Source organism: Rhinolophus ferrumequinum, chromosome 22 (genome assembly GCF_004115265.2).
Source record: "Rhinolophus ferrumequinum isolate MPI-CBG mRhiFer1 chromosome 22, mRhiFer1_v1.p, whole genome shotgun sequence".
NCBI lineage: Eukaryota > Metazoa > Chordata > Mammalia > Chiroptera > Rhinolophidae > Rhinolophus > Rhinolophus ferrumequinum.
The window spans coordinates 1,182,398-1,455,235 of NC_046305.1; the positions used below are offsets into that span (position 1 = coordinate 1,182,398).

At 54.8% G+C, this 272,838-nt stretch overlaps 9 protein-coding genes and 1 long non-coding RNA gene across 42 annotated transcripts; 3 read left to right on the forward strand and 7 right to left on the reverse strand.

Annotated features, from left to right (window-relative positions):
* Positions 1-263: 263 nt before the first annotated feature.
* On the reverse strand, positions 264-16,971 carry INSRR (insulin receptor related receptor). The gene is made up of 24 exons (XM_033091994.1): positions 16,870-16,971; positions 15,261-15,403; positions 11,730-12,281; positions 9,957-10,260; positions 9,737-9,879; positions 9,382-9,526; positions 8,696-8,910; positions 8,342-8,468; positions 6,732-6,970; positions 6,248-6,415; positions 5,959-6,154; positions 5,758-5,799; positions 5,467-5,687; positions 4,536-4,672; positions 4,290-4,452; positions 4,032-4,137; positions 3,309-3,361; positions 2,918-3,147; positions 2,378-2,488; positions 2,079-2,238; positions 1,720-1,849; positions 1,482-1,637; positions 834-1,242; positions 264-791 (listed from the first exon to the last, which is right to left on the reverse strand). Exons 2-23 carry the CDS (start codon positions 15,343-15,345, stop codon positions 999-1,001), a joined length of 3,927 nt encoding a protein of 1,308 aa, XP_032947885.1. The 5' UTR covers positions 15,346-15,403; positions 16,870-16,971; the 3' UTR covers positions 264-791; positions 834-998.
* A 529-nt stretch (positions 16,972-17,500) lies between these two features.
* On the forward strand, positions 17,501-34,213 carry NTRK1 (neurotrophic receptor tyrosine kinase 1). Its single transcript, XM_033091995.1, has 17 exons — positions 17,501-17,768; positions 20,415-20,489; positions 20,726-20,797; positions 22,268-22,336; positions 22,906-23,051; positions 23,287-23,429; positions 25,658-25,790; positions 27,127-27,453; positions 27,880-27,897; positions 28,066-28,121; positions 28,382-28,484; positions 28,968-29,114; positions 29,488-29,618; positions 29,745-29,917; positions 31,905-32,145; positions 32,453-32,611; positions 33,866-34,213. The coding sequence occupies exons 1-17, from the start codon at positions 17,557-17,559 to the stop codon at positions 34,049-34,051; spliced, it is 2,391 nt and encodes a 796-aa protein (XP_032947886.1). The 5' UTR covers positions 17,501-17,556; the 3' UTR covers positions 34,052-34,213.
* Positions 34,214-44,232: 10,019 nt separating this feature from the next.
* Positions 44,233-63,222, forward strand: PEAR1 (platelet endothelial aggregation receptor 1). Of its 6 annotated transcripts, none has more exons than XM_033094053.1 (24): positions 44,239-44,364; positions 49,258-49,534; positions 52,870-52,979; positions 53,617-53,721; positions 53,837-53,937; positions 54,647-54,739; positions 54,982-55,225; positions 55,927-56,047; positions 56,250-56,386; positions 56,472-56,684; positions 56,965-57,139; positions 57,222-57,342; positions 58,040-58,203; positions 58,296-58,398; positions 58,527-58,673; positions 58,903-59,028; positions 59,911-60,039; positions 60,158-60,286; positions 60,459-60,671; positions 60,879-60,967; positions 61,075-61,210; positions 61,365-61,439; positions 61,518-61,751; positions 62,045-63,222. In XM_033094053.1, the coding sequence occupies exons 3-24, from the start codon at positions 52,879-52,881 to the stop codon at positions 62,194-62,196; spliced, it is 3,108 nt and encodes a 1,035-aa protein (XP_032949944.1). In that variant the 5' UTR covers positions 44,239-44,364; positions 49,258-49,534; positions 52,870-52,878; the 3' UTR covers positions 62,197-63,222. The 6 variants fall into 6 exon arrangements, with proteins under 6 accessions (XP_032949948.1, XP_032949944.1, XP_032949950.1 ...); XM_033094055.1 differs by having other exon boundaries at positions 44,240-44,364; positions 49,441-49,534; XM_033094054.1 differs by lacking the exon at positions 44,239-44,364 and adding an exon at positions 46,020-46,720.
* An 893-nt stretch (positions 63,223-64,115) lies between these two features.
* Positions 64,116-73,106, forward strand: LRRC71 (leucine rich repeat containing 71). 15 transcript variants are annotated; one of them, XR_004421519.1, is made up of 15 exons: positions 64,116-64,422; positions 66,817-66,966; positions 67,234-67,359; positions 67,486-67,561; positions 67,747-67,827; positions 69,025-69,093; positions 69,296-69,455; positions 69,546-69,629; positions 69,707-69,796; positions 70,274-70,420; positions 70,642-70,735; positions 70,950-71,038; positions 71,845-71,934; positions 72,285-72,406; positions 72,555-72,690. XR_004421519.1 is itself a non-coding variant. In XM_033092284.1 (15 exons), exons 1-15 carry the CDS (start codon positions 64,263-64,265, stop codon positions 72,672-72,674), a joined length of 1,683 nt encoding a protein of 560 aa, XP_032948175.1. In that variant the 5' UTR covers positions 64,116-64,262; the 3' UTR covers positions 72,675-73,089. The 15 variants fall into 15 exon arrangements, 12 of the variants coding, with proteins under 12 accessions (XP_032948175.1, XP_032948176.1, XP_032948178.1 ...); XR_004421520.1 differs by having other exon boundaries at positions 71,848-71,934; XM_033092284.1 differs by having other exon boundaries at positions 71,845-71,959; positions 72,555-73,089.
* A 97-nt stretch (positions 73,107-73,203) lies between these two features.
* ARHGEF11 (Rho guanine nucleotide exchange factor 11) lies at positions 73,204-147,787 on the reverse strand. Of its 14 annotated transcripts, none has more exons than XM_033092265.1 (43): positions 146,531-147,786; positions 115,343-115,375; positions 114,222-114,236; positions 113,828-113,916; positions 112,902-113,000; positions 110,048-110,097; positions 109,251-109,308; positions 108,324-108,499; positions 107,599-107,670; positions 103,234-103,353; positions 101,698-101,743; positions 101,114-101,190; positions 99,919-100,056; positions 96,339-96,413; positions 96,034-96,135; positions 94,888-94,986; positions 93,989-94,031; positions 92,879-92,975; positions 92,636-92,758; positions 90,522-90,545; positions 89,462-89,606; positions 89,093-89,189; positions 88,440-88,469; positions 85,518-85,644; positions 83,083-83,262; positions 82,959-83,006; positions 82,582-82,769; positions 82,235-82,381; positions 82,003-82,082; positions 81,779-81,904; positions 81,298-81,415; positions 80,498-80,676; positions 79,939-80,014; positions 79,552-79,719; positions 78,764-78,854; positions 78,044-78,169; positions 77,621-77,682; positions 77,094-77,312; positions 76,551-76,913; positions 75,585-75,680; positions 74,610-74,836; positions 74,330-74,519; positions 73,204-74,128 (listed from the first exon to the last, which is right to left on the reverse strand). In XM_033092265.1, the coding sequence occupies exons 1-43, from the start codon at positions 146,560-146,562 to the stop codon at positions 74,070-74,072; spliced, it is 4,710 nt and encodes a 1,569-aa protein (XP_032948156.1). In that variant the 5' UTR covers positions 146,563-147,786; the 3' UTR covers positions 73,204-74,069. The 14 variants fall into 14 exon arrangements, with proteins under 14 accessions (XP_032948156.1, XP_032948154.1, XP_032948155.1 ...); XM_033092263.1 differs by having other exon boundaries at positions 77,094-77,315; XM_033092264.1 differs by having other exon boundaries at positions 89,093-89,192.
* A 19,831-nt stretch (positions 147,788-167,618) lies between these two features.
* LOC117014907 (ETS translocation variant 3-like protein) lies at positions 167,619-175,039 on the reverse strand. The gene is made up of 6 exons (XM_033093200.1): positions 174,901-175,039; positions 173,913-174,023; positions 173,602-173,839; positions 173,224-173,413; positions 172,769-172,874; positions 167,619-169,690 (listed from the first exon to the last, which is right to left on the reverse strand). Exons 1-6 carry the CDS (start codon positions 174,938-174,940, stop codon positions 169,383-169,385), a joined length of 993 nt encoding a protein of 330 aa, XP_032949091.1. The 5' UTR covers positions 174,941-175,039; the 3' UTR covers positions 167,619-169,382.
* A 13,118-nt stretch (positions 175,040-188,157) lies between these two features.
* LOC117014735 (ETS translocation variant 3-like) lies at positions 188,158-203,364 on the reverse strand. The gene is given in 8 exon segments (XM_033092894.1): positions 188,158-189,939; positions 189,942-190,930; positions 195,781-195,896; positions 197,118-197,355; positions 197,921-197,979; positions 200,549-202,137; positions 202,272-202,363; positions 202,528-203,364. Coding segments are annotated over 6 exon segments (1,590 nt in total). The 5' UTR covers positions 200,584-202,137; positions 202,272-202,363; positions 202,528-203,364; the 3' UTR covers positions 188,158-189,786.
* A 2,522-nt stretch (positions 203,365-205,886) lies between these two features.
* LOC117014342 (uncharacterized) lies at positions 205,887-229,831 on the reverse strand. The gene is made up of 4 exons (XR_004421489.1): positions 229,513-229,831; positions 226,002-226,195; positions 208,798-208,993; positions 205,887-208,503 (listed from the first exon to the last, which is right to left on the reverse strand). It is a non-coding gene; the product is annotated as an uncharacterized LOC117014342 (long non-coding RNA).
* A 1,661-nt stretch (positions 229,832-231,492) lies between these two features.
* Positions 231,493-243,272, reverse strand: LOC117015236 (SLAM family member 9). Its single transcript, XM_033093749.1, has 5 exons — positions 242,881-243,272; positions 237,008-237,307; positions 235,313-235,426; positions 234,615-234,760; positions 231,493-232,635 (listed from the first exon to the last, which is right to left on the reverse strand). The coding sequence occupies exons 1-5, from the start codon at positions 242,963-242,965 to the stop codon at positions 232,438-232,440; spliced, it is 843 nt and encodes a 280-aa protein (XP_032949640.1). The 5' UTR covers positions 242,966-243,272; the 3' UTR covers positions 231,493-232,437.
* A 10,575-nt stretch (positions 243,273-253,847) lies between these two features.
* Positions 253,848-260,503, reverse strand: LOC117014536 (uncharacterized). The gene is made up of 4 exons (XM_033092568.1): positions 259,866-260,503; positions 258,438-258,572; positions 258,170-258,261; positions 253,848-257,909 (listed from the first exon to the last, which is right to left on the reverse strand). Exons 1-4 carry the CDS (start codon positions 260,320-260,322, stop codon positions 257,817-257,819), a joined length of 777 nt encoding a protein of 258 aa, XP_032948459.1. The 5' UTR covers positions 260,323-260,503; the 3' UTR covers positions 253,848-257,816.
* Between the last annotated feature and the right edge of the window lie 12,335 nt (positions 260,504-272,838).

The window sequence follows — 272,838 nt, forward strand, 5'->3', positions numbered from 1 at the left end:
TTGAGTGCAGGTAACAGCAGGGCTGTCCTGCCTCACTACCATGGAGACCCTGGCTGCTCTGGTCCTGAGGAGGTGGCGCTGGACAGCAGCAGGTTGTCCTGTGTCATCACCTCAGGGTCACCTCATCAAGTCCAGCCAGTGTTGACCTCACAGAGATGGAGACATAATGGGCTACCAGGCCAGGGTACAAACACACTTGGGCATTTATTGTGGTTTCCCCTGAGAGGTAGGGCGGGGACCCGTGTGAGGGCAGGAGGAAGCAAGCCTCTTAAAGCCTGGAAAACCCAGGGCGATGGGGAGACCGAGGGGCCCAGACGGGGAGCAGGGGCGACTCACTCCAAGGGATGGGGGAGGAGAGGTGGGAGGAGGAAGGATGAGCACCGAGCGTGGAGGTGCCTGGGATGGCAAGAGAGGAGGCAGTGAGGGCGCCTGCATGGCCAGGCTGGGAAGCTGCTCACACGGCCCTGGGCTCCACTCCGCTGGGTCTGAGGCAGAGGGGGGGAGGAGAAACGCAGTGCCAAGGAGGGCAGCCATGTGGACCCCCATTCTCAGCAGCCCAGACATGGACAGAGACGGTTCCAGGCTGATTCTGCCTCTGCATCTGGCTTCAGGGGTGCTGTGCTGATGGTCCCAGACGTCCACAGGAGACCTGCAGGCTGAGGGTGGGGCTCCCTGGACCCTGCCTCTGGGCACACAGGCTGACAGGGTCTCCCACTCTGAGGGCCAGGAAGTCCTGGCCTTGTCCCCACCCCCTGCTGGGGCCTCACTGACTTCCTGAGGGAGAACTTGACCTTTCTAAGGGAGAACCTGACCTTCCTGAGGGAGAACTTGACCTTCCTGAGGTGAGTCGGCTCAGACCAGCCCCGCTTCCCCGGCCCCTGCTCTCTACCCCAGCCTCGGCCACCCCTGGCCTGTCTGAGCACATGTCACAGCTGCAAAGGTCAGGTCCCTTCCTCTCTGCCCGTGGGAGGCCAATCAGCCAGGGAGTGGGGTGTCCCTCAGTGCCCTGCAGCCCCATTTGGGGGGCTGAGGTCTGAGGAAGCCCCTTCTGGGGTTGGCAGGGAGTCGGGCTCTGCGTCAGGGGGTGGCAGAGAGGCCCGGGTCCCCTGGCACTCAGGGCTGTAGTAGAAGGAGCGGTGACGGAAGGAGGCTGGCAGCCCCTCCCGTATGCTGTCCAGGATGTGGGTGAAGGCTGGCCTCAGGCGTGGGTTCTGCTGCCAGCAGCGGCTCATCAGCTCCTGCCTGTGGGGGGAGGGGTGGGGTCAGCTCCTGCCCACAGCCCTGCCTCCTGCACCAGAGGAGGGTTTGTCAGTGTGCGTGGGGCCCAGGGAGTAAATGGGCCAGCGTGTGGTGGGGACTTAGCATTGGGCTGGGACTGGGGGTCAGTGGATGTAGAAGCTTTGAGGAGCTGGGCCAGACCCTGGCGCCACGGCAGGTGTGGGCAGAGCAGGGGTGAGAAACGGGGAGGTGGGGTGACTCACAGCTGAAGGGGACAGCTCTCGAGCTCCTCCAGGACCCCGCCATCCATGACAAACTTGAGCACCTGCTCATTGGAGAGACCCTGGTAGGGCTGTTCAGCCAGGGTCACGATCTCCCAGAGCACCACGCCGAAGGACCTGGAGGACATGCAGGCGGGCCTGAGCCCAGTGCCCTTCATGAGGGAGTGCGCCAGGCCTGTCCCGAGACCCTGCCCCCGCCGCTGCTCCAGCCAGGCCCCACCAGACATCCGAGTGGGTGGTAAAGATCCCATCTTTGAGGGACTCGGGGGCCATCCAGCGTACAGGCAGCAGCCCTTTCCCGCCCTTGCGGTAGTAGTCCGTCTCATACACGTCTCGAGTCATCCCGAAGTCTGGAAAGTGAGGGGGACAGGCTGAGGGGCCGCAGAGCCCCACAGCAGCTCCTGCCTCAGGAGTACCTCTTCAACGTTCTCCACCTCCAGAGTCTCCAAGAGCCCCATTCCAGCCCCTCTGCACTTGGACGGGGACATGTGCATCCAGGGTGGGGGCTAGCAGGTGCCTAGCTTAGGGGGAGTCGCTCGACTCCTCAGGCTGCCCCCACCCGTCTGGCACCCTGTGTACCCCCGATCTTGACGGTGAGGTCCTGGGACACCATGCAGTTTCGGGCCGCCAGGTCTCGGTGCACAAACTTGTTGGCAGCAAGGTAGGCCATGCCATCTGCAATCTCACCGGCCATCTGGATCATGTCGCCCAGGGCTGGCCGTGGGAGCCCAGGGTTGTTCTAGAGCCAGGAGAGGGGGCTGGCGAAGAAGGAACCTACAGGCAGGACTCCTGCCCTAGGATCACTCCCCACAACCATGCCGCGTCTTCTCTAACTCCCCAGCCCGTGGCCCAGAAGGCTTCCCCGTCCTCGTCCTCACCTCTGCTTCAGGCCGCAAAGATCGAAGATGGCTCTTGAGGTCCCCACGAGTCATTAACTCCATGATGACCAGAGTTGGCTGGCCCTGAGACACCACACCCAGGAGACGTACCTGGACGGACAAAGAGCCTGGTTGCAGGTCCACCCAGCTACCCTTGACTTCCCTGGCCAAAACCTTGACCTGCGGTGACCACAACCTGACCCAATACCAACCGTGAGAGTAACTCTAATCCTGACCTAACAATGACCCTAATCCATGACCTTGATCATTTCTGACTGTCATCCCAATCATTAGGATTGGCCCAGTCATGATCCGAATAGGGATTTGGACCCCCAGCCGTGACTGACCTTAGCCCTCACCCCGAGTCTACCATGACCCGACTGTGACCCTGGTTTGACTAGCCCCAACCATGGTCTTTGCCGCGGTTAGGATCCTACCCACAGTCCCAGCCCTGACCTTGATGGCGCCCTTCTCTCATCCCTCTTACCACATGCCCTTCACCCTCCTGTGACCCTGACGATGCCACTGACCCTCTCTTACCACATGGTGACACTTGAACGCCTTCATGACAGAGGCTTCCTTGAGGAACTCAATGCGTTCTCGCGGGCTGGCCAGCTCGTTCACTGTCTTCAGGGCCACGGGCGTGGACTCCTCTCCAGCCTCCAGTCCTTGTGCCAGCCCCTCGTATACCATCCCGAAAGAGCCCTGGCCCAGTTCCCGGATTATGGAGATCTGCTCCCGAGGCACCTCCCACTCGTCAGGGACGTACACTGAGAGGAGGTGGGGTCACCAGGTAAGGGTACCCCCGACTTCTCCTCTGAAGGGCTTGGGTCCCAGCGAAGGCCCACTCCCAAAGGCCTCCTGGGAGTGTGCCTCTCCTCCCTCCTGTCTCCCTTTTCCTCACCACCGGTCCCCCCACCTCCAGACCTACTGTCAGAGGCGCTGAAGTACTCTGGATTCACAGAAGCATACAGGGTGCTGTTCCTGCAATGGGGGGGAGGGGTCAGGCTGGAAGGGTCCTCAAGGAGGAAGAAGCAAGGTCGGCAAACAAGGACGAGGGTATTGCAAGAAGGAGGGGAGAACTGCCCACACGCGCTGCCCTGATCAGGGGGACCCCTGGGAACACTAAGCACTCCCCAAGCTGGTCTTGGTCTTAGTCCTGGGACTTGGGGTCTGACAGGCTGGGAATTGGAAGCACAGGAGTAGAGGGGCTTCTGCCTCCTCAGCTAGTCCTTAGAACCCAGCTAATCCGAGTGCTCCCCATTTCCCTCTTGTCTTCAGCCCCAGCGGGGTCCTGGCACCAAGCACCCCAGGACACATCCTGAGGTCTCCTGCGTCCCCCCTGCTATGGGAGAGTCAGCTGCATTAGCCCTCAGGCTGAGTGTGGTGACGCTGGGCCCAGTGTGCCCAGGCCGAGGGCGTTCCCATGATGTGGGCCTTTCACTGCTTAAATCAGGGAAGTCCCAGGCAAACTGTGACAAGTTGGTCACCCTAACAAGAAGGTACGCTTCCCGTATACTCCCACCCAGGGCTGAGTCACTGCTTCTAAGGAAATCCTTTCTGCCATCTCATCTACCACCTGCTGACTGCACTGACCTCATGCCAAGGGCGCAGGGGGAGAAGGGGGCTGGGAACCAGTGGGACATGTCCTCACCTCTTCTTGCTATAGAAGAAACCGAGGGCAGCAAGGATGATGAGCAACATGAGCCCCACGGGGGTGACAGTGAGAAGGACGTGCAGTCCCCCGGAGTCTTCCTCCTCTGGTGGTCAGAGGACAAGGGCAGCAGGGGGGGAGCAAAGATGGAGAAGTCAGAGGGCAGAGGACTCTTCTCTTTCCACAGTGGGAGATGTGGCTGCAGACCTGGGTGGGGCTGTTTGGGAGGACAGGTCCTGGGACAGAGGCTGTGAGTACCTGGCCCAGGGATGTAGAAAGCGACACTCTCCGTCCAGGAGCCGTTGCCAGCCAGCGAGGTGGCTCGCACTCTGGCAGAGTAGTTTCCAGGGGGCAGCAGGGCCAGGTGAACACCCCCAAACTTGGCATATCGAAGGCGGGACACACACAGCACTGTGGCCTCCTGAGGGCAACACAGAACAGCTGGCTGGGAAGAGGACAGGGGCACAGATTGGGGCTGGGTCAGGGCATTTCTGGGGTGCCTACCTCTCCCAGGCGGCGGTACTTGATTTCGTACTTGAGGATGAGTCCATTAGGGTCCGATGGCTCAAGCCAGCGCAGAAGGACACTGCTCTTGCTGGCCGCCTCCCAGGCCACCTTCCCTGGGATACCATCAGCCTCTCCTGTGGAAGAGGGCATAAGGCAGCCGCCACAAGTACAATCATGTGCCACACGTGGCGTTTCTGTCAGTCATGGACCGCATGTACAACGGTGCTCCCATAAGACTGTACTGAGCTGGAAACTTCCTGTCGCCCAGTGACCACATACCCATCCTGACACGGGCCTGGTGACGCTGTGCAGACAGACTTACGCACTGCCCATTGTATAAAGTACAGCACACACAGTCATGTACAGCACGTAATACTTGGTAATGAACAAGTGTTACTGGTTTATGTGTTTACTACACTGTACTTTTTAATCATTATTTCTACTTATAAAATATGTTTACTGTAAACTGTGCTGTGTTACAGCAGCAGCTCATGCATCTCCTATATACCTGTTTTGATTTCATCATTTTCTCTTGCGCTTGGTTTAATCTCATGTTGTTTTGGATAGTGACCTGCTGTACAGGCTTGTAGCCCAAGAGCAATAGGCCACACCGCACGCGTGGCCTGGTGTGGAGTAGGTCACACCACCTGGGTGTGTGTGAGGGCCTCTGCGATGGTCACATGATGACAAAAATCGCCTCATCACGCATTTGTCTCAGAACGGATCCCTTTCATATTTCTTCTCACCTCACGTTCACACCCAAGAAAGCTAAACTGGAGGTCTGAAGAAACTCTGAGACTATGGGGCCTGGGAGGGGCGAGCAAAGCGAGGCCCTGGGTTAGCAGGAGGTCCGACTTGCTAGTTGGAGAACTGATTGGGCAGCGTCTTGGGGTCGGTGGCGGTGGTAGAAGGAGCGCGGCTCGCTTACTGTGGGGCATGGTGCGCGCGAAGACAAACGTGGCGGCGCTGCAGCCCACGGTGTGTGCCGCGTGGTTGCAGGCATGGATGTCAATCCGGTATTCCGTGAAGTGGCGCAGGCCGCTTAACACCGCTCGCTCTCGGGGCACTTTGTCCTCCTGAATCTCGAAGTCTGAGCTGTTCTCCCCAAGTCGGAGGGCCCCTGCAGCGCGGCGGTGCCTCCCAGAGTCCCTGGAGAGGGCGCGAGTCAGAGCCAAGCCCCCCCAGCCACACCCCTCCACCTTGGCCCCGCCCCGCTCACCTTTGAGGGCTCTTATTGATGGACGTCACCTTCCAAGGGGATCTGGGGAGACCAGGGAGGGCCGGGTCACTCCTGACCGGACAAGACCCCCACAGCAGCGCTCCACTTCCAAACCCACCCACAACCAGGCCCCGCCCACAAACCCCACCCTCGCAGCAAAACATGCCCAGCCGGCCCGCCCCGGCGCAGGCCGAGCCGCACTTGGGGATCGTGATGGCGTTGTGCAGAAAGTTTTCGAACTTCTTCTGGAACGAGGCCTCTTGCGCCTCCAGCGGTGGCAGGACCTGCCCCGGAGGTGGGTGCTGGCAAGGGCAGCAGCCGGGCTCCATCTCCGCCTCGAGTTCCCCGTCTTCGCGGTCGAAGCGGGGGTCGTTGTTGCTGGTGGGCAGCCGCAGGCCTGGCGCGGCGGCGGGGAGGGAAGTGGTTAGCCTGGCAGCGCCCGCGGCCTGGCGCCCTAACCCCCCGACCCGCGCCTCGTCCCTGCGCGCACCGCGGTGGCAATAGTCATTGAGGTAAAGGTCGCCGTCCTCCGCCAGACGCTGCCACAGCACCAGGTAGTAGGTGAGGTTCCCGTTGCGCTGGGTCGGTGGCTTCCAGCGCACCAGCAAGTGAGAGGAGGAGTTCGACGTGGAGATCACGTCCTGGGGCACCGTGGGCGCTGGGGGTGTGAGTGGAGTGCAACTGAGGGGCCGCCCATCCCCCTCTCTCTGGGCACTAGGAATAGGCGACTGTGAACCTCACCTTCCTCGAACTCAGCATTTTGTGCTTCCCGTGTCCCCCAAATGTCCCCGAATTGGCTGTTATTCCCCCTGCACTCTCCCACCACAGCCTCCCCAGGGCCCAGGCGAATGCCCCCTGTTCTTTCGAGGACTCAGGTGTCTGGCCTCCCAGCCTCTAGGGGCCAGGTGTTCAGTGACCCAGCTTCTTTATTCCTGGTGCCTGGTTCCCCCATTCGCTCTAGGACGCAGGCCTACCTGCAGGCAGGGTTCTGAGGTAGATGATGGGACTCTGGGCTCCTTGGTGGGGGCTGTCCTCAGCAGTGGTCAGCGTGATGGCCCGCACAAACACTGCGTACTGTGTCCAGGGTTTGAGGGGCGCTAGGATCACTCCTGGCTCCTGGTTGCGGCTTAGGGGCAGCTCCACGTCCAGCAGGTTCCAGCTCTGGGTCCCGCAGGCATCTGGACCAACGTGCTCCGTGGTGTTCTGGAATGGGCTGGAGACCCCAGCACTGGGACTGAGGACAGGCTCAGTCCCACCCGCACTGTCTAGCAGCCCCCCTCTGAGTCACCCCAAGACTGTCCAGTATGCACGAAGGTGTCCAGGAGCAGGCGTGGCTCAGCCCTTTGGGGCACGTGCCGTGTGGCATGTGACGCTCACGCTCACTGAGTGGGTCTGCTCAGAGCTGGGATGGAGGCAGGACCCACAGTGTGTGCCTGGGGGGGGGCACAGTCACGGGCACACTACAAGGCGGTGACGGTAGGGAGCTTCCTGAAGCACCTCTACATTCTCTGCCCTTTGAGCCCAGAGGCAGCGGGGTACAGGTGTGCAGGAGGTCAACTGCACAAGGTGGGAGGGGCATTTGCATCGCAATTCATGTTAGCGCTCCTCCAAGTGTGGTCCAGGGACCAGGAGTTCAGCATTACCTGGGGAGCTCGTTAGAAAAGCAGATTCACATGCCCTACCCAGGCCTGACTCAGAACCTGTGGGGGTGAGGCCCAGGAATCCCACTTAACAAACCCCCCAGCTCCCCATGCTAGAGACCTTCACCCACCACTGACCTAGGAGAGCCCTGGCATCTGAGCGGGCCTCCCACCGCTGGCCTCCCTCTCTTCCTCCCAGGCCAGGCCCTGTGCTGGTGAGCAAACAACTGAGACCTCTCAAGTTCATGGGAAACGCTTCCAAGCCAGGTGGCTCCCATCTTCTACCTACTGGAGAGGATGAGTACTGCTCACCCTGCCCTCCCAAATCCATCTCTCTCCTCCAAGGATTTCTATTTTTGATTCCCAGCCAGTCCTTCCTGGGGTCTCAGCACTGTCCTTCCTACTTTGATCAGTACACTCTCCAAAGAAGAGGGCAGCCTGTCCTTGGCTGTCCCCTGCTCTCTCCCTTCCTCAGGCGCTAATGAAATGCTGGCCAAGCAGCACATAAAACTGGCCAAATTAGCGGGCACTCCCCAGACCGCCGCTGGGGCAGGAGCGTGTGGTCAGCACAGTGAATCGAAGCTTAATTATCCAAGCCTTCCCAGCGGGGCGCCTCCCCGGCTCTCAGAAGTCCTGGCTGCCCTCTCCATCTCACTGGGTGAGGTGAAAATGAGGCACGGAGGGATGAGAAAGGTGAGGGGAGAGAGCCACACGTGGGCCCTACACGGGAGTGTCACTTGGCGATCCTGGCTTCCTGGCTGTCCACAGCCCCGCGGGCCTGCGTTCGCCCTCACCTGCCGGCGGTCGGGATGACCCCGCCCCGTTCTGGCCCCGCCCCGTTCTGGCCCCGCCCCGTTCTGGCCCCGCCCCGTTCTGGCCCCGCCCCGTTCTGGCCCCGCCCCGTTCTGGCCCCGCCCCGTTCTGGCCCCGCCCCGGGTACTCACGACTCCTTGTAGTACACGATGAAACTGAGTAGGTCGCGAGCCTCCAGTGGCTCGTAGCGCTCCCAGCGCAACAAGATGCGGTCTGCCTCGGTCACGTTGGACACGAAGCGCAGGGTGCGAGTCTGGCCTGGGCGGGGCGAGGGGCGAACACCTGCTCTCCACCGCGTTGGTCACTCGCTCAAGCAGCCTGCTTTCAAGACCCCACCCTGACCCGGCGGCATCCCACCCCCAACGCGGCTCCCGAAGAGAACTTATCACACTGTCCCTTCCACGCGCCCCCTCCCACCCGGGTGCGTGTCTGGGTATTTCTTGGGGTCGTGTGCTCGCCCCTCGGGGTTGGGGTCTGGGCCTCACAGGCGGCGCGATCTCCGTTGGTGCGGGGGTTGATCTCCGCCTTGTTTTGTCGCCCCCGCGTGCCGGTCACCTCCTCCAAGCGGTAAATGTGCTCCAAGCAGAGGCGTGGGTTGAAGGCGAAGTAGATCTTGCCCACGGGAATGGTGAGCCCGGGGGCCACCCAGGACCCCAGCTGCTGAAGGTTCTGGTTGTCTAACACGTACACAGTGTAGTTCCTGGGGGCAGAGAGGATCTGCTTCACAGAGGAGGTGGGGGCGGGGGTGGCGATTTAAAACATTCTCTTTATTTTGAGACATCCTGGCCGCATTAAGGGTAGGCCTCGACTGGTAGGTGGTAGGAACGGGTTTCAAACCCAGGCAGTCTTGCTCTGCAGCCGAGATGATAGCAGTTATGGCCAAGCTACTGAGAGTTACACGTGAGTGTAGTTTATATGGCGTGCACTGCATTCCAGCCCCCGCCTTAAGTAACAACTTAAGTGATATTCACAAATCCTCAGAAATAGTAATGTTACCTTCACCCCATTTTTCAGAGGAGAAAAGTGAGAACCAGAGAAGTTAAGTAGCCTACCCAGAGTCATACAGCTAGTGAGTAGCAGAGCTGGTTCCAGAGCCTATGCTCTTCACCACTATTTTGGGGAGAAGATGTGAGAGAGGGAACTGGTCAGAGACCCGTTTCTGACCCCTTACCCATCCACCATGGCGTCTCCCCGGATTAGTTTGAGGTTCTTGAAAAAGCCCAGGGACACGAGGGCAAAGGAGTGCTTGATTTTGAGGAAGCCAGTGATGGTCTCTACCAGCCCCAGGCTGTGCTGCAGCTCCTGCTCCAGGTTGTCTGGGGATGGGGAAGACAGGGCTGGAGCAGGGGCAGGAAACGTGGTGGGTCCAGAGGGTGCGGGGCTGAAAGGGATCCAGGGAAGGGGGTCCTCAGGCTGGAACCTCATGGAATGCAAAGTGCTGCTTTAGCTGGGCCATTGTAAGGGGCGTAGCCGGGAGGGAGGGCGTGGCCCCAGGAGGAGAGGTGTGGCCCCAGGAGGGTACTCACAACCCTGGCGAAGATTGAGGATGAGGCTCCCCTCCACGTGGGTGCAGCCCACCAGATCTTGTGCCACCTGGACGGAGTCGATGGTTTTGGTGCCCACTTTACACTCTTTGGGGCACAGCCCCTCACACTTGTGGCAGAAGATGCTGGTAGGGGCAATCAGAGGGTGTGGCATGAGCGCTGGACTACTCCAGGGGTGACCCCCCACCCGCCCGACACTCACCTGCTGCCATTGCGGGTGAAGCCTGGCGGGCACTGGGCAAGGCAACTGCCCTGGTGGATGCCAAAGGTGGAGGCGCGGCCAGGCACAGAGTGCAGGCTGGCGCAGCGCTCCGCCGTGACGCAGCGCCAGGACTCGTGCTGGTAGGTGCCCACGGGGCAGGCCTGGTGGCAGGCGCCCTGGAAGTAGAAGTGGCGGCAGGCGACGCAGGCGCGGGGGTCCTCCGGCAGGCTGCAGCCCCCCAGGCATTCCGCGTGGCAGCACTCGCCCCCCGCTGTGCAGGCCAGCCCGCGTGGACAGGGGCACACTGTGGGTGGGGCTGTGTGAGGCTATATCCGCGCCTCCTCGGTCCTGGCCCCACCCCTTCCTCCTGGGGTGAGGCTTGGTCCAAACCCATCCCTCCGATTCAGATGACACTGGTGTCCCACTCTTCCTCAGACAGGGGCTCCTGAGCCCCTCTGTGGCTCCCCACCCCGCACAGTGCCCAGTCAGGGGTGTCAGAATTCAGGACAGAACAGTGACCTTGTCCATCAGGGCCGCTGCTCCCTGGCCTGCTGTCCTGTCTAGGCCTGCTGCCCAGGCCATCCCTGGGCACGGTGCCAGCCAGTATCCCCTGACAGCTAGTCCCAGGGCAAGGTGGGTCTGCGAGTGCGTGGAAGGAGGGGCTACCACTGGTCACTTCACCCCGCCCTCACCCCCCACACCTCCTTCCTGTGCAGGGGGCAGCCCCAAGCAGCAGTGGGTGGGTTTGGGCCCGGGGCCCAGTGGCCTGGGCACTCTGCACAGTGGCAGCTGAATGTCTGTGGGAGCCTGCCTGTGGTGGGGTCAGCCAGGGCGTGTTGACACTGTACACAGAGAGGCCGTGTGGCAGCTGTGTTTACAGCAAACGGCAGTCATGGGGAGGCCGGCCCGCAGGATACAGCAGGGATCTGGTTACTCTCCTGCCCTGACACTGAGCCGGGGTGAGGGGAGCTGGTCTCCAGGAGCTGTGCGGAAAGAGCCCCGGGTTGGGGACCCCAGATCTGCTCCAGGCCACAGAAAGCTCTTCCTTCCCACCCCCAGAGCTTTCTCTTCCCCTCCTCCCACCACACCCTCCTTATTCCATTCCCCCTTTCTGCTTTCCCTTCCTTCTGTTTCTTCTTCATGCACCTAACTTCCTAAAGAAGATCCCACCTCTTGTATTTGTCCTCACCTGTCCTTCATCTGTCACCTCCTCCTTTCTTCTCTTCAGCTCCCAACCTCCCATGACAATGCTGCTGCCAGCCTACCCTGGGTCACCTGTCCCGTGGCTACTTTTACTGGGAACAGAACGGCCACCACGGCCAGGCACTGCTCTAATGCTTTACAGACTAGCTCATTCCCCCTGAGCATTTCACAGATGAGGAAACTGAGGCACAGATAGGCCAAAAGGACGTAGCCAGCAAGGAGTAGGGCTGAGGTTCGAACCCGGGCCATATACTTAAGCTCCAGCCCATCCTGCTTCTTGTGCTGCTGCCTGTATCCCCGCCATGGCCACCTGGTACCTGTGCTTTCCTCTCTCCGTGACTCCCTGACGCCATCTTGTGCCTACGTCTGGACAGTCTCATGCTACATCAGTTGTTTACCTTTTCTGAGCCTGTTTCCTCATCTGCAGAACAAGGGTACCTGCCTCATACGAGGAGTGAGGATTAAAATAAACAGTGGCAGCCAAGTAGCGATCCACAGCCTCCCGTGGGCACCCAGCGTGGCCTGGCCCTGCCCCTTATCCCCCCAACTGTGTGCTGTGCCAGGGCCCACCTCTCTGGCAGTGGCTGGAGGTCCAGCACCTGTAGTCTGTGTGCCCGCCGAAGGTGGTCCTGGCACAGGGCTCGCCAGTGGCGCCCAGCACGCCAGGGCACACGTCAGCACACTCTTCACCCAGCTTGTTGCCCACGATGTGGTTGGCACCCGGTGACGGCTGCAGCAGGCCCCAGTCAATGGTGGAGAGGTGGCAGAGCTCCTGGTTCTTCTCCACGCGCACAGCCCCACGCAGCACGGCCCCCAGTGCCGGCAGCCCCACGTCCCGCAGGTGTGGCATCTCAAAGATGACCAGCGAGTAGCCCAGGAAGAGGCGGGCGCCACGGATGACTGCCAGGTTGGGGAAGAGGTCCCGCAGGCTCTCCAGGCCATAGACACGGAAGAGCAGCAGGTACTCAGTGACTTGAGTGAGGCGTGGGAAGCTGAGGCCGCGGAAGTCCTCACCTGTGGCCGTGAACATGAGCAGGATCTGCAGGTGACCCTCCACCACGCTGCAGTTCTCCAGCCCCCGCAGCTCGGCCACATCTGAGCGGATGTCCAGGCTGGGACACACTGTGGGCACAGGGGCAGGCAGCGGTCAGTGCAGCTGGGGCCAAGCACGCCCTCCGCCCTGGCGGCTTTGGAGGGAGCCCGGCTCTGCTGAGGGCTTGGGCTGCCCCTCTCCGGGAGCTTGAGGGGGCTCTCCCAGATGAGCCTCCCAAAGCCCTCCCCCCCCATACTTTATTCCTGCAGTCCACCCTAGGTCTAAAGCCATCCTGACACCCTGGGGGCTATGTCACCCCCTCCACGGTGGTTGTCACCATCCTCTCTTGGACCTACAGTAGCCTCCCAAATGGTCTCTCCTCTTCCAGCCTGTGCCCCCCTTTGGTCTGTTCTCCACTCTACAGCCAGAGTGAGCTTCTCCAAGCACAAGCTGGATCATGTGCCCCCCACTGCCCAAAACGCCTCCTTGGCCCCCATGTCACTAATTAAAAGCCACGGTCCTTACCACAGTCTAGCAGGCCTTGGCGTCTCTCTCTCTCTCTCTCTCTCTCTCTCTGTCTCTTTCTCTCTCTTCTTCAGCCACACTGACTGATGTACTGGTACTCAAACAAGCCAGCCACTTCTGCTCTGGGGTCTGCACTTTCTGTTCCCTCAGGCTAGAACACTCTCCCCTCTAAATGGCTCTCTCACCCCCTTATGTCTTTGCTCCAGTGTTACCTTCCCAAAGGAGGCCTTCTCTGACCATCCAATTTCAAATTGTGACACTCCCTATCCCCTTCCTGCTTAATTTTTCTCCATAATTCTTAAAACTGGCTAATATGTCATTTATTTAGTTTGTTTAGTGTAAGCTCCAGAGGGCAGGGGTCTGTGTATCCTTGGTACCTAGTATCGTGCCCGGCACAAACTTGGCACTCAATAAATATTGAATGAATGAATGAATGATTGAATGAATGAGAGAATTCTGTGACTGGGGAGCAGTAGTCTGAGTTTCATATACCCCATTTCTCTCCCAGACCTAAGGGAACTCGATGCCTGGTCCCTGCACTTGTTTACTCAAAGGGACATTCCATGGCTCCCGACTGCCAAAAGTTCAAGTTTAAATCCCCAAGCCTGAGATTTGGGGTGTTGTTAAACTGGTCCCCAGTAATATCTCCAGCCTTGGGAGAGTTCCTCACCCTGCTAACACCCTCAGCTCTTGTCCTGCAGGCTTCGGGTCAAGCCCCCCCTTCCCTGACTCTGTGACCCCTTCAGGCTGGGCACCCACCCCAGGACACCTGGGCACTGCCGGTGTATTGCTGTCTGTATCCCAGTCACCTCCTCCAAGGAGGGCATCGCCTGAGGGCAGGGTCCTAGTTAGTCAGCTCTGCATCCCCAACTGCCTGTTCAGTGCTGGGAGCCCCGGGCACTCAGGGACCCTGAGATAAATTGATGGACATCTAGGTTCCAAGTCCACTCCTTTTGGGGGACCCGGGTATGTCTGGCTTCTTCAGACCCAGGGCCCCAGCCCTACTTCCCTTTCTCTCCCAGGCACCTAGGACCCTAAGAGGGGTGATATCTGCTCCCTCTGCTCGCTTGCTCCCAGGATACCTACCATGGCTCCCCACTAGGGAAGACGCCCACAATTCACGTCCGTCTGGCTGACCTCTCCCACCTCTCCCCCCTCCCTCCCTCCCTTGCTCTCAGCAGCATCATCGTGTCCCACAGACGCTGGCCCATCCCCTGAGGGTTAAGAAGTGGGTGGGCAGGCCCTGCCTGCTCTCTGGGACTCACTTCACACCTCCCTGCTGTCACTCCCTGCCCCTGAGCTTGGCTCTGCCCTGTGAGTGTGTGTGTCTGAGCACAGGCAGACACAGACGCCACACACAAGAGGGAGAGAGAAGGAGAAAACACTTGTACCCCTCCAGGCGAGGGCCAATCAGGCTCTGCGAGGCAGATGGGGGGTTCTCAGGCGCTCACGTGCCACTTCCCATCATGCCCCCTGCCTCTCTAGGGCTCCCCTGATGAGACTCATTTGGAAAAACAAGTCTTCGACCTTCTCAGATTAACCCCTGTCTGTCTCGCCTAGGACATGGCCCTGGGCAGAGCCGCACTGGGAATGGGACATCTGTGTCCCCTGACCAAACACCAACCCGAGGGACGTGCTCCTGTCCCTGACAACCGGGCTGCTGGCTGGCATCTTGTGTCAGGCCCTGCACAGCAGTGGAGGAGCAGAGCCCTGCGGGGGAGGGTCTATGCCTTGAAGGCAGTGCCTCTGTGACTAGCACTCTTGGGGGACCCCTACCCCAATACATTTGCATCATCCCTATCTCGGTAGGAAGAGGAGACTGGAGGCCCCCAGTCTGAGGACATCAGGGGAACTTCTCAGGCAGGCACACAGCACTGGGTGCCTGAGCCCCCATCAGTCCAGAAGGGAAGGGTAGGATCGGGGAAGGGGACATTTCTTAATCCTTTTTTGAATCTTCCACCCTCAGCTTTTTCCCCTCTCCCAGCCAAGCCCCCCAGCACCCTCGTGAGGGCCACTTAATCCACATGGTTCCCCCCCTCCGCCCTCAGCCCTACACATGGGAATTGTCTAGCCTGGGGCATGAGAGAAAAGCAGCCCCCACGCCACTGAATGGGCCCTGGAGGCAGGAGCTCAGGACCTCAGTCCAGCTTTACCTCTCAATTTTCTGAGCCTCAGTCTCCTGTCTGCACAATGGGTTCAGTTACTTAAAGCGCCCAGTTTTCAGCTACCCACCCCATCCCATCGCTGCCCCCTCCCACTCAGGGGCCCTGGAAATGACTTCTCAGACTCTCTCCCCTCATCTTGGTTCGCGTCCCAGTTTCACCAGCGGGGTTGGGAATGGAGGGTATCTATTTGTCCCTCTGTTTCAAGGTCCTTCTCACCTCCCAGGGAACTGAGAGGAAAACACCCTCATGTGGGGAGCTAACTGCTCTTTCTGGGGAAGTCCTTCACACCGCAATAGTTGTGTCCTGGCTGGAAGCTCAGTTTGGCTTCCCAGCTGGCAGGGAGGGAGACGCGGCTCCAGGAGAGTGCCGGGGACTCACCCTCCAGTGTGTCCAGGCCAAGTCCCAGGGACAGGAGGACCACAAGCAGGCATGCCACCCACGGCCACAGACTGGGCACTGCCATTGCCTCAGTGCTGGCTCTCCTCCAGATGGCTCCGGGGAGCGGAACGGTCTGACTGGCCCTAAGAGATACAGAGACACAGGCTTCAGAGGAGAGGGGGAGGGTAGGGACCGAGCTACAAGGAATCCCACACATAGGTGGCAGGAGACAGGAAAAAGGAGTGACAGCCACAGAGACAGACAGTGACAAGCAGCTGGAGACAGAAAGATGAGGACAGAGATGCAGAGAACAACAGGGAAAGACTAGAGAGGACCCCCGGGGGAGAAAGTCACACCGGGTGCAGAGCAAAAGGCGATCCAAAAGGCCGGCCAGCCCAAGGGCAGAGAGAAGCCCAGGGAGCTTGCCGTGCCAAGGAGAGTAGCGGGGGTCCTGGGGCGCGCTGGAGAGTCTCCCCGGATCCCTGGGGGCACGCTCGGCTCCCAAGCCCGCTGGCCGCGCAGGCTGCGAGTCCTCGGGCGCGTGCAGGGGCCTCGCCCTGCTCCCGCCCTCCCCGCCCCCAGCCCAAACGGATTGGTTTGCTGGGACCTCTCGGCTCTCTCCGCCCCTCCCGCTAAACCAAAATATTTAGCCTGACAACTGAGGGGGGAACAGGTCTGTTGGGGAAATAAGGCCAAAATGCAGGGGGGTGCTAGACCAAGATCTGAGCTCCCCCGCCCCCGCCCTGCAGACTTCTCCCAGGCAGGGCTGCACGGCCAGAAGCGCGGCGGGCTGTCGGGTCCCCTGGGGAGGGGTGGTTCTAGGTTCTGCCACTGGTACCTTGACACCTGCGGGGTAACTTCTGGCAGCCTTGACCGGCAGAGCGAGCTTGTTGAAACCTGGCGGGAACGTGACTTGTGTCTGCTGAATATTCAAGCCCGTGGCTTCTGGGAGCCCAGGAGGCCACCACTCCCGTCCCAGCCAAGTCCCTTGGTTCCGACCAATATCCCTTCGGAGAGGGCCATCACCCTGTGGGGACCCACCTCTGTCCGGCCACCTTCCTGAATTCAGGCTTCTGGGTTGGCTTGGTCTGTCTGTCCGTCCCTGCCTCAGGGAACTGGAGCACATCTGTGCTGGGCCTGGCGGAGAGGCGAGCAGCACGCGGCTCTCTCCGTGGGGCCCTTGTTTGCCCCCCTTTCCTGAGTCCTTCCTTCAGGGCCCCTTTTTCTCCCCATCTCCCCGGCTTGACACAGTCGGGCCGCTGTAGCCACAAAGGGGCTGTCAGGGGCTGGGACTTATCCTGTGGCTCCCTGGGTTCTGGGAATCCCGGGGCTTTCCGGGTGCGCGGCCCCCTAGAACCGACCGGTCCCAGCTCCACCCGCCGGCCGCTCCCGCATCCAAGGAGCTAAGAGAAGACCTATTAATTTCTCCGCGCAGAAATCGATGCTCTTGTCAGGGCGGCGATCGATGCCCGCGCGGCCCGGCTTGGCCCTACCCGGCCAGGGGGCCAGTGCTGGCCGGCCGGGTTCGGGGGCTGATGATGGGTGGCGAGGCGCGCAGTGGGCGCTGCAGGCCGCGCCCCCACCCACCCGACCCCGGCCGAGCTCGCACCTTTGCTCGCGGGCTTCTGGCGCCACCCTGTGGCCTCTCCAGGAAGTCGGCGTGTCGGCTCCCCGGTCGCCCCTCTCCAGCTCTGGGAGACACTTTCCTTCTCTGCCTCTTCTGAGTTTTCCTTCCCCAGGTCCTGCGTTTGGTTTTCTTTGGGTCCCTTCCCTTTTCTTTGTAGGGTTTTGAGAGTGTTACACCTAATTTATCCAAGTGACACTGCACAGTCGCTCCGGCACGCGCGCCCTGAGGAGGGAGATCGGAAGCCGGGGGCTGGCTGGGGTGACCAGGACCGCAACCTTTCCCGGCTCCATCACCTCCCCTCCCCCCTAAATGCAGCTGCTTTAGGCTGGGAAAAATAGCGTATCAACTTCCCCTCTCCTCCACCCAGCAGACACCTCTGAGGCGTTCCGCGGCCGCGCCCCCGCGTCTCCCGGAGCTGGGGGGCATCTTGGGGGAGAAGGCTGGCGCGGGGGCCCCCGAAAGGGGTGGGGGCCGAGTCGGGGGCTTAGGAGCGGTGGGGGAGACGTGGGAACCAGAGGGGGCGGGGCGGGGCGGGGCGGGGCCGATGGCTCCGCCCTTTCCTGGCGACTGGGTCATTAACACCGCCCCGCGCACGTGTCGGGGGAGGCCCGGCGCCCGCTGCTGGAGCGCACAGACGGCGGCCCGCGGGGCGAGGCGAGCGTCGCAGCGATGCTGCGAGGCGGTGGGCGCCGGCAGCTTGGCCGGCACGGCCGGCCTACGGGCCCGGGCAGCCTGCTGGCCTGGCTGATGCTGGCATCTGCGGGCGCCGCACCCTGCTCTGATGTCTGCTGCCCCCACGGCCCTTCGGGGCTGCGCTGCACCCGGACTGGGGCCCTGGATAGCCTCCGCCACCTGCCGGGCACCGAGAACCTTACGGAACTGTGAGTGTCCGCGAGCGGGGGATCGCGGGGACCGGCGCGCATAGCCGTGCCCCGAGGGCGCGGACTCGCCCGTGGTCAGGAAGGGCGGGCGCTGCGGTTGGCTGTGCTCCCGCAGTTCCTGCTGGACGTGGGTTAGAGCTCAGTGTGGCTGGGGCACAGGCTTCGGGGAGAGTAAGGGGCGCTCTCCGTGGCCAGTTCTGGGAAAGCCCAGCGATGTGGAAGCCGCCTCCTGGAGCCAGGCAGAGCTGGGAGGGACGTGGTTAGCTGCTGGGAGGGACGTGGACCCTTCAGTTTGGTCCTTCCGGCCTTATCCCCTTTCCATGGGGAAACCAGTCCCCACCCCCTCTTCCTTGTCATGACCAGGCAACCCCAACTGTTCCCCCTGCAATTGGGAATTGAACTGGAAAAGTGGGAGGAGGTGAAAAGTCATAGCTTGGAGGCTGAGCTCTCTTCTCCCCATAGCCACTACCTCCTGTCTCCTCGACCCCTTGCTTCGGATGTATGAAATGGGACTCCCCCCTTGTCTCTCCTCACCCCCCTCTCCCTTTCCACCCTGTCTCCCTACTTGGGGCAGGGTGTCAGGCCTCAGACTGGGAGGAATCTCCAGCATTCTGCAGTAATCGGTCACAAAATACTCAAGTACTTTTTAGCAGCTGGTGAAACCTATGGGAGTATTCTGTAATAATTGGCCTAGAGGTACTCAAGCATCACATGCTGATGGCTGAAAAATACTTGAGTATTCTGTTTGGCTAATGGGGCCAGCAGGACTTCTAGAAGAGAGGAGGACATGCTAGAATATCTTCCTCTGGCCTGGGGCTTACAGGGTGGACGAGGAACCCTGGCCTTAGGCGGTGATGGACGGGCTGGAAGGTGTGCAAGGTAGTGCCGTCACTGTCTGGAAGTTACTTGAGAAGCATTCCATAATTGGCACCGAGTTACTCGGGTATCTCGTGGTAATTAACGGGAAGGTACTCCATCTCTCTAACGGCCCTAGGGAGACCAGGAGGAGAAGAGAGGGCCTTGTCTTGGTCGGGGCCTAGGTCCCTGCATAACGGCAGGGAGCATGAGATCCAGGCTGCCCCGGTCCGGTCCACTCATCATCCCCCTGGGCCTTCACACCACGGCCCAGGCTTCTGAATGGTCCCACCAGCGCTCTCATCTCCCAGTTCCCTTCCAAGCCCCAAGTGGGTCCAGCGTGGGGTGGGGGGCGCGTGGACGGGCTGGGGCTGGGACTAGGACTCACGCAGGGTGGTGAGGAGGGGTCCCTCTGGGTGGGGCGGCAGCCTGACCTGTGCCTCAGCCTGCACACGCTGGGCCCCCTCCTCCTCCCGCACTCGCAGAGCTAACGAGGAGATAATGGACTCGAATAGACAGATTGATTACGAATCCAAACGAATGGGGCAGCTTTGAGCACGCTGCCTGACAGCTTTCTCACCCCTCCCTGGGTCCCTATAGCTCTGGACAGAGACTTACTCTCCCTCCCAGTCACTGGAGGTTATTCCCAGGGGACTGCGGGCCTGGTACCCAGCTGTCCACTGGGGCCACGGCTGTGAAGGGGGGAGGAGGAAAGGGTCACTCAGGCTGGGCCTGGTTCCCACAAGTTAGGGAAAGTAGGAGTGGGGGAGAGTGCTGAGACAGGCAGTGAGTCAGGGGCCTGGCACTGGGCGCCTGTGTGTGGGGCAAGTACTCTGCAAGAAGCTGAGTTCTCAGGAACTCCCTGGCGTGCGGGATCCAGGACCCAGGGCGCCAGCAGCCCCCCACCCAGCCGGGCCTCTCTTCCTTCTTCGTTCTCATCTCCCTATCTTGGCTCTCTGGCTCTGTCCTTATCTCTCTGTCTCTCTGTCTCCCTTTCCTTATCTGTTTTGCTCCTTGCCTGTCTCTCTCTCCCTGCCAGTCTCTTCCTGTCAGTATCTCTTTCTCAGTGCCTGCCTCACTGTCTGTTGTGCTGCCACCCCGCCCTGTTGAGTCTTCCCATTGCTCTCTCACTGTGTAAGCCAGCCAGTCCGTGCCCCTTTACTGCCCCTCTCCTCCTTCCTGGGTCCCTCCTGGGCAGGGAGGGGGTCAAAGCATCCCTGACTGACAGCCTCTATGCCTCTGCTTGCTCTGCTGAGAGGTGGGGGTGGGGGGGACTATGGATTGCTGCTTGAGGGTGGGCACGGGGAGAGGGTGGGATGTGTGTGTGTGTGTGTGTGTGTGTGTGTGTGTGTAGCAACACAGGTGAGACCAGGTAGTGGCCCCGAGCGGGCGTGTTTGGGCACACAGGTTTGCATGACCGTGGGTGTCCCGTGTGCTGGGCGGGGCTGTGGCAGCAATGTTTCAGCGTGACCCCCTTGAGCATGTGCGGGAGAGGCCTTGTGTGAAAGTAGAACGCCAGGCCATGTGTTTGTGAATGTGAGCGTGCGCATTTGTCACATGTGTGTGTACATGAAATGCATACGTGTGCCCGTGTGAGGGTGTGGGCATGCAGGTGTGTGTACACCTGTGTAGGAGGTGTGTCTCTGTGTCTGTGTGTGTGCATGCCCGTGCTTGTGTCTGCGTGTAAACAGGTCTGTGCATGAGTGTGCATACATGTGACTGTGAGGGGCAGGTGGGGGGGTACTTAGGGGGGGGGTGGCCTCCGCTGACTCCCGTCCCCTGTCCCCACAGCTACATCGAGAACGAGACGCAGCTCCGGCATCTGAACCTCACTCACCTGAGGGGCCTGGGGGAGCTGAGAAACCTGTGAGCGGCGGGGCTCTGTGGAGTGGGGCGTAGTGCGGAGCCTGGAGGGCAGAGGGTCAGGCTGGGCTCAGCGACCCAGGGGCCTGGGAGGGCCCAGGGGCTGGCGGAGGTCACGGCCAGTGCAGCCGGGGAAGCTGTGAGGGCTGGGAAGGGTCCAGGGCTCCGCACGGGGGCTGGGGGCCGGCGTGGGCAGTGGCCAGGGCCCCGGTAGCTGACCCTGCTGCTCCCGTCCCCAGCTCCATCGTGAAGAGTGGCCTCCATTTCGTGGCGCCAGATGCATTCCATTTCACCCCTCAGCTCAGTCGTCTGTGAGTGGCCAGGGCTGGGCAGAAGGGGTGGGAGGCCACCCAGACTTGGGCGGCTAATGGGCTGGGCCTCCCCGGGGACCTGTTCTGAGAAAGGCTCCAGCCTGGGGCTTCTTCTCATCCCCTCTGGGGATGGCACTTCTCTCAGCTCCCACTCCTGCCAGCTTGGTCCTTCTTGCTGTCTCATGTCCATGCTTCGTGCTGCAGGAAGACTTTCTAGGTGCCTGCCCTATTTTGCTTCCCAGGGTTCAGATACACATGGACTGGGGCACGGGGGGAGGGGGCGGCCAGGACCCTGGGGTGTGGCTGGGACTCCATCTCCCACCCCCTCCCAGCCCCTGGGATAGCCTGGGAGCTGGACTGTCAGACCTGCCACTCACCACCTTCCCCATTTTGGGGAGTCACAGCTCAGGACAGGGAGGGGACAGATGGCCAGGAGAGACTTGTGAAGGGAGACCCTGGGAGTCAGTCCCTGGTGGCCCCTCTCCTGCACAGGGTGGGCGGTGGGTGGAGAGATGGGGAGGGTGGTGGGGCCGGCCATTCCTGTGGTTGTGCTGGGAACTCTAAACTGTCGTGACCAATGATTTAGCAAAGACAACAGCAAAAACTAAGGTGACGTCACATCCTGACTGCATCCTGGGGGCTTCAGTTAAAACTGTGTACCTCACGCTACTTAATGACCTGGTAAGAGAGAGTGTCACCCCGTGTTATAGATGAGGAGGCTGGGACTCAGAGAGGCAGCTCTGGCCTGTGGTCACACAGCCGTAAGTGGCAGGACAGAAGCACACTGAGCTCTGTCTGGTGCTAACGTGGTCGGCATTTCTGACTGGGGTGTGGAGGCGCCTTTCCCACCCAGCCCCCACACACTGCAGGGCAACTAGGCAAGGAGAGGGGTCAGGGTAGGCCCGTCAGAGGCAGAAGGGCCCAGGAGTGGCAGGCTGGTGCAAGGTACCAGCTTCCTGTGTGGGGAGCAGCCCACCCCCAGCTCACTTCTCCATCTCTACAACTGGGGGCTTGGGCCGGGCCCCTTCCAGCCCATTTGTCTTAGTGGCTGAGGAGGGGAAGGAAGGAGGAGTGGGGAGGAGACCTAAGGACGTGCTCTGAAACCCTTGTCAACCGCTAGGGGGCAAGGGGTGTGGGAGACATGGCCTGCCCCTCCTCTGGCCCCGTCAGGGCTCTGTGGGGATGGGAGCGCAGATGGAGCCGGTCCCCCAGCTGGGGCCTCAGCACTTTGCCAGCTGGGGCCAAGGGTGGGGGGGCAGCAGCTGTTCCCTGAGACCCCCTCCCTGGGGTCTGGGGAGGGGTTAAGTGGGGTGAACCCTTGTTGTCCCAGGAAGAAGCCTAACCTGTCCCCACCCCCGGCGCCTCCCGCTGGTTCTGGTTGTCAGCTTCCTCCTGGCTCCTCCCCTCCCTCATGCTGGCCCAGAGCGAGGTCTGGGGCTCAGGTCTGTCTCCCTGTCTCAACTCCCCCAGGAATCTGTCCTCCAATGCTCTGAAGTCCCTCTCCTGGAAAACCGTCCAGGGCTTGTCCTTACAGGAACTGTGAGTGCGGGGGCTTCCAGGGGCAGGCGTACCCGTGTGTTTGTGTGTGTGTCTGTATGTGTGCGCGCGCGTGTCCATGTGAACCGCGCGGGGGTGGGGGCGGTGGCCTGGGGCCTCCCTGTCCGCCTCTGAGCTCCCATCAAAGCAGGGGCTGCAGGCCACCTTGAGGGGGTTTCTGCTCTGGGAGCAGTGCCCTGGACCACTGATTCTGCGTGAGCTCAGGAGGCTGGGGGCTGCCCACTGCCTGTGCACATGGGATGGGGGTCAGCCATGGGCCATGCGCTTGGGGAGCACCCAAGGCCTCTGGGTCCCTCGGGGAGGCAGTGTCCTTCCTCCTTGTCACCTGGACTGTCCCTGGGGAGCCCGGGGTAAGAGAATGCCACATGGCCCACAGCCAGCTGACTTGCTGCATTCTCTCTTTTCATAAGGACTTGTTAGGGGTTTGGTGGGAGGACCACTCCTCCATCCCCATTCCTTCCCTCTGTCCAACGGCACCCCTCTTGCTGGGGCGCCTCAGGCCCACACCTGCCCCTTCCCTGACTCCCTGGGTGTCTCCCCCCCTCCCCCAGAGATCTATCGGACAATCCTCTGAACTGTTCCTGTGCCTTGCACTGGCTGCGGCGCTGGGAGGAGGAGGTCCTGGGCGGCATCCGTGAACAGGGGCTGCGGTGTTTCATGCCGGGGTCCTTGCACCCCCTGTCCAACACCAGCTGCGGTAGGTGCTGGAGGTGGCATAAGGGGCTGTGTGCTTGGGGACAGGGCACAGAGCAGGGCTGGGGCCCGCATGGAAGGGGGCCTGGACACTGGGCACTGGACTGGCAAGAGCTGGGGAAACTGAAGGTTGGGGGCATTGGGGTCACTGAGGAAATGGGGGGCGGCAGCACTGCCCTGGGGTGGGGTTCTGAAGCCACTCCCTGCTCTAACCCACCTGGGGCATGCTGGGCCACCAGTCGTGCCCATGCTGAAGATCTGGATGCCCAACGCCACTGTGGACGTGGGGGACGACATGCTGCTGCAGTGCCAGGTGGAGGGACGGGACCTGGAGGGGGCTGGCTGGATCTTCACGGAGCTGGAGGAGTCGGCCAGAGAGACGGTGAGAAGCCCTGCACGGCGCTGCCCCTTCCCCGCTCCCAGGAGACTCCTGCGCAGGGCACAGGGGACAAAGAGGGAAAGAGACCACGGATAAAGGAGCACACAGAGGGCGAGGGATGGACAGAGCCCGTTTAGACCCTCAGGGCTCAGGCTCAGCTGTGGGGCTGCCCCAGGCACTGGCCTCCGGAGGGCACTGGGGCAGCCTGGGGGCCATCTCTGAACTCGGTGCTGGCTGCAAGGCAGATGCTCACAGAGCCCTCCCCTGTGGGGCGGAGGGGACCCCACAGACCCTCCCTCCCACCCGTCCCCTTTCTAGGTAAGGAAGCTGAAAGGCCGTGGGGAGGGCACTGTCCGTGGTCCTGCACCCAGGCACGTCCTTGGGGCCTTCCGGCTTTTTCTGCAGGTTCTGGAAGCAGCACCTTCTTGGGTGTGTGATGAGCAGGTGTGTGATGAGCGTGTTAGCCAGGGAGGCACAGGTCTGCTTCCAGCGGCTGACTAATCAATTCTTAGAGTGACTTTTGGAAAAACCCTGGAATCCACCTGTACTTTGGTTTTCTTATCTGTGATCTGAGGTGGATGTGACGGGCTTGCTGTCCTGACTGCCCCTGGCCACTCGGCCTCTGTCCCTGTCATTCACTTGTGTCATTGGGCACCTTTCCAGGCTTGCCTGTGTCCTCAGGCGGGCAGTGGGCCGTGACCACAGGCTCAGGAAGCCAGGCTGACAAGGTCAGAAAGGGCCAACAGTAGGCTCTGCCCGCCCAAATGGCTGTCCCCATATGGACAGACACACGCCGTGCAGCCCCTGGGAGGAGCCCGGCCAGTGGGACCCAGGGGGTGGGGTTCAGTTGGGAGGCCCTCACTCCAGAATTGCTGGAGGCCCCTGGGACAATATCGCGGGAAGAACCACTGGAGCCCTGAGCAGGGGGGTCCAGACATGGTGAAGGCCACTTAGCCACTGAGTAGTTCCTCCTTCCCAAGATCAAAACCACCGAGAGTGGCCAGTGGGAAGGGGGCAAGGCCGAGGCCGGAGGTCAGTGGGCCTGACCGTCAGTGGGAAGACCTTTGGCCAGCTATCTCTTTCGGAAAATTACAGGATTTTGCTTTCCTCTTGGGAGAACTACGTGTTTGCTACCACCTGTGTTTCCTAGAAACTTCCTATAGAAAAGTCACACCCTCCTGGAACTAAATATAAAATAATATCGATTGTCAACTATAATGGAAGAAAGAAAGTCACATTCTAACTGGGTTAAATCGAGGGGAGGGGACGCTGGTTACGCTCAGGAGAGTGAAGGGTAGCAGAGCAGCTGGAGGGAAGAGGGCATACCGCCCGCCCCCCGCGGGAGCTGGAGGACATGGGGCAGCCAAGGGAAGCTTAGGGCAGGGCTTCTCCTCCCGGGGCCGCAACCCAGAGCTTACAGGAGAGGCTGGACAGCGCTTCTAGCAGCTTTGAACTCACATTCCAGTGGAGGCCCAGAGAAACCTCTCCTCCTCGGGCTTTAGTCACGGGATTCCACACTTACGAAATTTCCAGATAAGTGGCATTTGTCCACTACTTCATTTATTTTCATCATTTTATGAAAAGTGCTTTCTAAAATGTCCAAAGAGTTTTTGTCTACCTCTTCTGCTTACAAAACAAGGAAACCACCATTCAGCAAGATTAAGGTTTGTCTTCAGGCCATATAACTTCCACACGTCATGGTTTCTTAGGAAGAGAATGTGAAACGGATTTGATCTTTCCACGATGATTCAGAATGCTGTCACTTTGCCTCTCTCACTTCACTGTCTGTCGTGGTGGCCAGAGGCCCTGTTGCTACTGTATGTTCTTGTGTCGGACGGACCTGCCCTGGCCTGACACTAAGTGTGTCAGCAGTGTGTGGAGACCAGGAGTGGGGAGTTGGGGAGGTCCCTGCTGTCCCCCAAGTGAGTGGGATCTGCGAGATCTACTTTGCTGCTCAGATGGGTGGCTTCGATTTGGGGTCCCTTGTGCCTTCTTGAGGTTACTGGTTGTTCTCCATGTTTCAGATCACTAAATAAATGTTCCAGGAGAGAGTCTATGAACAGGCTGTAAAGGAGGGGAGCCACTGTCCCCCACCCCGCTCTCCTTCCCCGCCCCACGAACCCTCCTCTCTTTTCCATCTGGAGCCAGAGGGGCGCCCAACGACATCAGCTAGCCCCCAGCCAGAAGCCAGCTGATGCCCTCCCTGGTTTGCCCCTCTCCCCCTGGTGCAGCGATCTGAGGATCTGTCATCTGTGACGCTGACCCTGGCCAATGTCACCAGTGACTTCAATAGAAAGAACGTGACCTGCTGGGCGGAGAACAACGTAGGCCGGGCTGAAGTCTCTGTCCAGGTCAACGTCTCCTGTGAGTCCCCGTGACTGCCCTCCTCCCACCCCCACCGGCTCCCGCTCTTCCCTGAAAAGAGGATGTGCGGCTGGGGCCTGGGGGAAAGGGGGGGCTGCGTGGCTCCACAGCTGTTCTCTGCCAGCTGTTTCCAGATTCCCATGAAAACCTGATCCTTTGGGGGAAATCCTGGGGGCTTGTCAAGGCCAGTGGGATGGAGAAGGATTTCTTTTTGGCCCCTTGCCCAAGTCTTGCTACCTGAGGCTGTCAGCGCCAGCGGCCGGGCTGCTCCCCTGTCCTTCATGGGGGTCCCTTGTAAAACCTTCTGTAAGACCTTAACCCTCAGACTCCGTTTCGAAAAAGCCATCCCCCTCCCCACTTCCTCTCTAGGCACGCAGCCTAATTCCTCCATGTCTGCCAGCAAACTATGTTAAATCTTCCACGTTATGTAATTTTTCTTCCTTTAATATGGACAATAACGTATGGAGTGACGTGCACAAAACATACACACTTTAAACCATTCTGCTCCCCGCCCATGCCCTTCCTCTCCCCCTTCAGAGCCCCGCCTTTCTCCAGCCCATCCTGACTTTTGTGACTCTTGTTTCCTCGCTTTCAAAAATAACTTCATGCCCCTGGGCTCCCCTATCCACCTGGCATGCTTTCGCTGGTTTTGCGTGCTACAGGTGGACTCACACACCTCGTGTGTTATTATTCTGTGTCTAAGTTTCTTTCACTCATATTTTATTTGTAAGATTCGCCCATGTTAAAAGGAGTCGTTTTACTTCATTCAGTTCACTGCTGAATAATATTCCTGCGCATGAGCTGGCGGGATTCCAGAATAACTGTACACACGTGTGTGTCTATGTATATTCTTTTTCTGAAAGGGGCTTTGCCTCTTTCAGGTTGGGTCTATTGCAAAACCATGTCTTCTTTCAAAAAGCTTTTAAACTCTCTTTTTTTTCTTTTTTCTTTTTGCTTGTTTGATGTTTAGGCCCTCTCTCATCTTCTTAAGCTTGATAACACTTAATTTTTCCAGATCTCTTTTCCAAAAGACTCCATGTTTCGTTTCCAGAAGCTGGCGTTTCCACTTGTCCAGGGCTGTTACTCACCTCAGGCCCACCGCTTTTCTTTGAGCCTCTGAATGTTATACACCTGCTGCCCAATTTAGTTAAGATTTACTGCCAACTTTCTTTAAAAACCTCTCTGCTCGTGACTTTCTTAGGGCCTGCTGACCTTGTTCTCTTAGCCCTCCCCCAGATTTCTGTCCCTGACCCTCCACCCCTGCAGCCCCTGGACATGTCAGGTCTGGCAGTCTGGTCCGTCTCTGCACTCTCAGCTCCCTCTCTCTGGCCCACAGTCCCCGCCACAGTGCGGCTACACAACCCGGTGGAGATGCACCACTGGTGTATCCCCTTCTCGGTGGATGGCCAGCCGGCGCCCTCTCTGCGCTGGCTCTTCAACGGTTCCGTGCTCAACGAGACCAGCTTCATCTTCACCGAGTTCCTGGAGCCTGCAGCCAATGAGACCATGCGTCACGGGTGCCTGCGCCTCAACCAACCCACCCACGTCAACAATGGCAACTACACGCTGCTGGCCGCCAACCCCTTGGGCCAGGCCGCCGCCTCGGTCATGGCCGCCTTCATGGACAACCCATTCGAGTTCAACCCCGAGGATCCCATCCCTGGTGCGAGGGCCGCGCTGAACCTTGCCCCACTCCCTGGGCTCCACCTGGGTACACATCCTGGTCTCCAGGAAGGCCTGGCCCCCTTCCTGCGGTAATCCTGACCCCAGAAGTGGGCGTGCCTAGTCCCACACAGAAAGGAGCCTGGAGTCGGGGTGCAGCCCTGCACTGGCCTCCTGGCCCCGCCTCCCCCACACCCCAGGAGTCCTGAACCCCATCTGTCCCATTCACTTGGCTGGCTGCAGACAGCCTCATTCCAGGGCACCCACAGCCCAGCTGGAAAATGACCACATGCATCCTCTTGCTGGAGGTCCAGCACCCAAGCCCCTTCCCACCCCCAGTCCATGGAGGGATGAGTCCTGAGGGGGGCAGGGGACTCACTGCTCTCCTCCCCCACCTGACTGCTTTCTCTCCTCCCTCCTGCTGCAGTCTCCTTTTCACCAGTGGGTGAGTAGCCCGGGCTGGAGGCACGTTCTGTCTGGTCACTGGAGCCACGGCTGGGGCAGGGGGTACCGCTGACCTGAGTTCCGAGGGGTCAGCTGGGGCCAGGGTGGGGAGCTGCTGAGGAGACATGGCATATGCCAAGGCCCACCTCCTGCCCGGTGTACCCAACAGATACTAACAGCACGTCTGGAGACCCGGTGGAGAAGAAGGATGAGACACCTTTTGGGGTGAGCACGGGAAGTGAAGGCTTGCCCAGGACTTGGCAACAGGTGGCCGGGCTGGAGGCTCTTCTGCATGTCACTTCTGGTCAGAGCATGGGGACCACAATGGTCCGGCCTGAGCTGGGCCAGCCACCCGCATGCTCAGCCACAGCGCGGGGCCCAGGGGAGGAGGAGGCCTGGCGCTGGGCTCCTGTGCAGGATGGACAGACAGTCTGCTGTGGGAGCTCGGGGAGGCGGGCGCCGAGACTAACCGCCCCCGCCCGCAGGTCTCAGTGGCCGTGGGCCTGGCTGTCTTTGCCTGCCTCTTCCTTTCTACACTATTTCTCGTGCTCAGCAAATGCGGACGGAGGAACAAGTTTGGGATAAACCGTGAGTGGAGGGGCTTCAGGGGGCTGCCTGCCAGGCTGTCACTGGCTTGGTTTCCCACCGGCTCTTCCTGACTCTGCTTTGGGTGGGGGGGCTGTGCACACACGGAATTTAGCGAGTGTGTTTGGGGTGTACCAGGGCCTGGCAGGGGCTGCCCTGTGAGTGTGTCGGGCTGGTGCTGGGGTAGTTTCAGCGGCAGCACATGCTAATTGGTGGCTGGACTGCAGTCAAACACTAAGTGGGTCTGAGCTCTGGGGGGGCAGTGGGGGAGTTCTTTGGTGGCCCACGGGGCCTGGGCTTGGACAGGAGCCAGGCAGAGAGGCTGGAGCGCCTCCCCTTCCCCCTGCTGGCTGTCTTGCTCCCTGGCTCCTCTGTTCCTTCCCCTACAAATTACAAGGTGGGGTCCCCTGGCATCCTGCAACCTGGCAGGGGCCAGGGTGTGTGCCTGTGCTGTGACCCCGCCGTGTGGCTGTGTCTCGCCCCTAGGCCCCGCCGTGCTGGCTCCAGAGGATGGACTGGCCATGTCCCTGCATTTCATGACACTGGGTGGCAGCTCCTTGTCACCCATCGAGGGCAAAGGCTCCGGGCTGCAAGGCCACATTATTGAGAACCCACAATATTTCAGTGATGCCTGTGAGGGGTTATGCTGGGTCTAGGGTGGGGGCAAGACTACGCATGCATGCACGTGTGTGTGTGAGCACGTGTCTGTGTCTGTGTGTGTGCACGTCTGTGCGTGCGCATGTGCGTGTGTGTGTAGAAGCCTGTGCCATCGCCTTTGCCCACCCCAGGCCTGAACACGCCTCACCTCGCCCGCCCCACTCCCACCCCACCCCTACCCCTGTGCACACCTCGCGTGGGGCTTGGTGAAGAAGTGAAGGCTCGGTTTCAGCCCCCATCCGGCCCCTTGCATGGGGCCCTCGTGCAGCGCACAGCCCTGTCCCGGCCCTTCACCATCCTTCGGGAGCCTGGGGCCCCTGCCTGCCCCTGACCCTGAGAGGCCCCCCAGGTGTTCGCCACATCAAGCGCCGGGACATCGTGCTCAAGTGGGAGCTGGGCGAGGGCGCCTTCGGGAAGGTCTTCCTTGCCGAGTGCCACCACCTGCTGCCTGAGCAGGACAAGATGCTGGTGGCTGTCAAGGTAAGACCTTGGCCGTTGTCCCAGGACAGCTGCTCAGGCTGGGGATGGGCTCAGGACCAGGGCCTGCCCCCCACCCGGCGCGGAAGGAGGCGTCTGAGGGCTCAGTCCCGCCTCCGACCCCCTCAGGCGCTAAAGGAGGCCTCGGAGAGCGCGCGGCAGGACTTCCAGCGCGAGGCAGAGCTGCTCACCCTGCTTCAGCACCAGCACGTCGTGCGCTTCTTCGGCGTCTGCACCGAGGGCCGCCCGCTGCTCATGGTGTTCGAGTACATGCGGCACGGGGACCTCAACCGCTTCCTCCGGTAAGAGCGGCTCTGAGCCCTGCAGTCACGTCCCTGCAGGTCTGCTAAACCGAGGGGGGTGCCCCAGGAAGGAGCAGGGAGGCACGTGTTCTCAAGGAGGCAGGCGTGGGAACGTGGGGACAGCCGTGCAAAGGCCAGGGTGGTGGAAGTCAGGAGCTAAGACCTCAGGATGGGTGGGCTTGGCAGAGAGGGCGTGCCTGTGCGTGGGCACAGCGGCCCCGCCTGCAGGACAAGCGCTTATCTGGCACTTTCTGTTAACTTTGCAGCCACCCTCATGGCTGTCTGTGCTGGCATGCACATGTCTGTGCAATTACATAAATATGCATGTGTGTGTTAGTCTCCAGGCATACATGGCAATTTATACTTGAAGAAAGTTACCAAAAATTCATTTCTTTGGCTCTGACACGTTTACTAATTTGTGCAGACCCTTTTAATAACTTCAAGAAATGTGCCCCTTTCACAATGAGGCTTAGAGAGGTTAAGTGACGTGCCCAAGCACATAGGTAGGAATGGCCCCGGGGGACAGGACCCCAGGCGGAACCCTGCTTTCATCCCCTGAACGTGATGAGATGGTCCCCTGTGAGGATGGGGCAGCAGGCCCCAGAGAGAGGCCAGGGTTTGCAAGCAGCTGTGGCTTCTTAGCTGAGCCTTCTTTGCCAGGCAGCTTTCCTCTTTGGCCTCAGTTTCCCTACCCAGAGAGCTGTGGTTCTAGACGAGAAGGCACAGTGTGATTGTCACATTGTGGATGTCACACAGTGGATGGTCGTCCTTTGGTCCCCAAACACTCCGTGGGAGTGATGGGTCATTCATGCAGTCAGGCTGCAGAAGGCAGCTGGGAGAGAGCTGGAGTCCCAGCTTCTCTGAGGTGGGAGGGGCCCCTGGAAGGTGTGGGGAGGAGGCGAGCATGGAGGTGGGTTAGCTCAGGGGAACCAGTCAGGAGGAGCCAGAGGAACCCTGCTCACCAGGCACTGGGTGGCCTCAGTGCTGGGTTCCAGGGATGCAGGCCACCATCGGGGGCCCAGACAGTGGGAGAAGCTGCTCGAAAAGCTGGATAGAGCACAGGGGGAACCAAAGGAGGGCATCATGAAAGCTCCTAGACAAGTCTGGAAGACTTCCCCTAGGAGGGCCATTTGTTCCTTCTTGCCTCTGGTCCCTTGTACTTATCGTTCCCTCTGCCTGGCACACTGGGCCTCCCTCCCAGCCACTTCATCCACTCCTGTCCCTGACCCCTTCCCACCGCTATTCCTCAGGGCTGGAGTCTAGGTGTAGATGGCTCTTCCTCCAGGAAGCCTCCCCTGACTTCTTCCATCCCTACCCTGAGTGCAGGTCAGGTGTTCTCCTCACACTGCGTCCTACTCTCCACTGTACTCTGGTGCTTGGCACACTGGAGATGTTTAACAAATGCCTGGCATGAATGAAGAAGTAAATGAATGAGGAGAAAGCTAGCCAGTTGGAAAGGGCAGCAGGGCAAAGCCAGCTGCACAGGCAAACGTTCAGAAGAAGGAATACTGGGCAATGGGATTAGTGATTAGGGACTGCTCTGGAGTGGTGGTTGTTGGGGGAGGGCACCCTGGAACCTTTTCGAAGGAAGGACGACCCCACAGCAAAGGTGAGAGAGACAGGAATCCAGGAGGGCTCCCAGGTTTCAGGCTCAGAGCTGGGTGGGGGAGGTCCCCTTCCCTGAGGCAGGGGCAGGCTGGGGGTGGGAGGTGTGCATGGGCAAGAGATGTGGGGTCAGTGGGCAGCTGGATGCTGGGGGTGGAGTTCATGAGAGGAAGGCATGAATGTGGGAGGTGTGCGCCCTGGGGGGAGCGTTGGAGCTGGGCACCGCTGCCAGCTGGCTGGCTACCCCTTCAGACAGCAGCCTCTCTTGTGCCTTCCTTCCTCCACTTCCGGACCCTTGAGTCCCCTCCCCCGTTCCACCCCAGCCCCCAGGCTCCTGGGGACTGTCACCCCCCGGCCCACCCCTTCTCCCTCTCTTTCGCAGGTCCCACGGGCCGGATGCCAAGCTCCTGGCCGGCGGGGAGGACGTGGCTCCAGGCCCCCTGGGTCTGGGGCAGCTGCTGGCCGTGGCTAGCCAGGTCGCTACGGGGATGGTGTACCTGGCGGGACTGCACTTCGTGCATCGGGACCTGGCCACGCGCAACTGTCTGGTGGGGCAGGGCCTGGTGGTTAAGATCGGCGATTTCGGCATGAGCAGAGATATCTACAGCACCGACTACTACCGCGTAAGGGTCTTGGGTCCCAGCCCCGGCCCGCCCCACCCGGAGGCCGAGTCCCCGCCCAGAGCCCGCGCTTGCCAGGCATGCCCGCTTATTCCTCCGGCGCCGTGGGCCCGAGACCCTCCGGCTAAACCTGGCCCCTGGCTCCTGGGCCCCCAGTGGAGGAGAGGCTGGCTCCGCCACCCGGACGACCTGGCACCGCCAGTTTTCCCTCTCAGCCCGTGTTCTTACTGACGGCGCTGGGGGCGGGTCTGTGCCGGAGCGCCTGCGCAGGGGCGCCCCGGGAGGTGACGCGCCCGCCCGCCCGCCGCAGGTGGGAGGCCGCACCATGCTGCCCATCCGCTGGATGCCACCCGAGAGCATCCTCTACCGCAAGTTCACGACCGAGAGCGACGTGTGGAGCTTCGGCGTGCTGCTCTGGGAGATCTTCACCTACGGCAAGCAGCCCTGGTACCAGCTCTCCAACACCGAGGTCAGCCCGCCCGTGGTCTCCCCGGCCGCCTCCCTTCCTGCCCCTTGGGGGCTCTTCTAGGAGCACTCCATCCCCTTCTGCCTCTCATCCCCCTGCCCGCGGGCACCATCCTGCAGACACTGTTCGTTCTTGCATTCTTCGCTCTGCTGTTCTTGCCTCCATTTACCCCTGGATCACCAGGCTCACCTGGATCCTGGAGGAACCTCAAAGCCCTTTATCAATGGAGCCCAGACCCCGTCCCTGGCTGCATTTTGTAGACCTAACAGGATTATCGGGGTGGAAGGGAGAGGCACGGGAAGAGGAGCACAGCAGGAGGGCCTGGCGCTGCAGCGGGAAGGCTGGACGTTAGACTGTAGGAAGGACCGGCTTGCCCCCTCTCCCAGCTGGACATAGCCAGAGCAGGCCCCAGGTGTTCTGTCTTCCAGAGCAGTTCCTCCCGCCCCCTCCTTGGCTCGCAGCTGTCAGTTTCCATTTCTTCTCCTAATGCAGTCTGCTCCCTGGAGGCTGGTAGGGTGGGGGAGAGGGTTATAGATTTTAATTTTCTCAAGCACTGAGAGAAGGAATGGAATCACTGCTGTCTATAACCCGAGTCCTCTAATGCGGAGGGAGGGAAGAAGGGGGAAGAGCTCCAGGCCCCTGCCTCCAGCTCCCTCCCACCATCTCTCCTTCTTTAGATCCCTTAGCAGCTCTAGCGGTCCTTCCTGCAGTCTCACTCTGATCTTTCCTGCTGCCGTTTCTTTTTGGAGGAGCTAGGTCGCCACAGAGCGGTGCCTACAAGAGAGAAAAGGAAGTGGGGTTGCCTTCCACCTTCAAATGCAAGGCAGCCATTTTCGAGGCCCTGAGCTGCAGTCTTGCTCATTTTGCCTTCTGGGGCTGAGGTGGAGGACCCTCCCTTTCCTCCATTCAGCCCTTGACAGGAGGCTGATGGATTTGGCAAAGGCCTTGGCCCCTCCCTTCGTCAGCCCACCTGGCAGGTCTTCTGAGAGTCTGATTCTAGTCCTTCGGGAAGCCGTCCTACCCCCAGCCCCACCTTCCCGGGTCTGTTTAGCCTTCATCCGTTCCACTGCTCAGTATCAGAGCGGAAAGGAATCTTGGGGTTCACTGCATCCTTTTAGATTCTTAGTGCCAGGAGGCCCAGGCTTATTCTGGCACCTGCCTTGGGAGCCTCAGTGAGGCAGGGGCAGTACTGGGGCTGGCTTCCTCTCCTGCACCCAGCCCAGTGTGTCCTCTTCTCTCTCCTTCCGGTGGCCCCAGGCAATTGAGTGCATCACACAGGGACGGGAGCTGGAGCGGCCGCGTGCCTGCCCACCGGAGGTCTATGCCATCATGCGGGGCTGCTGGCAGCGGGAGCCCCAGCAGCGCCACAGCATCAAGGATGTGCATGCCCGGCTGCAGGCCCTGGCCCGGGCGCCCCCCGTCTACCTGGACGTCCTGGGCTAGGCGCTGGCCCAGCGCTGGGGGCGGCTCCCAGCAGCCCCAGCCTGACCTCAGAGCCTCTAAATCCCCCTCAGCATGCGGGAGGGGCCAGGTGAGGTCTGGGAGGGAGGGTGCCCTCTTCTCTAGGCTGGGCTCCGTCACAGCAATTATATTTATTATCCCTTGGCTGTGTCTCTTGCCAATTCTTGGGATGACATTGTTCCGGGAGGGGGGTATTGGGACTCCCGGAGGGGACAACTCTGGGATCCAGCCCTGCTGGTTCCCCTCGGCGCCTACCCTTACTCCATGCAGCTGTCACCTCCACCTGTAGCTGTGGCCGGCCTCCCAGTCCTGAGGTCACCTTGCTGACCTGGTGGTGGTGAGGCAGCTTCAGGTCAAGCTTCCCAGGCCTCCGGACTCTAATTGCCCGTCTCAGTACTTTACATTCAAGAGGCTGGTGCTGCAGTGGGAGGGATGGGAGTCAGATGTCTGGTGGACAGGGTGGGGGTGGCGGTGTGAGAGCAAGCACACAGTGGGAGAAAGGGGCGAGGGAGAGGAAGAGAGACACAGAGAGAGGAAGAGAGTGCTTGTATGTATGTCCGCGTGTGTGAGGGAGTGTGTGCACACGGTGTGCGCACGTGTATACACGTGTGGGTGCACATGTATGTGTACGTGCATGTACGTGTGTGCGCACATGTGGCAGGGGCAGGAAGGAACGGGGTAAAGGGACAGTGAGGGCGGCGGGACCCCGTTCCCCCTCTGCCCCGCACCCTTCTTGGCTCTCCGTGCCTTGAGGTCAGCCCCCAGAGGCAGGGGTGGACAAAGCCATCTCCCGGCCCCATTCCACCCCCACTGGCCTCCCTGAGTGGCCCCCCCCAGCCCATCACTTCCAATCACCTGCCCGGCTCCTGCAATAACCCATGCTCCCCACAGCTCCTCGGGGCTAATGGCATGGCTGCCTTTTGTCCCTGGGTGCCCAGCTCCCCCCACACGGTGATTCAATCTGGGTCTTATCACCCCTAGGCCTAGCCCGATGGTGTCTGCCTCTTGTCCAGGCTGCTTAATGCTAATGGAGGTCTGACCAGGGCTGCAGGCTGATTGATGGGGGGTCTGGTTGCTGAGGGCAAGTTCGCAGGCCCCCCTGTCCTGCCCTGGGGTGGGCTGGGAGGGTCGGCACCACCCTGTGAGGGCTTAAGCAGGTGGGGTCTTTCGGGAGAGAGGGGGTGGGGACCTGGTGGGAGAGACACGGTGGGGGTCAGGTCTGACAGGTGAGCCTGGGGACAGTACAGAGAGTGCAGACAGACAGACAGGACCTGCAGACGTGGAGACTCACAGAGACTGCAGAAGGAGATGGCAGAAGGGAGACACAGACAGACGGACAGAGGGGGACAGACGAGTGGGACAGGCAGCAGAATCCGACAGTGTCCTGGAGAACAGCGTGGACTCGGGGCATTTGTCTCACCCACTCTCCCTACTTCCCACCTTCTCTGCCTGATTGATCCCTTGAGCCTCTCTCCAGGGATGGGGGCTGAGGGGACCCTCCCAGCCTGGGAGACTCTGTGGGTAGAGGCACAGGGCTTTGAGGTCCAGCCCACACTGAGCAGGACTGAGGCCATCACTGAGGTAGAGGGGATGGAGGGCCGGGAGCAGAAGGGACCTGCCAGGGACCGTGGAGCATTTCCAAGGTCCAGAACACCAGGGCATCCGCCCTTAAAGCCACATCTGGAGGTCTTGCTGGAAAAGCTGGGCAGGTGAGGTGAGGGATTCTGGGAACAAGGTTAGGACAGAGAAGGGAAAATTCCAGGAGGGCATGGAGAGGGAACTGGATAGCTTTCATTGACCTGGGTCCAGAGGGGAAGCCAGTCACTCGGCCCCCTTCAGGGGATCTGGGCTGGGCCTTGTCCTGGGTGGGGACGAGGGGGCTCGCCGCCCCACACCACCAGCCCCCCTGATGGCAGCACAGCACACCCACAGGCACACTCACAGCCTCTATCACTCATAGCTGGTGGATTTCATTGTCATTCATGGCGCCCCCTCCCTGTTAATTACCTCCTGGCCCTGCCAAGTCCATTAGCTGCACCCCACATACACCAGGAGCGGAGATGGATGCCTGTAGGGGACCCTGAGGACCCCACGGGGAGCTGGGATGGGGACAGCAACCTGAGGCTGTGGGGATCAGACATTTGGGACCCCAGACCTGGCATGGGCCCCTCCCTCTCGGAAATGGCTGTTGGGCTGGAAGATAGAGGCTCAGAAAGGTAGTGCCTGAGCACCCAGCAAGGACGAACCCACAGGTCCCTGTCTGAGGAAGCTCTGCCAGCTCCTCCATACCCACTGGAGAGGGATCAGTGGGGCAGAAGCCAGTGGGGCTTCCCAGGCCCCCCCCACCTGGGGGCGGGCTCTCTGGAGAATCCTGGGTCCAGGCCATCCTGACCCCCTCAGCCTTCCTAAGCAGCCTCAGCTTCCTCCCTGTCCTGCCCCCTCAGGGGCTAGATTCCCGCAAGGAGAGCAGTGTGTTCTGGTTTCCAGGAACAGTGCAGGCAGTGCCCTGGGCTGTCTGGGAGAGAAAGTCCTGTGCCCCCTGGAACCCCCAAGACGAAGAGGGATCCTAGAGAGAACTCCAGACTCCAGGGGCCCTGGGCTCTCTAACTACCAGCCGGACTGAGCCTGTCTTGCCAAATTCCTAAAGTGGCCTTGGACAGGCTGCCCAGTGGGGGAGGGGTGACGGCTCCGAAGAGCCAGGAGCCAGGAAGCCGGACTTCCAGCTCCTGCCAGGCTGAATCAGCCCAGCCCCCCAGGAGGGAGCTGGGTCCACTGCTCCTCTCATCAGCCCCTCCCGGATGGGCTCTCTCTGTCCCCGCCCCCTCCAGCTCTGACTGTCTTCTCCCCCCAACCCCAAGATGGAAAATTTGAGCCGCTTGGGCTCTGGGGTGCTGGAGAGGACAGCTCTGGAGCCTGGAGGGACAGACAAGGCAGGGCCAGAGCTGCAGGGACCGTTCTCAGAGGGCAAGGAGGGGCACGGAGACAGAGGGCCCAGGGTAGTGCAGGGGGACAGGCTGTGTATGCAGGGGGCATAGAGAAAAGGGAGAGCACACACACTGGGGGTGCAGAGCCCGGGCTGTGCGTTTGACTGACAGACCTGCGTCCAGTCAGAGGCTCCGCCTCCCGCTAACCTGGGTCCTTGCTCTTCCAGAGCTGGGTTCCCTGGAGCTGAAGCTTCTAGACTCTGGAGCAGAGTGCCTGGCCCCGCACTTGCCTGCTGTGTGATGTGAGCAAGTTACTCAACCTTTCTGTGCCTTAGTGTCCTCTACGAAACAGGGATAAAATAATGCTGACCTCAGAGGGCTGCTGGGAGGTTCAAACACGGCTCAGCTCGTGTGTACAGCTTTTCCAAGAGCCTGGCCTGTTGTAGGTGCTCTGGGTGTCATCGGTTTGTCACTCTCCTTCCCACGCCTCCATCTTCCTCCTCCTCTTCCTCTCGGTTCTACCACAGGCTTTGAGTGCCCCCAGTCCAGGCCCTGGTCTTTGGGGGTGGGGCAGGACGGGCTGGCAGGGATATGTTTTGGGGTGATAGGGCTCACAGAAGAGAAGCTCGTGTCCCCTGGTCCCCAGCACCCCTCCAGCTGCACTGCTCCAGAGGACCTGCCTGTTGTGGGGTGTGTGAGGTGAGGGGCTCCTTCCTCCTTCTGAAGGGCTGTGGCCTGTACGACTCTGGGCCACTCCAACAGGAAAAGCCCCGTAGGGGAGGGGGGCAGGACCCGAGCGCCCCCTCCGACTGCCTGGCCTGCTGTTGTCAGCTCCAGTTGCCTGAGCCCTGATTTTGCCCAGCGGGAACTTCCTCCCAGCTCACCTCCTCTGGGCAGCCCTCAGGATTAGACCCAGACCTTGGCACCCCCATAGGGTGCTTCCCAGGTCACATGTCCTCACAGACTGAGGCAGGCCTCCAATGTATCCATAGAGGGTGCTTCCGAGGCTTTGTCTCTCATCCCTCGGCCTGTCATTCCTGAGTGTCCGGAAGCCCTTCCTGCGTCCGTCCGTTCCCTGCCTCCAGCTTCCCACCTGGACCTGAAGGGGTTAGTCCGCTGCAGGCCCGCCCATGGCACGTCCCAGCTGCCTGGGCCTGTGGTCAGAGCTAATGTAGGCAAGAGGTGGGGACAAGAGGGGAGAGAGTTATTAGCGTCCTCATCTTTGAGGAGTATTGATTGTGGGGTCTCCAGGCTCACTTGGTCTTCTAACGGGGCTCCTGGGGGTGACGGGAGGGGCTCAGGAACCTCATGGAGCCTCCAGCCTATAGGGGGTGGGAGGGGGCTGCCTGGGTCTTTTCAAAGGAAGACAGGGAGACAGAATTGGGGAGGCAGAGGGGTTGAGAGCGGAGTTAGGCTGTGGTGTCCTGGGCAAGGAGCAGACTCAGGGGTGGATGTGGGCTTAGCTTCGTTTCTCTACACTTTGCTTTAACGTGCGTGCATGTGTGCATACGTGTGCATGAGACAGAGAGAGAGGGAGAGACAGAGGGAGGGAGATAGACAGGGAGGGAGAGATTCAAGATGGCAGCACGAGGGGGAGAAGGCAGAGATCACTGTCCTGAGGTTCACATACAAGCAGCTGCCCCCCGAGCCCCGTCATGGAGGCGGAGCGTGCCCCACTGACAGCTGGTGCGTTGACACCTTCCCTGCCGGTCTCCAAGCAGCTGTCCCTGCCTGTGCTGATGGGTGGTACCTCACAGTGGAGCTGCCTGCTTCTCACCCCCAGGGCGACTTTGGGTGCAGAGTGTGTGCTTTTGTGTTTGCATGTGACAGGCCCTGTGTGAAGGTTTGTGGAAACTTGGCTCTCTGCACACGTCTGAGCAAATCCCCCGTCCCATGTAGGCAGGGCCGGGGTCCGGGGTCTGGCTGTCCTCTCCAGGGTGGCCCCTCACCCAGGCACAGGTTCTTCAGCTCTTGGCTGACCACCTCCAGGGGTGGGGACGGCACTTAGACTGAAGAAAAACTTCAAGGGGTGAGCACTGCAGACAGAGAGATGTGGGGGTGCTGGGGACAGGGGGCCACGCTCTCCCCTCCCTGCTTCCTTCCTTCTTTCCTCTGATTACTTTCTTCCTCTCATCTCTTTTTCTTCGGAAGTGGGGAGGAGGGGGCAGGAGTGGCTTCTTGGGCTGGGGTCAGACCTGGTTCCTTTGGCCCCAGAGGAACTGGCTTCCCCTGTGCTGGGCTGGAGAGGAGGTAATTAATGACGGTGAGGCCAGGAGGGGAGCGTGTTCAGGGCTAATGTTGGTATTAATCAGAATCTGGTCCCCAGCGAGGGACGGGATTCAGCTGGGGCGCTGCGTGTGTGCGTGTGTGTGTGTGAGTGTGTGTGTGTGCATGTGTGTGTGTGCATGTGTGTGTATGTGTGAGTGTGTGTGCGTGTGTGAGTATTTGTGTGTGCGTGTGTGTATGCGTGTGTGTGTGTGCATGTGTGTGCGTGTGTGTGCGTGTGAGTGTGTATTTGTGTGTGTGTGTGCGTGTGAGTGTGTGTGTGCATGTGTGTATGTGTGAGTGTGTGCGCGTGTGTATTTGTGTGTGTGCGTGTGTGTATGCGTGTGTGAGTGTGTGTATGTGTGTGCGTGTGTGTGTGAGTATTTGTGTGTGTGTGTGTGTGTGCGTGTGAGTGTGTGAGTATTTGTGTGTGTGAGTGTGTGTATTTGTGTGTGAGTGTGTATTTGTGTGTGTGTGTGTGCATGTGTGTATTTGTGTGTGTGTGAGTATGTGTGTGTGAGTGTGAGTGTGCGTGTGTGTATTTGTGTGTGTGAGTGTGTATGTGTGTGTGTGAGTGTGTGTGTATTTGTGTGTGTGTGCGTGTGTGTTGGCCAGTGGGGGGCTATGGGGCACCAGGAGCTCCTGACTCCTCCTGTCAGCCTCTGTCCACCCCCACCCCCGCCTTGTTTTTCTGGAAGTCCCTGCTGCTGTCTGCCCTCTGCCCTCCTGCTGAGGGAGGGCCAGGATCCCTCCCCAAGTCCACCCTGGATTTGGGGGTGGGGCAGCCCCCCCAAGGTTCCACTGGCCCTCATTGCGGCAGGCGGCACGCATTAGGTGATTCCCTAGGCTGTCAGCCCTGCTAATTGCCTCTCAACCTTCCCTTCATCACCAGGGCGGCCCCCCACGAGCTCCATTAGCCCCCCCTCCCCTGATAGCCCCTAAATCAGCCCCAGTTATTCACAGGAGGGGGGTCTGGGCTGAGCTGTGATTACAGCTAGAGTGGAGGGGGAAGCTTGAGTGCCAGGCCGACTGGCCAGCAGACCATAGGCAGGGCCAGGAGACGGAGTGGGGGGAGCGGGGGGCCTGTGGGCAGATCCAGGCCAGGGACCACCCAGGGGCAGGGAGGGGAAGCCAGGCTGGAAGGTGGGCACCTGGGGGTCATAGCTTATCTTTCAGCACCCCCAACACACACTAACGAGCAGGAGGGTGAGAGAGGGGGTCAGCTGGGCACGTCCTGCAAGAGTGGGTCATCCTGACCATCGTCATCATTGCCAAGCACGTACCCCCAGCCTGGCTGGAGAGGCAGGGACAGGCGTGCTCCGTCCTTCCGGGCTTTTCTGAGAGGCCCTGGCTGCTCCTTGCAGCTCCTGCCCGGGGCAGCCACCCTCGCTCTGTCCGGTTTCTGGTGAGCGCTTAGTGGGACTGGGTGAGACACGGCGTGGCAGGTGGGGTGCTGCCCCCTGGCCTGCTGAGGGGAGCTGTGTGTCCGAGAGAGACCAGCCTCGTGCTCAAGTTTCAGGGTGCTGTCCCCAGCTGCCGTTAGGCCTCGTCAGCACCCCTTCCCATTCTGGAGGGAAGGGCACCCACACGCTGCCCCCGAGTGCCCCTCTGTCAATGCTCTACTGTGTTCTGAGCCCACGCCCTCTGTGGCACCGCCCCTGGTCCCAGCCTCCAGCTCTGCTCACCTGGAGCGTCCCCCTGCTGCCACCAGGCCCCCTACAGCCCGTTCTCAACACAACAGCAATTCCCGTAGTCTGACTTGGACCCTGTCGGTCTGTTCAGAATCCTCTAGGGGCTCGCCATCGCAGGCGGGACAGACTCAGCCTCACCACACCCCCAAGGCCCTGCGGGATTGGCCCCATCACAGCCCCGGCCCCAATGTCTCCACCACGCAATGCTCCTGTCACTGACTGGGCTCCCGTCTCCCATCTAGTCTTTGAGCGTGGCACATGCTCTAGCCTCAGGGCCTTTGTACTCACTCTTCCCCTGCCTGGAATGCTTTTCCCCCCAGAAATCTGCATGGCTCCCTTCTTCATCTCCTTTAGGTCTTCTCCAGTGAGGCTTTCCATGAGCACCCTTCCAAAACGGCACCCCCAACGCTCCTTACCCCCCTGCCCCATTTTGTTTCTCTTTATTTTTTAGGATAGCACTTACCATCATCTAATGTGTCATGATCTTACTGATTTCAGTTACACATCTCTCCAGCAGCACCACTACTAGAATGTAAGCTTCATATTTTTTTACTTTCCCCATTTGGGCAGAGATTTTTGTCTCTTTTGTTCATAGCTATAGCCCCAATGTCTGCACATAGTAGGTGCTCAACAAATCTTTATTCAATGACTGAATGAATATTTGAGTCTTTCCCCAACTAGCATGTCAGCTCGTAGAGGACAGGAAACCTTTATTTCTCCCCGTAATAAGTCATAAGTTATTAAATATAAAGGTCTTAAAAGAGTGCTTGGCACTCAGTAGGGTTTGTTCAGAAAAACTCAGCAGTTGCTGTCAACACCATCATGTCATTTCCTCTGTATCCTGGGCACCAAGGAAACCCAAAACGAGTGCATGTTGAACAAAAGGATGAATGCGGACCTTGGGCCCCGCCCCCTTGTACCTCCATGGGAGGCAACAGGGGACTTCCTGTCCTTCCAGCTGTAGGGCTGTGTGCAGGAGCTTGTTGGGGTACCCATTGCTGGAGGAACATTGACGGGGTGACAGCCATTCACGCTCACGTTCATGGAGCATTCCCTTTGTGCCAGGCCCTGGGATCACAAACAACTTTGATCTGGCCTCAGTCTCAGTCTAGGGACAGAGGCAAGTTAAACTTTCATATGCAGAAGGAGTGTGGTGGGGAAGGAGGGGCAGAGGCTGGAAAGACTCCCAGATAAAGGGCGGTTGAGCTGAATGTGCAAGGAGGAGAACAAGTGAGCCAGGCGAAGGCAGGCAGGAGCTCCTATTCCTCTTCTCTCGTCCTCAGTCTCCCCCTTGGCCACTTGAAGGGATTGCATAAGGTCTCTCTGGCCTCTGACATGCTGCAACTCGATGGTCTTTGGCCTCCAGACCCTGGAGCTGTGCTCTGGTTTCTGCTGCCCCCTGCTGGAGACTTTTGGTGGCACTTAAGTCAGGAAAAGCACCGTCCCACCTTGCCTCCTTTCCTTCCTTCCCCAAAGTGGACAACATGATCCAATCCGCATCTCCCCAGCACCTTCCACCTCTCCAGCACCAAACTAAACAACGCATGCTTGTCTCTCAGATAGAAAAATATTGTCAATGCATATGATTGACAACGGACTTGAAACCAGAATACACAAAGAATTCATAACCCAGCAACCCCACTCCCAGGTAGCTACCAAGATAAATGAACACGTATGTCCACACAAGACTTTACACAAACATTCACAGTAGTTTTATTCATAGTAGCCAAACTGGAAACACCCAGTGGCATCAACTGGTGTAAAGACAAATGTGGGTACACCATACAATGGACACTAGTCAGCTACAGAAGCGATGAGCTATGGAAAAGCCTCATGGCTGAGACAAAGAAGGCAGACAAATGAATGTATATTGTATGAGTCACATATGAAATTCTGGGACAAACCTACAGTAACGGAGAGCAGATCAGTGACTTCATAGGGGTTGGTTTTGGGGGAGGATGGAGTTGGGGGTGCCGCGTTATCTGCAGACGGGCACAGGGAAATACGGGGGGAAAGGGAAATGTTTTGCTTTTTGTTTTTGTTTTTTATTTTTTTGATTGGGCTGGTGGTTACACAAAAGAACACATTTGCTGAAACTCATCCAGCTAAGCCATCGAACAAAGTGAAATGAGCCAGACAGAAAAGGACACAACACTGTATGATTCCACATATGTGAGGTGCCCAGAGTGGGCAAATTCAGAGGGAAAGTAGCATAGCCGTCACCAGGGGCTGGGGGTGGGGGGAGAATGGGGAGTTAGTGTTTAATGGGGACAGAGTTCCAGTTTGGGATGATGAAAAAGTTCTGGACATGGATAGAGGTGAGTGATGGTTGCACAATATTATTTGTGTTATGGATATTTTACCACAATAAACAAAATCTAAACAACCGTCATGGAACTGTACACTTTTAAGTGGGTATATACATATATTTTTTTTACTGGATGTCTATTCTACCTCAATAAAGCTGATTTTTAAAAGCCTCCACGGCGGACTGCCCCTGTGTTGGTCTTCCGGCAGCTTTTTCTGTCGCAGGCGGTGGTTTGCAGAGGGACCACAGGCCTGGGTTCAAATTCCCCTTCTGTCACTTACTAGTGTCTTAAGACGCGGGACAGCCGTCTCACCGTGTAAAGGGAACGAATCTGGGGTTAAGGGTTAGGGGAAGCAATACACCTAAAGGGCTGGTAGTGATGACGGCAAATGTTGTAAAATTGTCTGTCCCCTCCGATCAGACAGACTGATACGGGTGCCCTAAGAAGGGTGGGGGCCGGGTTGACGACTTCGGGAGCGAGCACCTGCGCCCAGGTTGGCGGCGCGAGCTGTGCGAGGTGGACGCTGGCCGCCAGGTGGCGCCCGGCGGAGGCGGCTGCCCTTGACCACAGCAGCCCTGGGTGCTTAGGAACCCGGAGCGGCACCAGGCGGTGCCCCCGACGCCTCTCCCAGCCCGGGTGCGGCCGGTCGGCCCCCGGCTTGTCTGGAATGGGGTCACGGTCGTTGGCCGCCCTGGCAAGGTGCCATCTCGGGGACCCGCTCCGCAAGCCCACTTTGCAGTCACGAGCGGGCCGTGGCCCAGCTGGCGGACGGCTGCTCCTCGCGGGTCTCGTCCCGCTGGGCTCCGGTCCCGGCGGCCGAGGGCCGGCGCCGCTCGGCCTCTGCGGTCCCACCCCTGCGCCGGTCCCCGCCCGGGTCCTCTGCATCTCTCCGCCCCCGGCTCCCGGTTTCCTTGTCAAAACTTCCTGCCGCGGCGCGGCCCGAGTCCCACCTCCTTCCTGCCCCCGCCCCTCCGCGCCTCCCCGCCCGCCAGCCACAGCCTCAGGCTCCCGCCGCTCCGCAGTCGGGCCGGGGACCCCCGCCCTGTCCTCCGGGCCGCCCTGGCGGTCCCCACCCCAGGCCCACGAAGAGATAGGACCCCAAGCAGGTGAGTGACTGCGCGCCCCCGCCCCGGCCGCAGGGCGTGCGGACTCCGAGGTCCCCTCCGGACTGGAGTCCGAGCCTCCTGGGCGAGGAGTGGGGACAGAGACGCGAAGGGGTGGCACAGTGGAGAGGGGCCAGGGGAGCGGGATTGCCATCCCCAATGAAGCAACAGGTCCACGACGTACAGATGCCCTGCGGTGACTGCGGGAGCCCCGGGCAGCCTCCCCTGCCGCCCGTCCCAGGCTGGAGGGATAAGGGGTACCAGGTCCCCTGCTTGGCTGAAGGGAGCATGAAGAGCACCCACGTGGGAGTCAAGGCTGGCGAGTTGGAATCTGGACTTGCTCCTTATTAGCTGTAGGAACTTGGTCAGGAGACTTAAGCTCCGTGCCTGGGTGTCTCACTTCTAGAAGGGAAACAGTAATACACACTGCCTGCGCCATGGGGTGTTGTAGGCTTAGACCAGCAAAACCCTGTCTGCTGCTGCCGACAGTGCCTGGTCAGCGTTCAGCGTCAGTGTGGCCCCTCTCCCTGCCAGGACCCATGTTGGAGGAGGGTGTAGGGAAGGGACCCCCGTTTGCAGGTCCCTGGCGCTCAGAGTTCTGCCAGTTTTGAGGACTAGGAAGTTGTCTAAAGGCCTCAGGTACCTGCGTCCTCAGCCCCGTGGGCTGGGGGGGGTCACCCGAGGTAGTGTTGGCATCAAGGCTGGTGTGTGTGTGTGGGGTGGGTGTGAGGTGGGGGGCAGGTCCAGCTTCAGGAGCCCAGGCCCACAGCCACCCCCCACCCCCCATCTCTAGCTTCCTGGCCTTTTATGAGTGACCTCTCCCGGGGCTGGGCTGTGACCCCAATCCCCGGGGATGGGAACAGCTTGTGCTGGCCCGAGGTTCCCAGGCTCGGCCAGACCTCGGCTCCAGCCCTCTCTCTGCTCCTGGCAAGACTGGGCAAGAGGTCAGCTCTGAACCCAGGCCTAAGCTGGGCCTGGGGTTGGGGAGCTGTTCACTGAACCCCACCCCACCCCAGTCCATGATATAGGACCTGTATGTGAGCCAGTGTGTGGGGGCAGCTCTCCTGTCTTCTGTCCCCTGCTACTGCCTCTCCCATAGTCTACCTGCCATACTTGCCGCAGCAGTTGGGGCTATCTTCACTGCTGCCTAGGAGATGGCCGGGTGGCCAGGCTCACCTCTCTGCCTTCCCGTCTTCACTGGGAGGTGAAGCCCAAGTTGGCATCTGTTTCCCCACTGTCCCCCATTCCCTATCAGACTTTCCCAGAAGAGGAAGCTGGCTCTCCAGGCAGCCCCATCCACCAATCGGAAACCTGGACAGCGATAGAGGTCACTGGGCTGCTGTCTGTCCCCCCCAGCCTCCCCCCAGTCCCCCACACACACAGTGGGTGGGGAGTGGCTGAGGCCAGGCCTCCAGCCAGCTGCCCCCCGCCTCCTCTTCCAGTGGCCTTGGGAAAGTGGGTTCCTGGGGTGCCTCAGGGCCCTGGGGCCCATCTTGACTTGAGGAGGGTGTTGGCTGCACTCCTGGCAGATGGTCTTTGGGGAGAAGCCAGCAGGAGGAGGAAGAGAAGGCAGGGGACGAGAGACAGACAGAAGAGATACAGAGAGACAGAGACCTAGAAACTCCTGGAAAACAACAAGGCCTGGAGGGAAAAAAGGCCGACTTAGAAAAACAGAGCAGAGACCCAGAGGAAGAACAGGAAGGAGGGGGACACAGAAGGAAGGACGGACAGTCAGAAGACCGAAAGGAAGCACCAGGACAGGAGGACCTACAAGGGAGCACAGGCTTTGGCGCTCCACAGACCTGGTCCAGAGCCCACCCTGAGGCTGGCTGGCTGTGTGACCTTGGGGCACATGCCTTAACCTCCCTGGGGAATTTCTTCATCTATAAAATAGGAGGCATAATAGCGGCGACTTTCTAGGATTGCTGAGAGAATGAAAAGAAAGGATCTACCTACAGTGTACGCTGAACAAGGGGTGGTGACTGGTATTCCAACGCCCACCTGTGACAGGATGGAGGTCTCCAGAGAGAAACAGCATGGGGTTGGGGGGGCGGCTCTGGGCCTCCTGGGGCCTCTCCTGCCTCACCTCCCACTGCACCCCCAAAATGGTGTCTGGAGCCCATCCCTGTGTTTAGGAGGAGGTGTGGTGGACAGTGAGATGCACAGCTCTGCAGATGACAGTGTCTTCGTCCCCTAGGAACTGGAGGACAGCCCTGAGTAATTCCCGCCAGGGTCAGAGGCTAGGTCTGCAGCTGCCTTTGCTCTGTAACCACGGAAGTTCTTTCTGAACCCCACATTCCATCCTCTCGCCAACGTTGTGTTGTGGGGGCCCTGGAAGGAAGGCCAGTTCTGCTGTGGGGTGAGCGGGGGGGAACCACAGCCCCCTGACATTTCTCTCTCTTTCCCGTTCCCCACAAAGTGAGGGCCAGGCCTGCTGGGGTAAGGTGGGATCTCAGGGTCTGTCATGCGACTGCTCCGTGTGCCTGTACTGCTGGGGTGCTGGGGACAGTGGGGGAGGAGGGAGGCAGAGAAGTGCCGTGACCCCACAGTTCCATTCCAGTGGGGAAACTGGACCTTAACAAAAACATAATGGCCACGGATGGGAGAGGACATGGGGGGGGGAGGCTCGGAGAGGAGTAAGAATGGGGGGTCCTAGCCCAGTTGGGTACCACACTCACAAACCAGCAATCACAGGTGGGCTGCCATCACCGATCAGTCCGTCAGACTTGAGGTGATCCAGGGGCTGTGAGTTTCTGGGTTAGTCCCACCTGCCCCCAGAGGAGGAGCCTGGCACCAAGCCTTCGGCTGGGGTCTCCGGAAGTGTGGGTCCATGTCCAGTTTGGAGCTGGCCTCAGCACACGCAGAACTGCAGGAGGAGAACAGCCCTGGTCTCCTTTGGGCGGGGGCCTGAGGGTCCGTGGTGGAGGGCAGGGAGGAGTGGGTGAGGCCTGGCGTCACTGACGGAGCTTTCTGGAAGAGGCTGCTGGCCGGGAAGCATGAGTAGGACCTGGGCATCCCAGGGGCGGCCCAGGCAGGGTGGCTGTGTGGTGAGAGGCCTGGGGGGCAGCGGCTGTCCGGTGTGATGGGAGCGCAGCAACAGAGGCCATGAGGCTGGACACTGGTGGGGCTGGCCCCTGGGCACCCTCTCCTGTGGTGTGGGGAGCACAGGGGCCTTAGGGAGGGGTGGTGACCAGGGCAGGGCTGGGCTTTCTGGGGGCATCGGGGGACAGTGATGACACCCATCGGTGGTGGGCACAGGGGTGCTTTACCCTGGGAAGAGCTGCTCCCTGCCTGTGTCACCCCTGGGGTCACCCTCCACCCACTGCTTTGTTTTCTGAAGCAGATTTTGGTCCTGCCGTTGCCTCTGACAACCAGTCAACCCTTGGGCAAGTCATTTTACCTGAGGCCTGTGGTGTCCCTGTGAAGCGACAGCCACTGGCACCTGTGGGCAGCGGCCAGGGCGGGTGGCACTGGCACTGCGGTGGGGCAGGTGTTCAGTGAATCAGAGTCCTGCAGTTCCCGTTTCCTGAGCAGTAAACAGGTCGCAGGGACAGACGACCCTCTTGCTTCTGTTTCCTGAGCCGTGGAGAACACAGGCCGGCCCCTGCCCCTGCCCCCTTCCCGCCGGCCTCTGGCACGAAAGCACGCAGGCTTCCTGTCCCTCCATCCGGTGTAGGAGGGGCTGTGCACTCACGTGTGCGCGCCTGTACACACGTGCACGCGCCTGTACACACATGTGCACGCCTGTACACACGTGCCCTGAGTAACCTGTGGAGCAGACCTGGGTCAGAGCGCGTCCCCTGGCACTGGGTCGCGGACACAGGGTGACTTCGGACTGGGGCCTCACTGCTGAGTGGGGAGGACTAAGTGATCCTGTGTCCATGGCAAAGACAAGTTAGGAAAGGGCGCAGAGCAACAGAGACAGGGAGAGAGACTGACACACAGGAGCGGTACCAGGCACGGCCACCCTGGCACCAAGCGGGCACAGGGCTGAGTGAGTGGACGTGGCTGCAGTCCCGCGTCCACTCATTTGAAGGCGGCCCCTAGTGCGCTGAGTGTGGCAGCTTTGACAGAGGAAAGGAAGGGGACAGGCAGGCAGACAGAGACCGAGAAACTGGTGCAGGGAAACGAGGGCAGAAAGCAGAGCGTTGCTGAAGAACAAGATAGAAGGCGGAAAGCAAGAGGCTGAGAGCCTGGAACTTGGGGCGTCTGTTTGTGCGGCAGCGCGCGTGCACTGAGCAGCCTCTGGCCTGAGGCTCTGTCCAGGCGGGTCACTGAGCCCTGGGAGATGTGGGGGTCACGCTCCCATTTTAGAGATGATGAAATGCAGGCTCCCAGGGCTCAACTGCTGTGCCTGGGGTCACACAGCTTGTGACAGCTTGTAAGTACTGGAAACCATGGACTCCTAGATGGGAAGGGGGAGACAGAGAGAGACTGGGGGGATAAAGAGGGAGGGAGGGAGGGAGGGAGAGAGGGGCCAGCGGAACCGAACAGGCAGAACCCACAGAATCCGGGCGCCCTGCCCGTCAACAGCCTTTGGCTTGAAGAAGTACCTGGCGGGCAGCCCACCCTTCTGGGGGATCAGGTTCTTGGGGAGCCTGGCCCCTCCCACCCCCACTTCCTTTCTCTGTCAGCATCTAAGGCCCCATTCCTACTCCTGGACTGCCCCAGGGGTTCTTCAGAAAAAATAAGAAACAGCTTTTCCGGGAATCAATACCCGAAGGGTCTGACAGTGCCAAGGGTGTGGGGATGGGTGCTGGAGGGGGCTGGGGCAGCTTCCCCCCCCATCAAGTGAGCGCGTCCCCTGGGCTCTAAGTGCTTTATCTGCACTGGCTCAGTGATTGTTGGCAGGACAACCCTACGAAGGGAAGTCCTCTTATCCTCCCCATTTTATAGATGAGGAGACCGAGAGCTGGCGTTCACATCCAGGCTTGAGCGGGCTGCAAGGGGGCGCAGGCTCGGACGGAGGACGCTTGGCTGCACCACCTGCCAGAGAAGAGAAGCTGGGAGGGCCGGTGGGGAAGTCCCTCCTGCTGTCTCACTTCCATCAGTCCCACTCTTGCTGTCTGCCTTCTGTAGAAGTGGATCATGTCCGTCCACTAGGAGCTATACCCCTCCCAGGGACCCCAGACTCACTCCTCTCGTCCTCCTGAGGAGCTGCAGCCCACTGAAGGTAGGGTGCTCCCCACGAGAGAGGAGCAGGGGAGGGTGAGCTGGGTTGGGCTCAGTGTAGGCGTGGAGGCGGAGAGGGCAGGGAGGCTGGGGGCTGGGGGCTGGCCTGGAGCCCAGCTGCTTTGCATCTCGAGGTGGAGGAGAAAGAAGTGTCAGCTCATTCTTGACTGTAAACACATCCCAGTTCCCACGCCTCTGATTGCTTCTTGCAGCAGCCCCCACCCCTACCCCCTTCTCCTGACCGGCCCCCTGCCAGGCTCCCCCTCCCCATAACAGGCTCTTAAAAAGAGATGCAAAGCCCCTGGGATTCCCATCTGGGCTCCAAAAAGACTGAGAGACTTCTGCCAGCAGTATGGGTCCCAGCTCCATACTACTAGTTGCGTGGCTTATGGCAAGTGACTTGCCCTCTCTGTGCCCATTTCCTTGTCTGTAAAAGGAATACCAATAGCTACCACATGGGACTGCTGTGAGATTTAAATGAGATGCTCAATGTAAATCGCTCGGCACCCCGCCTTACTCAACACAGCAGTGGACATGCTGGGGTGGGGGAGGCATCTGGGTCCCCCAACCCTGAGATACTGGAGGCAGGGGCCTGAGGGCGTGGGCATCGTGTGGGAAGAAGGAGCCTGCAGTGAAGACTGGCATGCGTCTCAGTGAGCGAACTGAGGGCCCTGGGCCGGATGGGGAGCTAGCAGTTGTCTGATTTAACCCCCTTGAGGGGCACAAGTAATGCATGGGCCCAGTGCTGCGGGGCTGGAGGGGGCTGGGAGAGAAGGGACCAGGCCCAGGGCCCCAGGGAGCCCCTCGGGAACACAGGCTCCATGGGGACAAGCCGGGGAGGCCAGGCTGGCGCTCCGGGCTGTGTGTGTGTGTGGGGTGGGGGGGGCTGTGCTCTCTCCTCAGGGGCTGAAGCCACTCAGGCCAAGCCCTTCCCTCCCTGCCCAGCTCCCCACCCACCGCCCCTCCCTGCTGACCACCCACTGGTCTCCCACCCTGACCAGCTGCCTCTTCCTCTTCACTGCAGCCCTCCCTAGGGCCCTTTGGGAAAGCGTCCCGCCCCCCAGGCAGCTGCCCTCTGGCTGCTGGAGTCACCCCTGCCCACCTCCATCCCATCCTCTCAAAGCCCCACAAGTGGGTTGGGAGGCGGTGATGGGGGCTGATGTGAACGGAGGAAGGACTAACTGTGGGCCCCCCCCCCCCCGCCGTGCCTCAATGTACCTGCGGCAGCTTTTGTCCCCTTACTGTGGCCTCGAGCTCTGGGGACAGATCCAGGCCAGGGGACGCCTGGGGTCCTGGTGTGTCTGGAGATGACCCTGGATCCAGACAGACTGAACTCCATTCCTAGGACAAGGGCCACAGCCCGCCGCCCGCTGGGGACTGAGGGCTCAGGGTCCTGGGCGTGGCCTGAGGGGAAAGTCAGCTGGGGGCACACAGGAGGTGGGCGATGGGCCTGGCAAGGTGGCCAGAGCCGGGCAGGAGCAGAGGGGGTCATTTGGGGACGTTGGGAGAAGGAGCCAGCTGTTTGGGGGGCTGGGGGCATGTGCGGGGGAGGCAGTGGGGTGTGCCCTGGGACGGTGGGTGGGATCTGGACACTCACCTGTGGCCTGGTCCCTGAGGACGGGCTGCGTCCGCCCGCCCTCCCCCACTCAGAGGGAGCCACAGGAAGGAGGCTTCTGGCCCCGACCCCTCACATCCCACCTTCGGAGGTGAGGGCAGTGGGAGGGCAGAGCCATCCACTCCCTGCCCCCACACACACATTCCAGCCAGTCTCCATTTCCTGAGCGCCCCACACTCTCTGCCCCCAGGCCCTGGGCCCTGGCTCACCGACTTTCTCAGGCCTGCTGAGTTACTTGCAGTGAGTTAGGAGGGGCTGAGGTGGCAATCCTCCCCCAGGGACCTGTGATGGGGGCAAGTGGCTCGAGGGGGACCCTGCTGCTCTGTGTGCCTGGAGGACACTGGGCAGAGATCGTGGTGGGGGGGACACCTGGGAGGAGAGGTGGGAGGACTGCACACAGCACACACCACACACCTGAGTGGCACGGGCTGCAGGGTGATTGTGACTGGGGGAGTCAGAGATCAGGGCTCTGCTCTGGCTCTGCAACCCGGAGGGAAGGGGCCTGACTGGAGCTGAGAATTTGGCCAGCGGCTGTGGGGACCCTGGGAGCGTGTGGGCGGGGGCGTGGGGTGGGGCCAGGCATCAGGCATTCCAGAGATACTCAGGGGTAAGAGGCCTGCGCCCCGACCTTTCTGCTGGGGAAAATCATAAGCAGATGTGGGTGCCTGGGGAGGCGGAGAGTGAGTTTTAGGAACACTGAGCGAAATCTGAAACCGGCAGCGGGGGTGGCCGCTCAGGAGCTGGGCCTCCCTGACCTGCAGGGGAAGATGCATCTGAGGTCTTGACCCTCTTCCCACCCAGTGGGCGAGGCCAGGGGTGGGGGAGGTGGCCAGGAGCCCATCTGCAGATGGTTGATGGGTGGCCAGAGGGAGGAGGGTGCTTCTTTCGTCTGAGGCCAGGCTGGCACCTCCTGGGAGACAGCACCTGGGGTCAGGTGCAGTGATGTGCTGGCAAATATTTAACAGCTAACTCTGGTGTGGTGGTGGTGGGGGAGAGCTGGCCCATTTCCATGGTGTAAATAACCTCATGCCTGATTTACAGCTACCGAGTGACATCCCTGGACCGGGAGCTGGGAAGGGACAGCACCAGTGGTTCTCGGGGGGGTCCACCTCAGCGCCCTCTCACCAGTAGTTGGGAGGGGTCTCCTTCAAGGTCACCTGGGCCCAGCCCTACCTACTCCCATCCCGCGTGGCAGGAAGCCCACAACCACATCTGCCTGCATACGTTCTGTGACGGGGAGCTTACCACCTGCTTTGACTGTTGGAAAGTTCTTCCTCCAGCTGAGCCCCAGTCAGGCCTGCCACAAAACTGCCCCTTGGGCTCCAGTTTCACACCTTGGTGTAAAAATAAAAGTGCCAGGGGTTGCAGCTGGACTGGGGGCTGGGGGTTCAGAAATAAAAGGCACTGGTCCCTGCCTCTGGAGGTCATGGTTAGGGAACAGGGCTAGGACAGCCGTGGGGGGATGCGGGGGGGGGGGGGCGGCGGTCTGCTAGTGGGGGCTGGGGAGCAGAGAAGGACACAGGTGGTACTCAGGCAGCCCTTGAAAGGCAAGTGTTCAAGGTGACGGGTGGAAGGGGAGGCCGGCCCAGGGAGGAAGCAGCGTGAGGAAGGCCCAAAGCTGTGCGCTCACCTGGTCAGGTGTGAGACGGGGCAGGCAGGATGCAGGCAGCTTGGCCCCGACCACAAGCAGCAGTTGCAGCTCCTTTCCTGCCCCTGCTCAGGTCTCTGCAATGTCGTCACCGCTGCCCTCCCTCCTCCTCCTGGCCCTGAACCTGCGGCTGGCAGGAGCCCTCGACGCCAATGACCCCAACACCTGCAGCTTCTGGGAAAGGTGAGGGGCCCCTGCTGTGGGGTGAGGGCTCCCCATTGTCTCACTGGGGCTCCTCTTCCCAGGTCCTTCCGTTGCCGCCCTCCAGCTCTCCAGCCCTCACCTCCCTTCTGTTTCTGCTCCGTGGGCTGCCTGACTCCCTCCCCGCTCTGACCTGCTTTCTGTCTCCACCCCACCTCGGAGCCTATCTATCCTTCCTTTATCCCCGTCGTCCCTTGGTCCCTGTGGGAGGCTGGCTGCAGGACAGAGTGCAGGGTGGGAGCCATTTTCTGTGGGGTGAGCCTAGGGGCCGGCCTAGTGGGAGCAAAGAACAGGGTAGGGGGATAAGGCCAGCGTGGGATTTGAGCAGAAATGCTTCAGCCCAGCCCCACCCACTGGGCCCAGAGTCGTGGAGGACGAGGGGAAAGTGATAGCTCTGGTCCTGTAGGGTGAGAAGGGGGTGTCCCGGGAATACCCCAGTGCTGGGAGGACCCCTTCAGCTAGGGACAGGATTGGGTCCACCCTAGGCTTGGGGGAGCAAGGCCACATGTTGAGGTGGGGATTGCCCCTGTGGCCAAGCCTCACAGCCCTGCTCCCCGGCACCTGTGCCAGCTGGGGCTTCTCCCTGCGAGCCGGCCCCTCACCAGTCCCCATCTCGCAGCTACACCACCACCACCAAGGAGTCCCACTCCCGCCCCTTCAGCCTGCTCCCCTCGGAGCCCTGCGACCGGCCCTGGGAGAGCCCCCACATCTGCCCGCAGCCCACGTGAGTGCCTGACCCCTCCGTGGGCGGATGGGTAGCCGCTGGCCCTCCACGCCCGCATTTTCTTTGGGCGGTGCCGCCAGTGTCAGCGACTGAGGGCCCTTCCGGGTCTCCCCAGGGTTGTCTACAGGACTGTGTACCGCCAGGTGGTGAAGACGGACCACCGGAGGCGCCTGCAGTGCTGCCAGGGCTTCTACGAGAGCGGCGGGGCCTGCGTCCGTGAGTCCTGGGTGGGCGGGGGAAAGGGCGGGGCCTAGCGCATCCTCTTAGCCCCGCGCCTGCCCTTCCCTTCCTTAGGGACACAGCTGCCAATCCCTCCGTCTGTCTGGCTGACCCCGTGTTTGTCCCCTCCCCTCTCTCCATGTCCCTCAGCGGTCCCTGTCTCTCCAGAGCTCTCCCTCTGTCTCTGGGCTGCCTGTGTCTCTGTCACTGTGTGTCTGGGGGCTCCGTGTCTGCGTCCATCTCTGGTGCTTCCTGTCCCTGTCTGTTGCTATCTGTCTCTGACTTGTGGCTGTCCAGTGCCTTCTGCCCCTCGCCCCCAGCACTCTAAAACCCCCAGACTGCCCCTGTCCCCTTCCCTCAGCCCTGGCCTGTCACCAGCCCCTGCAGAGACCCCTGCCCAGCCCAACCTGCCCTGGACCCCTTCCCTCTCTCTGGACACAGCCACGCCTGGTCTCTATCTGAGGAACCCGCTCCCCATTTTCCCGAAGTGCTTTGAGAACATCACAGAAAGGGGCTGGGGAGCCGGCCCTGGGGTCTGGTCCAGCTCTGGCCTGAGTCGCTGCTCTCAGTCTTTCTGCACGTTAGTGGCAGCGTTGCTGGTGGAGAACGCCAGGTTCCTGGTGTGGGAGGGAGGAAGATGGGCTCAGAGGATGAAGGTGGGTCTGGGTGGAGGTGCAGGCGTCTTCTCACCCCCTCTCCACCCCAGCACTTTGCGCCCAGGACTGTGTCCATGGCCGCTGCGTGGCGCCCGGTCAGTGCCAGTGTGTGCAAGCCTGGCGAGGCGACGACTGCTCCAGTGGTGAGTGGCTGGTGAAGGTGGCAGTGCCCTCGGCACACCCTCCTACCGGGGAACAGGTGCTTTGGGCCCCAGGGCATCACCCACCATTGCCGCCAGCTGTCTTTCCCTGGATGTGGTGTGTGTGGGCTTTGGGCCAAAGCGGGCACAGGCCTCTGTGTGGGGCTGGGAGCCAGAGAGGAATTACCTGGAGGCTGGGGAGGGGTGAGGCCCCTGGTGACCCCTCCAACCTCCTCCCTTTACAGCGTGCACCCCAGGAGTGTGGGGGCCACAGTGTGACAAGCCCTGCAGCTGTGGCAACAACAGCTCCTGTGACCCCAAGAGTGGGGCATGTTCCTGCCCGTCTGGCCTGAAGCCCCCACACTGCCTTCAGCCCTGCTCCCCTGGCCGCTATGGCCCTGCCTGCCAGTTCAGCTGCCACTGCCATGGGGCACCCTGTGACCCCCAGACTGGAGCCTGCTTCTGCCCCCCAGACAGAACTGGGCCCAGGTACGTAATGGGGGACAAGCACACGCATGGGTCACAGACAGCACCACACAGGCATACACGGGCATGTGAGGGGACTCAGATGAGACCCCAAACATGGGGATGGGTTTGAGAGGCCACTGTCCTAGTCTCGGCTCTGCCACTGGCTGGCTGGCTGACCCTGAGCAAATCAGTGACCCTGGGAGCTTGTTTCCTGTGTGTGCACTGGGGACAGTGTTGCCCACCTGGGAGGGTGGCTGTGTAGACAACACGAGAGAGCATGTGTGTGAAAGCACGTTGTGAAGTGGGGCAGAGACAGGGACCCAGAGAACCCTGTACTTGTCTCCAGACAAGGCAGGGAACAGGGAGAGCTGGCGAGTCACAGCAGGGAGGAAGTGCTCCTTGGTGGGGACCAAAGATGCAGCTGCATGAGGAGCTTTCGTGATTGGGACCCCCTGCAGGCAGAGGTGTCCCCCGGAAGTATCGGCATGAGCAAAGGTGGAGGGGCACACGGGGCTGTCCACCCCACTCGACCTGGTGGAGCTATGTGTCCCTGCCATTTCCGGTCCTGGAAACCTTTGCCTTCTTGACGCCTGCAGTCCCCAACAGGGAGGGGTGGGGTGGACTCAAAGTGCCCTGAGGCCAGGCCTTCCCCCTGGGAGGGCCTGTGTGTGGTAGGCAGAAAGGGCTTATTCACACATTGACCTCACCTGCTCTGCGGGCAGCTGTGAGGTGTCCTGTCTCCAGGACACTGCTGGCACCTTCTGCCCCAGCACTTCTCCTTGCCACAATGGAGGTGTCTTCCAGGCCTACCAGGGATCCTGCAGCTGCCCACCTGGCTGGATGGTATGAAGGGTGGGGCCTGTGGGGATGGGGTGAGAGTCTGGGGACAATTCTGTGGGTGGTTCTCAACAGGGCTCCCAGAGGGGGTGGGCTCTCTGGGCCCTGGAGAGGTTTGAGGGCGGTGGGTCTGGGCGAACCAAAAGGGTCCTGTGGCCTCCGGGAGGGGGCCAGGCACCTGGGGCTCTGTCGCCCTCTCACCCCACAGGGCACCATCTGCTCCCTGCCCTGTCTGGAGGGCTTCCATGGACCCAACTGCTCCCAGGAGTGTCACTGTCACAACGGTGGCCTCTGCGACCGATTCACTGGGCAGTGTCGCTGTGCTCCAGGCTACACCGGGGATCGGTGAGTGGCACTGGCAAGGGTGGGAGCCGCGGGGTGCGGGCCAGGAGGGGTGGGCGTGGCCAGGCTCACTCAGCTAGGCGCCCAGGTGCCGCGAGGAGTGCCCCGTGGGCCACTTCGGGCAGGATTGTGCTGAGACGTGCGACTGCACCCCCGGCGCCCGCTGCTTCCCAGCCAACGGAGCGTGTCTGTGCGAACACGGCTTCACCGGGGACCGCTGCTCCGAGCGCCTCTGCCCCGACGGCCTCTATGGCCTCAGCTGCCAGATGCCGTGCACCTGCGACCCGGAGCACAGCCTCAGGTGGGCTGTGGGACACTGGTCAAGGGCTCGGGAGGCCGTGGGAGACGCGTTCTGTGCTGGAGCCACCCGGAGTCACGAAAAGCGCCAGGGGCATATCCATGGGCAGGACAGATGTCACTGAAGGGAAAAGGGAGGGGCCTCGGGGATGGGGAAGGGGGCGTTCTCGGAACAGCACCGAGACTCCTTTTTGGCCCCCCACTCAGCAACGGGCTGTCCCCTGCAGAGGGGTGTGGAGGTCGGCCCACGGCCCCAGCTCAAAGTAGCCCGCCTCCTTCCACAGCTGCCACCCGATGAATGGGGAGTGCTCGTGCCAGCCGGGCTGGGCCGGCCTCCACTGCAACGAGAGCTGCCCGCACGACACGCACGGGCCCGGCTGCCAGGAGCACTGCCTCTGCCTGCACGGCGGCCTCTGCCAGCCCGACAGCGGCCTCTGCCGGTGCGCGCCGGGCTACACGGTGAGGCGCGCCGGGCGACCAGGACCCGGGTGGGGGTAGGCGGAAGAGGCAGCCCCCTCACTAGTCTGCCCACCGCCTTCAGGGCCCTCACTGCGCTAGCCTCTGCCCGCCTGACACTTACGGAGTCAACTGCTCCGCACACTGCTCCTGCGAGAATGCCATCGCCTGCTCGCCCATCGACGGCTCTTGCGTGTGCAAGGAAGGTAATGGGGCGGGTCCCAGGGAGGAGCGACTTGGGGGCGGGGCCTCGGAAGGAGCGTGGAGCCAAGGGCAGGGGGCAGGCTGCAGGGTAGGGGCGGAGCCACGGAGCAGCAGCTGGTCGGTGGGAAAGTAGCCAGGATACTTCCTTCCTGGAATCTCCACTTGGCTTTTTCTTCAACTGCAAAATTCCCACTCGTCCTTAAAGGCCCAGGCCAGAAGGCCTCTCCTGGGAGAACACTACTCACCCTCGGTCATAGAGATCCAGGCAACGGCAGCGCCAGGCAGGGCAGGGCCTCCGGGTCTACCAGGGCTGGTGCCATGGCGATCTTTGGGCTAGACTCTGACACAGATGTATTTCGTTTGGTCAGCTGTGTTATGTTGAACAAACCCAGTCTCCAGTCCCCACTGTTTCCTATTGTCTTACATAGGATCCGATAACTCATTTAGTTACTTGTGGGGTTTGCTGCCAGCCCCCTTCATTTGCAGAAGAGCCGAGCAAGACCCAGAAGGGGGTGGTGCCTGGCTGGCAGCCACGGGGCCTTCTGCTCCAGTGTATATGCCTGTCTCTTGTATGGGGACAGGAGCACCCCCACTCCGCCCCAGCTCATAGCACACAGCCTGGCACAGCCAGTGCCCAGTGTGTGCTTGCTCGGGAGGGGAGCTGGGTCCCCATGCCTACCTGCAAGGCCCCTCTTCCAGGTTGGCAGCGTGGTAACTGCTCTGTGCCCTGCCCGCCTGGAACCTGGGGCTTCGGTTGCAATGCCAGCTGCCAGTGTGCCCACGGGGCAGCCTGCAGCCCCCAAACTGGAGCCTGTACCTGCACGCCTGGGTGGCATGGGGCCCGCTGCCAGCTCCCCTGCCTGGTAAGTGTCCAACAGCCTGCTGCCTGGGGGAAGGGAGGCATAGTGCCTCCCCCTACCCCCCCGACTGCCCTGCCCTCCACCCTCTCTCCAAGAAGGGACAGTTTGGAGAAGGCTGTGCCAGTCGCTGTGAATGTGAGCACTCTGATGGCTGTGACCCTGTTCACGGACTCTGCCAGTGCCAGGCCGGCTGGATGGGTGAGCACACGGGGCATCCAGGCCCCAAGCCCCCTCTGGAGTTGGGGGTGCATCTCACAAGAAATGGGTCCAGAAGAACCCCTATGGAGGGGGGCTGGGCCAGGTCATCCTACTCCTCTCTCCCACAGGTACCCGCTGCCACCTGCCCTGCCCTGAGGGCTTCTGGGGAGCGAACTGTAGCAACACCTGCACCTGCAAGAATGGGGGCACCTGCATCCCTGAGACTGGCAACTGTGTGTGTGCACCGGGATTCCGAGGCCCTTCCTGCCAGAGACGTGAGGCCCGTCCCCTCCCGCCCTCCAGAGACGTGAGGCCTCTCCGCCTGCCAGCCTTGCTGGCAGTGCATTGTCAGATGCCAGAATCCCCACTCTACCCAGCTTGGTCTCTTCCACTGATTCTAATGTGCCCCCAGTTACCGCAGTGGGAAGGAGGGAGGACCATCGTGGGATCAAGGGCTGGTGGAGGGTTGGCCCCGCCCCCAGTCACCAGAAGCCTCTCCTCCAGCCTGTCAGCCTGGCCGCTATGGCAAACGCTGTGTGCCCTGCAAGTGTGCGAACCACTCCTCCTGCCACCCCTCGGACGGGACCTGCTACTGCCTGGCTGGCTGGACTGGCCGCGACTGTTCCCAGCGTACGTGCGTGGTTGCCTAGCGGTAGCTCGTGTGTCAGCGCGTGTGCACGCCCAGAGTCGGGGGCTGAGGATGGAGACCTCTGTTCCCCTGCCCTGGGTGTAAAGCCTCTGGACCTGCCTTCACTCAGTCAGTCATATAAGCAATGTAAACAAATACTTACTGGGTGTCCCTTGCAGGCTGACTGCTGAGAAAGCAGCATGAACAGGCCAGGAAAACCAACCCGGCCTTCGCCTGCAGGAGGCCTGGGGGCGGGGCCACGAGCTCAGTTTTGAAAGTGTTCTTTTTTTCCTTTTGCACTTTTCAATTTATTTACTTATACATGGTTTCTTTCCCACATAAATACATGAAGGACATCATAGAAAAGAGTAGTCAAAGAACACCAAATGAAATACATTTTGAAAAGGAGTGGTGCGAAGCTCTTCCTGTGAAAAAGCCTGCATGTAAGCTCACGGCAGGCAGGGGACAGGAATGGCATCTCGGTGAAGAGTTTTTCCATAGAATTCAGGAGCAACTACTGTTAGGTTATTTGCTAATGTCAGATATGCAAAATTATGCCTTAAATAGTGTGGACCTTACTTCTGTCGTGTTTAAAGAAAGCAGCCCAGATGTACGCAGTGTGGGGCCGTCTGGGAAACTCCTGTGTTGTTCTGAATGGCTATTAGCCAGTCAAGTGCAGACCCTGAGGGGGCAGCTGGGCGTGCGGGTGTGCAGGTCAGCATTTGTGAGCGTCCAGTGTAGATACTGTTCAAGGCTTTCGTGTCCCTGGGGAGACCAAGGCTCCAAAGCTGAGGGGAAGATTTCAGTGACGCTGGGGGCTGAGAATGCGGGGGTGGGGGGAATGGCTGGGCTGGACTGCCAGACAGGTACCTTTTCTCCTGCAGCGTGCCCTCCTGGACACTGGGGAGCCAACTGCGCCCAGCCCTGCCAGTGTCACCATGGTGGGACCTGCCACCCCCAGGATGGAAGCTGTTTTTGCCCCCCAGGCTGGACCGGACACCTCTGCTTGGAAGGTACCAACAGAAGGAAGAAGAGCTCCATGCCCATCCCCAAATCAGCCCTCACCCAAGGAGGAGACTGCAATGTCCTGCCAACCTCTGACGCTCGCCTGCCTCCCTGGCTCTCTCCCAGGCTGCTCTCCAGGGATGTTCGGTGCCAACTGCTCCCAACTGTGCCAGTGTGGTTTCGGAGAGAAGTGCCACCCAGAAACTGGGGCCTGCGTGTGTCCCCCAGGGCACAGTGGTGCGCCCTGCAGGATTGGTGAGTTTTCTAGGCCCCCACAGTCCCGAGGGAACCAGGACACCACGAGCACCTACCTGCCTGGGTCTCTGCCAGGATCTGGACCCCTACTCTAGGGGTCTCATGCATGCATGACCCCCATGGTCACCATCAGAGCCAAGACGCTGTCCTGAGTGACCGCCCCACCCACTAGGAAGCCAGGAACCCTTCACCATGATGCCCACCCCTCCAGTAGCCTATAATTCGCTGGGAGCCGTCATCAGCATCGCTGTGCTGGGGTCCCTGCTGGTGGCCCTGGTGGCACTGGTCATTGGCTACCGCCACTGGCAAAAGGGCAAGGAGCGCCAGCACCTGGCAGTGGCCTACAGCAGCGGGCGATTGGACAGCTCTGAGTACGTCATGCCAGGTGAGCTGGCCTGGGGGCGGGGGACACATAGGAGTGGTGGGGGACCCAGAGCAGAGCTCCTACATCGCTCCCTGGACCCAGGAGAGGGGAAGTGGGGAGCTGGAGGGAGAAGGGGGCTCAGAGGGCCGACCCCCGATCTCCGAGGACAGAATGCCCAGGCCTGGCTCTGCCCAGGCAGCCCCCCCATGCCTGAGTTTGTCTTTGCAGATGTCCCCGCCAGCTACAGTCACTACTACTCCAACCCCAGCTACCACACCCTGTCCCAGTGCTCACCAAGCCCGCCGCCTCCTAACAAGGTCAGTGCTGGGGGACGCGTGCGCTGCGGACGGACGGGTGCCCACCTGCTTCTCTCGAGAGCCCCTCCTTGCGTGTTTCTCTCCCTGTCCTTCCTGTCCCCCCTCAGGTTCCAAGCGGTCAGCTGTTTGCCAGCCTCCAGGCCCCTGAGAGGTCAGGGGGCGCCCATGGGCATGATAACCACGCCACCCTGCCTGCCGACTGGAAGCACCGCCGGGAGCCGCCTCCAGGGCCTCGGGACAGGGGTAGGAGCCTGAAGACCAAGGTCTCGTGGCCGCCCAGCACCCCGCCCCGTCTGAGTGTGTGTCTGTGGACCGTGTTCTGGGCCTCAGTGCTGGGGGAGGCTGGAGCCTGGGGAGGGGCCAGGGGTCTGATGCTGCGTGGTGTCCTGCTCCTCAGGTGGCAGCCGCCTGGACCGAAGCTACAGCTGTAGCTATAGCAACAGCAGTGGCCCAGGCCCCTTCTGTAGTAAAGGTGTGTGCAGGGGAGGGGGGCTGCCTGGGGCAAATGGGCCAGGGCTGGCCTGAGCCTGACTGCTCTCCCTCTCCTCAGGGCCCATCTCTGAAGAGGGGCTAGGGGCCAGTGTGGCTTCCCTGAGCAGTGAGAACCCCTACGCCACCATCCGGGACCTGCCCAGCCTGCTGGGGGGCCCCCGGGAGAGCAGCTACATGGAGATGAAAGGCCCTCCGTCAGGGTCTGCCCCCCGGCAACCCCCTCAGCTCAGGGACAGCCACAGGCTGCAGCGGGACAGTGGCACCTATGAGCAGCCCAGCCCTCTGACCCATGGTGAGCCCTCCACTGGGGCAGGGAGGGAGGAAGGGGAAAGGACAGGGAGAGCATTGGAGGCAGCATGATGTGGCAGCAAGAACTTTCTGGTACTCAGAAAAGTGGGGAACAAGGCGGGTAACAAAGCGTCCTCCTGTTCTGCGAGGAGGGCAGGTCCGGGTGGCCTTGTCCACGGGCAGTTGGGATGCGGCACAAACTGGCCTACAGCCAGGCACCAGTCCTCTGTCTGGGGGCAGAAGAACCGGGGAGGCGAGGAGCCACCTGCCCCTGTCCTGTCCCCTTTCTGTCTCCAGACCGAGACTCCGTGGGCTCCCTGCCGCCCCTGCCTCTGGGGCTGCCACCCGGCCACTACGACTCCCCCAAGAACAGCCACATCCCCGGACACTACGACCTGCCCCCCGTGCGGCATCCCACGTTACCCCCACTTCGGCGCCAGGACCGTTGAGGGGCCAGATGGTGTGCAGAGGCCAGCCCACCTGTTCTTGCTGCCCAAGGCTGGGGATAGCGCCGGCTGTGCCCTGCCAGGAGAGGGAGAGGACCGGCAGGCCGAGAACATGGACACGTCTAACAGACGAAGAGAATGGAGAGGTGGGAGCCAGGCTCCCGGTTCCACATTGGGACACTGGCTGCCAGGAGGCCTGCGTTCCCTTTCCTCAACCCATCGTGCCCCAAGGCCCCCAGGGCCTGTGTACATAACCTGGTGGGTGGGGTGTTGACGGATGAGTCCGATTTCATACTGATGTCTAAAGTGTATATTGGGTACCTTTCCTATGCACTCCCAGGCTGGGCTCTGTGTGCGTGTGTGTGTGTGCGCGCGTGAGCATGTGTGGTTTCCGTGGGGTCCAGGCACAGGCCCTGCCCTACGGCCCTCACCGGTTAGTAGAGAGGCAGCCTAAACTCCGTTAACTAGTCCTAGTCTCCTAACTGGCCCCCTGCGTTCACTTGGTACCCCCTCCAGCCCAGCTGGCTAATGTCGTCCCTGCCTGAAAGCCTGCATGGGGGCCCCACTGCTCCTGGGCCAGACTCAGAGCTGTCCAAGTTCCTAGGAAAGCCTCTGCGGGTCTGGCTGGCTCAGCCTCACTGGGACTGCTTGCTGTCCCTCTGCCCCAGTCACACTGGCCTCTCAGCTGTCCTAGCAGAGCCGCCTTCCTGCCACTGGGACTCTGCACAGCTGGAATCCTCTTCCTCCTCCTCCCTGGCTAACTCCCGCTGGGGCCTCACATCCTGTCCTCTGGGAGGTGCGTCTCTCTCCTGGCACTGATCACAGCTGCCTTCATTCTTCATTCCACAGACACCTGCAGACCTGCAGGGTGCCAGATACCCTGTAATGTGTCGTTTCTTTATGTGCTTCTTTGGTTAATCTCCGCTTCCCCCACCGGACTGTAAGTTCCCTGGAGGCAGGGGTCCTCTGTTCATGCTCGACATTGGTTCCCTTTGGCACAGAGTCGACACTCAATAAATGTCCCCAAAAGGCTGAGTGGCTGAGTAAATTAAAAGTAGCAGTGACACTGGTAACATGGGCACATGGCATGCTCCAAGCGTTAACCGACTGCATAGGTGGGCACCTTCCCCAAGCTGGCACTGCTAGGGGGAAGCAGCAAGGCTGAAGGGCGGCACGGGCTGGGAGTGACAGTGGGGCAGTGGTAGCGAGTGGGCTGTGGGGGCGGGAGGCAGGAAGATAGACAGGAGAGGGTGGACTAAATGAGGGCCCAGCAGGGGGAGCCTGCGGGGCTAGACTACCTGAGGACCTTAACACCGAGATTTCTGGAAGCATTACCTGCCTTATTAATTCATTAGCAGATCAAGTAAGGCCCCAGAGCACCAGGAGGCTAAATAGATGCGGTTAGAATGGAAACCCAGCGTCACGCCAACTCACTGTGGGTCTCTCTGGACGTTTTCCACCAGAAGCCCTCTCCTTACAGGCCTAGGAGGGCGGGCCCAGGGACACGATCTGCCCCCACCTGGACTCTCCCGTTCTAGATTCCTCAGACTGTCACCATCCCTGATAGACCGGGCCAGCTCCCGCTTTCCTGGGCTCAGTTTCCTGGGGGACTTTGGATGACTGGGCGCCCACCCTAGCCCCGGACCCGTCCTGGTCTCTGTCCCTCGGCCCCGGTCCTGGGCCGCCCTTGGCCGTCTTCCCTCGCTCGCGGTCCGCGGGGCCGGGCCCCCCAGGGCTCTCCGGTCCCCTGGACCCCAGGCCGCCCGCCTCCGGCCGCTCCGCTCTGGCCCCGCCCCGCTCCTGCCTCGCCCGCGGCCCCGCCCCCCACCCCGATCTAAGACCGCGGCGCGGGGTCCGCACGCGTGCGCTCAGCGGTTGCTCCCATCCGCGGGCCCGCCCAGCTCGCGCGGTTGTCGTGGAGAGGGACGCGGAGGCGACGCCACTGCGGATCGCCGGGTCGGTGGACGCGGAATAGAGTCCCCTGATTCAGCCACTACCTGAAGAATCACCACCCGTACTGCCTCTTCGTCCCCGTGAGGGTTCCCAGAGTCGCTGCGGACCGCACCCACATGTCGGGAGAAGGGAGCGCACCGGGGACGTCGCCCAGGGCCCCGCGTCCCGCGACCCAGAAGACGTCTAGCACAGTGAGCAAGAAGGGGGATCGCGGAGCCAAGGAGAAGCCGGCGATCGTCCTGCCGCAGGTGGGCGAGGAGGAGCCCAAAAACCCTGGTACGCAGGGGGCGGGGCGGGGCGAATCAGGCTCGCGGGCTGGCCAGGTGGGATGGGGCGGCGTCCGTGCGCCAGGCCCGGGACTGGACGTGCAGAAGGACGCTCTGGTGGGCGAGACGGCCCACCAGGAAGTAATAATAGAATTTCTGGTGCCACGTTCGGTATGAGCGTAGCTAGCTCCTGGCACCTGGAAGGAGTGTTACAAATGGTAACATCATCAGGTGTGTGGCCCCGGGCGCGTTTCTCCTCTGTGGAAGAGGAGTGTGGAAACTATTTTCCACCATTTCCTAGTGTGGAAATGGGGGTCCTGCCCGCCTGCTGCGGTGAGGCGTTGCAATGGAGCTGATGGTGAGAAAGCGTTTTGTAAACTGCGACTTCATTTGTTCATGCAACAAGCATGCACTGTGCCCCCGCTGTGTGCGGAGCTCCCTGTTCCATCTTGAAATACGATCCCAGTTTGACTCCCATCAACTTCCTGAATCTCAGATTGGCAGATGTTTGAACTGAACTGATCTTAAAGAACCCACACTCTGGTTGGGGGCTGACAAAGGCAGTAAGCTGTGATGATAGGCGTTGGGAGGACGGAGAGAGGTCCCGCTTTTCGGTCCAATGCAGACAGTCCTGCACGCGTGGGATTTACATGCTCTGAGAAAACAGAGCCAGGAGGAGAGTGTACGTACGTCGGAGTGTGAAAGTGCTAGAACCCCCACGGAAACGCATTATCCGCAGAGGGGCATTGATTGAAGGCTTCTTGATTCATAACCACCAGCTTTGCCACCAGACGCGGACAAGAACTTTCCGGCCCTGGGGCGGCGGTTAGCTCAGCTTGTCAGAGCGCGGTGCTCTTAACAACAAAGTTGCCTGTTCCATCCCCACATGGGCCACTGTGAGCTGCGCCCTCCACAACTAGATTACTTGACTTGGAGCTGATGGGTCCTGGACAAACACACTTAAGTAAATAAAAGTTAAAAAAAAAACACCAAAACTTACCGGTCCTGCACTCAGGGTAAAACAACGTGGGAAAAGGCCTTGGTCAAACTTTGGTCAGGTGCCATCTCTTGGTCAGTGCCGGTGGCAAAGCTGCTGGTCCTAGGAAATCTCCTTGAGAAGAGAAGCGCTGCTCTAGAAAGCGCTACCCAACAGAACTTAATGTGACCTCCGAAATGTCCTCTGCCTGCGCTTTCGCTAGCAGTGACCCAGCGGACGGTGCCGCGCTAAAACGCGCTTGCTCCGGCCCTCCTCATCCCAGCATCCGCGAGCTTGTTCGAAACGCAAATATGGACTCCACCTGGGCTCAGGGATCGGAGTCTGCGCAGACCGGCCCAGGCGACTATTGTAATAGGCTTTCCGGTGTTCTTACAGTTCAAGAATCTCTTGTAGAGAAAGGTGGTGGGAGTGAAGCGAGGAAGGGCTGAGGGTTCTCCCAGCAGAGGGAACAGCCCAGGAAAGCAGGGGTGTGCAGGAGTCAGCTGGACGAGGCGGGTCTGGGGTACCTCTTGTCCATCAGCTCACGTTTCTTGTGTTTGCGTCCCCCTGGGCGCATGAGGAGCGTGTGTCTCACCCCTTTTCTGCAGGAACCTTCAAAGCTCTCTGCATCATGCCCCCCCCCACACACACAGTCCCTCCACACCCTCGGGCAGGCTCCTGCTGTTAGCCGAAGTTCCCCCGCCCTGGGTGGTGGTGCTGCCGGGGCTCTAGGCCTCTGGGCAGGTGGGAGAGCCAGCGGGTACCAAGCCAGCCCTCTGCCTCCAGATTCTGCCATTCGCCAGGGACACCCTTCCCACTTCTTCCCAGATGCCCACGGGGGAGCAGGAAAGAGCGGGGTCTCAGGGACTCAGGGTGGGGTGTGGTGGGCATCTGTCTGAATTCATCAGTGCTTCACTGATTAGTATTTCTAAGGCGTTTAAAACAGTGGAGCGGGACAGGAGAAAGTGCTGTATAAATGTTCGCTAAACAAACTAAAGCCCGGCGCTCTGCTGGACCTGGGGTATATGGGGTGGGGATGGGAGTGGAGAGGGTTCCTTTTGCTCACATCAGGCCTGGGGCTTCTTTCTCCGTGTGACCCTGGGTTGGAGACACCGTGTGGGAGGCGGAGGCCCCCCAGCGAGCGGAGAGCCCAGTGGAAGCAGCGGGCTTCACCCATGGGGTGGGTGGAGGAGCCGGCACGCCCCGCGGCCCCTGGCCCCCTTCCTTCCAGGTCTTGATTTCCCACTGTTTCCAGCGTTGGTCTTTACAACGCAACTCACATTTTAAAATGGTTGTAAGGCTGTCCGCCTCGCAGGGGGGGCCCATCCTGAGGTCCGAAGCCCCGCGTGGTCGAGCGTGAGAACGCATGCGGGCGCGGCCTGGGGTTCCGACCACAGGCCCGCGCTCCCTGCGCCCCCTCGCCCGCAGAGGAGTACCAGTGCACCGGCTCCCTGGAGACCGACTTCGCTGAGCTCTGCAAGCTCTCGGGGTACACGGACTTCCCCAAAGTTGTCACCCGGCCCCGCCCGCACCCTAACTTCGTCCTGTCCACGTCTCTGTCGGAAAAGCCCACGGTAGGTGAGTGACAGTGGAGCCCCGGGTGTCCTTCAGGGCCACCTCGTCCATCCCCAGCCTCCCGTCGCACGGGGGCCGAATGGCGGGGCGCATGGCAGGGTGGGTGTAAGGGGTGGCTTCAGGGGGCGGCTGGGGAGGTGGGGATGCCCCGTCTTCCCCTCCAAACTGGCAGACCCCAGCCTGGCCCCAGCTGCAGCCCCCGCCAGCGCTCCGCCCCCTTGGGCCGGCCTCTCCCGCCTCACCTGGTCCCCTCGCACCCCTTCCCGCTAGACGACCAGCGGCTGTCGGGGTCCTGCAGCCTCAACAGCGTGGAGAGCAAATACGTGTACTTCCGTCCCACAGTCCAGGTGGAGCTGGATTCAGAGGACAAGTCGGTGAAGGAAATCTACATCCGCGGTGGGCCCCGTCGGTCCTCGCCCCGCCCCTCCGCGTCCTCGCCCCGCCCCTCCTCATACCCCCCTTCCCCCCGGCTCCCCCTTTCCCCCCGAGGCCTGAGGCGCCTTCCTCCTTCCGCTTCTTCAGGCTGGAAGGTTGAGGAGCGGATCCTGGGCATCTTCTCTAAATGTCTGCCCCCGCTCAGCCAGCTGCAGGCCATCAAGTGAGGGGATGTGGCGGAGGGGGCGGGGGACGGGACCGGAGACCAATGTGGGGGATGGCTCGCCAGAAAGAACTGAGGGGGCAGGGAAGACCCTGGGGACCTGGAGAAGTGGGAGAAGGGTGCGGCTGCGAGGACCGCGCGGGAAGGTGATACACCAGCTGTGTTCCTGTCCCTTCCACCACCAGCAGCTTGTGGAAGGTGGGGCTGACTGAGAAGACCCTGGACACCTTCATCGCCCTTCTACCTCTCTGCTCACCCACGCTCAGGTCAGCAGAGGGGAGCAGGCAAGCGGGGAGGCCCCCAGTGCCGGAAGCGGGCTGAGTGGGCGGCCCGAGGGCGCAGTCTGGGGAGGGGAGGGGCCCTCCCAGCTCCTGCAGCCTGGGCCTTACATCCCTGTGGAGACAGGGTGCAGCCGGTGTCTGGCTGGTTGTGAAGCTCCCATGTGCCAAGACTCGGGCTGCCCTCTTCTGCCTACACCAGTGCCGGAAGAGCCTGACCTTTGGGGCCTCATCGCCCTCCTCCCACCACCGTCCAATCTCTCCCTGCAGGTTTTCACGTTCCTCGCTGCCTGGGGCCTGACACTGTACTAGGGGCAGGTCCTTATCCTCCAGGACCTGGCAGTCCAGGGAGGGAGGGAGGGACAGGATTTAGGAACAGATACCACAGGGCAGTGTGGGCACTGTGGTGGTGGAAGACTGTTTCAGTGGAGGCGGCACCACCCCCCCCATGGGTGTGGGGCAGGGTGACGTGGGAGACAGCCTGGAGGAGGTGGTGTGGAGCTGAGCCTTGAAGGATGAAAGATGAGCCAGCTTGAAAGGTTGAGCAATGATCACATCACGGGAGAGATTTTTCAAATAGAGAAGCTTTGTGGAGGGACCATGTATTGTTACATTGATTATGTCAGTTTCTGTGAGATAAATCCATGTAGGTAGCTGGGTGCCTCTGGCTCAGGGTCCTGCAGAGGCTGCGGTCATCTCAGCTGGGCGGGAGCATGTGCTTCCCAGCTCACTCAGGTGGTCGCAGTGTCCCGTGAGCTCCCTCACATGCATGAGTGCCCTGCCCACATGGCTGCCGGTGACCCAGAGCCAGAGAGCACCCAGATGGAAGCCAGGCTTTTTGGAAGCTAAGCTTAGAAGTGGCCTCCCTTCGCTTTGGGCATATTCCGTTCATCAGTGTGAGTCACTAGCTCCTGCCACACTCGAGGGGAGGGGATTACACGAGAGCATAGGAACCAAGAAGTGGGGATCATGGGTCATCCCAGAGGCCACCTCACCAGAGGGCTAACTGGATGAAATGACCCCTTCATGCGCCACTCTTCTGGACCGTTAGTCTGGAGAACTGTCTCATCATTTCCTCTGTTGGGGGCCGTCCTTTGACTGTTTCCGAGCTGCTCTCGAGTCCCACGCGTCCTCACCTGGCCTCGGTGGTGGCTTCCTGGTTCTCAGACCCCCTCCTCCCCTCAGGAAGGTCTCTCTGGAGGGGAACCCACTGCCGGAGCAGCCGTATCACAAGCTAATGACACTGGACAGCCCGTGAGACGCCTTTACCCCCCCCTTTCTCGGCCTGCCCCCATTCCAGGCCACTCCTAGTCCCCACCCTTGCTTCCCCTCGAGCACCTCCCCAGGGAACGTCAATTCCTGTCCCTCCACCTTCAGACCCGATGGACCTCCTCATGCCCCCAAGGTTCCCCGAGCTTCCGGGTTCCTGGGACCCTTTTTCCCTCCCGTTGCCCAGGGTCGTGCACTTGTCTCTGCGGAACAACAACATCGATGACCGCGGGGCGCAGCTTCTGGGCCGGGCTCTGTCGACGCTGCACAGCTGCAACCGGACCCTGGTCTCGCTCAATCTGAGCTTTAACCACATCGGGGACGAGGGCGCGGGCTACATCGCCAATGTGCGTGAGCGGCGGGAGGGCCCCAGGCCCCCGGCGCCGGGAGGGACCCCGGGCCTCACGCACACCCGCTCTGCCCCGTCCCGCCCCCAGGGCCTCCGGCTGAACCGCTCCCTGCTCTGGCTGTCCCTGGCCCACAACCGCATCCAGGACAAGGGCGCCCTGAAGCTGGCCGAGGTGGGTGTGCCGGCGGGCAGCCGGTGGAGAGCTCGGCTCTGCTCCGGCGTCTGACCCGCCGCGCGCCGCCCCGCCAGGTCCTGCGGCCCTTCGAGCTGGATCATCGCGAGGTGGTGGAGCGCCGGCGCCTCCTGCTGGCGAAGGGGGTGCAGGAGCGCTCGCGCTCGGTGAGCAGCCGCCCGCGGCGCGGGCCTGTCCCTCTGTGTGCCTGGCCGCTCTCCGCCTGGCCCGCCTGCACGGGTGTGGCGAACGCCAGCCCCTTGCGGGCAGCAGCGTGCCCCGTCTAAGAGGAAGCCCTCGAGTTAGCCCGCCGGCCACTCGGCGGCTTGGGACCTCGGCATGTTAGCCTCTGGCCCTGCTTCCTCGCCTGTACCTACTTCTCGGCATTGTTGAGAGGATTGACCGAGTGGATGCGGGGAGCGCACGGGAACGGAGGAGTCAGAGCCCCCAGCCCGCCCCCGGGCTCCCTGCCGTTTCTTCCTCACAGCACCTCCCAAACAAACACCTTTAGCCTTTAGCCGGGAGATGGGGGTGGGGTGCTGCTAGGGGGTCTACCACTCAGGCGGGAGGCTCCCCCGCCCTCACTGAAGGGCACCGGCCTCTCCCCCGCCCCCCCCTCCCCCGCCTCCCGTCTGTGAGCACAGCCCTCCCGCTCTCGGCATGGGGACTCCAAAACGGACCGTGAGAAGAACCAGCTGCCGGCGCTCAGTTCTGTCACCCTGGATAAGACAGAGAAGATGCAGGCAGCGAAGGCCGCTAAGGGCCTGGGCAAGAAGAAGGAGAAGCCAGGGGTAGGTGTGCGCTGGGCACGAGAGCCTCGGCCTCGGCCTGGAGGAGCTGTGGGGCTTGGAGGTGAACAGGTGGGGGAGTGAAGGTCCCACCCGCTTCCTGCCCAGGATCCTAACGCTGGCCCTGCCCCGCCTGTGTCCCGGCCCCACCCTGGCTCCTTCCCCACCTGCGTCTCGGCCCCCAGAGAGGAAGGACTTTCACCTGTCTCTAACGTCCTCCACAGGAAGTGGTGAAGAAGGAGGAGAAGTTGGGGTCTGGGCCGTCACCCATACAAGGAACCCCGAAGAAGGAAGACCCCGCAAAGGCAGGCAAGGGGAGTAAGTGCTAGCGGCGCTGGGGGCCGGGCCGGGAGGCAGGAGTCAGGAGCTGGTCTTCTGGCCTGTCCCACCGTGCTCCACACTGGTTTCCCGAGGCTGCCCCCCAGCCCCCAGCGGGGCCCCCTCCAGCTCTGTTTCTGCTGCACCCAAACCCAGCCCTTCTCTGGGGCCCGGGGTGGTGTCAGGCCTGCACTCTGGCTCCTCTTCCATCCAGAGGTAACCATCCCTGAGCAGAAAGTGACCAAGGGGAAAGGGTCCAAGACGGGGAGCAAGGAGAAACGCAACACCCTCCTGGACTCAGAGGTAGGCTGCCGCGCGCCCGTCCCACTCCGCCGTCTCCAGCCACTTGTGCTCACATTTGGTCCTCCACTCCTGCCCCAACCACTGACCCGCAGCCCGAGCTGGGCTTGCTGGGGTTACCGGTTGCCCCCCTCCCCTTCAGGCTCCAGGACACCTGGGTCTTTCCATGCCTGTTAGGAGTCCCCACTTTGGTCCTGTCTGGCCTTCGGCTCACCAGCACCTCCTCCACCTGCTCGCACAGCTGCTCTGGGAACAGTTCCCCTCCTTTGCCCCAGCCGCCCTTTCCCTGTCCTCCGGGACCAGTCTGTTCCTTGCTCCCTGACTGCCCATTGCACAGCTCCCACCCCTGCCAGCCCTCCAGCTGTGGGTGGAGCCAGCTGCCCCGGGAGACTCCGACCCCAGGCCAAATGGCCTCGCTTCCCACAGCCCTCTGGCCACCTAGGCAGGTCTTACGAAGGTCAGGTGGACCCTGTGCTGCTGTTTTGCGCAGGACTGTGGCACTGCCTCCCCATCCCCCGCCATCCAGTCCTCTGGCGCCCCTTCTCTTTGCCTGGAGCCACCCCTCGTCTGTCTGGGAACTGCCCCTGTGCTCCCACAGTACTGAACTGGCCTCTGCCACTTGTCGCACACATCACTTTCTGGTCTCCCTACAGTTGTTTCTTGAGGGTATGTGTGTATTTATTTTTGTGTCCCCAGCACCTAGGACAGAGCCTGGACTATGGCCGGCCCTGCAAACGTGTGTTGAATGAATGAATGACTGGCCTGGTGACCAGCTCCCTGTCCCCTACTGCAGTTATGTCCTCCTTTAGCAGCTGGCTGCTGAAGCTACTGAGATGCTCAGCCCTCTGCTGGAGCCCGTGGAGCACCGCCATGGCAAAGTTTTCATGGCTGGGAACAAGGTCCTCTTGTACCTCAACCTCGTCCGTATGTGCTAAGCCCTCTGCTGCTTGCTGCCTGGGTCCCCTCCCATCCCCACCCCGACCCGCCTGTCCCATGGTTGGGCATCATGGTGCTGGAGGCTCTTCTGCTGGGGCTTTGGGGGAGGGGAAGTCAGGCCAGGGCCGGACAATGCGGGTAAAGTGGGAGCTGAGAGGTGGGTGGGATGTAAAGAGGCCAGGGAAACCGCCAGAGGAGTGGTCGCAGGGCAGCAGCAGCTCCTGGGTTGGCAAGCTGGGAGCTGGCTGTGGAGCCACAGGCGGTGGCAGGCGTGTGTCTGGCCGGGAGGAAGCTTGCCTGCTCCTTCCGCCAGGAAACCGCATCACAGAGGTGGGGCTGGAGGGCTTCCTCAGCACGGTGCAGTGCCAGGCCCACTTGCTGAAGTCCAAGAGTGCGTCCAAGGGCCCCGTGGGGCTGCTCCGGCTGTGCCTCGCGGTGAGTCCTCGTCGGCCCTGGCGGGGCTCTGCCGCCCACTTCTCTCCATCACCCCACCACCTCAGCAGTCATTCTGCCTTCTGTCCGTCCCGGGACACCCCCATTGCCGGCCCCGGGGTCAGCTGTCAGCTTGCCGTTCCCTCCTCAGAAAAACCTCTTCTCGCTGCCATGTCCTGCATACACCACGATCCAGGAGCTGATGCTGCCAAGGGACCCCATAAGCAAGGCCAAGGCCAGGGAGGAGGAGGCCCTGGCGCCCCCCATCTAGCCCGTCCCTCCTGCGGCCCCCGGAGGCCCTGCGGCTGAGCTCCCGGGCGCAGCTCGCATCTTGAACAAAGGCTTTGTACTTCTTCCTGCGAGGTTGTCTCTAAACTTTGTTTCGGAAATACTGGTACTTGGAACATTTGGAGTCACTCTTACCTGTGCTCCCTAGAGGACACAGGCCTGCAGATGTCCTCGATCTGAAACCAGGGCCAGCCGACGATGTGGGGGGATGTCAGGGCTGCCTCCCGAGAGGACCCACACACAGAGGACCCGGGGCCGTGAGCTGTAAAACCTGGAAGCTCCCTGGGGGCAGTGGCCTCGTGACTCTGGGCCCAGAACTCCTGGGGGGGGGCGGGGCAGGGAGCGCGTGTTGTCTTGTGCTGGCCATGCCCAGGCTGGTCCAGTGGGCACATACCTGGGGTCTGGCTGCCAGGGGGGAGGGCTCCATCCCCAGAGCCAACTGGAGCCAGTCGTGGGACAACCACTGCACCTTTGTCACAGTGTTTCCAAGAATCACACACACACCGCCACAGTGAAGAATATTTAACTTTTCTTAAAAAAAAAAAAATCTTAACCATGAAAGGAAGAAAATAAAAGCGTATACATCATTTTAACAACAAAACAGTCATTTCCATATCTATATTTTATATATTATATATATATTTATATATATGTATATATACACCTAGCACAGTGTGTATATTCTATTAGTCAGTGGGGACTGCAGTGGACGTGGTAACAGGCCAGGGCTGCGGTGGGCCCTGGGGATGCTCCAGCACTCACCCCGCCTCCAGCTCCTGGGGCCGTTTGCTCCGTACCTGATACCAGGTTTTCTGTAGTGAGGGTGTGGGGAAGGTGGACACAGGTGGGGTAGGAACACCCCTGCAGAGGAGATGACCCCGGGGAGGGAGTTGCTGGCCGGCCCCGTGCCAGCTGGGCCCATGGGCCTGGGACCTGGTCCCGGTGTTGGGCGGTGACTAGGAGATACAAGGGAGCCTCCTCTTCCCTTACAGTCGCTTCTGTAGCTGCCCCGGCACCCAGGACAGGTATTTACAACAGCAAAGACGCACATACATACATACATATTTACAGGAAACCATGTGACCGAGAGGTGGAGGCGCCCCCCAGCCCTGGGCCCTGTGGAGACGGGGAGGGGAACAAAGTGCACTGACATAGAAGCCTCCCTCCCCTCGCACGTCTGAGGGCGCCCACGCACAGCCGTCCACAGGCATAGGCACAGGCAACATGGGCCAGGGGACCAGGGACACGGGGCCTGGGGGTGGGGGAGGGGACAAAGGGCAGGAGAAGACACGGGGCTGGACTCCCAGGAGACATGCAGGCGTCGCACCCTGCCCTGCCTCGCGCCAGGCCCTAGGGCACGGTCTGGAGGTTTGGACAGTCACAGTCTCGGGGACGTGGCTGCGTGTGCCGAGCTGTCTTCCAGGGGGGACCTGGGGCCTGTGGAGGACAAGGTGATGACAGTGAGCAGCTGGCCCCTAGGTGACCCTCCCTCTTAGGGTTCGCCTGGAAAGTCCTCAAGCTCGTGAGGGCCAGGGACTTAATGCATCTGGGGACCCGTCAGAACCACGCTGTGTCCTCGCTCTGCGTGGTGTCACGGCCCCTCACCAGCTGGATGTCCAGTGTCCAAGCTTCACTCACCGTCCTCAGGGCAGGGCCCCAGCTCGCAGCTGTCCCTGCAGTCAGACGACGGCGGCTCCTTCGCTGGAGGTGACAGGGAGCTGTCTGCCCACCGGGCCGCCTCCGTGTGGGAGCTGCCCACAGGTGTGGTGCCGCCCGAGGACTCGCCCCCGAGGGACAGCAGCAGTTCTCTGTGGGCCAGCTCCATGTCCTGCAGAGGACGGGGAGGTCTGTTGTCGGGCGCTGCTCCTGCCAGAGGGGGGCTCCCGGGACACACGTGGCCCACACCCCGAGGCCTCACCTTGAGTCTGTGCAGCTTGAGGGTGAGCTCCTGAATGGTGTGGAAGATGACGCCCACGTCCCTGAGGGCCAGGCTGGGGGCTGAGTGGCTGGGGCGCCTCCGGTCCCCACTCCCCCTGCGCAGCTGGGGCCCGGGCCCTGGGAGCCAGGCAGGGGGGCTGTCAGGCTGGGAAGGGTCGCTGCTTGAGTCCAGGGGTCCTGTTGGCATGCTGATGTAAAAACAGTTCCCTGTCCCGTGGCAAGAGCGAGAGATTAGGAGGCCAAGCAGAGCGCGTGTGAGCCACCCTCCGCTCGCTCGGGTCCCCATGCCGCTGGCGAGCGCACGGACTCTGGCCTCATACTGCCTACCAGCTCCTAAAGCCCTCCGCCTCCAGGCAGCCTTCCAGACGGCAGCCTCGCGTTAGCGTGGCCCAGACCAGGAAAGATGCTTAGAGGCGGGATGAAGGGACAAGTGGCAGGCTGTTGTGTGTCATGTGGGAGACGGGAGGGAGTCCCATCCCTTGGAGGGAAAAGAGATGGTGGCCACTTTCAGGCACGTTTGAAAAGCAGGGGCACTGGCCGCTTTCAGTCGGCCCACCTCAAGCTCTGCTGATGAACTCAGCACCACCCGTCCCAACTGCCACCTCCGTCACGGTCCTGGAGACACCCCGGCTCACGGGCGTCAGACAGGACCATGAGCACAGGCAGACACCGGGAACGCGGGGGCCACATGAGCATATGTGCACAGTGACACAGGACTTGTGGTTGGTGTGGGGATGCAGTGGTTCCAAATGTCAGGGAGAGGACATTGGGGGGGCCCTGTCCCCGGACTGAGCACAGGCTGCTCACGCTCCTGCTCTGAAGGGGCCTGTGTGAGGTTGGCACAGGGTCTGCCAGCTTCTGGTCCACATACTGCGTCACCTAGACCCGCCAGCCGAGGGAGTGTGTCCGGGGGTGTGTCCGTGGGACCACACGACGCCCGGGAGGGGTTCGTTACCCGCAGCCTTTGCTCCGCCTTCCACGTCACGGGGCTCAGGCTCTGACGGGCGGCTCTCTGGCGGGGCAGGGACAGGCTTGCCACCTGCGCCCTCAGCTGCACCAACACCACCACCACCAGGGAGAGCAGAGAACGAAAGAGAAGGGAGGGGGAGAGCGGGAAGGACAGCAGTGGGTGGAGAAAAAGAAAAAGGGAAAAGCAGAGTGAGCGAAGGTCACATGTGACCACAGCCGCAGACAGCTCTCCCACCAGTGCACCGAAGGAGAGAGAAGGAAGGGCAGCTCCCAGAAACCCAGGACAGGGCGTGCCTCCGGCAGGCGGGCGGGCGAGAAAGGCTCCCAGGATGGGAGGCAGAGCCGAGCGCTGGGGACGGCGGGGCACCCCTTCCCACCCCCGGCACCCACTCCTGCTGCAGCTGCTTCCACAGACCAGTGGACGCTCCCTCCTCAACGGACCCTCCCATACTGGCCAGTCTGGGCCTTTTTGTCCACAGGTGGGGTGGCCCCTGCACTTGGTCCCGTGCTACTCCCCTTCCTGTCCTCGGCCTCTCAGCCGGGCCCACGGCCCCTCCGAGCTTGTCAGGTCCGCCTGCCCCAACCCCACGACCTGCCATCTGCAGGGACTGGCTGCACGCACCGTCCTTGTCTGAGGGATGTGACACCGTGCGGGGTGAGCAGGGACCTGTACTGATGGCTGATGTGCACCAGGCAGGGGTGATGCCCTCACCACAGAACGAGGCTCAGAGATGACTCAGAGTCGGCTCCACAGTCACCCAGGTATGAAGTGACGGAGTGGGGCCGTGCAGCCCCAAAGCCGTGGCCTGCTATCACCACGTGTGCCGCCCAGGATGCAGGGACAGCCCACGCATGGCTTCCGGCACGTGGTGGGGAAGGAAGCAGGTGTTGGGGGGACTGGCCTCTGCCCTAGCCACAGTGCCTATTCCTCCAGCGGGCGCGTTTACTTTACCTCTTCGCACGACTTGGTAGCTTCCTGTGGCCTCTGTGCTCGAAGTCTCTTCCCCGGGATTCTCGTCAAGCTCGGGAGACTCCCAGATCCCAGAATTCCTAGTCCTGGCGGGCAGGTGCCCCAGAGAACAGGGAGCCACATCCTCCTGCTCTGGCTGGGCCCCCTCTGGCCCTGGGAGCTGGGTGCCGTCCCCTCCACCCCCACTGGGAGCTCGCTCGGGGGAGCCTGGGTCCCAGGGGTGAGAGGTGGTGCTGACGATGGAAGGTGTGGGTGTCAGATCATCCTCAGGCTCCCCGGCAGCCTGTGGTCCCAGGGGGTGACCCGGCAGCAGGCCACACAGGATTAGCTGACGCAGGTTCTCCACTGCAGGGAGACAGGTGCCAGATGCCAGGGTGGTGAAAGGGTCACCACACCGCCCCACCCCCGTCGCAGGGCTCAGGCACGGAAGTGACAGCTGTGCCCCTGCAACGTGTCTCCTTGAGCAGTACCAGGGAGACTCTCGGGTAGGTGGAGGGTGGGCACGGGGGCCCACGGGGGGCTCACCATCTTCCAGGGCAGCATCGGCGAGTCCATCCATGAGCAGAGGGCCTGGGAGGGGCAGGACGATGGGGTCCCTGGTCCTGCCGCCCCTGCTTGCTGCGTGCAGGGGTGCGGAGGGGGGAGGCCCGGCACCTGGCTCCTCGTCCTCGGTGCTGCCCCCAGGCTCGGGGGCCTCTGGCAGCGCCGGGTGCTCCCCTTGGGCCCTCTGCTGGGGCCCAGGGCCTGCTGTACACGGAGGACAGTGTGAGGCAGGGAAGAGGGAGGGCGTGTGGCTGCTCCCACGCCAGCTTGGGTGTCAGGGGCTGGGGAGCCTGGCCCGTTCGGTCCAGAGCGTACTGAGCACCTACTACAGCCAGGCCCTGGCCCGGGCTCTTGGCAGACCTCACTGAGTAAGGCAAAGACCCTGGCCGAGGAGCTTCGATTCAGTGCGAGGGCCAGTGAAAGAGTAAAATGAGCACACAGCCTAGTAAGTCAGGAAGTGGGGAGTGCTGTGGGAGGAGAAGCCGATCAGGCGGGGACCAGACACTCACCTCCAGGCAGCCCCTCAGGCTCCGGTTCACTGTGGAACACTTCTGAGTCATCCAGTCCTGCCCTGGGGGTGACAAGCGGCGGCAGGTCACCTGCTGAGAACGCTGGCTCTCTGCCAGTCAGGAGGCGGAGAGGTTGTGGAATCCCACCCTCCGGACAGAATGGGCAATGAAGGTGTAGGGCCCAAGAAGGAAGGGCCAGGTTTCAGCACCTGCTGGCAGCCTGGACAGAGGTGGGTGCTGACCAAGCCTCTCCCATCCCGATTCTGCCCCACCCCACGTTCCCTGTGGTCGCCATTACAGCAGGTGAGGGCTCTTGGGGACAGCACACAGGGAGGGAGGTGGAGGTGTGCCCAGAAATGAGGGCAGAGGGCAGCGGCAAGCGGGTGGTGTGGAGGGGACGGCAGGGGCCTGGAGGACAAGCACCTGTGCGGCCTGGGGCTCTGGTGGGACGGCCCCTGGGGGCCTTGGGGTGGGGGGTGGGAGGGCATCGGCGCAGCCCCAGGTCGCCTGGTGGCGTTCTGCACGGCGTCTTCCAGCAGCTCCATCCACCTGCAGCTCGGCAGACAGGGGGCTGTAAGGACAAGAGCTGGCGCACACACGGCGCCCCGGCCACCCTCGCGGGCCCGGCGCCCTTCTCGGCTGCCCCAGCGGCCCTCAGGCAGCTCCCACCTCCCCTCAGAGCTTCCGTATCTGCTCCCTTTCACGATAACTCATCACCCACACCCCACAGATGGACACCCTGAGGGTCAGAAACTGCCTGTCTCGCCTGTCCTCCCTGCGCCATGCCAGCTCGGCGGGCACCATCAGGGGGCATGGTGGGTAGAGAACCGGGGGTGAGGGTCCTGGAGGTGGACAGCTGAGAAGAAGGCATGAACTTACAGCACCCACTGGGGACAAGGACGGAAGTGGGGCCAGTGAAAGGGAAGACAGCACAGGGCTGGCAACAGCCTCCCTGCCACAGGTTTGCTTGCGGGACGGACGGCGACCACACAAGCTTCTCCGAGTCCGTTGGACCTCGCACTTCCCTGCCCAACGCCCGTCCTCTGACGGCTCTGGGGCCCATCCCTGCCTTTCTGCCCTCATACACACCACCCTGGTCCCAAGGGGGCAGCAGTTACGTAGGACCCTTGACTCAATTCTCACGTGTTCTTGTCTGAAGACGTCAATGCCACCAGCTCATAGATCTGGGGTGGGCCCAGCTCGGAGGTGCAGATGATGAAGAAGGCCCGTTTATCTGTGAGGAAAGGAAGGTACAAGGGTCTGCACTGGGCACGGCAGGGGTGGCCGGGGCATGGCTCCCGGCGGCCAGGTGACAGTGCAGGCCCGGAGCCCAGGCCCCTCGACACGGATGAGGAACGCAGCATGACACACCTGGGTCATCAGAGCCATCAGGACCCCCTTACAACAGGTACAGAGGGAATTCTGGAACCCTGCTGGCATCTTTCAGGGCCCCCGTCACCCTCCTGCAGCCCTCAGAGCAAAGGCCAACAAGCATGGTGCTCGGGTTTGTAATACTTTTCATTCCCACCATCCCTCCTGAGCTCCCAAGAGCAGGGTGGGTGCCCCAGACGGCACAGCTGAGGACAGCGAGCCCAGGGCTGTGGTGGCCGGGCTCTGGCCCCAGAGCGCTCCCTGTGCCCTGCCTCCCCCAGAAACGCCTGTGCACATGGGGCCGGGCTCTGTGAGCTCCAGTCCCCTGCCCGTCACTTGTCATGGGAAGCTGTCCCGCTGCCCATCCCCCCATCCCGACCCTGGCCCACCTGGGCGGGCGCTGCCGTGGCGTCCTGCCTGCCCCAGACTGTCTGTTGTCATCTGGGCCCCCCCAGCCTTCCCCTCCCCACCATGCTTGGATGGGGCAGGGCGGTGGAGGAACACAGAGGGAGGGGGATGCCCAAGGCTGCACCGCCCAGGCTCGCGGGCCGCGTGCACACCTGTGGCCACCGAGCGGACAAGCACGGCATTGAGCTTGAGCACGGGGCTGAAGGTCTGCTTGCTGTCCGCCGAGCCCACGGCCGTCTTGCTATGACACTTGAGCAGCAGCTTCTCGTCCTGCTTCTGCAGCAGCACCAGGAGGTCCTCCAGCAGCAGCACGTGTAGGTCTGGGGGGTGGAGGGGCGCTGGCGAGGCGTGCACTGTCCCCACGACCCCGGCAGTGCCGGCACCAGTGGCTCTGGGCCTGGCTGTTGGTGCGCAGAGCCCACGCCTCACCCAGCGTGCTCCATGCTGCCCCACGGCCCCTCCCTGCCCTCAGGCCGGGGTCCAGGTGCCCAGGGATGCAGTCCAGCCACCAGACGTCCCCGTGACCGCCCGGCACATACCCAAGGTCTTATCCTTGCTGATCCTCCAGGTCAGGGGCCCCTCGTGGATCATCTTTCTGGTTGTAAGATCCAGGCTCTGTTAGGGAGAAGCCATTCACTTGTCTGTCTGTCCGTCTGTTTGTTCGTTCATTCACTCATTCATTCAGCAAGTATTCAAGAACCCGCTACGCGCCTGGCACCAGGCTAAGCTGCTGGGGACCAGGGTGACAGGCGTCCCTTGCCCATACCCTCTTGTGAGCGACACACACAGGCAGAAAAGGCCCTGCGAAGCCCTGTGCTGGGGGACATGCCAACGGGCCCCACACCTTCCTTGGAGCTCGGCTCCCCCGCTTGTCCCTTCAGCTCAGTCCCTCCTAATGGAGAGTCCTCTCAGTCTGAAGTGCCACCCCCGCTCTCACGCGTGTCTTCCCTGGCGGGCTGCCGGCTGCATCGCCCTGGGAACCCCCCCGGGGCGTGTATGTGCTCAGTTCTGCAACGCTGTCCTCACAGACGGCCCCCATCCCCTGCCCCGCTTCGGGCCCTGACCAGCGCTGTTCCCGGGGGCGCCCCTGGCTCCTACCTTGAACTCTGCGGCCAGTGGGTTGCTGGCTCTGTCCAGGGAGGTGGTGTCCAGCCGCTTCTGGTAGCCCTCCACGCGGTGCCGGTTCTCCGCGTGCCTCACTGCTTCGTTCACGAACTTGAGAATTTCCCGGCACTGGTCCCGGGCCCGGCACAGCTTCTCGTGCTCAGAGGTGCCACCTGCCAACAGAGGCAGTGGTGGGGACCTGCACGAGAAGTCAGTCCGAGTCCCACGTCCCCATGTCTCACAGCCCTGGCGACCACCGTGGACCAGAAGGCATGCTACACACACGCCGCTCCTGTGGGCCTGCAGGCCGCGCACTTAAGGCCCCTATGTACGGACCGTCCTCGGGCCTCAGACTACCGCTCTGAAGACACTGACGGCTCCTAGGCATTCGTGCTACACCTCCGCCAGCTCTACAGGTGTGTGGGGACAGTGACAGGGCTGAGGGTGACTGCGGGCAGGCAGCGTGCCTCTAGGAACACCGACATAGCACTTGTGGGACGACTCGTGCCCCAAACTCGAGGGTGGTGAGGATCCCAGGACAGTGAGAACTGGGGGCCAGGCCTGCATTCAGCAGTCGCTACTCCTCTAGGCGCCATATACGGTGTGTCCTGTGCACAGAGGGGGACTAAAAGCCAGTCACGGCCCCTGCTGTGGGACCACGGCCATCGGAGGCGCCCACCGTGTCCGCTCAGAGGCTGCCCTGAGCCACGCCGCATCCTGCCAGCGCTGAGCGCCCAACTGCCCCAGCGCTCACAACCACTGCCGTCCCTGCGCGCCCAGACCCGCCGGCCTACCCGCCGTGTGCCTGGTGATGCTCTCCAGCAGCAGCGGGTACTTGGTCAGGCGCTGCATCTCGGACACGATGAGGTCGCGCAGCTGCAGCCGGCGGCACTGGGGGTTGCTCTCGGCCTCCTGGGGGGGTGTCAAAGGGGAGGGTCAGGGGGGTGGCAGCTTCCACCTTGACATTTAGGGGACGGGTGGTGGGTGCAGGGGGACAGAAGCCGCACGGAGCAGGTACTGTGCCCACGTCTTAGACAGGAAGCAGGTCCGTCTACGGGCACACAGGGACTAGCAGGTGAGCCAGGCCTGTGGACGGCTCATCCGGTGCCTTTTGTGAGCAGTGGTCTGTGCCGAGTGGACGTGTCAGTGTTGCTGGAGGGCACACGGACACGGGGGACTCCCCAGTGCCAGAGCTGGGGCCCCTTGGTGAGCCCCAGGCTTCGCTAAGCCAGCACGGGTGGGCTGAGTGTCGGGGCGGTGAGCAGGGGGGCACACCTGCAGGAACACCTGGAGCCGGCTGTCCTTGCGCTGCCTGGCCTTGACCAGGTCCAGGGCCACGGACTGGGACGAGCAGAACCGGGCAGCCACCTGCTGCAGCTCCTCCCGGGCGGGGCCGTCAAACTGAGGGCAGAATGGACAGCGGCCCAGGCATCAGCGCCCTGCCCGGGAACCCCCGCCCCGCCCCGCCCGCAGGCCTTGGGGCTCCATGTGCCTCGTACCCGAGCCAGCATGAGGTCACCGACTTCCCCAATGACGGGGCCCTCGTCCCGCAGCTTCTTCATGGCTTCGCACCAACAATCTGGGGCGAGGGGAGGAAAGGGGCCTGGGGCTCAGCACCGCTAGGCCCCTGCCCACCACACCGGGGCCCAACAGCGCTGTGGGTGAGGGTCTGGACACCAGGGGACGGGAGGCGGGTTCCGGACCCACGGGGCTGCCGGGTGGGGGGCTCACTGTGGATCTCTATGAGTTCGGGCAGGTTGGGGAAGAGCCGGGCCAGCTCGTCCCGGGGCAGCAGGCCCTCCTTCCTCATGCGCTGGTAGAAGACCAGGTCCAGCACCCGGAGCGTGCGCAGGTGGGACGCCTCGGTCACAAACAGCTCTGGGTGGGGAGGAAATGTCAGCGAGGAGTGAGCTTCACCAGCGTGACCCCAACCACGTCCCTTTGGGGAACAGTGCTGCTTTCAAACCGTAGTGACTTTCCTGTCACCCATGAGCCAGAACAGAGGTGCCGCCCCCAGGCCCCACACTTGGCCCCCACCCCCACAGGACTTGGGGTGGCGGGGCAGGGGCCGGCCTCACCATTGATGACCTCCTGCCGGTCGATCTCCCTCTGGCTTAGCCCGGCCACCACGTCCCTGCCCACCGTGTGCTGCCAGTTCTGCGTGTCTGGCTCTGGCTCCAGGTCAGACAGCTGGCCCAGATCGTCCTCAAGGAGGTGGGGGAGGACGACGTCTGCGCAGAAGCCCAAGTTGGGGGACTCGATGCTTCTGGGGGAAAACGGGCAGCTCAGCTTCACTCAGAGGCAAAGTCACACGTGGGGTCTGTCCCTCCCTCTCCGGCCCCACCTGCTTGCCCACGCCATGAGTGCACCCCCACCCAGCCTCTGCGGGGAGGAATGGCTGACCATGGCTGGGACACGGACACCAAATATAGGTGCTACTGTACCCGTCACATACCTGCGGCCCATTTTGGGGGTGAAGGGAGGGGTTGGGTTCTCAAGAGACCTGTGGAGAGAGCATGAAGCCTCAGCCCCTAGCCCCGCCCCTGCCCGCTGTGTGGGAGGGCCGAGCCCCTGCCCACCTGGTGGAGAGGCTGGAGGCGGAGGAGGAAGCCGACTGGTGGAGGCGGGCAGCCTCTGCTGCAGCGTCCATATCAACGTCGCTGCGGGAGCGGGGCACGTTCTCCGCCTTCCGAGAGCGCTTCAGCTCCTCGCGGCCCTTCAGGCTCTCAGAGCGGCCCAGGCGAACCTCGGAGCGCGAGCTGGGGGAGGGCAGGAAACCTTCGCACCCAGAGTCCCGGCCAGCCTCACCCACTGCCTGTCTCAAGGGCACCTCCACGGTGCAGACTGCCCCCTCCCCAAGAGGCCCAGACACCTGGATTCACCAGACACCAGAACTTGCCTGACATAGATGCTTCTCATGACAAACGATCCCTGCTGCTCTACAAGGCCTCCCTCTCCCCAGCCTGTCATCTCCCTTATGACAGACACCAGGAAGGCAAATCTGGGACCGACACAATCAGACTTGTGGTGTGTCCTGATGCCAAAGGCCCCCACAGGGACTACTGGGTCCAACCCTGCGCGTCCCTTGGCCCATCCGTCTTGCCCTCATCTAGGGAGTGGGTCAGCTCCCACCGTGGACCCTGCTTCACAGGGTCTGCGAGGGTAGTACAGGCACCGTCTTTGCACTCTCCCAGCATGCCCTACCCAGCCCACCAGAAAGTTCTGGGGCCCGATGAGATGCTGACTACGGTGTCGCGCTTTCCATCAGCCCCGATACAGCCCAGGACGGTGCCGCCCCCACGGCGTGCTGACATTCCCGCGCTGCGTCCTGCCTCGAGACCCAACAGGGGCCTGCAGTCTGGAGCGCGCCCCAGAGCTCAGCCAGCTGAAGCACACAAGGAGCCAAGTGGCTTGGTCTCTAAACCACTGAGGGTCCACGGGGCGCCTTGCACCCAGGGGGTCCCGAGGGCTTGTCCGCAGGGCTAGAAACCGCACTGCCAGTTCTCCACTGAACTCACCCCCGAGGTCTGTGAGAAGAATTCCAACCCACACTGACTCCAAATGCTGTCACCAGTGTCCCTGACTGGGACACACCTCATCCAGGGAGGTAACTGGGGCTGCAGAGCTAAGCAGCTTCCTTCGAGTACCCAGAAGTGACACTCCCAGCAAGAAGGGAGGACAGAACCAGCCTCCGGCCAAAAGTTCCTAGAGTACCGCCTTCTAGAATCGGCGCTCCTGACACCTGCTAAGTATCTAGGATGACCTCCGACCTGCCGTGTGATACCACTTCTGAGACCGCCAGTGAGCTGACAGTCACGTCCAGGGCTCCCAGTGACAGCCCCGGAAGACTCAGGGTCCCAGTGACTGCCAGGGCAAGGCCACCCAGCAACCTCAAGAGCACGAGTCTGCGAACGGTCTCAAAGTGGTTCTCAGAATGCCCATGCTGTATCTTACAATCATGTATTTGATTCCTCTGTAAGATCATGCCTACCCCGGCAATCACGCAATTTGCGTATTTAATTTACGCAGTCATTAGAACCCAACTTCTCACCTTAGTACAAATCTAACTTTGATGTTTGTGCCAAATGAGAATTTCCTTTGATCTTAATTCTCATTTGGCACAAGCATCTCACATATTTTAAACCTAACAGAAAGGAGTGCCTTGCATACGAGCAGGACAGTCTGATGCAGTTTATGATTAGCTACTTCAGAGATAACGGCTTCCACGCGAAGGCTTGTGCTCACCACTTGCCCTGTGCCTGCCCTTCGTGCCACCGAAGGGCTCGGACTCGAGTGCACACAGCACTATGTTCATATACACAAGACCACGTTACTGTACCTCCAGGGGGACCTGAGGAATTTGCAAGGATATTTCTGACTATAGACAAATTCTACTTAAGTGTTGACTGTCAAGTTTCAGGTGTGACTTGACTGTGGTCCCGCCACAGTCAAGAACAAGTCCAAGGGTGTATCCAACACCGGAGAAGGGCTCTAGTTACACCCGGCCCAAGGTGGAGACGCCACGGCCTCTAGTCCCTTCTTCTTCTTGGAAAGGGAAGAGCAATTCGTTTTGAACCAAAGAGCTTTCTCTCTCTTTGTGGCTGAGGACATCTGACACCCACAGCTCCACCACCTGCCTTTGAAGCCCCAGCAGCAGCTCATATCCAGCTTTCCCCCTCACGGGCCTCAAAGACCGCCTGTTGCCCAACTTCCTCATTCCCAGGGCTCCCCGTTTCTCCTCCAGCCTCCTCTAGCCTGAATCCAAAGGACACGGGGAAGGCAGGCAGGCGGCTCCTGGGCTGGAAGGTCGGGTCCTGCTCTCTCATCTGCAGCCTGACTGCCAGCGCACAGTGTGTCTGCTGCAGACATCCCGGTGCGGAAGCCGGGGGAGGGGTAGAGTCCCACAGTGGGAGCCCTGCAGTCAATGTGGCTGGAAAGAGACCCCAGCTCCAAACCCTGGCGGGGGGCCTCTCCCTGGGCTCTGGCCAGCCCCACCCCAGCAGGCCACTGCTACCTGTCACTCTCCAGCAGGTCCTCGGGGAAGCTTCCGGTCGAGAGGCGCTGCGTCCCTGCTTCTGGGCCATCATACTGCTGGCTGTTCTCAAAGTGCTGAATGATGTTCCTTACGTTGCCTGGTTTGACTGAAGCACAAAGGTGATGCCGGACACTGCCTGCTGTCTAGGGACAGCGCCTCCGGGCCCTCTCCACTCGCCCCCTCCCCGCGCCCGAAGATAGAGCAGTGAGCAAGCACGCTGAGAAGGCTGTGGGGCTGGGAGCCCCAGGGGCCCCGTCGGCTCTGTGTGGTGGGGCACGGGCAGACCCTCTGCCTTTATGGGTCTGCTCTTTCTCGTCGGCAAAATGGGAGGGTTCAGGGGTACATTTCCTATGGATACTTCTTCCAGCTCTCACATTCTTTACTACGACTCCTCTGCTTGAAAATCGGGACCAGGTTTTCCCCAAGAGCCACATACAGGATAAACAGTAGCCAGGAGTATCAAAAACGTATCTGTGTGGAATGTGGCTACGTTGCCAAATTACAGCAAGCATTTTCCAAATTTGCGTGACTTTTGGAGCTCCTGCTTTCTGTTTTTCCTCGACCGTTCTTCCTGCTCTCTCTGACCCCGTGTCCCCAGACTGGGTCTCCATCACTAATGAATCAAACCCTTTATTACCAGGGAGGGGGTCTCAGGAGGGACAGAGGAAGAACGTCACTTGGGGCATTCAAATCCCAGCTCCTTTCAAAGCTAAGATAGAAGACAGCTATTCTTGCTCAGAGAAGCAGAGGGCAGGAAACAGTAAAAAGGCAGCTGTGATGCCACGTACAGAGCCGGCCCAGGGGCTCAGTGGCTCTCAGCTTCAGAGTCAACTAGCTCGGCTCCAAGTTCAGTGATATCAGAGCAGGAGCTTGGCCAGAAATGCTGCTCAGCCTGAGACCCACGGGCAGGGCGCGTGGGCCTGGGGAGGCGAGTACCCCAGGGGTGGCCTGGCCGTGCCTTCTGACACCTACACACACAACTTACAAGTCTCCCACGTGCCTAAGCTCGAGTTGCATAAGCAAATTTCCAAGCCAGAGGAAACAAAAAACATTAGCTGGTCTCTTCAAGCTCACAACTTCTTACCCTGAGGCGGGTAGCTAGGGTAATATTTTTCTAAACTGCCTAATAGTTGGGGCTGTGTGTACGCGCTAGGAGTAGGGGTGTCACCATCACCCCCATTTCCAAGATTAGGGCCACAGGTGCCTGTCCCAGGAGGAAAGTGCATCTGTGCTTGGGGGGAGCTGCAGAAGCCAGGGACAGCTGGGTGGCCACAGCCCGAGACACTGGCTGGGTGACGGAAGCCTGGGAACATCCTATAACAGCAAGCCACCAGGCTGAGCCCACTGTTCCCTGTCCCACAGCCACTTGGAAAATGCCCTGTTGTCCTTGGGATATAGTTACGTCCTAGCTGTGACAAGAAACATGTGTCGCCCCGAGATCTGGTATAACTGAAAAACCCAGCGTATGGGTAAAAGCGGGTAGAAAGGGGTACATTTTTAAAAAGAGCAAAGTTTCAGTAGTAGCCTTTGCTCTCCTTCCTCCATTCTCTGAATGACAATGAAACTAAGCAAGAGTCAGTAACATTACTAACCATCAGATACGTCCACTAAAAACGGGTGTAGCTGATGACCCTAAACGGCAAAAGTCTCAATACTGAGGTTTTCTAGCTTTGGGGGGCTGTGGTCTTTACATATGAGTACACATCCTGGGAACTTGAGACACAAACCACGTTATGAAATGATGACGGAAAGCGGTGACTGGAAGGCGTGGTGGGACCGGCATCCTGACCCCGGCCCTGGGGTCAGCGGGCCACGCTGGGCTTTCCTGTCCCAGCTCAGGCGGCAGTGAGCGGCTCGGGCATGGCCACCAGTGCCCTGAAGCCTGGCCCCTGCCTCGGGCCTCCCTGGGCAGAGTGGATGGGACGAGGTAAGAATGAAAAACTAAGGGCCTGGGTTTCTTTTAGTTTTTTTATTGTTTTATAACTACTTTTTAAATAATTATTTTGGTTGCTTAAGATAGCATGACGAGTTCAGGGATTTAATAATTTAAAAAAACATTATTTTCAATGGCCACTTTTACATAGAAAGAATTCTGGCAACAGAATAATTTCCTGAGTGTGTGCCACTCCCTCTCGTGCCGTAGCTTTATTGTAGGACCTAGAAGTGTCGGCCACTCAGCTGTAGCGCACGGGCCTCTGTGACAGGCCGAGGCCCGAGGCTGCTGGGGGCTAACGTGTACGGCCTGCATGGTATCACGCAGGTTCTGGAAGACGGGACAGGCTCTGAGACACCATTAGGGACGCTCTTTTGCCCTGTCCTAGTTATGCTGTGCTGGCAAAATGAAGGCAGAGCTGGGGGTGCTCCATTGAATGGTGGAAGCAGAGTAAGGGATATACATGAAAAATATCTCAAAACAAAACAAAAAAACCCGGTACAGACCCATTATTTACTAAAAACAAAATAAAAAACAACAACCTACATAACCTTCAAAAATGAGGATTTTATGATAATTTGCACTGAAAACAAACACCTGAGGACTTGGTCCAGGACAGCTCAATGTGTGTGGCTCTCCTTGTTTCTCTAACACTTGGACTTTGGGCACCTCATCTGCGGAGAGGCGACAGGTGAAGGAGGGAGGCCTGAGGCGTGGGGGCCTGGGAGGCCGAGCTCCTAACGTTGGGACAGGCTGGGGGAGGGCAGGAGTCCCTGGGCAGGGTCTCATGTCACAGAGCAGCTTTAGCAACAGGAGGAACAAGACAAGCGGAGTGAGGACATGGAGGAAGGGCAGAGGGCCAGACAAGAGGAGAGGATGAAGAAGGAAAAGGACAGAGGAAGGGCAGGATCTGGGAAAGAAACTCAACGATAATGCAAAGAAAAACCCAGAGAAAATGGTCCTTTTACCTTCCACAGGGGACAAGGGAATATGAAATGCTAAAAGAAAACAAACAAAAACAAAAGTAAACCATGAAAAGTCAAATTAAGAGTCAAAATAAAAATTACGCCAAGCTGGGAAATGGAAGGGAGTGGCAAACACCAGGCCTGCTGTAGGAGCCCCGCCCCACCCCCAAAGCGGCCTTCAGATTCCCACACTAGTTCTGGGGTCTTAGGACAATGGCTGCGAGGGCAAATGACACAGCGGGAGAGCTCTAGGAAGGGTCAAATGCGTTGGGTTACTGACGGCATTGGGGCAGCCTCTGCACCCCAAACCTGCCCTTTCCACCTAGTTCTGCTCAACAGTGACAAGTCCCCACTGAGAGCCCCCACTCGCTCCCCACACGTAGGCCCTTGGGATGGAGGTCAAGGGCAAATGAATCTTGTGTGTGGGGATACTGCTGCCCATGGCTGCTCAGAGGTCCTGGGGGGGGGGGGTACTGCTGCCTATGGCTGCTCAGGGCTACACCTAGTTCTGAGCTCCTAGACGGAGCCCAGGGACTGGCATGGCCTCCGTGGCGGGCCAGGACAAGCAGCACCGAGAGGAAGCTGTGGTCTGGGTTTGGGCCCGAGGCTCCCAGGAACATGGAAGGTCCCACCCGGCCACTGCTCCCGACACTCACTGCTCTGGGACGAGCTTTTGGGCTTCCCGATATATTTGAGGATGGGGTTTCGCTTCTTGTCCTCCAAGGCGTCCTTTTCTTTCTTGGCATTGCTGCTCTGCTGAGACAAGGGACACAGGTTTGGAGGAGGCCCAAAGCCCCGGACCACCGCTGCCCTGGGGGTGGAAAGCAGGCTCACGCTGTCCCGAATGGCACGTTTGCTCCCGGGTTTGGAGGGCAGGAGGGAAGGAGGGGAGGGCTGCTGTGCTCTGAGGATTTTCCCTGACTCCACGGCCAAAGGTGGTGGATGAGCTGCACAGCTGCCCAAGGGTGCTCCCAGTGGGCCCAGAGCGGAGAGCTGCAGAGGCCCTTTCCAGGGCAGCCTGTCACCTTCTTGGCCTTCGGGAAGAAGGGTAGCCACTTGTCCCTGTCAGGAGCAGAAGAGGTCTTTTCAGCCGTGTTGGAAGGCCGAGTGTCTCGAAGCCGGATCCCGGCATGGCTCATGTAGGTGCTGAGGGCGAAGTCCATGGGGGCGCTGGAAGACAGGGGGTGCGGACCCATAGCCCAGTCAGGTGCCCGACAGCAGGGACGGGGACGGTGCTGCTGCGTGTCCTCACCCTGCCCAGGAGGTGGCCAAGGCGTAGATGTGGGCCAGGGTGCCCAGAGGGAGGCTGGCAATCTCAAGTGGGGCAATAGGCAGAAGCCGGCTCTGCCAGGGCTGCTTGTCGCCCAGGAGCAACCATCGGTCCCTGAGCACGTCTTCCTACCGTGGAACAGTGGTCAGTGGCAAGGCGTGCCAGTTCCCTGAGATGGAAGCCAGCCAGCTGTGGGCAGGCCTGGAGGCCTCCCTGAGGCATTCAGGTGAGGATTGGGGGCACAGGGGCCCCTCCCACCCCAGGCACAGAGAAGAGACAACAGGAGCCGTCACGGTGCTTCCGACTGCCATGGAGGCAGCTGTTCAGAGCTCTGGGTTTAAATGGATGTGGCTCTGGATCTGGAGGCCACACCCCCTGTGGGTGCAAGGGCCTCACCCTGGCGTCCCCTGCTCTAGGGGACAGACTCCCACCCATGGTGTCCCCATACTTGTGTGTGGGTCCTCAGGAATGCACGCTCATCTCCACACTGGGGCCGAGGAACAGAGACGTGTGTATAGGCGGCAGAAGTCTGTAACGTGTGCTGCAGAGTGTGAGGGTCCAACGCCCGTGGGTGCCCACATGGGCCGAGAGAAACAAGTGGGCTTGTCTGGGTGGAGGGAGGAGCAAGGCATGCTGGGAGCGATGGCGGCACCGCGTGTCCCAGGGCAGATGCTGTCCCAGGCAGCGAGCCTGAGCATCAGGGGCCTGGACCTCATGCCTGTGCTGTGGTGGGGACAGACACCTGGGCACTAGCCTGGGACAGACGGTGAGGCTACGAGGCAGGGACCCTGCTGCGACAGCGCAGATTCACTCACCTCCTGTCTTCCTCGTACTTGGACCTGGAATGAAAGAAAGAAGAGATGACGCGGACTGTTGGGCAGGGGAGGGGTGCCGCAGGGGGTCGGCCTCCAGTCGGTGTCACCTCTGCAGCCAGTGCGGCTGGGGGGGGTGCTCTCATTGCCTCGAGGGGCTCCATCGGCAAGTTATGACAGTGACGATGCTGTCCATGCGGCTAAAAAGAGGGGGGTGGCCTTGCAGCCTCCAGCCGGGGCCTGTGTCGACCGCCGCAGCTGCCATGAGGAGGGGCACCCCCCGTGTGCCCAGAACTCAACGAGGGGCTGGGTAACCGAGTGTGAGGAAAGGAGGTGACAGCAGGGACAGCACCTTGAGACCCGACCCAGACAAGCCTGCTTAAGAAAGGTCACCCCACCTGAGGTGACCCTGGGCCTGCCTCTGCCCTGAGCTTCCTGCGCGCCTTCACTTGTCTCTTCTCAGAACCACCTACGAGCAGGTGTCCAGCTCCAGGGTAAGGACACTGCTGCTCTGTGGCTTTAAAGGGAAACCATTTGGAGCGGGATTCCCACGCCATCAGCCATAGCCCATTCGATCCTGGGGTGCTCCGATCGCAGAATGGGCGCCGCCACCCCTGCAGCAGTCAGGTGACTACCACCATCTGACTGCCAGGAAAAGCAAGGCCCAGAGGGATTCGGGGCTCAGCTGAAGGTCCGAGTGTGTTTGCAGAGAACGCGCCCTCCCTGGGTGACCTCCTCTGGTCCCATCTCCCGTCCAGACCTCTTATCCATGCCAGCACCAGCGTCATATACACAGCGGCCACCCAAATCTCCAGTCTGATGTCTAGAAGACTCAGGGGTCCAAACCTGCGCCCCTGATCGTTTAGTACAAAACCGCTGCACACACAGCTGTCCCTGCCCCGACTGACTTTCACAGCTTAGGTTACAGAACCACGGAGCCTTCCCTGACTTTCCTACGGAAACCCTCCCGTTTGCTCTCCTGTCAAAACAGACCAAGGACCGTCGTCTTTGCACAAACTCCTGGCCACCACTGTGGTCCAAGCCGCCAGCATGTGGCTTCTGTGAGTGACCTCGGTGTTTGGAAGGGCACCCCCCGGGTCCCCCACCTCACCCCAACCACACTCAGTCTCTGAGCTGTGATGGACCCCACTCGCTGAGACTGAACACCGAAGTCCTGACACCTGTCCACAGACTCCACGTGGCGGCCCCTCCTGTCAGCTGGGACTCCAGCACTCACTGTCTCAGTCTCCTGCCACTCCTCAAATCTGTCAAGTGCGCTCCTGCTTTGCCCTGGCTGTTCCCTCTGCTGTTCCCTGCGGTGCCAGATGCCAGTGCCCTCAAGGACGCCTCCTCCACTTCCTTCATTAAGACCGCACCCCGGCTCTCCGCTCCTGCCCCAAGCCTGCTCCACCCCCAGCACTCAGGATTTTCCAGCACCCCGTACAGTTCACTCATCACACACCGTCCTCGCCCCACCATCACACAAGTCCACACGTGTCCCGGGGCCTAGGACAGCACCAGGCACACAGCAGGCCTCTGAAAACACTTGCCGAATTGAAAAGTCAGTGTTAGTGGAGACTATGGACACTGTCTAGTCCAACTTCTGTCATTTTATAGGTGAGACCACGGTCACAGCACCACTGAGGGAGCAGTACTGGGGCGAGAACCACCTCTAAGCCTGAAATGTCCTCACAAAGACACCTCAGGAGCCCGCCACATTTCAGAACATGGGACTGGACAGGAGCGGCCCCAGCTGCTGGGCTGCTGAGAACGGCCACCTCCCTGGGGGCCAGTGCCTCCTGAAGGGCCTATACCCATGGGGACCCAGTGTGGCTGTCGCGCTGGCAGATGTGCCCTTAGCGGAAGGCAGGAGGGCCGGGGAGAGGAAGCGGGGCGCTCGGTGCGGAGGCACAACGCCCTTGCCACTGCCGGGAGCCCTGGGCTCTGCAAGCCCCTTGAAATACTGGCAGCCCTCAGCCTGGGATGTACAGCAGGAGAGGGGCCCCATCTTTCAGGGGAAGGATCAGGCAGGAAGTGGAAGAGGGGAGGCTGGACAACAGACCCACAAAGTGTCCCCCTGCGCATGTGCGGGGGTGGGAGTGGAGCTGGACACTCACAGAATGTCTCCCAGGGCGGCCAGCTGCTTCTCGGCGACGTGGCGCTCCCGGAGAGGGTCCCCGTCCAGGTCCAGCAGGTCGTTGTCACCGTACAGGCTGCCCAGTCCCAGAGTGCGCTTTGTTCTGCGCCAGACAGACAAGAGACAGATGTGCATAGCGCTTGACGGACAGACACCCAGAAGTGAGGCGAGCACACGCCCGCAGGGGACAGGAAGGGGTGCAGGGACAGGGCAGCAGGGCCACCTGTAGTCCTGGATCTGCTCCTGGATCTCCGGCATGGCTGCGTCCTGAGCCTCGCATAGGACACCACGGATGTCCTCACCGCCCCGCAGGCGTGCGTCTGTGGGGGAGCGAGAGGACAGACGGGACACCAGGTGGGCTGGCTTCCTGCTCCTCTGTTAGCCAAAGGAAGGGCCGGCCTGGACCTGGCAGGTCAGTGTTGAGCCCAGGCTGGAATCTGATGTTCCAAGGCCCAAGGCGAGGTCACACACTTTGGATGCGCTGCGCTCCGCTTGGTGGACAAACAGGGATGCTGTGTGCTCGGCTCCGCCCAGATGCTGCCCTTGGTCGGACCCAGAGCGCATCACGCCCCTCCTGTGCCCCAGGCAGCAGCGGGCACATCACAGGAAACCCAAGTTCTAACCGGGCCTGGACGCTGGCTCGCTGCCCCTGCGTCTAGCTTCACACACCAGGACAAGTGCCTGGGAGTGGTGGTTCCCTCTGCTTTTCAGTAACCCCTAGTTGCCCTTTCGGCCGTGCCCACAAGCTCTCCTCCCTGTCACCCTCTCTCCAAAGGCAGCTTTGGACGCCCACTCTCTAGAAAGCTGCTGGGACCCCCCTCAGGCTGACACCGTCTTTCCACCCCTATCTCCCTTAGCCCCTCTGCTGGTGGCTGGAGAGCGGGGTGCCCAGCTAGTCCCCTGGCTGTCTGTCCCTCTGGGCCAACTGCTGTCCGCATTCATTGAGGAACTTATAAAAACACCCGGAGACCCCGACTCTGCAGGTGGGGTGCAATGAGGCCCTGGCTTTTGCAGTTTTCAAAAGAGCTCCCCATGCAATTCTGAGGACTGCTCAGGCCTGGGAACCCTCACATGTCTGGTTTCCTGGGTGGACAGCTGACCCAACTGAGGCCCAGAAGGCACATGAGGGTTGGCAGAAGTGAGCCCAGGCCACCCAGCCACATCGTGTGCACCCAGGACAAGGCCCCCTGGGCGGTGGCTCCTGGGCAGGCCTGTCCCGTCTGTGAGGAGCTCTGGAGGGGCCGCCCCTATGCCCTCTGCGCCTGGCAGCCTCCTGAGTGCCCAGGACAAGACGGCACCAAGAGGAGACGAACCGACCCATGAGCTGACTTACCAATTTCAGCCTGTAACGTCTCTGGGACCTTCACTCTCAGTGGCTATAAAACAAAAGTGGAGCAGAAGTGGTGAGGCCACACCCCAGGGCACGTGGAGACGCCCTGTGTTCTCTGCTTTTCCTACACTCCCCGACCCTCCTCTTGTCTCTCCCCAACTTGTGCACCCAGATTCTGGGCGAGGATCAGAGCCTGTGGCTACAGAGCAGGCTGGGACGCCATTCGGAGGGTGGCAGGCAGTTCCCACTGACTTCAAGGGCAGGGGACGGATACGTCCCAAAGAGCGGCTAGCGTTGCCTCCGCAGCGTGGGAGACGTCTTTATTAACTCTGATGGGGGCCTCCCGGCACCCCCAGGGAAACGGGCCGTCACCACATGTGCAGGGCCCGGAGATGCTTCCTAACAGCCGACAGGAAGCCACTCGCAGCTCGCCTCCTCACTGAGACCCACTGAAGGGGCGAAGGAAGCCCTGCGAGCAAAGCTGCTGGGTCCACATGTGTGTCAGTGTGAGCAGCTTACTGCCGAACGGACAGCCATTTTGGGACGAGCTTACTTGTCACATCAGAACGTCTAAGATGGGGACGGCCCTGGGCAGGCAGAGGGGCAGCTGCTGGCAGGGTCCCGGCTGTATCCTTGGGACCGAGCCCCAAGGTGGTGCTCATCTGCCCCGCTGTTCTCTGGGGTGTCCCGTCCCCTGGCCCTGCCACTGTGCATCCCCCTCGGTCCATGTGGGACAAGAGGCTCAGGGAGGACAACAGCTGCGGAGCAGAGCAGCGCCCGGGCCGCCTTCAGTCACGCGTCTAGGAGCCTGTCTGCACTCGGCCGGAGCGTTCTGTTAGGTCTTCCTCGGCCTCCGAGCGGTCTGGAGGATGGAAACTGTAACCCACCCACGGCCACCTTACCGCGTTTTTCTCTAGGAAAATACTCCAGATGTCTTTCCCCAAACTCCGGGCATCCTTGGGGTTTGTCTGCTGATAAACCTCTGCACACAAGTAGAAAAGCTGGGAGGGGAGAGAATGTGGGTCAGAGTCGTGGTCCTCAGCCACGAGGGACTCCGACCCCAGGGGACAACTGGCAATGTCTGGATACCTGGAGACGAGCTCCAGGGGGCGTTCAGGGAGGCGGCCAGAGTCCCTGTAATGCACACGACAGCCCCACACCCCACAACTCTACAGCTCAGAACTTCAGTGCTGGCGTTCCGAGCCCTGGCTCAGGGTGTTTCAGAAGCGCATGGCACAGTCCCAGCTCTCTGCCTGCGTACACACACACACACACACACACACGCACATGCACACGTAGGCGTGCACACGCACTGTCAACACAATGGCCTCAACTCCACCCTTCTACACTTGACACTCCGTGTTCCCTGCTTGGTGACAGATGGTTTTCTGAGGGCCGTGCTTTACTTCTCCCTGTGACTGATGTACCTATCTTCTCTCAGGAATGCTGCTGGGACCCCAGCACTTGGGACTCCCACACAGGTGCTCAGTGAATACCTCTGAGCAAACGGATGTCGACTCTGGTTTCTAACAGTGGTGTCCCCAGAAGGCCAGGCCTTGGGCGACAAGTGCATCCCGAGGAACAGAGCCTTCCTCTCCCCTCACTCCACCCCTTTCTGGCGAGGCTGCTGGCTCCGGGCGGCCCCAGGGCACTGCGCCCTCTGTCCTGACAGTCCTCTCGTCCTCGCCGTCACACCAGGGCCCTTTATCGTCTTGTCCCTCTGCCAAGCTTACTTGCAGTAACACTATATTTTAAAGGGCCACTCTCTCCACTCCCCACCGTCAGTTTGCATCCACTTTCATCCTAAGAACTCTGGGAGACCATCTCCTCCAGGCTGCGCAAGAATGGGTTTCCTCGCCTCTCCCTACGCTGTTGATGTATGTGGCAGTGAAGGCCTTCCACTGAAGTTTCACCCCTTTTCAATTCTGTCTGTGTCCCTGAGATGCCCGACTGCCCACGATCTGACTGGTGACACCCAGAGCAGGGCCAGAGGCCAGAAGTTTGTCAGGTACAAGCAGACACACACTTAACACTGACGCCTGCCTTACCAGTGGGCTGGGGTCGGCCTGAGAGAAGATGTAACGCAGGAAGACCCCCAGGTGAGCTGGCCGTGACTTCAGTTTCTCCAGGTCCTGGAATATGACGTCGCTCTGCAAGGCAGGATGAGAAAGGCTGGGGGCACAGAGGCAGGGCAGAGGCACGGCCTGTCGCAGCCTGGAGCTCATGTCCTCTGCCTCCCTAGGCTGTGGCTTCCTCCCCACACCCTCTTCCAGCTGCTGACAGTCACACTGCTTCTAGCCCAAAGCAGCTGGCACGACAGAATGACGAAAGGAGAAAAGCAGGAAACCGTTACCTCGTTGTTGAAATAACCCGGGTCATAATCTTCCTCTGGGCCAATAATTAAAGGCTTTGGGCTTTGATCTACACCCTGGAGGAGAGAGTCAAGTTGTAGGGATGAGAAGCTAGAGGACAGGGGGTCCACCCCCTTGGTGAAGCCTAACTGGTGACAGCACGGCTCAGACAGGGAAAGCCACACACGTCTGGCAAACACTGGCATCTCACTACCACCCCCAAATCTCAGAAAACAGCAAATATAATTTCCACTTGCAGGAAGTCAACTGCGAATGGGTGGGGCAGCGCAAATTCAGGGCACCCTGGTCACGTGGTCACGTGACACATGGTCACATGACACACGAAGCCAGGAAGTGAGACACAGTGCTCTCTTCCTGTTTGCAAAAGACCTGGGGGCTTTGTTGTTCTCCTGAACAGCTACCCCTACCCTGAACACCCCCAAGCCTGGCGGCTACCCGAGCGCTACTCTACATCATGCACTGGCAGGGACCCACGGTCCAGTTCTGCATCCTCCAGCCAAAGGGCACCGCCCTCACCACTCCCGGCCTGCTCAAGGTCGACGGCAGAGCCCCATTTCCTGTCTGAATCCAAACTTCTTAGCTTACTTACTCTTCTCTCCTCCCCCTTATGCCAGTTAGAATAACCCACCCAACTGGTACGCCATCCCTATTAGGTATGAGATCTTGTGTCGCAGAAACTTCCGAGGCTTCAATGGACAAGCCTTCCTCCTAAAGATTCTGTGAGTGTTCAAAGCTTTCCGACCAACTACATTTTTCACTCAGTTTAATCTACCTCACTTCCAGCGGCTCCCCAACAAGGGCGCTGCTTCTGGAGTCCACCCAACCTTTCTCCAGGCCTAAGATGCCCCAAATCCACCTCCCGCAGGGCTTCTCCTGCCAGCCCTCCGATACTCTCTTGCTCAGAGTCACTGAGTCACGGACGTGAAGGACCCAGGTCCCTCAGAGACCAGAGTCGAGCCTCATTGATAAATGAGAAAATTTGGCCCAGAGGGCCTGAATGCCACGTGCCAAGCAGCAGAGTCAGGCCCGGTGTGCTGTACCCACTTCTCAGACACTTCCCAGGCAACCCCCCTGTCTCGTACACCACACTCACTGAACCCCTTGGGGCCCAGGATCCCGAGAGGGTGTCAGATGGCTCCACTTGGCTCTCTGGCTAAAACCAGAAAGCACTAGGAGTTTGCTTGTTTGGGGGAGGATTTTTTTTAAGTCTTTACAAATATATAGTTTTTAAAATTTTTATTGCAAAAGCAGAATGTTTATTATAAAAAAAAATCCAACATTGCAGAACTGTGTATCGGAAAGTGAGTTCCCTATGACTCCACCCCTGCTGCTGACGGTTTCATGGAGCACAGCTTCCCACTGTGTTCTTACTAGCAGATTATCATTAAGAAACTGGGACCATGCTGTATTTGCTCTTATGATTCCACAACAGCAAGTAGTTTTCAGAAGACGAGCAGCTTCAGGAGGGAGAAAGGGCCTCCGAGCCCGAGACCGACTACTCCACATCTGCTCCTATTAGCCACCTACCGGGACGCTCCCTTAAGAATAACAGGATGTGCACGTGCCCTCCCTGGCAACCCAGACTTGCTTCTGGAGTGCTACCAAGGCAGCGGGAGGGGCGGCCAGGAGAGGAACAGCTGTGCACAGGGGCTCCGGAGAAGAACCCACGGCTAGCAGGACACCGCTAATGTGACCAAGCTAACGTGACCTGAGTGGCCCAAGGGGCCTCAAATGTCTCACTGACCAAGTGAAGACTCTAACGCCTACCTCCCTTCTGCTGGCGAGAATTACACGAGACTTTTAAGGACGCAGCTGGGGCACTAGGCATCTGAGTACATGCTGGATCCCTTTCCCCACCTTTTCCCCTCCAAGACATAAAAGAACCAGCTCTACCCTGGTGGTGAAACTAATACCCAATAGCATGTGACGTGTGACTTTAAGGACGAGAGTCCTTCAAAAGAACTGTAAGTGTGAAAAAGTGAGTTAGCTTAGGAAGATATTACGTAACAGTATACAGCTGGTATGAGAATAAGGAAAAATCACGCAGGTGGTAGTGGATGGGCTGCGAGACACTTCACAAAACATGCATCTCCAGGTGCCAGGTGTCTGCCAGGTGGCCACAGCTTCTGCCCCACCACAGGCAAGTTCCTGGCTCCCAGGCTGGCTGTGCCACTGTCACCTCAGGCCATCCCACTGTCACCTCAGGCCGGCCGTCTCACTGTCACCTCAGGCCCATCCCACTGTCACCTCAGGCCGGCCGTCTCACTCTCACCTCAGGCCCATCCCACTGTCACCTCAGGCCGTCCCACTGTCACCTCAGGTCGTCTCACTGTCACCTCAGGCCGTCCCACTGTCACCTCAGGCTGTCCCACTGTTACCTCAGGCCGTCTCACTGTCACTGCAGACCGTCGCACTGTCATCTCAGGCTGGGCTGCCCACTGTCACCTCAGACTGTCCCACTGTCACCTCAGGCCATCACACTGTCATCTCGGGCCGTCCCACTGTCATCTCAGGCCATCCCACTGTCACCTCAGCCCATCGCACTGTCACCTCAGGCTGTCCCACTGTCACCTAAGGCCATCCCACTGTCACCTCAGGCCGTCCCACTGTCACCTCAGCCCATCGCACTGTCACCTCAGGCCGTCCCACTGTCACCTCAGGCCATCCCACTGTCACCTCAGGCCATCTGTCACCTCAGACCATCACACTGTCATCTCAGGGCAGCCATCCCACCACTGTCACCTCAGGCCATCGCACTGTCATCTCAGGCCGTCCCACTATTACCTCAGGCCGTCCCACTGTCACCTCAGGCGACATGTCCCACTGTCACCTCAGGCCATCCCACTGTCACCTCAGACCGTTTGTCACCTCAGACCGTCGCACTGTCATCTCACACTGGCACACTGTCACTTCAGGCTGCCCAACTGTCACCTCAGGCCATTGCACTGTCATCTCAGGCTGGCTGTCCCACTGTCACTTCAGGCCAGTCGTTCCACTATGGGCTGGCCGTCCCACTGTCAGACAGCCCAGGTTCTTCGCAAGTTTTACGTACTGAGCCAAGCTATCTTCCTGCATAGCCCCTGGGCCCAGTGGCTTTCTCGGGATTTGCAGAACCTCAGGGCCCCAGGGACATGCCTCTGGGCGGTGGGGAGAAGCTGATCAGGGAGGCCCCAGGGTAGCTGAGCTTTTGTTTGTTTCCTATATTAGGGAGCCAGATAATCATTTTATTTAAGAAGAGGAATGTGCTGAAGACAGAAAAAACTGAAGATTAGTATTCTGGAGTGACGCTACACAAACGTACTTCCTGTTCCAGACAGACTCAAAGAAAGACCAGCTCCCTGCTCCTTAGACACCACTTCCCTGCAGATGCAGTCAGACTTCACACAGTAAGAGCGTCTTTACTTTCAGGTACCAATTTGTACCATGTTCTTTCTTTATTGTATGTTCTCTAGCTAAGTGCCTACCTCGAAATGGGTTGAGTATGATTATTCAAAGCCATGTTACTGGGACCCGGGTGTGGACAGGGAAGGGGAGACTGCAGGATGGCTCTCAGTGACTCACCGGGTCGCTGGTGGGGGTGCCAGGTGCATCCGAGCCCTGCCACTTGTGGTGCTGGGCCACTCTGGCCACGGTCACAGGGGAGGTCCGAGGACTATCTAGTCCAGGGTCTGACAGCACTGAGTTCCAGTTCGTCAGTAACTATAGGAACAGAGAATTCGGTGAGAAGGAAGCTCATCCAGGAGACCCTCAGCGCTCGGCTCCCCTGGCGCGACAGCCACCCCCTTCAGCCAATGGGGACGCCGTGCCACTCTGCCTGGCACTGCTGGCCTGACTCCACAGTGCCTCCTTTGGCTCTCCCCTCGGTGTGAGGGAGACTACCACCCCACTTTCACACAAGCACACTAAGACTTGCTGAGGGGGCGCCCTGGCTGCAGCCTGGCAGCCTCGTCTCTCCGCGTGGCCTTTGTCACTAAGCTATGTCGTCTCCCAGATGTGGAGCCTCAAGACAATGTCGACTGTAGGTGACTCAGGGCGCCCTGGTTCCTCCTTGGTGTCCTTCCCACATATGGATCCTTTCACATCCGCGCGTCTCACCCCGATGGACAGATCAGGAAGGACCTAACACTCCAAGTGTTCAATCCTTGGGTTGAACATGCTTTAAATGGCTCAGTATGTATTTTGCGAGCACCACACTGCTTCTCCCACTCACGTGTATTTTCATAGTCCACGTTTAGCTTTGCAGCTTATACACGCAACCTGAGAATACCTGGAAGGGAGAACCTTTGAGGCCGCAGCTGGAATCTTTTGCCCATTCCAGAAAAGATGAGCCGGTCACGTACAAAAGATCCGTGACAGAGAAGGAGGACGCTGCTGGTAACGAGGCCAGGCTCACTGTATCACTCGAAGGTGACGTTACTTGCAGCCATGCAGAACCGTGTTTTTGGTCAAGCCACCGTTTTAGATGACTTATGCCTCTGCTCCCTTACACATGAAGGCTTGCTACAGTGGATGCCGTGGCCTCTCTCTCCACCCTACTCTTTATACAACAGACTTACGAGGAAAGAGAAGCCCAATTTGATGATCTTGCCTGTAGGATGTGTTTGAAACCCCGTTGGAACCCAGAGCAAAGAGACTGAAACCCCTGGAGCTGGAACCATAGATGGGGTCCGCAGACACCAGGCCAGAGGCCTTGGGACAACCGGTGAGCCAGAGGTGCTGGAGGAGGGACACTGAACGGACAGCTGCTGGCACTCACCTCATTGAGGGGAGGAAAGCGTTCTGTCCCCGAGTCCAAGTTGCTGTCCCCGTCCTGTGAATCCAGAGATAGTCGGCCTGAGAAGAGAATGGTTTACACTGTCAGGGGAGGACCGTGGTCCGGGAGCCTGTGCATGGGGTGGGATGGGGAAGCTGCCACCTTCCTTTCTTTCCCAGGGCCTTCGCCTCTCATCTCAGGGCCCCTCAAGTTGGACGCTCTACACCTAGCTTCTACCCGCTTCTCCACCTGTGCCCAGCCCGTGACCTCCTGAGCTAAGACCACACAGCGGCATCTCACAGCAAGCCCCACCCCTCGTGGGTTCCTAGCCATCTCCTCTGCAGCAGGGCTCTGGGGCTCCCGGGGGCCAGTGCTGGCAGGCCGGCTGCAATCCACTGTCTCCCTGGCACTTAGCTGCCCCGTGCTGCTGGCTCTGTACCCTATTTCCCTGTGTGCCTCTCGTCATGCTGTTTCCCAGGGCACGTGCTAACATTTTCTGTCCCTGAATCTGCCTGGTGGAGAGGTGACAACAGATAAGAAACCTGGAGTAGAGCCATGCCAGGAAAAAAGGGCTGCGGGGGGCTCACCTTCTGATGGCTTCTGGCTGGTGTCACCACACAGTGGAAGGAAGTCCTAAAAGGAAAGATCCGGACAGTGGCACATCCCCTTAGCCTCACCCCCTCCTGCTTCTTCCTCCGACCCACCCTTCCTCAGCCTCCGCAGACAGGACCCGCCAACAGCAGTGGCCTTTTCTGCTTCATGGCCTTCAAAATGCCACACAAAAGCTAGTGTTCCATCTGCAGTCTCAGGAGGACGGTGACCCTAGTGCGGACAGGGGGCTTCACCGTCAGCAAAACTAAGTCCACTTACTTATAACCTTGACCTCAGAGCCTCTATTGCATTAGTTGGGCTGGACATAGAAAGAACTTCTATCCAGGGGTACGAGTGCTCAGGCCAGTGACAGAGGGAACAGTGAAAGGAGCCACTTCTGGAGGTCTCTGGAGGTGCTGGCCTGGGCCGCGAGAGCCATGGTGGAGGGGGCAGTCCTGACAGCACCTCCCTGTTCAAAAAGCCCTCTTTCTGAACCTCATTCGTCCTTCCTTAGCTCTGCGGCAGGCATAGCACTGCCATCCTATACACGAGGGAGCAGACACTCGGCTAGCCCACGTACCCTGCCCAGCTGCACAGCAGGTACACCGTGAAGCCAGGGTTGGGGTGTTTGGGCTCCCACCTCAGAGTACATGGCATGGGCCCTGTGCCGCGGGCATGCTTTAACTGCGACAAGAGCCCTGCCAGGCAGACCCTGAGGGCACCACAGCTCCCGGGGACTAAGCAACCTGCCCAAGAATCAAAGCTGGTGAGCAGTGGAGCTGGGACCAAACACGCGACACTGAGAAGCCTTCAGGAAACAGAACAGTTTAAGTTTGATTAACCGGTGTTTCCCAGATTTTTTTGACCTGCATGTGCTAAAAAAGAAAGTGAATGACCCTCAAGTAATTTCTGTTGGCTTTGGCAAGAATTATTCATGGAGATCTTCAAGTTTCTGGCAAGTCACTTCCTGTACACCCAAAGAATGAAGGCCTGTGGGAGGTAAGGCAGGCGTGGCCACAGCGAAGCCCCCGACTGGGACAGGGGTGGAAGGACCCTGTCCTCTCCGGCCGTCCCCGCATGCTGAGCTGCTGCCCTGGACCCCTCACATGACCAGACACCCTTTCCCTTGGGCTGACTCTAAATAGTACTTGTTTCTCTGAGCACACGTGAGGGACAAGTGGCAGAAGGCTGCCAGGTGGCCATGAGTGAGATCGGTGTAGGGAGTGTGGCAGCTACAAGGAGACTGCCCAGGAGGGGACTGAAGCCGACGCTGACTTATTTCCCAGTCACTTCCTTCCATTGCAACGGTAAGCTCTTAGACAGCGAGAACAGGCGTGTTCCTTGGTGCTGCCCTGAGTGCCGCATGGCGCTCAGTCTCTTTGGTGCCAAATAAAGAACTGTTGACCTCTGTTTCTTTGTAGAATTCTGCACACTGACCAGCTCAGCCTCGGGGTCCTGCCACCCCAGCTGGCTCCCCGGTTCGCCCAGCCCGCCTGCACGCTGCCCTTCCGGCTCCGCCTGCCATCACTCACCGCGGAGCCCCCAGTCTCCTGCTGGATCTTCAGCTGTAACTGAGTGACTCGCCGCCGGGCACCTTCAATCTGCTCCTCTAGCTGGCTGCCGGGGTTCCGGCTGTGCACCTCACAGATACGCTGGGGGAGGAGGGGCACAGGGACAGGGGAGAAGGCAGAGGGTTGCTTAGTCGAGAATGGACAACTCACCAATTATCTCAAAACAAAGGGGAGCGAGAAGAGGTCTTTGCCCTCTAGCAGGAGCATGTTATTTCACCACCACTTAGGAGCAGAAAAAGGCATAAATGGTGAGAAAGAGAACACATGAGGCAACTGGGGAAAGAAGACACCACACAAAGGCCATCCTAATCTGTCCATTTCAAGGCCTGCCTTACGTCCCACAGCCTAACTGAGGTTTTCTCTGATGACCACTCAAGTGTGACACATTTAAATGACTGTCCAGGTCAGCACACAAAAATGTGCCGGAGGAAACTTGCAGACAGTGAGAACTGTCTGGGACAAGAGGAAGATGCAGGACTAGGGAAGACGTTCCAGTCCCCAGCCTGCGGCCTGACACTCCCAGCAGGCTTTGCAGGCAGGGAGGGAGGCCTCCCCCTACTGGCTGAGCAGACCTGGGCAGGCTTCGGTCCATCCTCATCGATAACACGGAGACGACAGTACCTGCCCCCTGGGATGGCTGTAGGATCTAACACGATCGTGCATGTACAGTGCCTAGGGAACCTGGGGCGTAATTATGTGGCTGAATATGTGGCAGCTTTACTTCATTGCAAAAGGGACGGCTCAGGACACTGGCTGCTCAGCTAAATGAAGACTCGGGACGTACATTCTCTAGGCTCACTGGTCCCTCACGGCTACCTGGCACCTTGCTGACAAATTCCTCGCTTCTGTTCCCTCTCCATGCCTAGCAAGCAGCGCCCCAACCACGCCTCAGCAGACATCTGCTGAGAGCCTTCCCACTTTAGTCACTTCCAAACACCTGCAGCCTTCTCCCGGCCATCCCAGAAGAGAAACCCTATCTGAATCTTTTAGAGGGAATGCCCATGGCCTCAGGCTCTTCTGAGGCACTAGCTGGGCACAGACCTTCAAATGTCCTCCTGTCCCTCCTGCGAGAGCTCACGCATCCAGTCTGACCACTACCCCAGCCACTGCCTCAGCTCAGCCGCTCCCTCTTCACGCAGGAGTCGACAGGCGCCCCCTGACTCCCTGCCTCCCAGCACTGCTCGCACAGTCCAGTCAGCTCCTCCCCGGGTCGCAAACAGCCATTCTTTCCAAGAACGAAAGGACCCAGCTGCAGAGTCCAGCGGTCTCTTCCAGGTTTCTCAACATGCTGCCTTCTTGTGACTTCCTAACGCCACACCAGCCCAGGTCCCCTCCCAGCCTCTGAAAGCTGGTGACACTCAGCACCAGCTGAGCGAGAGGCATACTCGGATGCAGATAGCACGTATGGTTCTGGCCTTTAAGGAACTCAGTCCAGCAGTGGAGAAGGAGAAATAAGTAAAACAGAGACACAGTGCCACCGTCAGAGGTTGGTGCCGCGTGCTGCCAAGTCCCACCCTCAGCTTTCTTGTCTCCTGTCTGCACTGGCGCCCTGGTGACGTCACCTACTTCCCATTTCCAGCTACCACCTGTGAGGACATCCAGTGTCTACGTCAGCCAGCCTTCCCGCCTGAGGCTCGGCCCGGTCATCCCCGTATGCTCGCTGATGCACTTTTCCTGGATGTCCCAGGGCACCTTCATCAGCACACTGCACTGACCCTCATTTCTCCCCCAGACCTGGGTCCTCGCGTCTCCTCCATCACTGGCGTCACCATCTGTGCACGCACCCAAACGTGGGCCCGTCTTTTATCCCCTCTCCTCCTCCACCTCCCCTCCAATCAGTAAGCTCCATGCTGTGACCTGAGATGTCTCCCATTGCCACCCCCGACTGTGTCCCTACTCCACGTTTTTCTTCAACCTGTCAGCACGTATTGATCCAACAGGCTCCTCGATGGCTTCCTTACGTGTCAATCCACTGAACACAGTTTTCTAAAGAATGCTCATTTGAAGACATGTTCACTCCCCTGCTCGGATCAATTCCCACTGTCTTCAGAATAAACTCCAGGCCCATCAAGGCCCAAGCACTTTCCAGAGTGAATAGACTGAACCCGGCTCAAGTGTCACCTCATGAAGCCTCTCCAATCGTCGCATAATTAATTACCCCTTTTCTGGGCTTCCGTAGCTTTTAAGTCATATTTTAAAAATCACCACTGACACATGACTCATGAACATAAACGTCACCATTTTAAAGTGCACACTGCCGTGGTTTTCAGTATATTCAGAGGTGCTTCTTCCGGTCAGCATGTTTTCAGGGTCCCTGCATGTTCTAGCAGGTGTCAGTCTTCATGGCTGAGCACACACCGTCGAGTGGACCGACCACACCTAGCTGGTCATTCACCAGACGCTGCACACCTGGGCCTCCACTTTCCGGCTGTGATGAGTCCTGCTATTATGGTTTTTGTCTGAATACACGTTTTCAGTTCTCCTGGGCATACACGTAGGAACAGAACGCTCATCACATCTCGTCGTTTCTCTTGTGTTTAAGCTTTTGAAGAACTGCAAACTTTTCCACAGTGGCTGCACCATTTACACTGTCACGGCATCACCGGTGGCAACAGATCAGGTCTGTGAATACGGAGGCAAAATAAAAACGAGAATTCCTGATTTCTCCACAGCTCACCGCCGACTATTTGGCTCCAGCCGTCCTCGCGCTGAGGTGGGGTCTCACTGCGGTGTGTGTGCCTCTTCCTGTCACTACGGCTGCCACCTCTTCATGTGCTCGTCGGCCTCCAGTTTGCCACCCTTACTGGGCTGTCTATTCAAGTCCTCGGCCAGCTCTTCAAGTGGGATGTGTCTTTTTATTGTTGGGTTTTAATAGTCCTTTACACATTCCGGTACTAGACTCTTATCAGACATCCGAGTTGCAAATATTTCCTCCCATTGTGTGGGTTGGTTTTTTACTTTCTTGATAGTGTCCTTTGATGCACAAAAGTTTTTAATTTTGATAAAGTCCAACTTATCTTTTTTTTTGGTTCGTGCTTTTGGTATCATATCTAAGAAACCACTGCCTAATACGAGGTCATAAAGATTTACATACGTTTTCTTCTAAGAGTTTCATAGTTTTAAAAACGTTTTAGCTGTTACATTTAAGTCTTTGAGTTAAATTTTGTTTCTGGTGTGAGGTAAGGGTCTGCATTCATTCTCTGCATGTAGATATTCGGTTGTCCCAGCACCATTTGTTGAAAAGACTATTCTTCCTCCACTGAACTGCTGTGACAGCTTTGTCAAAACACAACTGACCACGGATGTGTGGGCTCCTTTCTGGACTCTGAATTCTATCCTGTTGATCTATAGGTCTTACCCTTAGATCAGAGGCACACCGCCTTGATTATTCTATGACACCTGTCGATATGTACGTATCATCACGTACTACAATGTAGTGTAACTCATCTTCACTCATCCTGACGTCCTACTGCATTACAAATCCTTCACGGAAAGGTTCAGCTCTCATTTATCTTGTAACCATTCCAAGGTTGGCCCCTAGCGCCCCTCCCCCAGCACTGAAACACAGCAGGAGCTCAGGGCTCATTAAATCAACAGCGAACTTCCTGTCTGTGCCTTGACCTCTGCTGAGCTCCTCCACTCCCCATCTCTTCTGCAAGGAAGGCCGGTCCAGGTGGCAACAGTCCTCTCTGTGACGTTTCCCCACACTTCCATTATTAATTAATTGTTCTCTTGCAAGCTCTTTGTTCCTGCCACTTTCTTGGTAGTACATGAACTTTCCCCATTAGATTTTAGACACATTGAGGGCAAGAAATGTCTAATCTTTTTCGTCTCTGTACAGCACAGCAACTAAAACGCTTCCCATCCAGAAATTTACTGGGCCGAATGAAGGAGTGAGGGGCTGGCTGTGGCCACAGCGAACACAGGAGTCTGGTCATTCCACTGCAGCCAAAGCCACCTTACTGTCCCCATGCACACCTTCCCCAGGCCTGGGAATCCCCCCCTCCTTCCCTCCCACCCCCTCCCCCACCAACAAGATCAATTCCAACTGGCTCTGATTCTCCTCAGCTCTCACATTCCCTCACTTTATTCTACCCGTCTCATCACTGGTGCTTTGTGGACATACTTAGGAGCTCTGTTACTCTCTTCACTGTCGGTCACATTCCACTGTAACGGATCCCCCCGTCCTATGCTGATTCCCTAGTGGTCCTGGGCTTTACTTTCTAAGGTTTTACAGTCGTAGGAAGCGGCCTGTCAATGCGGGTGCACACACTGGCAGGGAGGGCTCTGATCGCCTGGGCCAGTGCCCCTCAGCACTGGCCTTACCTGTAACTCTCTTTCCTCCTCCCTCAGCATATTCCGAAGGATCTGGGTGGCGTGTTTTTGAAATTCAGGATCCTGAGAATGGAAAATGGGTAGCAGTGAGAGTCGGGGACGGGCTCGATGGCTTTATTCTCTTCTACCTGCTGATTCTTGGGCGAGGGAAGCAGCGGGCCACGTGTGTTTGCAGAGCACTCGGAAGCTCACTGGAATTCAGTAAGCATAAGTCTTGCTTTGATTTCACTCTGGAACTTCCTAGAAACCTTGCTTTTGCTCTCTGAAGTCTCCCAGGACTGGCCAGCTCTATCTTCTTTCCCAGGGGAACCCGTCTGCTGCTCCTCACACCGCTTTCCCTGGTCCCGGGGAGGTCCCGCAGCATTCTCTCCCTACTTGTTTGTCCTTTCCTGACTCTCCCTACAGACGGGGCTCCATACTTCCTTCCTCCAAGCAGCCTTTTCCTCCAGGAAGCCCCCCATGCCCTGGCCTGCTCCGTGCCCTCGTAGCAATGACTGGGCAGTGTTAATAGATGCCTCTGCCAGGCCTGCAGCTGTGCGCTCTGCCCACGGGAGGAGCTCTCAGAGGGCCTCCCTCGTCTCCACACGTTTAGAAACACGTGCCGTGACATGCAGGAGGGTACATCTGGCCTGTCTCAGTGGAGCAGCACGCCATTAGGCAGAACCCGCTCTCCTCCCAGTGGGACAACAGGATGAGGAGAGGGGCAGGGCCATTACCTGCAGAGGCCTGGGTCCTGTGATGCGCTGTGGAGGTGGCAGAGGGGGAGGCGGCGGCGGGGGGACCACAGGGGGGCCTCGGGGAGCTCCTGCCAGGGCTGGGTCCTGCTGCAGCCCAGAGACACCAACGGACGAGGGTGCAGAGCCCAGGAGTGTCAGTGCCACATAGGCGCCGGCTGCAGGACAGACAAAGAAGGCGCGCTCCGTGGGCCATGACAGCAGCAGGCAGGCGAGAGGAGGGCTGCACTTCCCTCTCCGCTCACGAGCTACTGGCCCTGTAGATGGCGTTCTCCTCACCTGTCATGTCCTTCCACTCCGCGAATCCCGCTCACCTGCCCTGCATCAGCACAAGGCCCCCTTCCCTCCCTTCTTCACGCAGAGACCGCAGCCCAAATCTACCCATGAACACCCGGCCCCGCCCGAGGGGCTGCCCCCAGTGCCTCGTCGGCTATCTGTCTCACTAAGCAGCCAGCGTGAAGCCCAGGGCACAGCCTGCGCGGCACACGGCAGGCCCTCCGATGCCAGCCTCCCACCTCCCGACGCCCACACCCTCTAACCCACCCCTCCGCCTTTGTCTGCGCACACAGTCTCAATGGCCGCGTCTTCCCAGACGCACACAGAATGGATTTGCTTTTTTTCCCCCAAACAGGAAGAAACGAGGAAGAATGTCTGTGAACGGCAGCTGAGTGGGACCTGGTCTCGGGGGGCTGTGTTCTGACTGGGCGTGCAGATGGGATAAAACAAAGTGATGAGAGACCAGCAGCGTCTCCACCTGAAATGCTAGTGGGGCAGTGGCCGTTGAGCTGGGCGGTTTCACTCAAGGATAAAGAGGTGCCTGCAGCTGCCGCCCACTCGGGAACGAAGCCTCCGGGTCAACTGCCCCCCCTCTGCTCCCCACTTCATTAGTGGTGGCTCTCTCCAACTCACATTTGATGAGCTTCACCACCTCCAGGTGTGAGCTGTTGGTCACCATGGTGCCGTTCACCTGTTGAGGACGTATGACACTGAATAATGGTGACCAAAACCTAGGGATTCTTGTACAAGGTCAAGTGCCCTGCCTTTAGGAAGCCACCTCCAGTGTCCTCTAGCCACCTGTAGTCACTGTTTCCCCAAACCACCTGAACTTGTTCCTGTTCGCAGCCCCCTGTGCTGTCTTCCCAGCCAGTCTGTAAGTGCGGGGACGAGACCTGCGCCTTTGCTCATTCATTCACTCATTCTTGTTCTCAGCTAGTTTGTAAGTGCGGGGACAAGGCCCACAGCTTTGCTTGCTCATTCATTCATTCACTCATTTTTGGTATATACTTGTTCAACCATTTGCCCTGTACACATGGCAACTGACCCAGAATGCTTCCTCCTTCAGGGTCTCCTTAACGGTTCTAGGACTGCACTGCAGAAGGAAGTGCTAGTCGACAGGGCAGGTGACAGTAGTTAGAACTGCAGGACATGAAGCCAGCATTGTGCGGAGGACAAAACACCAGTCCGAGAACCCAAAGGCCCTGGGTCCTTCGGCGTCTCAGCATCTACCTCTTAATCTTGTTTTTGTTATTTGTAAAACAGGAGTAATACCAGCTGTTCCAGCAGCTCGGTTATGTTAGAGTCAAGAAGGGCGTAGGACATGAACCCAGCTATCTCCACTAGGAGGCCCCCACCGTGCTTACTCGCGTGGTAGCACCCTAACTCAGCGGCTGCCTGGCAGCTGGTGTCAAGGGCGCAGAGTCACTCACTTTGATGATCCGGTCGCCCTCTTTCACACCGGCTCTCATGGCTGCGCCTCCTGTAAGAAGGAGGCCTGGTCAGCAGAGCCCCACCGCCTTGCCCAGAGGTCACTAATGTATACCCGACTCCCTGTCACATCGCTTCCCTCCAAAACGTCCTCTCACGGCCCTGTGTTAAGTCCCTCAAAGGCTGGGTGTGCACCCCGCTCTGCTCCAGTGACAGACCACTTAAGCAAAGTGGGCTGTATCGGCTCACACCTCTTGCTCTTTCCCCACCTGGCCCGACACCAGACTCCTGGGGGCCAGGCCCGGCAGGACAGAGGAGGGGCCCGGCTCTGGGCGAGCAGGTGCTGTGCTTTATCTGCATGTGTCTGGATGTGTTCCCAGGTCCAATAAGAGTGACTTCCTACCGTCCAGAGGGAAGAGTGTACTATAGCAAACACAACCCTAACGTAAATCATTACTGAGAGCGCTATGGATGAAAGGATTAAAATATGAGTGTCCAAACTGGTTCATAAGCCTGCAAAGCTTCATAAAGACATTCTGGAGGTTCACTGCATTAAAGACAATAATGATAATGGTTTTATTTTCTGTTCAAAAACTGTTTCAACTATTTACAGTTTCAGCCTTTCTAATGGGCCCGGTTAAGAGCTTCTGATTGTGGCGGGCTGAGGAGCTCAGAACGTGCTCTCAGCTTTCAGGTTAGCGCCTGACCGGAGGCTGCAGTGGTTCTGAGCACATGTGGTTTTAAATGACTTGGAGTCCTGCTTCAATTTGCCCAGGAAGCATAAGAAACACTAACACTGAGACTAGGTAATGAGAGAATAGAAACTACACTTTTTGTAAATTTGCCCCAAGATAATCATTAAATCGGTAAGTTGCATTCATATGATCAAAACAAAATTCCCACAAAGCACATATAGATGTTTCTAGTCTTAAGAGAAATTACAGTGACGACTACACTGCAGTTTGGCTTCTCAATATTGGGACTCAAGACGACCCTTATGGAAAGTGTGCTATTTATGGAAGAGTCCTGCCTCTAGCTAGAAACGCTCTTACACTGTTATCTAGAAACCAAAGGTGGAGAGGAAAGCTATTTTGCCTGGATGTGTGAAACACATACATGATGTGACTTCTAATAACTTAGTGATTTGAAAAAACTGAAGTCCTCAGAGTTAAGGTATTAGATCAATTCCCAGACTTCAGGAAGTGTGAGACTCACCAGGGGGATTTATGAGTGTCCTTGGCCCCTCGTCAGAAAGTGATTTGGTATCTCGGGGGCTGGGCCCAGGACCGAGGGCTCAACCATCCGAGCACCTGGCGATCCTGACCGAGGGATCAAACATCTGAGAACCTAACCGCTTTGATGCAGGCAGAGCACAGGCTACACTTTGACAAACAGTAAACTAGGGGAACGTAGTATCTGGAAAAGGCGAAAACTGTTGTGTTCCTCTGGCGATTTCAACGCCAGTCCAAATGGGATCTCTGCCTCTCTCCTTCCTGATACGCACACATCCATGTATTTTCCACAACTTGTGTTGTGCTGCAAGCCTTCCTTTTGTTCTTTCTCTCTGGGTCTGACTCTGCTCAGGCCTAAAAGGAGGGAAAACTGACAGAATGCTGACTCACACACCCCGGAGGGGCCCCCAAATTTTCTGTATCAAGAGGCCAAGTACAAGTTACGGCAGTCCCACTAGCTCTGTTTCACCTGCTCCAGGAACCTTGAGAGAATAAGGGAAGCAAAGAATAAAAGTATCTTTTCAGAGCTCTATCCTAGAATATGAAACATGAATTTCCCACTGATAAAAGTTAATTCCCAAACAAAAGAAGCTACAATTGTTTACATCCTTGCATGACCCATATACCTCATTTTGGTCATAAATTTAACATTCTTTTCGCCTTTCCCATAAATAAATATCAAATCTTTCCAAAATTACGTAATATATGTTCCTCTCCATTTTGCACTGTACTTAGAGTGAAGCGCTCGCCGGCTCCCACCCCTTTCCTCATATCTTCTTCAAGCCAAGCCCAAGTGCTCCACGTCACCAGGCCCAACCCCATGTGTGACACTTACTTTGTACTCCCCCCACTCCCACGTCCTTCCTGTCTCCTTCAGCCTGGGTCACTCACAACAATGGTTCTGTCACCTGGCCTGACGTGCTATGAGATATTCGAAGCTTTCATACCTAATTGGTTTCTTGACTGATTTGCTAACAGCGCCCCTCACTCTTTACTCCCTCCCCACCAAATTCCCACCCTGCCAACGTGTTTCATTTCTATCTTTCAAACTACTTCCGAAATCCTCTTTCTTTGAAGAGGGCTTCCCCAACTGGTCAGAAGAAAAATGACAATGCCTCGAACTACCAACTACCTGAACCCCGTCGCGTACCCCGTATGTCTGACACACATGGTTCAGCTTGTGGGAACTTATTATTTCATGCTCACTGCCCGTGCAGCAGCATTTGGACAGTGGCCTGTCCATGGGACACAGCTGCAGAAACGGCAGCCTGTGCAGAGTGCTGATGTGGGCCACAAGGGTGAGCACAGCCCTTTGGTTCCTGCGGGGCCTGGGCCCAGTGTGAGCGGCTCCCTGGAGGAACCGGGCACGTGCCCAATGACTGCGGGCTCTTCCGCCGTTTTCACACTGCCCATCGGGGAGGCGAGCTTGGAGTGCCGGCCCTGGGAATCCTGCCTAGTGGCCTAGTCAGCACTGTGGAGACTTTCCCAGAAGCCCCGGGGGTCCTGTTCCAGAGGGAGTCGCTCATGCCCCCAGGACTTCCCAGCCCCCACGAGAAGGCACTGTCACACACAGGGCGCCTGTGTGACAAGTGCCCACTGTGGGCACGAGGGCTGCAACACTCACCCGGCCGCACAGACTGCACCAGAACGACGCGGTCCCCGCTGACGGTGAAGCCAAAGCCATGCTGGTCCTTCTGGATGATGACACAGCGCTGAACGAGACCTGGTGGGAGGTACGGCTGGAAGGTTAGTGCACAGCAACAAGACCAGCCCGGAAAAGCCCCATATGCTCCTCCCTGAAGACCCCATTCCCGCCCCCGACGGAGCCTGTCCAAACTACGGTGACACTGCGCCTCCCTCAGCGACTGCTGTCCCTGCAACGAAGCACCCTCTCTGTACACAGTTGTGTGTCTGGGTTTGTCTGGGACAGACTGGCTGAAGACAGGAGAGGGCTGATGCCAGGCCGATGACTAATGTTACAGAGCAGCAGCCCAGGACTGAAGCCCGAAGCCTCTGCCAAATTACGGCCAATGAACGAGCAGGTGGGTCAGCAGGGCTTGCTGGCTCTTCGGAGCTGGGCAACTCACACAGGGTGACTCAGGGCTGGCACCTTGCCCATCGGGAAGGATACACGGCAAGAGAAATGTCCCTTGTCACACGTGCGCCCATACATAGTGAAAGAAAGAAAACGAGGCTGTAACCCGCCACGCCTCTGCCCTCATGGGTGTGTGCAGGCATGTGTGACTCTTCCTGCACGGGTACAGCGTGAGTTCTAGACTTAAACCCCGCCATTTCAGGCCCCCGTTCTGTCCCCTACAAGCTCATGTACTCGGGCAAGTTTCTTAACCCTTCTGTGCCTCAGCTTCCTCGTGTAAAACAGGAATAGTGAAGCCCACTTTCTACAGCTGATTTAATATAAAACACGTGACAAGGCCTAGCACACATCATGAGCCTGGTATACAGGTTAGTTGTTTCATATCTGGGGCACACGGGTCTGTCTGTCTGAGTGCACAGCTGTGTGTCTATGTGCGCATGCCCCAAGGACATTACCTGTTGTCTCAGTCGCGTCCGAGGGCTGGCGGTGGTGGGAAGGGGACTTGCGTTCAGGTGCTGAATCGCCCAGAGACAGGCTACTTAACCTGAGGAGGAGGAAGAGCCTGTCAGTCAGGTGGGCAGGGGCAGGACGCCCCGTCAAAAGGGGCCCGGGTCTTGGGCACCACGAGACCAACCCTCTCACCCTGTAACCCACCCAGTCTGGTGGGAGACTAGCCGTGTCTACACCACTGGCAACACCACCTATTTGGAATCCTAGGCTGGCAGGGCAAGCATGGTTTCTTTAGTCTCCAGCAAGGCGTGAAGGGCACCGGCCCTTCCTGGAGTCAGGAGACAGAGAGACAACAGCGAGGACGAGATGTGCACACACACACATGCTTGTGGGTCTTACCAGGCTGCAATGGGGCTGATGGAACAGAACGAAGCAGCAGACAGAATGAGTGCAAGAAGACGGGAGAAAAACAAAGAGCTAGTTAGTTTGCAGCAATGATTCACAAAGGAAGGAGAGACTGGAGGGCGAGGACGTGGGGAGTCAGAAACACACAGAAGCTGCACGAACACAGCAGGGACGACCCCGACTTCAGCTTCATCTCTCCGTCCCTCCCCAAAGCGGTGTGTCAAGGAGACTAACTGGGAGTCTGGTAATACCCTGTTGGGCAACTGCACTTTTCTAGAAGGAGGGATACAGCAATGACCCAAGCCCTTGAAAATTCCACTGATCGTGCAGGACCACGGGGAACAGGAAGCTGGTCCGTGTGGCAGGCTACGCCCACCCCACATTCAGCTGAGGCACCTTGTTTAGACAGACCACTCCACCTAGTCAGAAGCTCCATGGCTTGACCTGCTCTCTAACAGGACCCCTGCAGGACGGGAGCCACTCGAGCCATTGCTATGCCTCTGTAGACAAGTGTCCCCACTGCCAGCCCCTAAAGTGCTGCCCTCGGAAGGGGGTCCCCCAGCACAGCCGCAGTGAACGCCAATGGAGAGGCTGCCATGGGAGCAGTGCCTGCAGTGGCACACACTGGGCGAGTGGAAATGTTCCTGCCGGCTGAGCGGTTATATATACGCTGCAGTGTATCAGTGCGACCACCAGTATTCAGCCGAGAGAAGAATGAGGGGCTCTTTCTACACATGAGGAATTGTCTTTAAGATATGCTGCTGAGTGAAAAAAGCAAGATGCAGAATGAGGTGGACGGGGAAAAAGTGGGTAGAAGAGAGGCGATGGAAGTTATTTGCTTACGTAGTTAATGTATTTGTTACATCTGCATAAACATCTAAAGTCTCTCTGAAAGGGCACAACAAACATACAACGTTGGCTGTCTCTAAGGAAGGAAACCGAGTGCCTGGGCACATGGATGGACTTGGGAACTTTTCGTTACATTTCCATCTGTGCCTTTTAAATTCTAAGTCATGTGAAGGCGTTCTCTCTCCAAATGATAAATACAACAAAAAAATAACTTTTAAATTTAAAAGTGGGGGTCCTCTCCCCCGTCACCCTGGTACCCCTCTTACCTGGACAGGTGAGACTGCTTTTTACTGGCTGATCTTTGGATCAGAGAGAGAAGGACATCAAGGAAGAAGAGAGCGTGGGGCCCAGGAGAAAGCGAGGCAGGAAAGGAGGAAGAAAGAGAAAGAAAAAACAAAACAAGACATAAACTACACAAGACACTGGAGGTAGTTGGTTCAAGAGAAAAACCACTCAAGCTGTCGAGGACCCAGGGTGGGAACGGACCATCGGGCAGTAGGAGTGGACTTACTAAAACGCAAACTGACCCGAGTCACTTTGCTGCTAAACCCTTTTCGAGCTTCCCTACTGTGCTCAGAGCCGCTCACCATGGCACTGAGCAGGCTGCCTGGCCAGTGCGGGCCCGACACCTGCCACGGCGCCCACAGCATCGACACCCAGCGGAAATGCTTGTCGAGTGCCTGCAGGCTCGTCCAGGTGAGGCGCAGGGTCCGTCAGGCAGTGCGGTGCTGATTGGTGTCCCCGGGACTGACACACTGAGGCTCAGTCCTCGTCTGGGTCCCGGCTCCCAGAAGTCCTTCCCACTCCACCCCATCCTGGCACTGGAAGCCAGATGGAAGACAAACTTCCCAAAGCTACAACTCCGGCTTTCTTCAAGGTACCCTATCCACCGCCCCCTGAGCACCCCACCTCTTCCCGAGACAAAGATTTGTCTCAGTTCATCACTTAATAGATGTTCTAGAACCTAGGACGGTCGCTAAGCTTCCTGTGGAGCTCCCGGCACAGTGTAGTAAGTGAAGTCGCTACGCCACACACCTGAACTCAGGCAGCACGGCGTCAGTTACACCTCGATCAAACGGAGAGCGCTCCACAGTCCGGCCCTGTGCTACCGAGCACAGCCACCACTAGCCACGTGCAGCTATTAAAATTTACATTTTAAGCAAAATTTAAAGTCCAGCATCTCAGTTGTACTAGTCACACGTGCGGTGCAGAGTGAACCATTCCTGTCAGTGCAGAAGGTTCTGGACAGCACTACCCCAAGCACTGTGCCAGGCACCACGGCACACAAACACGAAAGAGACTGTCACCTGCAGGAAACGGGCAAGGGAAACGGCCGGGACATTAGTGCAAACATGGGTGGGTGGTACAGCCTGCCCTGGCGCCCATCCGAGGGGTTCTCAGAAACGACCTTTCAAGGTCCTTATTCCAGCTGCTCATCTGCTGACTTAGGCCAGATCCACGACAGCCCATCCCTGGGCCACCAGGAGGGGCCTGAACTGCCACAGGAGAAAGCCACTTTATGGTGGGACAGCTCGGTGTCCTGCTTGCTTCGTTCTGCCCGGCCCAGGAGGGCACTGGCTTCCCAGGCCCGTGTTAAAGCCTAGACTAAACAGCCTGGTTTGGTTCGCACCAGGCTGGACTGTGAGCTGTTCCACATAACACAAGGCCCACGTGCCTGGCTGGATTGCCAGGGCTTGGACAGCGTCATTACAGCAGCCATCAAAAGTTCGTCTAAAAAAAATATCACGGGCCAGCCCGGTGGCTCAGGCGGTTAGAGCTCTGTGCTCCTAACTCTGAAGGCTGCCGGTTTGACTTACATGGGCCAGTGGGCTCTCAACCACAAGGTTGCCAGTTCAATTCCTCGAGTCCCGCAGGGGATGGTGGGCAGCACCCCCTGTAACTAAGATTGAACACGGCACCTTGAGCTGAGCTGCCTCCCAGATGGCTCAGTTGGTTGGAGGGCGTCCTCTCAACCACAAGGTTGCCGGGTTCGACTCCCGCAAGGGATGGTGGGCTGCGCCCCCTGCAACTAGTAAACGGCAACTGGACCTGGAGCTGAGCTGCGCCCTCCACAACGAAGACTGAAAGGACAACAACTTGACTTGGAAAAAAAAAGTCCTGGAAGTACACACTGTTCCCCAATAAAGTCCTGTTCCCCTTCCCCAATAAAATCTTAAAAAAAAAAATATCACAGGATGGGGCAGGCATGGCGGGGGACAGGGGGATTACAACTAAGTACAATCTCAGCAGGTGCCCAGCTTTGTCTCTTGGAGAACTTAGAGGAGGAAGAGCTGCCGTTGAATTGGGGATGAATCAATGCCTATAGCAGCAGATCTGTGGGTGGGAACGACTGACAGGCCATTGGGTCAATGGCTTTTGAGTCTGAGCAGATGTCTGAGCACGGCCAAGGCCAGGTCTGAGCGACCAGGAGGAGGGAAGGGAGGAGGGTAGGGAGTTTGGCGTGAAACAGGGCTGCTCAGAACAAGACGTCAGTGGCAGGGTCTCCCTGTTCTTGCTGACATCCCCATGGACATGTGGTACCTGAGGTCAGACTGCAATCAGCCCCTCCCCTCCCCCAACCTGTGGGCCTCTAAATGGCACCAGTGAGACAGGTTTTTCTGGTCCAACTTCTCAGTACCCCCCCTCCCCCGTATATCCAGTCAGTTATGGAGACTGGTAAGTTCTCTTGTTTCCCAGAGCTGTGCCTTGCTTTACGTCCTGACATCCACCTCCGTAACCACGCCCACGGCCTCAAGTCTGGAGGGCTGGCTAAGTCCTCGTGTTTGCACTCTCCAGCCATCGGCACTCTACCACAACAGATGAACTCCCCCAAACTATTTCCTTTGGGCCCCTCGTCAAGAACCGGGGTTTCCCTCTTCACTCTCCCTACTCTGGGTGTGCATGCAGTCATGGCATTACGGCTTCTCATTAGGTGGGTCCCAACACCTTCTCAGCCACTCGTATCCGACCTGTTGGGTCCTAGGAGACGCAGGGCCCATTCGAACCGCAGCCTGTTATGATGGCCTCCACCCCCTCTCCTTCCTGTCCGTCTCTTACCCCCTTTACAAGGCTCTGGTCAAATGGCAGGAGTCCAGGAAACGTTCCCTGGCCACTGCAGCCCATGTTTCTTTTACCCAACATTTCAGTCTGAGAACTTCAAGTCTATGTTAAGGCTGAAGGAACAGCGCAATGAACAGCTGGATTCCTTTCACCTGGAGCCACCGTTTACCACTCATCACAGCGGCTTTATCTCTCTGAGGACACTTTTTTCTCCCGTTTGGAAGTTGCAGACATCATGACACTGTGCCCCTAACTTCTTCAGCATATGTCCTCCACATCCCTCGGAATCCTCCTACGTGAGCACAGCCGGCACACCCTGTCAGGCGAACTCGAACACAGTAGTATCTGATACGGAGTCCGCATTCAAATGCCCACAGCTGTTTACTTAATCTTCTATACAGCTGTTCCTCTTGGTAGGAAATGTCTTTAGAAACAAGGTCTGGGAGCCGGTGCTCACTCCTGCTGAGCTGTCCGGCTTCTAGGCCTTCAGAGGCCAGAGCAGGAGGCATTTATTAAGAAATGGTGAGTTCACACTGCAATCTCCAGTCCAACTCCAACACTGCAAGCTTCTCCCTCGTCTTCACGATTCCGTATTTTATCTTCTTTTTCTCATAGTGAGAGCCCTGTGCCCCAAAAGCGCTCTTTTTACTCATTTGCTTTACTCTGAAACACACACAGGATCATTTCTGGAGTTACTGCAGCAGTAACGCTGGCAATGACACACTTACCAAGCAAAGTTCAAGGTTTCCTTATCATTCATTTTGCAAGGAAAATTTCTTAGACTGTATCCCACTAAAGGTATACAGTTGGTACCGTGTGAGAAAGTCACTTTAAATTAATTTGTTATCAATTTGAAATGCATTTAGGTTTCTTTCTATATTTGTGCTTAAGTTTAGAGTTTGCTTTTTTTAGGCTTATTTTGTTAAGCATTGACATAGCTGAAAACTCAAAATTAAAACTTAAAAGTATAATCAGAAGTGTCCCACTCCTCCCCAAGTGACCGCTTTCACTTGTGCTTGGTTTCCTTTCTGTGTTTCTCCCTGTAAAACTAACCAAATATTCTTATTTTCCTTTCTTGCTGACCTCACACCTTTTCACTTTGTGGATCTATCAAATGAAAAGCAAAAGAACTCCTTATCAGTTCATGGCAATTTTCCATTTCCTCGTCATTTGTTATGGTGCGGCCCACACTCTGTCTGACACGCGTGTCCCGTCGTCTGGAGTGTGGGTCCTGCCTCTCTGCTGCAGGACAAAGGTCACACGTGTCCTCATACGCTCTAGGGCAGCAGCAGGCACTCTGTAAACATGTCCAAACACCTTCCTCATCCTAGCCTAGAGGGTGCGTGACACAGCAAGGACATGTCTGTGACCTTCCAGACAGCAAAGGTGACAACCGGGAACCAGCCCACCCCATATTTCCCTTCTGTTGGTCTATGGGGGGTGTGTGTGTGTGTCTATTTAAAAAAAAGTTGTTGTTAATTTAAAAAGCAGGCAATTTCACATTAAAAAACACAGGTTTCTGGTTTCTCATGAAAAGGCAAAAGTTCTGGCACCACTGGGCTTACGGTCTCACGTGGCGACAACCGCTGGAGCCCCATCGGGGGAGGGTCCTGGTCTATCTGTCCTTACCCCCACCTGTCCCACCACATTCCAGCACAGCGCCTGATGCATGGTGGGTGCCTGACCCAAGTGTTTGCTGAAGGAAAATACATGTCCTTTCTTTCAGAGCTGATGTGAGGACCAAAGAGGTAGCATTTATTTTTTAATTCTTTCAAAGTACTGTGGACCCTGAGAAAGAAGATACCTACCAAGAAGATTCCTAGTGGCTAATTGAGCTCAAATTAAAAAGAAAAAAACAAACAAAAAAATACAACCCAAAAAACAGCCTAGCAGCCATTTCTAAACAGGGGCCTCTCACGCAAGCTCCGCTTCAGGGAGAAGCCCACGCTGACCTGCCTGCCTGCACTGTTCCTGCCCTCTGAACCAGCCCTTATAAAGGGGTTCCTGGAATTGTCTCTCAACCAGTAGGACTGAGACTTCCCCGGTCCAATCAGAGCTGTGCAGCTACATCCCCATCAGCATCTTCACTGACCAATCAGAGCAGCTCCATTCTGGCCAATCAGGACAGTGCTCTTTGGAACATAAACACCCGACATCTCGGGGACAAGAAGGAAGCGGAGCAAGGGGAGCAGGCCCAGGGCTGGCTGGTGGCCGAGGGCCGTGCCGCTCCGCATCGGCTGTGGCACCACTGAGCCACACGTGCTGCTCTGCGGCCGCGCTGTACCAGGATCCTGCTGTTTGAACTGAATAGTTTCTTTCTTCACTGCACCCCAAACTGGGGATTCCTGTTGGTGTTGAACTGGTGCCAGTGTCAAGTCCCATGCCAATGGCTTTCTTATGTTTCCTGAGGTCTTTTCCAGGTCCCCATAGGGTAACCTATGCTCAACATGTGTCAGAGGTGACAGAGCAGGACAAGAACGAGTGAGTGAACAATAAATAAAGGGGGGACAACTGCTGGCGTGTTCTAACTCTCGGAGGGCAGGGCCAGAGCGCTCTCCTTCCTCCTTCCATGACAGTCTCTCCGAGAACAAGAGATGGTGGGGCTCTGACCGTGGGAGCAGGCAGGTTGTGTGGAGCTGAGAACTGGCGTGCTGCAGGGCTGGCCAGCTTCGTTTAACATTTAACACTTAGCACACGGCCCATGTGGCACGGTTTGGAAAGCACACCTTTAGGAATAAAATACAGCCAGTCCTCAAGTCCTCGATAGGTTCTTGCAACTGCAGCAAAACGACGTATAACAAAAACCAATTTGACGGCAGACTAACTGATCTAAATAGGAGCTGACTTCCCACAGCATCTCATCAATGTCGTAACCACACACTGAGTGAAATGACTTTATTCGAGGACCTGCTGTCCGGGCTCGAGCTCAGGCCCCGCCGTCTCCTGGATGTGTCATCTCAGGCAAGTCGCCCGACGTCTCCAAGCTTGTTTCTCGATCACAAATGTGGATAATCCCACTCTCCTCATAGCAGGGTTGAGAGAACCAAATCTCCTTCACCAACACGCCAAAGCGAGAACATCCGCTGAAATCAATCTCCGCAGCCCAAGCCTCGCCTGGCTGCTTCCTCAGGAAACTGCTGTGCAGTAGCTCACGCCAGAAATCGGAGTTATCTCGGACATGCTTCGCAGAGCTAACCAACCGCCAAGTCCTGCTGATAACAGTACTGACGTTTCTGGAACCCACCTGCTTCTGCCCCTCCTGTCACAGGCTGGTGTGACCCACCATCACCTCTCACCTAAAACCCCTGGTCTCACATCCACTCCAGCTTCCACGCCTCCAGGACCCACTCATTCTCTATAGTCAGAGTGATCTTTAAGGAGACAAACTAGAACATACATCCCCCTGCAGTGGTTTCCCATCATCCATGACATGGCCTAGCAGGTCCTCTGTGATGTCCTCACGCTTACTCTCAAGCCTCATGTCTTGCCGCCCCCACAACAGTATTTCAACCACAGGGGTCTTCTCTCCTGCCTCGGCCAGGCCAACTCATCCTCATTCTTCACAGTTCAGCCTAAGTGCCTCTTCCTCAGCGAAGCCTTCTGATGCCCCACGAGGCGGGATCTCCCGGCATTTCCCTTTGAGTGCCCAACTCAATACCTAAACATCGGGGGAATCGGTAGCAAAGTACCTGGTGGCACAGGAGAGTTCATCTTCAGCTTAAAACTGCGGGAGCCACACCATGAATGGAGACTCTCGGGGCACCCTGGGTGGACAGGGACAGCGGGATGGCGGGTCCTCTTTGCAATCCCTCTCCTACCTCAGGGAGGCGGAACTGCAGGAAGAAGCGAATCCAAGAAGCCAGCTGCAACGCGGGGAGGGCCCTGGCGTCGCAGGCCAAGTGTCCCCTCTACAGTCTTAGCTAGTCACTCCGGGAAGCTCTGATGGAAGTGGAGAGGAGAGGAGGGTGGTGGGGAGGTTCTCACACACTCCTCGCTCCACTCTGGTAAAAACTGCCTGGAAACTGCCCTCCATAGGGGTTTTCCTCAGTCAAGTCTAATGATGACCAGGCGCGGTCCCCATCTTCTCTGCATCCTTCCAGGCCTCAAGCATTTATGTGACTGGGGCTGTAAGCACATTTCCTTGTGTCTGTGTCACTTTAACAGGGGACTTCAGTAGTCTGTGTTCTGTCTCTAATAAAACGCGTGTTTTGACGGAGGAACTAAGGACTTCTGTTTTGTGTTTCTTCGGCACACAGGTCTCCAGCCACCTGCTCGGCCCCCCACCAATAATCTGAGCTCTACAAAGGAGACTTTGCAGACAGTTGGGTAGAAAGCCTGAGCCGCCTCCCCTGCTATAGGACCTGTGTGGCCCTCGCTGACCCCTCCTCCACCCTCCTCGCTGACCGACACATACAGCTGCCTCCGACTACCCCAAGCAATGCACTCAGCTACACGCCCGCTGACAGGAGGCAGAGTGGCCACAAGGCAGAGCCCCGCCCATCCGGGCCTCTCCCCAGCCGGCGGATGCAGCTTCCACAGGCACTCACGGAGGGCACACGCGCGCACACACACAAGGAGCACGCACACACACAGGCAGCCAGCTGCCGTCTCCTGCTCCCGGGAGGTGGGGGCCACTCCACCAGACGACAAGGGCTTTCAGAGCAGCGGCCCCGCCCCACCAGCAAGTGGGCTGTCTCACGCACCCTTCCTTAGTGAATCAAATCTTTCCTATTGCGAGGGCCGCACAACAGGGAAAGGGTGTTAGGACAAAAATGAGTGGCGCCAGGGACGGGCTTATAACCAACGCTTCTGCAGGGGAAGGGAGACGATAAGCACCCGTCCTATGCAGTCACTTCAGGACCCTTACGCTGACTCAAGTTCATTGTCAGCAACACACAGTAGCTCAGACCAAGTGTCCTGGATGTTGAGGCTCGGGATTACAGCCTCAACCCAGGCCTCAGTTTCCTCATAAATAAAAGGTGTGACGGTGTGTGCGCATGGGGTGGGACGATGGGGACAGGAACCGGACGGTCCCTGCAGCCCCATTCCAGGGACCTGGGAGACATATTGATTATGTTCAGGAACCAATCACATTGTGATGAGGTTTTATTACGTCAGCACAGGGAGAGCAAGGAAGACATTTTAACGTGGAAATTGCCTGTCTGCAGACATAATCTTTAGGGAACACACCTGGATTGGCCTGGAGAGAAAACAATGGCAACTGAGCATTCAATTTTGATCTTTTCCCCTGGGCCGGGCACACGGCACACACTCATTGAAAATCCGCTGACTGATGGACCCACCTTGCAATCCCCACTCCCCCAACCCCAGTGCTCCAAAGAGCCCACGCTGCCCTTGGGCCCTGTGTCTTGGCTGCTGAGACCATACCGCCCGCCTTCTCTAGGAAGCACCTCACTGTCACCTTGTCCAGTGACTGATGTAGGCCCTGCATCCATCTCGGCTGCGTTTGGCCCACCTCGCACCACTTAGGGCTGCACTGTTTTCAGAGCAGCTCACCCACACTGGCCGCGTGTCCCTCTGAGGAAACAGCAAACGTGGGCAGAGACCCTGCGCGTGCTGCACTGCCACAGCCACACCCCGGCCCGCTCTGAGCGCGTGCTCGGTGAAGGCTGACCGACCGACCGGCAGGTGGATCCCAATGGGGAGGGCACGTGTGAGGTGCTCCCAGAGACAACGGGAGGACAGAGTGGGGGCTCCGGAGCCCCTCGCCCGGACGTAAAGCTGGCCCTGCCGTTTATTAGCTTTGCAATGGTACACAAGTGACTCACTTCTCTGTGCCTCCCCCTTAAAATACAGGTAATAACAGTGCCCGTGTCATGGTCTTATTTACATTGAATTACTGAAAATATGTGAGAAGAAGCTGCATAGGCTGGGGCCTGCACTCAGACTGCGGATTACTAGCCACTCTTCCTGACTTTATTTAATCCTCACGACGCCATGAGCTGGCCCTCAACGCCGTAAGTTCACAGCTGAGGAAACGAGGCGAGGTGCGGGCTCAGGGCATGCACGCAGCGAGTGACTGACGGGCAGCTGTGCGCGGGCCAAGCCGGTCGGCTTCCACGCCTGTCTGCCCTCACTCTGCTCCCTGGGGAGGGGCCTGTCGCTTCGCCAGAGACCCGTCCTTACTGCACGGCAGTGTTCTGAAATCTCAGACGGCAGCTCGAGGCGGCAGGCGCTGGCTCTTCATTGGCTGTGTGATCAGAGGCTGCTAACACTGTCTGAGCGCCCGCTGGGTGCCAGGTTCTGGGCTGGGCGCTATCTCATCTGATCCTCAGCGCAGCTCTGAATAGATGAAGCTGCACAGCAGACGATAACGGCCTTGCCCGAGGTCCCAGGGTTAGTGAGGGCGTGTGCCAGGACGGGAACCAGATCTCCCGACCTCACGAAGCCAGCCTGGCTCGGAGCGTGTGCAGGCACAAGAGAAAAACGCAGCGCACATGAGTTACGTGTGCTGGCCAGGCGCACGCAGGGCTTTGGAATCAGACCCCTGGGTGGGAATCCTGACGCTGACACTGGCTCTGTGACCTCAGGCAAGACGTGTCACCTCTCCACCTCGGTTTGCTCAGCTGTCGCAGAGGTCGGTAACTGCTTCACCGGAGTGTTATGAAATTAAATAGTGCCACTCACTAGAGCATTTGGCACCGGAACACAGTAAGTACTCAGGATGTGTGTTATGTATTTTATTATCCCCACCACGGGGAGAGGGGCTTCAGTGGCTCCCTTACTTAGTCCAGCATTTCCCCATCTATTGTTTAGGAAGACTCCACTGAAAAAGACCGATGTTCAAATCAAATGACAGGTTTGAGGAAACTCAGGTCTGGGGACACCGAGTCTCTTGCTCCAAGTCGGAGCAGAGCCCACCTCCCACTTCCGGCAACCACTCCTCATCATCCTGCTATGTCTCGGCTGCCTCTGAACTTTTCCAAAGCGCCCAGACTTTCACAGGGTATACGACGGCCTGGTAGTTCTCTTTGGAGCTTTAAGGACCCACCCTGCCCCCAACCAAAAACGGGTGCTGGGCAAGCTGCTCCAAGTGGAAAATTCAACTCCATCCCAAACCTCTGCTGTGCCAGCAGATTTCCAGGACGCGCCGGCTCCCAGAAACCACAATTACAGGCCAAGTCAAGGCAGAGCGGTAATTAGGCCCTGCCTCGGGCTCGGCAGTCTCTGGGCCTCGCCCTCCAGGGCTGACTCCATCTCTCGCCCCCCACCCCCACATCCCATGTCGACCACTGCACAGCAGAGACGCAGTGGGGATTCCCACTTACCCTCTCCCAGCCCCCACTCTATTTCCAGGAAACTAAACAAGAGTGGGATGAGGGAGGAAATAACGGATGCTGAAATGCTGAATGGCAGCAAGAGATGGAAACAACTTTGACAGAAAGAGAAGCATTCTTGAGGTCCCTCCCTTCATTCCATTCTTACTTCCCACAAAGATGACATCAGGAGGGAGCTCCCCGGGTGAGACCCCCAAATGAGAAAACAAAAAGGATCTCATGGAACAGGAAACAGCAACCTCAGTCTGTCCATACAGAGAACAATCTGGGCTGAAGATGGGAGGGGAAAGGTGACATCTAGAAGGGCAAAGGAATCTAGGATTCCGAGGCTTATCTCCAAGTCCCAGAGGGGTCCTGGAGGGCATCCGCCCTCCACCACCAGCTCCCCGACCCTGGTGACCCCAGGAAAGAAGACTAGGCCTCGCCTTCTTTTCTAAACGGGCTGCTCTTCTAGCCTGGCTGGGCGGCTGACTGCCCACTACTTCACTCTCCAGCACAGGGGCACTTTGCCTTCTTCCCTCCAGTGTTACTGCCCCGGGCTCGGGGGTGGATCCGCTCAGCTTAGCTCCGAAGGCTGCCTGGGCACCATTACAAAACAGAATGCTGTCCCTTCTTGTTGCCAGCGGTCAGGGCTGTCCCCACCCCCACCCCCATAGTGTTGAAGGCCTCCAGTGGGTCTGAGCGCCCTGGAATCACCTCCAGGGACTCTCGGAGGTGAAGTTAACATTGGACTGTGCAGAGGACGGGGGGATGGGGGGAACACCCCAGTAGGGAGTGAACTTTCACATCCTAAAGGGCTTTTGAACAGTTACAGCTCAGAGGCCAGAACTGAAAGGTGTCAACCAGAGCCCCCCAAATTGTGGCCAACAGCAGACCGAGAGAAGCCCGGGAGAAGTGACCCCATTCCTCCCATCAAAATCTGGCTTAAGACGTATTAACCCCAAGAAGCTTTCCTCGAGTTACCGTCTCTTGATCACCCTCTCCCTTAGGCAGGCAGAGCCTCAGTCCTCATAAATAAGCTCTGTGTTCTTGGTGGTTTCTTAAAACAAAGTCAGTGCAAAGCAGACAAACAGCCATCCAAACCATTGATTTCAGGTTACAGTCGACAGACCCCGAGTGGCCCACAAGATGCGTGCTTCGCGGGGGCGCACTCTGCGAAGGCCTGGCTTGCGCAGCAGACGCACACGGCCGACACCCCTTTCCTAAGGTTCTGGAACGCTCACACTCCACATGTCTGGGCCGCGAACTCCCTGAAGGAAGGACATGTCTTCCACTTGGAAGGGTCTGTGCCCCCGTCTGCTGCCAGCTGGATGCACGGGCGCCCACACACAGCACCCACACACAGCATCCACACAGAGCACTGCCCAAGCCGCTTCTTTAGCAAACCAGCTGACAAATGGCACCGGCACAAGTCACAAATCTAAGGGACCAGACAGCCAAAGAGAACTGGAGATCATCAAGACGGAGCCCCACTAGCACACGGACTAACAGGATTCCTTCCAATCCTGGGGCTCCTGGCAGAAGCTCAGTAACCCCGGGGAGAACGGGCTGCTGCCCTTTGGGGAGAACGGGCTGCTGCCCTTTGCATAGCGTGGAAACAGGGGCTCTGCGGGCACCAAGTGGACTCCACTCTGATGCCTGGGGTGTGCTGGCTGCTCTGGAACGGAACTCCGCTCTGGGGTTTGGTGACACCAGGGGACATAAGGGGCTCCGGTCAGAAAGGCAGTGAGAAGATGGCAGGTGGCAGGGGTGATGACAGGTCTTGCTACCCCGCTGGCACCCCCTTCCTGGATGGCGCTGAGCCTTTAATGATTTGACTGATACGTGATACCAGCCCCATAAGCCAATAACTGTAAGTGTGCCACAGACCTGAGCCAGAGGATGAAAGACCAGAGGGGACAGCCCGGCACCGCAGCATGAGCCCCGGGCCACAGGCCCAGTGAGGACGGTGCTGCAAGGCCCACTGGCCGAGGTGCCAGGGACGTAGCCCTTGAACCCCCACCAACTGTCCAATCCCGCCACACGGTTCTGAGGGCAGCACAGTGAGGGGGCCAGCGGGGGAGGGAGACACACCTCCCTGGTGTTAGTCAGGATTTCATGTGCATCGCAGGGCCTGGGGGACGAGGAAAGAAGGAAAGCAGCACAAAAGGAGGAGGGGAGTTACAGATGGAATCAACACAGACTGTGAGATGGACAACCAAAGTGAAGGGGAGGAAACAGGGCAGTTCAAAGGAAAGGGGAGAGCGCAGCAAGAGAGTGATGGAATAAAAAGACTGGGGATGGAGGGCTACGTGGAAAGATGTGGAGAAAGGAGAGAGAAAACGAGGGCAAAAGAGAAAAGCATTCCTAAGGGGAGAAGGGAGTCGTAGAACTATTTAAACATCCAGCTACTGTGTTTCCCCGAAAATAAGACCGGGTCTTATATTAATTTTTGCTCCAAAAGACGCATTAGGGCTTATGTTCAGGGGATGTCATCCTGAAAAAAATCATGCTAGGGCTTATTTTTCGGTTAGGGCTTATTTTCGGGGAAACACGGTATCGCAGGTGTGGTCAATAAAAGAGAATCAAAAAATAAATCTTCACATTTTTCACATTTACGGTCAATTGATTTTTGACGAGGGGGCCAGGACAATTCAATGGACAAAGAACAGTTTTTTCACCAAATGGTGCTGGTACAACTGGAAATCCACATGCAGATAAATGAAGATGGACCCCTGCCTCACATCACAACAAAAATTAACACAAAATGGATCATTGACCTAAATATAAAAGCTAAGACTATAAAACTCTTAGAAGAAGACATAGGAGTAAATCTTTGTGATCTTGAGTTAGCCAATGATTTCTCAGATATAACGCTAAAAGCATAAGCTATAAAAGAAAAAATAAATTGGGTATCATTAAAATTAAAAAATTTTGTGCTTTAAAGGGCAACATCAAGAAAGTGAAAAGGCAGCCCACACAATGGAAGAAAATATTTGCAATCACACATCTGATAAGGGACTTGTAACCAGAATATATAAAAATTTCTTATAAATCAATAATAAAAATCAAATAACCCAATTTTAAAACCGGGCAAAGGATTTGAATAGACAGTTCTCTGAAGAAGACAGAAATGGCCAATAAGCACGTGAAATGATGCTGAACATCATTAGTCATCAGGGAAATGCAAATCAAAACCACAGTGAGACACCACAAGACCATGGTAAAGAACAAATGTTGGAGAGGATGTGCAGAAATCGGAACCCTCAGACGCTGCTGGTGAGGGTCAGTGCTGCAGCCACTTTGGAAAATTGTTCTTCAAAATGTTAAACAAAACACAAAAACACTATGTGACACCGCAACCCACTCCCAGTATATACCCAAGAGAACTAAAAACATACATTGACACAGAAAGTTTCACAGGAATGTTCACAGCAGCCGTGTTCATAAAAGCCAAAAAGAGCAAACAACCCAAATGTCCATCAACTGATGAACAGGTAGACAGCGGTGGCAAATGCACACGACGACACGTTAGCCAGCAATAAACAAAGGAATGAAGTGACACCCACTACAACATGGATGAACCTTGAAAACATGCTGCATGAAAGAAGCCAGACACAAAGACGTCATGTTGTGTGATTCCATTATGTGAAATGCTCAGAAGAGGCAAATTCAGAAAGTAGACCAGTGGCTTCCTGGGCTGGGATGAAGGGGTGGGAAGCAGGAAAGGGGGATGATTGCTAATAAGTACGGGGCTGCTTATTTTTGGGGAGTATTGAAAAATTCTAAAATTAGGTGTTGGTGATGATCTCACAACTCTGTGACTATCCTAAAAACCACTGACTGCATTCTTTAAATGGGTGAATTTGATGGCATGTGAACTCAATAAAGCTGTAAAAAACACATAACGAACAAAAAACAAGCAGCTGTCCATGTCCACACTTTTCTGGATTTACTGACGAGAAGGAAAGGTCTTTCCTAGGACTCTCACGACTACTTTCCTCATACTCTAGCTACTCCAGATGGGTACCTATCCCTCCTGTATCCACAGTAAACAGTTGCTCTGTCTAGGTGTTGGGTCAATATTTTTGCCACATCACCTATGTTGATTCTGGATAAAAAGAGAACCTACTTTCACAGCATTGTTGTTGAGTATTAAAAAAAATTGAGAACACTGGCACATGGAAAAAGCTATATACGTTTTAGTTACTATCATCACCTTCATCACCATCACCACCACCACCACCACCACCACCACCACCATCACGATCACCACCATCACCACCACCACCACCACCACCATCACCATCACCACCATCACCACCCTAGCAGTCAATCCTGACTCTTTCTTCTCTCTGACCATACAGCTAGTTAAATGACAAATCCTGTCAATTTGATACAAGTGTTTATATTTCTCGGTTTCCCTCTGAAGAGACGGCATGGCACAGTGGTTAACAGCAGACTAGAGTCACACCGCCTGCATCTGAACCCAGTCCCATTACTTACCAGCTGTGTGACCTCAGCTCTGTCTCATCAGCCTCGGTGTAAATGGGGACACCAACTCGCAGGGTTGTTATGAGGGGCAAAAGGGCTGTCAGGTCCGAGAGCTTAGAGCCGTGCCCCGCTCCCCTGGCCGCTCGGCCATCTTTACCCTGCGCCCCTGAGCCCACCACACTTTCCTCCACTGCAGATACGAGGAAGCTTGGGCTACTTCAGGCAGGCCTTGACTCGTTCCTCCTGCAGCCTGAAGGCCTACGGCCAAACCTGCACTGTAGGACCCGGGTGACGTGTAGGCCGTGTTCGCTCCCGTCCTACGATCACTGAGAGCCTTGACATGTGCAGCTCAGGTGAGTGCAGGTCGGTGCTCAGCACAGAAGCAGCAGCACGTGGGGACAACTGGCCACGACATGCTCAGCGTGCTGGCCTGCCAGTCGTGCTGCCCAGGGACCAGACACATTCATTCACTCGGTCAAGGTTCCTCCCACTTGCTGTGCTATGGTGGCCCCTGCCTCTGGGATTCTCAGTTCAGGAAGGGGAGAGAATCTGCTCAAAATAAGGTGATGGAAGAGTGAGCCATGGTTTTAGAAACAGAGCGGTATTGCTGAGTCTTCAGTCACTAATGAAAAAAACAAAGCAGCTCTGATTAGGTTCTCAGAGCTGGGTGAGGAGGAAATACGTTTGCTAGGAGCCATGAGCAGCCGGCCACTCACAAGCAAGACCTACATACAGCCTACGTGTTGCAGGAGTGAGTGAAGTCTCGCACCCGCTCCAGGCTGGGGGCCCAGTGAGCAGTCAGTAAGACATACCTACTTCCAGCATCACTATTTTTCAACTACTTCCTCTGGGAGAGCAAGCAGGGTTCCTCACCTCCAAAATGAAGCGTGCTGGTCAGATTAGTGTTTCCCAAATTACACCATTTTACAAACTAATAAAATACCAAATTCTCTCCTAAATAAATAAATAAATAAATACAAGCACTCTGGTGGCCTGGAGAAATTTCCTTATCTGTAAAATGGGAAGATCTTGTATTATTCAGAGGAGCCAAAGGCTGGACAACCAGGCCAAAGAGAAATGATACCGACACACACACCAGTGTCTGGGAAATACGCTGGCGCTGGAAAGTCAAAAGCCCGTTTCTGCCTCAAATGTATGTGGCAGGAGAAATGTAAAGACTTCAAAGGTGTCTATGAGAATAAAACATGAGAGGACACGTGTGAAAGTGCCCTTTAAAACGCAAAAGGAAACAGTGCAGAAATCGGGCCAACAGCACCCAGCACCCAGGGAGCTTAGGAGTCAGCAGCTGGCTCGACATTCAGTCACCCAGCATCTGACAGCCCTGCCCACCGCCCTGCTCTCAGCTCAGGGGGATTCTGGGCTGGAAGCAAAGCTGCCGCCATGCCAGATACGGGGTTTTAAAGAGAAAGAAAACAGAACTATGCAGATGTCCTCCTTTCAGACTCTCCATAATAATCAAGTAAATACAGACAATCAGATGGGGAGGATGGAAAAAGGATTACACACCTGACAATGTTGGATTATCCCAGGATGCAAAGCTGATTTAACATAAGGCGTTTCTCTACAGCAGATACACAACGATGGACAAATACAGGAAAAGATATTCAACACCCTTATCAGTACAGGGATGAGACGCCACTTTACACCCACAGGCTGGCTGTGATAAAAAGGCAAATATAACAAGGGTTGGCAAGGACGTGGAGTCAGAAACCCTCATAAACTGCAGCCGGGACTGTAAAATGGTGCAGCCACGATGGAAAGCAGTCTGGCAGTTCCTCAAAATGCTAAACAGAGATACCACATGATCCAGCAATTCTCCACTAGGTACGTACCCAAGAGAACTGCAAACGGGCTCAAACATATGAGGTGTGATCAAAAAATACAGCGAATATTTTAAAAAGGTATTACAGTAAAAGACACATTGCCATTAATCCCCCTCAAAATATCCCCTTTGCTTCAAACACACTTATCCCGTCATTCTTGCCACTTTCTGCAGCAGTTCTGGAAGTCCTCTTTCCTGAGTGTTTTCACTTTATCCTCCATCATGACAACGCTCCGTGTCACACATTGCTTCTGGTATATGGCAGTTTCTGTCAAATAAAAACATTACGGTGTGTCCTCATCCACCTTATTCACCAGCTCTGGCACGATGAGACTTCTGGCTTTTCCCCAAAGTCAAAATGATTCAGGACATCAAGGCAGCCATGACAGCACAACTAAAGACACGAGAGGACTTCCAGAACTGCTTCAGAAAGTGTCAAGAATGATGGGTGAAGTGTGTTCGAAGAGAGGGGGAGTATTTTGAGGGGGATTAATGGCAATGTGTCTTTTACTGTAATAATTGTTTTAAATTTAAACATTCACATTTTTTGATCATGCCTTGTATGATCCCATTTATATGAAATGTCCAGAATAGGCAAATCCGTAGAGACAGGAAGTAGATTAGTGGTGCCTGAGGCTGTGGGGGGAACACGCCGTGGCTGCGAATGGATACGAGGTTTCTTTTCAGGGGGATGAAAATGTCTGGAATTAGGTAGTGTGGTGATGGTTGCACACCTTGAGGATGAATTTTATGGCAGGTAAATTATATCTCAATAAAGCTGTTATAAGGAACGAATGTACATGAAAACACGCAAACTCTAAAACTGCAAAGCACTGCGAGCACCGGATGACTATGATGCAAAGAAACAGCCGTGGACTGTGAAGTCCTGGTGGTTAGATGACGTAGCATGAAGTTGGCCATTCACTGATGCACGAAAATCTGTGTGCAGGTGTGGGAGATGCCCGACTTGCCGTGCATGTTACATCTTAATGTATTTATCTCTTGACTTTACGGTACATTTGTAATAATTCCCTTTATCTTCAGCCCATAAAGATGCATTAAAGATAAGATGTATGGGGCAGGGAACAGAACCCCACTGAAACCTACCCTACCCCCAAGTGTAAGAGGCCTGTATCTGTGTCATAGTGAAAACAACAGAGATTTTGAACTTGGGAATTATGCCCATCACCTCTAGCCTAGATTATGCCAATAACTAAGAGTTCTTCCTGCTTTTCTCTTGAACCCCCGGTCTATTCCTAATAGCAGAGAAAATCTTTTAAAAGGTGTGTCAGATTCGTCACTTTTCTGGCATCTCGAGTGGCTATTCCTTTCACATTTTTGAACACTTACCTCAGGTTACGTATTAAATCCCCACAGTCTGCAGCGCAGTGCTGGCACACAGACTTGGTGTGCCAACATTTCTTGTTGAAGCTGATGAATTGCTATGTAAGACTCGAAAGGTAAAATCCGGGCGGGGACGCCTGTCTAAAGCTGACAGTAAGAGCTCCAGGTGCGACCTGCGGAGCCTCACGCCCCCTCCCAGGAAAGCATCCTGCTGCTGAGGGATCCACAGGTCTTTTGCACGTGCCTTTCCCACAAGCCTCTAGGTTCCCTAAAGCCAGGGACCACCTGTGTCCATTAGGGACCACCTGTCTCAGAAGAGAGATGGGCACGAAGTACAGGGCAGGAACAGATGCGGACGGAGAAGCTGGTGGCCAAAATGAGATGGGGCGAACGAGTGGTAGAGAGGGAAAAGCACCCCAGTTCCCGCAGGACCCATGCTCCCAGCTGCCTATCTCATGCTTGCCTCCCGCTGGGCCCTCCACACCTTCCTGAAGCTGTGGGTTCCCAGCCTCTGAGTCAGTAATCTCTCTGCCGCAGGCAATGTATTTTCTAACCTTGCAGCTTTCATATAAAAGGCTCTCGCGGAGATTGATGATGACAGACTGGGCAGCCACACGGATGAGTAGGCTCCCAGTAATTACCACCAGGGAAGGAGGCACCCCATCCAGGGGAAGAAGACGAGGAGCTAAGTCGCATCGGAAGGGGCACTTCCCCGAGCTGGGGAGAGCTGTCAGAACAGTGTGTCCTGGGGAGGCCCAGGCCCAGGGACGGACAGGAGAGGTGTTCCGTCACCCACCAGGCGCTGCCTCCCGGATGTGTGTGCTCGAAGTGCACTGGTGGGGAGTGCTGGGAAGAACGAAAGCTCTGTGGACCACTTGGCACCGCGGCATGATTCCAGGAAATGGATTCAGCCTGTGCCGGCCCTGCACCCTGGTTCCTGGGAAAACTCACCGAGTATATGATCGCTGAGACAGGAAACGAGAGCAAGCCGGCTTCTGGTGAAGCACCCCTGGTGACAGAAGTGTCACTTTGGAGGCAGGTCACCGGCGGGGCATCAGTTTCACATTGCCTGTACTTTTCTCAACGGAAGAAAAGGGGACTTCACAATGACCATTTTTGGAGATTCTTCTACCTTCGCTAGCTACCTCCCCATCCTTGTACTCTTTCTGTGCTTCCTATTCTGTTAAGCACTACTTCTCAGACCCTCTCCCTGGAATTAACGCACGTACACACACACACACACACACACACACTCACACACACACACACACACTCTCACACACACAGACACCAAACAGGGAGCGCACTTCTCCAAAGTAACTAAGCCCACAAGGTCCCCAAGATCACAAGCAGCGCAACCTCTGGGGTAAATAATCAAAGCGGCAGAGGCAAGACCCCGGGGAAGAAACAAAGCTCAGAGCCCTGGATTGACAAGTGACAACGGTTCCAGAGCAAGGAGGCTAGACTGGTAGAGGACTGCAGCCGCGTTCTCGTCCCTGACCGGGGATAGGAGTGGAGGGACTGCTGCGATCAGCGTCGTGGGGCTGCAGGGCTCTGGGTGATTACCAGCGCCAAACCACGGCCAAAGCAAGGGGAGGGGCCCAGGATTTAGAGCCAACGTGATTCCAAGTCAACTCCCATGAGCCTCGGCTTTCTCATCCGAAAGGAGAACAACAACTGTAATGAGTACGTATTGGAATGGCTATTAAAGCACTTTGCAAATCATAGTCAAGTGCTGGACAAACGCTCGTTGTCATTATGGCTCGTCTCCTGTATGCGGTTATGGCCGGATGTAATACCATGTAAGGGAACCAAAGGGTGTGGGCCTTGGGTTTCCTTAAGGGACCAGATGGGCCAGGGTTAGGGGTCAGTCAGTATGAAAAACTGCAACAACCTTTAACCGAGAGAGAACCAGTCAACATTTGAACTAGCTGATGAATGCTACTGGGCAACCCCCCACTGGAGATTTCAGTAAACTATTTTGGGGTGCTAGCTGACACTAAAGGGGGTATTGATAGGAAAAGATGAACAGATGTCACACAAAAACCAACAGGGACCTACGTGGTGAGAGACAGCAGAAGAAAAAGCTGAGCCACGGACTTAACCATGAAGACCTCGCTAGCTGAGTGGGTTTGGGCTGGTATTTGAAGGACAGGAGAGACAGATATAGTGGGAAAGGACGTACGCACCTGGCCACCTGATTTCCCAGAAGTCACTACGTGACCCTACTTCCATCTTCACGCGCTCCCAGAGCTTGCCTTCCCACCCAGACGTGGGTCTACACCCCTCCTGACCCTATGTGGGCCTTTGTGACTCCCTCAACCAGAAAGAGGAAGGCAGAAGTGACACCAGGTGACCTCTCATAAATGGAATGCCACTTCTGCAACTGTCTGGGACACCTGTTCTGGGAGCCGTCGGTCATCTGGGAAGGAGTAAGGAGTAGTACTGACACACGCTACAACATGGATGAACCTAGACTATAGCACGTTAAGTGGAAGAAGCCAGACACAAAAGGCCACATACTGGTAATTCCATTAATGTGAAATGTCCAGAGGAGGTGAATCCATAGAGACAGAAAGTAGACCAGAGGCTGACTGAGGGGAGGAGCAGGAGGTGACTGCTAATGGGTACAAGGTTTCTTTGTGGGTGATGAGAATCTTCTGGAATTAGATAGTGGGCATGGTTACACAATTCTGTGAATATACTAAACACCACTGGGGACTTCCAGTCAAGATGGCGAAGTAGGCAAATGCGATGCTCGTCGCCTCCCACAAACACATCAAAATTACAACTAAATTATAGAACCACCACCCTTGAGAACCACCTGAAGACTAGTTGAACAGAACTCCTATAACTAAGGGAATAAAGAAGCCACACTGAGACTAGTAGGAGGAGCGGAAATGTGAAATAGGCTGGTCCCACACCCATGTGTGTGGTTAAGAATTGGGAAGGATATATAAAAAAATAGAATTACAAGAAGAAGAAGAAGAAGAAAGAGGAGGAAGAGGAAGAGTACTGGGAGAATTATCTTGGCTGTGGAGGTCCCCCTGGAGGAGGGAGGAGGGAGGGGTCCCAGCCCCACACTGGGCTCCCCACCCAGAGAACCAGTGCCAAGAAGAGGAGTCCCCACAACATCAAGCTGTGAGAACCAGCAGGGACTCAGTCCGGGTGAGACAGGGCTGCTGTAGACCCAGGCATCCTCTTACAGGGCCTGAGCACAGACTCACTTGCCCACAAACACTCGCCCAGAGCTCCAAAGAAGGGACAGCAGCTCAAAAAGCACCAGGGACTTATGGGGAGATGAACTGTCTGGCCTCAGGGTGAGGACTGGAGGGGCAGCTCTCTCCTGGATAAAGTGCAGGTGCCACTGTTACTTTGTTGAGCCCTCCCCGACCCAGCGGAGGCAAAGGTGGGCACCACGGCTGAGTCTCTGTTATCCAGCTAACACCACTGTCACCCTATCCTTGTGATTCTCTGAGACCCGGCCCCACCCAATTCACGCGCCCAGCCCGAATCTATTTCAGACGCTAACCCACACAAGCAGTTGGCCTAGGGTCGCACGGCAGATTTTCCTAAAGACCTTTTCTCAAAGGTCCACAAACCCCAAACAAGCAGCATCTGGCCCTCTTGCTAAGCGACCCCAAGCCCAGCACTAGGGCAGCCAGCTTTGGTTCTCAGCATAGCCTTTCCCAGGAGCCTCCAAGCCCGGCACAGGCAGCGACCAATTGCAGATCACTTTGTAGTGCCTACCAGGCAGCCACGGGCCAGACACAGGCAGAGGCAGACCTTGGCTTGCACCAGAGCCCCTCCCAAGAGGCCCCAGCATGAACACACTTTTGGCCAGCTTCAGACCACACCAGAGCACCACCCAATTAGTGCCATAAATGACACACCCAAAGGGTGGACTCGGCAGGCACCAGAGCCCCACTAAATCGAATCCCGCTCCATGGTGTCAGCCCCTGCACAACAGTTCCTCCACTGTAGTCACAGCCAGTCCTCAACAGTCAGTCAGCCTGAGGGTCAATCCTACCTACTAACGTGCCAATAGCAATCAAGGCTCAATTACAACACAAGGGCACACACAACTTTCACGAGGGACACACCTGGAGCACCCAGCTCAGGTGACCAGGGAGACTGCACCACTGGGCCCCACAGGACACCTGCTACATAAGGCCACCTGCCAAGACTGGGAAATGTAGGTGATCTGACTAATACATAGAAACAAACACAGGGAGGCAGCCAAAATGAGGAGACAAAGGAACACATCCCAAATGAAAGAACAGGACGAAACTCCAGAAAAAGAACTAAACAAAACAGAGACAAACAATCTAGCAGATACAGAGTTCAAACACTGGTTAGGAGGATGCTCAATGATCTCAGGGAGAACTTCAACAAAGAGGTAGGAGACATAAAAAGTAGACAGAAAACATAAAAAAGAACCAGTCAGAAATGAAGAATGCAATAACTGAAATGAAGAATACATGAGAGGGACTCAGGAGTAGATCAGACAAAGCAGAGGAGCGAGTCAGTGATTTGGAAGACAAGACAGCAGAAAACACCCAATCGGAACAGCAAAAAGAAAAAAGGATTTAAGACGATAAGGATAATTTAAGGGGCCTCTGGGACAACACCAAGTATACCAACATTCACATCATAGCGATGCCAGAAGGAGAACAGAGACAGCAAGGGATTGAAAACCTATTTGAAGAAATAATGACAGAAAACTTCCCTCACTAGGTGAAGGAAACAGACACACAAGCCCAGGAAGTGCAGAGAGTCCCAAACAAGATGAACCCAAAGAGGCCCACACCAAGGCAGTTATAATTAAAATGCCAAAGCTTAAAGACAAAGAGAGAATCTTAAAGTAGCAAGAGAAAAGCAGTTAGTTCCCTACATGGGAGCTCCCATAAGGCTGTCAGCTGATTTTTCAAAGGAAACTTTGCAGCTCAGAAGAGATTGGCATGAAATATTCAAATCCTGGATTTGTGACCATGTACAAGTCACTTCCCTAGTGGAGGCCACCCTCACCTCCTGCCCAGATGGCCACACGGTCTCCTAATCCGTCTTCCCTCTCTAGTCTTTCATTCTTTCACGCTGACCGTCCACACTGCAGCCAGGGCATATCTGATCACGTCATCCCTACTTAGTCTTGCAGTGGCCCTCCACGGCCCTCAGGGTGAAGTCCAAACCCGAGCAGGAGGACAACACGGCCGCTAGGCGCCAGCTCCTGCCTGCTCTTCAGGCTCACTGATTCCTTGTTCTGCGACCTCAGCACAGAGCAGAGATGTTCAAGCGCCCATTCTTGCCTTCTGTCTTCTGAACGTGCTGTCCCCACAGCCTGGACTTTCCCTTGCTCAAGCCTGGCTCTCATTTGTAGGACTCAACTGCAAGGTCCCCTCCTCTGGGAACCTTCTTCACTGTCCCTCCCACGTGCTGCAACTGAGTTCACAGAAGAGAAGCAGGCTGCTCGTACAGCTCCCGTCGACTGCCTCCCCACGAAGCTGCGCGGGATCCTCGGGCAGGGATGTGACTGCCTCCCGGGAATCCACTGCCCCGAGGGGCACCATGCCAGCGAGGACGTGCTAAATGGACCGGCCCCCTTATGTGAGGGGCAGCACGACTCTTCCTGACCCTCGCACCCTGTTCCTGGTGCTGTGCCCTCCCCCAGGGCCGAGGGGAAGAGGGTCTGCGGGCCCCACTCCCAAGCTATTTGCTGTGTGCTGGCCCCGACAACTGCAGCCTCACCTGCAGCCAGTCTCCCGGTGGGAAGCTCCTGAGGCCGAGCCCTGTGAATGAATGGGGCCAGCCTGGGGCAGGCAGCAGCGGCAGGGGGGGCCCGGCCTCTTAGGCCCTGCGGGAAAACGCGGCCGGAGACCCGGCAGCAGCTGGGGAACCCCAGCTCTGAGGAGCCCAAGGGGAGCAACCCCAACAAGGCTGCTCCAGGAAGAATGGGGGAGTCTCCTCTCGGTTCCTAACAGCATGTTTAGAGCTGCTTTCTTGCAATCCCTTGGCTAGGCACGGAGGGAGTCAGGATGTCAAGAATAAGCTGCAGTTCAAGTCAGGCAACAGCACGTAGGAATATTACCGATGTAAAGAGAACTGGATAGGGCACTAGAAGACAGACAGTCCAGAAAAATGAAGAGGCATCTCTCTGGACCCTGAGGATCAAGGCGAGACATAACAACCAACATAAAACACGCAAAGGAGAGAAGAGCACCAACATTTATTTATGGTGCTACACATCCTGCTAGAACTTTTACATAAATTATTTTATACACATAAATAAGAGCTGAACTGCTATAAACAGGGGCCAAAGCAATGCTAAATAATAGAGTGTATCAAGTTTGACGGTACTAACCAGAAAAGGTTTCCTTGAAGGAAGCAAGACTGGGGGAGAAAGAACACTCAGGGAAAGGTGTGGAGAGTGACTTGGGCCCAGGAGGCAGGCTCGTCCACCTGAAACAGGTGCAGCCATCAGACCTGCACTCAGTGGGAGGTGGGCTGAAGTCCCAGAAGAGGCCAGGACCTGGTCCCCGGGCTGGGGAGGTTGGGCTGGGAAGGAAAGAAGCTGGGATCCTAGTAAAGGAGCGCCTGAGGCGGCCTTATGCACCGACTCTTAACTGCGCTTTTGTGCTGGTTCAGTGCGCCCCACAGCCAAGCCCGTCAGTGCTGGGGTTAGAATCCGCACAGGCCTGGGCACCCAAACACAGGCCTTCTGGGGGGGCGGGCGCTGAGCGTTCAGGCCCCTCTGGGGTCCTTGGCAAACGCAGGGCCTTACCAACACTCACCACGTTTGGTTCCAGAATTCACGACAGCGTTCATGCAGTCACCCTGGCCACACAGCTAGTTGGGGGCTGAGCTGGGGCTCACACAGTGGTCTCCCTCAATGTCCTGTCCTCGAAATGTGCTACGAGGGTGGCCTCTGCGTCGATGTCCCTTCAACCCTGGAGCTGAGTCTGCTCTGCGAGAACAAGTCCTTACCCAGGGTCCACCACATCTGTGCTGCCCTCATACTGGGACCCGAATTACTCAGGGGGCTCCCAGAACTCACCCCCCCATCTCCCTCCCTGGAAAAGGCTGGTAAAAAACTGTCTGGTAGAAATGGCCCAAGCTCAGGGTCTTGGCAAGATGACTGCCATTTGACGTGCCGTATTCAGTGACCTGCTGGGTACGGTCGGGAGGAAAATGCCTTCTGAACGATGGTCTCTTCTCTGTGTAACAGCTCAGACCTTCTCCTCAGCGAGTCTTAAAACCTCGGGAATAACGTCTGATTGGCCTGAACATCCCTTGCTGACTCTCCTTCCAAACTGCCTTTCAGATCCCACCCCTCTTTTTTCCACATCATCTTTTGCCAAGATTGCTGCAAAAACTCCTCGCTGGCCCTCGGCCCCAAGTTCTCTTTGCATCTACACATTAACATCAGAATCCTCTCGCCGAACACGAGTTTTGTCACCACCTATCACATAACCTTTACTGGCTCCCCTTTTCCTACCATATCCAGTCTGAATACCTTTACCCCCGGGCTTGACAACGTAATTTCTCTCTACTTTACAAAGACCCACAATCTTACATCCTGAGACAACCCCGTGCTGTTCTGCCCCGGAACCTTTGCTTATGGTGCCCCCATCTGAAATGGCCTCCTCCCTTTCTTCCATCCATGTAACTTCTAACTACCCCCCCACCCTCCACCGCCCAGCTATTGTCTTTAGCACCGACTTTCTCCTCTTTTTGGTGCACATCAAGATTCAGCAATTATGCACCACGTTTTTGTTGTTTTGTTAATAACATTTCCCAACAAGAACGTACGCTCCACACTCTAACACATTATCCACCAGAACAAGAACTGAGCTGAGCACGGAGCCATCTGATAAATACCTGCTGTCCAACCAACCGATTCCAAGTGGCACAGGTCAGGGCCATCCCTCGGATGCCAGGCCATGACTGGAGACTACAGATTCCATCACACCAGTTTGTAGTAGCTTCAAATACCGGAGGAGAAAGTGCTGGAAATCAAGACTCTGAAATCACTTCACTCTAATTTTTCAAAACCCCTTTCTCACTAAGACATGAATGTCTTAGTTTGCTGTTCGTTAGAATGAGGAGAAAAATCTGGAAGAAGTCAATGAAGATGAGAGAGGGATACTAGTGGCTTTAGGCCTAGACTGAAATTGGAATTAAAAGACAATAAAAGGGACTCAAACTGCAGCAAAAGAAGGTGGTTGTACGAATTTACAACTGCTGGACTCATGGAACCACCGTCCACAAGACGACTGTCCTAACTCGCTCGAGAGACACCCTATTTGGAGTCAAGAGAAAGGGCAAGGCGACCCCTTCCAACTTGTGTGATTTATGCCCCATATCTGCCCAGGGTTATAGGAGCACAAATCTGGGTGTTCTTCTAGACCCGGAAAACAAGCACCTTGCAAACCCTACTCCGGTCCTACTGGGACTACACTGCCCAGCCCTTCTGCCCTCGTCCTCCGGCTTGCCTCTTCCAGTTCATTTGACAGCTCTGTTCCCCGGTATTTCCAAACTTTCATTTTCACTCGTTTTTCAGGAAGGCCAGATAAGGGCTGCTGAAAAACAAAGTCCTGGCTCGCTGAAAGGAAAGACACAAGGCCTTGTTTCCAGAGGCTCCGAGAACGTAACATAACAGCTGGGGGAGCAGAGCCCTAGGGTCGGGGGTCCTAGCTCCCTCATCTAGTAACTCAGACGCCGGGGTTCTCTCCTCAGAACCCCAAACCTACCTTCACAGGAGGTCTAACGTGACTTTTAATAAAGCATGATGCTTTTTCCTTTCGAGACCAGAATCTGCAGCTTCTTTAGTCCTGCTTACCCCCATGGGGCAGACGAGTGGCCCTGGAGGCCACCAGCAGGTCGTGTCGGGGCTCTCCCAAAACGGTGACTGAGAAGGAAGAACGCACAGTCCAGGGGGAAAAGGGGCTTCCAAACCCCTTGGTAAATCTTGGCATTACATTTTTAAACTGACAAAGCAATACAAAGTATTTTTGAAGGCAACGGCACTCTGAAGACGTGAAGTGGATTCGGTCAGTACAGGTGAATCCCTCCTGGTTTATGGACTGTACAGTCAAGAAGGCCCTCCGCTCGCGTCAGAACGCCAGCCCTGTCAAGCATTCCGGCACTACCCCAAAGCTTTCCAACTCTATTCCAGGGAGGCAATAGGCTTCCAGAACCCCTCTGTCTTTATACTAATTTGGGAACTAGCTGTGTGCTCTTTAGAGTCTTTTTGATTTCTGATGAACTCTTATTGTCATTTAACTTTCTGCATTTTTTTCTCTATTCTAAACGGGAAGATGCGGGCTCTGTCTGACAGTACTTTGACCATTAAAGAACCCTAAATAAATTAGTTAATCAAAGGGTGTTCTTTCAGAAGTGATTCTGAGTAGCTGAAGTGAAGCTTAGCCCGCGCCTGCTCAGAATGGTGACTAACCGCCGAGTGTTCCATCTGCAAGTCCCCTGCCAGCTCTCCTCACCCCCAGACAGGGCAGTGAAGGCCAATCTTCTGAACCAGGGAGAAACTCGGCTGCATGTCTGGAGAGTTCCTGCTCCAGAGCTCAATGAGAACCTGAGGCCCAGGCGGGTCGCATTCCGGGGACCCCCCACCCCCACAAGTCGTCTCCTCAGCCTCAGCTACCAGCCTGAAAGCTCCAGCCTAGGACAGGCCTACGCCCCACTGCCCTCCCTCCTCCACACCCCTGATGTGTGATTTTGCCTCTGCCAGACAGAAAGGCTACAGACTGGGGAAAGGTTACACTCGCTCTCAGACCCCTGATAAGGAACAGTGGCTGGGTCTGGGTTATTTTGAATTAGGAAAACTCAAGCTTCTAAAACAAGGATCGGCCAGAGATCACAAAACAAATCCTTCCCATCCCCATCTAAGGGAGCCGAGGTGGCTGAAGCCTCTCCCACCCGCCAGTAACCGCCTCCTCTCCTCTCCTCTTCCGGTACTGTCACACCCTGACCACCGGAAAGTGTTCCTTCTTCCTAGCCCCATGCACATCTGCAACAAAAAGCCTGTTCACTCGGGTTCAATTCCTTGAAACAACGGAAAGATCTCTAGTTTGTTTTGGGCTCGTTCAGAAAGTGGTGCATGAAGCCAAATCAAAGCCAAATCTACAATCTAAAATTTATATACAGTTTTACAGTTTAGAAAGCAATTTGAAATATGTTATCTTATTTCATTTGCTCCTTTCAACAACCCCGTGACAGAGATGCAATAAATGTTATAATCCTCAAACGACACGCTACGTTTGTGAAAAAGTTTGTGACTGGAAAGCATTTCATATAAATGAGCTATTGCTTTACACATGAGGAAACCAGAGGCGCATGTGACCTGCCCAAGGTCACAGAGTGAAGCGGAATGCCAGGGCTCAAACCAAGAACTCTGGGCTGAAATCTAGTACTTCTTATCTGCATAGAGAAAAGCTGTTTTATAGGTGCAAATTCTAACCCACCTGGCCATCTCAAAACATTTGCCATAGAGAATTAGGCAAATGGCTATAGAAGACTTAGCAAAACTCATTACCATTCCATAAAAATAATTCAGTATCATTACCTCTGCTGGCAATATCGAACATCGTATTTTTAGAAACTTTGAGGAGAACAGACATTAATGGGCAACTAGGGGTCTGTCCACGGACAAAACCTGAAAGGAACACAAACAGCGATTCTTAGCCCATTTTTCATAACTGATTAACACTGAAAGATAAAGATGAGTCGCAAATACCTTGTGTTTCTTTGGACCCGGGAATCACTGCGGGTAAGATAAATATTCCAAAGCCTTCTTCACTCTGAGCCACTCTCTCCAGACACTGTTTCGTTCCAACATGCTGCCAACCTTCTGGAAAGTCCACTTCACCTAGAGCCTCTCAATTGACCTTCCTTTAGCTACACTTGAAATTAGCACACGAACATTGAAAATTCCCAAACGGGAGGATTTCTACTTGCTCACATGCTCATTCATTCCAAGCCTCTTTTGTCCACTGTGTACAGAAGGCCAAGGCGCTGGGCCCGGACAGAGCTGAGCAGGGCTGAGCAGACCGTCCTGCCAGCCTGCAGTTGACAGGCAGTGCTGCTGGCACGTGGGCCACAGGACCCCTGGACCTGCCCTAGTTCCCCAATTAGACTGACACTTGCTGTGAGCAAGAACTACATACTTTAACTTTCTAAAACTCTCACAGCACCTTACACCAGCCTTTCTCCACAGCAAATGGATAAATGAAAGGAGAATCCTGACTCCACAAGCTGGGCGTTTCCTTCCTCTCAGCCCCTCCAGTGTGGCCTAGACTGTGAATTACTTCAAATCCATAGGAGCTTGAACCTGAGATGTCAGAAGGTCCACCAGAAGGAGCCCACAGCTGACGGGGAAGATCGGGGTACAGAACCTTGAAGCGGGCCGTGCCTTGCCTAGAACTGATCCTCTAATGGCGAAGGGACGGGGTACGGAGAAAGGCGAGGAACGCTCTCACGCTGCAAAGCTGCATTATCCCACAGGAGAACTGCAGGTGCACACCCCAAGACTGTGAAAAAGCGCCAGGGACTGCTGAAGATCATCTTACCTACTACCAGAACGAGAATGGAGCAGTGCCTCCACCCGCCACGGGACCAGCATACACACCTGTTTAGACAGGTGGGCCACAAAGCGCCACGGGTTCAGATTCAGAAGACCTGCAAGTCTGACACCAGACAAGCCAGGTGTCCTCTCTGAGCCTCAATACCCGTTCTGTAAAATGGGAAGAATAGCCTCTGCTTTGTCTGCCTCATGGAAATACTGCGAGGCTCGAATGTGATATGTTCCTATGAAAGCACTTAGAGAAACGTACCATGCTATACAAATCCTGAGAACAGTGGGGCTATCCAAACTCCCAGAGGAACATGTCCCATCAGCGAAGGAACCCTCACTGCCCCGTTTGCACCCCCAAACACCCAGGTTTCTATCTTCTCACATCCCTGAATTCAGAGAAATAGTCCACCATCCAAATCTCCAAAAGGCAAGTGCACTAATTCCCCAACTCCAAGAGGAAGACAGGGAGGGCAGCCATGTAGCCGTCTTCAGCCCGGGCCGTGCCATGCCTCAGCTCTCCCTTTACAAGAGTCCAACTACAGAGAAGCCAACAAGAAGTGGAAGGATGGAGGTTTGAACCAGCCACGCGCACTTTCTGTTCTCTGTGGCTGTTTGCCTTCCCCTCTCCACTGCTAAGTCAGGTTCCTGTGTGGGGACTGCTGGACCCATCTAAGTAGGGCTCGGAGGCCATACAGAGGTCACTGTTTGGGAGAGAGAAATTATATGCACCTTAGGCCACATTCCAGAGCCAAAAAGAAATTATTCTTAGCATGGATTAGCAAAGGTTAGGTGGACACAAAGAAAGCAACTATTTCTTTGCAAACAGTCTTTCTTATCTCGCCAATACTATATTTCCAGGTCCAGTCCTTTCATTTGCTTGTTCAGTCCTGTCCAGTCAGAATGTGCGTGCAGTACCCACCAATGACCCCCTCCCGATTCTTACGGAGAAAGTGGGCGGACAAGGAGGGGAGGGAGGGAAAAGCAGATACCTTACCAAAGCTGTGAACCATTGTGTTACCAGTGACAAGGCTGGAGAGACTCTGGGGGGGTGGGGGGCTCTAAGGGCCAGTGCATCTGCCCATCAGGCCGAAGAGCCCCAAACAACTCCTTCCGGCTCAAGGCAGAGGGAAAGTCCATTTTGCAGAGTCAAGCTTATTAGAAACGCCTTGGAAGATTAAACCTACAGCATTAGCCGGTTGGCAGGTCTCAAGTTAAAATTTAACCTTGGAGAGGAAACAATTCTAAAGTGACCTGTGCATTTTGGGGCTATTATTAGCCACCGGTAAAAATCCAGCCCTGTAGGGGTGCAAAGGGTGTTTCTGTGCCATCATTCAGGCCACGACCATCGTCCTCATTTCAGACACTGGATCCACTCCACCACCAAACCCCACCATTCCACAACAACCAGCCCGGTGGAGGCCCACGCCCCTGCCAGGGCCCTTCCCCCAGCAGCTCCAACACCTACAGCCAATCCCAACCCACCCTTGCAGACTCAGACTTGTGCCCACCTCCCACCCGCTAGGCTGGCAAGTTAGGGACTCAAATTTAGCCTCCAGCCTGGCAAAAGTCAAAGCCGGCTGCAGGCACTTCCCCCCTCCTCGCTTCACTGTCTATTGCTTCAATTGAAGAAAAAAACCACTGACTCAGAAGACGTTTTGAACATGGACACACACAGGGAAGATAAACACACATGCCGGACAGTCCCCGCAGACCAGTGCCTGCTCCTACCTCCCCAACTCCCACTGCCCACCCAGACCCTCCTTTTGCAACCTTTGATCAAAATGCAACAAACACTCTCCCTCCCAGTGCGTCCTTAAGTAAGTATTGAAAAACCCATTATTAGCAAACCTACCTGTCTATACTCTGCGGTAACCTTACACTCATGGTTTCTCGGTGTCTCCACGGTTCCAGAGTCCTGTAGTTTTGACGTCTTGATCAGGATTGAATCCTCGCAATTTTTAAGAAAGGTGAGAGGAGGGCTTCCCAACTCGAAGACTGAATCCTCTGTCCTCCAGCTCTCAGGATCCTGGTAACTGAAGCTCCATTCTACTTCTACCAGTTAACATGGTCTCCTTTCTTAGACCCCCTTTCCCCTCCCCCCTCTTAAAAAGAAAAAGAAAAACGAAAGAAAAAGAGGAAAAACGATGACCTTAGAAACCAAAACCCAACCACAAATCTCTTCAAGGTTAGCGCTATGGGCTGAAAAAAATGAATCACAGAAAGAATATGCCTTCAAAATATCAGTCTTACTGCAAAATACAGATAAAAACCATCCTTTTAATCCAGTTTTCCCAGCTGTCCTTCTGTTGGCAAGAGAGCCTTAAGCTCCAAAGGGGGAAATTCTCTGGTCTCCAATGCTTAAAACGACAACAGATATATATGAGGGAACAACAACAAAAAAAGGATGAATAAATCCGAATTGGCACCTGAAAAAAAAAATCTTCCAGCTGATTTGCACGGTAAAAAAAAATAAATTAAACCATACAATAGTATGTACACAACAGCATTCCTTCCAAGTCCAGTGCGACCCTGGGAACCAAAATTATGAATTTCCTTTAAAAAACAAAAAAGCTTTTACATGAAAGGTTTTGAGATTCTGAAATGAGCCGATCGCACCCAAAAAAAAAAAAAATCAAAAAAAAAATCAGAGAACACCTGAAATGAAAGCTTTCTACCTTTAAAATGGTAGCAATCACCACAAAGCAGAGACCCTCTGGAAACCTCGTCCCCTTCCCTTTCCTGGAAGCGCGCCGGTTTCTGCGCCTTCCCGCCCGGGGCTCAGGCCCAGCCCGGGTTCGGCCTGCTTCGGGAGGCCGTTTCCTGAGTGGGTTCTGCTCCGCTCGTCCTCATCCAGGCTCCGGGGCCGGCCTCGCCTCCGCCCCCATGAAACGGGTTCCCGGCTCGCGTGCCGCACCGTCGCCCGGTCGCCCGGCCTGGCGGCCGCTCCTTATCCACAAGCCGGCTGAGTCCTGCGGGTTCGGTTCGGCTGGGATTCTCCTCCACACCCGCCTCCGGGCAAGTCCGACCGCCGGGCTCCCCGCCGCAGTCCGCCCTGCCTACCCGCGCGGGGCGCCGCCGACCTCGGCTCCAGCCCCGCTCGCCTCGGCGCGACCGCCGCGCTCCGGCCTGGGCGGCCGCGGGGCTCCGGGCTCGGGCGCAGGCCGGGAAGGCGGGCGTGCGGCTCCTTCCGGGCCCCTCACCCCTCGCTCGCCGCTCGCTCGGGCGCAGGCCCGGCCGGCCGCCCCTCCGCGCCCTCCGCCGTCCCGCGAGCCGTCTCCGTCCCTCGCTCGCGGGGGCGGGGCCGCAGGCTCCTCCTCCTCGCGCCGCAGCGGCGGGGACGACGGGGCGGCGGGGACGGCCTTTCTCTCAGGCGGGGCGGCCGGGCGGTGGGGACGGCTTCTCCCTCAGGCCGCGGGGACGGAGCGGCGGGGCGGCCCTTCCCTCAGGCCGGGCGGCGGGGCGGCCTCTCCTCAGGCCGCGGGGACGGAGCGGCGGGCGGCGTCTCCCTCAGGCCGGCGGCGGGCGGACCGCCCTCCCGGCCTCGCAACCCCGCGTCGGCGCGGCCTAGCCGGCCCGGTGCTGAGCGGGATCCACGGCTTTTCCCGGCGCGGCCCGCCGGCCCCGCCCCCGCCCCCGCCCGCTGTTCCCCTTTAACCGCCCTGCGCTCGCTCGAGACCTGACCTGTGTGCACCCCCCACCGGACGGGTGCCACCCCCTCCCCCGGGGCCAGGTGTCCCCCGTGCGTGCACCAGCGCCACCGCGCCGACCCACGCCGCTGCTCACGCTGCCTCCACCTCTTTGCTCATCGATTTTTCAGAAATCTGTCGCGGCCTCCTTCCCGGGTGTCAGGAACCCTGTTGACCGCCCGCCCCCCATCTCTGGGCCCCCCAGTTCTAACCCACCGACACCGCGGAGACACCCGTCGCTGTTGGTTCCGGCATCTTAACCCCCGGGCTGTGAGTGTTGGGACTCCATGGCAAAGGCCTTTCAAGGACAGTTCTGCTTTCATAACCCCCTCTCGTAGGCTCGCGGTGTCCAAATCTTTCCAAGTAACATGACATTAGTCAGAAGGTCCCCAGCGTTCTGGTTAAAAATAATATAGAAAGGAAACTGCCGCTAGGACTGGGAGGTGCTTCTGGAAAATGCCCTGCGGGCAGTGGCGCGGCTGCCGGTCCTCGGTCCACACCACCTTGTTGTCCTTGGATGGGTGAAGTGTGAGATCGTGTGTATTTACCCACACGCACACGCCAGCAGGAGGGAGCCGAGTGGCCCCTGCAGTGTTGGAAGTGGGTTTGCAGACAGCAGGAGGCAAGGGGACTAAGGAGCATCACGTGGGGCGGGGCGGGGGTGGGGGCGGACGGGACTTAGAATGATCAGGAACGTCCCCTAAACTATCCCAGGTGCTGGTTAGCCCTGAGAAGAAAGCCCCGCTGCCTTCCTTGCATCTCCACCGCACCGTGGCCGGGACTCCCAAAGACACAGGAAGTCCCAACTGCCCCCGACCTTGTTAATTCCCTTCCCATACCACCTGCACAATCGTGCTCCCAAATGTGACACTTCCTGTGGCCATAGGCCCACTACTAGTCGCCTTTTTTGTCATGCTTTCTTAACCTATGTAATGTTTTTTTAAACAGTTATTTACATGTATTTTATTACATACCTTATAAAACATGCCCAAGAGTAGAAATATTAAAAGATGGAAAGAAAGATGAAGTACGTGTGAAAAATCATACTGTTTAGTGGAAGTTAATGGCTGTCATAACGAAAAGATACTTGTCAGAGGTAGATCTAAAGGAAGAAGTGTGTCCTTGATTGCATTTATTAAATTATGGTACTTTCCAATCCCATTCATCACCGTGTTAAGGCTTTTAATTGAAGTTCAACTATTAGATTGGTGCAAAAGTAATTGCGGTGTTTGCAATTATTTTTAACCTTTTAAACTGCAATTACTTTTGCACCAAACTAATAGTAAACAAAATGCAAGTATTGACTTAGATCGTCTCCACAACCTTTTGAGTAAGTAATCATCATCCCCATTTTCAGATGGGAAACAGGCCCAGAGAGGTAAAATAAGTTGCTTAGGGTCACAGAGCTGGGAACCCACGCAGTCTGGGTCCAGAGTCTACTTAACTGTCAACCGTACTGCGTCTGTGTTACAGGCCCTATGCCAAGCATTAGGGGGAAGATAGCAGACAGGCAGGGCTTACTGAGGAGAAACGGGAGGGTGGGGCTGGAAGTAGAAGTCGGTGGTTTACTCCTCAGCCCTCCAGAGAGTTCTTTCTCCCACCTTGCAGTGACCTGCAAGTCTTACCTAGTGCTCTCGGTTCTTCGTCTTCTTTCTCAGTATCCCTGGAAATATCACCCCCAGAAATTTGCCCCCTCATCACTCTTGAGGATCTCAAGGCATTTAGTGGAAGAGGGGCTTCTCACCTTCACTCCCACTGAGGGGTGGTTTGCTTCATCTCCATCACCTCCCAGGTATGCACTCCAGCCTCCCAAGCTGATACCTTCCTGTCTTTGGTTACCCTAGAAACCAACTTTCTCCCATCAACACCCCTGTAGCTGAGACAAACTGAATAACAGGGAAGGTGCCAAGATAAATTGTAAAGGAAAATGTGTGAAAGAAAACCAGTTTTAGATTGAAGGCTAATATTTTGGGAAGTTGGATGTGTGTGTTATTTTTTTCCCCCTTGAATAAGTAAAAGTTCCCAGGATCAAATGTGAGATACAAAAAAGGTGAGATGCCAAAGGGAAGATTAAAAACAAAAAAACAGACAAAAAAAAACTTGCCCAAAGCCTGCTTTAAAAATTGAAAGAAAAGTGAAAAATGTCCTTTAAAATAAGAAAATTGACATACAATAAATTACACATACTTAAAATATACAACTTGATAAATTTTGACCTTATACACACATGAAACAATCACCACAATCAAGATAATGAATATATTTATTACCTCAAAACTTACTTTTGCTCCGTTCTAATTCTTTCCTCCCACTGGATTCCCTCCCCCCGTTGTAGTCCTTGGGTGATAGCTGATCTGCTTCTTGTTACTATAGTTTGCATTTTTTAGAATTTTATATAAATGAAATAATAGATTGTGTATTCTTTTTTGTATGACTTTTACTCAGATTCATCTATGTTGTCAGGTATAGAGTATATCAACTCATTGCTGAAGGGTATTTTTAAAATTTCAATTTCTAATTGCTTACTGCTAAGACAGAAATACGGTTATTTTCGTATGTTGATCCTGTATCCTGCAATTTTGCTAAACCCACTTATTTTGTAGATTTCATCAGACTTTTTATATAGATGATCATGTCTGAGAATAAAGACAATTTTACTCCTTCCTTTCCCATATGTATTTCTTTTTCTTGTCTTAGTGTGCTAGCTAGAACCTGCAGGGTAATGTTTATAGAACAGGTAAGAGCAAACATCCCTGTCTTGTTTCCGATCTTAGGAGGAAAGCATTTGTTTTTCCACCATTAAATATTATATTATTCATAGTTTTCTCATAGATGGTCTTCTATCATATTGTGGGTGGTTGTTTTTTATTGTTAGATGTTTGTATTTTTCCAAATTCTTTTTCTGGATTGATTGAGATGATCACATGGTTTTTCTTCTTTAGTCTGTTGATACTGTGGATTTTCAATTAACCAGTCTTGAATTTCTGGGATAAACACCACCTGGCTGTGATATATTAATCTTTTTTTGTTTTGTTTTTTTAAAGGTTTTATTGGGGAAGGGGAACAGGACTTTATTGGGGGAACAGTGTGTACTTCCAGGCCTGTTTTTCCAAGTCAAGTTGTTGTCCTTTCAATCTTAGTTGTGGAGGGCGCAGCTCAGCTCCAGGTCCAGTTGCCGTTTTCTAGTTGCAGGGGGCGCAGCCCGCCATCCCTTGCGGGCGTTGAACCGGCAACCTTGTGGTTGAGAGGACGCACTCCAACCAACTGAGCCATCCGGGAGCTCAGCGGCAGCTCAGCTCAAGGTGCCTTGTTCAATCTTAGTTGCAGGGGGCGGAGCCCACCATCCCTTGCGCAACTCGAGGAATTGAACTGGCAACCTTGTGGTTGAGAGCCCACTGGCCCATGTGGGAATCGAACCGGCAGCCTTCGGAGTTAGGAGCATGGAGCTCCAACCGCCTGAGCCACCGGGCCGGCCCATTAATCTTTTAATATATTGATTTGATTTGCTAAAATTTTGTTAAGAATTGTTACATCTATGTTCATTAGTCTGTCACTTTCTTTTCTTGTAATGTCCTTGTCTGGTTTTGAGTAATGCTGACTTCATAGAATGAGTTGGGAAGAATTCCCTTCTCTTCAATTTTCTGGAAAAGTTTGTGTGGAATTGGCATTATTTCTTCTTTAAGTATTTTATCGAATACCTTCCTCCTCCCCCCCAATGAAGCCATTTGGAGGAATTTTCTTTGTGGGAAAGTTTTAACTACAAATTAAAAAATCTTTTTCATAGGTATAAGGCTACCTGGATTATTTTTTTTCTTGAGTGAGTTTTGACGGATCCAGTCTTGTAAATAATTTGTCCATTGTATCTAAGTTGTTGAGTATATGGGCATAAAGTTATTTATAATATTCCCTTATTTTTAATATGTATAAAGCCTAGAGTGATGTCTACTCTCTCGTTACTGGCATTTGTCATTTTTTCCCTAACCAGTCTGACTATCGATGTATAAATTTTTTTTTTTTACACATAATTCATATGTTGAAGTGTAATCCCAATGTGATGGGTTTTGGAGGTGGGGTGTGAGATGTAACCAGGTCATAAGAGTGGAGCCCTCATAAATGGGATTAGTGCCCTAATAAGGAGAGGCCAGAGTAGCCAGCTCTCTCCTTCCACCATGTGAGGATACCAGAAGGTGGCCGTGGACAACGTGAAAGGGGGCTCTCACCGGAACCTGGCCAGGCTGGCACCCCGATCTTGGACTCCCAGCCTCCAAAACACACAGAGAAATTTTTATTGTTTAAGCCACCCAGTCTATAGTAGTTTTGATAGCAACCCACAGCGACTAAGATGGTTTCACTGACTTCAGTCTTTCATTCCCTCTTTGATTTAGCCCACTCTGATCTTTGTTATTCCTTCCCTTCTGCTGCATTGGGTTCAGTTTGGTCTTCTTTTTCTAGTTCCTTATGAGGTACAGGTGGACTTTTATGACTTACTTTGATCTCTCTTACTGGCTTATGGGCTGTAACTTTTGTTGCATGTTTATTTTATCACTGGCTACCTTCAAGTGATGATGTACCACCTCACACGTACTAATCGCCCAGCTTCTGTGCTGTTGTTAACATATACACATTTTACTTCTACACGTGGTGTAAATCTTACAGTACACTGTTATTTTTGCTGTAAACAATTGATTGCCTTTTAAAGAGATTTAAATAAACTAGTTGACTATATCTGGTGATCTTCATTCCTTTGTATAAATTGAAATTTTCATCTGGTACCATTCTTTCTGCTTGAAACATTTAACATTTTTTGTTGTGAAGATCTGTTAGCGATGAATTCTTTCAACACTTTTTATGTCTGAAAACATTTTTATTTCATTTTTGAAGGACATTTTTATGGGGTAAGGGGTTCTAGGTTGACATTTTTTTCTCTTTCAGTAGTTTAAAGATGTTCTGTCTTGCATTTTTTTATGATGAGAAATCTGCTGTCATCCCTATCTCCATTCCTCTGTGTGCAATGTGGCTTTCTGCCCCCTCTGGCTGTTTTTTAATGTCTTCTCTTTATCATTTGCCTTAAACCGTTGGAGTATGATGTGCTTGTAGTTTCCTTCCAGTTTCTTGTGGTTGGGGTTCATTGAGCTTCTTGGGTTGGTAGGTTAGTTTTCATTAAATTAAATTAAATTAAATATAGTCTTCATGCTTACCCATATCGTAACTCTTTCTGGCACTCTGCATTCCTTTGTGTAAATCCAGATTTTTATCTGGTATCATTCTTTCTGCCAGAAGCACTTCCTTAAATATTTCTTGTTGTGTAGGGGGTTCATTGAGCTTCTTGGATCTGTGGGATACAGTTTTCATTTAATTTGGAAATTTTTTGGTTTATTATTTCTTCAGCTGTTTTATCTATCCCCATCATCTTCCTCTCCTTTGGAGACCACTCATGTATATTAAGCCACTCAAAGTATCTATAGCTTACTCATACTCTTTTTTCAGTCTTTTTACACTTCATTTCAGATAATTCCTATTGCTATCTATAAATCCATTAGTCTTCTACTATGTCTGATTTACTGTTAATCATATCCAATATATTTTTAATCTCAGATAATGTAGTTTTCATTCCTAGAAGTTCAATTAGGTTCTTCTAAAAATCTCTTATCTATACTTAATATGCTCAGTCTTTTTTCTAGCTTCTTGAACATGTAGAATACGGTTATAACTCTTTTTGTCTATTCTATCATATGTGTCATTTCTGGGTCAGTATCAATGGATTATATTTCTCCTCATTATGGACCATAATTCCCTGCTTCTTTGCACCCCTGGCAATCTTTTACTGGACACCAGATGTGGTGAGTTTTACCTTGTTGGGTGCCAGATAGTGTTGCATTCCTATATATGTTCTTGAATTTTGCTATGGAACACAGTTAAGTTTCTTGGAAACAGTTTGACCTTTCAGGTCCTGCTTTTAAACTTTGTCAGGTGGAATCAGGACAGTATTTAGACTGGAATTGATCCCCCCACCACGCCCCCACATGCACGACTGCCCCTCTGTGTATCTATTTGATGTCCTATGAATTATGAAATCTTTCACTTTCGCTGGTAGGAACAGCCACCATTTCTGGCTCTATGTGAGTTTCAAGGACTTCTTTCTAATCTTTCAGATAGTACTTTTCTCTATCTAGGATAGTTTCCTAATTGATCTAAATAAACTCAGCTGAACACTCCAGAGATCCTGTGGACCTCTGGTGTCCTCCCTCTGTGCAGCTTCTCTCTATACCATGGCCTCTGACCTCTAGCCCCTTGGCCCCCCCCCCCGGGGCTCCCAGCATGTCCCGTGAGCTCTGGGAAACCACTAGCTCCCCCTCCCTATGCCTCTGCCTGGAATCCTTGCCCAGGAAGAAAGCTGGAGCAACTGTTGGACGGACCGCGTTTGTTTCCCATCTCCCAGGAATCACAACCCTTCACTGTCTGGCGTCTCATATCTTGAGAACTCTTGTTTCATATATTGTGTCTATTTTTTAGTTGTTTCGGTTGAAACAACTGAATTCAGTCCATCATTTCATCATTGCCCTTTATTTTCAAACTTAAACCGCCTCTCTATACTTAAAATTTGCAAACATTTTTTATTGGTGGAATTACACTTTAAAGGAAGGGTTATCTTATTACCATTTTAGAAGGGCAGAAGGGGGTGCTTTTCTCCTGTTGTGGGCTCCTGAGCCAACTCTCTGGGTTTGAATTTTGGGTCCTCCAGGTTTCAAGATTTAAGCTGTGTGACCTTGGGCAAGTGTATTAATTTATCTATGCCTGTATCTACATTAAAATGTAGATATAATAATAATACCTACCTTGTAGGGTTGTTATGAGGATTAAATGAGTTAATATTTATGCATTGCCTGACACATGGCAGGCGATTATTCAGTGTTAACTGTCCTTATGTATGAAGAGTACAAACCTGTGTGACCAGACTGGCTTAGTCTGTGTGGGCTAGCGATTGGTGGGAAGCCATGAGAAACGAGGTGGGTGAAGTGGGTGGAATACGGCTGAAGATGGGACCAGTGGGTTTAGTTGACGTAGGATGGACCAGTAAGCACACGAAAAAAATGTACCACCTCTCTAAGGAGGGTCCAAATGAAAATAAGACTCTGTTTGCTTATAAATATCAAATTGGCAAAGCATTAGAAAAATGAAATTATCTAGTGTGGAGAGGAAGAGTTCTATGCAATAGAAACTCTCACTGAGTGAATGAAGTCAAATTAATTTTTACTTTTTGGGGGACAATTTAGCAGTATAAATAAAAAGCCTTAAAGTGGACATACAGAGGGTGCCAAAAAAATGTATACACATTTTAAGAAAGGAAAAAACTATATTAAAATTGTAATAATATATACTGATAACAAAAGATGCATACAAGTCATGTGTATACACTTTTTAGCACCCCCCGTATATTTTTCCTCAGCTTTATTGAGATATAATTTACATATAACATTGCATAAATTTAAGGTGTACAACGTAATGATTTGATACATGTATGTATTATGAAATGCTTACCAAAATAAAGTTAGTTAACACATCCTTACCTCACATAATTACCATTTTGTTGTTATAGTGAGAACATTAAAAATCTGCTCTCATAGCGACTTTCAAATACACAATAAAATATTGTTAACTATAGTCACCCATGCTGTTCAGTATTCCCAGAACTTTTTATCTCGATAACTGGAGGTTTGTACCCTTTGACCCACATCTCCCAATTTCCACATCTCCCCATCCCCTGGTAACCCCTATCATACTCTCTGTTTCTATGAGTTCAATGTTTTTAGATTACATATGTAAATGAGCTCATGTGCTCTTTGTCTTTCTCTGACTTATTTCTCTCAGCATAATGCCCTTGAGGTCTATCCAGGTTGTGGTAAATGGCAGGATTTCCCTCTTTTTTATGGACGAATAATATTCCATTCTTTTGGGCAGCTCTTTTGATCCACTAATCCTCAAGGGTGTTCTCTGCAGCAGCATTATTTATACTCATTAAAAATTGGAAAAATGCCTGACAATGTGAAACAATTGAATTACAGCCCAGCTATATTCTGGATGATTATTAGGTATCTCAATTTTGTAAAAGAAAACAAGAAATACAAAAATATTTCTACACACACACACACACACACACACACGCACACAGACGGCTGTTAGGCAACACATCCAAATGTTAATATTATTTCTGGGTATTGGAATGACCCAGTTCCGATGGGGGGATTTCCCACACCAAGCAATTCTCCAGCACCAGCTGGGTACTATAATTCATTCCATCGGACACTGTTGTAAACATGGATGTACACAGAGCTGCTTTAGGATGGAGTGAAAGCTGCCGTGCCACAGGGACCGCCCTTACACGTCTGGGATGGTAAAGCAGTACACAATGAGCTCCGGACGGGGCCAATGCAACGCTACACCCCAAAGATGACAAGAAAGCAGTTATTATGACTACTGGACTGAAAAAATTTTAAATTATTTAGAATTAACATTACTATGTTAGCTTTTCTGCACCAATAGCAATGCCTTCCTTCTATATGGAATTGTTCCCCTGCCCCCTCTCATAAATACCCACTGCCTTTGTCTCTGCATCGGAACACTATTTGGGCTCCTGCCTGAATCAGTGCTTCCCAAATAGCTATTCTTATTGATCTCAAGTAAATGCTTGTTGCCTCTCACTTTGAAAGACCTTTTAATTTAGGTTACCACATCTGGTGTCGTTGAACAAGGTCTAAAGTGGCCTCACCTTTATTGCCTGGCCTGCACTGGAACCAGGTATGGTACCTACAGAGCCTCTTTTGTACTTGCTGCTTCCATGGAGTGCCCTCTCCCCAACGGTGAAGCCCTCTTACATTTGCGCCTCCCTCCTTCATTGGTTGAGTTCAAATGCCTTTACATGAGATAAGCATTTTTTTTCCCCTCCTTCAAGGTGGGGGTGATTGCCCCAGGTGCCGGCATGTGGTGGGACTTTGATTTCCAGTGGGTGAGTATTCAGTTAGTGGCATGCCTTTGTTTCCTTTTCTTGTCCCTGTTATGTTGTTTATTATAAGGAGAGGAATTCAAACCTCTTAGGCACAATAAAATTCATTCTTTAATTGATAAACAGAAGTTTGTAAAAGGCAAAGTAATTTTGGCAGTAGGTACTTAGGTACTTTAAAATTTCTTACTGTTTGTCCTGTCTGTAACCTGATGAGATATTTCAAAGAATTCAGTAACTCAGTGATCAGAAATTTGACCTCATAGCTTCCAGGGTCTTCCTACAGCTATTAGAAATGTAAACAAAATCTGCAGCAGCCTGAGACTAAAAAAAAAAAAAAAAAAAAAAAAAAAGCCAAAGGAAAGGAAAAGAAAAATGGGAGAAGAAAAGCAGTTCCCTTGCCTCAGCAGCCCCCCATCTCCTTAAAAATTGTTTCTCAAAGACAAATACAAATTTTTAAAGTTTAGCAATCTGAGTGAATAAACTTAACTGATTTCAACTGCTATAAATTAATGGGGTTTTGCTGTACCTGTTTCACGGCTAAAATTTTTTTGAATGAAATTATTAGGTCTCTGGTGTGTCTGTCTATATATGTGTATCTATGCCTACCTCCAAAGGAAGTTATTAGAATCGGTTTATAGAAAGAGCGCTGTTACATTGGCTTAAAGAAATTAAGTGCTTATATAAAATTAAGAAAAATAAGAGAAACTAACCCAAATGCTATTCAGGATCATATGGTCTAGGAAAATATTTAATATTAAAGCTACTTTAAATTTAGTTTAATTAAAACAGACTTGTCTTTAAAAGTTATTAACATTTAATATAATATTTTGATTTTATCTGGTTTTATAAAAACATAACTTCCTATTATCTTTGTTACAGGGTATGTCAACAAGAAAAGCCTGGGATAATAATTGTCTTTGTCTGTGTCTCATAAAATTTTCATGAATAATCTAAATATAATTATTGAGAATTAATAAATAGATATAAATAGAATAAAAGGGTTTTTGGTGAAAGTTTTCAGTAATAATTGTTTTATGGTATGTGTACTTTAAAATAGCTTCCCAAATCTTTTGGTAACTTGAAAACTTAGAGTTTTACTAACTTAAATTAAAAGATGAAAATTATTGACTATCTAGATCATTTCCAAATAAAATAAAAACGGAAACATTAATTGCTAAATGAATCTAAGTTTTCCTACTTTGGGCTTCTTAATACAGAGAAACTAAATACTGGTATATTTAGGTCATATTTGTGTTTTGTTGAGGAAGCATATATTTTTAAAACTTATGAAATATAATTGCCAGGCAGGGAGCCCATGTTTCTAGGGGTTATAAAATGTGTTCATGAATTTGACAGTCTGAAGAATAATTGCTTACTTTTGGTTGTCACTAAAATTGGAGTTTTTAAGGATTAAGAATTCTAATTAATATAGAAAGAATTAATATGTGTTTTCAATATAAAATGGTATAAAGTATGGAGAAATGCTTTCATTCAGGGAAATAAAAATAATTTGGTCCTGGTTGTTTCAGAATGAAAAGAGTAAAAGAGAGAAAAGAGAATTTTACCTCTTATAATTAAACTGTCTAAAGTTAAATTGTTATTATACGGGTTTTAAAATTAAATTAAGCTTTAATTTTAATTATGTGCTTATGTAAAGCTAAAACTTACTGTTATTTCTCTGCTAAAAGAACAAAATTTTCCTATACTATTGGTATGCTCTTAACAAGAAATTATAAAGGGAAAACAAAGATATTATGTTTTATTTAAAGAATTTCTTGTACTCTTTATCACAAGGTCTTTAATTACTTCAGTAAACTGAGTCTTTTTAATATTAAAGAGCTAAAATTCTGCTTACAACATGTAACCTTCTGTATTTGTCTTTGAAATCTCTTATTGTCACTTTGGTTAAATGGATCATTGTTATTTTATTAAATATTATTCCATAATGACCTATAATTTTATTTGAACAAATGTTTTAAAACTTTTGATATGTTTGACAGACTTCCTAAGATTCAAAATTAGAGTCATTTTCTTGACCTGAGATTTTTAAGAACTTTGGAATTTTTCAGAAAGCTCATTAAAACACCTCAAAGATTTGTTCTCTCTTTCTCTTTATAAATGAGATCAGGAATAAATCAAAAGATATCTTGAGCCAAATGAAAATTAAAACACAACGGCTCAAAAAAAGAAATCTATGCGACACAGCCAACGTAGTTCTAAGAGGGCAATTCATAGCAATAGAAGCCTACTCAAGAAACAAGAAAAATCTCAAATAAACAATCTAATGGTATACATAAAGGAGCTAGAAAAAGAACAACAACAAATCCCAAAGTAAGTAGAAGGAAGGAAATAACAAAGATCAGGGTGGAAATAAATGAAATAGAATCTAAAACAGAAACAATACAAAAGCTCAGTAAAACTAAGAGCTGGTTCTTTGAAAAGATAAACAACATGGATAAACCTTTAGCCAGACTCATCAAGAAAAAGAGAGCACCCAAGTAAATATAATAAAAAATGAAAGAAGAGAAGTAACAACTGACAACACAGAAATACAAAGGATTATAGGAAAATACAATGAACAATTATATGCCAACAAATTGGAAAACCTGAAAGAAATGGATAAATTCCCAGAAACATGAAATCTTTTAAGACCGAGTCAAGAAGAAAGAGAAAATCTGAACAGACATATACTACTAATGAAATTGAATCAATAATCAAAGAACTCCCAACAAACAGAAGTCCAAGACAAGATGGCTTCAAAGATGAATTTTACCAAACATTCAAAGAAGAATTAAAACCTATCCTTCTCAAAGTATTCCAAAAAATTAAAGAGAAGGGAAGGCTCCCAAGTGCATTTTATGAAGCCAGGATTACCCTGATATCAAAACCAGACAAAGACATTACAAAGAAGGAAAATTATAAGCCAATATTTTTGATGAACATAGTTGTAAAAATCCTCAACAAATATTAACTGAATTCAGAAATATATTAAGAAGATCATACATCATGATCAAGTGGGATTTATTCCCAGGATGCAAGATTGGTTCAATATCCACAAATCAACGTGATACACGACATTAACAAAATGAAAGATAAAAATCATGATCATATCAATAGATTCAGAAAAAGTGTTTGACAAAACCAGCAAATATTTATGATTAAAAACTCTCAGCAAAGTGGGAGTAGAGTGACCATATCTCAACACAATAAATGCCATATATGACATCCCACAGCTAACATCATACTCAGTGGTGGAAAGCTAAAAGCATTCTCCTTAAGATCCTGAACAAGACAAGGATGCCACTTCTTCCAATTTTATTCAACCTAGTATTGGTAGTCTTAGCCACAGCAATCAGACAACAAAAAGAAATAAAAGCCATCAAATTGGGAAAGAAGAAGTAAATCTGTCATTATTTGCAGATGACACAATAGTATATATATATATAGACCCCTAAAGATTCCACCAAAAAACTGTGAGAACTGATAAATGAATTCAGTAAAGTAGCATGATACAAAATTAATATTTAGAAATCAGTTGCATTTTTGAACTCCAATAATGAACTATCAGAATGAGAAATTAAGAAAAAATTCCCATTTACAATTGCATCAAAAAGAATAAAATACCCACAAATAAATTTAACCAAGGAGGTTAAAGACTGTATTTGGAAAACTATATGACATTGAAGAAAGAAATAGAAGATACAAATAAATGGAAGCATATACCGTGCTCATGGATAGGAAGAATCAACATTGTTAAAATGTCCATACTACCTAAAGCAATCTACAGGTTCAGTGCAATTCCTATCAAAATTCCAATGACATTTTTCGCAGAACTGGAACAAATAATTCTAAAATTCATGTGGAACCACAAAAGACCCTGAATAGCCAAAACAATCTTAAGAAGAACAAAGTTCATATCATGTTACCAGATATGAAACTGGACTACAAGGCTATAATAATCAAAACAGCATGGTACTGGCATAAAAAGAGACAGTTAGATCAATGAAACAGAATACAGGGACCAGAAATAAATCCACATGTATAATGGTCAATCTATGACAAAGGAGGCAACAATATACAATGGGGTAAAGACAGTTTCTTCAATAAATGGTGTTGGGAAAACTGGACAGACACATGCAGAAAAATTAAACTAGACCACTTTTTAAATGCTGTATACAAGAATAAACTCAAAATGGATTAAAACCTTAAATGTAAGACGCCAACCCATAAAACTGCTAGATGAACTCATAGGCAGTAAAGTTTTTGATATTGCTCTTAGTAATATCCTTTTGGATGTGTCTCCCTGGGCAAGGGAAACAAAAGAAAAAAACAAACAAATGGGACTACGTCAAACTAAAACGTTTTTACACAGCGAAGGAAACCACCAACAAAACTAAAAGACAACCTGCTGAAGGGGAGAAGATGTTTGCCAACGATACATCCGATAAAATGTAGCAGAAGTCGTCCTGGAGAAAAGTGGTGGGAGATGTGAGTCAGGACACGCCCGCAACTCCCAAAGAACCTGCTGGAGGAACCTGCCCCCTGATCACAGCTTGTGCAGCTATAGCTTCTGCAAAACAGCATCTGTTGCAGTAAATTAACATTTTTATTTTAAAATGTATGGGTTTCGTAGTTTTGTGTCTACTTAATTGGTAAATTGCCATTGTTTTCATAGTTTTATGTGCCATAAATATATATTTATACCTAGTTTTATGTCTGCATCTCTTTAAATGGCATTAGAGTCAAATAAGTTTCCACCACTTGGGGTACAGAGAAAAACTTCTCCCTTCATGGGAGCCAACAAAGGGTTTTAAGTCACATGATCAGATTGACATTTTAAACAGACAGTCCTGGCACTACTGAATATGGGTTGGGGAGGGACCGGCTTGGACCATGGAAAAGGCTGGTGGGGGTCTCATTTAGGGCAGTGTAGACTTGTCCAGAACAGCGTAGGTTTGAGAAACATTTGGGAGGTGAAACTGGTAGGATCCCGTGACGGGCTGGGTGTCGGTGAGGAGAAGAAAGCATGGCCTCCCACCCTTGGATGTAACTCGATGCACTGTAGTGTCATGGAAAGGAAAGGGGAGTGAGGGACAGCAGTGGAGGCAAGACAGAGAGTTCCATGTGGGAGGCGACATGACTGGGATGCCTGTGGCATGTCCAGGCAGAGATGCTTGGAGGGCCGGAGGACCAATGAGCCTGAAGCTTGAGTCAGAGGTCAGAGCTGGCTGTGTAGATGTGGGATCAGTCAGCATTTAGTGGTGGTGAAGACAAGAAGAGAAGAAAAACTGAAACCATCTCGGATGCGTGTGGAGAGTAAGTGTGGCCCGTGTTCTGGAGAACACAAGACACGGGGGTGCAGAGGGGAGCCCAGAAAGGGCTTGCAAAGAACAGTCTTAGCAATAGGAGAGCATGGCAGCCACTGGAACACACGGTCGCCAGCAGGGTCGCACACGGAGGAGAGGTTGAATAAGGAAAGGATTTTAACATGGAGGAAAACAGCCCCCCAAACCCCAGCACCAGCCCACCTGACCTCCCTTGTTTGGTGCAGGTAGGAGGGGTTTCATCGCTGGGGAGATGAAACCTCTTCTGGGCCTGGAAGAAAGGACCAGAGCAGGGAGGAAAGGCCTTGTGAGAAGTGTAAAATGCAAGACTGCTGAGAGAAGGTGTGGGCTGTCAGTGAGAGGGCAGGTGAGGCCGGAGAGGGTGGCTTCCTGATAGTGAGCCCTGCAGGGTGGCATGCTGTGCACCCGTCCACACGTGGGAGAGAGGACAGTGAATGGGGTTGATACATTCATAGGGACAATACACAGGTTTTGCTGTTCCTAGAAACTCGGGACAACTTATTACTGGGGACCTTTGAACCCTCAACTGAAAAACAGATGGGCTGACTGATGACGTCTCTGGCCTCACCTCTCAGCTCCTGGCAGAGGCCTTGGAGACTGTTGTCTGGAGGCATCTGGAGGCAAAACCTCTGGCCCAAAGACCAGGCCTCACCCACTGCTTGCTTTCCTCTGGCCAAAACCCCGGGGTCACTGCTGTGTTCACTCAGTTTTCCTGGACGGTTAGACAAAGCAATTAAAAAATTAGTTACAATATCAACATTTCAAATGGAAATAACAGCTCTCAGCCTAAGCAACCAAAATGGGCCTTGTAAAAGTAGTTTACTTCTTTTTAAACTCTAGCAGAGGTGAGTGACGCCTATGCTGGCACCTGGAATATTCTCTCCCCTTTTGCCTCGAAACTTCCTGGAGAGCTCTTTTTCCTTTCTCTCTCTTCCCCTATCTCTGTTTCCTCCCTCCATCCTTAGCTGGCCTTAATATAAATTTAAAATATCTTTAAAATACTGCATTCTTGAGGCAGTCCTTGCAGCCGATTTTAAAACAGGAGCCCAAACTATAAATAGTAAGCGAGCAGGAAACTGTCCCTCTTCCCTCACCACTTACTGACGGCGGTAATGACGGGCCGTTTACTCTCATTTATAATCCTGGGGGGAGGTGGGCGAGGCCGCGTGTGCTGGGCAGAGGACACGGGCCAGCACCAAGGCCTGCTCTGTGGAGTCGATGGCCTCTGGGCCCTGGTGCTGCCATTCGCTGTAATGTGGCTGTGAGTAGGTTGTTTCACTTCCCTCTGCCTCAGTGTCCTCATCTGGAAAATGGGAGATAATAGTGCTCATGTAGAAACGCTGCTGTGGGCTGTGGACGAACTCCTGTGTGTCGAGGAGCTGGCTCAAAGTGAGGGCGCATCAATGTGGCTTTAAAATAGTATCATCCTGGAAGATCCAAGATGGCGGAGTAGATAAATGCTGTGCTTGCCTCATCCCATGAACACATTAAAATTACAACGAAATTACAGAACAATCAACCTGGATAACCATCTAAAGTCTAACTAAATAGAAGTTTGATAACAGGATATAAAGAAGCCACATCGAGACAGGTAGAAGGGGCGGAGCTGCAAACCGGGCCCCCGACCTCAGTGTGGCAGTTGAGAATCAGGAGGGATACCTCGGCCGTAGAAGTTCCCCCAGCCCCACACGAGGCTCCTCCTGCTGAGAGGATGAGCCCCCACAACATCTGGCTGTGAAAAACTGGGGATTCAGTCCATTTGGGTGGGCTGGAAAGCTGCGGGAAACCCAAATGTCCTCTTAAACAGCTGCACACAGACTCACTTGCTCACAGACACTCACCTTGGGCTCCAGCGGAGGGACAGTGACTCAGGGGGCGTTGGAGACATACGGGGGTGCAGATCAAGGTGTGCGGCCTCAGGGGGCGGCCTGCAGAACAGTCGGCAATTTCCGAGTGTGGGATCCTTTTCCAGTGCAGCCAGCAGGTGGGCGCCATCTTTTCTGGGTTGAGCCCGCCCCCTCCAGCCAAATCTGAATCTGATTGGCCTGGTGAGCTCCCCAGCTCCGCCCTGCTGACTCAGCTGGGACCACGCCCCACCCAACTCATGGCTGAACCTTATCAGAGTCAGCAACTGGCAGCAGGTGGCAGCAGGCCTCGGTGTGTTCTGGCTTTTTGTGGAGCTACCCCAGGCCCGGTACTGGTGGCAGACGTCCTCAGTTAGCAATGCAGCCTCTCCCCCGTGCCTACAGGTCCAGCACAGGCAGGGACCAATCGTGGATTGCTTTGTAGCTCCTACCAGGTACACATCGACTAGTCACAGGCAGTGGCTGACCTGGGCCTGCACTGAGCCCCTTCCAAGAGGCCCCAGAACCAACATACTTGGAGGTTGGCTTTAGCCCACAACAGAGCAACACCTGAGTAGCTCCACAAGCAGCACACACAAAAGGCAGGCTCAACAGGCACCAGGGCCCTCTGGGGCAAATCCCACTCAGTGTGATAAGCCCCCCACACAGCAGCCCATAAACTTTCTCATTATAGAGAAACATTCTCATTCTCGTTATATAAGAATTCTCATTATAGAGGTACCACAAGAAGAGAGAAAGCAAGAGATTGAGAACCTATTTAAAGAAATAATAGATGAAAACTTTTCTAAACTGGTGAAGGAAATAGACATACAAGTCCAGGAAGCGTAGAGTCCCAAACAAGATAAACCCAAACAGGCCCACACCAAGACATGTCATAATTAAAATGGCAAAGGTTAAAGACAAAGAGAGAATCCTAAAAGCAGCAAGAGAAAAGCAGTTCCCTACAGGGGAGCTCCCATGAGACTGTCAGCTGATTTCTCAACAGAAACTTTGCAGGTCAGAAGGGATTGGCAGAAAATATTCAACATGATGAAAATCAAGGATCTACAACCAAGATTACTCTACCCAGCAAAGCTATCATTTAGAATCAAAGGACAGATAAAGAGCTTCCCAGACAAGAAAAGCTAAAGGAGTTCATCACCACCAAACCAGTATTACAAGAAATCTTAAAGGGACTTCTTTAAGGTGACAAAAAAAAGATAAAAAATATGAATAATAAAATGGCAATAGTTACATATCTATCGACAATTGCTTTAAAAAACATAGGAAGGCTGAAGGGATAAGAAAACAAAACCCTTACATAAGCTGCCTAGAAGAGACTCACTTTATATTGAAAGACACACACAGACTGAAAGTAAAGGGATGGAAAAAGATATTTCATGAAAATGGAAATGGGGGAAAAAAAAAAACTGAGGTAGCAATACTTATACCAGACAAAATAGACTTTAAAACAAAGGCTATAACAAGAGACGAAGAAGGACCCAGTAATCCCACTTCAGGGTATTTATCCGAAGAAACCCAAACGCTACTTCAAAGGCATGTGTGAACCCATATGTTCATTGCAGTATTGTTTGCAATGGCCAAGATGTGGAGGCAGCCTGGGAGTCCGTTGATGGATGAATGGATAAAGAGATGGTACATATATACAATGGAATACTGCTCGGCCAGGGAAGGGCCGAGCAATCTGCCATGGCATCGACGGACCTGGAGGGTATTGTGCTGAGTGGAGTGTCAGACAAAGAAAGACAGATGCAATGTGATTCTGCTTATATGTGGACTCTAAAGAACAAAATAAACAAACAAAACAAAAATGTAACCCTTTCAGAGGACAGTTGGACAATATGTATCTAAAGCCATTGAAATGTCATAATTTTTGACCTGGTTATTTCACTCCTGAGACTGTATCGCAAGGAATTAATTCAAGGAAAGAAAAAAAAAAAAGATAGTGGACCAAGGCTTTGAAACCATTTTATTTACAAAGCAAATAATAAGAAACATTCTAAAAAGACCCCCCAAAAGGTCAAGGTTACATATACGGAATGTTTCGGCCACCGTTAAGATGGCCAACAGTGACTCTAAAGACAGGGCCGAGCGTCTACGAAGTAATCCTCGATGAACAAAGTGATCACACAATTAACTGCATGTGTGTTTTCACAACTTTACAATCGGCAACCTGTTGCCTGGCCTTCTGTGTTTGGGGAATAGAAATGACTTCTTAACGGTTTACCTGTAGGCATTTTAATGCAGGTTAAGTGTGAAAACCAAACAAAAATGTATGTTTACACCAGGTGCCGAACACTTAATGAGGAAACCCCAAACGTTCTACTGGCGAGGGGACTGTTGCACCCAGCTCTCCAGCGCTCTGTACTCAGTCCACCTGCCGGCCAAGGCCCCACAGGCCTGCAAAGCCCCTCCTTCCTGTACCACGCAGTGACTTCTGTCCGCTGCTGGGACACTTGCCACGTGCAAGCGTCCTCAGGGCAGATACCCCGGGCCGCACCGACTGTACCAGAGAAACCACACCCCGCAGGCTGTTGCCACATTCGACCTGCTGATCCTCCGGTGCATAGTCCTGCCTGATTTGCAAAGGGGTCTGAAATGAGGGGAGGGGGAGACTTATCATAAGATGTTTACAACCCTGCAACTCGCTTCCTCCCCTCACAAGAGTCCGGGGTGCCCAGCACCCTTCACCTCAAGCAGCGCCGCGCGTGGGCTCCCGCACCCAGCCGGTCCACACTCGCTCTTCTGGCGCTGGCACTGGCACTGGCTCTGGCCACCAGGCGGCGCGCGTGCGCCGTGCATCTTTGCCAGAACCACCCGAGTTGCTGAAGCCAGTCTCGGTCGAAGTGGTTCTCAGCCGGGGACAACTTCTCCCCCCAGGGGACAGTTCACAGGGGCGGCGAGGAGGGAGGGTGCTCGTGCTACCTAGGGGCCAGGATGGCCTAAACACCTGGCCGCACAGGGCGGGCGGCCCCGGGTCAGTTGCGCCCGAAGCCCCGTCCCACTGGGTCTGGGTATTTTCCCACTGGGTCTGACACGCGGAGCATGCTGCCTGGCAGGTATGGCCTCCAGGGCGGAGCCTTCAGTCTCCTGGGTTCACCCACCACCAGGGAAGCTTAGAACAGTGACCGCAAGGCATTTTTCATCCACTGAAATGTGGGGGTCACAGCAACCGCCACCACTGAGAAGGGGTCAGGCAGCGGGCACATGGGTCCCCCGCTATGGGACCCTGTCCCTCGGGCTGGCCTGCAGCTGTGAGCAAGTGATACACAGTTTCCTCTGGGGCCCCTGAGACCTCCCCGGAGGACACTGAGGCCCCGCCTCTGCCGGCATCTGGGGTGATCGGGGAGGCAACGCTCCTGCATCCTTTTCCATGTCCAGCTTGGAAACCCAGGAGCTGGTTCCTCGCTTTCTCAACCTTTCTGTGGGGTGAGGCCTAACCCTGTCCTACCCTGGGTCTCTCAATTCCCGTTTGTGACAATGACACACCTGCCACAAAGGAGGACTGACAGGCAGCAGAAAGCCAATGCATGGGCAGCCCTGATGGAGGAAGTGCCCTGTTTGGATGAGGGACAGGGACAAACGACGGCCAGAGGGACCCTCTGTGCTTTCTCGGTCCCGCTGTGGTCGTAGGAAGTGGACACAACTCCTGAACCTGCCATCGGCGGCCTGGAGACAGGACTGCAACATGGTTCAGTTGCCTCGGCTCCTGGAATACTGTTCTCTGCTGGCATTTCCTTGGTTGAGCACAAGACACTCTGTCGTGTGACCCCCTGTTCCCACCCCCCAAATCTTCACTTGGCTCCCCTGGTCATTCTCAGGACCCAGGGCTGAGAGCAGGAGTGACCCCTCCCTCCACCAACCCTTTAGAACGCTGCTGGGAGGTGTCCAGCAGGGACCCAAGGGGCCTTCCCTAAACACCGTGCTCTGCTCTAGTTCTTTCCTTGAGGCTGGTTTCTCCCTGGGACGTGGTGGCAGCAGGAGGAGCAGACGGGCTGGCTCATTTCCACTTCTGCCCCAGACCCCGTCCTCACCTTCAGCCAGCAGCCAGCCCAGGTGAAGGGCAGCGGGAAGTCAGCCGAGAGGGCCTGTGCCACGGCCATTTCACACGTGGTCTGCAGTGGGCATTACCGAGTCCTCCTAGCCCACCTGCTGGGGTCCTGGGGAAGTGGAGACAGGAGGACGTGCCTGTGGGACAGAGCTCCCAGAAATCAGAGTGGTGGGAGAGAAGTGCACGGAGGGGAGGAGGGGTGGAGACCTTGGCCGTGGTACGGGACATGGGCCCCAGAGAAGAAAGGCGTTCTCTGGGACTCAGGAGACAAATCAACTGCTGACCCCTGGCCTAGACCTGTGACGTCTGTCCCCTCATGTTAGGCAGGTATGGGTGCCTCCCACGAGGGAAACCTCATCCTCATGTCCCTCAAAAGGCTGAGATTCAGAATGGCTCCTTAATCTGATTAGCCATTTGGAGGGCGGGGAGGGGCATGTGCCTCAGTTTCCCAGGACCACACGCTCACCTCCCGGCAGCACCCCCATCGCCTTGGGTCCAAGCCCATCTCTTCAAATCCTCCTGCAGTCTCAACCTATTCCCACCCAGGGAAGGTGGACAGCCAGTGGGAAGGAGGACCAAAGGGATGGGGTTTGGGGGTCCCCATGTCACGTCTTCCCAGTTAAGGAGGGTTCAAGGGCCACACTGCTTCAGAGTTCTCCTGACTGGGGACACAGGGCTTTCCTCCACCGTTTGGGGTCCATGCATCTCCGAGGGATACAGGTGCCCTATGCCCCCATCAGAGGGCGGGCCTTTACCTCAGGGACGGGAGCCCAAGCCTGTCACCAGCCCCCATCCCAGCCCAGCCAGCAGGGGAAGCCCCGGAAAACGCCAGGCCACTGAAGGGCACACAAGCCCTGGGTGCAGGGTGTCTGGCTTGGAGGACCCTGGGAACTGCTGCTCTGGGGGGGCAGGGGGCATGAGGGGCCCTGGGAGGCGGCGCCAGGTGGAGGGGAGAGGGGCTGGGAGCGGAGGGGTGAAGGAGGCAAGACTGGGCAGATTTTCTGGGGGGCTCCCCAAATGGCAGCAGGGGCCGAGCTGGCAGGGGCGGGGGTCAGAGCCAAGCCCTAGAGGGAGAGAGAGAGAAAAGGTCAGCGCGGGCCCCCCAGATGCCTTTCTCCTCCCATTTCTGTTTCTTTTTCCTCTTACTTGGAACTTTCTCTCCCGATCGCACGCCTCCCTTTCTGCTTTGCTGCAGGTCTCACTGTAAATGTCACTTCCTTGGGGAAGCCTCGTGAGACCCCCCAGCCTGGCGAGGGCCCAGTTGCTCCTCATGACCTCTCCTCCAGACCTGACCTTTGCTTCGTTAGAATCAGGTGGTCATCCGTTTGATGACTTAATGTCTGTGTCCCCAACCCTGTGGGGGCAGAACTATGTCTGCTTTATTTTCCTCTGGTGCCCGCCCAGCCTGGCACATGAAGTGCTCAGTAAAAACGTGTTGAATGAATGAATGAAGATATTCTTTGCCGTAACCCAGCGAACCCATTCTTCACTGTCCCCGTGGCAGAGGGCTCCAGCTCTACCTGGCACAGGACTGGGCGTGTGGTCCTGGGCTCATCATTTACACTCTCAGGCTCAGTTCCTCACCCATAAAACCCCTCCTAGCTAAGAAGCAGCAATGTCACGTCACGGTACGAAGGGGCCGAGGCCCAGCATGCGTGGGCTAAGCCCCAGCCCGCCCCCCTCCCACTGGCTCTGGCCCACAGGTCTCCTCCTCCAGGAAGCCTTCCCTCCTTCCAAATTCCCCCTCTTTCCCCAGGTCCCACACAGGGGCTCCCCGCCAGGGGTCTCTGGGGTGGTTGGGGTTGGCGATGGAGAACACCACTTTCTATATTTCAAAAACGTCACTCTTACCGTACTCATTTCCACAGTTTCCTTACCAAAGGCCACATCATTTAACGAAAAAAGCACGTTATCAACCCATGTGATCACATCGGTGGGGCTATAGTTAATAAAAATTGGAAAAACAAATAATCCACGACAATTTATCTGATTTGACAGACAATGATATTTCTAAAGTTGGACCTATGAAAGAAGAAATAGTAACAACAGTCCTTCGTGAGGAACAGCGTGGAACCTCGGCCAGAGGGGACCCGCCCTGGCCACTGTCCTTTCCCTGGTCCTTACACGAGGTGGAGACTGATGTTTCCCCAGGAGGTTTGTGTCCCCTGAGCCCCGAGGTTGGGGCGGTGTGGCCCCTTGGAGACCTGGCCCCAAGGAGGCAGTCCTGCTTCTCCCCTCCCAGCACCGATCCTGCAGCTGCATCTTTGGGCCACTTCTCTGGCCAGGAACAGCTTCCTCTCTGTGGAGGGGTGGGGGTGGCACAGCCTCTGGAACCCCCAGCCAGCAGCAGGGCATGTGGCGGCTATTCACTCATCTTCTGGTGGCCTGAGCCTGCTCAGCGTCCCTCAGGGCCGGGCACAGTGCAGCGATGTGCAAAGTCGCCCACTCCTAGCCAGGGACACTTCTTCACAGCTTCCCAAAGGGGGCAGCTCTGTGCTCAAGGCATTCCCAGGGCTGGGGGAAGGGAGGGCCAAGGACTCAGGGAGCAGTCCCAGCGTGTCCTGGCCACCCACGCCTCAGCGGCACTCACAGGCCCAGGCCAGGCCCCTGCACCGAGGGGGGCAGCCCCGGGCCTGGCTGCACTGGGGTGGGGCTGAGGCCGGGAGTGCTTATTCCAAGAAGGTGCCTGGAACAGAGGGCTGGGTCGTGGCCGCCGCATAGGAGCCTCGGGTTGGTCAAGCGTGTCTGCGGGCTTCACAGAAATCTGCTCGTCACCTCCTGGTTTACAGGCCTGGACGCGCCAACCTCTGCCCACATGCCTACCTTCTCCCCCTCGGGTCACCACAGGCGGCTGCACTGGCCTTCCAGCTGCTCTGTCCAGTCCCAGGGCCTTTGCATGTATGCTTCTCGCTGCCTGCCATGCCTTCGTCCCTCCTTCTGAGCTAAGCTGACACCTGCTGGGTGTCAGCTCAAGCGTCACATTGTCAAGTGAGGCTCCCGGCTGCTCTGTGCAGCAGTCGGCACAGTTAGAATGACATGTCTATGGTCAGGTTAGTAACCGAGTGTTTGCCAACTCCCTCGTGCTCAAGCTCCATAAAAGCAGTCGTGCTCAGGTTGGCGCACAGTCCTAGGACAGAGCCTGGCACACAAACAGGAGGTCACTAAGTGTCTGCTGACAGAAGGAACGAGCGAGCGGATGAGGGAGTGAGGCCCTCAGCCCCGGGTCTCCACCCTGGCCCTCGCCGGGCCCTCGTCCTGTCGTCCTGACCAAGGTCATCTCCAAACCCAGTCCGACCTCTAGCACAAACTCCACGTTCAACCCCAGTTGCCTTTGTAACACGGAGCTCTTGACCAGCCCACAGGATCAAGTCCCCCCGCGGCATGGCCCCCGAGGACCCTGTGACTGGACACCGTCTGCCCTGCCGGCCTCATCTGCTGCCCTCCGCCTCGTTCCCTCCCATTCACACAGCTCACGACGTGACAAGCTACCCACTCTTCAGATTTCGCAACACCCGCTCACAGCCTGTGCCTCACGGCCGTTGCTCTCTGCCTGGGCGTCCTGCTCTACCTGCCGGGTGTGGCCTCCTCCAGGAAGCCCACTTCCTGCTCTGCACCCCGGTGGCGCCTATGCTCCCCAAATCTCAGCACTGGTCACCCACTGTCCTCCCATCTCTGCTTCCCACAAGTTTCTGAGCATCTCGAGGGCCATCTTCTCTGAGCCCCCAAAACCTAGTCAATAGCTGGTACTCAAGCAATGTTTGTTGAATGAATACATGACTTACATTACCCCTTTTCTCGATTAGCAGACATTTGGTCCTGTCCAAAACGTCCATGCTTAGAAAACGTCCCGTAATGTTCATTCCTGCTTTGGGCTTACCGGTTACCACACAGAAAATGTTGTCACACTTTACAGTCCTTCACAGTGTTGTGTCTGTGTCGCCTCAGCTCGTCCTGGCACATGGGCTCAGGCAGCTGGGTCAGCGTGGACCCAGTGTCTCCGTGGACGGTTAGGACAGGATCAAGTATCAGGGACCTTTCGGCGTGGATGGTTAGGACAGGACCAAAGATCTGGCAAGGCTGTGCTCCTCTACGAGGGTGCCCCCCCTTGTCTAGTAGGACCCCCTGTGCCCTCTGGCCCTCACCGTAGGTACTGCTGCCGCTTCCCTCCTCGTCCTCAGATGCCTCCGGTGGCCCCCGGGGGATCTGCTGTCCAGCCAGCGGCTGCCCCACGGCCCAGTGCAGGGGCTGCTGAGTGAGAAGAAGCAGGTTTGGGGTGAGATGGGTGCTCCTTGGCACACATTCCCCAGGACACACTGTGTGACAACCAGGGGTTAAAACAATGAAACTATCTCGCGATGGATGGCCGTGAAGTCACCCCTGCCCACGTGCCCGGCCCCTCGCCTGAGAGCCACACCTTCCCTGTGACCTGCCACTGAAGGAGCCTGGCACACAGGGACTGTCTTGTGTCTCAGCAGATGTAGTGTCACCCTGCCACCGGGGCACTCAGGGGCCAGGACCAGGGGACAAGAAGGAGGGATGAGGATGGGCCCCAAGGCAGAGAGGAGGGCTGGGGGGCCAGGGTTGGCCTCGTGCCTACCTCACCCCACACGTCCAGGGGCATCAGGCCTGGCTGAAACAGGGCGGGGGCCCCCAGCAGCAGGTGGGGGACTGGTGGTGTCCGCACCTCCCACAGAGGGTAGCCGACCACGACGACCTTGCTGAAGTTGAATTTGTATGTGAATCTCTTGCCTTTGGTCTTGTGCAGGATCCTCTTGTTGTAGTAATACCTGCACAGCCCAGTGAGAACGGACGGTCAGACGGCCCAGTCCAGGCACCGTAGCCAGACCCCAGCCCGTCCCCTCCCCAGGCCCCAGGCAAGCCACGGCATCCCAGCGGTTCCCACGCCGGGAGGGGCGGCAGTCAGGTGGGGACCCAGAGCCACAGCCCTTCCCTCTGAGCTCTGCACCCCTCTCACCTGAGGGCCCGGCTCAGCTTGTCGTAGTTCATCTGTGGTTTGCACTTCCTGCGGCCCCAGAGGCGGGCCACCTCATCGGGATCCTTGATGACAAACTCCCCGTACTCTCCCTGCTGCCAGGCGATGACATGGCGGAACTCCTCCTTCTGCAGCAGCTCCAGGATGAAGTGCCACAGCTGGATCTGCCGGGAGCCCGGGGACGAGCCGGCCTTACAGGCCCAGTCAGGGACGGCCAGGCCTGGGCATACGGGGCAGCGTGAGAGGCTGAGGGCCACCCTGCAGCACGCGTGGGGCGCCTGGCAGAGGCTCACCTGAGATCCAGGAGTGGCCCGTGATGGTGGGGACGCCCCTGGCCAAGCAGCCACACTGCATGTTTCTCTCTGGGAGGCGGGGGGCGGGGAGCGAGGGCTGTGTCCAGGTCTCTGGGGAAATGGCCACCACTTAGGAGGAAGGGAAAGAAGGCAGGGGAGAGGGAGGTGATGGGGAAGGATGGAGGGAGAGGACGGGGGGTAAAGGGTCCAGTCTGAGGCAGGAAGCTCCCCTGCCCCTGGGGGGCCCTGCCTCCTCTCGGCACCTCCCGTCTGGCCAAGGGCTGATGGTGGGGGGGGGAAGGGGCACCTCCAAGGATGGAGAGGAACAGGGTCCTGGTCCCAGCCCCCCTGGGGATTTAGACAGAGAAGGAAGTCTCTTCTCAGGGCTTGACAGGATTGGCGTTTTCCCCAAGAGAAGACAAGAAAAATGCAATTAATCGCTGGCTCTTTCTAAAGCCCGAGGGTGGAGGTGGCAGGTACAAATGACCCACCCGTCACATACTGAGGACAATCATACATTGGAGAAGAGCAGGGATTTCTGCGTCTTCTCATTGATGGGTCCCGAGTGCCTGGCACATGGTAGGTGCTCAGGAAATGGCTGGTGACGGAGCCAGTGGATGGCCCTGGCCGTGGCCATGGTGTCACTATGTGTGTCATACCTGGCTTCTCCCTCTGTCAGCTCGGTGAGCCCAGGACCCCTGCTGGCTCCCCAGGGCAGCCCAGCCAGGGCCTCACACTCACGACGGATGGGCGAGGCTGCCATGTGGACGGCAGGAGGCAGGCCTGCCCCTGAGCTGGCCCAGCGGAGTGACCGGACGTTAGGACCACGTAGGAACAGGGGACGGGCTTAGGGACCTGGCTGCTGGGTCCCCTTCTCTGACAAAGGGCGCGGGCGAGCGCAGTTCCCAAGGAGAACTTGTCAGAGAGGGAAGCGGCTGGACGCAGGGGCCGCCCGGCCCCGTCCTGACTCACGCACATTCTCACTCACCGCGTCGTCTGTGGTGCTCAGCTACATGCACGGGAGTCATGGAGGGCCCTGGAGCCTGAGACGCTGCATTGCTAACAGGTGTCCAGGTGACGTCACCGCTGCTGACGGGGACGTGCTTTGAGGAGCAGAGCTTGCAGGATACAGTGAAGAGTCACTGTGCGTGTTAGCAAGTCCCCGGATCCCAGGTCAGGCCCCCTGTCTCCCCACCCCACACCACGAGGTGGCAGGTGCTTCTGGGGTCCCCAGTGTGGCCCAAGCAGAGAGCATCTCTGGATGTTAAGGGACAGGGAGCTGGTGAAGGCATCCCCACTGAGAACTGGGGGCCCCTCTGTCTGTACACGGATAGCTGACATTCTGGAATCCTCTTGTCACCTTCCTTTCCAAGCCGGAAGCAAATGTCCCCATCCTGTCCCACCCTCCCTCCTGCCCTGCTCCCTGGGAAGTTCCCCTTTGTCTAACCTCTCCCCCCTCACCTGAAGAAACGGGCTGGGAGGAGGGGTCGCAGAGGGAAGTCCAAGAGAAGACTCTCCTTGGAGGCTGACAAAGCCCTTGGGCGCTGCCTGCGGCATCTACAGTGTTTCCAGGTCTGGAGGTTTGCAACCTTGGCGTAGAGCTAGGATCTGGCAAGAAGAGGAGGAGAAGCCACCTGGGAGCTGACACTGAGAGCCCTGCCTGTGCCGGGGGACCTCGCACGCATGTCACCCAGGATGGAATAACTTCTCTGAGGTCAGACAGCTCCTAAGTGACAGAGAGGCAAGCGAGACACAATATGCATCCACCTTGGCAGCCTACCCACACCCTCTCTCCTGACCCAAGAGAAAGCACGGAACCGAGGTGGGTGGAGCCCGGGCTCGAGCCGCAGCCCTTGCCTGGCCCTCCCGTAATCTCAGGTGCCCACTGCTGGCAAGTCCCTGTAGTGCTGGAGCCCTGAGTGCACCGGGGACGCCCAGGGAGGAGCAGGCTGAAGTCCTGCCTTCTTGTCCCGGAAACCCTCCTGTTCTGTAAGCTGAAGTCCTGTGCTCCCTACTCAGGAGGCTGTGCTCCCGGCTGGGGGGGTGGTCCCACTCCGCCGGGCCCGGCTCCCAGCCCCTCCTGCGTGTGCACAGTCCACCTGCAAAGCCTGGGCGGCTCTACACTGCTGCACTAAGGGGACAGGCACTGAGAACCAGGCCCAAAAGGGTCAGTGTCCAGTCTGGAGTGGGCAGAGCAGCCACTCTTAGGCGCTGCATTTCTTGAAGGATTATAGCAGCGAGTGGTTGTCACTGTCATCTCAGAGCCCTCATTCTGATGGCCAACAATGTGATTGGTCCCCTTGGACAACACGGAGCTCATTGGGCTCATGACAACACAGGCAGGTTGCAGGTCACTGTTTGATAGATGCAGGAGGTGCAATGCCGGTGACAGCCGCGAGGGACTGGGGCTCGGTGCTGCAGCTGGGGGGCGTCCAAAGCAGGTGCTCCTCTTACGAGATTCGCTACTGCGAGCAGGTGAGCGCCACGCACCCCGCATTGGGCTGGACTTTGTTTTCAGATGCAGCTTCACTGAGTCTTCACAGTAACCCTCGGAGGCGGGTTATTATTACCTGTGTTTTGCCAGCAAAGGGAAACTGAGGCTCAAAGGATTAAGAGACAGACTTGCCTGAGATTCCTGGGCGAGTGGTGTGGCCGGGGGCATGGGGAGCAGGTCTGTGTACTCGCTCTCAACGGTGATCAGTCAGGGCAGGAAACCTGGGAGCAGAGGTGAGGCCTAACGCTAAAACGTGGGCGCTCGGCCAGAAGAGGGATCAGCGGTAGCCCCAGGAAGCCCGGCTGGCCGGCGGCTGGCTGTCAGATGGGCAGAAAAGAGAGAGGCAGGAACACAGCCAGAGGAAACACGCTGAGTCCCAGAGCAACGCTGCAAAGTGGAAACTCGCCTCCCAGGTCAGTCCTGGGGCCTCCTGAGCGGCTGCATGATCTGGCTGGCTGGACGCAGCCCGTCCTCTCGGGGCTGCCGCATGAACTACGTGGGAAAACGGGAAACGGGGCTGATTCTAGATACAAAGGTGGAGGAAAGACCCCGGGCAGGAGAGTCAGCGGGACAGGAGGAGGGACAAACCACATGGTGGCACCTGTGGCTGTGGACACAGGTGAGGTCAGAGGTCAGAGGTCAGACTGGAGCCACTAGCCCTGAAGGGAGGGAAAGGAGGGATGGTTCCCACAGAGGTGGTTGGTGGTGGGGGGTATTTTACGTTAAATACCAAGCAAACTGCCAAATCCGGGATCCGATTAGAAGCCTCTGGTTTCTGCCCTTGATCTGGGCCCCAAGTGCAGGGTGCTGAGTCCTGAGATGCCCCTAAAGCTATTAGCTACAGCTGCTTAGGTGAGAGCACGCCAGGCGAGGGCTGGGCAGGCACAGCCCACCTCCTTTCCTGGGGAGATTGGGGGGGGCAGGGATGGACTCCTGCGCTCACCCAGACCCCAGGGCATCTGGTCCCTCCTGGGCCACCGCCCCCACACCCATGGAGCCTCTGCTGCTCAGAGGCTGGGAGTGTGGTGCTGAACCCCACGACCTCCTGCAGCTCAGCCATGCCCCCACCCCCTCCCAGCCCCCACTCTGCTCGGTCGCCTGCCATTCCTGGTCGGGTCTCAGGTCTCTGCCCACCCCCTCCGCCCAGCCCCCCCCCCAGTGCAGCCGCCTCAGACCTCACCAGTGTGTGCAGTCTCTGGGGGCTGTGGCTTTAAAAGGTTTGTGCAATTCCGTGTTGCAGACATCCAAACCCAGGCACCCCATTCTCACCCCCAGACCTGACACCAAAGGCCAGTGAAAGTCACGGAGGGGCAGGGTCAGGGGCCTGGGGAATGGGGTGTCAGGGGACAGCTTCCACCCACCCCTGGGTCGGCCCCCCCCCAGGTCTCGGCTTCACTGTTTGACCTTTCAGTCTTCAGCCTGTCTCCCCCTCCCTGTTTCTCTCCTCTCCCCCGGCTCTCCGACCTGCTCTGGTCTTACTTCCCCACCACCGTCCACTTCCTTCTCTCCCCACTGGCCATCCTCTTCCAGCTGTGTCCACGGGCCTTCCCATTTCCATCTTAGCTTCTTGTGTCTACCAATCGCGGCTCTCTCTGTCTCGCTGTCTCTGTCACTGCCTCTCACTGTCACTTTCTGTTTCCTTGCCTCTCTTTCTGTCTTTGTCCGGCCGCCCCCTCCCCCCTCCCCACCCCCCCGAGTCAGAGCTGGACACTGAGCCCAGGGCCTGGCTCTCACAGCCTTCCCGCTCCTTCCTCCTCAAAGCTCCCCAGGCTCCCTGCTCCCCCCCAGTGGCAACCACAGTTGGTTCCTTTCATCCCGGAATTCCCATCAGCTGTGCCCTGGGGATCCCCCAGCTGACACCCCCCTCTTACCCTTTGTCCCCCCACCCAGAGACCAGAAATCCCCAGCAGCAGGCGCTGAGGACCCAGTTGGAGGAAGTGAAAGCTCCCAGCTAAACATAGAGCTGGGTGAGCTGGCAGGCGACTGAGGAAGGGGCCTCTGGGGCATTGTCACCCTCGGAGCCTCTGAGGCCAGCTCACCCAGCCCCCGTCCACTCCTCAACCCCAATTTTCACACGAACCCTAACTTCACCTTCCACTAAGTGCAAATCCACCCACATGTCCTTGGGTCTCCCCACCGGGCCCGTCGCCCTTCAGGGTGCAGTGGCCACGGCTTCCCAGTCTTGCCCAGCAGCTCCTATGCCCCAGGAAGGGCTGGGGCCCTGGGACTTCTCTGCCAGAGCACCACCTCTGCCTCCCTGGCCCGGGGCACCCCAGCTGTCGGCTCAGGCTTCTGGGAGCCGGCTCTGTGGCGGGAGTTTGGGAAAAGGAGGGCAGGATGCGGCGGGTCCGTCTTACTCCATCCGAGGTTCAGTTCAGTTCACAGCTCAGTTCAGAGCCTGGCTCACACAGCAGCACTGCCCTAACTGCCCCCCCCCCCGGGCCCTCTGCCCATGCCCTCTCTTGCCCGTGCTCACACTGTGAAGCCCACACTCTCAGCGCCCGTCCTCACCCCTGCCCCTCACCCTGGGCCACAGGGGACCCCAGGGAGCTCCCTGGGGGACACAGCAGGGGTGGTGCCGGCTGAGACCAGCATCCATTCAGCCCCCCGGCCCCAGGAGTCTGCGCCCGTAGTGCCATCGGACCCCAGCTGTGCCCCTCTGGGGAGAACAGCCTGCCCTGTGCGCCAGGTCCCCACTTCTGCCCCACGCCCACCAGGCTTTGTGTCTGTCCCACACCTGACGGCAGAGAGATGGCCTCTAAGGCGGATGCACTGTGGCCCTTGGGAGCCCGCGTCCCCTTGCTTCTCGTCCCCTTGCTTCTCCCCTTCCCGCAAGGGCTCTGCAGCTGGGGTGGGCTGGGGGTGGGGAATGGCTGTCCCTGTGGCCAGCCCCAGCCCAGGACCTGCCACCAGGGTCCCTTACCTCAGTGCAGCAGCCGTCCCTGCCGTCCAGCGGTGCCTTCCCAGCGACCCCTCGCTCACCACGCAGAGTTAGGGTTCCTTAAACGAGAGCAGGATCTCCAAGCTCCCAGGGGGGCCCATGTGGTTTTCAGACAATGGCATTAACCCTTCAGGGGCCAGTGGCACCTCTGTGTGCCCTCCACCTCTGTGGGGCTGGGGGCTGCGAGGAACTGGCTCTCCCTGCGTCCCTTACATTCAACGCCTGCCTCTGGGGCCGACAGCTCCTAAAACATCCACGACAGACAGACAGACAGACAGACAGACAGACGGGTGACCGGGCTGCCGTTCTTAGGTGTGGGACAAGGGACACTGGACTGCCTGCCAGGAAGTCCTTCCAGTGGCCTGCCCTTTCTTCCCGCTCAGGCAGCCCTGCTCTCCTGGAACTTCTGGGGACACAGGGGGGAATCCGAGCCTGGAAGGAGCCCCCCTGAACCTCGACTCTCAACCCCCGGCTCCTCCTGGTTTCTTGGAGTCCAGGCCCCACCTGTGCTCACAAAAGGCTGCCGAAGCGTCACCGTTTTGAACGTTCCCCTTAGTCTCAGTATGAAAATGACACGAATCGTTCACCCAGTCACCTCCTTTCGAAGGACTCGGAAGCATTCATCGTGTCTCTTTCCTCTGAGAGTTCCAGAAAATGACTTTTCCTTTTCTTTATTAATGTGACTCGAAGCTAGACAGCAAAAAGAACTTCCAAATAAGGCACAGACCAGACAGGAGAAAGTAACTGGGGTCATCAGAGAGCTGCTATAGACGTGGTAGGAACCAGCTGGGGGGGGGCTCCAGGACGCTGAGGGGGGTGGGGATGGGCCATTTAGGGAATGGACCTCAGGCGAGGCTTCTGGGGAAACGGAGGAAACCAAGGAAGCCACAGGAAGCACGAGCTTCTGGCTGTGAAGTCCTAGGGACTGAGCCCAATCTCTCTAATTCCTAGTGGGGAGGAGAAGATGGACGGCTGTCACCGGGGAATCAATATGGCTTTCTTTCTCTCTCCCTGACTCTGGGAGGCCAAGCCCCCACCCCCCCATCATTACACAGCCCGCCCCAGCCCTGAGCTGATCCAGATGGGAACGGAGGGCCATGGGATTACATTCTGGGGGTTGTTTTCTGGTTAAATCAACCGAAGCTGACATGATGGAAGTGAGAGAGAGGCTGAGTGATGAAGAGACAGGAGCTGGGGGCCCTGAGGAGAGGGTCCTGGGTGGGGGGTGGCGGGGGACAGGGCTCCGAGCTCACCGAGGACGGAGGAAAAGAAAGGGCTGCAAAGCGAGGGGGCCCAGCACACTCCCAGGGAGTTGGGTATTGGCAGGGACCAGACGAACTCGAAGGACAGAGTGACAGCGAGGAAGCCCGAGGTCAGTGCCAGGACGCGGGAACCTGCTCTCAGGTGTCACTGGGGTCCCCTCACTGGCGAGCTGCTCCTGCCCTTGTCACCTTCTCCTCACCGCATCTCCTCCACTGAGGAGTCGGGACCATTCCAGTCAGGAGCCAGGAGGTGCCAGGGCCACGGAGGGCTCTCAGGAGGACAGGCCGCCCCCACCCCTGCGCCCGCAGCTCTGCCGGCTCTGCTTTCCCACTTCCTGCCTCCATTGCAGCTCCCAACTCCCGCACACGTTGCTAACTTCAAGTCCTTGGAGAACTAGGGCAGCTGCTTCTGAGACATCAGGGTTGTCACCTTCTCTCTTCTGCTGCTCCCCGCTGTCCCCACCCACTTCCTCTCACATTCCTGTCAGCCCCCTCACATTGCAGAGGAGGCTAGGGGTTAGGAAGCCAGGTGCTTGGCACAGACATTTGCTGCTGGGGTGGCCCACTGGGCTTCCTGTGGCTTCCCCAATATGCAGGCAAATGTCCTTTGGGCAGGGGCAGGGACACGGCCAGATCCAGCCCTTTCCTGTGCTTTTCTGAGCATCTCTGTGTGCGCCCAGTGCTGGCACAGCGCCCAGACGTGGGCCGTGCAGGCTGCTCGCAATGGCTGGCACGTGAGGAAACCAAACGGGCCCAACCAGCTCCCGCACTGGCCAGCCCCAGCTCCCAACACGCCTTCAGAACCCCAACCTCCCACGCAGCAACTGCACCCACACTACTTGGCCCCTGAATCCTGACACAGTAACAGCGAGAGGGGCTGTGAGCTGGGGTGGGGCCTGGAGCTGACCCTGGGTGTCTGCCAGCATGCAGTGGGGTGGTCCGTCAGGTGGAGGGCTGAGGGGCTGGGTGGAACCCCTCTGCTCAGCTCCCTGCAATCCGCCCCCCACCCAAGGCATGGAGAGTGCCCGCAAGGAAGCCAAGCGGGGTCTCCGTCTGAGCCTCCAGGAGTTTCCAGTTCCTGTCAGTGACTTTGCACAGTTCCAAGCCTGTGCCCGTGTCTGACGCCCTTTGTACGAAGCCCTCAGCACCCCGAGAGGGTCCTCTCATCCCCACTGATGCCTCTTAACAATCTGCGGTGACAACAGGCTGGCGAAGATGGGGGGCCTCCCCCGGGCCACACGGACTGGCGCTCAGGCAGGGCTGGCGGTGACAAGCTGGTGCCACCTGTTCACCAGGACAGAAAGGACAAGAAGAACAAGAAGACCGCTGTGCCTCCTCCCTGCCCCTCGCCTAGCCCTTCTGCAGGGGCCAGGCCTGGGGTCCTGAGCCAGTGGACTGAAGGGGCGGGGGGCCTGGCTGGTTCCACGAGGGTCTGTCTGGCCCGTCCAATTGTGACAGAAGGAGGCCATGCCTTCGTAAACACCCCTGTCCACTGTGGGCCAGAGGGGTCATTCCTCTGCCCTGTGCCCTCGAATCCCCCACCTGCTCCCTGACACAGGATGGGGCCCAGGGCACCCTCATCAGAGGGACTGAGGGGAGAGGTGGCGACTGAGACAGGACTCAGGTGGGAGAAAAGGGGATGTGAGGGGAGGGGAAGGGACCTCCCTGAAGACGGACAAGGTCCCCGGTGGCCAGAAAGGGGAAAAGCAAAGGAAGTGCCAGGTAAGCTTTTTGAAGGAGGAGGAAATCAGCCTTAAGGACACAAAGCCCCGGGAGTGGAGAGGCTGGCGATGGAGGGGCAAGGGGGCAGCCCTGCAAGGTGGCCATGGACCGGAGGGCTGGGGGAGGGGAGGCTGTGCTGTCTGTGGAGACTCTTCAGGTCCTATTAGCGGCAATGGAAGGTGACATGAGGGGATCGATACCAATCGAGGCAACAGACTCCCAGTAATGAACCCATTTCACTCACACTTCTCCACCCCCATCAGCAACCCCAAGAGAGGGAGCGAGGGCTCCCCGCGTCTGACCCCCTCCGAAAGGCTGCTCTCAGAACTGCCCTCAGCCCTGAGGACAGGGCAGGGCAGGGCAGGCACCCCAAGCCTGGGATGGGGTGTGTGCCAGCGCCTCTGCCTGTGGCCTGAGTCCTTCCACCTGAGTCCTTCTCCGCGGGTGAGGAGGAGCGGAACCCACCACCCAAACCGACGGGCCTTTCCAGGGCCGGGCGGGCAGCTCTGGGTTTGCAGGTCTGTGCGCCTGAGTGTCCCCCGTGCCTGTGTGGCCGCCAGTGTCTGTCTGTCAGCAGGTGTGCGTCTGTGTGTCTCTGCCTAGGTGTCTGTGCCTGTCTGTGTCCCTGCACACCTACCCGGGAACGTGGGTGTGTGAATCGGGCTCTGTGTCTGCTCCTGGGCGTGCGGCTCTGCTCTGTTCTGGAGACTGTAGGTGTCTGTGTGCACGTCTCTCTGTGGGGTGGGGGCGCCTGTCTGTCTCCTGTACACGCTGCTGGCCTCTTGCACCCAAACCCTGCCATCACCGGACCCCTCGAGCTGGACCTGAGGCAGTGTCCTACCCTCCAGGTAGGGTGCCCCCTGTCCCTGGGACTCAGTGGTTTCCCCAGACACGGGACTCCAAGTCCTAAACCTGGGACAGTGCCAGACAAGCCAGGACAGCCGGTCACACGTATTCCAGGCCTGGACACCGAGAGGCCCAAGTGAATGACAGTGCAGGTGTCCGGGAAGGGAGAATGGGAGAAAGGAGGGGCGGGGAGAGCTGGAGAAGCTGGAAGGTTGAGGCATTTGCATGGAAGAGGAAGCAGAGAGGAAAAGGCTGCAGGAGCAGGAGGAATGCAAGTTAGGCTGAAGGAGGCACTTCCCCGGGCACAGAGGTGGCACTCCAGAAACTAAGACAGGAGGAAAGAAGGACGGCTGTCCTCTGCCATGCACACTCTGCTGAGTCATGCTGGGCTCTTGGGGGACACTGGCAGAGTGACGATGTGGCCGGCAGGTAGGATGCACCCAGACGGACCAGTGGGGACACGTACACCAACTGTGTGCTCTGCCCCTCACAGGGTGGGGATGGGACCCCCATGGGGCAGTGGGTGTGGGTGTCCTGCTTTGAATCCTTCTGCCTCCATCCGCCCAGCTGGGCTTCTTCCTTCCTCACAGGGAACGGGGTCTGGGGGTCTGGGAGGTGGGCATGGTGGGGTGGGGGTCCACTGTCTGCAGCCCAGAAAGATTTCTTGGCCAAGGAGAACTCGGGCTCCAAGGGCAAGCTGGTCTCCCTTCCCTGCATCCCCACCCCCACCACCGAACACCCCCCACCCGCCTGGGGCAGGCTAGCCCACCTTACACACACACACACACACACACACACACACACACACACTGTGTTAAGGAGCGTGTCGGGCTGAGGGCTGATGGAAAAACAAGAGGGAGAGAGAAGGAGAAGCCAGGAGACGCAGAGCTCAAATGACACGCGAGATAAAGCAATTACCTGATCAATACGGGTGAAATTGAGTCATCTAGCCGATCGATACCCCTCCTGCGCTCCCTCCCTCCCTCAGCCCCTCCCCCTGGGAACTCATCTCAGTGGGTCCCCCAAAGCGTCAGCCCCCCCCCACACTTCATGCCCACCTTATCTCTCCTCCCCTCCCAAACTCATCCCCTTTCCACATCCCTTCAGGGCTGCCACCCCCATCCGTCTCCATCCCCCCAAGCCCGCTCCCACCCTGCTCACTGGAGCCACAGCCCAAGCCCACACTGTCCTGGGGGGTCTCACCTCTATCCCCCACCGGTAGCAGCAGCTAAAGACAAGAGCTAGGTTTGGGGGACCGGTCTCCCCAGACCTGATGGGGAGGAAGCTTGGTCTTGCTGTTGCTGATAGTAGTTGCATAAATACAACTACTCTGTTTGTATTTATGATACTGTCTGAGGGACCTGGAGGAAAACCGGAGGAAGTGTCAGGGACACACTGGGACCAAGGGCCCTGCCCCAGCAGCCTGGCTTCAAGGCTGACCTCTGCCCCAGGATGTGCTCTGCCCTCCCTGGCCTGGCCCTGCTGACTCCAGCAAACAGCCCTTGCTGGCCCTTAGCTCTCTGGGACCAAGGTTGTAAGGCTTGGAGTGTTCTAGACCAGTCTTTGGACTGAAGTCAGGGTGGAGCCAGCACCTGACAACTGAGGCAAGACGCAGTGACACAGTCACATCGGCAGACGCCTGCTGCCTCCTCTGCAGACCTGCACGTCTGTCTCAGCCCACTGTTGGGGCCACAGCTCCACATCGTCTGCCCAGCTGGACCCCCAGGTCCCGGAGCCACTTGCACCAGGCCCTGCCAGTCAGGGGAAGGTTCCATCTTTGCTCTTCGTCCCGCCTTGGTCAGTCCCGCAGCCCAGGCCCCAGCCTGTTTGACTGGATCTAAGGACCCCTCCCCGTGCTGCCTTCCAGATTGGGACACAGGCCTGACACCTGGAGAAACATGAACGGTGGGGTCCCCTACACCACCCCCAATTCTGCTGGGAGGAAGTGCCTTCACCATTCCCTCAGAGATTCCAGGCAATACGTGGGAAAGTATGGGGCTGCGAGTCAGGACACCAGAGTCCTGTGGGCCCCCGTTTTCTCGGCTGTAACACAGGGACCACCTATGAGCGGGGCCAGTGAGAGCGTGACAACGTGCAGGCACAAAGCCGGAGCACAGGGCCCTTACAGAAACAGCGGGTCACTTCATTAAAAACGGATTTTGAGTAAATGCTTTCTGTGCGTCATGTAATCCTCACGACTGTCCTCTAAAATCAAGGCACAGACGACTTCTGTAATCAGCCCAGGTAATAGCCAGTGAGATGGCAAGGGGGGGACTCGGGGTCAGAGCCGGTTTCAGCTCTCCCTCTTCCTCGGGAGTGCACACACCCAGCTCCAGTGCGAAGAGGGGAGCAGACGCAGCGACGGAGGGTGGTGGTGAAGTGGGGGGGCTGTCTGAGAGCAGGTCTTCTCCTGTCCTTGCAAAAACATAGGTTGGCAACGACTCTCTCCTGTCTTGCTGTCTTGTCCTCCATCCACCCATCCATCCACTCATCATCCATCGACCCATCCACCCACCCATCGTCCATCCATCCATCTGCCTTTCCGGAATCCTCCTCAGGCTCCGGGCCTCGCTCGGGCACTGCACCAAGGTGCCGTGCGCCAGCCTGTGGCCCCCCGACCCGGCGCCCGAGCTGGCCCGGCAGAGCAGGCGGTGCAGAGCACGTGGGCTGCGGCGGCGGCCTGAGTGGCGCTCTGAAGGGTGCGATGCAGCGGGCCGGCCGGTGAACGGAGGAGGGTGGGGCTCCAGGGGAGGCCTCGGCCGCGTGGGGGCGGCACAGGTAACGCCCGTGACTCAGTGTCCCCTCCACAAAACGGGCACCCATCTTAGCCGGTCATCACCGGGCGTGAACGCGCTCACGAGCAAGCCCTAAACGGCAGCGTCGGTGTGCGTGCGCGCGCGCGTGCTTCAGGACGGGAGGCGGGCGCCTGCCGGGAAAGGCGGGGGGACCGGCCTGCGTGGGCTCTGGGCCGCGCCCGCCGCTCGCTCGGGCCTCTCCAGGCGCGGGGACAGGTAATCGCCCCCGTTCTGTGCCGAGCGGCCGGCAGCGGCCGGCAGAGCCCGGCGCCTGGGGTCCTGACCTCACAGCTCCGTCCCGGCAGCGCCAGGCCGCGTCGTGTCTGGACCGGCCTGTTCCGGACGCGGCCCGGCCGCGGCCCACACAGCGCGGCCCGATCCCGCGCGGCACAGCTGCCCCGCGAGCCGCGCACGTCCGCGGCCTCCATCTGGCAACAAGCCGCACACTCCACGTAAAAGTATTTTTTTTATTTAACTTTAATTTCTGAGGTAAAATACTTTTTTCTTTCAACTTCCATAACAAAATACAGAGCTATCAGATACCCCTGGAAAAAATATGTATATTATACATATATTTCTATAACATTACATCATATATATAATATATATGCAAAAATCTGAAGACTTTATAGAAAGCGGGACGTCTAGAAGGCACTGCACCACGAGGTTACGGTTACTGACACGTATGTACACCCCACACCTGACCCGGCCGAGGAAACGCTCGTGGAGTCCGGTCTCACACACAAGTCGCGCTCACGCCGCGTCCCCGCCTCACGACTTCGCAACTCAGAGCCGCCTCCACTGAACACACCAACTGTAACCTTTTCTCCAACAAGAAACCAAAAATGGAACACTTCTTTCAAGACTGGATCCAAGCTCCCCTTTCAAACAAAATTAGAATTCCATTATTGTTCACAAAACAAAAAGCATAAACGTAATTGTGGAATAAATAAAAAAAAAAAAAAAAACAAGGGACAAACAGCCAACTGCCTCCGCCCGCGTGGAGAGAAGGGCGACGCTCAGCCGTATTTTAATGCTCTGGAAAGGCCCGCGGTTCTGCTGCCCGACGGCGGCTGGTGCAGCCTGAACACTGGGCTGAAGGGACTTGCTGAACTGTCTGCATTTCACTCACAGCCATTCTCTAAAAATAAAGAGAGCTCAGCAAGGCTGAACGCCCTCGAGATACCTACTATTTTCTACAGTCAAAAAAGCAAACTGTTTGCATGAACAAGGGCTTGATTAATGAAATTTCAAGGTTTACAGATGCAAAATTTTAAACATTTGGCACAGCCAAATTTGTAAAGAATGGGGGAAGAGAGAAATGTCTGGTTTTGTCCCCCTTTTTTCCACCTGCTGTTGGACAGTGATAAGATGCTCCTGGAAGGGAGAGGACTGGCTTTGTGCCAGGCTGGTGGTGGGGCTGCCAGGAGCAGGCTGGGGGGAGAACATGCACCTCCCAGCCCTTGAGCCCAGGACGTCTCAAGGACCCACGCCTACCCCCTCGCCCCCACCCCAGTGTGCAGTGCAAAGCAACCAACAGTTTACTGGTGGGATGGCAATCAAAGGACAGTTACACACCAAACAATTTCTTAAAGCCCAAAAACATTTTTCATGGAGTTGAACATTTTTCGAGTGTTTTTTCAAGTGTGAAAGCAGTGACTTTTTGTGAAAGCAGTGACTTTTTGTTCAAACAGAAGCAGCATCTAGGATTAATTCTGGCACTTGGGTTCTAGGGGTTACGAGGGTACATCATGGATTTCTCTTCCTTATTTTGAAGGCCTCATGTTTCTATTCCTGAGTTAATACCAACACCTGCTGGCCCGCCCCTCTAGTGGACAGAGCGTGGCTAGCCAGCCTTCCTGCTCAGATCGGCAGTGACAAGCAGAGAGCCCCCTCACGCCTGCGCTTGCTTTCGGAGTCGAGGTAAGTCAAGGTGCGGCCGGACACACACCGACACGACCACCACCAACCACAGACGGCCTGAGTCCTTAGGGGCTAGTCTCCTAGTCCCTTTCCCGGGACCAGTCACTCAAGGATTTTGAATTAAACAAGGGGAGGGATCTTGCCAAAAACTGCGTGACGGACTCAGCTCATCCCAAGTCACCCAGTCACTCACTCACTGCTCTGACCTCTCTGGAGCCATGTGTCATGCAGGCTGTTTAAAGATGCCCGCGCCCCCCCCACTGCCAACAGTAATGGACAGCCCTCCAACGCTTCCCAGTACAGAGCCCGCTTCGGCTAAGGTGGAGTCAGGACCTCCTCCTTCCCAGATGGCATCCATGCCCACTCCTCTCCCGTCAGATATGGAGTCACTTCCCTCCCCGCTATCCTCATGTCCCGTGATCTCAGCCAGTTAGGTATGTCCACACACCACACAGACGGATGGACACACACACACACACACACACACACACAGCTTCTCTGCCCCAGTCCAGGGCCCTTTTTGCTTCATATAAGATCAATGCTTTCCCCTTCCTGTGAAGTTGATGGAAGGACACTTCCCATGAAGAAACACTTCCTGTGTAAACTGGAGTCTCACACAGAACAGCCCACCAATCGAGAATCAGGACCTGGGGAACGGGTATGGCAAGAACAGCAAGAACACAACAGGACAGACGCCACCACCTCACTCCCGGCCTCTGGCATCTGGCTGCCTAGTGTAGCGCCGCCCACCTCTCCCTTCAGGTCCAACAAACACCCACTGTGCCCCCAGCTACCTCCTGTGTTTCCAGGTACCACCCGCCTTTGACTGCCCATCCAGGCACACCAGACCAAGCGGGGAGACTACAGAGCAGCTCGCGCTGAACCACTCTTCCACATTCCTGGATTATCTGAAAAGTTGTCCACGCCCTTTCACGGGCTCACGCTGACAGACCCGTATCGCGTTAAAGTATGTCCATTGTTAAGGCTTGACTTAAGAAAACGAAAAGAGAAGCATACTCAGCGGAAAGCCCTCTTCAACGCCGTCATGCCTCTCCGTGACCTCACGCATAGCCAGCTCTGGTTTGGCTCCCCACACCCACGATGGAAAAGGAAAAATAAAGATCATTTTTGTGTCTGCTTTGTTTTTAAAGGCATTGGGTTACTTCCTCCTGCCCTTTCTTCCTTCCCTGAACAAGAGTGTACAACTCCTCATGGCTTCTGAACAGGTGAAGTAGGTGAAAAGTCCAGGAATTCACAGCGAGCCTTGTGTCACCCATGCAGCCCAGCTCGGTGCCCGCGCCTCCCAGCTGTACTCTCACTGGCAGATGTTTCGTGTTTCCTGAAAACAGTTTTTTAGAAGAAAAGAAAAAAATGCCAAACAAAGGACAAGAGCCACATACGAACACCCCCCCCCCAGGACTGAGATGACCTTATTCTTCCCTTGAAACAATTATAAAGAACCATCTCAGGCCAACGCGTTTGTCAATGGTGTCTCACTGCTCAGCCGCCCACCCTCCCAACCACGCTCGTTCCCCTTCTGTGCGTCCCTCTCAGAGCAATGTGAGTTCATTGATGGCTTTCCATGGAGAAATACCAGAGAAAGAAAGAAGCCTAGAACCTGAACAAGCCCGGGACTGGCATTGTCTCTGCCCTTTGGGAGTTTGTCAGAGAGTACGAGCCTCGACAGGAAGCGGAGGCGGTCTCTCCTTTCAGTCAATCCCCCTGTGCCCTACGCCCCAGGAAAAAAGTGTGTTCATATCTCACCTAATTTACAACAGAAGACACCCCATCCCATCCCCAAATGTAAAAATACAAGTCTAAGCCCCCCGCAATCTTGCTACATAAATACATGTATCTGATTATAGTACAGACAGCCCCCCCACCTCCAGGTCTAAGCGTCCGCGGCTGCTGTCGCCAAACCCCGCGGCCCCGGCGCGTCCCACGGGGGCCGGCCACCCTTGCTCAGCCCTTGAGCTCCAGGGTCATCATTCCAGCGCCGCTTCAGCCGAAGCTTGGGGGGCATCAGGGCGTCTTCTTTCTTCTCTCAGGTGCACTGGGCTCCTTGCCAGGCCCGTCGTCACTGTCTTCAGTCACTTCCAGGGCTCCTTCACTTGAGGCGCTGATGGGTGCAGAGGGCCACACACGGGGTGCAGCCGGGCGGGCAAAGACAGCGCCCTTTCCCTCTTCTGTGGTCCTGCCTGGCACAGCGCCCTCTTCTTGCGAGTGTCCCTCCTTCTCTCGGGCCGACTGCCGCAGACTCTCGGGGTCCTTCTCAGAGGCGGGCTCCACCTTAACTCTCGGGGTCAGAGGAGCCGTGGCAGCGGTGGGAGTGGGGACAGCCGCCGGCTGCTCGCTGCTCTCTGCCCTCTCGCGGTTCTTCCGCCCCACGGGTGGGGGCTGCAGCTTGATAGAAAACTGGGCCGGCTCCTCGGGAAGCACTTGGCACTGCAGTGGTGGGACCATGAGCCCCGGGTAACGCGGAAATGTCCGGGGACTCAGATGGTAGTTGAACACTGAACAGGCTTGAGAATGAAGGTAGTGTTTCATTTCCTCAGGGTTGAAGGAGAAGCAACTGCTGCTGGTGAAAGGGCTCAGGCCTGGAGACGGGCTGTAGGAGAAGATGGTGGGAGTCAGGGACAGGGCTGGGGAAATGGGGACGTTCAGGACGCCTCCGCGGCCAGCGATTGGGGAGACGGCGAAGGGACTGTGGGGGTCAGGGTAGAGCCCCGGCCTGGTGAACAGCGGAAGCATGATGTCAGGCTTGCGCTTCTGATGGCCAATGCCTCCTCCCCCGACGGCGTTCCGGGAGGCCATGAGATCCACGCCCCGGCGCCAGTCGGCCGCGCCGTCCTCTAGCTCCGAGAGCTCCGCCTTCCTCTCGGCGCCATTACTCAGCTCCTGGCCAGAGGCTGCCAGGGAGCTGGCAGAGAAGCGCCCTGGCTGCACGTCACTACTTGGAGAGGGCGCGTCCAGAGGTGGGAAGTGGAACCGGGAGGAGGCCGTTGGCACTGGTGGCGCGCTCTGGGGAACCACACCTGTGACGGTGGAAAGGACAAAAGGCCACTTCAGAGGTCTGCTCACTCATCATCAGCACTTTCCCTTTTGCTAAGTAAATAAGTACACGGTGTTTAGCAGCGACAGGAAACACATTCCAGCAGGGCCCAATCCCCAGCCCGTCCCCCTAGCAACTACTGCCCAGTTTCTCCGTCTCAATGCAGCCGCCATCTTTCCAGCTCTTGCTCACGCTGTCTTCGGGGTACGAGGGACCACTGGAAGTCTGAAACAGAAATCCCACGAAGGAGGGATTTCCCATTGCTCACACCAGGTTCCCAGCAGTTCAGAGCTTAGCAACGAGCAGGCGCTCAGCAACCAGGGGCTGAATGAATGAATGGCCCACGGGCTCCTCCTCGGCCACTCTGAACAGTGTGTGTCACCTTTTCACTCTCGGCTTTGTAAACAGTCTGCTTATGTCCCTAACATTGGCATGTCCGTAAAGCAAGCAGACACAACTGACATGCACGCAGAGCCATGCAGGAAAAGCCCAAGCCCCTGCCCGTAGCATATGTGAACAAGGCATATTTTAAGGACAAAAACAGATGGAAAAAAACGGCCAGGGGATTGTTAAGCTCTTATAATGTATCTTTATCAGTTCTGATATACAATCACTACTTTACAGAAATTTAAATATTTTTCAATTCTCTCCAAATCTATTACTTCTCTAGTAACTTTTACATGAAGACCTCCATCCCCAAACCCGCTTTCTATGCTTTTCAGGCACTGAGGAGGCCGGCCCACCAGGACCTCCCACTCCTCTCCCAAGTTCACCTGCTACAGTCTGACGCTCTAAGCTACCGACGTCATGCTGAACACGCCAACTCCAGAGGCTAAGTCCTCAGCCCCAAAGGCCCTCCTTGTAAACGGCCTGGGAAAAGCGTGCCAGCGGAGAACCCAGGGCCTCTGGATTCCTGGACGGTCCCAGCGGCCCACCACCGAGGATGTCAGCAGGGCGCTTTACACTGATGCCGAGACGGGGAGGAGCAACAAAGGCAAAGGCAAAGAAAAACCCAAATAAGTGAAAGTACGGTGCTCTAGGAGAAGCAGCCATAAAGGGTGGAAGAGATGGCGGGGGAGGCGGCACTCCTAACCGGCGGCCTTCTCTCCGTATGGCGGACACATCCTCATGGGTGGGCACAGGTGACTCTGGGCACAGGTGACTGAGTGACACTGCAGAGCAGCATCTCCTAAACTCATGTGCCACAGAAAACTGTTCTGCAAAACTTTTTTCCCTAAAGCCACTGATGGTATCTTATAATTAAGAAAAACAGGTGGATGACCTTGTATATAATTTGAGTTGAGTCATGGAGTCCCAGGCTTCTTTTAGCCTGTTACGGTGTCTAAAATTCTACTCTTTTTGACTTTTTTGAATCTTGATGTTATATTAAGAGCATATCTATGAAAAGGCAGAAAACCTCAGTTCGGTGAGTTCTGAAGACTGAGCGACGTAAGGATACGCTCCACGCCGGCGCTCCCACAGGCTGCGCTCACTGCAAAGCCTGCAAGGAAGCCGCCCACAGCGTTTCCAAGGGCACACAGAGGGCATGCAGGGGAGCGAGGCGGCGACACTGCAGCAGAGCTGGAGCCTCCCCTCTAAGTGCAGCAGCTCCACTACCAGACGTCCACACAGCAAATCTAGGATTTTGTCTGAAAAAATAAGCCTGCTACTTCAAAACTTTGAGTGACACGTGTGGCTTTGGAAGAAGACTGTGTTCCCGGAGCCACCATGATAACTGAGTGGTAAGGTGGGAAACTGGGTGTAGATCCCAGTTCTGGCGCCTTTTCCTTGTAGCAAGTACCAATGGGTCTTTGACCCCCCTCTGGCAAAATGGAAAGAATACCAGCCTTTGCCTAGGTTCAAACCTTGGCCCTACCACTCATGAGTTGTGTGACTGGATAACTTACCTTTATGTGCCTGTTTCCTTGCCTGTAAAATGCGTAATAACGGGACTAATCTCATGGTTTAAAAACTAAAAAGTTAATATTTGTGAAGATCTCAGAATATATCAGCACATAGCAAAATGCATATAAGTATTTGTTAAAATAAGTAATTTATTAGATCATAATCGTGGTTCAAAATCCCAATTTTAAAAGGCATATATAGTAATTGAATATGGACCACGTTAGATAATGGCATCAGAGCAATGTCAAACTTCCTGGGCGTGGCAATGGCACTGAGGTTCTGAGAAAGTCCTCGTCCTCGTACCTGGGAGATACGTGCTGAAGTTCACAGGGGTGAAGTGTCGTGACGTGCAGCTTACTCTCAAAAGATTTAAAAAGTATATACAAACAGAAAGGCATAAAGCAAGTGTGGCAACAATGTTAATGATTAGTGAATCGTGAGAGGCCATATGGGTGTTCGCTGTTCTATTTTTTCCAGTTCTGTAGGTTTCAAGTTTTCCAAAATAAAGATAGAGATAAACAACCTGGGATGGGGGTGGGGAGGCACAGAGAGGTCTCAAGTCCATCCCTGAACTGGTCTGCCCTGCCCCCACACCTTACAGGCTACCACTTTTACTAGTATCTTCTGTATCTTTCCCATGATTATTATGTAACTACAAGTAAATACTTAAAATAAATGTAACATAATACTTTACAGGATGCTTTCAATGATAAAAATGAGAGACTGTGTGTAGAAGTGCCATCCAAGTGTTCCGTACTCTACCCTACACGGTTAAGGGAAAGTAGGGCTGTGGGGAGGGAGAACAGTCACGTTCCTTGTCACTCGACGAACTGCCGTATTACTCAGCTATATTACAACCAGCAGGCACTGCCTCTATTTTTAAAAACACACCGATTGGAACAGCCCACTCTATCGACTCACCACCCAGACACGGTCCCTCTGGCCCTACTTCACACAGCCCTACGACTCAGAGCACTCACCACATCCCACGTTCCGAACGGTGTTAACCCCACATCCCACCTCTCCTGCTAAACTGTAAGTTTCTTGAAGGAAAGCGCTCGCCCATCATTTTTGTATGGTTTTTAGGGCTTAGCACCTTATCTGCTGTACAGAGGAATGAGTCCCAATCCAGAGGAAGAATGACTGACCTAGTAAACGGGAGCCAGTTCTTAGGAGCTCAGTCTCTCAGGGACTGTTTCTTGAGAAGCTGCTCACAAAAACTGTACCCCGCCCACCCTGACCAATCTCTGACTTTGCTGCCATCCTTAATTTTCTTATTTGTAAAATGATATGGACACATATACTTTTCTGGGCTAGAGGAGTTAAATGAGATCATTCACAAAACACTAAGCAAAGTACTTTTGTTATCACAAAACACTAAGCAAAAGTACCTTTGTTAAGCACACGTTCAATGAACGTTGCAGCTCCTGTCATCAGAGAAGCTAACCTGAGATGAACGACATTTGCTTGAGCTGGATGAGGGTCTCTGAACAAACGACCCCCGTTTCCTGGTCCGTCCCAGGAGTAAGCCCCCAGCCGTGGGCTCAGGGGGACGCACACACACTACCGGCTTCCCCCATGACTTTCTCATTAGGATCCTGAGCTTAGCTGAGGATCAGTGCCAGTCCCACTGCCCTTGGCGGAGCGGCTGCGCTAGGCCAGGGCTGTCGGGTGTGCCACTGCACGTGTCCAAGTGACTGGACTTGTGGAGTTTCAACAGACAAGAATGGGTTACAGACCGAAGGACAGATCAAGGAAGCGTTTTGGGGGGAATGGTATGGAACGGTATGGGCGCCAACAGAGTCTTTAGAATTGCCACATACCCACGTAGAGCCCCAGTTCTGCTCGGCGTACAGGGAGGGGGCACAAGAAGAACAGAGAGGAAGCGGGGATTCCAGTGGCTAGAACAGGTTTGATTTCCTAATGCCTCTCCCTCAGGCACAAGGAAAGAAAACAGGTTGTAATTAGAGAGATGCATTCCAATACCACTTTTTTTTTAAATGTATGCCCCAGGGACAGGAGGGGGTGGCCCCAGAAGGAGATGGATATGTAATGGCAGCAGCATGAGCTGAAACTGCCCTAACTTGTTGTGCAATCATTACGTATCTGCGGTGGATCTCAGCACTAGACTCTCAGCCACTCCCCCACTCCAGGTTTTCAGGTCCCCCCCTTTCTCTGAGAAGTTGTACCACGGCAGCATCAGTCAGACTTCTTCCGTACAAGGCCACAGAGGCGTACTGATGGCTGGGCAGAAACCCGTTAACAGAGGCCGCCGTCTTGGGCAGGGGTACTGTCTGCACCTACAAACCAACCATGCAACCACGCAAGCCCTATGAGAGCCTTCCACGCTGAGGGGCGGGCCTAAAACCTCCGCAGACCCGAAGGGGAAGCCTTGCTGCACTCAAGAGAAGGTCAGTCACCCCAGCGTCTTGTTCTCTGAGGAGCTGCTGCTGCAGATCAAAGACCCTGCTTTTCACTGCAAACACACAAGCCTCCCCTCCTGTGATCAAGGTCTGTGGTTTTGATGACAGTCACCTGATAAGGGACTCTGGTAGTTTCATAGAAAATCGGAAGTGTTTGTAGAAGCAGGTTCTCGTCTATCAAAGAGCCACTGGATAGGGTGTTAAAGCTCTAACTAAAGATCAACACAAGCTTACGGACACCATTCTCAAGAGGACAGAGCAGTAACATCCAGATCACAAATAACAGGCAGAGAAGGGAAGCAAAACGTCCAACCGAACCCTTTATCCCGACACAGCCGAGCCGATTGCCCCGGGTGAGACGACAGGAACACAGAGCAAGGACGGAGGCACGCCGAGGCTGAAGCGATGGCGAGCTTCCCAAGCATCCTAAACATGCTAGGCTTAGACGTGGTGTTTAGAGTCTTTTCCAACTCAAAGCTCCTTCCACCCAGAGGCTGCATCTTACCACTTGGCCGGATGTTGAGGAATGGGTAGTTGGGCATCACCAGCTTGTTGAAGTTAAATTTGTACGTGAACCTTTTCCCTTTTGTTTTATGGAGAATCCTCTTGTTGTAATAGTATCTGCAAAAACAGGAATGCCTGTCAGGCCACCTTCTACCTCCCGACACCTCCTGCTACACTCCGGTGACCCAAAGACCAACAGTTCTTGTTCCAAGTACTACTTGTAAATGTCATGGCCACTCTTTCGTGCCGTGCCCTCAGCCGAGGGCTGGGAGACCTGGGAGCTTCCTTTTTCTCCTTCAGTTTTCCAGTTCATTCCAGTCCTGCGCTAGAGCTTCACAAAGACAATCTCACTTTAAGATCCTGAACACCTATCCGAACCCCCAACACCTTTCGTCTTCAGTTTCAGTTCTACAGCGCCTTTTCTTCTGTTCCTACATGTCACTGCCTGGTTTCTTTCCTGCTTACCCAGGTGGGGGCAGATGAGGCTCTCGTGAGACCTGACGTGGTTATTCTGGGGGGCACACATGAAAGAATGGGGAACTCCTTCACTCACAGTGGCAGGTCAAACAATGGGAGAGCCTGAGCTGGGAACCAGCAGGCAGCTGGCCGCTTCCCTCTTACAGGGATGTGAGGTTCCAGCAAAGCGGCCGCAGATTTGACACCCAGGGTTACCAAGAATGAAACAGCTTCATCTGGGAACTTCATGCCCCTGGAGCCTTTCGCCTCGCACCCTTTCAGTGGCACAAGTTATAAGCTGCCTTCTGGCCCCGAGGGCTAAGGGTTAGGGAATGTACAGACTGATAAGGGTGAAAGAACCTGAGGAGACATACAGATCACTCGTCAGATGTGTTGGAACCCATGGGCTGACGGCTGAGCTCAGGGCCATGGCTGCTGACAGCCAGGTCACTCCTCTCTGGGAGTGCTCGTCCTATGTGTTGGCTTCACTACTTTTCTATTTCTTCCAGGAGAGTTAAGAAGAGAGATTCTAATAGCTTTCCCACAGGGAAGTCGACAGTCATCTTTTGGATTACAAAGGAGCTCCAGTCCCCGTTAAACCCACTGTCACCCACCACCGAGCAGAACCGGCTGTCTGTCAGGGTCCAGTGCCCGCCACATTGGACTCCCTCCTACATGTGAGCGAACACGTGCCCTTTCTCCTCCAGTGCCTCCACTATTCAGACTCTACAGGTCTTCTACTCCCACCTGACGACGACACGTTATCCACTCACATACTACAGGTTTGTCACCTGATACCCCCTTTACCCAACATCATCCAGGAGACTGCTTAGTCTCCTTCCAATCTGTTAACACCATGGATTTGGGAAGCCGTTCTGTTACCTGAGGGCCCGGCTCAGCTTGTCGTAGTTCATCTGTGGTTTGCACTTCCTGCGGCCCCAGAGGCGGGCCACCTCGTCGGGATCCTTGATGACAAACTCCCCATACTCTCCCTGCTGCCAGGCGATGACATGGCGGAACTCCTCCTTCTGCAGCAGCTCCAGGATGAAGTGCCACAGCTGGATCTGCCGGGAGCCCGGGGATGACTCTGTCTTATAGGCCCAGTCAGGGAACTGATACCCTGGAATGTGAAGAAGGTAAGAGCAAAGCAGTTAGGGGCGCACCCCAGTGTCCCCGGCTCCATATCCCAGGGCGCAGTCTCTGGAGTGCTGTGCAAACATGCCATCAACACCCTTTCGGTCAGCTGGGGCCAACCACAAGGGAAGAGGAAAGCGCAGAGAAGTCAGCTTTCCTTCCGGCAATCATCGAATCTGATAAGAGTCGGGGTAGCACCCACATGCCCTACTCTCTCACCTTTTCCTATATTACTAAATCTCACACCTGCTTTCTACGAGGGCATGGACATTCCAAAGGGAACAAACAGGAATCATAAACTAACATATTAGGAAAATACAGCTGACACCCCTTCCTCCCCAGGCTGGGACTGTGTCTCCACCAGGAAAGAGAGTCTAAAGCTTGAGACAAAGGCATGGTCACCAGACTTAGATACATGTCCACAGCACGCAAGCCTGCCACTGTCCCCCAGTACCCCCCAGACAGAGGCTGTCAGCCTGTTGTGGCGTTAGTGCAGAGAAAAGGAACCACGGAGGGACATTCCAAGTACATGAGAGATGATTCCTGCTCACCTCCACCTCCTTCTGGCTTTTCCACGATGCTACAGCCTGCTTTCATTTTCAGCCTCCTGCTGAGAGATACAAGCCACAGCAATTACTTCAGGCGCTATTATTATTCTCTTCCAAGGTTTCTTAGCACAGCCTTTCCTCAAACTTCCCTTTTCTTACCTTTTCCTCTTTATGTGACCCTCTTTCTTTCAAACATGTCACCTCTGAACTGCTAATCCCTAAAGTCATCAAACGATGGTCCTCAGGTCATGAGCTTCACAGGCCTTAATTATCTCTCACCTGACTTTAAACCGCAAACGGTAAACACTGTCTTTAATATTTGCTTTCTTCCTCCTGACCAGCCCTTCAGAAAGGAAGGGCACAGTGACATGGGTCCAGAGAGGCAGCCCAAACAGGTCAGTTGGTTTTCTATTACTGGACAGGCCCAGCATGCCAAGACACACATGCCTGCGTTCTCCCAGATGGACCAGTTTAAAGAAGAGTGAAAAAAATCTCAACACATCTGATTGCCACTCAAAGGGAACATCTGATTTTGATGTATTTTACTGAATTACCTGAAATGTGAGAAGGAAAAAACCCCGTCAGAAAACGCCCCCTCCTCCTATGAAAAACACCCTGGGATACAGGAAGTAAACACACCATATGTAGTTCCTCTAGACAAGAAACGCACATAATTCCCCCAATTTTTCTTGAGAAAAAAGGTTACATTTTCTCCCTTTCACAGGCAGGAGAAAGAGCAGGCACTTCTGCGTCTCTTAGCTCAGCGAGCGGAGGGAGTCTAGCTGCGGCCTGGATTCACAGTTCAGTACCTGTCCTGTCCTTAGCAGCCAGCACGCAGCTCCGTATCGGTCAATCCTTTAGCAAAAAGAAGGGAAGGGCGAAACTGCCACAGGGAGATGCGGGCAGGAGGGCAGACGGCCCCTGACGGTTCCCCAGGGGGGACCGGCCCTCAGCACCCACATTAGCGCGAGTCTGGGGGGGCAGGTAGGAGCCTTGGTGGCCTCGGGGTGGCGTGGGGACAGACTCCTAATCTTGGCAGTTTCATCTAACCTAGGATTCCTCTGGATCCTTTGAATTTTTTTCTCACCACACACAGTAAGGAAACCAGCAGGGAAGGAGGAGGAGGAGATAAATACCCCAAAGGAAGAAGCAGACACACGCAGACACACACACAGTCACACACACGAGACACACCACGACGAGGCCCCTGACGGCTGGGGCTTCCTCCCCGGCTGCTCCCATCTCCGAGACAATGAGGGAGGAAAACACCAATTCCCCCGCCGCTCCAGGAAGCGGCCCTGGCCTCGGCTCCGGGGGGCTCCGCCGGGCCGCGCGCGGGGTGGCCGTCCCGTCACAGGCACGCCCTGCCTCCCTCACGACCCGGGGGTCCAAAGCCGCCGCCACGCCAAGCGGCGTGACCGGGAAGCTGTCCCCTGACACCCCGGCTCCCGGCCGTCCCCACGAACGACCCCTCCCGGGCGCGCCTCTGCCCGCGCGCGCTTCACGACTTCACTCGGAGGAGACACGCACGCACACGCACACGCACACGCCGTCCAGGTCCCGCCGCTCATCGCAACTCTGCAAATCCAGGCCCTCGCCCTTCCTCGGATCGCAGCCCCTCCCCGGAGACAGAAGCGGGCGGCCAGTCGGGCGCTGCGGCTCCCGGGCGCGGCCCGCGGCCCAAGCCGCCTTTCCTGTCGCCTCCGGCCTCCCTCGCCCCGGGGCACGAACGCCGCCCCGGGTCCCCGTCGCCCCTCAGACACGGGGCCCCCTCCCTCCCCCGCCCCCCGCGCTGGGTGAGGCCGGCTGGGTGGGGACGTGGCCCGCCGGGCGGCCCCAAGCGCAGGGCCGCCGTCCCCGCCGAGGCGCGGGGGTTCCGGCCGCAGGGGTCGGCGGCGAGGCCGGGACCCACCTCTCCCCGGCACGGTCCGTCTTCGGTCCGGTCTCCTCCGCGGCGTCTCCGGCTCCTCCTCATCCAGCCCAGCAGGAAGTGACCTCCTCGGCTGCTGTCGTCACTTCCATCCTCCGCCGAGAGGGCGGGGCGGGGGCGGCGCCCTCCCGCCGGGCTCCCAGCCGCGCCGCGCTGCGCCCAGCCGCCGCTCCCTTCCCTTTCCCGGCCGCAGACGCCGACTTCCGCCCGCACTCCGCCCCCGGCGCTCCTCCCGCCGCGCAGCCCGCGCAGCCGCCCTGGCGCGGCGCGTGCGTCACTCTGCGGGGGCACGTTACGCACGTTCGCGGTGGGCGAGGCTACCGGGCCGCGGCCCTGAGGGAAGCGCAGTTAGAGAGGAGTCCCGGCGAGCTGGGGGGGGATGCCGGAGACCCCCCCCCGGGAAAGGCCGAGGTGCTGGGACACGGCGTCCCCCGGCCGCGGCGGCCGCGCAGAGAGGAAGGCCCTCACCGTGGGCCAGGAGGACCGCGGACTGCGAGGGCGTCCTCCACGCTCCGAGAAAGGGCCCTTCCACGCGCTGCGAAGCGCAGCCGCGAAGCTTCTGCCCCGTGGCGTGGGGCCAGGCCCCGCGTGTCCCCGCGTGTCCCCGCGTGTCCCTGTCCCTTTGCATTGAGTCTTAATTTGGGCCCATCTAAGCAACTCGCGCGTCTCCCCCAGTCATTCAAATACATCTCCCCCTTTACCTTTTGTTCCTGCGGAGGAAGACATTATGGAGCATTTTTGTGCTACTTCTGAGGCTCCCCGATAAAGGCCGGGGAGCAGGTCAGCTTCATCCCGTCTCCAGCCCGGTCTGGCTGAGGGGCGTCCCGGTCTCGTTTCATTCGGAGGCAGGAAAAAGCGAGGAGTACGGATCAGTAAAGGTTAAACCAATTGAGTGAAGGATCAAAGTGTGAAGGATCAAAGTGTGGTGGAAGTGAACAAGGGAGATGGAATTGACGGAGCATTGACACACTTGGGGTAGAGCAGTGGACGTCGCTTTGTACCGTTGTTCTAATGCCACCTCTCCGTCCCGAATGCCACCAAGAAGGTGGAAGCCGCCTAAGTTGTTAGAAAAGCTGGCTTCTGGCGTTGGATTTACTCCTAGCCCTTCTCTAGCTGTTGATGGATGAATTAATCAGCAAGTTGGGCCCCTCTGGGTCTAAAGTTGCCTTCCCTGTTTCAAAACAGGATAATAAATAGGATTGGCCGTGTAAGGTCTTATCTAGTTAGAAAATCATACTACCGGTATATAGGTGAATAAAATGAGCAACATTTTAGCGTCGAGATGACTGCCGAAATCTGCAAGGACACCATGAGCCCTGTCTACACGTCCTCTGTATCTTCCACACAGCACCCAGAAGTGTCACGTGGAAATGTCACATGTTTGATTGGACAGTCTGCAAAATCCTCAGATTTAGCTAAATGACGTAAATTATAGATAGATCCTAGTGCCTTCAACTACTAGCAGTGTGACTTCGGTAAAGTTGCTTAACCTCTCTGTGTCAGCTTCTCATCTGGATGGATGTACTCACATGGTTGTATGAAATGTGTTCATACATGTACAGTGGTGAGGAGAGAGAATGGCACATTGTAAATGTGACAGATGAACAAATGTTGGCAAAAATAAGCAGAATCATAAAAACACTCCAGTTCTCACACCACCCATGCAAGTCTTAGTAATTGTGTCAACTTAGAAACCAGGGTCATCAGGAATGAGCAGCTTCTTCTGAAAGTCTGAAATTACCAAGCTCCGGCTCATGGCTCAGATGGTCATGCTCAGAGCCCGCACTTACCCTCCAAGGAGCCTGTGTTTTACAGAGCACTGGGAACCAGAGTACGGGGACGCTCTGCGTACTCATATTCCCCGCTGTCTCCCAGCGGATCTCTGCTGCTACTGCTTCTCTGAGTAATTAGAGTCCTCCAGGATGACTCGAGTAAACACAATTAAGAGATAAACAGGCCTCTCTACCTGGCTGGAGTCTGAACTGACATACCGAGAAATGTGTATATGCCAGTAGAGCTCAGCAGAGTTTTTACACTCAGAATCTACTCACTGGCCTGAAACACAACAGGTCAATTTGGGTTTGATAAGCAAACTGGAGGTTCCCTCCCAGTAGTGGATCCAGACAAATGAGTTTTGTAGTGGGCACCTCTGTGATGGTAGAACGCGGGAGATTCGGGTGGCTCTGGACTCTTTGCCCAGCTTCCCTGAGGTCCCTCCCACTGTGTCCTTCACCTGCTTCAGATGCGATTCCACTCCTGGAGATACGGAAATATGGAGAGCACGGGCTTTCTGAAAGCATGGGGGTGGAAACACAGACACAGTCTAGGAGTCGAGACAGGGAGTAATCCCTCTTGAATTTCCACTTGCTCAAAGCCCTCTTTGTCCACTGACACTGCCTGCCCTGTGCCCCACTTCCCACTCACCTTTGTAATTGTCCCGAATGCCTAGGGTAAGTTTCTGCTGTAAATCACACTCTCAGTTTGGCCCTCCATGCACCACAGCTACTCCATTGCTTCTGAAATTTAAAAAAGAGAAAGAACGTCTAATTCTTCAGAAACCTCTTCCTGGATTGGCGTGTGTGTGTGTGTATATGTGTGTGTGTGTGTGTGTCCCCTGGTTTGCTCTTCTGTGTAGCCCGTTTTCATCTACGCATGTCTATTCTCCATGTTCCAAACTTACCCAGCCATAGGTGGAATATAAATGCTTTCCTCTCGTAGCAGGATCATCCAGATGAGAAGCTGACACAGAGAGGCCGTCACGTACGCATTTGTCCTCGGTGCGTTCTTCATAGACCCCTGCAGTGCCCAGCACTTCTGTGTCATTGTGTCACATGCCTAACAGTGATAATTCCCTTTTGTGCTAACGTACGGGCTGCCGTCTACAGGCACTGGTTTCTCCCACCTCCTGCAGTCTCCTGGAAGTCTCCCAATAGAAAGCAGGTAACCTCTTTTCCCCAGACTGTGTTGTCACTGAACTTGGACTCAGAAGACCTGAGTTGCAGCCCTACTTCTGCCCTTTGCTAATAACTGTGTTCTCTGACAGGCTGCCAAACGCCTCTGAGTTCTGGCCTCCTCGTCTTCGTCTGTAAAAGGGAGACACGACTAATGTCCTGCACAGTGGCTGTGGAGCGCATGAAGTTTGAAGCCCTTTACAGAGGTCAAGGTCATGATTACTCTGGCCACCACCCCACACCCCACAGGGTTTGGTGTCAAGAACTCAAACTTTGCAGCAGTTATCACCAAATTACGCAAACTTTGAGTGGATTTAATATGTCGAACTTGGGTAGGAATCCAATGGAAAAAGATTTTGCCTGGAGAATTAGGGTTCATGAGTTTCTTATCTAGGCACAATTTTGTAAGGACCACCTCAAGGCAATACATTTCACTCCCTCCGTGCCTCAGTTTTCCCATCCATAAAATGACTATGATATGAACTTCCAGAAAGAAAAATACTATAACATCGAAACATTATTTCTATTGATAAAGTCCAAGACTGGAGGGTGTGTACGAAATCGACTTATTTCTACTCTGTGTGACTCAGTTTCCCCGAGAGTAAAGTGAAGATACACTATTATGAGAGAACAAACTTTCACTTAACATTATTTGCATTTTACCACATTGGACTCAAGTAGCTCATAGGATTTGGTGTTTTGTCTCCTTTTCCCCATCATCCCGAGGTGGTTGTGAGGATAGAGGAGTTAATGTCAGTAACACGAGTGGGGATCCCCAGATTAAAGGTTAAGTGAGTCCAAAGCAGAAGTAACTTTGTCCAAAGTCGCGGCTCAGCCAGGAGCAGGGAACCTGGCTGTTTATTCAGTGGTGACTCGGAGACTCAAGGACTGTCCCGGATTCCACGTCCATCATGGTCCACAAATACCCCTTCCTCTCATTTCCCTTTTTAGGTCTTGGTTCCCCCATCGCAAACAGGCACAGTGGAGAAGGTAGTGAGAGATCACGAAAAACAACCCAGGAGAACAGGGTTTATACAAGGAAATGGATACTTAAGCTATTTGCATTTTTGTTTTCCTGGCAGCCTAGGAGAAAGATTCCCCTAACCAAACTTCTGAATACCGGAATCTATATATTTCTGAAGGCTCATTGCTTCAGGAAGCCTGACGATCTTAATTGGAGCAGAGGGCTAGCTTCTCCTCATCCTCAGGATGTATTCCCTGGGATGTATTTTTCAAGGCCCAATATTTGTTCCCCACTCTTACAAGACCTGAAACCCTGACCTGTTTGCCACATAGAGGTTTCGCTGTCTTGTATTTATTCACTGTTCACATCCGGCTCGCACCGTATTCTCTTTATGACTGCCTACAGCATTTGTCATCCTAAGAGGGCAGAGACTGTGCCTATCTAATTGTCATTATGTAATGGCCAATAAAAATGATAATCACTGGCATAGAGACTTGAGGTCACAGTCTAACAAACACCAGTGCCGGCTGTAAGTGAATAAATGGAGTGAGGTCTTGAATCTAATGAATTAAAAGGCAATCAATCACCTTCAAATATTTTAGAAAAAGTTTCCCTTAGTAATTGCCCACATAGTTTTGAACTGGTGGAATCTTAGAGATGGAATGAACGTCACAGGTCGTCTACCTCATCTTCCCACGAAGTGGCACCAGCCTGTACTTGAATGAACCCTCACAATGATGAGATCACTACTTTGCCCAACCTAGTTTTCTCATTGTAAAACGTCTCGTGCCCGCAGGAGTATATGGAAATATACGTGCTCAAGAACAATAATAAAACAAAGTACTTAAGAACGAACCTACCACCCAGGCAAAGATTGGAAATTACTGTACCCTAGAAGTCTTCTTGGCCCCTCCTGATTTCACCCCAGTTCAATGTTTCAATCACCCTAACTGGAGAAAGTTGTTTCTTATATGGAACTGAAATGTGTTGCACTGACGTCTGCCCGTGACTTCTAGTTCTGGGCACTGGGGCTCTGCAGAGTCAATGTAATGTGACAGCCCGTCAGCTATTTGAACATAGGTATTCCACCTTCCATACGGAGCTGCTGGGAGAAACATCCTTAGATCTGTTCCTCTTCAAATATGCTCTCAATGACTAAGCACAGTGCTCCGCAGACCCGGTCTGACCCGCAAAGTGTGGAGAGAAACCACTCCCTCCTTGATGTGCTCTCGCTCCTGCTCTCGCTCTCAAAGATGGCCTTGGTCAAGAAGGGCTGTTTCGGAGGCCATAGTACACTGCTGAGTCGACAGTCAAAATCCCCACAGTTTTCTTACAGGGACTATTGTTACCCCAGGCTCTTCTGGAAAGTAGTTCTTAAGTCTAAATGCCAGACTTCACATTAATTATGTCAATCCCCGGCAATCGTATTGGGTTGGTTTTGGTCTGTTAGTCATTCCAGCCCGTCTATATCATCTCGATTTATTAGAATATACTATTGTATAATTTATCGATAGAGAGACTTCCCTTGGAGCAAGCATGGGAAACACCGCTGCAGAATACGTTAAAAAACACCGTTAAACTATCGAGACCACAATCAGGTATTTTCTAAACGGTGCAGAAGTTATGGCAGGATCGTCGAGTCTCCTCAGTCGTCGTGCCTTTCGGTTGGTGGGACGCCGCAGTGGAGTCGCAGGAGATGAGATTGATTTCAAGTAGCAGCGTGCTTTAGTGCCTCAGACTCTGGCAGAGACTGAAAGCCACTTGGAAAGCGGAGGACATCAAAGGAAAGAGAGTCCAGGTTTTGGCGGCAGGAAGAGGGGAGTGGGAGTCCTATGCTGCTCTTGGACGTGTCAGGAACTGGCGGTCTGTTATATTTTGGCATCAATTCAGAAGGCGGGACTTCTAGATACATGCCCTGCCAGGATGTTTTTCTCTTAGCAATAAACTATTGCAACGGGCTTGGCTAATGCGCTTGCAATAATAATGCGTTAAGACCAGGTTCTCTGGCACAATTTAAAAAATCACTGTCATTATAATAACAGCTCTTGATTGCAGCAACAAAAACCTGGGAAAAGAAGAAAAACCCAAAACTTGGAAGGAAAACACGCTAGCAGGCACCCCCTTCTCCTGGCTGTCAGGAAAGCACCTGGGGCACAGAACAGGCAACTGCAGAAGTGCATGTGCGCACACGCACACACACGTGTGCACACACACGCACACACACGCATCTTGTCCAGCTTAAGCACATGCTGGCTGCACACCAAGTCCTCTCCTGTCCCTACCTGCCAGTCTGGTCCAGAACAGCACTAGTTTCTCTTTAGTTCCTTGTGGGAAATATTTTGCCCTGAGACTGCCCCCGAAACCCTGAATCACTAATGGAACCAGAACGGTTTAATTGAACCTCATTACTTGAACTGTAAGAGGGAGGTGTGGGTCCCTTGGGTCTGAAACAGGGCGAGAAGAGACGCAACTCTCAACTCTTGATTAGACTTTGTCTCCTGGTGCCAAAACACACTGCCTCTGGGAAGCCAGCTACTTGTGGCAACTTTGACTTTTGTGCCTCCCCTGCTCCTCATTTACTGCCTGTAATTCACACATCCCTGAATCCTCTCACCTTGAAAGGGAAGTAGGGATTAGATGAAAATCAGGAGTCTCTCCAGCATGGGGGATAGCCAAAATTTGGGGAACCACCATCAAATCAGTCACTTAGCCCCACAGCTGATGCCGCTCGTTGGGCGCTTTGTTTTCCCCTGATCCATGGGGCATGGGGGGTCGGTACACGAGGCTTCCTGGAGCAAAGGCTACATGCTGCGATGCGGCAGCTCTGCGTGTGTTTGTGCCACGCGGCTCGCAGCCCATAGAGCCAACGCCAAACACCGTTTAAACAGCTCAGTTTCAGAATTAGGACTATACCTGCACTTCTCAGGTAGGATTGCGCGAAGCATTGTGGGTCTATTGGCCAAGTTCAGCAGCACCACTTATTCCACTAGAAACAGGTGACATACCTACCACTTTTGCAAATACCGACAGAGCGGAATGGATGCCCAGTTCTGGAAGACATTTTTCTAGAAAACCTGATGACACCTTAAGTTTATAAGTGTATATAATGATACGTTTAAAAGCATTTACAATATTGTAAGGGTTCCTTCACCCGTCATTTACTCCGTAATGCTTCGCGCGGCAGTTCCCGGACCCCATGCACCGTGAGCTCATGGCGCTTGGGCTCGTCTGATTGTAAGAACAGTTCCACTAGCAACATTCACCACACTTATTTAAAGATGTGAACCACAGACCATGCAAGGCAAACGTATGAACAGAGTCTAATTTTTAACTACACACAACATGAACAATTTCATCTAGTTGGTTGAAGTCTGTTCTTTCAGTCCGTTGATAGACGTTGGCTGAGCCAGGAACTGCGCTAGTCACTAGGGGTGCACAGATGAGCGGGACGCTGGTCCCTCCTTCTGAGAGCTGGGAATCAAAGGGTAGAGGCAGACATGTGAGCGGGAAGCCACGACACATATGCAGCGGGGTGCAACAGATCTTTGGGTAGCCTGCCCAGTTATCATCCCTAACCCCTTCTTTCCAGCTGGTAGCGCCCTCTTCCCACCATATAAGTGAAAGTGCTTTCCTAGACTCCCTCGTCACCAGAAAAAGGCGTGTTACCAAGTCCTGCTCTGTAAGTCTACCGAAGGATTCTGGGAGAGGGTTTTCACACGAAAAGAGAGATTGCCAGAGGGGAACTGCTCTTCCTGCATCTTTTGCTGTTACGGACTGACTCGTGTCTCCCCTGAAATGCATGTTGAAGTCCCAGCCCCCAGCACCTCCAAATGTGAGTATATTTGGAGATGGGGTCTTTACAGAGGCCATCAAGGTGGACCCTAATGAACACGACTGGTGCTCATATAAAGGAGGAGAAATCTGGACGCAGACACACCAGGAGGGAGCACGTGAGGACGCGGGGAGAAGGAGGTCATCTAAGCCATAAAGCGAGGCCTCAGGAGAAACCCGCGCTGCCAACGACACCTTGATCTTGGTCTTCCAGCCTCCAGCATCGTGTGAAAATCAAGTCCTATTGTCTAAGACACCCAGCCCGTGGCACTGCATTATGGGAGCCCAACAAACTCATGTATCTGCCCTGGTTTGGGATGTTGTCGTGTGAGTTTGGAAATGCTGCGACCGACCCGGGGAAGGGCCGAGAGAATTGTGGAGCTGCTCGCTGAGAACCTGGCATCAGCGAGCCAACTCTGAAACCATCGACTTCCAGACGTCTCGTAAACACACAACAAACCCCTACTGTTCAGGCTGCTTTAGGTGAGGGGTTTGGTTACCCCAGAGCACCAGCCTCCCGACCGATCCGTGTAAGGGAGGACGCGTGTGGTGTGGAGGTGCGTACCGCAGGGACACCAAGAAGAGGCGTCCAGGACACAGCTCAGCTGTCTGCAGAAAGTCATCAAGCGGATGAACGGACAAAGAAAGGGTGGCCAGAACAAGAGCAGAGTCAGCGGACATGATGGAGACTTGGTAGCTGCAAGCCTTTGGCGTTGCAAGAGAGCGGGCGGCAGCCCGGTGGGCGAGAGCGGAGCCGTGCAGGCTGGTCGCTGGATTGCGGACAGAGGCCCTGCCGGCACCTGACATGTAGGACTTTCTCCTGTGGGCTGGGTCAGAACTGTGCAAGTGCAGGATACATTCCAGGGCTCAGAACTGGAGGCAGGGATCCTACCCGGGACTTGGATGGGTGCTGAGGAGACAAGGAGGGGACTGAAGGAAGGCAGTAGAACAGAGGTGGAGACGCACGACTGGTGCCAGGAAGTTCAGGAGACACCCATTGGTGATGTACATGGATGCCATCGTGCTGTACAGCCACCAGGCACGAAAAAGAAATGACTAGAACTTAGGATGTCACTGAGAACAGAAAGATGAACTTTATCCTAAATGCCAAACTCTATTTGTATCACTTTTATGAAAAATATTTTTAAAAAAGGTACTACCTACTTCCCTGTTTCCTTGAACGGTTTACTAGATGTAAGCTGACCTTTTCTTGATGACTCATGGTCATCGTTATGACGAAGGACGTATCATGGTGCAGAGGAAAAGACCACGTGTCCACATCACAAGGTCCGGGTTTATTCCCAGCTCTGCTTCTCCATCTGTGATCGAGGGAAAGAAGGAAAGTTGCTGAGCCTCTCTGAGCATCTGCTTTCTCCATGGCTGCCTGCTTCCGAGGCTTGCTGCAAAGACGAAGTGAGACAGTGTGTGTGAAAGGGCTGAAAAGCCACCAGGCGCCCCCGACAGGCTTTACAAGCCTTTTTCCAGAGCGAAGTGACATCTGACACAATGCCGGGTCTGCTTTTGAGTTGTTTGCTGTCCCTTTGCTCTCACAATGTGTCCCTCGCTAGAATGGCTTTCACCCGCACCCCACCTGTCCTCCCAGGGCCAAAGGCTGCGAAGCCAGTCGACCTCTTAGATACTTTGTTCGGCGGAGCTGGTGAGGGTCTGCATGGAGGCCCAGGACCTGGCTTTGGTTCCATAGATCTGTCAGCTGTTTCCGGTACCCAGAGGCCTTTTTCACTTCTGGGTTTGCTGCTGCCTTCCACAGAATTGAGGCAGTCAGAGCCTGACCTCCAGCTGAGGGTGGTGCACTGACGGCAATTTATGCAGCTAAGTCAGTTATTCTCCTGCTTTGTTAGTTCCCTTTTATCTCTGGGATATCACGCACACATTCGTCCTCACCACCGACCCACACGCCGTGATGTGACGTAAGTCAAGACGAAAGCCTTGGCTATAACTCTTCAACAGAGACAGCCCTCACCTTCTCTGCTCTGAGGGTTTAGGGACCCTGAGTTTCCTCCTTCCCTCTCTTGCCATCCAAAACAGCCCCTGATTTGCAGGTTGGGAGGCCTCCAGCCCCTCCCACTGTGGGAGCCTAGACTGTAAGACATCGGCATAAGGATTGGGCGGGTTGTTTGGACAGCAGACGATTAGGTGAGATGTCAGCACACCAAGGCTGGACCACTCAGCTTAGGCGCATTGCATGATTCCGCTGGTTTCCTCACCTGTAAAGTGAGAGAAAAGCCTTGTCGCAAGGAGTCTGTATAATAATGGGCGCAGAGCACTCGGCACAGACCCTGGTACAAAGTAAGTGCCCAGGACATGGACGGTGGTGATGCTGGTTGGAGAACGAGCTCTGGGAGAGCCCGGCCAAGGGGCGCTGGGCCCGACTTCGCCAGGACAGGAGAGGATGGAAGCGGTTAGGAGCCTGGGAGCAGAGGGTCCTAGAACAGGGCTGGGTGTTTGGGTCGAGTGGGTTCTAGGCCACAGGCTACGTTTTGCATTATCCAGTGAGGGCAACTCCTGGGATCGGCGTTTGGGGTGGGGCGAGGGCAGCTATCTGGGGGCAAGTATCTGGGGGCAGCTATCTGAGCAGGAGTTTTACTGCCTTCTTCAGGGACCTCAGCCCAGCCTGAAACTTTCACTTTCATATGAAGCAACTCTCCCTCGCCTTTTAAGTCCCAGGCTCCTTTCCCACACAGCTTTGCCTCTGAGTCCCTGTCAGGTCACCCTGTGGTGGATGAAACATGGCCACAAAGTCTTTGCCCCTCCTCCCTGGAGAGGTGGGGTCTGTTTCCCCTTCTCCTGAACTCTGGCTGGCTTTTGGCTGCTTTGACCAACAGAGTACGGCAGAAGTGACGCTGCAAGGTCCGGGCCCATCCTCAGGAGGCTTTGCAGCTTCACCTTTTCCTCTTGGAACCCTGAATCCTCATCACACACATGCAGTCCCCCTACCAGAGACCCCAAGACTACAGGGAAAGGGGAAGGCTCCCAGCCCAGTCCAGCCTGTGTCCCATCTCAGACAAGATATTGCACATGTGAGAAAGGTCATCTCTGACGGTCCAGCCCTGCCAAGCTGCCGGCTACATCCCACTGGGTGACACCAGTCAGTGCCGCACAGAGCAGAAGAATCAGCCAGCTGAGCCCTGTCCGGGCTCCAGAGCCACCTGAGGTATGTTATGATCACCCTTGTTTTAGGCTGCTGAGTTTTGGGCTGGCTTATCACATGGCAATAGATTACAGAACCAAAGAAGAACACAATTAAGTCTATTCGCAATATTTGGAATGAAAACAAGGCATTTCCGGGCCCCCCATTATCTCTCCATCAAATGTTCTTAGAGTCAGTTACTGGGTATGGAATACAGTCACGCACGTCACTGTTACTGAATTAAAGCCCAAGGCTCAACCAACATGGGAAGGCACTTGACTGCACCCAGCTCACTCCCTCAAGAGTGGACTCGACTACTTGAGTTATTTCACATTTAGACAGAAACATTTAGGAAAATATTTGGGAGGGGAGGCCCGCCCCTGTCCTCCCAGCATACACTGGGAGCGGGCGGAAGGGATCCAGACTGAACGCGCTGCGAGGAAGGCATAAAGCCTAGTTCCCAGAACGCGGATGTTTGGTTTAGGGCCGGTTCCAGTTTCCTTCAATCATCAGGAGACACATAAAAGCTCTGCCCAAGGCATCTTGGAGGAGCCAGCCATAGATGCAGCCTGGGCTATGCAGGTACCACCCCCCAACACTCGGAACCCCAACTCAGAGAAACAGTCCCGGACAAGACACTGTCAGGTCAGCCAACCTGTCAGTGGCTGGTGTTCGGGTCCTGGTTCTCCTGGGCTCTGTTCCCCAGGGATCTTCCCATGGCTCCGGATGTTCCCTTTACCTTGTAGCTGAGGACAGAGGGTGTGTAAATGACATTTGTCTTGCCCCCTGACTTCCAGAGGTTCAGCTTCCTTTCTGAGTTACCTTCCATCACTCTGAGAAGGTGGGAAGGGGCAGGCATGTGCCACTATCCTTGACAAAAATGAAAAGTGAGCACAGAGAAGTGGGTTTGCAGACAGCTCACAACTCAGGAAGAGGCATCCTGACACGGTGGGGAGAATTTCACAGGCTCAGGCGGTTGTGTCTGCTGGGGACATGGCATCTGCTTCCAGGCCGTGGTCGGCAGGGCAGGAAGTCACAGCTACGTGAGGTATGAGCAACTGCAGTACAACTCTGGTCCTGGAGTCGAGGAGAGGAGGGCAAGACTATCACAGAAGGCTTCCTGGAGGAGGTGATCGGCACAAATTAGGGGGAGAGAGAGAGCATTTAGGAGCAGATGTTTTGTGCCAAGTTTTCATAGTCATGCTCAAGCCATGGTCAGAAAATGGCCAGAGATGTGCACAGGCCCTGGCTGAGGGGGGAGAAGAAGTGGACGGAGGGGAACATGGGTTAGTGGTGGAGGCAGGCTGGACTCTTAGGAGCTCTTTTTCTGATCTCCCGACCCAGAGGGTAAGGCATCTGGTCTCTAGGCCAAGCCTCTGGCTCTTTCCAGTACCATCTGCGTCCCCAGCTCCCATCTGTGTCTCCTGCCCCAGCAGTGGCCACAGTAGCTCTCATTTGTCAGGTGCTTGCTGTGTGCTGGCTGCATGTGTTCTCACGTGACCCGCCTGGAAACACTCAGGGGAACCTGTGCTTGACAGATGAGAAAGCCGTGGAATGGTGACATTGAGCTGGAAGCCAATTGGGAGAGGTCTGGCAACTTGCCCCAGGAGTCCCTTGTCACTCATAAGTGGCAGAGCCGGGAAGGAGCCCAGGCTGCTGGTCCCCAGACTGTGTTTTCACCTTCGTCTGCTTGGGCTCCAGGTCGTGGCAGGGATCACAGGCAGGACTGGCTGAGTAACTCCCTGGGCCCAGTGCGAAATGAAGGTGCGGGGTCACTTGTTCAAACATGACTCAGAACTTCAACACGGTGACCAAGTGCGCGGGGCCTCCTGAGTGCAGGACCCTGTGCCACTGGGCGGGTTGCCCGGCCACGAAAGCTGGCTTGATGGTGTGGTTGCTGCCAAGACACAGGAGGGCCACACACCCTGGACCTGAGTGCTGTCACCTGTGTGTGCCCTGTCTGCACCCCCATTCAGGGAGAACAGGGTGTGGGGCAGGAATTGGTGCTGCCAGTGGGGACAGCAACCCAGGATCCAGGAGGGAAGGGTAGAGAGGCTCTGGGGGAAGCTGCCTTCCGTGAGGTGTAGGCTGCCTCCGGCCCAGGGAACTAGTGGCCGTCCGTGTAGACACACGTCCAATGGTCACATGTGAAGGTGACCGACAGCCCTTCGAGCCCCCGTTTCTTGGAGCACTTGTGGTGCAAGCTGACGAGGGCAGGAGACTGACTAGGCAAAGGGAAAGGACAGGTCTTTGCCCTCAAAGATTTCTGTCCGCTGGTTGGAGATATAAAATTTGTAAACATTAAGTAATTAGAAGACAAGGCCAAATAATATATGATTACACTGTCAATTAAATATGGTCAGTGCCAAAATACATGCCACAGAGGTGCTCCGTCCGTCTGGGAGCGGAGAGGCCGGGGATGCTGGAATGAGCGAGTGCTCAGAGCTTCCCGCACAGACGGTGGGCTTTGAGTTGGGCCTTGGCCGTGGGCAGGAATGGAAGAGGCGGAGTGGAGACTGCTGGGAAGATTAACAAGGCGAGAAGGAAGGGAGGATGTGTATGGTAACTGCGTGATGACAGTCTGGGAGGTGACCAGACAGGCTGAGCCACGGGCGGGTGCTGGGCAGACTCAGGTGTCAGCTGTGTGACCATGGACGTTGCTTAATGTTCCTGAGCCTCGATTTTCTCATAATAGGACCTCATCTACCGTTCAAGGTTGGGCAAAGGACTAAACGCAAGGAAAGGAATTGACAGAGAGCCTGGCACAGGGTGGAGTGCAAAAAAAAGACAAGTTAGCTGTTATTACGATTATTTTGAAGATAGACTTGCAGGGGTGAATCGCGTTGGGTTGTGAAACACTGTCTTGCTTCAAGTCTTGGCTCCCATCCTTTTCAGTCGGGCAGAATTGGACAATCTACCCAACGTCTCTGAGTCTCAGTTTCTTCATCTCAAAATAGGGATGATACTGTCACCGACCCTGTAGGGCAGTTGCCAGGACAAAATGACACATAAACGTAAAACCCCAAGGACGGCTCGGTACCTCTGAGAGCTAGTAAGTGCTGGCTGTTGTTACAGCAGATCCTGCAAAGGCTTCTCTCCCTGTATCGTTGTTGAAGAGACACAGACTTGGAAAACTGCACATGGCCACCCGGCCAGCCCCTGGTGGGCCACCACTTCACCCGTTCCATGAAGGACAACCGGAAATGGTCCAGGCTGCCTTCCTCACCCCAGGCAGACATTCAAATTCATCTCTGATTCCAAGCTCTCTGTGCTCCCAGGAGGACACCTCAGTCTGACTGAGTGCCGTGACTCCCCCAGGGCGAGGCCCTGTCTTACTCACCTTTTGTGTACCAGCGCCTGACATCAGCCAGCCCCTGGAAAGCGCCCAAGAAGGCTTGTTGACTTGGAATGAAACGAGGTGACTGGGGCTAGAGCCCCAGGAAAGGCAGCGCTTGGTAAGAGCTTGTATCTGGGCTGTCAGAGAGAGAGTTAAAGAAGACTCCAGGTTTCTCTCAAAGGATGGGGAGTAGGGAGAAGGTGATGGCTTGGGTTTGAGAAGACAGTGAGGGGCGGGGAGGTGCAAAGGTTGGTTTAGACAGTTGCATGGAGATGGGAACATTTAATTAGGCTTCTGTGCTGTGCACACTCTGGCAGCACCTCAACCCCTCCCCAGGACTGGCCCGTGTCCTGACACCAGGTCCCTGCCTGGGTTGGCGGGACATGTTCATTGCCAGGAAGATGAGGCTTGCTGCCCTTGGCTGAGCTCTGGACATGGTCCCCTGACCCATCAGCGGGAGTGCTGGAGGAGGCGTGGCACAGCTGTGGTGAGGGCCCCAGTGGGCTCTCTAGGGAAACAGGACAAGAATAGGCACCCCAACACACAGCACCGTTCGGAGTTCAGCTGCCCTCTCTGCCTTCGGGCTTTGCTTTCTGCCTTGTGGGCACCCCTCACTCCTCTCCTCCATTCTTGTCTTTCCAACCCAGCCACTGGAGGGAGAGACACCGCCTCCCAGCACATGGGGGAGACTGGGCTTTGCCAGCTGTCTCCGCCTCCACCTCAGCCCAGAACAATCCCTCCTCCTGGGTTGGCAGCACCCACTTTGCTCCTGACAGACCAATCTGATGTCCCCACCCCCTCCCCCACAGATCCCTCCCCCCTCCCCAGAGCTGGCAGATAATGATACAACCTTAATACCCAAGAAATGGAGGGGTGAGTGGGGTCACCCCTGGCTCCCCCTTGGGCTTCTGCCGCCTACTCAGTCCCCTGGTACTTCCCCAGCCCCCTCTGTCAGCCCCCAGTCCCTGGTCCTTGGTATGCCCAGCCCAGGCCAGCCCTTTCTCCTAGTGCCCTCAGCCCTACCCTCTGCCCCTGGCACCCTCTCTGCCTGCAGGAGGGCACAGAGCGCCCTGTCTGGCCTGGCAGCGCTGAGTTCAGCCCCCGGGATTTCCCAGCCGCCAGCCAGCAGGAAGTCTGCCTGGAAGACGGGGAAACCTTGTTCTTGGCCTCAGCCCAGCTACTGAGCACGACCAAAGTTCAGGGGAGGGGCCTGTTTCCTTGGTCAGCTGGGGACTCCCACTGGCCTCCACTACTCAGGTTTGGGGGTTTAGGGCGAGGCCCAGGAGAAGGGGCTGCTGGAGGGCAGCGGGGTGAGAGCCTCTGTGTGACCGTCTGCCTTCGTCGCCTGGTCCTGGTTACCTGCCCCTCAGCCTGGGGAGCCCTGGGCTGGGGGAGTGGGGGTGGGGGTGGGGAGGTTTCTGCAGTCTCTGCTCTGCCAGCGGAGTGTGTGTGCCAAGCCAGCGGAGTGTGTGTGCCAAGTGGGTGTGGCGCGGGCACACGCAGGGCTGGTGAGGGGCAGCCGTCCCCCCCCCCCCCCCCCCGCAGCCGCGTGAGAACCAGTGAGGCCAGAGCTGGTCAGTGGGCAGACTCCGCACGCTCTCATCCTGAGACATCCTGGAGTTAGGGGCAGGAAGGGAGCACCTGGGAGCCAGCCGCTCTCTCTGGAGCTGCTGGGAGGTGACAAACCCTGTGACAGGACTGTGAGGCGTGGCTCTGGACCGGAAAAGGCCTCCCAGGCACTGCAGACTCCCTTCTCCCGCCTGGACCTTGCCTCTGCCCGAGCCCCCCGGGTTGCCCCATTCCCTGGGTACCCCGCAACGGTAACATAACAGGAAAGAGCCAGAGTCAGCCCCCGGGGAGCGGGGCAGATCGCACCGGGGACTCTCACGGGCCACACCACCCACACCCAGCCCCCTCATCTGCCCCTCAAAACTAGGCTGGGGTCCCCTTTCCAGGGCTCTTCTTGCTGGGATCCCCACCCCAAGGCCGGGGGCAGAGGGAAGAGAGAGAAACTGAGAGAAGGGGCGAGCGCGGCTGGAAGGAACCGCGGGAGCGCTGGGGTCAGGATCACGTGGGGTGAGGCCGTGACGGCAGTTCCCAGGGCGCAGGGAGATGCTGCGTGTGGCGCTAGCGCCCCCTGGTGGGAAGCATTGCCGCAACCTCGCTGCAGTTGCCACCGGGCCGTCTTTCCTGGATACTTGGGAGTGGAGAGCACAGCCCTGCACGGGCCCAGCCAAGCTCCGCTCTAGTACGGGTGGGTCTGGGAAATACCGTCCAGGAAGCGAGTTCCATTCCAGTGCCCCTTGGGAAAGTGCCCCCTGCCCTGCTCACCCCGCTTTTTCATCTGTCCAGCCAGTTGTGGGTTATCCCACCGACTCCGAGGTCTCTTCTGATTCTGGCATGATGAGGTTCTAGGGTCAACACGGACCTCTCTGGACTCAGGATTGCCTGACCTTCTTGCCTGCGTTTTCCTCTGCTCCGGCCACACTCACCACCATGACAGGGCTGTCACCTCTGTCAGGAAAGCTATTCGCCCGGATGTCCACTTGGCCACTCCCTCACCTTCCAGTCTGCTCTCAAAAGTCTCCCGGATGGAGCCTGCTCTGTCCTCCTGATGTAACACTCACCTCCAGGGCCCCACCCACCCCACTCGGCTTTGTCCAGAGCCCTGCCACTGTGGAACGTACGATATGATGTCCTTATTTATTGTGACCTTTGTGTAGGGCCTTTCATGGATGGGCCCTGGCACCTGGAGTGGTAGCTGGCACACGGGAGCTCACTAGCTACCTGTGGAAGGAGGGACTGGTCCATTGGAGAGGGTCTGGTGGGGACAGACAGGTCCATCCTAAGTGGCTCGTACTTAGTGCTGAGATGTGGCTGTGCTACTGTGACCGAATAGGGTTTCACTGAAAGGACCACATTGCAGGTGAGCTGTCCTAGGTGGGTGGGGGCGGAGGGGGAGGCGCCAGGGTCATAAACTGGGAAATGCTACAGACCAGACCCTTCTGAGATAGCCATTGTCCCAGCTCCAGTGGGACACCAGCTCAAATCCTTCAGTCTGCTATTTCACAATCTGTGACCATGGGATTCCCACTCCTTTTTCCAAGCAGACGCCCTACTGAGCTCACCGCTTGTGCACAAGCAGCCCAGTGTTTTCTGCTGAATTAACTCGCCTCGCGCAGGCCAGTGCGCGGGCCATTTCTGACATCTCAGGAAGCTCACATGCAGATTTGGGAGCGCGCGACCCACAGCCCTGGGACCTGCCTTCACTTCACGACCGTCTTCCCTCCTTCGGGAGCAAAGACCCGCCCTCAAGGCCCTGAACCGCGTCTCTTTGCATTCCTGCAGCCCCTGCCCCTCTGGTGGCGGAGTGCGCAGGAACCGCTCTGCGGGTCACCCTGCACACTCTTCCAAAAGGCCTTCCTGCTTTGTTTCAGGTTTCACATGTGCTGAAATAGTTTCTACTTCTACCTACCGCTAGACTGTAGGCTCCTCTAAGACAATGGCTTTGCTTCCTGTTTCTGTTTCCCAGATGTGTTGCACACAGTAGGGCCTCATTCCACGTTTGTTCAATGGCGACTGTATGTTGGAAGGGCTCTTTTCAGGAAATCCTTAGCGGTAGTTTTGTCTTCAACCGCCAGGTGGCATCAGTGCCCAGGAGCTGCCAGGGGAGGGGGGCGGGGGTCAGCACCGGGTGATGCTTCGAGAGGGACACTGGCTGTGGGTGGTGCCGAGGGTTCCTGGAGTCGTTTTCAACCACTCCCAGACTGACCACAGGGCAGACAGGCGTGGTTAGAGCCAGGGAAACTGGGAGCGGTTGGCAGGTGGACAGCTGGGGCGTCCGCCCGTGTAAACATGCAGCCGGGATGCCGCGAGGTGGGGCCACATCCAGCAGCATGCGCTAGGGTCTTGACGCGGCAGGCGTCTAAACTCCAGGGAAACAGGACGGGGGTCTCGAGGCCCAGGTCCCAGGCTGGGGCTGGGCTGGGTGAGAATTATTTCGGCGTGGGGTGGGTTACCATTGGAAATGGGGGACCCTTGGGATCCTGTGTCTCAAAGCCGAGGTCTTGATCCAGATAAGGGACTCCTGAGGGCAACGCCCTCAAAGAGGACAGCGGGGCCTCCTTCCCACTCCTGCAGAAGACTGGCAAGTGAAGCAGAGTGCCCGGGGAGAGGACATGGGACACGGCTGTTTTCCTGGGGCTGGGGGTCACTTAGGAAATACCCAGCTCTGGAGAGAATATTTTGATCCCTGGAAGCGACGCCTGCTTTGAAGGGCAGAGCAAAGGTGTCCACCGTCACCAGCAAATCCAGCTCCCCAATTAGGTCTGTCACCCTTTCCATCTTCACGTCTCTGAGTTGGTTTTCTTCTCTGTAGAGTGGGGACAGCCATTCCTGCCTCTCAAGTCAGTCTGGAGACAGCCTGAGGTTCCTGGGAACCTCTAAGGCACTTTTCCATTCAGTCGTTTATTCAGTTATTGATATCAGAATGAACTTATTGACAATTATTTTATATGTTGGGATATAGTCTAATGCTACTTTTATTTTTTCTCTCCAGATTGTTCTAGCTTTGGCTATTGGGAGCTCCTTTAGTTGGCTCCTGTGTCCCTTTGACATAATCCCCATACTTGCAGCGTTTTTCTGTTGTTGTTGTTGTTGTAGTTTGTTTGTTTGTATTTCCTTACTTTTCTGGCACTTCAGGCCCATCTTGCATATTTCCCACCCCACTCCTGGAATCAGCCATTTCTCTAAGGAGCTCTAGTTACTTTTACTGAGGAACAGTATCAGAAACAAATATCTGAGCACTTGGGGTGGCAGTACTTTTTCGAGTGCTAGAAATTGAGAATGAAATTTCTCAGCCATAGACACAGATTCCACCCAATTCCATTGGCCTTGTTATAGTCCTGATTTTTTTGACATGAGTGGACTTCAATGGCACAAAGGGTCAGCACATCATCACAAGATCTTTAGAAGTAAGAATAATTAAAAGTTACCAAAGAGAATGTCATTTGGCCCCCAAATATGAAAAAGTTCATTACCAGGCAAGGGAAAGAGAATGAGTCTATTGCTTATTGCTGGACAGGTAAGTGATAGAGATAGCTTAGATGGTATCAGAAAGGTCTGTTGATAAAAGCAATTAAAATTATATTGGAAGGATGTATTGACTTGTGGCATAATAGGCAATGGACCAACCCCCAGTGAAACTGGTAAAATTATTTTAAAAAATTTAAAGCCTCTGGACATGGTCCCAAGGACAAACAGCAAACGAAGAAACATCTATTCAAGAAAATCTATGTAAACTCAGTAAGAAAGGTGAGAGTCTGGTGTTTGAACCAAACTGCTCCCTCTTTCTCCCTCTCAGCTTAGTAAAGCAGAGACTCCACTCCAAACTACTGCAGCCAAGAACAGGGCTCTCCATCGACCCCCCTCGACTCCCAGCTCCCAGCCATAGGTCTTTCTTCCAGGCAGGAGCAGAACCCAACATTTCTCATCTTGCCCCTTCCTGCCTGTTACTGAGGCTAAGACTCAGGCAAACGTGGGGGCTTTTGGTTACTTCTGCCAAATCTCAACTCATGGAATCAAGGATGTACCTTGGGAAAAGCTGTATTGGCTAAGGAAATGACTGCAGATGACTAAGTAAGAATTTTAACAATGTACTGTTGGGTTTCTAACATTAATAGATGTAATAAGTATAAAAATAATACCATGAACATGAGAAAAAGAGACTAGAGCTATATAAGAACAATATTTCTATATATTAAGCTTATGGTATTAAGCTAGTAAAAACCGGAAGCTGATTTTGATAAGTTAAGATGTATATGGGAAACCCTAGAACAACCACTAAAACAAAAACAAACCCTAAAACTAAAAAAAACAGTGAAAATATTATTAACAAAATTAAAGTGCTACAGTAGAAAATATTCACTCAGTGCAAAAAAAGCAGTAAAGGAGAAAGAGAGAGAGAAACAAAAGAGATGAGACATGTAGAAAACAAAAGTAAAATGGCAGACATAAATTATATCAATAATAACATTCAATGTGAATGGACTAAACAATTCAAGCAAAAGGCAAAGATTGTCAGATTGGTTAAAAAACCCAACATGATCCAACTGTATGTTGTCTATAGGAGATACACTTTAGATTCAATGACAAAAATAGATTGAAAGTAAAGGTTAAAAAATTATACAAATATTACAATATAGCATAAAAATATAACTATAATAAATATATATGCACTTGATTAGAGAGCTCCACTAAAAATCCATGAAGCAAAAACTGACAGATAAAGGGACAATTCCAAATAATAGCTGGTGACTTCCACACGCCACTTTCAATAATGGATAGAACAACTAGACAGAAAATCAACAAGGAAATGCAAGACTTAACACTATAAAGCAACTAAACCTAATAGACATCTATCTATAGAACATCCTACCAAATTACAAAAGAATATCTATTATTCTCAATTGCACATGAACATTCTCAAGGATAGATCATATGTTAGACCACAAACTCAATCTCAATAAATCTAAAAGGATAGAAATAATAGAAAGTATCTTCTATAATTCCATAATGGAATAAATGAGAATTTATGGAGAAATTCAATAATGAGAAATTTTGAGAAACCCACAAACATGTGGAAATTAAACAACAGGCTCCTAAGTAACCAGTGGGTCAAAGAACAAATCAAAAAGAAAATCAGGAAATACTGTGAGTTGATAAGATGAAGATACAGCATACTAAAACTTATGGGACGTAGCTAACACAGTGCTTAGAGGGAAATGTACACCTGACCTGTAAATGCCTGTTTTATGAAAAAAGAAAGACCTCAAATTGTATAACCTAACCTTCCACCAAAGGCCCTGGAAAAAGAAGACCATAGTAAAACTAAAATAAGCAGAAGGAAGAGATATTACATATTAGAATGGATTTAATAAAATAGAGAATAGAAAAACAAGAGATAAAATCAAAGAAACCAAAAGCTGGTCCTTTGAAAAGATCAACAGAATTGACAACTGTTACCTAGTTTGAGCAAGAAAAAAATGGGGAAGACTCAAATTACTAGAATCAGAAATGAAAGAGGGGTTGCTACTGTTGCTACAGTAATAAGAAATATTATAAAGAAATAGTATGAATACTTGTACATCAAATTCCTAGAAAGACAAAAACAACCAAAATTGACACACACACAAAGAAATGGACAATCTGAATAGCTCTATAACAAAGTGAAGAGATTGAATAAGTAATCAAAAAACTAACCACAAAGAAAATCTCAGGTTCAGAATGTTTCACTGCTGAATTCTACCAAACGTTCAAAAAAGAATTAATGCCAGTTTTTCACAAACTTCCGAAATATAGAAGAGGAAAGAACACTTCTCAATTCATCTTATGAGATCAATATTAACTTGATTCCACGCCCCCCCCCCCCCAAAAAAAAAAATACCTCAAACATCAGCAGAAAACCTACAGACCAATGTCTCTTATGAATACGGATGCAATAATTTTCAACAAAATAATAGCAAACCACATCTGGCAATATACAAAAAGAATTATACACCATGGAATTCATCCCAGGGATGTAACGTTGCTTTAACACCCCCAAATCAATTGCTGGCATTCCAATTTCAATGTGTGATTTCTCCCCCCCATACACACACCACCACCACCAAGCAATTAACTCAGTTTTTACACTATCTACCTGGAGATAGCACCAGGTTCCACAGGTTAAGGCCTCAGGCCTAAAGACTGCCCCCAACCCCACTTCAGACACCAATCACAGGTCGAGATTGTCACCTGTGCTTCTGACCAACTGGCTATAACTTAGAGGTTCCCATGACCGCCTCCTCAGGTTTGATTCATTTGTTAGAACAGCTCACAGAACTCAGAGAAACATTTTACTTACTAGATTACTTGTTGATTCCAAAAGGATATAATTCAGGAACAGCCAGTTGGAAGAGATGCATACGGCAAGATATGTGGGAAGGGGCCCGGAGCATCCATGCTCTCTCTGGGCATGCTATTATTCCTGAATCTCTAGGTGTTCACCGAACTGCAAGCTCTCTGAACCCAGTCCTTGTTTTTGTTTTTAAACGGAAGCTTCATTACATAGGCATAATTGATTACATCATTTGCTATTGGCAATTGGTTCAACCTCCAGCCCATCTCCCCTCCCCAGAGAAGGGGTGGGGGGTTGGACTGAAAGTTCCAACCCTCTAGTCACTTGGTTGGTTCTCCTGGCAACAGCCCTGTCCTTAGGTGCAGTCCAAAAGTCACCTCATTAGCACAACAAAAGACATTGTTATAGGTTTCCTCACTTAGGAACTTCCAAGAATTTTTGGAGCTCTGTGCCCAGGATGGGGAGGGAGACCAAATACATATTTCTTATTAGGAATTATAATGTCATAATAATACAGCAATACAATAGAATAAAGCTGTTATAAATCTGAAGTACAAAAAAAATCACATGATCATCTCAATAAATACAGAGAAAGCATTTCACAAAATCCAACAGCCTTTCATAGTAAATACACCCAACAAACTAGGAATAGAAGGACATTCCTCAACCTGATAAAGGGCGTCTATGAAAAATCCACAGCTAACGTCATACTAATGATGAAAGACTGGATGATTTCCCCATAAGGTCAACAATGGGATGTCTACTCTCACCACTTCTATTCCACATTGTCCTGGAGGTCCTAGCCAGGGTCATTAGGCAAGGAAAAGAAATGTAAGCCATCCACACCACAAAGAAAGAACTAAAACTATCTATATTTGCAGATAACATGAAAAAATGCAGAAAATTCTAAAGAATCCATTAAAAAAATAGATTATAAGTAATAAATGAGTTCAGCAAAGTTATGGAAGGCAAAATCAATACACAAAAATCAGTTGTGTTTCTATACACTTGTGATGAACATTCCAAAAATGAAATTAACAAAAGCATTTTATTCATAACCGCATGAAAATGAATAAAATACTTAGAAACAAATTTAGCAAAAGAAGTGCAAATCTTGTATTGTGAAAACTAAAAAATATTGTTGAAAAAGTTAAAGAAAATCTACATACTGGAAACACATTTCATAGTCGTGCATCAGAAGACTCAACATTGCTAAGATACACCCAAACTAATCAAGGGAGTTAATGCAATCCTTATCAGAATCTCAGCTGACTTCTCTGTAGAAATTGACAAGAAGATTCTAAATTCATATGGAATTGTAAGGGACACAATTCTTTAGACTAGTCAAAACATTCTTTAAAAAGAAGAATAAGTAGGAGGACTCACATTTCCCGATTTCAAAACTTACTACAAAGCAACCGTCATCAAGACATCATGGTACTGGCACAAGAGTAGACATATAGATCAATGGAATAGATTGAAAGTTTAGAAAATAACCCATATACCTATGGCCAACTAATTTCAATAAGGGTGCCAAAACCATACAATGGGGAATGAAAATTCTTTTCAACAGATGGTGCTGGGATAACTGGATAGTCTGTGCAAAAGGATGAAGTTGGACCCTTACCTCACACCATATACAAAAATTAACTCAAAATAAATCAAAGACTTAATTTAAGAGCAAAACTCTCAAATGCTTAGAAGAAAACATAGGGGTAAATTTTCATGATCTTGGATTTGACAGTGGATTCCTAGTTATGACACCAAAAGAACAAACACTAAAACAAAAATAGATAATTGGTCATCATCAAAATTCAAAACTTTTGTGCTTCAAAGGAACAATAAAAAAGGTGAAAAGAATCATTGAGAATTGCCTGAAGTCTAGCTGAACAAAACTCCTACAACTAAGGACACACAGAAGCCATGCCAAAACTGATAGGAGGGGTGGAAACACAGAACGGCCTGGTCACACACACATGTGGTGGTTAAAAATCAGGAGGGATATCTCAGCTGCGGAGGAGTGAGGGGTCCCAGCCCCACACCAGGCTCCCCAGCCCAGGGTTCCAGTGCTGGGAAGAGAAGTCCCCACAACTTCTGGCTGTAAAAACCAGGGATATTGTGACTGAGTGAGACAGAGGGTGGCTGTAATCCCAAGCGCCCCTCTTAAAGTGTCTGCGCACAGACTTACCCGCTGATGGACTCACTTGCTCTGAGCTCCAGTACTGGGGCAGCAGCTCAAAAGGCACGAGGGACGCACAGGGAGGAACTGAGTTGTCTGGCTTCAGGACAAGGACAGGAGGGCAGCTTTCTCCCGGACAGAAGTTCTGGCACAAGCATTGTTGCTTTGTTGAGTCCTCCCCCTTCCAGGCATGCAAATGCAGGCGGGCGCCATATTGAATCTCCATCAACCTGGTTAACACCGTTGGCCCCGCCCTGGTGACCCGAGACCCGCCCTACCCTTGTGAACCCACCCAAGCTACTGCCAGCAGCTTTTCTATACAAACGGCCAGTCTCAGCTTGGGCTGTGGACTTTTCTAAAATCTCTCAAAGGTGCACAAACCCCAAACAAGCAGCATCTGGTCTTGGAGTGCCCCATACTTCTTGCTAAGCAACCCCAAGCCCGGCATTAGTGGCAACTGGTCTCAGTTCACATCTTAGCCTCTCCCACGTGCCTCCAAACCCAGCACAAGTGGCAACCATCTGCAGATCACTTTGTAGCTCGTACCAAGTGGCCCGGGCAGGGCACAGGCAGCAGCTGACCTTGCCCAGGAACAGAGCCCCTCCTGAGAGACTCCAGAACCATCACACCTGGTGGCGAGCTTCAGACCACACCTGAGCACTACCCAACCACCTCAACAAACAACACACCCACAGGGCAGACTGGGCCCTGCTAAAACGAATCCTGCTCCATAGCATCAGCCTTTGCGCCACAGCTCCTCCCCTGTAGTCACAGCCAGTCCTCACAACCAATCAGCCCGAGGGTCAATCCCACTCACTGACATGCCAACAGCAAGCAAGGCTCAACTGCAAGAGGAGGACACACCTGGAGCACCCAGCTCAGGTGATGAGGGAGACTGCACCCCTGGCCCCCACAGGACACCTATTACCTATATAGTCACTCTACTAAGACCGGGAGACCTAGCAGCCCTACCTAGTACACAGAAACAAACACAGGGAGGCAGCCAAAATGGGAAGAGAAAGGAAAATGTCCCAAATGAAAGAGCAGAACAAACTCCAGAAAAAGAACTAAACAAAATGGAGATAAGCAATCTAGCAGATACAGAGTTCAAAACACTGGTTAGGAGGATGGCTCAATGATCTCAGGGAGAACTTCAACGAAGAGCTAGGAAACATAAAAAGTAGACAGAAAACATAAAAAAGAACCAGTTAGAAATGAAGACTACAATAACTGAAATGAAGAATACATGAGATCACAGGAGTAGATTAGACGAAGCGGAGGATCAAATCAGCGATTTAGAAGTCCCAAACAAGATGAACCCACAGTCTCTTTCCATAACACCAGACGTCCACTCAGAAGCGGTGGTCTTGACCCTCATCAGACGTGCACCACCCCTTCCCTTTTCTGAGCACCTTCCCTCAAATCCAGGAACACTGGTGTGACTTTCGGGCAGTACTGAGCTCAGCCACTAAGGGGCGACGTTGTCTGCCCGCAGCTCAGGCCCCCCACAACCTGCGAAGTGGGTATTATCCACTTTTTATCCATTTTACAGACGAGCCCCTGAGGGTCTGCCCACACTTCCACTGTATAGAAGCAGGAATGGAATCAACACCTGTCTGTTCCCATCCTGCCTCCAGGCAGCTGGGCTCCCAGAGAAACAGTCATGCTGTGGCCTCAGGATGCAGTCTGGTGGGGAGGTCGCCGAGGGCTGGGGATGGTGAGGGGAGGGGGCGGGTGTGACCAGCCAGGGGAGAAGGAGGTGTTATGCCTGGGTCCTAAAGAGGGGGACACCCAGATAGAACCAGGAGGGGGTGCGCTGTGGTGTCAGCTCTGGGATGACAGCATACCTGTGACAGACTGCTCAGGGCCGTGGGGACACTCCTGGAGAGTAGCTCACCTTCCTTTCAACATAGAGCGCAGTGTCTTGAGCCTTCCTGGCCTTGTATCGGTCATAAGGTGAGGTGCTGGGTGAAGTCATGCTGCCCTGCAGACGCCTCCAGGCTCAGTGGCAGCAGGTGGTGACCGGCTGGAAAGGAAGTCCCTGTGGGTGACCAGGCACAGGTGCGCTCAGTAACTATTTGCTGAATAGAAACCAGTCCCAGCTGCCATGTGTTTAGCTGAAAGTGGCTTGTTTTGTTGGAGAGCATGTGTGACACCCCAGCGCCCGCACAGGCAGCACCGGGACTAGCGTGAGACCACAGGACGCCCACTGTCAGGTGACAGCCCTGCACCTGCACGAGCCTGAGGGTGGGCTCTCCCTCCCCTTCTGCCCCCTTCAGGACGTCTCACAGGGACCGGCAGAGTCTGCCCTCTTCCTGTGGTGGGGGCAGTGGGGGGTGAGTCCTGAACCTGGTGGGGAGCGGTTGTGCTGGTGAGAAATGCTGAGACCCGGCCAGCAGCCAGCAGCTGAGAGGGTCCTTGTGAGGAGGAAGTCCCACACAAAGGCCGATGTCACCAGCAGATGACACCAGCCAAAGGACCCTGCCCGGAGCTGGGCCCAGGCTGAGGTGGGAGCAGGTTCCCTTCCTGGGGTTTCTCCAGGTTCAAGGGGCCAGTGGTTGGCATGACTGACGGGAGGCTTGGGACTAAGAGGAGAAGACCTCGTGGAAGCCAGATGGGGACCCCAGGAGCAGTGTGCATGCCCCAGGGATGAGGGCAGGGGCACAGCCTCCAGCTTGGGCGGTGACAGTCCTGGCGCAGCTGGGAGACCGGCTGAGACTTGTCAGGCCTCCAGGCTTTGCAGGTCTGGCCATTTGTGACACACTGAGCACAGGGGAAGCGGCTGTGGTTGGACAAGGGTGGCCTTGGGGACTCAGCGGGGCTGGGCTGTAGCCACAGACAGGCCTTGGTTCCTCTGCCTGGGCCGTGAGAAGGAGGCAAGAGGCCGCTCTGGGATGGGCCTGGCCACCCTCCACCCCCAGTGTGGCTTCTCAAGGCCCAGAGCTCCTGTGTGGGGACACTGCTGCCCTGAGAGGGACTCATATCTGCGAAGACCGTTGGTCTGGGAGGCGGGACTGCTGGTTGCAGTGCAGACCCTGCCACATCCTGGCTCCCAGGCGTTGGGGTTTCCTGGGTGACCTGTCTGGAGCCCCAGTCCCCCCTGTGAAGTGGTAAGGTGACCCTAATGATGGCGGCTGCCTGTCACAGGTGAAAGTGCTTTTAGAAAGGACAGTGTGGGGTGGGGGGCGTTGGGGAAGAATAGCCTCCCCGCCCACCGGCTGACCTGACATACTGGAGACCTGAGGAAACGTGTTGTGTGGGTCCTGCATGAGTAAGTTACTCAGTCCCCTGTGACCCACTGCCACATTCCTCCCCTCTCTAACCCTTTAGATCTCCGCCCCAGGTCCCCTCACTGTCATGGGCACAGCAGCCACCCCTGTGAACTGGGCACAGGCGCTTTTGTTCAGCTCTGGGGGCCCCTCACCCGCCAGCGTGGTTTCTCTCAGCCCATCCTGCTTCACCAAGGGGAAGTATTTCCCACCGTCTCACACACACCCAGGCAGCTGCTTTCATGTTCTCTGTAGATACCATAGCAAATCATATTACACATTTTACAAAAAACATTCCACAAGCAAAAGGTATAAAAATTAAACCAATGGGACTATCCCGAGACCACCCAGGTGTAGCCTTTCCTCTATTCTCAGTAAGTGTCCCTGGAAGGGATGGATCGCCATCAGGGAGTGTCCCCATCCTCTGCTATGCCTCACCACAGGTGTGGGTGTGGGGAGCATGTGAGCTGCCGCCCTGAGCCCCGCCCACCTCCTCCATCATAGGCCTGTTCTGTGGTCCCAGGGCCCTTGTCTGGAGGGGCCGGACTTGTCTGGCTCTCTGGCCAGCCTCAGGTAGTGGACTTGCAGATATGCTGTTGGGGTCAGAAACAGGGCCGAGAGTGGGGAGGGTGCAGAGAAGAGCTGCCTGAATGGGCCTCTGCATGACTGACAGCCAGAACCGATGCTGGGCGGGCGTAGGCCCTGGGTGTGTCCCTGACACAGTGAACGACTGCCTTTGGATCACTTCCTCCTAGTTTCTGTCCGTTCGGGGCTCATGCTCTGCATAACTGTGTAGGAAATACTTGGTCCTGCACATGCACGTCCTGTCCTCACACACTTCAGACAGCAGCCTCGTGGGGGATTCCCCACCCCAAGCCCTTCTGCGACACCAGCGGGGTGTCAATGCTGACTGTACACTGGAGAGCGAGCACCAGCCGGCACAGGTTAAGGGCCCAGCCCCACAGACTGCCCCCGGCCCCCAGACCGGTCACAAGTCTAGGCTGCCAGCTGAGCTTCCACGACCCCCTCCTGGGTCTGATTAATTTGCTGGAGCGGCTCACAGAACTCAAGGTAACAGTTCACTTCCTGTTTCCCAGCTTATTAGAGGATGTGCTCAAGGACCCAGGTGAACATCCAGACGCATCTCTGCGGAGGACCAGGCATGAGGGAGGGGGCGGAGCACTGGTGCCCTCTGGGCCCACACTCCACGCACCCCCACATGCGCCCCAACCCGGAAGCGCCCCCTCCCCACTGCTTTAAACAAGATTGCCAAGGGAACCATAAGCACATTCAGATTGGACAAGGGCTGCTCTGTGTTCTGATTTCTTCTCTTTAAATGCTTGTAATCAGCTGTATAGACAGCATGTAGCATAAGTATCCACATCATCAATCATACCATGTTTCCCCGAAAATAAGACCCAGCTGGACCATCAGCTGTAATGCATCTTTTGGAGCAAAAATCAATATAAGACCCAGTATTTTATATTATATTATATTATATTAAAGACCCGGTCTTATATTATAGTAAAATAAGACCGGGTCTTACATTGATTGATTTTTGCTCCAAAAGACGCATTACAGCTGATGGTCCGGCTAGGTCTTATTTTCAGGGAAACACAGCAGCTGTGTATGGTTTTTAAAAATGTACTGAAAAGTTTCAGTTTTTCCTGCTGGCCTCAATTCATTCCTCTCCCCAGAGGCAACCACTTCTTATTACATTATTTCTGCTTTTAGTTTTTCTGAGGTTATTTCTGTCTCAGGAATGCTTCTAAGGCTATTTCTGGAACTTTCGAAACTGACACGTCGCCTATGACTTCTTATGGGTCCCTCTCCTTCTCTCCCACACTTGGAACTGGTCCCCCTGCTTTTCTTGCATGCCTCGTGATCCTCAGCTGTCCTCTTATATGTAAAGACAGGCCATCTGTGGGTGGGGGTAGGGAGCTGGGGAACCCCTAAATGTCAGAATGAAGAGGCTGGCTGAGGGTCCAGCATCTACAGGGGCAGCCTGGGTTCTCTTCTCTCTGGGCTTATGGGCTCCATTCCTGTGTGTGCTCAGCGGTGCTCAGACATGGCTGCACGTTGGGCTCACCTCAGTCATTGCCGAAGTACTGTCCCCTGGGCACGACCCCAGAGATTCCAATGTAATCGGTCTGGGGTCTGGGCAGGCCCCTCTCTCTGATACTCCGGGCGGGCCTCTCTGCTCTGCTTGCTTCCTCCTTCTCGGACACTGTGATTTATACACGTAAACAAGATAAATTCACTGTCGTTTTAAAGCTCTGGGGAAGGAGAGGAGACACATGCATTTACTTGGTTCGTGAACATCTTGGACAAGAAGTCCCAAACCGAACTTCAGTCCCCATGTCCAGTGTGAACCCAACCACCCTACACCGCTCTCTGTAATGAGCAAAGGCAGACAAAACACAAACCAGCTCCCAAGCCCTTCCCTCCCATCTATCTACACCTGCCTTGCCCACTCTGCAGGTCACTCCCTGCTTTAAGCTCACAGGTGAGCTGTGGTCACCCAGACCGGCCCTCTGCTCTGCAACCCCTCTGCTCCCTCAGAGGCGAGAGCCAGTGGCCGGCGTGGGCAGCCGTTTTTCTCCTTTCTCTGTCTCATCAGGATGGAAGATGGTCTCTGAAGCCCCCAGTAAACTTTTCTTCCACATCATTGGTCAGAATAGGGTCACATGCCCCCCACAAGGTCAGGGGACTATCCCCAATCTCAGCTCTCCCCTCTTGACGGGTGAACCAGGCACATTCTGTTGGCCAGAAGAGGGATGGCTCTGAGGGACGAAATGGATAGTGGTGTTAGTATTTGTCCTCTCCATTCCTTCGGTCACTTCTTTGATGCAGGAACCGTCTGCTTGGGCCCCGTTGTCAGTCCATTCTGCTCTTTGTCCCAGTGGCTTCCTTTTGTTTTCGATATTATCTTCCTATCCCGCCCTCCACACTGCTGGCTTGGTGTCCTTGGTGTTAACTCCATTCTTCTCATTCTAAAATGCTGCAAAAGGATTACTTTCTCCTCCATCATTTTCTCAGCTCCTCCTTCCCCTCACACTCTGATATATTAGTTCGTCTTTCGTCTCTGGTTTCATCAGTCTTTTGCAAACTTTTGTTCCTTTTTTTGGAGAACCAAACATGGGTGCAGGCCTCACATTGGTTGTTTTTTCCTGCATTTTCATCTTTCTATTTCCTCTGCTGTTTGCTCAGCAGTCACATGCGTGGGATTTCTTCTCACTTGGCTTTCGGGAGGGACACTCCCTTAGCACATGACCTAGAGAACTAGCCGTACATAAAGGCTGGCATTCTTTGGTGTCCCGCTGCCTGGCAGGCAGGAAGGCAGCCCGACGTCCGGCACCAGCAGCTAGCGAACGCTGTCTGCAAAAGCCACACAGAGGCACTGTCCACTGAGTGGGATTCCTGCGCTGTGTGTGAGGAATGCCACGTGGGATCCCATTCCCCGCTGGGAACTTCCCCCACGCCCACCCCCCCAGCTCTTGGCTGTCTGGGCCCGTTGCTCTTAGAATGGGTGTTTCTCAGGGGCCTGAGAGTGCCCTGTTAGTGTTTACGTTTCGTCCTCTCACTTTGGTGGTAATCTGGAGATGAACGTTCTGGATCCTGTGGATGGCCACCTGTGAGGAAGGCATTTTCTGGGCTGTGTTTGCTTTGTGTTGAGGCATCTTCATTGGAGGACAGACGACAGAGAGGGTGGTCCTGAGTGGGACTGCCATGTGTGGTCCACATGGAGGAGACAGGAGGCCATCAGCGGGGGCGGGGCCAGGCGGGGCGGGGCCAGGCGGGGCGGGGCGGGGCAGGGTGACACTAACATGCCCTCAACAGGTCAGATGCAAGCCTGCTAGGAGTCTGAGTGGATTAACTCTGACCCTCCCAACAGCTCCGTGAGGGAAGGCCTTTGGTTACTCTACTTGCATAGATGGGAAATTAATTAATAGATGAAAAATGGAAAACCATAGGATATCTTCACAGATGATAAGAGGGAAACAATAAAATTTAACATTTCATTCTTGGTAAAAAATCTTGATAAAACAGGAATAAATACATGCTTTTATTTAACCATGAGAAAACGTATATGTCTTAACCATAAAACAACATCATGCTTAATGGGAAAACACTGGAAGCATTTATAGTAAAGTAAGCAACAAAACAAGGGTATCCTTTATCATCAGTTTTGCTTAACATTAATTGGAGGAATTAGCCAATGCAATTGACAAGAGAAAGAAACAAGGCATAAAAATTGGAAATAAAAAAGCAAAAATTATTATTATTTGTTAATCATATGGTATTTATCCAGAAATTCAAAACTGGTACAAACAGCACAGAAATTTAATAAAGTGGCTTAATATATGTTATGTATGTGGTATTTTAATTAACTAGCTAGAAGCTATAATGGCAACAAAATCCCATTTACAATAGCAATAAACATAATGAAACATAATTTCAAAAAGATGTGTCTTTTGATTTTCATACTATTTACATATATTTTGCAATAGAAATAAAAAGTCTGTGACTTACTTGAGTTTCGAGAAAGTCTGAGACAGCACATTTCTGGTGCTTAGAATTAAGTCTGGTCAGTGATGGACATAAAAAGTGCGTCCCTCGCTCCACTTCCCCTGACAGCACAGTTGACCCCGAATCCTGCAGCCTCTTGCTTTTTCCACAGTTGAGAGCCATGCCTCTGTGTACGCAGGCTAATGTGTGGGCGGTGAGATCCTGAAGGTCCACCCAAGGGGCCCAGGACCCTGCCTACGCCAGGAAAGCATCCATATGCAGGTGCTGCCTCGCCAACGCGTTCCCCAGAGGGGTTCAGTGGGTCACAGGTCAGAAGTCTGGCTGAAGGTTGAGGGGTTCGTTCTCATATGTGGGTGTTAAATAGCGGGTTCACTGCCCACAATCTGTAGGCCAAGAAATCTTTGTGGGGAGCCCAGGGGAGCAGTCCCTGCTGCTCTGCTGTCTCCGTAGGATGGTCAGAAAGACTTGGGATCCAGTCCCAGCTTCATCTTAAGGAGGAGTCTCTGGGGACCGGGGCGCAGGGTGGGGGAGCCGGCTCTTGCCAAGGCCCCTCACTGTCGGGTGTCTCTGTGGTCTGGCGGCCCCCCTGGGGGTCTGGGCGTGCCCGGATGCGCTCGTAGACCGTGTGCACCACCGGCGTGCACGTGGGGCTGTGTGAGCGGCCGCCGCCCTTCTCCGTGTCCTACAATTCAAGCAGTTTGGAGGTGGGCTGGGTGAGTTTATAAGCGTTAGGTACGAGGGGCAGCCCATCGTGCTTCTCGTTCTCAGCCGCAGGGCTCTGGCTCTGAACCCAGAGCGCTCCCTCAAGCTCCTCGTCAGCACTGGCCCCGCCCTGAACGCTTGCAGTCTTGGCACTTGCTCTGCGCTCTGCCCGGACGCCTCCTCTCCCTCCCTCCCATCCACCCAGACCCTGCTCTGCTCACCGGCACCTCTGACAGGCTCTAACTTCTTGGTGAGCTCCTCCCCCTCCGCCCAGAGCCTTTAGTTAGAATCGCACCTGCCCTCTCTTTCCCCCTTTATTTTCTCCTTAGCACTGGCCATAATCCAATACTTCGTATTTCGCTTATTTACTTGTCATTTTCCCCTCCCCCGACCTAGAACATATATTCTCCGAGGCCAAGGATTTTTGTCGTTTTGCTGACTTCTGGAGCCCAGATCAGAACAATTCAGGGAACACAGTAGGCCCTCAATAAATATTTGCTGGGCTGATCTGTGAATCTCCTTGATACTCTCGTTGCAGAAGTGCTTTAAAGAACCGTACAGCACCAGATAAACATGATGTATTATTACTGGAACCCTCATTTTATAAAAGAAGAAACGGAGGTGCAAGGAGTACACTTATTTTCTAGAGCGGATCAGGGCTGGTCCCACACCCACTTCTCTGGCGTCTGCTCCCTCATGCCAGCACCACCTCTCTTCTGTGTCCTGGGAGGGAATCCATTCTCCCCAAGGCAGGGCTTCAGGACAGGGTCAAATGTCGCCTAATTTGTCCGTGTGCCCCAAAGCCACGCATAGCTCCCCTCCTGTGCTTCTCTGGTGAGGGGCCTGGGGTTTGGGTCACAAGGAACATTTCCTGAGTCCCCTGAGGTCCAGGTCAGATGGGGACATACTCAGAGGAGCTGAGATGGGAAGTGACAAGGTGGCAGGCATTGCAGCAGTTGGGGACAATGCCCAGGATGCTGGACTGGGAGTGAGGACACCTTGTTGTGCCTTGAGCTTGCCATGGTTCTCTGTTAAGTCCCAGCATTCCTTCGGGGTCCCACTTTCCCCCACGGTATCCTGCTGCGACCGGGCCAGGGCATCTCTAAGGTCCTGATGTTCTGTGAAGAGTTGCCCCCTCTTTCGAGAAATCAGAGGATAGGTGAGGAGAGGACACAGCCAATGGCTACTCCTGGCAGAGTAGACAGCGGCCCTCCTTGCTTTCCCTCTGCTTATTCATAACCCAGAAGTTCTCAGAGGGTGGGATTAAAAGTCTCAGCATCACTTAGGAACTTGTTAGAAATGCAAATTCTCGGGGCTGCCCCAGACTCACTCAATCAGAAATTCCAAGAGTGGCCCTTCACCTAGCCCTCTGGGAACTCTGATGTGAGCTGGGCTTGAGAACCATTGCATCTGAGAAGTACCTGAAGTGTCCTCTCCTCCAACTGTCCTGTGTCCAGGTCCTCCCCCCGGTGGGATCAGGCACCAACTTCCAGCTAGGGACCAGCAGCCAGCCACGAGATGCTCTCCCAGGGGCATCTCACCAGTGGGGGCAACACTGCCTTTACCCAAAGAGGTGACATTAATGGCAGGATGGGAGGAAGAGAGACTACAGGCGGGGAAGAAGAAGGGGCTCTGTGATGCTCCTTGGGCCCTCAGGTCCCTGTCTGTAGGCCCCGCTACTGTCTCCCTACTTTTACTTCCTCGGGGGGTACATAAATGGCAGGATCCACCAGAAACCTGGTAATTTGCACTTTTGCCTCCGGCCCCCCGAGGCTCTGACGAGTGTGGACGTACAGGTGAGGAGCCCTCCCCTTGCCTCTTGGCTGCCAGCATGCTGTGGGCACCAGGCCCAGCGACCACATTGTCCAAAGCAAGGACTGGGCCCAGAGCCCGAGGGGAGCAGAGTGCCCTTGTCTCTTGGCATGCTCGGCCTCTGACCTCTCATCCCCTTAGACCCACCTTAGGCTGGTGCAGGGGGACTATCTCCGTGTAGAGAACGGCAGGGCTGTTGGCCGCACAAGCCTGCAGGGCAGCAGAGTCCTCTGTGGCAAGGGCTTGGGGGGCAGCTGCTGAGCCCGGCACAGCTGGCAGGAGGCTGGACACACCTGTACACAGCAGGTGCTTAGTGAGAGAGTGTGGGACGGCGGTGACCCCTCGTCAGCCCTAGCTGAGGGTGGCCATTGGTCCTGGGCCGTAAGCTCAGGTCCCAGACTCCTGCGCCATCCCTGCCGTCCAGTACCCTCCTTTCTTGGCACACAATGGCTCCCACCCTCAGCACTGCTGTTCCTGGGCTCCGACTAGGATGACCCACAGGACAGGCCAGGGAGCCTCTAGCTGCCCACTGTCCCGCCAGCCCTGCACTCTCCCCGGGTCCTCCCCCTTCCCCGCCCCTCCCTGTACCCTCCCCATCCCCTCTCCCGAAGTGTCTTCTCCTCCAGCTGTCCTGTGTCCAGGTCCTCCCCCCCGGTGGGATCATGCACCAACTTCCAGCTAGGGACCAGCAGCCAGCCACGAGATGCTCTCCCAGGGGCATCTCACCAGTGGGGGCAACACTGCCTTTACTGCCCCTCCTTGGCCCCTCCCCATCCCGCCCCGCCCTGGCCCCTCCCCTCCCCCCCACCCCCGCCCCCGTCCCTGGGCCCTCCCCCAGCACCTGCCTCTGCCCATCAACCTCTTTTTCGTCATCCAGAACCATATTCCGGCCATCAGACTCGCTGCCACCAGAACCATGGGAAGGATGCCGCTCCAAAGCCACTTGCTCTGAAGAGAACCTGGGATCAAAGGCTGGTGTCACCTCACCTCAGTCAGGCCCGCTGGGCAGGTCGAGGGAGGGGGACCACCCCGGCTGTACCCCAGATGTCCGTCCTAGCAGCGGCCCTGGCAGGTTTCCTCTTTCCTGCTCTCGCCACACTGGCCGCCGCCACTTTCATGTTCCTTCTGCCAGGCTTTCTGTGCCGTGTCTGCACAGGCGTCTCAGAGGCCCCTGCGAGCTGGACACGCGGTGGCTCATCCCCTCAGCCTGCCGCTCTTTCCTCCTCTCAGACTCCAGGAAGAGAAATACATTCCAAGAGGGAGAGGGGATGGAAGCATCTGAAATCCCTAGACCTCAGATGAGTTCTGCTCTTTGGCACGTCGTTCTCACAGCCCGAGGAAACTCCTACGCACTCCTCAAGGCCCAACTCAAGTGTTCCTTTCTGTGCCCCCTTCCCAACTCCTGCAGCAGTAAATCTCTTTCTTTCGCCTATGTCCTTGAACCACATACTTTTGCCGCATCTTCAGCACTTAACGGGCATATTTAGAAGTTGACTGCTCCTGCTCCTTGGGCTGTTTTCCAATAATTATTGATACCACGCGTGCCAGACACGATTTTAACAGCTTACATAGATGACTTATTTTGCTTCTCACAGAAGCCCTATGAGGTAGTGAAATTACTGTCTATGTTTCAGAAAGGTTCCAAAAGCTAAGTAAGGTGCCCAGGGTCACCCAGCCAGGACAGGCGGTGCCCACCGCGGTGTGAGGTCCTGAGGCAGGGACGCATCGTATTTGCCCCTCCCCCGCCCCCCAGCACACAGTAGGCACTCAGTCCTGTGTGGCAGTTGAATGCTAAGTGGCCATGTAAGGAGATGATAAGGAAGAGACTGTTCGCAGGAGAGCCCAGTGAGCAGGCAGAGCTTAAGGTCGTGGGCGGCCAGCTGGGGAACAGCTAATCACACTTCCTGTTTTACGTCAGTGGCCCCTGCTCTGTAGGGAATCATCTGCTATCGTATGAAACCAGGGCCTGAGGCCCTTTTGGGCGACTCCCACCCCAACCTGCCTTGGAAGAGGCCCTCTGTACAGACTGATGGGGCAAGTGTGTTGACTGGCTGTAGTGGCCACAGTGCTGACACGCTCTCAGGAGGGTTCAGACTCAGAGGTGGTAACCATCCTCAGAAAGGGTGTGTCTGGCATGCAGCAAAACGCAGGGATCCGTCAGCCCCACGTGCCGTGCCCGTGGAGCCCATCCAGGGACAGCTGTGTCTGGGGGCCACGGGCATTCCAGGGCTGATGGCTCTGCAGGTCCCCCTCCCCGCTTCACTCCTGATGCCTAATTCAGCCCCCTAAATGCTGGGAAGGTGGACGCACATGCCAGTCCCATGTTTTTGTCATGGGTGATGCTGTCTTCACCAGGTGTTGGCCCAATTTCTGGACTTGCAGTTTTGAAGACTCTAACGAGGGTGGGGACCTCCGGTTGTATCCCAGGAACTGCCTGGAAGTGCTCCTCAGTCTCCCCACTTCCCGAGTCCCCCCACCCCCGCCCCACCCCCTTTGTCTGCTGGCCCATTTCCCCACCCTGCCTAATGCATCACACTCACCCCTCTGTGGACAGACGCTCTGCAGGGATAAGGTGGCATTCTTCTCATCCACGGGGCTGCTGACCACACAGGTGAGGAGGCCATTCAACTGGCTCCAGAGCAGGCTCAGGCTTAGTTTCCTGGAGCTGGGGGTTGACCCCAGGGCCCCGCTCTGCTCTAGCTCCCTGCGGAGGCCCTCGCTGAGCCAGGTCACTGCCAGGTTCTCTGTGGTCCCTGGGGTCTCACACTCCAGGCTGAGGTTGCACCAGCCTGACGTGCTGGATAATGAATGAATCTGAATGTGGGGGTGGGGGATGGGCTCTGGGATAAAAGGGACAAAAGAGAACTGAGCTCCAGGAGTGGAGTCCCACAGCAGGATGTCACCCACTCTTATGTACTTGATGCCCCTGCGTGAGGTTTCTACATATAAGCCTGGGAAAGGAACCTACTCCCCAGGGCCCAGGGGGCTCCGACTTCCAGCCCAGGATGCCTGAGGCTTTCCTTGCTCAGGTAAGTGTAGATGATTAAGTAATTATGATGTCTATGATAATTATACATTTATATATGGTAATCATGTAGACTGTCATAAAACAAACAACAGGGGAGGGCTTGAGACTACGGTGGAGAAACATGTCGAAGTTCTTGTTTTGTTCAGAGAAAAAAAAATACCGATTATCGTTAAGTGTTGAAGAAAGAGCTTAAGTTTAGTACCTGGTAGGATAAAAGTACAAGGTTGTATAACTTCCAAAGTACTAGAGAAGAAAACTCTATTAATCAAACAAAAGGAAGGAAAATTGGTAAATTAAAAAAAACAAACAGTAAATAAGATGTTGGGAGTCAGTTCATACACGTAAAAACTTGAAATCATGCATTTGAAGCATGATATCTGCCTATTCAAAAGTCAAGATGGGTATGACGTAAACCCAACAGTATGCTATTTACATTGCCTAATGAAACAGAAAGATTAAAAAGAGATGGAAAACAGACAAGGAAAATGTGAACAAAATGATTGTGGCAACCGTCCCCACAGACCAAATAAGATTTAAGATGAAAAAACTTTAAGCAGGTCAAATAGAGATATTTTACATTATAAAGCCAAACAAAACAAAATAAAAAGTGAAACACTCCTGGAAATTCAAGGGTAAATGGTCAAATCCACTATTATTGGAGGACCATTTTACTCTAGTGGATAGACCTAAGTAGATTAGAGGGGAGGGTGTAATACAGGTGAAACTGACATTAACAGCCACCTGACAGGTAGCCCTGTCACACTCGGTCCCACTTCCATCTCTGTCCTTGCCTTCATCTAATGTGGCATCTAGAGAGCTAAATTCTCATTTTCAGTTTTTCTTATAGTTGCATTCGTTCTGACCAATGAAGTAAGGGGAAATCTGCTGGGTGGGAGGAAAGCACTCCACTCCTGAAGAGGTAAAGCCTCAAAATGAGAAAGACTTCCCCTTTGTCTCTCTGTGGCTGTCCTTACTGTGCACAGATGTCTGGAGAGCAGCCATATTGGACCATCTTGGAGGCAACACACATGAAGACGACAGTCTGTGTGCCAAGGGTGGCCGCGCGGGAAGGGCAAGACTCGGCCTCCGGTGACAGTGCTGAGCCGATGGACCGATGCCCCAAATGCTAGCTCTTGACTTCTTCTTGCTCCATGAGAAAAATGAACCCCTATTTGCTCAAGCCTTTGAAAATCAAGTTTTATCCTAATTACAGACATATTCCTAACTCGTGCATAGATAATAAAAAAGGAGATTCAGTAGGCAAAATCAAAAGTTTGACTTAAAAAGACAGACAAATCCAAAGTATTGATGTCTAATTAGAAAATTAAAAGTAAATGTCATTAGGAATGAGACTCAGGGCATAACTACAGATAAGAAAAGATACGAAAACTGATAAGGAAACAGTGTGTACAACTACATATCCATAAATCTGAAAATGTAAATGAAATAATGCTTTCGAAGAAAGTATAAATTATCAGAACTCTGTAAGAAGAGGCAGCAAACTGGAATATACCCCCAGTTTTAGAAAAGATTAGAAAGGTGGCCAAGGTGGGTCCTTATGGCTGCAAGGGTGAGGGCCACCAACCGGCCAAGGAAAATAAAGTTCCTGAGGTGTAGACACTGTTTCAGAGCCTAGAAAAGGCAGAATGTTTCCCAGGCTGTTCTGAAAGGATAGCTGAGCTTGCATACATCAGACAAGGAGAATATCACAACCCGAACAAGACAAAACACACTTGCAAATCCACAAGTTAATGTCAGTTATAAACAGAGGACTGAAAATTCCTAAGTTAAATCGCCGCAAATGTGATCACAGAATACTTCATGGCCAAGTTGGGTTTGGTAGCAATGCTATAGAAATGCAAGGGTGGTATCATTATGAAAGTTATTAACGTAATTGACTCCATTAGCAGATGAAAATAAAAAAATAGCATTTATCGAGCAGGTATATATTTCAAGGTACAGCTCCCAGTTAACCCTCGAAATAATCCTATAAAGTTACATGGATCAGCTGTCAGCAGGGTCATCTGGGTAAAGGCAGGCAAACTTTTCTCTAATGGGTTAGGTAGAAAACAGTTTAGGTTTCACTGGCCATGTCGTCTCTGCTACAACTACACAAGTTTGCCATTACAGGGAGAAAACAGCCAAATACCATATGTAAATGAATGGGTGTAGCTGTGTTCCAATAAAACTTTATTTATAAAAACAGACATTGGGCTGGATTTAATGATGGCTAAAGTTCGCCAACCCCGAATCTGGGGCAGTTATTAAAAATACAAAAATTTGTGGCCGTTCCCAAGCTTCATGGAACATGATATTTTTGAGTAGCTTCTTTAAAAGACTTGATTTAATGAGCACGTAAGAATTTAAATACTATAAAAATCAAATGGAATGTCTATTACCTAGTGTTATGAGTATAGATGGATGTTTAGAAATCTTATGCTCTTAGGTACTTCGAATATTCACTCAGCAGTTAGTTTATATGAATTTTTGTTATAACGCTCTTTTCAATAAGTGAAGGAATATTAATAAGGCTTGCAGAATCAAAAGTCCTAGAAAAATTCGGCATGTTTCTGCAGGTGGCCTTTAAGTATTGCTTAAATCTACCCGGTTAAAGAAGGGCTTCCTGAGGGCTCCTGGGAGCTGTAGAAAACACTGAGCAATGCCAAGGCCAGCAGGCACGACCCTGTTCTCCCGTGGGGAGCAGGCCACACACACATAATCTGGTGAGAGGCAGAGAGGCACTGACCCTTCAAGGATTCCGAAAAAGAATTTTGAGGCTTCAGGATGGAAACACTCATTTGACAGGAATCAGAAAAGCCTTTATTTAGGACAAGGGCAGTTCTTAAAGCCACGAGGTAAGGGAAGGAGAGACAGGCTGTGCCTGGGGACAGTGCGCTGTGCGAGGAGCATGGCTGTAAAGAGCACCCATTGGTGAAGGGCCTCTAACACCCAGGTGAGTACTTAGTTCTACAGGCAAGTACTCAGTTCTGTAGGTGAGTACTCAGTTCTATAGGTGAGTACTCAATACTATAGGTGAGTACTCAGTTCTACAGGCGAGTACTTAGTTCTGTAGGTGAGTACTCAGTTGTACAGGTGAGTACTCAGTTGTACAGGTGAGTACTCAGTTCTACAGGTGAGTACTCAGTACTATAGGTGAGTAGAGTACTCAGTTCTACAGGTGAGTACTCAGTTGTACAGGTGAGTACTCAGTTCTGTAGGTGAGTACTCAGTTCTATAGGTGAGTACTCAGTACTATAGGTAAGTAGAGTACTCAGTTCTACAGGCGAGTACTTAGTTCTGTAGGTGAGTACTCAGTTGTACAGGTGAGTACTCAGTTCTACAGGTGAGTACTCAGTTGTACAGATGAGTACTCAGTTCTGTAGGTGAGTACTCAGTTCTATAGGTGAGTACTCAGTTGCACAGCCGAGTACTAGTTCCACAGGAGAGTACTTAGTTCTGCAGGCAATGGGGAGGAGCCAGTGCTGCAGGACTTAATTCGGGCGCTGACGGATGGTCAGGGAAGGGAAACCGGCTAGTGGCACTTCTACGCTTTCTGGCACCTCCTGCTCCAACCTTGTTTTTGATGATTGACAGCCACTGGTTAAGGGGAAGCACATGTCCTTGCTTCCCCTTGCAATCACAGTGTGCTGTTGTCCTGGCCAGTGACCCTCCTAGGGGCTTGTGACCCAAGCCAATAAAGGCCTTTTCTGGAATTTTCCATGTGGAGTGGGTCAGGGAAGTCCCTTTGCTCTCTGGTTGGGTGGGTCCCACAGCTGCAGAAGGCCATGCCCCCTACTGTGTGGAGAAGCCCTGGAGAATAACACTGACAGGAAAGAGAGACACTGAGGGCAAAGAGCAGGGACCACATGGCCCCCGACAGAGAGGGGCGTGCCAGTTCCCGTGAGAACAGAACGGGGGCGAAAGGAACGCTTCACCCCTCGTCCTCCCTCGAGGTCGCGGTCCCTACAATTCAAACCCTCCGTACTGACCGCGTGAGCAGGGTTCCATCGCTTACTGCCAGAAGAGCTAAGATGAGAGCGCGTTAGGACGATGCTGTGCAAGGACCTCATCAGCAGAGGGGGAGAAAGACACGACCAGGAGCCAGGCTCAGCTGGGGTCGGCCGGGCTCAGCAAGCAGCTGGTTCTCCACCCCTCACCGCCACCCCACACCCGTCACCTGCTGGAAACCCCTCTTGGACAGTCCAGCCGTCTCTTCTTAAAAGCTCTCCCACCTCCCATGTTGGAGCTCCTCCCCCTTCTCCTGCTCCCACCAGGGGAGGTGTGGGAGGTGGACATTCCCTGGACAGCTACCAGCGTATGTCAAGGACAGGAAGGGCCAGGTGAGATGACGCGTAGCAATTCTGTTGCCTGGCACATGAGGACAAGTACTGGACCATGGGGCTGGAGAGGCAGCTAGGGACCAGGTCCGGTGTGGCTTGGAACCTCTCTTCCTGGGGACATTTATCCTATGGGGCACTGGGAGAGGGAACGTTGTTTTCAAGCAGGGGCATAACAGGAAGAGCACTGCATTTGAAAAAGATCAGCTGCATGGAGGGAGACTTGGAAAGGGGAAGAGACCTGAGACAGGGAAGCCAGTTAGCAGCCAGGGAGGTGACAGGCTGCCCTGACCACCCAAGCAGAGGTGATGAAGGTGGAGGACACTGAGGGGGGAGGGGGCAGCCCTGGCAGATTGGCTGCCCAGGGCTCTGTCTGCTCAGCGCTGTGCTTGCATCTAAGACAGAAATTTGTCCTAAGACTTCCTTAGCGGGACTCCAGGTCAAGTGGTCTAAAAGCATTTTACCTATTGAGTAGTTCTGACATTCGATCACTTTCTTCTTCTTCTTCTTCTTTTTTTTTTTTCTAGGGTGCAGCTCACAGTGGCCCATGCAGGGATCCAACCGGCAACCTGGGTGTTATCTGCACCAGGCTCTAACCAACTGAGCCAACTGGCCGCCCCCTCGATCTCCTTCTTAATGTCTTTCCTTCATCTTTTTTAATGTGCAGTTTCATTGTTTTGGTTTTGCCAACTTTTTGGGGTCGCTTAAGAAATTTTAAATCAGTTTTTGAACCAATCAATTAAGGACATTTCTGATCTAATTGTGTATTTCTAATAATCAGTTTTGTAGTACTTTGTGATTGAAGAAAGCTTTTTATCCTTTTGGGTGGCTCCCCTGCCCACCCATTTCATGTGCATTTTATGCCTTTTAAGAAATGTAGGCTAATTTTTCCTAAGATGTAATCTTTAAAATTTAATTTTATTTTTAGAGCATCAGAAGAGAGGCAAAAACTACTAAAAAGAGGTGTTTTTCTTTTTTCTTTAACCTTATTTCTGGCTAACTTACGTGGCTGTTGGCATGCCCGGTTGGGGGTGGTCCCACACCTTACCATATAAACAGAGTCTAAACGGTTCCTCCTGGGACCTTCCTGAGCGGAATTTGATATTCGCTATGTAGAATCCACCCATTTCCATAGTGAGATTCTTGATGCTCAAGACGGCCTTCTCTGTTAGCTGGAATCTGGATTTGTATTGTTTTTCCAAGTCATACCAATCGGGATGACGGCTATTAGGCTTCCAGGACACCAGCAACTGCTTTTTGTCATCTTCAGAATCCCAACTCCACTCAATCTCTCGGATATCAGGATGCAAGGACAAGTTCAGTGGCAGTTGGACAGATTCCCCCACAGTCCTTTTCAATGTACAGGACGAGACAGCATCCTTGCCATTCTGGGAGCCCGGCAATGTAATAGCTAAGAGCAGGGAAGACAGAAGCAAACATTACGGTGCATCTACTACCATGTTTCCCCAAAAATAAGACCAGGCCAGACCATCAGCTCTAATACATCTTTTGGAGCAAAAATTAATGTAAGACCTGGTCTTATTTTACTATAATATAAGACCGGGTCTATAATATAATAATATAATATAATATAATATAATATAATATAATATAATATAATATAATATAATATAATAGCAAGTATAATATAATATAACATAATACCGGGTAATATATATATATAATATAAGACATAGTCTTATATTAATTTTTGCTCCAAAAGATGTATTAGAGCTGATGGTCCGGCCTGGTCTTATTTTCGGGGAAACACGGTATCGGCTTTCACATTGCTCTGGGGTCATAGTCATAAAGAGAGAACTGTCTCCATTTTTTTAATTTTTTTTTATTATCTCCATTTTTACAGACATGGAAACCCAGCTGCAGATGTGACTTGTTTAAGCATTTCCTACAACGTGGCAGTTTTGATTCAAGCACATGTCTGTCACCCTCTGAGATTCACACTCTTCCCTTTTCTTGCCGTTGGCACCAAACATGACCTTTTGTCCAGTTTCAGTAAAAAGAAACTGAGAATATTAAAGCTGGTAAGAAATCAGCCCATTTTCCTATTTGTCTGTGTAAACTAGAAGTCATTTCAGCTTTCTCTGTTGCCATTATTTCCTTCCTGACCCCACTGCAGTGTGGCTTCTGAAATTGCTCTTGACTGGATCATGAGTACCCCCCTAAAACTAACAAATCCATTTGTCACTGGTTAATCCTAGTCTCACAGGGCCGCCCTGTGGTATTTCACATGTGATTATTTTCTTGTCATTATTCCCTAAACAATACAGTATAACAATGATTTAATAGCATTTACATGGTATTGGGTGTAATAAGTAACCTAGAGACGACTGCAAGTACACAGGAGGGTATGTGTAGGTTCTATTTAGGTACACCATTTTACAGTAGAGACTTGAGCATCCGTGGATTTTGGTGTCCGTGGGGATTCTGGAACCAACTCCCTGCGAACACTGAGGAACGACTGCACACAATTTGTTTACCCATTCATTCGTTGGTGAACATTTGGGTTGTCTACACCTTTTAGCTATTATGAGTAATTCTGTTGTAAACATTTGTGTACAAGTTTCTTTGTGTACATATTGTTTATTTTCTCCTGATATATACCCAGGAGTGAAATTTCTGGGTCATATTGTGATTCAAGTTTAACTGTGTAAGGAATTGCCTGTTTTCCACAGTGGCTGCACCATTTTTCATTCCTGTTTATCCACATCTTTACCAATACCTGTTATTTTCCATTTTCTTTCATCAAATCCATCCTAGTGGATGTGAAGTGATATCGCATTGTGGTTTTGATTTGCATTTCCTTAATGTCCAATGATGTTAAATGTCATTTCATGCACTTATCATCCCTTTGTATATCTTCTTTGGAGAAAGGTCTATTCAAGTCCTTTGCCCATTAAAAAAAATTGTGTTATTTGTCTTTTGTTGAGTTGTAAAAGGTCTTTATATATTCTGGATATTAGACCCTTAGCAGACATGATTTGCAAATATTTTCTCCTATCCTGTAGGATGTCTTTTCACATTCTTGATAATATATTTTGATGCACAAAGGTTTTTAATTTTGATGAAGCCTAATTTATCTATTTTTTTTGTGTGTTCATGCTTTTGAGGCCAAATCTAAGAATCCTTTATCCAATATGAGGTCATGGAGATTCACCCCATGTTTTCTTCTAATAGTTTTATAGTCTCAGCTCTTACATTTAGGTTGTTGATCCATTTTGAGTTTATTTTCACACAGTTGACCCTTAAACAACATGGGTTGAACTGCATGGTCCACTTGTACATGCATTTTTTTTTCACTAAATACTGTAAATGTATTTTCTCTTTCTTATGATTTTTTAATACATTTTTTCTGTAGTTTACTTTTGTAAGAGTACAGTAAATAATATACATAACAGACAAAATATGTGTTAGTTGACTGTTTATGTTATTGGTAAGGTTGTCAATAGGCTATTAGTAAAGTTTTGGGGGAGTCAAAAATTATAATGCAGATTTTTGACTGCACAAGGGGTCAGTGCCCCTAACCCCTGCGTTGTTCAAGGGTCAACTGTATATGACATTAGGTAGGGGTCCAATTTCATTCTTTTTCATGTGGCTATCCCGTTGTCTCAGTACCTTTGTTGAAAAGGCTATTATTTTCTCCTATGGAATGATCTTGACATTCTTGTTGAAAAATAAATTGGTGATAAACATTGCTCTTAGTAATATTTTTTGGATGTGTCTCCTCAGGCAAGGGAGACAAAATAAAAAAAATAAATAAATGAGACTACATCAAACTAAAAATTTTTTGCACAGTGAAGGAAACTGTCAACAAAACCAAAAGACAGTCTACTGAATGGGAGAAGATGTTCACCAATGATACATCCAATAAGGGGTTAATATCCAAAAAATATAAGGAACTCATATAACTTAACACCAAAAGGACAAACAATCTGATTTAAAAAAATGGGCAGAGAATCTGAATAGACATTTCTCCCAAGAGGACATAGATGGCCAAGAAACACATGAAAAGATGCTCAGCATCACTGACCATCGGGGAGATGCAACACACCTGTGACCCGCCTTGAGGACACATGCAAATACACATCCATATAATTTTCCCTTGCAAACTTTTAAGGAACTAAAATATAATGATATGTCATATCCTTTAAATGCTTGAAAAATTATTCTTTTTAAATAAAGGACAAGAGCTCACTAGTTCAGTCAACATAGGTTCTTAATAAAAATGAGTTAATCATGATGCTAGCACTGCCTGAATCTGCTCTAATCCAAGATGTGTTTACAGGAAACGAGTCTTGTGTTGTCTCTGTTTAAGGGATAGAATGGACATTGTGGCTATAGCCACTGGGACTCGGCACCCTACCTGCTCTCCTGGATCACGTGAGACTCCATGCAGGTATGGCTGCTCTACATGTACAAGAACAGATGCATCTCCTTCTCTAAGGGACTTCCTGACCTCAGTGGTTGTTGGGCAACCAATAACTCACAAACAGGCGAGGCAGAGATGACTTCCTGTGTAACCCTCACCCTGCCACCTACGCAGTTCTCTGACTACGGTGGCAGATGCTACAATGGCAGGACAGTGGAGGTGCTCTGAGAGCACAGAGGGTACAGCCTTGATGTAACTGCATCTCCAGAAACAAACCCAGAGGGACTCCCTAAACTGCTCACTGACCCAACCAGGAAAGGTAGCATTTGTTGAGTAGAAAAAGGAAAGAGAATTCAGATGGGGGAAGGGACTAAGGGAGCAGCTCTCTCTTTAGACAGAAATACAAATGGAATAATTTCCCATAGGCTGAGGTAGGAAGAGAGGGACAGAAGTTGTGAAAGAAGAGTAATTTCTTTTAAATATCAAAAGTTCCTTTATCCCCTTGATTAGGAGGTCAGATTCTGTGTGGGAGTGTGGGTGGGGAAGGGTTAGGACAGTGAGCAATGCAGCTGGAGTCTGCAGCTCAGCGTCTGAGATAGAACGTGGTCATGAAGCTGTTAGAATCCTGTGTGATACTTAGTTCTGACATCTCAGAGAAGTTAACTGGCCTCTCTGGGCTTTGGTTTCCTCAAAGGCAAAATCCAGGCAATCTCAGCTTTTTAATGGGGCTGACATATAAAGCCAGATTTCCAAATTATGTCACAGTGCCTGGTGCTTAGCATGAGGTCTTCCATTGTATTGGCCCTTCTGGCCTCATTTTCCTTCCCAACCCCACAGGTAACATGTAGTGTGTGATGCTGATATGAGATAATGTATATAATATTCCTAGTATAGACCTTGCTTAACACGTATTTATTCCTATCCTGTCTTCTAACCAAGTCCTTTTCATCTTCTAGGACATCAAGCCAATATCGCTTACCTATCGCTTACCAATATTGCAGCCATTGTTACCACCTGAATGTTGTAACTTGCCTATATGTAATTTACCCTCTTATTGGGTTCCAATTTTTTTCGTTATTATAACTAGACCAAAATGAATTTGTGCATAAGCTTTTTCTACATGAACGTTTTTTCCTTGGGGTTAAGTCCCAGAAGTGGAATTACCGAGGAAAAGGTACAAACATTTTAAATGTTTAAACATTTCTGATGCATTCAGTGAACCACCAAGAAGCGTTCTATGCATTAAAAGCCTGTCAATGGAATTTCTGGTCAAGATGGCAGAGTAGGTAAATGCTGTGCTCACCTTCTCTCACAACCACATAAAAATTAGAACTAAACCACAGAACAACCATTATTGAGAATTTCCTGAAGTCTCACTGAACTGAAGCCCTACAACTACGGACATGCAGAAGAAGCCACCTCAAGACTGGCAGGAGGGGCAGAGACATGGAATAGGCTGGTCCCACACCCGCATGTGACCATTAATTATTGTGAGGGATATTTTGGCTGCAGAGGTCCTCCCAGAGGAGTGAGGGATCTCAGCCCCTCACCAGGCTCCCCAGCCCAGGGTCCGAGTGCTGGGGAGAGAAGACCGCACAACTCTGCCTATGAAAACCAGTGGAGATTGTGGCTGAGCCGGAGGGCAGCTGCAATCCTAGGTGCTCCTCTTAAAGGGTCTGTGCACAGACTTACCCACTGATGACTCACTTGTTCTGAGCTCCAGTGCTTGGGCTGCAGCTTAAAAGCTGCCAGGGATATACGGGGAGGAACCCAGTTGTCTGACTTCAGGACAAGTGCTGGAGGGGCAGCTTTCTCCCAGACAGAAGTTCTGGCACAAGCATTATTCCTTTGTTGAGCCCTCCTCCCTCCCCGCATGCAGATGCAGGCGGGACACCATATCTCAGTCTCCAACAACCTTGCTAACACCTTGGCCCCACTGTGGTGATTCCCTGAGACCCTGCCCCACCCAACTTGTAGGCCCATCCAAGCCACTTCCATTGGCTTTTACATACAAACAGCCTGTCTTGGCTTGCACTGCGGACTTTCCTAAAATCTCTCAAAGGTTCACAAGCACCAAACAAACAGCATCTAGCGCCTGTGTGTCCCGTACCTCTTGCTGAGTAGCCTCAAGCCCAGCACTAGCAGCAGCTGGCCTCAGTTTGAAGCTTTGCTTCTTCCAGGTGCCTCCAAGTCCAGCACAAGTGGCAACGATCTACAGATTGCTTTGTAGCTCACACCAGGTGGCCACTGGCAGGGCACAGGCAGCAGCTGTCCTTGGTCTGCACCAGAGTCTCCCCCTGCCTCCATCCCCCGCAAGAGGCCTCAGAATCAACACACCAGGTTGCCATCTTCAGACCACATCAGAGCACTACACAACCACCACCACAGAAGACACACCCACAGGACAGACTGGGCAGGCACCAGAGCCCACTGCTAAAGTGAATCTGGCTCTGTAGGGTCAGGGGAGTGGGGACTTAGGGAAGTCTGTAATTTCTGTTACCACAACCTCCTCGACTGTCGACTGTCGTCATAGCCAGTCTTCACAACTAATCACCCCAAGGGTAAATCCTTCCCATTGATGTGCAAACAGCAATCAAGTCTCAACTACAACAGGAAGGCACACACAAACCACACAAGGGACACTCCTGGAGCACCCGGCTCAGGTGACCAGGGAGACTGTGCAACTGGGCCTCACAGGAAACCTACTACACAAGGCCACTCTACTAAGACTGGCAGACATAGCAGGTCTACCTAATACATAGAAACAAACACAGAGAGGCAGCCAAAATGGGGAGACAAAGAAATGTGTCCCAAATGAAAGAACAGAACAAAACTCCGGAAAAAGAACTAAACAAAATGGAGACAAGCAGTCTACTAGATTCAGAGTTCAAAACACTGGTTATAAGGATGCTCAATGATCTCAGTGAGAAATTCAACAAGAGATAAGAAACACAAAAATGGAGATAGAAATATAAAACTAGTCAGAAATGAAGAACACAGTAACTGAAATGAAGAATACATTAGAGGGAATCAACAGTAGATTAGATGAAGCAGAGGATCAAATCATCAATTCAGAAGATCAGGTAGTAGAAAACACCCAACCAGAACAGAAAAAAAAAAAAATCCAAGAAAATGAGCTTCTTAAAGGGGCTTCTGGGGACAACATCAAGTGTACCAACATTTACATCATAGGAGTACCAGAAGGAGGAGAGAGAGAGCAAGGAATTGAAAACCTATTTGAAGAAGTAATGACAGAAAACTTCCCTAACCTGCTGAAGGAAATATACACACAAGCCCAGGAGCGCAGAGTCCCAAACAAAATGAAACCAAAGAGGCCACACCAAGACACATCATAATTAAAATGCAATAGGTTAAAGACAAAGAGAATCTTAAAAGCAGCAAGAGATAAGTAGTTTGTTATCTACAAGGGAGCTCCACTAAGACTGTCAGATGATTTCTCAACAGAAACATTGCAGGCCAGAAGTGATGAAATATTCAGTGATGAAAAGCAAGGACCTACAAACAAGATTTTCTACCCAGAAAAGCTATAATTTAGAATCTAAGGACAGATAAAGAACTTCCCAGAATGAGAAAAAGCCAGAGGAATTATCAGCATCAAACCACTATTACAAGATCTTAGAAAGATTTAAGAAAAATAAGAAAAATAAAGATAAAAAACATGAATAACAAAATGGCAATAACTACATATCTATCAACAATTACTTTAAATGTAATAGCTTAGTGCTCCAATCAAAAGACACAGGATGACTGAATGGATAAGAAAACAAGGCCCTTACATATGAAGCCTACAAGAGACCTACACACAGACTGAAAGACACACACAGACAGAAAGTAAAGGGATGGAAAAAGATATTTCACAAAAATGGAAATGAAAAAAAATCTGGAGTAACAATACTTACACCAGATAAAATAGACTTTAAAATAAACACTACAACAAGAGACAAAGAAGGACCCAGGAATCCCACTTCTGGGTATTTATCTGAAGAAACCCAAAACACTATTCAAGAGGACGTGTGCATCCATACGTTCATTGCGGCATTATTTACAAAATGTGGTGGCAGCCCAGGTGTCCATTGATGGAAGAATAGATAAAGAAGAGGTGGTACATATATATAATGAAATATTACTCGGCCATACAAAAGAACGAAATCTTACCATTTGCAACAATGTGGATGGACCCTAGAGGGTATTCTGCTGAGTGAAATAAGTCACACTGAGAAAGACAAATACTGTATGATTCACTTATATGTGGAATCTGAAAACCAAAACAAACAAACCAAACAAACCAACCCATAGATATAAAGAACATTTTGATGGTTGCTGATGGCAGGTTGGGAAAGATGGGTGAAGGGGGAGGGGATTAAGAAGTACAAACTGGTAGTTACAACATAGTCATGGGACGTAAAGCATAGCATGGGGAATATAGTCAGTAGTGTTATAATTACTGTGTGGTGTCAGATGGGTACTGGATTTATCAGGATTTATTCATAAGTAAATAAATGTCTAATCACTGTGTTGTACACCTGAAAACTAATAAAATATTATAAGTCAGCTGTAATTGGAAAAAAATAAAAAAATAAAAGGCTGTCAATAATACATGAGAGTGCCTGTCACACTGTCCCATTGCCATACCAAGCATTCACATAAAAACAAAACCTGTTAATTTGATAGGTAAAATGATATCCAGTTTTGTTAATTTGCATTTGTTTTTTTAACCTGTAGGATGAGTATATTTACCACTCATTCATCTTATCGATGTTTCTTTATGCTCCATCTGTCCATGTCTTTCTTCGTTTGTCAACAACGGCAGGAGTGCTTTTGATTTATAAGGGAAAGTGACTTTTTCAAAGGTCAATGTTTACCATTGTGTAGGAGGTGGAGGGAGTGGGGACTTAGGAAGTCTGTAATTTCGGTTACCACAACCACCTCAGTTCCGAGAGGAAACCTTTTCTGTTTTTTAACTGCCAGATTAGGGTAAAACAGTCAATTATGAAACAAGGAAACACCATCTTTTTTTTTTTTTTTTTTTTACACAGTATCTATTTGTAAGTTTTTCACAAGAAATGTATAACAGTACGTCAAAGAGTGATCTGTGCTCCCATCTGGGACACTGGTTAGAAGGTGCCCTATTTAATCTCCCAAACACTCGAGTTCGGTATTATTCTGTCTGTTTTACAGAGGAGAGAGTAAAAGCTCAGAAGGTAAAGCTGCTTTCCAGGTTATAGACCAGGGTATATAATGGGCCAAAACTCTTATGCCCAATACGTGGCAGAATCAGAATATATGACCCAGTGGGACAGACTGCAGAGCTCAGTCCCTTTCCACCACAGGAAGTTTTCAGGACAGGGCAGGGAGAGGGGCCACCAAGTCAGAGCTGTAAACAGCGGGCAGCATTTTCAGTCTGAGCCGCCACAGCTTGTCCTTACAAGGCCACCCTCGGGCGGCCGGGAGACAGGGAGCGAGGGTCCCACTTGCCCGCCCCCTGGCCCCCACCGCTGCAGCCCGTCCCCAGCGCAGCTGCCCCACTGGCAGGCCATGGGGGCTTGTCCTGGCCCCTCACTCACCGCACATGACCCCCGCGGCCTGGGAGTGGGCGGAGGGGGCCGGCGGGTGGGGGGGCCGCTGGGAACCGAGACGGGCCCACGATTGAGGAGACTCGTGCCAAACAGCCAGCTGCGAACGAGTGGCGGCTGTGATGGCGCAGCAGCTGTGCCCACCGGGGAGGGGCAGTGGGCGGCCCGCGCGGACCCGGCCGCAGGGTTTGGTGGCGATTCCCGGTCCTGAGGAGTCGCAGGCCTCGCACTAAGGCCCCAACCCTTCTCCCTCTCCCTCCGCTTCCAAAGTTGCTGGAGGCCCCGGGACAGGGATGCGTAGCCGCCACCTCCCCCATCCGACTCCTGAGCCTCCCGCCACCTCCCCACCTCCCCGCGCAGCCCCACCTGTCCTGTTACTCACCAAGAAGGAGGCATGTTTGGAGCACCAGGGTGCGACCAGGACGGCGGCGGCTGCAGGAGCCATGATTTACGCCCGTCCAGGGACCAAGCTTGGATGGCTCCTCCTCCGCCCCGCCCCCCCCAATCCCACCGGCGGTCTCTAGACCCGGCGGTAAGCTTCAAAGCTGCACCTTTGGAAACTACGGCTTGTTGCCAATAAGAACACTCCACGTGGGTTATATAAAATTTGGAGGACATAGAAAATCGTGAGGTGTGATAACAGACGGCTAACAAAAATCACTTGCTGTCACACCTGCAGAGCTAACTACAATTAACATGGTTTCTGCACCCCCAGCTTTACTGACGTACAACAGATGCACGGTTAAGGTGTAACCACGTGATTTGACCCATGGAAGTATTGCAACGTGACCACCCCAGTAAGGATGGTTAACCCTCCATCCTCTCCAGTAATTACCATGCTTTCACGCGTGTGTGATAACATTTAAGATCTACTGTCTTAATAACTTTCAAGTATATAATACAGTGAGTATGTTCATCACAGTCGCTGTGCCATACGTAGGTCCCCGGAACTTCCTCATCTTCTCCGGGGGAACTCTGTGCCCTCTGACCTGCATCTCCCCATTTCCCCGCACCCCAGCCCTGCAACCGCCCTTCTACTCTCTACGTCTATGACTTCAGCTTTTGTAGATTCCACGTATGTGAGAACATATAGTTGTGTTTCTCTGTCTGATTTATTTCACTTAGCGTAAGACTCTCAAGATGCATCCATGTTGTCACAAAAGACAAGATACTCTTCTTAGTTATGGCCGATATATATATCTGAATAAGACATACAGAGGGTGCCAAAAAAGCGTATACACATTTTAATAGATGTTTTCTATGCTCAAGCAGTAGTTCGCCGTAATCAGAAGTATCTAGACCCTGAGCACCTCTTGTCATTGCAGAAGTGAAAAGTGACCATACATTGAGTACTACAATTTTAATTCAGGTTTTTCCTTTCTTAAAATGCGTATGCATATTTTTGGCACCCTCTCTATATATCTATGCATTTTCTTTATCCAGTCCTTTGTCAATGGACATTTAGGTTGCTTCCACATCCTGCTATTGTAAATAATGTGCAATGAACATGGGAGTGAAGATGTCTCTTTGAGATGGAGATTTCATTTCCTTCAGATGAATACCCAGAGGAAGAATTGCTGGGTCATATAGTATTTTTAAAAATTTTTTGAGGCCTCTCCATCCTGTTTTCCATAGTGGCCACACCGATTTACACTCCCACCAGCAGTGCACAGGGGTCCCCTTACTCCACATCCTCACCAACACTTATTGTCTCTTGTTTTTTGGATAATAACAGCCATTCAAACAGGTGTGAGGTGGCATCTCAGGTGGTTTTGATTGGCACTTCACTGATGATTGGTGATGGTGGGCACCTTTCATGTACCTATCTGTCGGCCATCTGAATATCTTCTTTAGAAAGTCTTCTGCTTATTTTCAATCGATCATAAGCATTTTTGTATAGTTCCTCTGGGTATGTCTTTCTGGGCTTTTCAAAATCACATGAAAAAAAAGCTATCTTTTAGAGAAAGTCATGGTCTCCAAAGGGTGTTATGTGAGGTGATCCATTGTGGTCTCAGAAGAAAATAGAAGAATGTCTGTTTATATTTTTATTTACAAGAAAGGAAAAAACCCCTCCTAACATATAGCAGGATTTCCCTGGTGCCCTGGCTTGGTGTATTTGTCAGACAGTCACGTGTGAGGGAACGACCCCAGGAGAAAGCGTGCGGCCCCGGCGGGTTCAGGGTGGTGCTCTAACTTGCAGCATCAAGGTCAGATGCTCACTGTCTAGGGGGCATGATAGCACTGAACCAACCAGCCCAGCGGGGCAGAGTTGTTGACAAAGATCTCCTCCGACTCCATAGACGGAACACACCACACACTGGGGAGCTGCCCCTGCTCCCGCATCTGCTGTAAGCTCTTCAAACGTTCCCTAGCTTGAATATTTGAATTCAAAAACTCAAAGTCACCAAAAAAATTCAAGACCACATGAAACACGCCCGTGCCTCCACTACTGTTAATAATAACTCTTACTGCAAACGCACATTGTCTTGAGGGATTATTACTGGCTAGGTTTGTATGAAGCCATTGTGAACTTACTCAAGTATTGTTCATTCCATGGATACAAATATCTCATATTTCTATATTTTAATTATTGGAGTATACTTTAAAATGTAAAATCACAAATTAGTAAATATACCCATGGTGGGATTGCCAGCTTAAAATCTTTTATTTTTTTGTAACCCTGCCATGAAAAGTTTCTAGAACATTGAATCTGACTCTTTCTTTGTCCTCTCTACCACCCAATGATTCTGAAGGTAAACACCTTGTTTTTAATTTTACTAGTGCCTTCCTATAAATTGATAAAAAAGAGTTTGAACACATTTTTCCACTAATTATAGATGTTACAAGTGGAATGCTATATATTTCCTTTCCTATATTCACTGAGATTTGAACATTACTTTTCTCTCTCTCTCTCTACAACTTTCCAGTTTTTTAAATATATCATTTGGGCTTCTATATAGTTTTTAGCTATTAAATCTTGTATACTTCTTGTCTTATTTTCCAGAAATCTGAAAATATTTGCATTACAAGTTTGGTTCTCCAGCAGCTTGAGAGGAACGTGCTAAAATGGGCTCACGCTCAAGTTTCTTTAAGAAAAAAGAAGAGGTTTAATGAAGGATTCTCACGTACTGAGACTGAATTGGATCTGGAAAATTCCAGGAAAGTGGAAGCCAGGGACACTTAGGCTCTACATTGTTCCTTCATTTTAAAGGAATGTTACAATAGAATCTGTGACTATTGGAAACACACTTTGCTGCTAACGAGAGAGCTCTAACCCTGGGGACCTGAGCAAATTATGAGCTTCTTTGTCTCGTGTCCAGAAAACATGTGTAGGGGAGAACTGCAGAGTAAAAAATGGTGATTCTGTGAAGCGTCAGGGTCCCAGACTCCTTGTATGTTTCTGGTCCTTGCGTGTGGCTCCCATCGTCAAGGTCACTGAAATGTGACCTTGGCTGCTGGAATGCTAGCTATCACGTCCACATTCCAGACAACAGAAAGAAGAAAGGAGGAGATGGGTGAGACAGCTTTCCCTCAAGTCCCACCCAATGACTTCTGCTTACATTTCATTGGCCCTCCTTGACCTACAAGGGAGTCTGGGAAATGTCAGTTTTTAGTAGGCTCCTCACTACCACCAAATACACAGTTGGGAGGAAGAGGGTAGAGAATGGGTAGGAAACTAGCAGTTTCAGCCATAACACCCTTTAACATGTTTCTTTGAGCAAATATACGGCTTTCCGCCTGTTAAGATCATTTCCTAAAAGTAGAATTTCAAGATCAACGTGAATTGTGCATTTATATACTGACAAATTGCTCCCCAAATGGCTGGGCATGTTTACATTCCCACGGACAGTGCACGGGAGTTCCCGTTTTCTCACAGTCTTGCCAATACGGGTCACTGTTATCCTGACTGTCAGTATGATAGGAAAAACGGTTTCTTGTTTCATTTCCTTTTCCATGATAATTCGTGAATTTGAGCACCTTTAACAAACTAACTTGCTGGCTTGACAAATATAAGTTGTCCAAGAAAAAGACCTCCCCTTCTCTCCCATCCGTGCGCTTTCTCACCCCCATCACAACTGCCCCAGACAAGACTTGGGTTACAGGTGGTGCTCAGGAACGCACATGCATAAAAGCTGACTAAGCTAATACAGACATGTTCCATGATATTGCTTGGGGAAGCAATTTAATTTTCTTCTGGACCCGGTAAAATACAAACGAGGAACAAGAGGCCAGGGAGATACTTGCTGATCAGTCATGAGGGCTGGGTGCGGCCGCACAGAGGCCGTTTATGATTCTGGGAAGCTGCTGATCCAGTTCCCATATATGACTCCTCGTCACGAGGGGCTGTCTGGGGTTTGTCCTGGGAGGGGAGGAGTGGACATGGCTGGGAAGAGGAAGAATGGCAGCTCCGTTCCTGCTGAAGTCCTGGTGGATCCGTGGCGTTGCACACTCATCCGCCTAAATACGCAGCCGAGTTTGAGCTTCACCCCACGTGGAAACCCACCGTGCACCACTGGGCAATGGCGCCCTGTCAGTCAGTAACACGACAGGGACTCCACCTGGTCCTGTGTTTTTCGAGATGCGCATCTTTAGGTAACTCAGATGTCAGCTCATCAAACTTGATCTGAGGCCGACTCTTACAGCCTGTATGATCCAGTGCCATCTCGTCTCCAGGAACTTTTGAGCCCTCTGTTCTCACAGTCTCCCCACCCCATGCAAAGTTTTGTGATGATTCAGACCTATTTGCATTCCCTGAAATGAGCCACTGGAGCAGAACATAAATAAGCTCGCTGCACCTCTGGAGGTTGTCCTAAGAAGGCTCACAGGGCATAGCGTCGGCCATCTTGTTGGCAGTCCCCTCACTGTCCTTTCAAATCCCACCTCTGACAAGTGACGCCCCCCTCAGAGTGGGAGTCCAGCCTCTCAACTCCACTTGCTTATCTCATGTTTTTCTCATGCCTGTCTGCCTGTCTCAGCCTCTTTGGAATTTTGGTGAATAAAATTTGTCCATTTCATTACATCGTCTCAGAAGATTTTGGTAGCTCCTTGCAAATTCCCTCCATAGATAGGAAAGAAGACAAATCACAACATTCACTGTGGCCCAAGCTCCTCCGCCCTGTGTCATATCTCACTGCCTCATTTTTCTAATGAGGGGGCAGAGCTCCTCTCTCTGGGACACTTTTAATGGTCATGTAACCTCACGGTCCTTTCTGGCTCTGGCCCTCTTCTCAAGGGGACCAATTCATCGGATCTGAATGTACTTTCCAACTCAGCCAGGAGGTGCTGGGGTCCAAGGTGGGAAGTGTGCAACAATTCTGATGGAATCTGACAGCGATTCGGTTTAGAGCCGCTCTCCTATCACAGGTTCTGCCTGTTCAGAGCCAGGGACCACCCTGGTGTCATGCCCCTCCGCACCGGAAGTCAGCATCCTTTGGTGGAAGCCCTTCCTCTTACAGGAAAAGCAGAATCAGCAGTGTGACAGCCTGAGTCTTTCCTTTGCCTCCCCCCGTTAAGCCGCAGTCAGTCACTGGGACACCATCGCCCAACAAAGAATCCTCTGCACCACACAGGAGGACCCCCGGAAGAGCCATACATCAGTACCTCTGACGGCGGGTGGGTTGGGCCTCGTGGACGTGCAGAACCATTGGAGCAGCGGTGGCATGGCCCATGAGTAGAGGACCCAGGAAGTGTGGTGGTGACCGAGGCCAGAGGCTGCAGGAAGCACGAGAGCAAGCCAGGCACCCTCCTCCCCTGTGCTGTTTCCGTGGCGATAACGCAGTGATGATGGCCCACCCAGCAGCGGGGGTGCCCACATTCCCAGAGATCCCATTTCTACCAACAGAAAAAGTGCCACACGTGCCATTGGCCGTGTGTGACCAGGGAGCTAGGGCACAAGGGTTAGAGTCGCGGGAGCTGGAGCAGAGCTGGGAGAGGTCGTGTGCGCAGCCGTCCTGCTGGGAACGGAGACATCCTGGGAGCGCTGCCTTCTCCTGCTTCTTCCACTCAAATGACCTTCGCGGCCTGTCCTGGCCTGTGGACCTCACTGTAGATAGTAGTGACAGGTATCTTTCCTTCCAGAGGTTGCTCACGGACGCCCTAGGAGGGTAAGACAGGGGGTACCTGGAGCAGCTGAGGGGCCCGAGGGGCCTGGGTGGAAGCAGTGCTGCTGACATGACTGTGGGAGACTCCCCAGGGCCAGGACGACACTGGTCCCCCTGTAAACTCTCTCACTTAGTGAGTGGACTCGCCAGGAGTTAAGGGGCAGAGGAGCCAGAACGGGCAGATGACTGGGCTTCACAAGCCCACATGGGACACAGGGACCTGGGGGGCCCAGGTGGCCCAGCTCCAGCTCTCACCTTGTCCCCTCCCTCCTGAGACACTTGCTGGCTCAGCTCTGCATAGCAGATGCCATCCTCATGGACCCGACAGCCATCCTTCAGTCCCGCACCTGAGTCACACACAAAATAAAGCTCGACTCTGAGCCTTAGAACCCTGCACACCCCCACCACCATGAACGCCAGGGCCATGGCCACACCACCCCCCTGTGCAGGGAGAAAGGGACAAAGGGACAAAGGGCACCGTGCGGAGGGGAGGGGTTGGGCCTGAAGGAGATGTGCAACCTGCCTGTTCCAGCCTCCATCTCCTTCTTCTTCCCACGTTTCTTCCAAAAGTAGAGTCCGGCTACCACAGTCAGCAGTACGACCATGACAGCACCTGCAATGCCTGCCACGTGGCGACCAGTGGCCTGTCCCTGGGAATCTGTTTCCCTCACACGGAGAGAGTGAAGAAGGGTAAGGCAAGAGAGAACGTGAGGTATCCATTGCCAAGGGGAGGAAGAGAGAGCAGGTGGAGAAGCCTGCAGGTCCTGGATCAGAAGCCGAGGAGGGAGGAGCATGGCAGGAACAGAGAGATGACAAGGGATGGTGTGGTCCCCCGGGGCTCGTCACCCAGATGGGGGACAGAAAATACCACACGAGGTGATGGGTAACCTGAGTCTGGAGGGAGCAGGAGCTTCCCAGACACTCTGGGTGGGCACAGCACTGCAGGAAGGGGGCACCCTGGAGAAAGCCGCCCCTGGGAGTTGCCAGCACCCCTGGGGCAGGCAGCACAGGGAGGGGGTCCTGTGGGTCATGCTGAGTGTGGAAATTCACCTGGGACAGAGATTGAGGTGTGAGGAGAGGGTGACGGGTTTTACGGGATGCTGACACATCAGACCCCCCCAGTGGGTGGAGGATGGGTTCGAGAGGTGAGGCTGCACAGGGCGCACAGGTGAGTCAGTCATTCAGTGACACACCGACTGTGAGCCAACTCGGCCAGAAGCCCTCTTGGCACAGGGAGCCAAGGAGGACAAGGCGTCCAGGCTCCAAGGAGACACATCCACACACAGGGCACTGCCACGCAGTGTGGGGCATGACGGTTCCTTGAAGGAGGTGACGCCTGAGGGCAGGACAGGACGGCAGCCTCATGGTCTTGGGCAAAGGAGAACCAGGAGCCTTTTGTTCAACCTCATTAAGAGCCGAGCTCCAAATCCAGTGAGGGGCCCTGTGTGACAGCGTGGGTCACGTGATCACAACGTCAGTGGTGCCTGAGGGAAATCCGTCAGTAAAATATTCAAGAAATTAAAATTTGTGAGGGAGGGCGGATGGTAGAGGCACAGACTGTCTGCAGGTCACAGCCTGAATAGCAAGTTGACTTCGGGAAGCGTGAGGTGTGCAGGGTGTGAGTGACGTCAGAAACGGGGAGGGGTGGCCCACCCCGAAATCTCACAGGGAGCCCCTGGAGAGCAAATCCCACAGGGGACACAGAAGATGACACGACCCAGTTTCTGTGTGCATTAAACCGCTCTGGAAGATGGTGTGGGAGGGAGGACGGCTCCCTCCGGGGTCAGCAGGACACGTGTGGGGAGGAGGGCAGGTCGGCGAGAGACATTTAAGCACAGAAACAAGGGGGGTGAGACCCCCACTGCTCTGTATGTGTGACCAGGTGGCAGGTGAGCTGTGAACCTGCAGGGCCCGCAGTGCTACCTGCCCCTTCCCTGGCACATGTACTCACAACGGGCACAGACGTCCCCCAGGGTGGTGGTGGCCGTTTTCCGGTCCACCTGGTTGCTGACTGCACAGGTGAAGCTGGTGTTGAGCTGCTCCAGGGGCAGGCTCACAGCCAGGGGCCAGGCGCTGGAGCCTGGTCCCAGGGTCCCTCTCTGCTGCCACTTCCTGGGGACGTCACTGTGCCACCAGGTCACATTCAGGAACTCCGAGGCCCCCTCGGCTCTGCACTCCAGGGTGAGGTTTGCACCAGTCCTGCTGTGACAGACAGTGACGTGGCCTGTATCTGGGGGGAGGGGCACCGGCTCTGCAGGGAGATATGGGGGAGAAGGAAGGCTCAGGTGGGGGCCCTTCACAGTGCAGTCCTCACCCAGTCTGACGAGCGCTGGCGTCCTCCCGCTTATGAGGGCGAGAGCATTTTCCAGGTAAAACAGAACTGGCCAAAACACACAGCAAGCGCTCATAAGGGGGGAACCGTGGGCTGAGACCCGATGTGATTTACCGGCCTGAACAAGTCCTAAAACTCTCCTACAAAAAAACGAAGTCTGGACCCCATCTACCCAAAGCCCACTGTTTCCACAAGTTGGGGTGTCTCCTGGGAGGTGCAGAGTGTGCACAGGAGGACGGCCCAGGCCAGGGCTGAGCTCTGCGTCCCCTCTGAGGCCCCGGGGACAGCTTGGTCCAGGGGCAGAGAGGAAGCTGCCAGCTCTGGGAGCCCAGGGAAAGTCCCGCGCTCTCACAAGAGACATTTGTGGGAAAGGCAGTGGTGGTGACGAGGAAGGAGAGCTGTCAGCGTGGGTAGGACATGCCACTGAACTTGAGGTCCACACAGGAAGCCAAGTGACAGTCACATGGGGACTTCAAGCTGCAAAAAGCACTGGCTGCAGCAGGATATGCCGTGAGGGAGGTTCTCTAGGGAAAGAAGGAAGTGGCCGGAGGAGCCTAAGAGGTGTGGCAGTGTGAACTGATCCTGGGTGCCCGGAGGCTTTCTGAGCTGGATGTGAGGGTGTCAGTGAGTGAGGCTGCCCTGGGCAGGTGCAGGTGAGAGCGGGCGGGGCAGGGAGCACCTGCCTACACCTGGGTTTGCAGACTGTGGTGGGCCCAGCGGCGGCCCCCCACGACGTCCACGTGGTAAGTGTCAAATCCTTTGAGCATGTTCGAAGACACGCAAGGGAGAATTAAGGGAACAGAATGACCATTGCTAACCAACTGCAGGATAAGAAGGAGATTGTCTAATGTCTGGATGGGACCCAGAAAGCACAAGGTCCTTCAAACTGGAAATGGAAGGAGAGGGTTCAGATGGATGCACGTGAGAAGGACGAGAGCCACACTGCTGGCCTGGAAGACGAGGGACGGTGGCCCCCATGCCAGGGACGCGGGTGCCACTGGGACGTGGGAAGGGCAGGGTTTGCCTCCCCACAGCCCGCAGAAGGGCAGCAGCCCGGCCACCACCCTGCCTCCCGCTCAGTTGTGACCTCACTGGGGCCGGTGATATTATGTGTCTTTGGATCTAAGCACAGAGCCGTCGTATCTGTGACAGCAGCACAGAGAACTAGCAACCAGTGAAGTATGGCCGAAGTGATTCCTCTAGAGGCAGAAGTGCTGTGGGGATAATGCCCCATCCCCCGTTCTGTTCTCCTGTCCCCAACACTGCAGTGACTGTACCCCAGTGTGAGGTCCTGGTCTGCTCTGCACTTGAGCTGAGTCCACTCACCCTGACTTCACGGGAGCAAAGAGAGACTGAAGGCGGGGTTCGGAAGGAGTCCCCGAAGGAGGGCTAAGTGACACTCCTAGGGACCAGAAAAGGAGGTGGCCCCGGGAGGGTGGGAGGTGGCACGCACCGTAGACAGACAGCTGGAACACCTGGGTAAATTCACTTCCATGTGTGAAGCTGGCTCGAGCCCAGTACTGCCCACTGTCCTCACGGGTCAGGTTCTGAATGAGCAGGGACGTCATATTGGGCACACGGACCCTGTGCTTGTACTTGTCCTGGAGGCTGACCCAGGTCAGTGGGTCCCCACCGCTGCCCACTCGCAGAAAGACTCTGTAGGTGGTCTTGGGGCCAAAGCTCCACGAGATCTCTCCTGGCTGAGCTTCTGGGTCTCCTTCCAGCTTCCGAGTCACGTTGAACCACACGGAGCCTCCTTGGACCCTCTCCAGAGAGACGTCGGCTATAGAATCTGCACCTCCAGTGCTCACGGGCCCAATGCCGCAGACGCCTAGGGCATCGGAAAAGGGAGGCGTGAGGATGAAGGAGACGACCACACAACCCGTCTTCCGGGGAAATCCACCAGGGCTCCCCCTGGAGTGTCGGGAGGCAGCCTGGTGCAGGGAACGTGAACATTCAGAATCCAGTCCTGCTGTAGCAGGAGCCGCCCCGAGCAGGCCACTCGCTCACCTGCAGCCCTGCAGACCCTTACCTGCCTCACACTGGCAGGTGACGGAAACGAGATCATGGACCACGGCGCCCAGAACATATCTTGTCAGTAACAAGCGCATCTGTAGGAGGCAGCTTCTAGAGTGGCTCCGTCTCCTCTTGTGGTCACACTGTGTGACCCCCTCCCCTGGGTGTGGCTGTACCTGGTGACTGGCTTCTAAGTAGTGGAGTGTGGCATAGGTGATGGCTGTCCCCTGGAGATCAGGGTCACACAGCACTGGGCCCACCTGCCCGTCCGTCCGTCCGTCCATCAGTTCGTCCTGCACTCTCCTCTCCTCCACCCTCCTGCCCACACTGATGAGCCAGCTGCCCTGTGCAGACCTCCTCATGCCAAGGAGCTGAGGGCGGACTCGGGCCGCTGCAGGGCTGAGCAGTGTCCTGGACCAACAGCCCCAGGAGTGCGTGCCACCGGCAAACCGCGAGTGAGCGGGCAGCAGGACCCCTCCCCGTTACCCCTGGAGCCCCAGCCCAGGTCTGGATTTCCGTCTGAGACACCCTGAGCCAGAGGAGCCCGCAGAACAGCCTGGGTCCTGCCTCACAGAATCCGTGACACTGCACAGCGTGGCGTTTTCAGGCACTAAGCTTGAGTAGCAGCGCCCACAGCAGGAATAACTGGGACAATAACGAAGCTGGTTCCTTCCCCCTTTCTAGGCAGCCTAGTGGTCAGGATGGGCTGGGCGGTGCTGTGGTCACCATGACAACACCTGGGGGTCTTAGAACCAGGTGTGTCTGTCCCACATCACGTGTCCCATGACCCAGGGAAGGCGGGTCCCTGGCACCAGGGTGGAGGCTCCACCACCTCGCAGCTGTGCCCCACGGAACCCACAGGGTTGTCACCGGCTCTCGGCCCCACAGACGTCAGGGGGCCAGGAGCACCACAGGTGGTGTCACTTGTCACTTCAGAGGTAGTGTCATCCCTGCTCATGCTTTGTGGCCACACTAGTGACAGGGCCCTGAGTAACTGCCAGGGACTAGAGAACGTGGGGGAGCAAAGGATCGTCTGGTGAGCGTCACTGTCCTGCCACTGAGACAGCACTTCCCCAGCCCGTCCCCTTCCTCCCCAGGTGCCTGAGAGCCACTGTCCTTCCTGGGGACCCGGGGAGGATGGGACAGGACCGGGGGAGGTACCCAACGACCTCATCCTGAAAGGGAGGACAATCTGCTTTCTTCAGCAGGTCAGGGGCCGCCTGGGAGGCTGCTGCCTGCTGGGGACACAGCCGTCTCTGCAGACCAGGGAGTCCTCCTGGCGTCAGCCTGCCTCCTGCTCACCTGCCCTTCCTGGCTCTTCCCGGGGGCTGAGCACAGCTCACGCCAGTGTTTCACACGGCCACGTATTTCAGGCATCTGTCTGTACTCATTTCACCACTGACTTAATCGGCACGTCCTCATCTCCTAGATCCCCTCACAGGCCTGGGGCCCCGGAACTGACCATGTGGGGAATCCAAGGCCAGAGGCCTTCAGGGCCTGCGGGGTGGTGGGGGGAGCAGGGGCTGGTCAGTCTGTTCCTGCCTCGGCCACCAGGAGAGTTACAGGTCTGCACTCGTCAGCCTCCTGCCAGCTCCTCTCAGACCCTCCTCAGTCCCTTCCTGCCACACGTCCCCTCAGGCAGCCCAGGGCAGGAAGAGTCCTGGAGCAGGCGCTCACCCACCCTGACATCCAGGAAGGATTCCCCTATGCGGCCAACAGAAGGCTGACAGAGAAGAGATGGGTGCCATAGTGCCACCAGGTCCCTGTGAACAAGAGAGGGACACAACACCATGGCCCAGCAGGTCTAGGACACAGCACCATGGCCCAGCAGGTCCCAGGACACAATGCGATGGCCCAGCAGGTCCCAGGACACAACATCAGTCCATCTCTCACCAGAACCACCTGGGCCCAAATCTGGGATTTGGACCTGTCAGCCTCCAGACTGTAAGACAAGAAACTTCTGCTGCTTAAGCCCCTGAGTCAGTGGAATCTTGTCTTGGTGGCCCCAGGAACCCTGAGAAGGTGGAGCCCTGGGGCACACGCTGACCTGTGAGGGCTTCCAAGAGCCAGGGCCGGGCTCTTGGCAGGAAATCACTGAGGTGGAAGCGCTGGCGTGAGACCCACCTGGGGGCTGACAGCATTCCTGGCTGAGTGATTTTCAGGCAGGTCCTAAGCTGTCTAAGCCTGGCGTCCCCACATAAGGACCGTGGGGATGAGGACAGTGGTGGTGACGGGGCTCCTGCAGGGTTAGAGGGAATGGTCCACAGAAGACATTCAGCAGGAGGTGCTCGGCTGTTACCACATTACTCTGGTAGCGTCTACCTGCCGTGGAATTTCGGGTCTGTTGGAGCTGAATGCTTTCACTGCCTGGAGGAAGAGGTATGCCCCCTGACCCCCAAACATGCTTTCCAGTCCCTGCATTTCAGCAGCTGTCAAAGAGCGAGTGTCTAGTGACCCTCAGACAACCCTTCGAGGTCCTTCCCTTTCCCACTGGCAGGCGCCATTCCTGCGTGTCCATAGGAGGTAAGGCAGGCGTGTACAAGCACACGCGTGTACCTACACACACGATGACACACGCCACACACGCCCTCTGCCCCCTGACTTCACTCGTAGTGGGAGCCCACCTGCGTCTGTACACATGGAGGGGTCTCGTTTAGTGGCCGCACACTGTTCCACGTGCCCCGCTGGCGTCCACTTCTGAGGGACACTTGGCTTGTTTCCTGCCACTGCCAGCAACGCTGCAGGGAACAGCCTGGAACGGGAGCCTCTGCCCCCGTGGGTGTGGTCATGAGGCCAGGTCATGGGCGGGGCCAACGGGGGAGGCGTGTCCACCTGAATGTCTCACAGGTTCCGCCAATTGCCACCAGAGGCTGTTCTTACCACACTTTACCGACAGTGTTGAGATTTCCCCCCAACAAATAACGATCAAGCTTTTGTCCTTTTGCCTAATTGATAAAGGAAAATTCTATGTCATTGTAATTGAATCGTGCATTTATCATATAAGGGAAGCCAATCGTTTGCTGTTATTGCCATTTTGTGAGCTCCTTTTCTGTCACCTGAACGTCTGCACATCTCCTCTGCCCCTGTTTTCTTTTCCTACTAGTCAATGGGAGTCAGACATATTTCAAGAAGACGAGCCCTTTCATGGCTTCAGTGCCTCTGTTTGCGTCTTGGATCCACTGGAAACTGACTTAGGCCTGAGTCTAGGCGCCTAGTGTAACAGTGGGAGCCTGGGCTTCAGCGTCAGAGGCCAGCGTTGAGCCCAGGTCCTTGTTTCCTGGCCGTGTGGACCTGAGTAGTCACTGAGCCTCCCGCCTTCAGCTTTCTCATCCGTGAAATGGGAATGATCACAGTGTCACCTGATATAATTATCAGTAGGACTTAAGAAGAGGAGCGCACTCAGCACATGTTCCTTACTTGTCCTGTTAACCTGAGCTGCTCTCATTCTTAGGACGATTATTCCTGCCCAAGCGTCCCTGGGATCAGAACCAGACAGTCCCCGGTCCCAGGGTGCAGCCCTCTCCTCTCCAGCACTGGCCGTCTCAGGGGTCTCCTCCTGGGTGCAGGGACAGGCTTCACAGAGTCACACACCCGTGGGTGCCATCTGATGGGTACCTCAAATAAGCCAAAGTCCAGCGGGACCTTCCTGTTTACCAAAGCCCTGAGGTGAAAGCAAATTAATCGCTGTGTCAACAGCAGCTGCTCCACAGCCACTGTCAACCCCCGTGTCACCAGGGAGGTACCTGCACGTCTGTGCTGCCAGGGAGAACAGTAAGGATGGAGGAAGGACGGGTCCAGGCCATCCCAAGCGCGGGCTGAAAAGACTGGTATTATCCACTCTGCTTGGTGTGGCGTCTTCCCCATTTGTTCAGGGCTTGCCTGGTAATTGTACAGGTATTGTGTGCTCATCTAAAACTATTACGGGGGTTATGGAGTTTATTCAAAAGAGTCGAAGTGTGTCTCCTCCCTTGGGTAAATGCTGTTAAGATGTGGACCTTCCAGACTTGAGTTGTAGACAGAAATACTGGAAACCTGCGTGAACACAGGACATCGCAGACTCCTGATGGCCTAGAAAGGGTGGCTTTGACTCTTGCTTTTAGCTGACTGTCACATCCTGCTGGTCCCTTATTAACTAACGGGCAAAATAAAAGTAGTTTGGAAGACCTCTATTCTCCATCACAACCAACACAGTTCGAGTTAAGCTAATGTTGAAAAGGCTATTTTGGTGCAACGTCAACCAGGTTTTGTTCCAAAGAGGGAATTTGACTTGTAGTGTCTATGTGGCACTTTCCTAAGAGATTTTCACCAGTAAATCTGCCCAAAACAACATTTGTCTTTTTGTCCCAAGCACTGCTAAGAGGGTGGACCTGGGGAACAGGAAGGAAGAGCTGGTATTTCCTGCTAAACAGACAGGAACTGGACACTCTGGCCAAAGTGGTCAGTGGTTTCTGACACGCACAGCTGTGGCCAGGTCCCTGAGGGGGGTGCGCAGACCACACTGCCCACCTTGTGGGGGCGGACAGGGTGTCGGCCAGCAGGTGGTCAGCGGACTCCGTGCCAAGGCCCCTCTCAGGAGCAGAGGCAGAGACAACAGAGGGCAGGTGCAGGAGGCCAGGACAGGAGTCCCGCTGCCCGTGAGGGTCTGACGAAGTGACTGCAGGGTGTCCAGGGGTCTTTTCCTGGAGGGCGCCCTACACAGGCTCACCAGCTATCAGCTTCTGTCGGGACAGGACAGGACGGGACAGGACAGGAAGAGACAGAGGAGACCCTGAAGACCTACAGGAGAGTCCTGTTTGGGCGGAGCCATGACTCAGAATGTCACAGCTGGGGGGACCTTAGTGGGGTCACAGAGGAGGAGGCCACCTGGGGGTCACCTTCCCCCGAAATGGGGTCCCATAGGGCACAGCCAGACAGGGGCCCGGGCTCCCCTCTCCCAGCCCAGGGTCTCTCCCCTGCAGGGACCTGCCCACCAGTGCTCGCCCCTTTCCCTGCCCTCCCCGGGACCCCTCCCTCCTAGTTCGTCCCGCACTGTCACCTGGTCCCCAGGATCCCAGCAGGTCCTGTAGTCTCATCCTCCCTGTGAAGCAGGTCCCCACTGTGACCCCCATAGTAGAGGCCTGGCCGGTCCCCGACCTCACCTTTCCCTGACCTGTGGCTTAACAACAGACCATCCCCTACAGCTCGAGCCCGGAATGTCCCGTCCCAGTTCCCTGCTTTAGAAAATTACCCTGAGACTTATGACTGTACCCTGTGCCCGTTGATCACAGTCTCTGTGGTCTAGCGTTCCTTCCAGGCTTCTCCCATCGTTGTTCCTGGGCCGCTGACGCCACCAGAGAACCACGTGGCCAGAGGGAAGGCTCCATGCAGACCCCAGAACCTCCACACAGCCTTTAGAGGAACGCCCAGGTTTTCCTTTAAATACCCCTAAGCTGGTCTGAGAATGTAAAGGTGTCAACCCGCTGCCCTCTCAGACCACAGGTGCTCTGACAATAAACGCTTACTCTATGGCCCCACTCCTGTCGGTCCACTGGCTGAGCGGTGCAGGCAGCAGGAGTCCCCAACTTGTGGTGCCGATTCCCCCCCCTCCACCCCCCAGATTTCATATCTTCTCTTTCCTGAGAAAGGGGAAGCAAGTTCCTAGAGCGGTTAGCAGGGCGGGGACGTCTGGCCAGCTGAGGGCTACGCAGCTGCCCAGCCAGACCCCCACTTGCTGGAAAGGAGGGAACTAGCGACAGAGGGGCTCAGACTCAGGCTGCAGGAAGGGTGGTGGCCCCAGCTGTGAGGAAGGTGAAAGCATAGGAGAAAGACACCACCAAAAAATGTAATCCTGAAGATGAAGAAAATAAAGCCGGGTGGGTGCAGTGGTAATCAAGTTTGTGTAAAAACTTGCGTAAATAATATAAAATTTAGGAACTGGAAAATCAACATAAAAATCTCTCTCTCTCTCTCTCTCTCTCTCTCTCTCTCTCTCTCTCTCTCTCTCTCTTTCTCTTTTTGTGTCTCTCTCTCTCTCCCCCTTCCGTCCCTCTTTCTCTTCCTCTTTCATAATCTTCCAACCTCAGGAACTACAGAGAAAACTCTATGTAATTTAACATATTTCTTCAGTTAATAAAATGGAAGAGAATGCCTGCATTTTACTATTGATAGAAATAGACCGAATGCCTAGCAAAGCAAGACATCCTGTTTACAAAAGCTCTTTCATCCATTACATTTCATAATTTGCATTCATGCAAAACAATAAAAGCCTTGGAAGCCTTCTCCAGAATTTATAAATCACTAGGTCTTATTTATTTCTCATTCGATTTTATTTCCTTTCTCTGTACGTAAACATACAACCTTCAATAGTTATAAATGGGATACAGATCTGGTCAGTCTTTCTTTCAGTTCTCCTTTTTCTTAAGCCTCTGTCTGCCCTGCCTCTGCCTGCTTTCTCTCCCCTCTGTACACTCTTCCTGGAGCTCATGAGGCGGCCTGTTCCTCCTTCCTCCCTCAGTCTCTCCGTACTCTCATGCCTGGTGAATATACAGACTCCCGGAGATTTCGAGGCCTGCTGCTCTGTTTAAAAATTAGAATTACATCGTGTCTGTGTCCTGACCCGGCCCAGGAAGCCCCCGAGCGCGAAGTTGCCCCTGCAGCTCAGACCGGGGTCCTAGTGTGAGACGGGGTCTGCTCCACAGAACGGCTGCCGAGGCTGCCAGGTCCCCTGTGAGGTCCAGGCGGGTGCCCTGGGCCCCTCCGCCCCCAGGAGCCAGGCTCTGGGTCTCCATCCTCCCCGCAGGCTCCCCCTGGCTGCCCTGTTATTGCAGAAACAGCCTCTCCTGACTGGGAAAGGTTCCCTCAGCGCAGCCATGGCCACCCCAGCTCAGGTCCCCAGTCTCATCGCCACCCAAGGCCATTTTGTTCTTCTGTTCACCCAGGGGCTCACTTGCTAAACTGTAAGTGTCGGTTCCTCATTTTGTTCCCAAAGACATCATAGAAGGAAAGGGGACCCTGCCTGCCGGCTCTGCCCCAGGGCCCCCTCTCAGGGATCCCGCCACTCACCCAGGAGGAAGCCGGCCAGTCCCAGGAGCCGGGAGGCCCAGCGGAGGTGGGCGTCTTTGCAGCAGGCCTCCATCACCCGCCAGCCAGCAGGCTGTCCAGCTGCAGAGGAAAGATGAGAACAGCAGCTGGGGAGGAAAGCCTGACCGCAGGGCGGGGCAGGCACTAGTCGTGAGATGGCAGTTCACATCCCGCTCGAACCCTCACCGTAAATTACAGCAGGACAAGGTATAACGAACCCCCTCTGATATGCCTGGTGCTGTAGGGACAGGCCCATCCCTGTGTCACCCAGGTCGGTGGCCTCACACCGCCACCCCTGCGCCACTGGAAACTCCTCCCCGCTCCCCCGAGTGGACAGCTGTGCCCAGGCAGCCCCGCCCCCCAGTGTCCGCCTGTGGTCAGCTGTTACCACCAGGGCAGTCCAGGCCTGTCCTGTGTGTTAGCTGTTCTGTCAGTTCACATTGAATGAGTGAAATTCTCTTTGATTCCCATAGACTTCAACTGACAGTTGCCTAAGTAAGAAGCTGTGAGCGAGAACAAAGGCCATCGTGGGACGTGTTGAGTCCCCAGATCCCTGTGACAACACTGGCGCTGGCCTCTTGCTGACAAACGTGGTTTTCTCGGGTCCCCGACATGGGCAAAGCCAGCCCCAGGAGCTGCCTCACAGACATTTCCCCGGAGCCTGTGCCAGCTCTGCTGCTGCTGTCACAGCCGAGGGCACAGAGAGGCAGCCACGCCTGGCACGGCCTGCGACTGAGGGTGCGGCCCCGGCCTCCCCCGCCACTGGACACCCTCGTCATCCGACAGCCTGCTCCCCAGTCTTCCTAAGCGGGCAGTGCCACCTCCACCCCGCCCCCCACGGAGGCTCCCCAAGGCTGGGCCGGCAGCACTGGCCTCACAGCCAGGCACACAAGGCCCTCAGCTCCCTGCACGCGAAGCCCATTTTACGGATGTGGAACCCGAGCCCTCAGGGAGGTAGGCCGTGCAGAAGGTCACCCAGCAGCCGGGATGAGGGTCTGGACCCCAACATCACAGCTGCTCCTCCATCCTGCTGGGCGGCCTCAAGTAGGACCCCCGAGCCAGCCTGTGCACCCCCTAAACTGCTCTGCAGCTCCCCAGACAAGAGAATATTCAACACTGGCTGCCCCCACCCCCACTGCCCGTCCCCAGAAAGGGGGAAATTACCTCAGGAGGCGCTCCAAGAGTTCATGGTCAGAAGCCCTGACATGGAGTCATAATCCGGCAGCTCAGCCTTGTGGATGGAAAAGGGGCCACAGAAGGAACCGGACAAGCTCAGGGGGGCGGGCTCTGTGGGCCCCACAAACCCAGAGACCAGAGTAACCACACAGGAGGGTCGGAGCACAAAAGTTCCCAACTCAAAGGTGGTCACGTCTTAGGTCTGTAGCTTCCTGACAAAGAACAGTCTTTCCCTAAGTGACACTATTGCCTTTTTGCATCTAGGATAACAGACCTTTGAAAGGACAGAGTAATCTCCTTTTCCAGACCCCTCAGGGCACAACCGCTGGCGCCAGCACCAGCCCACAGACCTCAGAGCCCTCGCTGTTATCCTGTCCCCCAGATGCCGTCTCCATGCGCTGTATGTTACCATCTGTCCTGCCGCCACAATGGGAAAGAACTGTGTGTCTCTGCCTTTTACTTTTCATCCAATCCCAGAGGTCCCCGTCCCCTTTGCTTTCTCCCGCCTCCCTAATCTATAGCCCATGGATTCCATGTAACCCCCTCAGTCTCCTCCTTGGATTCTAATGTGTGAAATAAATTGTAAAACGGCCGTTTTGGGGAGCGTTTTCTTAACCCGTTGAGATTTTGCTTTGGAAAACTGAGGTCACTGTGGCTCAAACGCACTCTCGGAAGCCGTTTCCTTAGGCTGGACGTTCCTTTGTCCACACACTGACTCTCAGGGGCAGGGGGCGTCTCAGTGTCCTTGTCCCAATGTCCCTACGCCGCTCTTGAGCGCAAAGTGTGAGAACGGTTTGGCTCAGAAAATATTTGTTTGGGATTTGGGGAGGAGGCGCCTAGAGAGAACCCCTAAGCAGCTCCAGTGGTGGGAGCGACAGACAAAATACTTGCTGGCAGAAAACCAGGGACTTTTCGAACTCCTAGAGACCTGATCTCTTTTTCCACATCCTCTGTCCTGTGTGGCTGCAGAGCTAACTCTTCCCCAACGCCCCCCACCCCACACTGTCCAGTCTAAATGCACTTTCGCCTGTGACAGGCAGCCGCCATCATTAGGGTCACTTTCCCACTTCACAGGGGGGACTGGGGCTCCAGACAGGTCACCCAGGAAACCCCAAGGCCTGGGAGCCAGGATGTGGCAGGGCCTGCACTGCAACCAGGAGTCCCGCCTCCCAGACCAATGGTCTTCTCAGATATGAGTCCCTCTCAGGGCAGCAGTGTGCCCACACGGGAGCTCTGGGCCTTGAGAAGCCACACTGAGGGGTTGTTGGGGGTGGCCAGGCCCGTCCCAGAGTGGCCTCTTACCTCCTTCTCACGGCCCAGGCAGAGGAACCAAGGCCTGTCTGTGGCTACAGCCCAGCCCCGCTGAGTCCCCAAGGCCACCCTTGTCCAACCACAGCCGCTTCCCCTGTGCTCAGTGCGTCACAAATGGCCAGACCTGCAAAGCCTGGAGGTCTGACAAGTCTCAGCCGGTCTCCAAGCTGCGCCGGGACTGTCACCGCCCAAGCTGGAGGCTGTGCTCCTGCCCTCATCCCTGGGGCATGCACACTGCTCCTGGGGTCCCCATCTGGCTTCCACGAGGTCTTCTCCTCTTAATCCCAAGCCTCCCATCAGTCACGCCAACCACTGGCCCCTTGAACCTGGAGAAACCCCAGGAGGGGAACCTGCTCCCACCTCAGCCTGGGCCCAGCTCCGGGCAGGGTCCTTTGGCTGGTGTCATCGGCCTTTGTGTGGGACTTCCTCGTCACAAGGACCCTCTCAGCTGCTGGCTGCTGGCCGGGTCTCAGCATCTCTCACCAGCACAACCGTTCCCCACCAGGCTCAGGCCTCACCCCCCACCACCCCCACCATAGGGGGAGGGAAGGCTCTGCCGGTCCCTGTGAGACGCCCTGATGGGGGCAGAAGGGGAGGGAGAGCCCACCCTCCGGCTGGTGCAAGTACAGGGCTGTCACCTGACAGTGGGCGTCCTGTGGTCTCACGCTAGTCCCGGCGCTGCCTGTGCGGGCGCTGGGGTGTCACACATGCTCTCCAACAAGACAAGCCACTTTCAGCTAAACTCCGTCTGGCAGCTGGGACTGGTTTCTACTCAGCAAATATTTACTGAGCACATTTGTGCCTGGTCACCCACAGGGACTTCCTTTCCTGGCTGGTCACCACCTGCTGCCACTGAGCCCGGGGCGTCTGCAAGGCAGCTTGTCACCAAGCACCTCACCCTGTGACACTGGGCCCCCATTGGGCACATTTCCAGCACTGCTCAGGGAGCTAAATCGCCCCAGACCCTGCCCCCGTCAGAGGGAGAGTCTCAGCCTCAGTGATTCCAACCTGAAAACTAAATGCAGAGCAG

Coding starts and splice junctions, on each gene's coding strand:
- ARHGEF11 (XM_033092262.1), bottom strand. CDS start 146,562: ATGAGTGTAAGGTTACCGCAGAGTATAGACAG. Junction 80,015..80,497: donor CACTGGCCGCAGAGTTCAAG/GTAGGAGCCAGG, acceptor TCTCCCTAACAG/AGCCTGGATCTTACAACCAG. Junction 74,129..74,329: donor GGGGCCCTGCCCTGAGGACG/GTGAGTGAAGCT, acceptor TGTCCTCCACAG/GCCCCAGGTCCCCCCTGGAA.
- LOC117014907 (XM_033093200.1), bottom strand. CDS start 174,940: ATGACTCCCGTGCATGTAGCTGAGCACCACAGACGACGCG. Junction 174,024..174,900: donor TGAGCACCACAGACGACGCG/GTGAGTGAGAAT, acceptor CCATTTCCCCAG/AGACCTGGACACAGCCCTCG. Junction 173,414..173,601: donor AAGCTGAGCCGGGCCCTCAG/GTGAGAGGGGTG, acceptor TGGGCTGTGCAG/GTATTACTACAACAAGAGGA.
- PEAR1 (XM_033094057.1), top strand. CDS start 52,879: ATGTCGTCACCGCTGCCCTCCCTCCTCCTCCTGGCCCTGAACCTGCGG. Junction 60,287..60,458: donor TGGTGCGCCCTGCAGGATTG/GTGAGTTTTCTA, acceptor CCCACCCACTAG/GAAGCCAGGAACCCTTCACC. Junction 61,211..61,364: donor TCCAGGGCCTCGGGACAGGG/GTAGGAGCCTGA, acceptor CCTGCTCCTCAG/GTGGCAGCCGCCTGGACCGA.
- LOC117015236 (XM_033093749.1), bottom strand. CDS start 242,965: ATGGAAATGGGTGGATTCTACATAGCGAATATCAAATTCCGCTCAGGA. Junction 237,308..242,880: donor GTTTAGACTCTGTTTATATG/GTAAGGTGTGGG, acceptor CTTTTATCCCAG/AGCCCATCCCCCACCCCCAC. Junction 235,427..237,007: donor GAGCGTCTGTCCACAGAGGG/GTGAGTGTGATG, acceptor CTTTGATCCCAG/GTTCTCTTCAGAGCAAGTGG.
- LRRC71 (XM_033092277.1), top strand. CDS start 64,263: ATGTCGGGAGAAGGGAGCGCACCGGGGACGTCGCCCAGGGCCCCGCGT. Junction 67,562..67,746: donor AGCCAGCTGCAGGCCATCAA/GTGAGGGGATGT, acceptor TTCCACCACCAG/CAGCTTGTGGAAGGTGGGGC. Junction 69,094..69,295: donor CTAATGACACTGGACAGCCC/GTGAGACGCCTT, acceptor CCCGTTGCCCAG/GGTCGTGCACTTGTCTCTGC.
- LOC117014536 (XM_033092568.1), bottom strand. CDS start 260,322: ATGAGCGCTTGCTGTGTGTTTTGGCCAGTTCTGTTTTACCTGGAAAAT. Junction 258,262..258,437: donor GGAGATGGAGGCTGGAACAG/GCAGGTTGCACA, acceptor TGTGTGACTCAG/GTGCGGGACTGAAGGATGGC. Junction 257,910..258,169: donor CTCAGGAGGGAGGGGACAAG/GTGAGAGCTGGA, acceptor TTACCCTCCTAG/GGCGTCCGTGAGCAACCTCT.
- INSRR (XM_033091994.1), bottom strand. CDS start 15,345: ATGGCAGTGCCCAGTCTGTGGCCGTGGGTGGCATGCCTGCTTGTGGTC. Junction 4,453..4,535: donor AGTACCGCCGCCTGGGAGAG/GTAGGCACCCCA, acceptor TGTTGCCCTCAG/GAGGCCACAGTGCTGTGTGT. Junction 1,638..1,719: donor ACCACCCACTCGGATGTCTG/GTGGGGCCTGGC, acceptor CACTGGGCTCAG/GCCCGCCTGCATGTCCTCCA.
- NTRK1 (XM_033091995.1), top strand. CDS start 17,557: ATGCTGCGAGGCGGTGGGCGCCGGCAGCTTGGCCGGCACGGCCGGCCT. Junction 28,485..28,967: donor GAACAAGTTTGGGATAAACC/GTGAGTGGAGGG, acceptor TCTCGCCCCTAG/GCCCCGCCGTGCTGGCTCCA. Junction 32,612..33,865: donor ACCAGCTCTCCAACACCGAG/GTCAGCCCGCCC, acceptor CGGTGGCCCCAG/GCAATTGAGTGCATCACACA.